Here is a 229,602-nt window from a genome sequence, read left to right as displayed (position 1 = left end):
TTAATTTTAAATTTTCAAGCACAGAACTTGCTATGGATGTGTGTGTAACTATGGTGAATGACTGTTGTGAAGCAGCTGTTGCGTCACGCTCTCGACCAGCAGATGGCGCAAACTCACCGCGTGTTACATAAAACAACAGAAGAAGAAGAAGAGAAGCGCACAGGATCAGTCTGCAGAAGTATGTGTTGTGTTGTTTTTGCTTTTTATTTATGAGTGAATAATGTTTGTCTTATGTTTGTGGTAAACAACGTTTTATTCCCGCTTAATGTAAATTGCCGTTGATGTTTTTTTTACCAGACACTTTCAGATTTTTCAGAGTTATTTCTGTAGTCAATAAGGTTTTGTTTCTTGATTTAATAAAGCTGCAGTCGTTTATAATCCTATTGAAATGATGTTTTTGTGTGAATATTATAATGGTGATGTGTTTGTGTTCAGATGTTCATCATGAGAGATCAGATGGATGTGATGTGCTGTAAATCAGTAGGAACTGATCTGTCCATGCTGGATATTGATGATTTGATGACAGAAATCTATCAGCTGAAGAAAGAGGTGGCGTTACTGGAGTCAAAGCTCAGGCAGAGAGATGAACTGAACACAAAGGTTTGTATAAATGAAAACACTTAAACACTCTTTGTCATCATGATTGAGGTTTGTGTGTTCAATGTTGAAATCTCAGTGAATGACACATTGTTGATCCTGTAGTGAAAGTACATCATCACAACCTGTTTGAACAGTCAACTGACTAATGTTTTGGTGTCTCCTAAATGTAATGTGTGTATATAATAATTTGCTAAAACACAATAAAAAGTTGTTTATAATTTTTTAAAATAAATTATGTTGACTTTAAGTAAATTAAGTTATGTGAGGTACTTGGCAATGTTGAGTGAAGTTAAAAGATTTTTTTTTAATTCCTGTTTGAATGAATGTGTCTGTCTGTCAACTGTAAATATATGCATATATGCTCTGTATTTTATTCTCTGCTTGTTTCAATGTTATTTCCAGGATGTATCTGGTGTCTCTCTCTGTGGCTTTACTGATCAAACATCTACAGATCTTCTGGTTTCTGTCTGTAATGAAGACCAGAAGACATCAGTGAATCTGCTGGACTGTGGGATAGAAGTGAAACAAGAAGTCACAGAAGCAGATGAAGGTTATTTAATTTATTCAGGTATGAACAGGATTTTCCTGAGTCAAAATTGACAGACTGTGTTGGACTGATCAGTTGTTTCAATCTTTCATTAAAATGAATCCCAAATCGGACATTAAGCTACGTTTACACGTGGGCAGCTATTTAAAAAAACCAGACATTTCTACCTCTCCGGTTTCATAAATAATATTGTGCACACATGTCAGTTTTCAGACAAGTGTTCATTTACACGTACCCGTGCATATATGCGGTCGAGAGAAGCTCAAGCCCATGTAAACCAATCATCGGTGGCGCTGATGGTGACGCAGCTTGTTCTTCGTGTTGGAAGGAGGAGTTGTTGCAGTAGGTGTCAAAGTACAGCGAGAGCGATTCGAAATTAGACCCCTACGTGTGATTTCTCAACTCGCTCTCGCGGTACGTTGACATCACCCGTTTGTCGGTTCTTGCAGGGCCGCATAAAATTGAACACGCATAAAATTGCTGACCTCCGACCAGAGCACTCGTCTCTGCTCCTCAACATAATGGAACAGTTGTATTTGCAAATACAAACACACGAAACGAGTTTGCACGGACAAATGCGATCATAGAAGTCACATAAACATAGGTCGCACTTTTGACATAGGCGTGAGCTCTGGCGCATGCAGTGACGTTGGCTGCCTAAATATCCGTTTGTCTCAGTTTACATGCAATCGGTCAACCAAAGATTTTCAAGATCTCCACTCTGGCCGGAGTTTTTTAGAAACAATTGGTTTCAGAGGCAAGTTCTCTGTTTGCGTGTAAGCGAGAAGCACAAACGAAGGTAAATGTATCCATTTTTTCAAAATAACCATGTACGTGTAAACATAGCCTTAGAGGAAGCAAAAGCATTCTGTGGTAATCCCAGCTGGGCATTGCAAAACTTTTTCCTAACTTTCCAAACTGTCTTCCCTTTAAGGAGGCATACAAACACGTAATCGGTTTCTATACATTATGGGGACTTTTCAAAGACATACTGACTTGTATACTAAACATTCTGAATTCTAGCCCTATCCCTTCCCTGAACCTAGCACTACAAACCACATTTATCGGTCTGTCTATTTATCTAGTCACATTTTTTGTAATGATTTTCGTTTCAGACCTGATGGAGCCAAAAGAAGAAATTACAAATTCAAGAGAACAGACAGATCAAGGTGATTTGATTTATTTAAGTACTTGTCTCTAATGTATAACCAGGAATGACAAAGACACAAACACAATTATAGTTCTCAGTGCATTTTTACTGTCAAATTCTAAATAATGATTTTCTTTGTTCATTTTAGAACTGAAAGCAATAAAGGAGGAAATTTCACAACTCAATGAAATGGAGGAGAAACCTCATCATTTGATACCCAAGGAAGAATCTCTGAGCTGCTTGATTACTGTGAGGAATTTGTCACCTGAAAGGAACCACAAGCAAAAGACAACAGCCAAAAATTCTCTTATTTGTCTTCAGTGTGGAAAGACCTTCCCCTATAAATATAAACTTAATAAGCACATAAGAATTCACACTGGAGAAAAACCTCATAGATGTGATCAGTGTGGAAAAAGTTACATGAATAAATGGCACCTTAATGACCACAGGAGAATTCACACTGGAGAAACACCCTACAGATGTGATCAGTGTGGAAAAAATTATTTGAATAAATGGCACCTTAAAGACCACATGAGAACCCACACTGGAGAAAAGCCCTACAGATGTGATCGGTGTGGAAAAACCTTCGGTCGCAAGTCTTGCCGTAATGTTCACATGCAAATTCACACTGCAGAAAAACCTTACAAATGTGATCAGTGTGGAAATACCTTTAAGAGTAGATGCTCCCTTACTGTTCACATGCGAATTCACACTGTAGAACCTTACAAATGTGATCAGTGTGGAAATACCTTCAGGAATAGATGCTCCCTTATTGTTCACAAGAGAACTCGCACTGGTGAAATACCTTACAGTTGTGATTTGTGTGGAAAGAGTTTTAAGAATAAATGCTCCCTTATTGTTCACACGAGAACTCACACTGGAGAAAAACTTTACAGATGTGATCAGTGTGAAAGAACCTTCACTCGGGAGACTGAATTTAATGTTCACATGATAATTCACACTGGAGAAAAACCTTACAGATGTGATCAGTGTGGGAAAAGTTACATGAATAAACGGCCCCTTATTGACCACATGAGAATCCACACTGGAGAAACGCCTGACATATGTGGTCAGTGTGGAAAAATGTTCATGAATAAATGGCACCTTAATGACCACATGAGAATCCACACTGGAGAAAAGCCCTACAGCTGTGATCAGTGTGGAAAAACCTTTGGTCGCAAGTATTGCCTTAAAGTTCACATGAGAACCCACTCTGGTTTTGTGCCAGTGACTTTATAGAGCCCCAGGTGTAATTTAGGCTCTTCAGCTCTCCCTCCACCGTCCTACGCCAGGTATTCTTGGGTCGGCCTCTTTTATGTTTGCCATCTGGTGTCCAGTGAAGGGCAGTTCTTGTGATGCTTTCTTGCTCTCTACGTATTACATGTCCAATTCATTTCCATCGCCTTATCATAATGATGGTAGCCATGTTGTCATATTTACACTGGAGAAGTAGAAGTTGATCGGAGATGGTATTTTATGCTTTTAGTGTGGAAGGTCGACAGTTTGTGCATCGCTTTCAGTTGTTTGCCAGCACTCAGATCTGTATAGCAGTGTACAGGGTCAGATGCAGATGGTTTTCAAATCCCAAAGTCCGCATTTAAACGGATAGTTCAGCCAAAAATTATAAACCTCTGATTTACTCACCACCAAGCTGTCCGAGATGCATATGTCCATCGTTTTTCAGACAAACACATTTTCAGTTATTTTGGAAAATGTTTTAGATCTTTTAGTTAATCAAATGTAAAGTTACAGGGTCCACGTCCTTCAAGTCCAAAAAATGTGCATACATCATTCACAAAATAAATCATTACGGCTCCACGATGATGAACAAAGGCCTTCTGAGGTAATCCGCGCCATTTTGTTGTAGAAATATCCACATTTAAAACTTTATAAACGAAAATCACTAGCTTCCGGTAACGTCGCCATCTTACGGCCGATTCACACCGGCTGCGTGGCGTATCTGTTGCGTGTCAGTTGCGTGGCGGCTGCGTCGCGTTTTCTGTGTCTGTACATACCAGAAGCGTGCCTGACGCTGCGCTGACGCGCTGCTGTTGCTATAGGTGACATATATTTTGCCTGGAAATGCTTCTTCCAAGACGCTTGCGTGTGGCGTGAAAAATAGGCGTTGTCCTATTCCTAGCATGCGCGCGTTTTTGGCGCGGCTCAAGCCGCGCCTGAGACATGCGTGTCATGCAGGCGGTGTGCACGGTTAAACCTGCTAACATGGGAGCCTAAATAAAAACGGACATGCCACGAGACGCTGAGACGCTCACGCCACGCAGCCGGTTTGAATCGGCCCTTAGACTCCTCTGTATTCAGAGAGAGTGTCAGCATAGTGTACGCACTTTCCTTAGTGACGTATGACAAATTTGGAGGGCGGGGGCCATAAGCTGCATACGCTCTCATCTTGTGAATGCGTCTAAGATGGCGGCGTTATCGGAAGATAGTTATTTTAGTTAGATATTTCTACAACAACACCACGCAGATTACCATCAGTAGGCCTTTGTTTATCACTGTGGAGCCGTTTGGATTTATTTTGTGAATGATGGATGCACATTTTTTGGACTTGAAGGATGTGGACCGTGTAACTTTACATTTGATTAACTGAAAGATTTTAAACATTTTCTAAAATAACTGAAAATGTGCTAGTATGAAAACTGATGGACATCAGCATCTCGGACAGCTTGAGGGTGAGTAAATCATAGGTCACTCTGCACTTTTCGTTTCATTGACTTCCCTACATACATTTGCGAGTGCATCAGAATGAAAACGCAAGCTTGTGCACAGATATGTTGCTGCTTACCATGCCCAGTTCAAGTCTGGTGAACTCCTAAGATTACTACAAAATTAAACCGCTCTGAAACTTGATGTCCTGTTCCTGGTTTCACCCATGTCAAGCAGCCCATAAACTGGTTAATGGTCCAATATGAGAGTCCTGCATTCAAACATGCCGTGTTCACAATACAGTGCAATGTTTAAACACACATGTGACTGTGTCCTCTCAACTATGTCAACTTTGCTCCCAATGTGAGCCAACTTAGGGCTGTCACAATTATTAATTAAGTGGTTTTTGAAAGATATATTCATTAAATAATTACTTTTTAAATATATGTTATGTGTATAAATATTTACTGCCAGGTAAACCTTGCGAAAGATTTAATTTGAATAATCACAGTGAGATTTATTCCATGAACTAACAAAAAAATGTAAGAATAAAACAGACAATTAATCATCAACGTCAAACAAATTTCATAATCGTGACAGCCCTAGAGCCAACGTCAAAGTCTACGCTACTTTGTTAGCATCGGTTGGCGTGTCCCTGCCTTAAGCGAGTGTCAACAGACTGGGCCAGCTTGACCAATCACAACGTATAATTTGAGACAGACTAGGAAGAGATGCGCAAGAAACATTTTAAAATATATGACAAAAAATAAATGAAAGGTGCCGATGAATTAGAGGTTTGTGTAAGTCTCTGCAGTCTGGAATGAAACCTGTCAGTTCACATTGTGATTGACTTTGAGGATTTGCCAAGGTTTGTCCGGATAATTGATATGGATTTAATGGATAAAAATGTTTGAATATTAAAAGTTACATAAAAGTAAGCAGAGCTGTTTAAGAATTGTATGAAAATCTGTATGTCACTAATATGTATTACTTAAATTTTTTTGTTTATCCAAAGTTTCAGATGTTTTTTTGGTATATTTTTATTTGAAATAAATAAAATTATACAACAGTTTTTCTGGTTCTCGAATCTGATTGGCCAAGAGCTCTTCCCAGTCATGCGATATTGTACTGATAACATAACAGTAACCGCTTCACCATTTGTATCATTCCCCCACCAACTGGTCATTTTTGTATTATGGCCGTTTCACACGGTACGCGGTAAGCGGCAAAATCGCTGCGAAGTTCAGCTTTTCTCTTGTATAGGAAGCGTTTTGTGCAGCATTTAGTGCAAATATGTTTATCTTCAACGGCGCCTGTCATGAAGTACCATGTCCGGAGAAGGAATAGGATTTTGGGTGCACGAGCAAGGCGTGTGGACCAACTCCGCTTCACTGCTGTAACCGCCCCCGTTTTGCCGCTTTCCGCACGTGTCCTATTGAGAAAGAACTAAACACTCGCGGTTGCCGCGTACCGTGTGAAACGGCCTTTAGTGAGAGAGGCTTCTTTAAACACGTGAGTCATACTCTCATCTTTGGCTGGTCACGCACGCACACACTCTTTTTAAACACTTTCTGTGTGTCTCAAAAAGTTCCCTTGCTCGTGAATCAATCTGTGAATTCCAATCGGAAGTAATTATCTCTATGCCCGTCGAAGATCAGCGCTCTTAGATGTAAACTTAATGTAATGTCACATTGTGTGGACAAACAGTGGATCAGCATACACTTGGAATAAAGCAATGAAAACAATCATTTTCACTGGAGCGATCTATTTATGTTCTCCTCTCCATTAAAAAGAATGCAAAAACATGGCTTGGAAGCAGTTAAGGTAAGAAAACTTACATATGGACACTTGATAATTTATTTTCACGTGACTATTAAAACACGTTGTGAGATTTCACCACTGATATCACTCACGCAGACTTCCTCTCCCTGACTTATAAAATGAATCACTAAATTAATCAGATTTATGTAGTACTGACAAGAATAAAGTCCAGTAATAAAGCGAATGCTCCTACCGCGTTAAGATTAAATGGAAAAGCAGCCTTGTGCCTCTGGCCTAATCACAGCCGTGATAATATAGAGCAATATCACACTCCTACTTGAGCAATATTGCTAAATTATGCTAATTATCTTTTACTTCAGACTTTTTTCTATTTTTAAATGATTTTATCATATTTTATTATTATTTAAGTCCTGTTAAGTGTCTTTGTGTTTAAATGTTTTTTTATAGTCTGAATAAGCTTTGGTGTGAGATAACAAACACATTCTGTTCTTTTAATCTTCTCTTTATTCTTACACTGTTGAAATGTTTGATGTTTTAACTGAATAGATGTTGTGGTGGTAAGTTCAGCACTGACAGTCCACATACACACTTTACTTCATATGCGCGCCCCTGGCCTGGCTTTATCAAGGTCCGGAAGTCCACTCATGTGAGAGTGACAAGTATCATTTGTTGGTACCCCAGCAAACACAGAACATTCCCCTAACCTTTTTGGTTTTCTTCTGGTTATTTTGGAAACCAAATTATAACGTTCTGAGAATGTTTTCTTGGGTTTTATTTTTTTGCAACCATAAAATAAAGTTCTTTTAAAGCTGTAGTGTACGATGTTGAAAATCGGTAGAGAAAGCCTGAGACGGTTAGTAAGTTTTAAAAAACTCATCCCGCCCCTCTGTGCTACCTGATCCCTCCCCCCGGGAAACCACCTGAACAAAGTCACTCATTCAAGCTGTGATCACTGGTAGTAAACATCAGAACAGAGATTTACCGAGCAGTAAACACATAAAGCCTTGAAGGAATGTACAATTACAATTATGATTGTAATTGACGTTATTTACTTTCACAACAACGTTTGGCATACGTTTCCCCTCCTGAGCTTCAAGAAATGACTTTATAAATATAATTATTTTGACCCGTGATACGCGATGCTAAACGGCTAACATTCCGATGCCGACCGACAGCATGTTGTCAGACTCACACAATACAAAGTATAAATAAATGCGTACCTGTTCAACAAAAGTCTGCCGTGTCGGCGTCGGTTTTCAGCCCCAAATCTCCCAGAAGCTTCCTCCAACAGTCAATGGCGGAGCGTCTCTCCAGTTTTTGCAATTTTGCAGTATTATTCCTGCTCATCTCGGGTCTGTTCGTACTGAACAGCTTTGCTTTAACATCATACACCCGACAGGAGCTTTTGGGTATCGGTGAGGACTTTACCAGCAGTTTTATCACCAATCTTCGACTCTAGAACGCTAGAACAACCGAGGCTTCGCACTCTACCCGGCCGGGCGGAAGTGCTCGCAGGCGGCGTCGAGATCGTAAACAAAGGCGGGGGAAGCGCGGAGGTCTAAGAGCCAAGCTAAAGCTAACACCGCTCCGGCTCTCTTTACCCAGCATTTTCCTCGCTAATGTGCGGTCACTGGTGAACAAAATGGATGAGTTACGACTCCGCATCACCCACAGTAAGAGACTTACATATTATAGACCTTTATTCTGTACTTACTGCTTATTGCACTTCTGGTTAGATGCTAACTGCATTTCGTTGCCTTGTACCTACATGTGCAGTGACAATAAAGTTGAATCTAATCTATCTAATCTATGTTGCTGCTTCGCTAGCTACCATACACTGACACAAATTTCATGTCGCAGGCAGGAGAGGGGCGGGGTGGTGTGCGATGGGGTGGAGACGCGAGCACGAGGTGGATTTTCAAATGTAGCAGGGATTGGATGAGAGCAGTTAACCAATGTAAGCTGTCCGGCCGGACAGTTTACATTGGTCAACTTATCTGCTACCATACACCCAATAGACTGAATGGATTTTTTAAATTCTTTTTTCTCTTTATATTGTTAGGATGTTACTGTAGAACCATAACCAGCATATAAACGAGGTTATTAATAATGAACAATCTTTGAAATCGTAGACGATAGCTTTAATGTTGCAGGGTGGTTATATTTAAATTACCTAAAAATAACTTACAAAACATTTTCTAATAGTTATTTTTGGAAACCATGAAATAACGTTCCCATAATCCACGAACTGCAGTGAACTTTAACGGTCATTTTGTTTTACCTCAGAGTCAAACATTATTTTAGCGATTTCTTTCTTTATTTATTTAGTTACTTAAATATAAACAAATATATATTTGAGTTTTTATCAATCGATTTGACACGTCTTTAAGAAAGGAATACGGAGATGTGAATAAAATGCTAATACAATGTGTAATGTTCAGATATTAATAATCACTTGTTATAATAGATTCATACAATACAATATATTTTTGATTCACCTGGCTAAAATGATTTTGATATGGGTGACCACTATTTTGGGTAACATAAAAACTAAATGAAAAGATCCAATAATTAAAAACCATAACTTAATTTTAAGGACAAATAACCAGAATGAAATGCTTTAGTGGTTTGACTGCAATTTATTTATTCATAACGAAATTCCCAATAGATTTGGTTAGATCGTTAAAGAAACGAAATTTAATAAGCTAAAAAGACGGTCAATTTAACGATTAAACGATAAGTCATAGTTACTGTTTAGTACTTCCTTATTAAAACGTTTTAAATACCTGAGGTGCTGTGGTGATGCACGTGCAGATTCCACATGCAAATCGCGCGAATCCAACTTTTAACTAAAACACAAACTCTGTGAACCTTTTTCCTTTAAACGAACACATGTTAGATATTTCTCTTCTTTGCCCCATTATGTTAACTAACTGTGTTAAATCGTATGGATGTGTGTGTAACTATGGTAAATGTCTGTTGTCAAGCAGGTGCTGCGTCACGCTCCCGTCCAGCAGATGGCGCAAACGAACCGCGTGTGTCAACAACAGAGGAAGAAGCTCACAATCCGAGCAGCAGTAAGTGTTGTGTTGTTTATGCTTTTTATTACCAGACACTTTTGGGAGTTGTTTCTGTAGTCAGGAATGTTTTGTTCCTTGATTTAACAAAGCTGCAGTCGTTTATTGAAATAATGTTTTTGTGTGAATATTATAATGGTGATGTGTTTGTGTTCAGATGTTCATCATGAGAGATCAGATGGATGTGATGTGCTGTAAATCAGTAGGAACTGATCTGTCCATGCTGGATATTGATGATTTGATGACAGAAATCTCTCAGCTGAAGAAAGAGGTGGCGTTACTGGAGTCAAAGCTCAGACAGAGAGATGAACTCAACACAAAGGTTTGTATAAATTAAAACACTTAAACACTCTTTGTCATCATGATTAAGGTTTGTGTGCTCAGTGTTGAAATCTCAGTGAATGACACAGTGTTGATCCTAAAGTGAAAGTACATTATCACAACCTGTTTAAACAAAATTTTAGATTTCTGTCATTTGGTTTCATTTCTTTATCTATGAATGCTACATTGACTTCACATTATTTTAAATATCAAAAATATCAAAGCTCTGTATTTTATTATCTGTTTGTTTTAATGTTATTTCCAGGATGTATCTGGTGTCTCTCTGTGTGGCTTTACTGATCAAACATCTACAGATCTTCTGGTTTCTGTCTGTAATGAAGACCAGAAGACATCAGTGAATCTGCTGGACTGTGGGATAGAAGTGAAACAAGAAGACACAGAAGCAGATGAAGGTGATTTGATTTATTCAGGTATGTACAGGGTTTTTCCTGAGACAAAATCTCATAAGATTCAGTGTTGGACCGGGGAGTTGTTTCAATCTTTCATTTAAATAAATCAGTTCAATGAGTTATTTGTTCCCGAATCGGACATTAAAGAAAGTGTACACGTTGTGTGCAAAAGGATTTGGTCTTCTGACCACTGTATCAGTATTGTTTTGATCAACTTGTGGAATAAAGAGAGTGAGAGCAGAGAGAAAGAGCCATGCCTGTCAACATTGGGATTTGAAAATAAGGAAAATTTCCAGAACCCTAACAGCCCCCCATTACTATGTAAGGGAATGGATGCAAAAAATGACTTTCTTACTTTGTATTGTTGTCTTGTTTTTAGTTCAAATATCTAACAATACTTAATCAATATGATTAAAATGACCTAAGAAAATAATTCTAGTTTGTAAACAAAAAATATCAGATTGAAGTGAATTTGTGCTTAAAATTACGAAAATAGTCCCCTGCCATTAAAAGTAACCAAGGGGACTTAATATATATCACTACGCCTGCTGCAGCCATGTTACATCAGCAAAGTCCTTGATTATTACGCCAGAATGAGAGTGTAGTTCCTAACCATATCTGCCTAGAAAGTCACAACTTTTAATTTTCTGTCGGTCTTATTACAGAAGAGTCAAGTTTTAAATAGGAAAAATATCAAAACTCTTTACTGTATGAATTTAATATACACGCATTCGTATGAAGTATAACAGTTCCTCAGTCAAGAGCAGAGAGTGATTTTACTGAGAGATGAATTTGGTTACTGTAGCTTTAAGAGGTGAGAGAGATCGCTCTGTGCACTGATGACATGCTGCTGTGTGTGTACTTGTCAGGTGTACACAGACAAGAGCAGGTGTGAGGAAAACAAAACCTTAAAATTCTCTCTTTTCCCTTTAGACCTGATGGAGCCAAAACAAGTAATCACGAATGCAAGAGAACAAACTGATCAAGGTAATTTGATTCATTTAAGTATCTGCCTCTAATGTTTAACCAGTAATGACAAAGACACAAACACAATTATAGTTGCAGAAGTTCTCAGTGCATTTCTTACTGTGTTAAATTCTTCATAATGACTTTCTCTGTTCATTTAAGTTCTGAAAGTGGTAAAGGAGGAAATTTCACAAATCAATGAAATGGAGGAGAAACCTCATCATTTGATACCCAAGGAAGAATCTCTGAGCTGCTTGATTGCTGGGAGGAATTTTTCACCTAAAAGGAACAACAAGCAAACGGTAACAGCCAATGATGCTCTTACTTGCCCTCAGTGTGGAAAGACCTTCACATATAAATATAAACTTAATGAGCACATGAGAGTCCACACTGGAGAAAAACCTTACAGATGTGATCAGTGTGGAAGAAGTTTCATGAATAAATGTCACCTTAATGACCACACGAGAACCCACACTGGAGAAAAGCCCTACAGATGTGATCAATGTGAAAAAACCTTCACTCGCAAGTTTTGCCTTAATAAGCACATGAAAATTCACACTGGGGAAAAACCTTACAGATGTGATCAATGTGAAAAGAGCTTCAAGAATAAATGGAACCTTTATGTTCACATGAGAATCCACACTGGAGATAAACCCTACAGATGTGATCAATGTGGAAAGACCTTCAAGAATAAATGCTCCCTTAATGTTCACTTGAAAATTCACACTGGAGAAAAACCTTTTAGATGTGACCAATGTGGAAGAACCTTCACTCGCAAACCTGACCTTAATAAGCACATGACAATTCACACTGGACAAAAGCCTTACAGATGTGATCATTGTGGAAAGAGCTTCATTGGTAAGTTTGAACTCAACGTGCACGTGAGAATTCACACTGGAGAAAAACCTTACAGATGTGATCTGTGTGGAAGAAACTTTACCCGCAAGCCTGACCTTAATAAGCACATGACGATTCACACTGGAGATAAACCGTACAGCTGTGATCAGTGTGAAAAGACCTTTACTAGTAAATGCAGCCTTAATGTTCATATGAGAATTCACACTGGCGATAAACCTTACATATGTGGTCAGTGTGGAAAGACCTTAACTAGTAAATGCAGCCTTAATGTTCACATAAAAATTCACACTGGAGAAAAACCTTACAGATGTGATCAGTGTGGAAAGAGCTTCATTGCTAAGTGCAAACTCAACAGACACATGAGAATTCACACTAAATAAAGGCATTAAAAGTCCCTACTATGCCTATTTTACATTTGATGAGCCACCTCCGTCGAAAATGACTAAATGATATTAAAGGTGCTCTAAGCGAATTGACGCGTTTTAGACCATAAAACATTTTTTGTTACATACAGCAAACATCTCCTCACTATCTGCTTGCTTCCTGTCCGCTGATCAAACTGTAAAAAAAAGCGATCTCTGTAGACAGCCCAGGCTTCACAAACGGCAATAACAACACAGTGGCCAAACCTACAAACAGAAACCATAACAAAGTATTCCAGCCAATAAACAACAAGAAGGATTTGGGGGTGGGGGTTGGGCGCATTCATGAAAGCACGGAAAGGAGGGGGAGGAGGAGGAGTTAACTATGCTCCGTCTGTTTGAAAACAATTCAAACGTCAACAAAAACTAACGTCTCGCAGATTCGCTTAGAACTGAATGCTCTTGGCACGTATTATATGTTAATCAAATACTTGTATTTGAAATTGGCTTACACCCATCCTCAGACCATTCAGAAATACAAGCTGTTGGCACAATCCATTAAAAGAGTTGCCATCTTTAACAGAAATCACTTTATTTAGATTACAGCGAACATTTAAAGGTGACATAGAATGATTGAACGGGGTATTTATCCTTGTTCTGTGATGTGACATGAAGACAAAAAAATTTTTGTTTGGGTCTGTAATGCCTTAGAAGCTTCCTAAAAACCTCTCTCAGAGAGCTCTATTACGGTGGGGGATTTTAAACAAGCGGTTTTGCACCTATTTGGCTCCCCCTACTGGCTTAACTTGCAATCTCATTACTGATTGGCTGACTTTGCTGCCACTCAAAAAATGTAGCCAATTATTTTAAAGTGGAGGGGCAGTTAGATGCCTGTGATGTCATAAGCATCAGTTTTTCAGATTGGGCCATTTTCTGGCTGACATTTCTAAAAGAGGAATTTCTATGAGACTATGAGACTCTAGAACTTTTTTTATGTTTGTGAATGCTGGTAGACTACCATTATTCAACAAAGACAAGGTAAAAATGGTTTTTCATTCTCTGTCCCCTTTAAAGGAATAGTCTACTCATTTTCAATATTAAACTATGTTATTACCTTAACTAAGAAGAGTTTATACATCCCTCTATCATCTGTGTGCGTGCACGTAAGCGCTGGAGCGCGCTGCGACACTTCGATAGCATTTAGCTTAGCCCCATTCATTCAATGGTACCAATCAGAGATAAAGTTAGAAGTGACCAAACACATCAACGTTTTTCCTATTTAAGACAAGTAGTTATACGAGCAAGTTTGGTGGTACAAAATAAAATGTAGCGCTTTTCTAAGCGGATTTAAAAGAGGAACTATATTTTATGGCGTAATAGCACTTTTGGGAGTACTTCGACTCGGCGCAGTAACAGTTTTATGCATTTCATTACAGTAAAGGGTAAAAAAATTGCCAAAAATTAAAACGGAATTTGCAAAAATTGAACTAAATTGAACTAAAATTTCAAAACCATAATGCCATTTTTCAAGAAGCACAATCATTTCGCTGAACCATAAACCCTACTCCCCTGCTTTAACACATGAGTCAGATTTGGTTAACTGTTACTTCAAAACTCTACACACAAATCCCTACACTTTTCAATGTTTACACCATGTGGTCATATGGAAAGCCCTAGCATTCAATACTGTTCACTCAAGTCAGCACAGCTTAGGCTCAATTAGCAAACAATTACCAAGGTGGAAACACTAAGAGTCAAAATTGAACACACATTAATCAGATCCTTCAAACGATAGATAAAAGGGCCCGAATCAGTTCACTGAGCTTTGGAACAATGGATCAACAGAGAAATGAAGGAATAGGTCGAGGAGAAGGAGGAGGAAGAGGGAGAGGAGGAGGGAAAGAACGAGGATGTGGTGAAGGAGGAGGAAGAGGAGGAGGACGTGGTGAAAGATGAGGAGGAAGACGAAGGGCAAGGTAACAAACAGTCTCTCTCTGATGAAATTCGAGCCACTCTAGCTGACCATGTCCTTGTCCATGGTATGACTATGAGGGAGGCTGAGCAACGAGTAAAGCCTAATTTGAGTCACTTCACCGTTGCCTCCATCTTCAGAGCCTTCAGGGAGGGAAATAGATAGATGTACTTACAGTAAGACTGCTCTGTACAGTAACTTTAGTGTGCATACACTGTTGGACTATGCTACTGGAATAAAGAAATGCTTCAAATTGCCTTCCATACAGATAGACATATCAGTAGATGAATGCCAGGGGTGAATCATGCAAGAGGATTTTGCCCTCGCTGTTTGACTAGGGCCAATATAGCCTGTGATGTGGTTGAGATTCTCTGGCCTGACCCAGAACAAAGACGGGATGTTGAGGTGAAATACTTAAAATAAAAAAAATCTTTTACAGTTTTGCTATGTAGCACATGAATGAATAAAGATGTGCTAATGCATACATTGATTGTGTCTTTTTGGTCATGTGAAAAGGTTTTTGAGGGGGAGAACCACAAGCAACTTACCAGTTTTGGATATATTGTTTTTAATTTATTGCACCAGTGTGTAATACTATGTACTAGTGTGTGTGTTTTTGAAAGCTTGTATGTGATGTCTGAGGGAAAAGTTTGGTTGTTCAGAATGGTTTTGTAGTGTAGAGCTTCATTTTGACCTGAAAATATGATGTTTGGAGAATTGTGTGAGACATTATGATATTGTGTTTAATGTTTTGAGAATATGAGACATAGTTTCAAGAAATGTGCTTAAAGGATAATTCCGCTATTTAACACATTCAGGCTAATTTCTGGTTTGTTTTGGATGAACTACAGTGATGGACACAGAAATTTTGACAATGGGTCGTGTCTTGACTTTTTGACTCGTTTAGAAGCGTTTCTTGACTGCTTCAGAATGGAAGTCAATGACCATGCACAAACATGTCATTAAAACAACACTTAACGTTCATTTTCAAAACTGTGCTACTCACCAAGTGGTTTGTGGTGTTCGTTGATGATTAAAAACAAATATATTGGCGCAATGTATGATTTCAATTCCACTAAGTTGCTATAGTGGAACTATTTTTCAGATACCTCACAACCGTGTATATACTTCCGCTTTATATTTGAGTCTGAAGCGTTAGCACACTCCCGACCACTTGATGGCGACAACCACTTTGCCATAAAAGTACGCTCGGTGTCTAGCGTATAGACCGTCACAATCAAGCTCCACTTCAAACCTAAAGCTGGCTATCAAACATGGGAAAAATTTCTTCTGAGAGAAACCGAGCGAAAAAACTACAACCACATGTAAACAGACACTTTTCTGTTTCCTGGCGGCGGAGTGATATATCAGCGAGCAATGAGTCTTCCAAGAGAAGTCAATGGAATTTTACAAAATGCCAAATGAAACACGACAAAAACTGTATTTCGCTACACAACTTGTTTTTAATCATCAACGAACACCACGAACCACTCGGTGAGTAGCACAGTTTTGAAAATGAACGTTAAGTGTTGTTTTAATGACATGTTTGTGCATGGTCATTGACTTCCATTCTGAAGCAGTCAAGAGATGCTTCTAAACGAGTCAAAAAGTCAAAATTTCTGTGTCCATCACTGTAGTTCATCCAAAATAAACCAGAAATGAGACTCAAAGTGTTAAATACCGGAATTATCCTTTAAGCAACCGAGAAAAACTGTAACATTTTGACATACATCAGGTAAGTCATTAATGTAGAGTTGGAATAGAATTAGACCTAGTATCGAGCCTTGAGGGACCCCTACTGGACAATCAAGAAAGGGGGATTTGGTGTTACTAACACAGACACATTGCTTACTGCTGGACATTCATCCAGCAGAGAGCTTGCTCGAAAAAATTAAAGTATGTACATTTGGATAAAAGAATTTAATGGTTTACAGTGTCATATGCCCTCTTCAGGTCCAAGAACACAGCACCGACATAAGAGCTTTTATCCAAAAAAGACAATTTGCCGTTTCTGTGGAGTGATGGGCTCAAAACCCAAATTGCATAGGGTGTAATGGATTACAGCCTGTGTTTAGATATTTAATCATTAGCTTAGCAATATATAATATTTAAAAATAATAATACAGTCTGTACCGCTCGCGATACCATTTAGCATGCGCACATGACGTCAGTAGTGGGGTGTGGCCACAGGAGCAGCAGCTCATAAAAATGTAATGACCACCTCAAAACGGCACAATCTGAAATGCACTGAAACAGAGGCTACTAGAGATGGGTAACAATCTTTTCCTACAGGCTATTTCGAGCAAACAACTTTTGAAACATGTTTTATGGAACTCATACACCTATTTAACTTGTGGAAAAGCAGTCATAAGATGGGGACTTTAAGGATATATTTATATTGCTGTTCTTCAAACCTTTTCAGGTATTTTCAAGCTAATAAAGAATATGTATAATGATTATGTTTGACGAGTGTTGCTTTCTCAAATGCATGTTTTTAAACCACTCAAACCAACAGTGATTTCAGATCGACAAAAACTTACTGATCAAAAGCCTTAGAACATGAAATAGCTGTGAATAATATCGGGTGTGAGATTCAGAATAGTTATCGGCCACGTATTATTAGTGTTTCAGCATTTATTGGAGCACCCCTAATTAATCTCTTCAAATAATTACTTTTGGTTGATTGTCACTTTTCTACAAAGAGCAAAAAAATATCACAGAAATGATCTGATCAGTATAACGCTTTTTAAATAAAATGCATTATTTTTATTTAATTTTGATCATGTTAATTATAATTGTCACCTGCCTATGAATTCATCAAATATTCATTTTATTTCAATTTGTACAGCTGGGAATGAGGGAAAATAAAAAATGTCAGAAAGTTGAACAGCTTGTTAGTGTGTTAAGGAAAGGTTTTTAACATTTGAAAGGAACCTGATGAGTGGAATCAAGTGTTTAAGGAGACCTCATTATGACCTGCTCACTACTACGACACATTAAGCTTGACAACCCTTACAAAAATTATCCATGGTTTTACTACAGTTAAAACCAAAAAAACATGGTTACTGTAGTAAAACCATGGTAACCACAAATAACCATGGTTAGTGTAGTAAAACCATAGTTTTGCTGATAGTAATTAATACACCAAAAAAAACATGGTTACTGCACTTTTACCACAATAAAACCATGGTTAATTTTCGTAAGGGAAAGTAGCACTGCTTCAAACGTTTTTATTTGCTAATTTCTTCACATAATATACTGGTCACACATTCTTCACTTATTTACTGTTTATTACTTGTTTATTACATCATTTTAAATACCTGGTGTGCTGTAGACGTGCACATGCAAATCGCGTGAATCCTGCTCTTCATTTATTCACCTGACTGAATTTTTAACTAAACCACAAACTCTGTGAACGGTTTCTCCTTTAAACGAATAAATACAGTGTTCTCTTGTTTCCCTCATTATGATAACTAACTGTGGTAAATAAATCGTAGGGATGTGTGTGTAACTATGGTAAATGATTGTTGTCAAGCAGCTGTTGCGTCACGCTTCCGTCCAGCAGATGGCGCAAACTCACCGCGTGTTACATAAAACAACAGAAGAAGAAGAGAAGCTCACGCGCTCACAATTTGAGAAGCAGTAAGTGTTTTGTTGTCTATGCTTTTTATTTTTGTGTGAATATAATGTTTGTGTTGTCTTTGTGGTAAAATAAGTTTTAATCTTGCTTCCTGAGAAGAAAAATGTACCAGATATTTTTTCATTTGTTTTCAGAAGTTTAAAGTTATCTCTGTAGTCAGAAATGTTTCGTTTCTTGATTTAACACAGCTGCAGTCGTTTATAATCCTATTGAAATAATGTATTTGTGTGAATATTATAATGGTGATGTGTTTGTGTTTTAGATGTTCATCATGAGTGATCAGATGGATGTGATGTGCTGTAAATCAGTAGGAACTGATCTGTCCATGCTGGATATTGATGATTTGATGACAGAAATCTCTCAGCTGAAGAAAGAAGTGGCGTTACTGGAGTCAAAGCTCAGACAGAGAGATGAACTCAACACAAAGGTTTGTATAAATGAAAACACTTAAACACTCTTTGTCATCATGATTGAGGTTTTTGTGTTCAGTGTTGATCCTATAGTGAAAGTACATCATCACAATCTGTTTTAATGTTATTTCCAGGATGTATCTGGTGTCTCTCTCTGTGGCTTTACTGATCAAACATCTACAGATCTTCTGGTTTCTGTCTGTAATGAAGACCAGAAGACATCAGTGAATCTGCTGGACTGTGGGATAGAAGTGAAACAAGAAGACACAGAAGCAGATGAAGGTTATTTAATTTATTCAGGTAAGGTCTTTGGTGGTGGTTGCTGAACATTTTTATACACTCACACATTAAAGAGTACCTCACCTATGTAAACATAATGTTTATAAAATGTATTTAATATTTAAAAATGTCACTTAAACACAAATTATGGTTAAAAAAATTTAGAACCTCCTCCACGCTATATATAAAGGCTATGCATTTATCAGACACAGATATGATTTATTACTTGTCACTCTCGCCACCATCATTTCCCAGGTCAAAAAGTAGTACACTTACATAGTGTACTTAAAGTACTTTTTTTTTTCGCAAACTAATTTTGTATTTAATGAACTGAAATTCATCTTTAGTACTTCTTGAGATAATCTTAAGAACATCTAAGTGTACTTCACTGTGCTATTTTTGAGACACCATAAATATGAACTAAAATATGCTAAAAATGTATTTCAGTACCATTAAACTTGAACCAATCTTTGTATAAAAGTTGAGTTCAAGTTTAATACAAGTGTTAACTAAATACATTTTTTATTACAGAGATAGTATGTTAAAAGTACATTTTAGTTCATATTCCTGGTGTCTCGAAATAGCACAGTGGAGTACACTTAGATAATCTTAAGATGATCTTAAGAAGTACTAAAGATACATTTTTAGTATATTAAGTACAAAATTAGTTTGCGAAAATAAAGCACTTTAAGTACACTATGGAAGTGTACTACTTTTTCACCTGGGTTCTTGCCCTCTTAGCAAAAAAGTGTGGTTGTTTATTCACTTTTATTGCTTTGTAGGATATCCATTTTTCTAAGACCTGATTATTACACTAAGCTTGGTATATAATCATACCAATAACAACTTTACAATATAAAACTAAATTAAATTAGAAGCTAACTTGTGCTTTGTTCTGCTTTCACCTCACTCCAGTCTAAACTAAAAAAAAACTTGACTACACAATGTCATAAATAATAAATCTTGCCCAGTATTGACATTAAAGACAGGAAAACTACAATTGCAGTTTCAAAAATGATTGGTGTTATGTTTTTACTGTCATAATGATTTTCTCTGTTCATTTCAGACCTGATGGAGCCAAAAGAAGAAATCACAAATGCAAAAGAACAAACTGATCAAGGTGATTTGATTTATTTATCTGCCTCTAATGTTTAACCAGGAATGACAAAGACACAAACACAATTATAGTTGCAGAAGTGCTGTCAAATTCTTCATAATGATTTTCTTTGTTCATTTTAGGTCAGAAAGCAGTAAAGGAGGAAATTTCACAACTCAATGAAATGGAGGAGAAACCTCATCATTTGATACCCAAGGAAGAATCTCTGAGCTGCTCGATTACTGTGAGGAATTTTTCCCCTAAAAGAAACAACAAGCAAAAGGCAAAAGTCAAAGATGCTTTCACGTGCCCTCAATGTGGAAAGACCTTTACATATACATATATGCATAATAATCACATGAGAATCCACACTGGAAAAAAACCTTACAGCTGTGATCAGTGTGGAAAAACTTTCATTAACAAGTCTTCCCTTATTGTTCACAAGAGAATTCACACTGGAGAAAAACCTTACGGCTGTGATCAGTGTGGAAAGACCTTCAATAAAAAATCACATTTAAGTGATCACACAAAAATTCACACTGGAGAAAAGCCTTACAGATGTGATCAATGTGGAAAGAGTTTTATTCGTAGGTTTAATCTTAATGGGCACATAAGAATTCACACTGGAGAAAAACCTTACACATGTGATCGGTGTGGAAAGACTTTCATTCGTAAGAGTGACCTTAATCAGCACATACAAATTCACACTGGAGAAAAACCTTACAGATGTGATCAGTGTGGAAAGAGTTATGGTCGTAAGAGTGATCTCAACAGGCACGTGAGTATTCACACTGGAGAAAAGCCTTACAGATGTGATCAGTGTGGAAAGAACTTCAGGAATAAAGCCCACCTTAATGAACACACGAGAATTCACACTGGAGAAAAACCTTTTAGATGTGACCAATGTGGAAAGGGCTTCATTCGTAAGATTGATATCAACAGGCACATGAGGATTCACACTAAACAAAGGCCTTAAAATGCCCTTACTACAGTGATTTTCATATTTGAAAAGTTCAGATGCAAAAACCACTAAGCGCAACCTCGGTCAAAAATGAGATGATAATATTAAAGCGTAACTAAACCCTTGGTCAGAGCCTGACTCCACCCACTGCAATATTTGAAAAATGCAAGAAAAGTGGGCAGATCCCAACGTAGATAGAGGGGACGAACTAAGCTCGTATCAAGTGTGGTGAGATCGTAACAAGGGCGTGGTGAGCTTGAACCTGCTTACGTCACGAGTCATTTCTTGGACCCAACATCCAATAGGAAAATTCAACTGCAGTAGCCACCGTTCAACCTCAAGAGGGCAGGACTCAGACGTTTTTACACCATATATTGTAGTATTGAAACACTTTATATTCAAATGTCAAAAAACAGCACTAATAATGCATTATTCCTTACAGATCATTAACTAAAAAAAGTTGGTTTGGGGCTTAGTTACTCTTTAACCAAATGCTTTTGGCATGTATTATACGTTCATCAAGTAGTTTTGCTTCAAATACGCTTAATCCCAGCCTCAGGCCATTCAGAAATACCAGTTTGTTGGCAGAATCCATTAAGAGTCTGATAGAAATTAAATTTTTGTTAAAAAACACATCAGGGTGGTTATAGACCGGAGGTTCTCAAAGTTTACATTCAAAGGTCCAAATCTGAATTCTCATCATTTTCATAGGTCCGAAAAAACTGGTTATTACAAAAATTGTCAAGCATGGTAATAATTTTATGTAAATCATTTGTTTATACAACAAATCAACACCAATCCCTACTGAAAAATCCAGCTAAGACCAGCATAAGCTGGTAGCTGGTTTTAGCTGGTTTAAGGTTGCAGTAGCTGGTTTAAGCTGGTCCTCCCTGCATGGCAAAGCTGGTGGATCAGCTAGTCTTCCAGCCTGACCAGCTAAGTCCAGCTGAAAAGTGACCAAAACACAGCTAGAACAGCTTGCTACACCAGCAAAACCAGCTAAAACAAAGCTGGGAGACAAGCTAAAACCAGCTAACAAGCTTATGCTGGTCTTAGCTGGATTTTTCAGTAGGGATAGTTTGGGGAAAAGTATTTTCTATTAAAGTACGTTCATAACAAGTGTATTTTACATTTGAAGTAAAAAAAAATTAAACATGAAACACGTGAAGTATGCCAAAAGTAAACAGGTGCAAATTGCAGAGCAACATAATTAGAGAAATGGCACAGTTTGTTTTCCATCAGATGCACAAACCGTGGCAAAATAGGTGTGGTTGGTAGACGGAGACACTGATCTAAATTAGGGGTGCACTCATAAATTGGCCGATGATGCTTGCTTTGCTTGTTAAGACAGACCATCAATGAATTACGTTGAAATGCTGCTACATCCAAAAGCCAGAGGGCGCTCTCGTGCAGAAACTCAATATTCGCTGCAGATGAAGAACAATACACAGGCAGCTCCATAGATATGTACACTAGATGTTGCCTTGGCTACGGCAGTTCATTGGACCGAATGCGTCAAATAGAGCCGCCATCTTGAAACAGGGGAACCCCGCATCAGTGTCATTGAAGGCAATGGTGTAACGGAAATAAAATCACCATAAATCGTCATGAATGCGGGTTTCTTGGTTTTCTTTTGGTTCGTTGCAACAGTCAGACATGTATTTAGCATTGAGTCCAGAAAAAAATAAAAGTTTTGATATTATGAAAATCTACTTTTTCTAACTATAATGCATAGTGCTAGTAGGCCTAACATCAATACGCAGCACAAAAGTCTGGCACCATCCATGAATTCGAAGTACAGGCGAAGACAGCAGTTTTACCTAGCTACTTCCTATGACAAGACCCCTGTTCCAAGATGGCGGCGGTTTTGACGCATGCTTAGAACCCCAAGGCGACATCTAGTGTTTATATCTATGACGCAGCTCCAGGAAATGTCTTAAGGATATATTTATATTGCTGTTCTTTAAACCTTTTCAGGTATTTTCATGATAATAAAGAATATGTATAATGATTATGTTTGACGAGTGTTGCTTTTTCAAATGCGTGTTTTAAATGACTCAAACCAACAGTGATTTCAGATTGATAAGGACTTACTGATCAAAAGCTGTAGTACATGAACTAGCTGTGCATAATATCTGGGTGTGATGGCTACAGCGCGTCCAACAGGAAATTTTTAAATAACTCGTTTTATTTTCAGACCAGGAATACTCTTAAATCGAAAAAGAAAAAAAACTAAACTAATGGTTTACAAGTTTAAAATGAATTTTTAAAGAAGCAAATGCACACATTTGATCAATCACATAGAAATTAATGCACTTGCAATATGAAGTGTACGCGTGTCCGGAACAAGTTCCCTTGGGATCCGGACCGGAGTCCGACTTTGAGAACCCCTGTTCTAGACCCTTTTTGAGTTATATAATCATTTATTAAAAGTGGCGTTATCAAATTAATATTAGTGTGAAGTTTAACTGGAAAATGAGTTCATTCTGTGAAAAGAACCCACATCTCCTTTTTGTCCTTTATTAGGAAAGAGTGAAAGCAAATATTTCACCAATTGTTATAAAATATATCTGCTGCTGAATTTTCAAGTAAAATCGACCGTAGAGGAACAACCAAATTTGATTAAAACGTTGATTTGAGAGGGGGAAACATATAAAGAAATGCAGTAAAGTTTAGGATGCTCAGTTAAATGATCTCAAATGCTTTAAAATGGCAACAAAAACCCAAAACACATGGAAGAAAACAAGCAATATGGTTAATACAGATTGAAGAATAGTCAGGATGGCAAAGCTTCAGCCTTTCATCCCCTCTAGAAAGATAAAAAATTATCTAAAATTATCTGTAAGTACAGTGACAGTCAGAAGGCATCTGATTGAAGCTAAGCTGTTTGCAAGAAGCCCCCATAAAGCACCAGCTCAAAAAACGGAAGGAAGTATATATACTTTATGTTTTCCGCTTACAGTTTAAATACATCAGAATACCTGATAAGATTATGTTGCCCTTGGCTGAAGAGGAAATGCCCCTAAAATGGGTGTTTCAATAAAAAAACAACCCCAAATACACAAGCAAGAGGGCAAAATCTTGGTTCCAGACAAAAAGGATTGAGGTTATTATGGAGTGTCCAGCTCAATCCCATGATCTTTACCCCATTGAAAACTTGTGGGGTGACATTAAAAATGCAGTTTCTGACACAAAGCCTAAAAAGTAACAGGAACTGTGGATCTTGGGCTAAAATATTTGTTTCTGGTGCCAGAAGTTGGTTAAGTTGATTTGAGACAGATATGCAGCAGATATCAACAACAATGGTCATGCAACTAAATATAAATAATTAAATAGTTTGAATTGAAGTTAAATCTCAATAAATTATTTCAGTTTATAAGTTTCTACGGAGAAAAATGTTAACACTGCTTTTTTTAACATATTAATATTCATTTTATTTGCTTCCCTTTAAAAGAACAATACAGACTTGTAAACTGTGTTAATGCTTTGATTTGTAATTTAATGTGTATGTGTTATGTTTTCAATACATTTGAAAAATGGAAATAAACTCTGTTTTTTCTGCTTTATTCACTTTTATTAGTACACTGCTATTATTTTGAACACAACTGTATGTGTGTAACTATGGTGAATGACTGTTGTTAAGCAGCTGTTGCGTCATCCTCCCGTCCAGCAGATGGCGCAAACTCACCGCGTGTTACATAAAACAGCAGAAGAAGAAGAAGAAGAGAAGCGCACAGTTCGAGCAGTAGTAAGTGTTGTGATGTTTTTGCTTTTTATTTGTGTGTGAATAATGTGTGTGTTTTATTTGTGTGAACGAAGTTTTATTCTTTTTTGCTGTTAACAGTTTTTTTTTACCATATACCTTGTTTTTGGAGTTGTTTTTGTAGTCAGGAATGTTTTGTTTCTTGATTTAACAAAGATGCAGTCTTTTACTGAAATGATGTTTTTGTGTGAATATTATAATGGTGATGTGTTTGTGTTCAGATGTTCAACATGAGAGATCAGATGGATGTGATGTGCTGTAAATCAGTAGGAACTGATCTGTCCATGCTGGATATTGATGATTTGATGACAGAAATCTCTCAGCTGAAGAAAGAGGTGGCGTTACTGGAGTCAAAGCTCAGACAGAGAGATGAACTCAACACAAAGGTTTGTATAAATTAAAACACTTAAACACTCTTTGTCATCATGCTTGAGGTTTGTGTGTTTAGTGTTGATCCTATAGTGAAAGTACATCATCACAACTGTTTGTTTTAATGTTATTTCCAGGATGTATCTGGTGTCTCTCTCTGTGGCTTTACTGATCAAACATCTACAGAGCTTCTGGTTTCTGTCTGTAATGAAGACCAGAAGACATCAGTAAATCTGCTGGACTGTGGGGTAGAAGTGAAACAAGAGGACACAGAAGCAGATGAAGGTGATTTGATTTATTCAGGTATTCACAGTTTTTTCCTGGGACAAAATTGGTCTTTGGTTAGGGTTAGGGTTAGGGTTAGGCTTTAGTACTTCTTGAGATAATCGTAAGAACATCTAAGTGTACTTCACTGTGCTATTTTTGAGACACCATAAATATGAACTAAAATATGCTAAAAATTTATTTCAGTACCATTTAACTTGAACCAATCTTTGTATAAAAGTTAAGTTCAAGTTTAATACAAGTGTTAACTAAATACATTTTTTATTACAGAGATAGTATGTTAAAAGTACATTTTAGTTCATATTCCTGGTGTCTCGAAATAGCACAGTGGAGTACACTTAGATAATCTTAAGATCATCTTAAGAAGTACTAAAGATACATTTTTAGTATATTAAGTACAAAATTAGTTTGCGAAAATAAAGCACTTTAAGTACACTATGGAAGTGTACTACTTTTTCACCTGGGTTCTTGCCCTCTTAGCAAAAAAGTGTGGTTGTTTATTCACTTTTATTGCTTTGTAGGATATCAATTTTTCTAAGACCTGATTATTACACTAAGCTTGGTATATAATCATACCAATAACAACTTTACAATATAAAACTAAATTAAATTAGAAGCTAACTTGTGCTTTGTTCTGCTTTCACCTCACTCCAGTCTAAACAAAAAAAACTTTACTACACAATGTCATAAATAATAAATGTTGCCCAGTATTGACATAAAAGACAGGAAAACTACAATTGCAGTTTCAAAAATGATTGGTGTTATGTTTTTACTGTCATATTTTTGAACTGTTTTTCTGTTCATTTCAGACCTGATGGAGCCAAAAGAAGAAATCAAAAATGCAAGAGAACAAACTGATCAAGGTGATTTGATTAATTTATCTGCCTCTAATGTTTAACCAGTAATGACAAAGACACAAACACAATTATAGTTGCAGAAGTGCTGTCAAATTCTTCATAATGATTTTCTCATTTCATTTTAGATCAGAAAGCGGTAAAGGAGGAAATTTCACAACTCAATGAAATGGAGGAGAAACCTCATCATTTGATACCCAAGGAAGAATCTCTGAGCTGTTCGATAACTGTGAGGAATTTTTCCCCTAAAAGAAACAACAAGCAAAAGGCAAAAGTCAAAGATGCTTTTACGTGCCCTCAGTGTGGAAAGACCTTCACATATAAATATATGCTTAATAATCACATGAGAATTCACACTGGAAAAAAACCTTACAGCTGTGATCAGTGTGGAAAAACTTTCATTAACAAGTCTTCCCTTATTGTTCACAAGAGAATTCACACTGGAGAAAAACCTTACAGCTGTGATCAGTGTGGAAAAAGTTTCACAAGTAAATGTCACCTTAATGACCACAAGAGGATCCACACTGGAGAAAAACCTTACAGCTGTGATCAGTGTGAAAAAAACTTTTTTCGCAAGTCTTGCCTTATTGTTCACAAGAGAATTCACACTGGAGAAAAACCTTACGGCTGTGATCAGTGTGGAAAGACCTTCAATAAAAAATCGCATTTAAGTGATCACACAAAAATTCACACTGGAGAAAAGCCTTACAGATGTGATCAATGTGGAAAGAGTTTTATTCGTAGGTTTAATCTTGACGGGCACATAAGAAATCACACTGGAGAAAAACCTTACAGATGTGATCAGTGTGGAAAGAGTTATGGTCGTAAGAGTGATCTCAACAGGCACGTGAGTATTCACACTGGAAAAAGGCCTTACAGATGTGATCAGTGTGGAAAGAACTTCAGGAATAAAGCCTACCTTAATGAACACACGAGAATTCACACTGGAGAAAAACCTTTTAGATGTGACCAATGTGAAAAGGGCTTCATTCGTAAGATTGATCTCAACAGGCACATGAGGATTCACACTAAACAAAGGCCTTAAAATGCCCCTACTACAGTGATTTTCGTATTTGAAAAGTTAAGATGCAAAAACCACTAAGCGCAACCTCGGTCAAAAATGAGATGATAATATTAAAGCGTAACTAAACCCCTGGTCAGAGCCTGACTCCACCCACTGCAATATTTGAAAAATGCAAGAAAAGTGGCAGATCCCAACGGAGATAGAGGGGATGAACTAAGCTCGTATCAAGTGTGGTGAGATCGTAACAAGGGCGTGGTGAGCTTGAACCTGCTTACGTCACGAGTCATTTCTTGGACCCAACATCCAATAGGAAAATTCAACTGCAGTAGCCACCGTTCAACCTCAAGAGGGCAGGACTCAGACGTTTTTACACCATATATTGTAGTATTGAAACACTTTATATCCAAATGTCAAAAAACGTACTAAAATCAATGAACAGCACTAATAAAGCATCATTCTTACAGATCATTAACTAAAAAAAGTTGGTTTGGGGTTTAGTTACTCTTTAACCAAATGCTTTTGGCATGTATTATACGTTCATCAAGTAGTTTTGCTTCAAATACGCTTAATCCCAGCCTCAGGCCATTCAGAAATACCAGTTTGTTGGCAGAATCCATTAAGAGTCTGATAGAAATTAAATTTTTGTTAAAAAACACATTAGGGTGGTTATAGACCAGAGGTTCTCAAAGTTTACATTCAAAGGTCCAAATCTGAATTCTCATCATTTTCATAGGTCCGAAAAAACTGGTTATTACAAAAATTGTCAAGCATGGTAATAATTTTATGTAAATCATTTATTTATACAACAAATCAACACAAATCCCTACTGAAAAATCCAGCTAAGACCAGCATAAGCTGGTAGCTGGTTTTAGCTGGGATAAGGTTGCAGTAGCTGGTTTAAGCTGTTCCTCCCTGCATGGCAAAGCTGGTGGATCAGCTAGTCTTCCAGCCTGACCAGCTAAGTCCAGCTAGACCAGCTGAAAAAGTGACCAAAACACAGCTAGACCAGCTTGCTACACCAGCAAAACCAGCTAAAACAAAGCTGGGAGACAAGCTAAAACCAGCTAACAAGCTTATGCTGGTCTTAGCTGGAGTTTTCAGTAGGGATATTTTGGGGAAAACATATTTTCTATTAAAGTACGTTCATAACAAGTGTATTTTACATTTGAAGTAAAAAAAATTAAACATGAAACACGTGAAGTATGCCAAAAGTAAACAGGTGCAAATTGCAGAGCAACATAATTAGAGAAATGGCACAGTTTGTTTTCCATCAGATGCACAAACCGTGGCAAAATAGGTGTGGTCGGTAGACGGAGACACTGATCTAAATTAGGGGTGCACTCATAAATTGGCCGATGATGCTTGCTTTGCTTGTTAAGACAGACCATCAATGAATTACGTTGAAATGCTGCTACATCCAAAAGCCAGAGGGCGCTCTCGTGCAGAAACTCAATATTCGCTGCAGATGAAGAACAATACACAGCCAGCTCCATAGATATGTACACTAGATGTTGCCTTGGCTACGGCAGTTCATTGGACCGAATGCGTCAAATAGAGCCGCCATCTTGAAACAGGGGAACCCTGCATCAGCATCATTGTAGGCAATGGTGTAACGGAAATAAAATCACCATAAATCGTCATGAATGCGGTTTTCTTGGTTTTCTTTTGGTTCGTTGCAACAGTCAGACATGTATTTAGCATTGAGTCCAGAAAAAAATAAGTTTTGATATTATGAAAATCTACTTTTTCTAACTATAATGCATAGTGCTAGTAGGCCTAACATCAATACGCAGCACAAAAGTCTGGCACCATCCATGAATTCGAAGTACAGGCGAAGACAGCAGTTTTACCTAGCTACTTCCTATGACAAGACCCCTGTTCCAAGATGGCGGCGGTTTTGACGCATGCTTAGAACCCCAAGGCGACATCTAGTGTTTATATCTATGACGCAGCTCCAGGAAATGTCTTAAGGATATATTTATATTGCTGTTCTTTAAACCTTTTCAGGTATTTTCATGATAATAAAGAATTTGTATAATGATTATGTTTGACGAGTGTTGCTTTTTCAAATGCGTGTTTTAAATGACTCAAACCAACAGTGATTTCAGATTGATAAGGACTTACTGATCAAAAGCCGTAGTACAGGAACTAGCTGTGCATAATATCTGGGTGTGATGGCTACAGCGCGTCCAACAGGAAATTTTTAAATAACTTGTTTTATTTTCAGACCAGGAATACTCTTAAATCGAAAAAGAAAAAAAACTAAACTAATGGTTTACAAGTTTAAAATGAATTTTTAAAGAAGCAAATGCAAATTTGATCAATCACATAGAAATTAATGCACTTGCAATATGAAGTGTACGCGTGTCCGGAACAAGTTCCCTTCGGATCCGGACCGGAGTCCGGACTTTGAGAACCCCTGTTCTAGACCCTTTTTGAGTTATATAATCATTTATTAAAAGTGGCGTTATCAAATTAATATTAGTGTGAAGTTTAACTGGAAAATGAGTTCAATCTGTGAAAAGAACCCACATCTCCTTTTTTTCCTTTATTAGGAAAGAGTGAAAGCAAATATTTCACCAATTGTTATAAAATATATCTGCTGCTGAATTTCCAAGTAAAATCGACCGTAGAGGAACAACCAAATTTGATTAAAACGTTGATTTGAGAGGGGGAAACGTATAAAGAAATGCAGTAAAGTTTAGTATGCTCAGTTAAATGATTTCAAATGCTTTAAAATGGCAACAAAAACCCAAAACACATGGAAGAAAACAAGCAATATGGTTAATACAGATTGAAGAATAGTCAGGATGGCAAAGCTTCAGCCTTTCATCCCCTCTAGAAAGATAAAAAATTATCTAAAATGATCTGTAAGTACAGTGACAGTCAGAAGGCATCTGATTGAAGCTAAGCTGTTTGCAAGAAGCCCCCATAAAGCACCAGCTCAAAAAACGGAAGGAAGTATATATACTTTATGTTTTCCGCTTACAGTTTAAATACATCAGAATACTTGATAAGATTATGTTGCCCTTGGCTGAAGAGGAAATGCCCCTAAAATGGATGTTTCAACAAGACAACAACCACAAATACACAAGCAAGAGGGCAAAATCTTGGTTCCAGACAAAAAGGATTGAGGTTATTATGGAGTGTCTAGCTCAATCCCATAATCTTTACCCCATTGAAAACTTGTGGGGTGACATTAAAAATGCAGTTACTTTTTAGACACAAAGCCTAAAAAGTAACAGGAACTGTGGATCTTGGGGTAAAATATCTGTTTCTGGTGCCAGAAGTTGGTTAAGTTGATTTGAGACAGATATGCAGCAGATATCAACAACAATGGTCATGCAACTAAATATAAATAATTAAATAGTTTAAAGTGAAGTTAAATCTCAATAAATTATTTCAGTTTATAAGTTTCTACGGAGAAAAATGTTAACACTGCTATTTTTTTATCATATTAATATTCATTTTATTTGCTTCCCTTTAAAAGAACAATACAGACTTGTAAACTGTGTTAATGCTTTGATTTGTAATTTAATGTGTATGTGTTATGTTTTCAATACATTTGAAAAATGGAAATAAACTCTGTTTTTTCTGCTTTATTCACTTTTATTAGTACACTGCTATTATTTTGAACACAACTGTATGTGTGTAACTATGGTGAATGACTGTTGTTAAGCAGTTTTTGCGTCATCCTCCCGTCCAGCAGATGGCGCAAACTCACCGCGTGTTACATAAAACAACAGAATAAGAAGAGAAGTGCACAGTTCGAGCAGTAGTAAGTGTTGTCTTGTTTTTGCTTTTTATTTGTGTGTGTTTTATTTGTGTGTGTTTTATTTGTGTGTGTTTTATTTGTGTGTGTTTTATTTGTGTGTGTTTTATTTGTGTGAACGAAGTTTTATTCTTTTTTGCTGTTAACAGTTTTTTTTTTTACCATATACTTTGTTTTTGGAGTTGTTTTTGTAGTCAGGAATGTTTTGTTTCTTGATTTAACAAAGCTTTGTTAATTGAAATGATGTTTTTGTGTGAATATTATAATGGTGATGTGTTTGTGTTCAGATGTTCATCATGAGAGATCAGATGGATGTGATGTGCTGTAAATCAGTAGGAACTGATCTGTCCATGCTGGATATTGATGATTTGATGACAGAAATCTCTCAGCTGAAGAAAGAGGTGGCGTTACTGGAGTCAAAGCTCAGACAGAGAGATGAACTCAACACAAAGGTTTGTATAAATTAAAACACTTAAACAATCTTTGTCATCATGGTTGAGGTTTGCGTGTTTAGTGTTGATCCTATAGTGAAAGTACAACCCCAAATCAGAAAAAGTTGGGACACTGTAGAAATTGTGAATAAAAAAGGAATGGAATAATTTACAAATCTCATAAACTTATATTTTATTCACAGTAGAATATAGATAACATATCAAATGTAGAAAGTGAGATATTTTGAAATGTCATACCAAATATTGGCTCATTTTGGATTTCATAAGAGCTACACATTCCAAAAAAAGTTGGGACAGGTAGCAATAAGAGGCTGGAAAATATAAATGTACATATAAGGAACAGCTGGAGGAGGACCAATGTTTAGGAATGGGAATGTTGTCCCATTCTTGTCTAAAACAGGCTTCTAGTTGCTCAACTGTCTTAGGTCTTCTTTGTCGCATCTTCCTCTTTATGATGCACCAAATGTTTTCTGTGGGTGACAGATCTGGACTGCAGGCTGGCCATTTCAGTACCTGGATCCTTCTTCTAGGCAGTCTTGATGTTGTAATTGATGCAGTATGTGGTCTGGCATTGTCGTGTTGGAAAATGCAAGGTCTTCCCTGAAAGAGATACGTCTGAATGGGATAATATGTATCTAGAACTTGGATAAACCTTTCAGCATTGATGGTGCCTTTCCAGATGTGTAAGCTGCCCATGCCACACGCACTCATGCAACCCCAAACCATCAGAGATGCAGGTTTCTGAAATGAGCGCTAATAACAACTTGGGTTGTCATTGTCCTCTTTAGTCCGGATGAAATGGCGTCCCAGTTTTCCAAAAAGACCTTCAAATTTTTATTCGTCTGACCACAGAACAGTTTTCCACTTTGCCAAAGTCCATTTTAAATTAGCCTTGGCCCAGAGAAAACGCCTGCGCTTCTGGGTCATGTTTAGATATGGCTTCTTTTTTGACCTTTAGAGTTTTAGCTGGCAACGGCGAATGGCACGGTGGATTGTGTTCACCGACAATGTTTTCAGGAAGTATTTTAGAGCCCATGTTATGATTTCCATTACAGTAGCATTCCTGTATGTGATGCAGTGCCATCTAAGGGCCCGAAGATCACTGGCATCAAGTATGGTTTTCCAGCCTTGACCCTTTCCAGCCTTGACCCTGACACACTCTTGATCTGCTCATTAGCAAGGGTCTAAACATTTCATCCACTGTAATCAAGGATGAAGCGCTATCTGACCATTTCTGTGTTTACTTTGATTTATTGATCTGTCCTGCCACTGATGCTAGATCTGTCTATATCAAAAAAAGGTTCATAAATGAGAACACCAGTGAGGTATTTATGAATGCTATGTCAATGTTGCCAAACATATCCGCAGACTCTGTTGATGTTCTCCTTGAAAACTTTAACATAAAAGTTAAATATGCTATTGATGATATAGCTCCAGTAAAGGTCAGGATGATCACTGGCAGACGTAAAGCACCCTGGAGAAACACAACAGCAGTACAGCACATGAAAAGAACATGCAGAAAAGCTGAACGTATGTGGCGGAAAACAAAACTTGAAGTACATTATAGCATCTATAAGGACAGTCTTCGTGCTTTCAATGTAGAACTAGGCACAGCTAGACAGACCTTCTTCTCCAATATTATAAATAACAACATAAACCACACTCGCACTCTTTTTGCTACTGTAGAGAGACTAACAAACCCCCCAAATCAAGTTCCTAGTGAAATGCTTTCTGACAACAAATGCAATGAGTTTGCTAAGTTTTTCTCTGAGAAGATCAGTAATATCAGAATGGCAATCAATACGACCTCAAATTGTACTGTGGTCAGTCAGATATCATTGCAACAACCTCAGAAATTAGCCATTCTCTCAGAATTTGACATAATTGATATAAAAACCTTGGAAGAAACAGTACAACATCTTAAAGCATCAACTTGCAGCCTTGACACTCTCCCCACATCTTTTCTCAAAAAGGTGCTTAACTGCTTAGAAACTGACCTCTTAAAAATAGTAAACACCTCTCTGATCACAGGCACTTTTCCAGAGTCATTAAAAACAGCAGTTGTAAAGCCTCTCCTAAAAAAGAGTAACCTAGACAAAACCATACTTAGCAACTACAGACCTATCTCAAATCTTCCGTTTATAAGCAAGATCATTGAAAAGGTTGTCTTCAATCAGCTGAACAAATTCTTAAACTCAAATGGTTATCTGGACAACTTTCAATCTGGTTTCCGTCAGCATCACAGCACAGAGACAGTGCTCATAAAGATAATAAATGATATTCGCTTAAACTCTGATTCAGGTAAAATATCAGTGCTGGTGCTACTAGATCTTAGTGCTGCCTTTGACACAGTAGATCACACCATACTCTTACATAGACTGGAAAACTGGGTAGGGCTCTCTGGGATAGTTCTCAAATGGTTTAAAACATACCTACAAGGAAGAGGTTACTATGTGAACATGGGTAACCATAAATCTGAGTGGACATCCATGACATGTGGAGTCCCACAGGGTTCAATTCTTGCACCGCTTCTGTTTAATTTGTATATGCTCCCACTTGGTCAAATAATGAAAAAGAACCAAATTGCTTACCACAGCTATGCAGATGACACCCAGATATACTTAGCCCTGTCACCCAATGACTACAGCCCCATTGACTCTCTATGTAAATGCATTGATGAAATTAACTGTTGGATGCGTCAAAACTTCCTCCAGTTAAACAAAGACAAAACCGAAGTCATTGTATTTGGAAATAAAGATGAAACTCTCAAAGTTAACACATACCTTGACTCTAGGGGTCTAAAGACACAAAATAAAGTCAGAAGTCTTGGTGTAATTTTAGAGTCTGACCTTAATTTCAGTAGTCACGTGAAAGCGATAAGCAAATCAGCTTACTACCATCTCAGAAATATTGCCAGAATTAGATGTTTTGTCTCAAGACAGGACTTAGAGAAACTTGTTCATGCTTTCATCACCAGCAGGGTGGATTACTGCAATGGACTCCTTACTGGGATCCCCAAAAAGACCATTAGACAGCTGCAGCTCATACAGAACGCTGCTGCCAGAATTCTGACCAGAACCAAAAAATCTGAGCACATCACTCCAGTCCTCAGGTCCTTACACTGGCTTCCTGTTACATTTAGAATAGACTTTAAAGTATTGTTACTCGTTTATAAATCACTTCATGGCTTAGGACCCAAATACATGACAGATATGCTAACTGAATATAAACCTAACAGATTACTCAGATCATTAGGATCAGGTCAGTTAGAAATACCAAGGGTTCACTCAAAACAAGGTGCGTCAGCATTTAGCTTTTATGCCACCTCTAGCTGGAATCAACTTCCAGAAGAGATCAGATGTGCTTCAACAGTAAACACTTTTAAATCTAGATTAAAAACACATCTGTTTAACTCTGCATTTACTGAATGAGCACTGTGCTGCTTCACACTGACTGCACCTTTAACTCAAGTCACTTTTACTCCTGTTTTATTCTTTTTAACATTTTAACATTTATTAAAATCACATTTATTTTCTTTAATTGTTATTTTAAATTCTCATGTATCTTTGTCTTTATTGTGATCTTATCGTGTAAATCTTATTTTTACATTTTCTTTTTCTTTTTTATATATTGTTTTCTCATTTCTGTGTAAAGCACTTTGAATGACCTTTGTGTATGAAATGTGCTATACAAATAAACTTGCCTTGCCTTGCCTTGCCTTACGCACAGAGATTGTTCCAGATTCTCTGAATCTTTGAATGATATTATGCACTGTAGATGATGAAAACTCCAAACTCTTTGCAATTTTTCTCTGAGAAACTCAGAAAACTATTTTTCGCTGCAGCATTGGGGGAATTGGTGATTCTCTGCTAATCTTGACTTCTGACAGACACTGCCACTCTGACAGGTTTTTTTATACCCAATCATGTTGCCAATTGACCTAATAAGTTGCAAATTAGTCCTTAAGCTTTTCCTTATATGTACATTTAAATTTTCTGGCCTCTTATTGCTACCTGTCCCAACTTTTTTTGGAATGTGTAGCTCTCATGAAATCCAAAATGAGCCAATATTTGGCATGACATTTCAAAATATCTCACTTTCAACATTTGATATGTTATTTATATTCTATTGTAAATAAAATATAAGTTTATGAGATTAGTAAATTATTCCATTCCTTTTTTACTCACAATTTCTACAGTGTCCCAACTTTTTCTGATTTGGGGTTGTACATCATCACAACTGTTTGTTTTAATGTTATTTCCAGGATGTATCTGGTGTCTCTCTCTGTGGCTTTACTGATCAAACATCTACAGATCTTCTGGTTTCTGTCTGTAATGAAGACCAGAAGACATCAGTGAATCTGCTGGACTGTGGGATAGAAATGAAACAAGAAGACACCGAAGCAGATGAAGGTCATTTGATTTATTTAGATTTGTACAGTTTTTTTCCTAGGACAAAATTGGTCTTTGGTGGTGGTTGATGAACATGTTCATACACTCACACATTAAAAAGTGCCTCACCTATGTAAACATAATGTTTATTAAATTTATTTAATATTTAAAAATGTCACTTAAACACAAAGTATGGTTAAAAATGTTATAACCTCCTCCACGCTATATAATGGCTATGCATTTATCAGACACAGATATTATTTATTACTTGTCACTCTCGCCGCCATCATTTTCCAGGTGAAAAAGTAGTACACTTCCATAGTGTACTTAAAGTACTTTATTTTCGCAAACTAATTTTGTACTTAATGAACTGAAATTCATCTTTAATACTTCTTGAGATAATCTTAAGAACATCTAGCCGTGTGTCTCAATCAGCTCCCTTGTTCAGTAGTCAGGGCACTGATCAGGGAGTCGGCCATTTTAAGGGCTGTCTCAATCGCAAAATCCGTCCAGTGCACTGGAACGTTCGTTCCCTAAAAATTCCCACAATGCAACGCAAAAACCAGTGAGCATCGATGGTCCCTATGTTCCCTAACCGGAAATCACGTGACCTTTTCTGAAGCTCGCCAACCGAACATCACGTGATCCAACTCAATAAACTTTATGAAATTTTACAGAACTTTTATAAAGACAAACGTTTGTTTTAGTTGTAAATATAAACACACATTGCTACACAGTAAGGAACCACAATCTACTCAATATTTAAAGTAATATTATTTATTTAAAATTGTAAATATATTTATTACATTTAAAATGTAATTATATGCCTCCAATTTTATGCACAGATATGTAAGAGAATAGTGACAGCATTTTTCACAATGTACTGTTTTTAAAATTAAGTCAGAGAGATGTTGGTTTTGCCGGTTGTTGATGAGTAACAGCTGTGAATAATCACAACGCGCTTAAGCAGCCACGTGACAGAAAAATAAGTGAACATTGTCCCAATGTGAAGTGAGTTAGGGTCCTTACCAGTGCCCGAACCTGTGTACACAATATACTGATTCACGACCTCGGGAGCTAGGGAACGAATTGAGACACACGGTAAGTGTACTACAATGTGCTGTTTTTGAGACACCATAAATATGAACTAAAATATGCTAAAAATGTATTTCAGTACCATTAAACTTGAACCAATCTTTGTATAAAAGTTGAGTTCAAGTTTAATACAAGTGTTAACTAAATACATTTTTTATTACAGAGATAGTATGTTAAAAGTATATTTTAGTTCATATTCCTGGTGTCTCGAAATAGCACAGTGGAGTACACTTAGATAATCTTAAGATCATCTTAAGAAGTACTAAAGATACATTTTTAGTATATTAAGTACAAAATTAGTGTGCGAAAATAAAGCACTTTAAGTACACTATGGAAGTGTACTACTTTTTCACCTGGGTTCTTGCCCTCTTAGCAAAAAAGTGTGGTTGTTTATTCACATTTATTGCTTTGTAGGATATCCATTTTTCTAAGACCTGATTATTAAACTAAGCTTGGTATATAATCATACCAATAACAATTTTACAATATAAAACTAAATTAAATTAGAAGCTAACTTGTGCTTTGTTCTGCTTTCACCTCACTCCAGTCTAAACTAAAAAAAACTTTACTACACAATGTCATAAATAATAAATGTTGGCCAGTATTGACATAAAAGACAGGAAAACTACAATTGCAGTTTCAAAAATGATTGGTGTTATGTTTTTACTGTCATAATGATTTTCTCTGTTCATTTCAGACCTGATGGAGCCAAAAGAAGAAATCACAAATGCAAGAGAACAAACTGATCAAGGTGATTTGATTTATTCAAGTATCTGCCTCTAATGTTTAACCAGTAATGACAAAGACACAAACACAATTATAGTTGCAGAAGTGCTGTCAAATTCTTCATAATGATTTTCTCTGTTCATTTTAGATCAGAAAGCGGTAAAGCAGGAAATTTCACAACTCAATGAAATGGAGGAGAAACCTCATAATTTGATACCCAAGGAAGAATCTCTGAGCTGCTCAATAACTGTGAGGAATTTTTCCCCTAAAAGAAACAACAAGCAAAAGGCAAAAGTCAAAGATGCTTTTACGTGCCCTCAATGTGGAAAGACCTTCACATATAAATGTCACCTTAATGACCACAAGAGGATTCACACTGGAGAAAAACCTTACAGCTGTGATCAGTGTGGAAAGAGTTTTATTCGTATGTTTAATCTTAATGGGCACATAAGAATTCACACTGGAGAAAAACCTTACACATGTGATCAGTGTGGAAAGAGTTATGGTCGTAAGAGCGATCTCAACGGGCACTTGAGTATTCACACTGGAAAAAGGCCTTACAGATGTGATCAATGTGGAAAGAACTTCATTCGTAAACTGGAACTCAACAGGCACATGAGAATCCACACTGTAGAAAAGCCTTACAAATGTGATCAGTGTGGAAAGGGCTTCATTCGTAAGATTGATCTCAATAGGCACATGAGGATTCACACTAAACAAAGGCCTTAAAATACCCCTACTACGGTGATTTTCGTATTTGAAAAGTTCAGATGCAAAAACCACTAAACGCAACCTCGGTCAAAAATGAGATGATAATATTAACCGAATGCTTTTGGCATGTATTATACGTTCATCAAGTAGTTTTGCTTGCACTCATAAAATAGGGGTGCACTCATAAATTGGCCGATGATGCTTGCTATGCTTGTTGCTTTAGACAGACCATCAATGAATTACGTTGAAATGCCGCTACATCCAAAAGCCAGAGGGCGCTCTTGTGCAGAAACTCAATATTCGCTGCAGATGAAGAACAATACACAGGCAGCTCCATAGATATATACACTGGCCCTGCGTTCCAGTTCGTTTTTTTATGAACTTCCCTCGCTAACTTCCCTCAGTCTCGTTCACTCGGATGTACGTCATTGCTTACGTTGTACGAGTGCCCACTACTGCTAGAACACTTGAAGTGGGTTCAAATGGATCGCCCTAAGCCCTTGATCACATGGAAAGTGGAGACTGCCCCCTCCATGTGCAAAGCGCGAGTTGCTGAAGTGACGTCACAATCGTGTTGGATTGTGGGATATGAAGCTGCATGAAGTGTACATATGAAGCAGACTCGCTCCCTCGGTCAAAATCGAGGGAGCGAGGGTCTGTCCATACAAACTTCCCTCGTCCACTTGACGAAGTGGAACGCACTCCAAAATGGCGACAGGGATTCCCCCGAGGGGAAGTGCTTAGGGAAGTTCGCGAGTGTGTGTCTAAAACTGGAGTGGAACGCACCCTAGATGTCACCTTGGCTACAGCAGTGCATTGGACCGAATGCGTCAAATAGAGCCGCCATCTTGAAACAGGGGAACCCTGCATCAGCGTCATTGTAGGCAATGGTGTAACGGAAATAAAATCACCATAAATCGTCATGAATGCGATTTTCTTGGTTTTCTTTTGGTTCTTTACAACAGTCAGACATGTATTTAGCATTGAGTCCAGAAAAAAATAAAAGTTTTGATATTATGAAAATCTACTTTTTCTAACTATAATGCATAGTGCTAGTAGGCCTAACATCAATACGAAGCACAAAAGTCTGGCACCGTCCATGAATTCGAAGTACAGGCGAAGACAGCAGTTTTACCTAGCTACTTCCTATGACAAGACCCCTGTTCCAAGATGGCGGTGGTTTTGACGCATGCTTAGAACCCCAAGGCGACATCTAGTGTTTATATCTATGACGCAGCTCCAGGAAATGTCTTAAGGATATATTTATATTGCTGTTCTTTAAACCTTTTCAGGTATTTTCATGATAATAAAGAATTTGTATAATGATTATGTTTGACGAGTGTTGCTTTTTCAAATGCGTGTTTTAAATGACTCAAACCAACAGTGATTTCAGATTGATAAGGACTTACTGATCAAAAGCTGTAGTACATGAACTAGCTGTGCATAATATCTGGGTGTGATGGCTACAGCGCGTCTCACAGGAAATGTTTAAATAACTCGTTTTATTTTCAGACCAGGGATACTCTTAAATCGAAAAAGAAAAAAAACTAAACTAATGGTTTACAAGTTTAAAATGAATTTTTAAAGAAGGAAATGCACACATTTAATCAATCACATAGAAATTAATGCACTTGCAATATGAAATGTACGCGGGTCCAGAACAAGTTCCCTTCGGATCTGGACCGGAGTCCAGACTTTGAGAACCCCTGTTCTAGACCCTTTTAAGGGGGCTTCAGCCACCCTGTCTGTCATCTTAGCCACCCTACAATTATTAAATCTATCAAACTCTCAGATATACAGTTATGTTCAAAATAATAGCAGTGCCACATCGGTAACTTGATAAACCACTGTTATCCGTAGTAGGAATATTTCTGAATTAGAAATTATTTACTTACAGAAGTAGTAGTGTAATAGAAAAACAATAGACCCATTTGTTATGATATCCACACTATTTTTTCCGAGTTATAGACTCATTTATTGAAAGTGGCTTCATCAAAATAATATTAGTGTGAAGTTAACTGGAAAATGAGTTCATTCTGTGAAAAGAACCCACATCTCCTTTTTGTCCTTTTTGTTCGTACTAAGTCTGAACTTGGCCTACTTGGTATTGAGAAACAGCCCTAGTTTCAAAAATTATCGGTGTATTTTTTACTGTTACATTGTTCATAATGATTTTCCTTTTTTATTTCAGACCTGATGAAACCAAAAGAAGAAATAACAAATGCAAGAGAACAGACAGATCAAGGTGATTTGATTTATTTAAGTATCTGCCTTTAATGTTTAACTAGTAATGACAAAGACACAAACACAATTATAGTTGCAGAAGTTTTCAATGCATTTTCTTACTGTCAAAGTCTTCATAATGATTTTCTCTGTTCATTTCAGATCTGAAAGTGGTTAAGGAGGAAATTTCACAACTGGAGGAGAAACCTCATCATTTGATACCAAAAGAAGAAAATTTCATGAATCAATGTCACCTCAATGAGCACACGAAAACTCACCTTACAGAAGAAAAACCTTACAGCTGTGATCAGTGTGGAAAAACCTTCACTCTATGGCAAGCCGTTTTAATATTTTTTCATTTACATTTACTAGTATCTATTTTTTAGTTACTAGTTCTTATTTTTTAGTTACTAGTATCTATTCGATTAGATACTAGTTCTTAATCATTAGATACTAGTACCTAAAAAATAGATACTATTGCTTATTTTTAGATACTAGTGCTTATTCATTAGATACTAGTACTTATTCAATAGATACTAGTATCTATTCATTAGATACTAGTTCTTAATCATTAGATACTAGTACTTATTCCAATAGTGACTATGATTAAATTATACTTTACTAGTTAAGAAAAATATAAAACTAGTACTTATTCTTTAGTTACTATCAACTTTTTTGATCAAAGATATCCTGAACTTTATAGATACTAGTACTTTTTGATTTAAGTATGCAAATAATATGTTGAATAATAATGAAGCAACATTATGTATTGTCATGTAGAAGTGTCCAGTAGGGGTCACTTTTGGGTAACAATTCACAGAATATAGGTAGGAACCTTTCTTTAGATAACAGGTGTTGCTGCAGGGAAGCAGCACACAGTTTGTTGATTGCTACACAAGGATAAGCTATGCCACTAAGCAAGTGAGAAATATGCAGCTATGTATTGGTAAATAATTTGAATTGTGGATTTTTTTTGACTGTTTGGATTCTTGCTTCTTTGAAATGAAGACCAACTAAATAATATCCACAAATTGGCAATTAACTTGTGAGTGGACATTTTAATAACAAGCCACCAAGTGTGTCTTGCATCTCTCAGCTGCTTTAAGTAATAGACTAGGGATGCAAATGTGTCACATTTCAGCAAAATGCAGTGAATAAAATCATAAAAATCATGTCCAGCTGTTACAATGTCAATTCACTAACCAGTTTTGTAGGTTATGTTTTACAATTTATAGTCACATTGTTTCCTGCAGTCTGTGTACATTGAGCACACATACTTAACTCTGTAGTATTTTCTCAACCGGATGCAAAAATACCTTGTGCATATAATGCGCAGAAGAATTGTGCTGAAGTTCATGTCTTATATTTATCTCTTATTTACGTATCACATGATTCCCATCACAGAAACATGCAAGGCAATGACAACACGCATTATTAAGGTCATGGAGTCACGTGCTGTACATTCTGCAGGGTTCCTGTCTTACATAAGATTAGATAAAGAAATGAAATTATAAAATTTTTGCCTTTTAAAAAAGTGTGTTTTCATTGCCTTTATATGAAAACTTTGTAAGAACAACTTTCACCAACTCAACTTTGACTTTGTACATTTATCAGGAGATAAAGCGTGAACTCAGCGATGTCAGGAACCACAAAAGTCAGGAAATCCCAATGCAGAGGTTCTTTAATGAGTAACACAATAAGCAGGTATGTATAGGAGATAACACTCTATGTCTTCATGTAAATGTGAATGTGTATGGCAAAACACTCTGTGTAGTCAGGTACAGGCAAGCACTCGAAGTGGGAAACCCAGCAGGGCTGTAGGACATCCACCTTCCGTCCACACTCGAAACAACCCGTCACAGGGCAGAGAGAGAGTTCCAGGCGGGGCACAGCAGGAGAGAGAGAGAGAGGCGGTCTTAGTCTTCAGCAGAGAAAGTGCTGGACAGCGCACAGCAGGCGTCCGAGTCTTATGCAGGATTACGCGCAGAGCGCACTGCAGCTGGACAGCGCTAGATGTAGTCGGGCGCTCAGAGAATCTGCAGACAGAGTGTTAACAGAGGCTAGGCGGGGAACACACCACTCGGGAGAGACTGACAGCGGGGCGGGGAATCTGAAGAGATAAGGCAGCAGAGAGCACGGTAAATAATCCAGACAAAACTACACACAGGCACTCGACACGACAGGACTAGAACTAGCCAGGCTAGCGGGCATGAACATACAAAGACGAACTTGCAAGGAACAGAGGAAACGAGGGGAATTTAAATCAAACCGGATGGGCAAATAATAAGGATCAGGTGTGGGACGCCGGTGAGAAGAGTCGGAGATAATGAGGTCACCAGGTGAAAGGCGCGCACGTGTGGAGCTGTCAAAACATAAACACAACACAACACATGGTGAAACAAAGACAAAGCGGCAAATAAGACCGAAATCATGACAGGACTCCCCCCCACGACCGCCACCGGGCGGTCCATGAGGAGGCTCACCCCGTCGCCGGCGGAGATCCTCTATCAGCCCAGGGTCCAGGATGTCCCGGGCCGGTACCCAGCACCTCTCCTCCGGACCATAGCCTTCCCAGTCCACGAGATATTGAAATCCCCTACCCCGGCGACGCATATCCAGTAAAGACTTAACCGAATACACAGGGGCACCATCTATAAGCTGAGGGGTGGAAGGGGTGGGGGCAGAGGGAACAGGGTTAAGGTGGAAAAAATACACAGGCTTCAGTTTAGACACATGAAAAACTGGATGAACCCGACCGAGTGCTGGGGGCAATCTGAGCCTGACCGTCACGTGATTAATGACCTTAACAATGCTGTATGGCCCAAGGAATCGTGGAGCCAACTTGCGAGAAGGCTCACGGAGAGGTAAATCCTTGGACGAAAGCCATACTTTCTGCCCACAGACAAAACGGGGCGCAGTTCTACGGTGACGGTCGGCCGCGGCTTTGGTTCGTCTGGAAATCTGACGTAATGTAAATCTAGCCTTTCTCCAGGTGCGTTTGCAACGACGGACAAAAGCCAGCGCAGACGGAACCACCGCATCGGGTTCCTGTGATGGGAATAAAGGGGGCTGAAACCCCATGGACGCCTCAAAAGGGGACATGTTAAGGGAAGAAACAGGAAGAGAATTATGGGCGTATTCAACCCAGGGTAACTGTTGGCACCAGGAGCTCGGATATTGCGATGTCAGACAGCGGAGAGCTCTACCTAAATCTTGGTTAGCCCGTTCACATTGCCCGTTGGTCTGAGGATGATACCCTGAAGACAAGCTAGCTGTGGAGCCTATTTGTCTACAAAATTCCTGCCAGAAACGAGAAATAAACTGTGGACCCCTATCTGAAACAACGTCTGTGGGCAGACCATGTAAGCGAAAGACGTGTTCGATCATAACCTGGGCAGTTTCCTTGGCAGTGGGCAACTTGGGCAAAGGGACAAAGTGAGCCGCCTTGGAGAAGCGGTCGACAATGGTCAAAACTACAGTGTTTCCCTTAGAACTAGGCAAATTGGTTACAAAATCGATGGCGATATGTGACCAAGGACGAGAGGGAATGGGTAATGGTTTAAGCAGACCAATAGGGGCTTGATGAGAGGCCTTATTACGGGCACAAACCTGACAGGCTAACACAAACTGTCTGACATCGGGACCCATAGAGGGCCACCAAAAACGCTGACGTACGGTAGCCAACGTTCTCCGAACCCCCGGATGGCAAACAAACTTGGACTCGTGACCCCACCGGATGACCTCGGAGCGAAGCGCATTCGGAACCCACAATCGACCCGCTGGGCACCCCTCTGGCACTTCCCCCTCCCGGCCGGCCCGTCTCACCCGTTGTTCTATTCCCCAGCGCAGGGCACTCACCACCCGCCCCTCCGGGAGGATGGTTTCGTCCCCAGCTGAACCGGGGCTTTCGAACAAACGAGAGAGAGCATCGGGCTTAGTATTCTTGGAACCGGGCCGGTACGAGAGGGTGAAGTTAAATCTGTCAAAGAAGAGCGCCCAACGAGCCTGACGAGAAGATAACCTCCTGGCTGAACGGATGTATTCGAGATTCTTATGATCCGTCCAGACCAGGAAGGGCTCCGAGGTCCCCTCTAACCAGTGACGCCACTCACCCAAAGCCAGTCTGACCGCCAGCAGCTCCCGATTGCCTATGTCATAATTTCGCTCTGCTGGGTTTAACCGATGGGAGAAGAAGGCACAGGGATGCACCTTGCCATCCTTAGCAGACCGCTGAGACAAAACGGCGCCTACCCCGACATCCGAAGCATCCACCTCCACAATAAATTGAGCAGCCGGATCTGGAATAGAGAGAACAGGAGCAGAGATAAACCGGGACTTTAAAATATCAAAGGCCTCCTGAGCACTGGAATTCCAGACAAACCTCTCCTTAGTGGAAGTGAGAGCAGTAAGAGGTTGAGCAATCTGACCATAATTTCTGATAAATCGCCGGTAAAAATTGGCGAAACCCAGAAATCTTAATAAATCCTTACGGGAGTCGGGGACTGGCCATTCGGCCACCGCTTTGATCTTGGCAGGGTCGGGACGGATCTCACCGGGGGCAACAACGAAACCCAGGAACGAAACTGACTTACGATGGAATTCGCACTTCTCCGCCTTGACATACAGCTTATTTTCTAATAGCCGGCGTAAGACTCGGCGGACATGCTGAGTGTGTTCCTGCATAGAGGGAGAAAAGATGAGAATATCATCTATGTACACAAAGACAAACTTGTTAACCATGTCTCTCAGCACATCATTAACCAGAGTTTGGAAGACAGAGGGGGCGTTACAAAGGCCGAACGGCAGAACGCAGTACTCAAAGTGTCCGGTAGGGGTGTTAAAGGCTGTCTTCCATTCATCTCCCTCTCTTATTCGCACCAGATGATAGGCGTTGCGTAAATCTAGCTTAGTAAAGAACTGCGCCCCCTGCAGGAGCTCAAACGCAGTAGACATTAAGGGAAGGGGGTACCTATTCTTAACAGTAATGTCATTTAAGCCCCTATAATCAATACAAGGGCGCAGGGAGCTGTCTTTCTTGCCGACAAAGAAAAACCCCGCCCCTGCGGGCGAGGTGGAGGGACGAATGAGACCGGCACGCAGGGCATCATTAATATACTGGTCCATAGCCTCTCTCTCAGGACCCGATAACGAATAAAGTCTACCCTTAGGCGGAGAAGTGCCGGGGAGGAGATCAATAGCGCAATCATATGGCCGGTGAGGAGGCAGGGAGGTGGCCCGGGCTTTACTAAACACCTGAGCGATATCCGCATACTCCGCCGGGACCCCGGTCAAATCGACCACCGGAACCTGAGGAAGAGAAAGAACAGAACCAGAAACAGCAGAACCAAGACATGACACATGACAAGACTGGGACCAAGACAAGATAATACTATTCTGCCAATCAACGTGAGGATTGTGTTGCGCTAACCATCCATGCCCTAAGATAATAGGAGATAGAGACGCATGAAGGACGTGCAACACAATCTCCTCACGATGATTACCAGACACAGAGAGACTCACAGGAGAAGTGCAATGTGTAATCCGCGCCATCTGCTGCCCCTTGAGGGACCAGACATCCAAAGGGGATTGGAGAGGGACAACCGGGACACCCCAGGCGCGTACCAGCGCTTCATCAATGAAGTTGCCCTCCGCACCAGAATTGAGAAGGGCAGTGGACGGATGATCACGCCCAGCGAAGGACAAAATGACGGGGAGTTGGGTACTGGAAACAGGGGAGAGTTTTGAAGAAGTGCCCACCAGGACTCCCGTACTCACTGATGGGCAGCGGCTTTTAACGGGCAGACCCTTGCAAAATGCCCGGGCTTCCCGCAATACAAGCACAGGGCCTTCTGTATACGCCTCTCTCTCTCTCTCTGTGACAGGCGCAAACGCCCCAGCTGCATGGGTTCTGGCTCGGCTGATGGCAAAGGTGAAGAAGGGGAAGTGGTGGTCTACTCCGTGAACACTCGCTGACGAATGGAGCGTCGCTGATTGCGAAGCAGTCTCCGGGCCTCGATCCGGAGAGCGAGATCAATGATGGCATCTAGCGACGGAGGAAGGTCATGAAGAGCGATCTCGTCCTGAAGATCATCGGACAACCCCTCTACAAACTGAGCTCGGAGAGCCGCTTCATTCCAGTGGCAGGCAGCCGCTAAGGTCTTAAACTCTATAGCATATTCAGTAACGGTGAGTCTGCCCTGAACAAGATGAACCAAGCGAGCTGCGGCGGCGTCCCCGCGCACCGACCGGTCGAAGAGTTTCTCCATCTCCTCCCTAAACTCGTCAAAAGACCGACAGCAAGGATCGCTGGCATCCCACACGGCCGTAGCCCACTCGCGCGCCTTGCCAACCAGAAGGGTGATGACATACGCAACCCGGGTGCGTTCAGAGGCATAGCGGCGGGGCTGGAGGGCAAAAACCAGAGAGCATTGTGAAAGGAAAGCCCGGCAGGAGGCGGGATCGCCATTATAAGGAGGTGGAGCTGTGACGTGAGGTTCCGTCTGCGACGGCTGACTGGGCTGGGTGGCATCATGACTGACCTGGTCAAGCCGAGAGGAAAGTTCATTCAAACGGGTTGATAAACCCTCAACCTCTTGAGAAGTGGTGGTGAGGCGAGCCGAGTGTTGTCCTAACCATGAACCCTGCTGGGCGAGCGCTGACCGGAGAGCATCAACCTCCGCGGGATCCATCTTGGCAAGTTCGTCCTGTCAGGAACCACAAAAGTCAGGAAATCCCAATGCAGAGGTTCTTTAATGAGTAACACAATAAGCAGGTATGTATAGGAGATAACACTCTATGTCTTCATGTAAATGTGAATGTGTATGGCAAAACACTCTGTGTAGTCAGGTACAGGCAAGCACTCGAAGTGGGAAACCCAGCAGGGCTGTAGGACATCCACCTTCCGTCCACACTCGAAACAACCCGTCACAGGGCAGAGAGAGAGTTCCAGGCGGGGCACAGCAGGAGAGAGAGAGAGAGGCGGTCTTAGTCTTCAGCAGAGAAAGTGCTGGACAGCGCACAGCAGGCGTCCGAGTCTTATGCAGGATTACGCGCAGAGCGCACTGCAGCTGGACAGCGCTAGATGTAGTCGGGCGCTCAGAGAATCTGCAGACAGAGTGTTAACAGAGGCTAGGCGGGGAACACACCACTCGGGAGAGACTGACAGCGGGGCGGGGAATCTGAAGAGATAAGGCAGCAGAGAGCACGGTAAATAATCCAGACAAAACTACACACAGGCACTCAACACGACAGGACTAGAACTAGCCAGGCTAGCGGGCATGAACATACAAAGACGAACTTGCAAGGAACAGAGGAAACGAGGGGAATTTAAATCAAACCGGATGGGCAAATAATAAGGATCAGGTGTGGGACGCCGGTGAGAAGAGTCGGAGATAATGAGGTCACCAGGTGAAAGGCGCGCACGTGTGGAGCTGTCAAAACATAAACACAACACAACACATGGTGAAACAAAGACAAAGCGGCCAATAAGACCGAAATCATGACAAGCGAGAGATGCTGTGCGCTGCATTGCCAAGTCCTCTGCCTTTTTGCAGACTTCAGATTTAGGGTACTTTTAAACTGTTTCAGCAAGTTTATATTTTTCTGTGGGTTAAAGATGAAAGGAATTAATTTATTCGTTATTGGAATTTGGGCCATGGATAGTGATTGGGAATCTTTTTGGATATTTTTTAATGTTCATTGGGCTGGTTTGATAAGCGAATCTGGCAACACTGGTTGTGGGATTAAGCTGTCATCATTTAGATCGTATTATATACGTATTATATAATATAATGTAAAAAACATTTTAATTAGATTGCAATGTTTAAGGTACATGTAAACTGTACTGTCTTAACCTAAATCATTAAATTCATTTGTATTGACAAAATTTTTTGCATGTAAACAGGGCCAGTGGTTTTCCAAAGTTACTAGCCACTCATCATGTTCGCTGGCCACAATTTTGTTGTTGGAAAAATATATTTTATGTTACTAAAATTTAACTTTGGCATGCTAAAATTACATATATTAGCTGGTATATACCTGGTATTAATACAGATCATATCATATATTTAGCTGCATGAAAAACAATCTGCCACTGAAAAAAAATCTTGAAATTTATCGCCTTCTTCTGAACTCTTTTCATCATCATAATCACCATCATCATTGTCCTCTATCGCCAATTGTTTACTTTAGGAAAGTGTATTTTGTTATACTGTGACTGTCAAGAATTGTTTGTGTTTGCAGTTGCTTGTTCTGTTCATCTTACCCAGTTCATATCACCATTTACCATCACTGTGTTGGATACGTGTTGTATAAACTACCTGTTGCTTTTACATCTGTGTCAATCCCATCTGCCTACCATAACAATAACATTCACATAGAGAATAAGATGTAATTCTGGAGGTGCTAAGGTAATACACCATACAGCTGGGTGTTGAGGCCTTCTCCTAACCTAAAATAAAGTAAGATGTATTCTCCAAACACACTGAAAACTGTTTTGAATAACTTGAAAGTTTTAGATTGAGGCAATACTCAATCCAACCTAAAACAGGGGACATTACTCCATCTGTGTTTTCAGTAGATTACTCTTAATCTAACACCCCCTCCAGTATCTTTATTTTAAACACTTAAATCATAATAGAAATTACTTGACACGTTTTTAAACTAAGAAACATTAACAATTTATTTTGCCAGGCAGGTTACACTTAAATCAACCATTCTGTTATTCAAATTCATCAATCAAAAATATTAACATTAATATTTTATATTATTATAAAATTTTATATCATTAAACCTCTCCACTGGTGGGTTTTCTTTGATTTCGGACAAAACTAGGAGGTGTGCATTCTTGCCCAGAGAGTGTGCACGCACTTTAAATCTCTTCAATCACTTCCATGCAATGTTTTATCTTTCCCGAAGTGTACGTGTGTGCGCTCAGACTGCGTCCCGTGCATTCACAAATCCATCAGCTCTCGCGCTCTCTCTGGTAAAAATGTGGCGCTTTGGTTCGCAATGCTCCGCTGATCGCACGCGCCTCTCAACAGACGGTCTCAGTACGTTGCGCTGGGTGCAGGGAGTGCTCATGGAAGTTTTAGTTTCCCAGTATCAGTTTGCATTGTTTATAATTTCGCATAACCTTTTAGAAAATTACAATTAAAAAAAGTATATTCAACCAGCCAAAGTGACTGGCTGTAAACTTGGCTGTCTTACCCGCCACAGCCGAAATCTACCCGCATTTGGCGGGTGTTATTGTCAAGCCCTGCATAAGATCATGTTTTTTTTTTTTTTTTGCAGATACCCAATTATGTGAGCCTGAAGGCTAGGAGGAAGGTTTAGGGTGAAATAATTTTTGATGAAGAGATAAAAGGGGTTGAATGAATGTGAACAGCAGCACCTGAGGGTCAAATGCAGATTATATTGCTTTACATTGTTATTGTAACAATATTCATACGGTATTAGAGCTGTGACTGAAAACTCGTGTGAAAAGAATAGACCCTACAGTAGGTTTGTCTACCTGTTCTTCTGAACTGCCAATAATCAATCCAAATGTCATAACATGATATTAATTCAACTCTCTACCATGATGAAGAAATTTTTTTACATAATATTGTTCACCCAAAGCAATAAATATTACACAAAGTCTTTATTTGCGTCTTTATGCTAACCGATTAGCCAGATATGCTCACATTTACAAAGCCAGTTACTAAACCATCAATATCACTTTAAATAGTATAATACATTGTATTACCATGTAAACTCTGATTGGATGGTTGAGAGGTACTCATGTTTATGTAATGATCTGTTTGAATCAAGATATCTGCAAACAGCTTCTTACTAGTTCCCTTTGAGGTTGAAGATATCTCCAAATAAATAAGTACTAGTAGTTTTTCTGTTTTTGATATCAACTAATCATTTCTGATAGTATCTATTCCAACAGTGACAAGTATCTTTTTAAATATTACTAGTAACTAATCATTAGATACTAGTAAGTATTATTTAACACTGGTGCTTAATCAATAGATACTAGAACCTATTTATAGACACTAGTAGTTATTCATTAAGTACTAGTACTTATATATTAGACACTAGTGTCTTTTACAATAGGTACTAGTAACATTTTTAATCTTACTAGTCACAATTGTTTTTGTACCTGTCATATGGAATGACTAGTCAAAATGGCCACTGTATAGTAAAATTAAAAATCTTACTAGTAAAATAAATTATCTTACTAGTTTCTATTAAAAAAAGTACTAGTGTCTAATGAATAAGTACTAGTATTTATTGAATAAGTACTAGTAACTAATTAATAAATACTAGTATCTAATAAATAAGAACTAGTATCTATTTAAAAGGTACTAGTATCTTACGAATAAGGACTAATATTTGTTTAATAGGCACTAGTATCTAATAAATAAGTACTAGTATCTAATGAAAAAGAACTAGTATTTAATGAATAGATACTAGTATTTATTAAATACGTACTAGTATCTAACTAATAAGTACTAGTATCTAATAAAGAATCACTAGTATCTAATGTTTAGGTACTAGTGACTATTGGAATACATACTAGTCAGAATTGAATAGTTGATATCTGAATGACCGATCTTCATAGAAATCAATGGGAAAATTTTGAGATTTGTTACTAGTAACAATGGAATAATTACTAGTCACTATTCCAATAAGTTCTAGTATCTAATGAATAAGCACTAGTATCTATTTAAAAAGTACTAGTATCTAATTAATAAGTACTTGTATCTAATTAATAAGTATTAGTATCTAATAAATAAGCACTAGTATCTAATTTTTGTTACTAGTATCTAATAAATAAGTACTAGTATCTAATGATTAAGAACTAGTATCTAATGAATAGATACTAGTATCTATTGAATAAGTACTAGTATCTAATGAATAAGCACTTGTATCTAAAAATAAACACTAGTATCTATTTTTTAGGTAATAGTATCTAATGATAAAGAACTAGTATCTAATCGAATAGATACTAGTAACTTAAAAATAAGAACTAGTACCTAAAAAATAGATACTAGTAGGCTAAATGTAAATGAAAAAATATTAAAACGGCTTGCCATATTCACTCGCAATTCTTGCCTTAATGAGCATATGAGACTTCACACTGGAGAAAAGCTTACAGCTGTGATCAGTGTGGAAAAACCTTCATTCGTAAACTCGCACTCAACAGGCACATGAGTATCCACACTGGAGAAAAAACTTGTAAATGTGACCCACTGTGAAAAGAGCTTCATTCGTAAGTTTAAACTTGAAGCACATGGGAATTCACACTTAAGAAAGGCCTTAAAAAAAACTTAATTTGCTCATTTTCACATTTGAAGAGTTCAGATGCAAAAACCACTAAATGCCACTACAGTCAAAAACAAGATAATAATATTAACCGAATGCTTTTGGCATGTATTATTCGTTCATCAAGTAGTTTCACTTCAAATTTGCTTGATCCCAGCCTCAGGCCATTCAGAAATACCAGTTTGTTAGCAGAATTCATTAAGAGTCTGATAGAAACGTGGTGCAAAAATCAGGGTATAGAGACAGAGCGCAGTTATGCAAATTTGATAAACACGCCCACCGGGGGGGGGGGATTCAATCCAAGCAAGAGGGCAAAATCTTGGTTCCAGACAAAAAAGATTGGCTCAATCCTCTGATCTCTACCCCATTGAAAACTTGTGGGGTGACAACAAAAATGCAGTTTCTGATGTTAAACCTAAAAATGAACAGGAACTGTGGATCTTGGGCTAAAATATCTGTTTCTGGGTGCCAGAAGTTGGTTGAGTTGATTTGACACAGATGTGCAGCAGATATCAACAACAATGGTTATGCAACTAAATATAAATAATTCAATAGTTTAAAGTGAAGTTAAATCTTAAGAAATTTCACTACAGAGAAAAATGTTGACACTGCTATTTTTTAACATATTAATTTTCATTTTATTTGCTTCCATTTAAAAGAACAAGACAGACTTGTAAACTGTGTTAATGCTTTGATTTGTAATTAAATGTGTAATGTTTTCAATACATTTGAAATATGGAAATAAACTGTTTTAAACATTTTTGCAGTTTATTCACTTTTATTAGTACACTGCTATTATTTTGAACACAACTGTTGTATGTAACAGCTGTTGCGTCACGCTCCCGTCCAGCAGATGGCGCAAACTCACCGCGTGTTGCATAAAACAACAGATGAAGAATAGAGGCGCACACTTCGAGCAGCAGTAAGGTTTGTGTTGTTTTTGTGTCTTTTTATTTGTGTGTGAGTAATGTGTGTTATCTTTGTGGTGACCGAAGTTTTATTCTTGCGTACTGTAAATAGTTTTTTACCACACACTTTGTTGTTTCTGTAGTCAGGAAGGTTTTGTTTCTTGATTTAACAAAGCTCCAGTCGTTTATTGAAATGATGTTTTTGTGTGAATATTATAATGGTGATGTGTTTGTGTTTAGATGTTCATCATGAGAGATCAGATGGATGTGATGTGCTGTAAATCAGTAGGAACTGATCTGTCCATGCTGGATATTGATGATTTGATGACAGAAATCTCTCAGCTGAAGAAAGAGGTGGCGTTACTGGAGTCAAAGCTCAGACAGAGAGATGAACTCAACACAAAGGTTTGTGTAAATTAAAACACTTAAACACTGTTTGTCATCATGATTGAGGTTTGTGTGTTTAGTGTTAATCCTATAGTGAAAGTACATCATCACAACTGTTTGTTTTAATGTTATTTCCAGGATGTATCTGGTGTCTCTCTCTGTGGCTTTACTGATCAAACATCTACAGATCTTCTGGTTTCTGTCTGTAATGAAGACCAGAAGACATCAGTGAATCTGCTGGACTGTGGGATAGAAGTGAAACAAGAAGACACAGAAGCAGATGAAGATTATTTGATTTATTCAGGTATGTACAGTTTTTCCTGAGACAATATTGGTCTTTCGTGGAGGTTGCTGAACATTTTTATACACTCACACATTAAAAAGTACCTCACCCATGTATATATAATGTTTATTAAATGTATTTAATATTTAAAAATGTCACTTAAACACAAAGTATGAAAAAATAAAAAATTGTATAACCTCTTCCACGCTATATAAAGGCTATGCATTTATCAGACACAGATATTATTTATTACTTGTCACTCTTGCTGTCATCATTTCTTGTCCTCTTAGCAAACAAGTGTGGTTGTTTATTCACTTTTATTGCTTTGTAGGATATCCATTTTTGTAAGACATAATTATTACACTAAGCTTGTTATATACTCATACCAATAACAACATTACAATATTAAACTAAATTAAATTAGAAGCTAACTTGTGCTTTGTTCTGCTTTCACATCACTCCAGTCTAAACTAATAAACCTTTACTACACAATGTCATAAATAATAAATGTTGGCCAGTATTGACAAAATGTTTATAAAATGTATTTAATATTTAAAAATGTCACTTACACACAAAGTATGGTTAAAAACTGTTATAACCTCCTCCACGCTATATATAAAGGCTATGCATTTATCAGACACAGATATTATTTATTACTTAAATAATAAATGTTGGCCAGTATTGACATAAAAGACAGGAAAACTACAATTCCAGTTTCAAAAATGATCAGTGTTATTTTTTTTTTTACCGTGTCATATTGTTCATAATGATTTTCTTTTTTCATTGCAGACCTGATGACGCCAAAAGAAGAAATCACAAATGCAAGAGAACAAACTGATCAAGGTGATTTGATTTATTTATCTGCCTCTAATGTTTAACCAGTAATGACAAAGACACAAACACAATTATAGTTGCAGAAGTTCTCAGTGCATTTTTTTACTGTGTCAGATTCTTCAAAATGATTTTCTCTGTTCATTTTAGATCTGAAAGTGGTAAAGGAGGAAATTTCACAACTCAATGAAGTGGAGGAGAAACCTCATCATTTGATACCCAAGGAAGAATCTCTGAGCTGCTCGATTACTGTGAGGAATTTGTCACCTAAAAGGAACAACAAGCAAAAGGCAACAGCCAAGGATGCTTTTATGTGCCCTCAGTGTGGAAAGACCTTCACATATAAATATATGCTTAATAATCACATGAGACTTCACACTGGAGAAAAGCCTCACCGATGTGATCAGTGTGGAAAAACCTTCAACAGAAAATCGCATTTAAGTGAGCACACAAAAATTCACACTGGAGAAAAACCTTACACATGTGATCAGTGTGGAAAGAGTTTCTTTAGTAAAATTGAACTCAACAGGCACATGAGGATTCACATAAAAGGAAGGCCTTACAGATGTGATCAGTGTGGAAAGAACTTCAGGTATAAATGGCACCTTACTGACCACACGAAAATTCACACTGGAGAAAAGCCTTACAGATGTGATCATTGTGGAAAGAGTTTTCTTCGTAGGTTTAATCTCAACGTGCACATGACAATTCACACTGGAGAAAAACCTTACACATGTGATCAGTGTGGAAAGAGTTTCATTTGTAAGACTGACCTTAATCAGCACATAATAATTCACACTGGAAACAAACCTTACAGATGTGATCAGTGTGAAAAGAGTTTCATTTGTAAGACTGACCTTAATCAGCACATAATAATTCACACTGGAGACAAACCTTACAGATGTGATCAGTGTGAAAAGAGTTATGGTCGTAAGAGCGATCTCAACGGGCACATGAGTATTCACACTGGAGAAAAGCCTTACACATGTGATCAGTGTGGAAAAAACTTCAGGTATAAAGGGCACTTTAATGAACACACGAGAATTCACACTGGAGAAAAGCCTTACAGATGTGATCTGTGTGGAAAAACCTTCAATAGAAAATCACATTTAAGTGAGCACACACAAATTCACACTGGAGAAAAACCTTGCATCTGTGATCAATGTGGAAAGAGTTTCATTCATAAGATGTATCTGAATAGGCACCTGAGGATTCACACTACAGAAAGGCCTTAAAATGTCCCTACTACGGTGATTTTTGTATTTGAAAAGTTCAGATGCAAAAACCACTAAACGCAACCTGAATAGGGTTTGGTTTTACACTGTTTGAGTTTGAGCAAGTTTGACTGACTGCTTTAGCATCCTGGATTGTAATGTAAATGCCATAGACAGTAAAAGAAATGGAAGAAAACAAGCAATACGGTTAATACAAATTGAAGAATAGTTAGAATGGTAAAGATTCAGCCTTTCATCCCCTCTAGAAAGATCAAAGATGATCTAAAATGATCTGTAAGTACAGTGACAGTCAGAAGACATCTGATTGAAGCTGAGCTGTTTTCAAGAAGCCCCCATAAAGCACCATTGTTGAAAAACACATCAACTGGCCCAAAGAAAAATGGTGTAATATTTTGTGGCCTGATGAGAGTAAAATTGTTCTTTTGGGTCAAGCGGTTATCGGCAGAACCTCAGGCGACTCCCGGGTACTAAATTCAAGCCACAGTACACTATAAAGACAGTTAAACATGGTGGTGCAAAAATCATGGTATCGGGGGGGTTTCATACCAACGTGTTGGGCTTATTTATCTTATACAAAGAAAAATGGATCAGTTTAAATACATCAGGGGCCCGTTTCAGAAAGGTGGTTAAGTGAAAACTCTGAGTTTGTTAACCCTGAAATGAGGAAACTCTGAGTTTTCCGTTTCAAAAAGGGAGGTAGGTTAAACCTGAGACAGCAGGGTAAGTCAAGCCTGTTTCAGAAGGAGAGGTAACTTATACTCAGAGTCTGTTTCCGGGGTAACTTACTCTGTGAACCTAACCTGGTCGGGAGCAGGTTTTATCCTGTAAACTCAGAGTTTCTTGTGGTCTCCTCCCCTTTTTTAAAGGAGTAGCGGTGTTTAATCTTGTTAGTTGCTTTAGTACATTCATTCATTGTGCACATTTTTATTATGTACACTGTTAAATATTTTTAGCTGTCTTTAAGTTATAATTAAATTGCCAGTGCAAACCATTTTTAACTTACTACTTTATATTTTTATATATTACACTAATTAAACTTTCAACTAAAATATTAAAACAGTCAATTGAAATGACTTGAAAAGCTAATATGATATACTTAGGTGCATAGATCGTATTAGTGACTAAAATGTCAAGTACTTTTATAGACAATCCTGTAGATCAGGGGTGGGGAACCCTGGTCCTGAAGGGCCACTGTCCTGCAGAGTTTTGTTCCAACCCTAATTAAACACACCTGAAAAATCAAATTAAAGTCTTCAGGATCACTTGGAAATTTAATTCTGGTGTGTTTGATTAGGATTTAACTAAACTCTGCAGGACAGTGGCCCTCCAGGACACAGGGTTCCCCAGACCTGCTGTAGATGATGAAATTGCATTCATTTGTAGAAAGTTAGATTTATGTCGCGAGAGGATTTTGAGACCCCTAGTGTTTTTTGTCATATCCACTTATATTTATGCGAGCGAAATTATAATTTTTTGCAGTCATTTTAGATATATAAATATCCTTATATGACTAATATCAGTCTTTGTGGTGCTCTTACATCTATACAGTTGACTTGACATTTCTTACGTATCCACTCGACATTATCGCTGGTCCAGTGGGTAATGCTGTGTGCAGTGGTTAGGGCAGATGTACTGTCGGCGATCGGAGTTCGAATCCTGGCTCGGCGAATTTTTGTTTTATTCATGATAAACATTTGTAAAGTTCGTAGCCTTATATGACAAAGTATTATGCTTAATTTCATTTTTAGCTCAGCTGCTGTCAGCTTTTTGTCCATGGGATTGCATCTGCATGTAAATGAATATAATAACGTACAGTCCTCAGTTTATTTACTTCTGATGTTTTAACTGTGATGAAAAATTAAATGTATGCATTTACTAGAGTAGCATTTAACAAAAACAACTCTTTTCTTTAAAATAAATTCTCGTAGTTGCTGTACACTTGCAGTAACACTTTCAGTTTTAGTAGTAAAAATGATTAAGACCTCTTTGTCACGTGCTGTTGCCATGGTAAATCGTAATATCTGAGCTCCATTGATGATGGCTTTTCGTTGTGGCTGTGCACGCGCTTAACTCAGAAGCCGTTTCTCAATGTCAAGGATACTTCCTTGGCAGGACTAGTCCTTAAAAGTCCCTTCCTTCAGAGGCTAGGCGAGGCTCCTTTTAAGCATTCGGAGAACACGTTAAATGGAACAGGCTAGCAAGTGCACGTCTTACGTCATTGCGTGATTGAAAGGTGTGCTTTCGGTGCTGCACGCATAGGATTGTGGGTGATTTCAGCGCGTGAAGAGCGCGAAGGATACAAATTTGCATCCTTTCCTGTATATGGGATATTTCTCAAACGAAGGACTCAGTCCTTGGCTGAAATTTCGAGGATCCTCGACATTGGAACAGTCCTTCGACGGACGTCGATGACGTAGCATCCTCGAAATTCTAGCTTCCGAGGATCCTTCCTTGACATTGAGAAACGGCTAGAGTCAACCTACTCAGAGTTAATTGAACTAACTCCGATCAGCTGTTCTGTAACCGAAAACTCAGAGTTTACTATCTCAGAGTAAGTCAACTCAGAGTTCAAGTTTAAACTCAGAGTTGGTTGATCCTCCTTATTGAAACGGGCCCCAGAATACTTGTTAAGGTTATGTTGCCCTTGACCGAAGAGGAAATGCCCCTAAAATGGGTGTTTCAACAAGACAACAACCCCACATATACAAACAGGAGGGTAAAATCTTGGTTCCACACAAAAAGGATTGAGGTTATTATGGAGTGTCCAGCTCAATCCCCTCTCTACCCCATTGAAAACTTGTGGGGTGACAATAAAAATGCAGTTTCTGACACAAAGCCTAAAAGTGAACAGGAACTGTGGATCTTGGGGTAAAATATCTGTTTCTGGGTGCCAGAAGTTGGTTGAGTTGATTTGACACAGATGTGCAGCAAATATCAACAACAATGGTTATGCAACTAAATATAAATATTCAATAGGTCAAAGTGAAGTTAAATCTTAAGAAATTTCTCTCGTTTTAAGTGTCTACAGAGAAAAATGTTGACCCTGCTATATATATATATATATTTTTTTTGAACAAAGTAATAATCATTTTATTTGCTTCCTTTTAAAAGAACAAGACATAATTGTAAACTGTGAAATGTTGAATGTGTAATGTTTTCAATACATTTGAAATAAACTGTTTTTATTTTTTTTGCACTTTATTCACTTTTATTAGAACACTGCTATTATTTTGAACACAACTGTATGTGTGTAACTATAGTGAATGACTGTTGTTAAGCAGCTGTTGCGTCATCCTCCCGTCCAGCAGATGGCGCAAACTCACCGCGTGTTACATAAAATAACAGAAGAAGAGAAACTCGATAAGAGCAGCAGTAAATGTTGTGATGTTTTGCTTTTTATATGTGTGTTAATAATCTGTGTGTTATCTTTGTGGTGAACGAAGTTTTATTCTTGCTTACTGTAAATACTTTTTTTTACCATACCATACCAGAGTTATTTCTGTATTCAGGAGGGTTCTGTTTCTTTATTTAACAAAGCTGCAGTCGTTTATATTGAAATGATGTTTTTGTGTGAATATTATAATGGTGTTGTGTGTTTGTTCAGATGTTCAACATGAGAGATCAGATGGATGTGATGTGCTGTAAATCAGTAGGAACTGATCTGTCCATGGTGGATATTGATGATTTGATGACAGAAATCTCTCAGCTGAAGAAAGAGGTGGCGTTACTGGAGTCAAAGCTCAGACAGAGAGATGAACTCAACACAAAGGTTTGTATAAATTAAAACACTTAAACACTCTTTGTCATCATGATTGAGGTTTGTGTGTTCAGTGATGATCCTATAGTGAAAGTACATCATCACAACTGTTTGTTTTAATGTTATTTCCAGGATGTATCTGGTGTCTGTCTCTGTGGCTTTACTGATCAAACATCTACAGATCTTCTGGTTTCTGTCTGTAATGAAGACCAGAAGACATCAGTGAATCTGCTGGACTGTGGGATAGAAGTGAAACAAGAAGACACAGAAGCAGATGAAGGTGATTTGATTTATTCAGGTATTCACAGTTTTTTCCTGGGACAAAATTGGTCTTTGGTGGTGGTTGATGAACATGTTCATACATTCACACATTAAGAAGTACCTCACCCATGTAAACATAATGTTTATAAAATGTATTTAATATTTAAAAATGTCACTTAAACACAAAGTATGGTTAAGTAAGGGATAATGTAGAGGCAGGCGGTAGTTATCGGGAAATAAGTCCCGACAGTGTGATCAGGACCCGCCGCGAAGCATATTACACGGCTACTTGTCACATAAGAAAAAAACCAGACATGAATATGAATTTGAAACATTTTATTGGCATATTTGTTTTAAATTAACATTTTTATCCTTCCGCAAAACTTTGCACAGATGCATAAAATGATCGTAATACCTTATTAAGATCCTCTGCTTCATACTTGTCTGTCTCCATTTTTTCTCTTTTAGCCAGTCTTTGAGAAGTTTTAATGCCCATTCTAGACTTTTTGTGTGTTGGCTTCATAGCTGTCATGCTCTATTTTTTCAAGTTCAGTCTCAGTAAGCTGTCTGTGTCTTGTCGTGGTTGTCCAGTGTTTGTCACAAGATGGCGCCAAACAGTAATCTTTATTGATCTTTATTGGCGCGGAGCGATTTTACTCATACAAGTAGTACCGGCTATGTGTTATTACTTTGGAGCGGTTATTATTTGAAAAGAATGAACCTGCAAATGTCTCAACTGACCAATCAGAATCAAGCATTCCAGAGAGCTGTGTAATAAAAATTTTGTAACCTCCTCCACGCTATATATAAAGGCTATGCATTTATCAGACACAGATATTATTTATTACTTGTCACTCTCACCACCATCATTTCCCAGGTGAAAAAGTAGTACACTTCCATAGTGTACTTAAAGTACTTTATTTTCGCAAACTAATTTTGTACTTAATGAACTGAAATTCATCTTTAATACTTCTTGAGATAATCTTAAGAACATCTAAGAGTACTACACTGTGCTATTTTTGAGACACCATAAATATGAACTAAAATATGCTAAAAATGTATTTCAGTACCATTAAACTTGAACCAATCTTTGTATAAAAGTTTAGTTCAAGTTTAATACAAGTGTTAACTAAATACATTTTTTATTACAGAGATAGTATGTTAAAAGTACATTTTAGTTCATATTCATGGTGTCTCGAAATAGCACAGTGGAGTACACTTAAATAATCTTAAGATCATCTTAAGAAGTACTAAAGATACATTTTTAGTATATTAAGTACAAAATTAGTGTGCGAAAATAAAGCACTTTAAGTACACTATGGAAGTGTACTACTTTTTCACCTGGGTTCTTGCCCTCTTAGCAAAAAAGTGTGGTTGTTTATTCACTTTTATTGCTTTGTAGGATATCCATTTTTGTAAGACCTGATTATTTACACTAAGCTTGGTATATAATCATACCAATAACAACTTTACAATATAAAACTAAATTAAATTAGAAGCTAACTTGTGCTTTGTTCTGCTTTCACCTCACTCCAGTCTAAACTAAAAAAAACTTTACTACACAATGTCATAAATAATAAATGTTGCCCAGTATGGACATAAAAGACAGGAAAACTACAATTGCAGTTTCAAAAATGATTGGTGTTATGTTTTTACTGTCATAATGATTTTCTCTGTTCATTTCAGACCTGATGGAGCCAAAAGAAGAAATCACAAATGCAAGAGAACAAACTGATCAAGGTGATTTGATTTATTTATCTGCCTCTAATGTTTAACCAGTAATGACAAAGACACAAACACAATTATAGTTGCAGAAGTGCTGTCAAATTCTTCATAATGATTTTCTCTGTTCATTTTAGATCAGAAAGCGGTAAAGCAGGAAATTTCACAACTCAATGAAATGGAGGAGAAACCTCATCATTTGATACCCAAGGAAGAATCTCTGAGCTGTTCAATAACTGTAAGGAATTTTTCCCCTAAAAGAAACAACAAGCAAAAGGCAAAAGTCAAAGATGCTTTTACGTGCCCTCAGTGTGGAAAGACCTTCACATATAAATATATGCTTAATAATCACATGAGAATCCACACTGGAAAAAAACCTTACAGCTGTGATCAGTGTGGAAAGACCTTCAATGAAAAATGGCATTTAAGTGATCACACAAAAATTCACACTGGAGAAAAGCCTTACAGATGTGATCAGTGTGGAAAGAGTTATGGTCGTAAGAGTGATCTCAACAGGCACGTGAGTATTCACACTGGAAAAAGGCCTTACAGATGTGATCAGTGTGGAAAGAACTTCAGGAATAAAGCCCACCTTAATGAACACACGAGAATTCACACTGGAGAAAAACCTTTAAGATGTGATCAGTGTGGAAAGAGTTATGGTCGTAAGAGTGATCTCAATAGACACATGAGGATTCACACTAAACAAAGGCCTTAAAATACCCCTACTACGGTGATTTTCGTATTTGAAAAGTTCAGATGCAAAAACCACTAAGCGCAACCTCGGTCAAAAATGAGATGATAATATTAACCAAATGCTTTTGGCATGTATTATACGTTCATCAAGTAGTTTTGCTTTAAAAACGCTTAATCCCAGCCTCAGGCCATTCAGAAATACCAGTTTGTTGGCAGAATCCATTAAGAGTCTGATAGAAATTAAATTTTTGTTAGAAAACACATCAGGGTGGTTATAGACCGGAGGTTCTCAAAGTTTACATTCAAAGGTCCAAATCTGAATTCTCATCATTTTCATAGGTCTGGAAAAACTGGTTATTACAAAAATTGTCAAGCATGGTAATAATTTTATGTAAATTTTTTGTTTATACAACAAATCAAAACAAATCCCTACTGAAAAATCCAGCTAAGACCAGCATAAGCTGGTAGCTGGTTTTAGCTGGGATAAGGTTGCAGTAGCTGGTTTAAGCTGGTCCTCCCTGCATGGCAAAGCTGGTGGATCAGCTAGTCTTCCATCCTGACCAGCTAAGTCCAGCTGAAAAGTGACCAAAACACAGCTAGAACAGCTTGCTACACCAGCAAAACCAGCTAAAACAAAGCTGGGAGACAAGCTAAAACCAGCTTACCAACTTATGCTGGTCTTAGCTGGATTTTTCAGTAGGGATATTAACAAGTTTATTTTACATTTGAAGTAAAAAAAAAATAAACATGAAACACGTGAAGTATGCCAAAAGTAAACCGGTGCAAATTGCAGAGCAACATAATATGAGAAATGGCACAGTTTGTTTTCCATCAGATGCACAAACCGTGGCAAAGTAGGTGTGGTTGGTAGACGGAGACACTGACCTAAATTAGGGGTGCACTCATAACTTGGCCGATGATGCTTGCTTTGCTTGTTACTTTAGACAGACCATCAATGAATTACGTTGAAATACCGCTACATCCAAAAGCCAGAGGGCGCTCTCGTGCAGAAACTCAATATTCGCTGCAGATGAAGAACAATACACAGGCAGCTCCATAGATATTTACACTAGATGTCACCTTGTCTACAGCAGTTCATTGGACCGAATGCGTCAAATAGAGCCGCCATCTTGAAACAGGGGAACCCCGCATCAGCGTCATTGTAGGCAATGGTGTAACGGAAATAAAATCACCATAAATCGTCATGAATGCGATTTTCTTGGTTTTCTTTTGGTTCGTTGCAACAGTCAGACATGTATTTAGCATTGAGTCCAGAAAAAAATAAAAGTTTTGATATTATGAAAATCTACTTTTTCTAATTATAATGCATAGTGCTAGTAGGTCTAACATCAATACGCAGCACAAAAGTCTGGCACCGTCCATGAATTTTACCAGTTTTACCTAGCTACTTCCTATGACAAGACCCCTGTTCCAAGATGGCGGCAGTTTTGACGCATGCTTAGAACCCCAAGGCGACATCTAGTGTATATATCTATGACGCAGCTCCAGGAAATGTCTTAAGGATATGTTTATATTGCTGTTCTTTAAACCTTTTCAGGTATTTTCATGATAATAAAGAATTTGTATAATGATTATGTTTGACGAGTGTTGCTTTTTCAAATGCGTGTTTTAAATGACTCAAACAAACAGTGATTTCAGATTGATAAGGACTTACTGATCAAAAGCTGTAGTACATGAACTAGCTGTGCATAATATCTGGGTGTGATGGCTACAGCGCGTCTCACAGGAAATGTTTAAATAACTTGTTTTTTTTTCAGACCAGGAATACTCTTAAATCGAAAAAGATAAAAAACTAAACTAATGGTTTACAAGTTTAAAATGAATTTTTAAAGAAACAAATGCACACATTTAATCAATCACATAGAAATTAATGCACTTGCAATATGAAGTGTACGCGTGTCCGGAACAAGTTCCCTTCGGATCCGGACCGGAGTCCGGACTTTGAGAACCCCTGTTCTAGACCCTTTTTAGGGGGGCTTCAGCCACCCTACAATTATTAAATCTATCAAACTCTCAGATATACAGTTATGTTCAAAATAATAGCAGTGCCACATCGGTAACTTGATAAACCACTGTTATCCGTAGTAGGAATATTTCTGAATTAGAAATGATTTACTTACAGATGTAGTAGTGTAATAGAAAAACAATAGACCCATTTGTTATGATATCCACACTACTTGTTATGAGTTATAGAATCATTTATTGAAAGTGGTGTTATCAAAATAATATTAGTGTGAAGTTTAACTGGAAAATGAGTTCAATCTGTGAAAAGAACCCATATCTCCTTTTTGTCCTTTATTAGGAAAGAGTGAAAGCAAATATTTCACCAATTGTTATAAAATAAATCTGCTGCTGAATTTCCAAGTAAAATCGACCGTAGAGGAACAACCCAATTTGATTAAAACGTTGATTTGAGAGGGGGAAACGTATAAAGAAATGCAGTAAAGTTTAGGATGCTCAGTTAAATGATCTCAAATGCTTTAAAATGGCAACAAAAACCCAAAACACATGGAAGAAAACAAGCAATATGGTTAATACAGATTGAAGAATAGTCAGGATGGCAAAGCTTCAGCCTTTCATCCCCTCTAGAAAGATAAAAAATGATCTAAAATGATCTGTAAGTACAGTGACAGTCAGAAGGCATCTGATTGAAGCTAAGCTGTTTGCAAGAAGCCCCCATAAAGCACCAGCTCAAAAAACGGAAGGAAGTATATATACTTTATGTTTTCCGCTTACAGTTTAAATACATCAAAATACTTGATAAGATTATGTTGCCCTTGGCTGTAGAGGAAATGCCCCTAAAATGGGTGTTTCAACAAGACAACAACCCCAAATAGAAAAGCAAGAGGGTAAAATCTTGGTTCCAGACAAAAAGGATTGAGGTTATTATGGAGTGTCCAGCTCAATCCCATGATCTTTACCCCATTGAAAACTTGTGGGGTGACAATAAAAATGCAGTTTCTGACACAAAGCCTAAAAAGTAACAGGAACTGTGGATCTTGGGCTAAAATATCTGTTTCTGGGTGCCAGAAGTTGGTTGATTTGAGACAGATGTGCAGCAGTTATCAACAACAATGGTCATGCAACTAAATATAAATAATTTAATAGTTTAAATTGAAGTTAAATCTCAATAAATTATTTCAGTTTATAAGTTTCTACGGAGAAAAATGTTAACACTGCTTTTTTTAACATATTAATATTCATTTTATTTGCTTCCCTTTAAAAGAACAATACAGACTTGTAAACTGTGTTAATGCTTTGATTTGTAATTTAATGTGTATGTGTTATGTTTTCAATACATTTGAAAAATGGAAATAAACTCTGTTTTTTCTGCTTTATTCACTTTTATTAGAACACTGCTATTATTTTGAACACAACTGTATGTGTGTAACTATGGTGAATGACTGTTGTTAAGCAGCTGTTGCGTCATCCTCCCGTCCAGCAGATGGCGCAAACTCACCGCGTGTTACATAAAACAGCAGAAGAAGAAGAAGAAGAGAAGCGCACAGTTCGAGCAGTAGTAAGTGTTGTGTTGTTTTTGCTTTTTATTTGTGTGTGAATAATGTGTGTGTTTTATTTGTGTGAACGAAGTTTTATTCTTTTTTGCTGTTAACAGTTTTTTTTACCATATACCTTGTTTTTGGAGTTGTTTTTGTAGTCAGGAATGTTTTGTTTCTTGATTTAACAAAGCTTTGTTAATTGAAATAATGTTTTTGTGTGAATATTATAATGGTGATGTGTTTGTGTTTAGATGTTCATTATGAGAGATCAGATGGATGTGATGTGCTGTAAATCAGTAGGAACTGATCTGTCCATGCTGAATATTGATGATTTGATGACAGAAATCTCTCAGCTGAAGAAAGAGGTGGCGTTACTGGAGTCAAAGCTCAGACAGAGAGATGAACTCAACACAAAGGTTTGTATAAATTAAAACACTTCAACACTCTTTGTCATCATGATTGAGGTTTGTGTGTTCAGTGTTGATCTTATAGTGAAAGTACATCATCACAACTGTTTGTTTTAATGTTATTTCCAGGATGTATCTGGTGTCTCTCTCTGTGGCTTTACTGATCAAACATCTACAGATCTTCTGGTTTCTGTCTGTAATGAAGACCAGAAGACATCAGTGAATCTGCTGGACTGTGGGATAGAAGTGAAACAAGAAGACACCGAAGCAGATGAAGGTGATTTGATTTATTTAGATTTGTACAGTTTTTTCCTAGGACAAAATTGGTCTTTGGTGGTGCTTGATGAACATGTTCATACACTCACACATTAAAAAGTGCCTCACCTATGTAAACATAATGTTCATAAAATGTATTTAATATTTAAAAATGTCACTTAAACACAAAGTATGGTTAAAAATGTTATAACCTCCTCCATGCTATATATAAAGGCTATGCATTTATCAGACACAGATATTATTTATTACTTGTCACTCTCGCCGCCATCATTTCCCAGGTGAAAAAGTAGTACACTTCCATAGTGTACTTAAAGTACTTTATTTTCGCAAACTAATTTTGTACTTAATGAACTGAAATTCATCTTTAGTACTTCTTGAGATAATCTTAAGAACATCTAAGTGTACTTCACTGTGCTATTTTTGAGACACCATAAATATGAACTAAAATATGCTAAAAATGTATTTCAGTACCATTAAACTTGAACCAATCTTTGTATAAAAGTTGAGTTCAAGTTTAATACAAGTGTTAACTAAATACATTTTTTATTACAGAGATAGTATGTTAAAAGTACATTTTAGTTCATATTCATGGTGTCTCGAAATAGCACAGTGGAGTACACTTAGATAATCTTAAGATCATCTTAAGAAGTACTAAAGATACATTTTTAGTATATTAAGTACAAAATTAGTGTGCGAAAATAAAGCACTTTAAGTACACTATGGAAGTGTACTACTTTTTCACCTGAGTTCTTGCCCTCTTAGCAAAAAAGTGTGGTTTTTTTAGGGGCCAGTCACACCAAAAGCGTTTATGGCAGTTGCAGGCGCCTTTTTTGAATGATATTCTATGGGCAGGGCGCATTTGCGCGCTGTTTATGCGCGCCGAGCGCCTTGCGGTTTTTTGCCGCCTGCCGCGCAAGCGTTTTTGAAGAGCGCTGAGAGCGGAGAAGCGCCCGACGTCATTCGTGTCTTTCCATTGTCCAATCGAATGAGGGGAGAGGCGGGCCTTACGTTGTGGTGAGGGAAGTTTACAGTTGCTTTGAAGAACCGGACACCACTCGCTCACTCTCTCCTGTGTGTTTGTGCACCTCTCACCCTCAAACAAGGTCAGAGCAAGCGTCCTCTTTTTAAAGTTTCTGCTGATATGACAAGTAACAGCAAAAGAGCGCTCAGCCTTAGGCTGCAGTCACACCAAAAGCGCTTTAAACGCTTGCAAACGCAAGGCGCGACGCACTGCCTTTAATAAAAAAAAGAGCAGTGCGACGCAGCTTTTCATATTGCTAAGCAACCACCGAGTCAGCTGTCTTGTCAATCAAATATTGAAGCGTGAGCGCTCTTTTGCTATTAACTGTCATATCAGCAGAAACTTTAAAAAGAGGACGCTTGCTCTGACCTTGTTTAAGGATGAGAGGTGCACAAACACACAGGAGAGAGTGAGCGAGTGGTGTCCGGTTCTTCAAAGCAACTGTAAACTTTCCTCACCACAACGTAAGGCCCACCTCTCCCCTCATTCGATTGGACAATGGAAAGACACGAATGACTTCGGGGGCTTCTCCGCTCTCAGCGCTCCTTCAAAAACGCGTGCGCGGCAGGCGGCAAAAAACCGCAAGGCGCTCGGCGCGCATAAACAGCGCGCAAATGCGCCCTGCCCATAGAATATCATTCAAAAAAGGCGCCTGCAACTGCCATAAACGCTTTTGGTGTGACTGGCCCCTTATTCACTTTTATTGCTTTATAGGATATCCATTTTTCTAAGACCTGATTATTACACTAAGCTTGGTATATAATTATACCAATAACAACTTTACAATATAAAACTAAATTAAATTAGAAGCTAACTTGTGCTTTGTTCTGGTTTCACCTCACTCCAGTCTAAACTAAAAAAAACTTTACTACACAATGTCATAAATAATAAATGTTGGCCACTATTGACATAAAAGACAGGAAAACTACAATAGCAGTTTCAAAGATGATTGGTGTTATGTTTTTACTGTCATATTGTTCATAATGATTTTCTCTGTTCATTTCAGACCTGACGGAGCCAAAAGAAGAAATCACAAATGCAAGAGAACCGACAGATCAAGGTGATTTGATTTATTTATCTGCCTCTAATGTTTAACCAGTAATGACAAAGACACAAACACAATTATAGTTGCAGAAGTGCTGTCAAATTCTTCATAATGATTTTCTCTGTTCATTTTAGATCAGAAAGCGGTAAAGCAGGAAATTTCACAACTCAATGAAATGGAGGAGAAACCTCATAATTTGATACCCAAGGAAGAATCTCTGAGCTGCTCGATAACTGTGAGGAATTTTTCCCCTAAAAGAAACAACAAGCAAAAGGCAAAAGTCAAAGATGCTTTTACGTGCCCTCAGTGTGGAAAGACCTTCACATATAAATATATGCTTAATAATCACATAAGAATTCACACTGGAGAAAAACCTTACAGCTGTGATCAGTGTGGAAAGAGTTATGGTCGTAAGAGTGATCTCAACAGGCACTTGAGTATTCACACTGGAAAAAGGCCTTACAGATGTGATCAGTGTGGAAAGAGCTTCAGGAATAAAGCCCACCTTAATGAACACACGAGAATTCACACTGGAGAAAAACCTCACAGCTGTGACCAATGTGAAAAGAGCTTCAGTCGTAAGATTGATCTCAATAGACACATGAGGATTCACACCAAACAAAGGCCTTAAAATACCCCTACTACGGTAATTTTCGTATTTGAAAAGTTCAGATGCAAAAACCACTGAACGCAACCTCGGTCAAAAATGAGATGATAATATTAACCGAATGCTTTTGGCATGTATTATACATTCATCAAGTAGTTTTGCTTTAAATACGCTTAATCCCAGTCTCAGGCCATTCAGAAATACCAGTTTGTTGGCAGAATCCATTAAGAGTCTGATAGAAATTAAATTTTTGTTAGAAAACACATCAGGGTGGTTATAGACTGGAGGTTCTCAAAGTTTACATTCAAAGGTCCAAATCTGAATTCTCATAATTTTCATAGGTCTGGAAAAACTGGTTATTACAAAAATTGTCAAGCATGGTAATAATTTTATGTAAATAATTTGTTTATACAACAAATCAAAACAAATCCCTACTGAAAAATTTATCTAAGACCAGCATAAGCTGGTAGCTGGTTTTAGCTGGGATAAGGTTGCAGTAGCTGGTTTAAGCTGGTCCTCCCTGCATGGCAAAGCTGGTGGATCAGCTAGTCTTCCATCCTGACCAGCTAAGTCCAGCTGAAAAGTGACCAAAACACAGCTAGAACAGCTTGCTACACCAGCAAAACCAGCTAAAGCAAAGCTGGGAGACAAGCTTAAACCAGCTTACCAACTTATGCTGGTCTTAGCTGGATTTTTCAGTAGGGATATTAACAAGTTTATTTTACATTTGAAGTAAAAAAAAAATAAACATGAAACACGTGAAGTATGCCAAAAGTAAACAGGTGCAAATTGCAGAGCAACATAATATGAGAAATGGCACAGTTTGTTTTCCATCAGATGCACAAACCGTGGCAAAGTAGGTGTGGTTGGTAGACGGAGACACTGACCTAAATTAGGGGTGCACTCATAACTTGGCCGATGATGCTTGCTTTGCTTGTTACTTTAGACAGACCATCAATGAATTACGTTGAAATGCCGCTACATCCAAACGCCAGAGGGCGCTCTCGTGCAGAAACTCAATATTCGCTGCAGATGAAGAACAATACACAGGCAGCTCCATAGATATTTACACTAGATGTCACCTTGTCTACAGCAGTTCATTGGACCGAATGCGTCAAATAGAGCCGCCATCTTGAAACAGGGGAACCCTGCATCAGCGTCATTGTAGGCAATGGTGTAACGGAAATAAAATCACCATAAATCGTCATGAATGCGATTTTCTTGGTTTTCTTTTGGTTCGTTGCAACAGTCAGACATTTATTTAGCATTGATTCCAGAAAAAAATAAAAGTTTTGATATTATGAAAATCTACTTTTTCTAATTATAATGCATAGTGCTAGTAGGTCTAACATCAATACGCAGCACAAAAGTCTGGCACCGGCCATGAATTTTACCAGTTTTACCTAGCTACTTCCTATGACAAGACCCCTGTTCCAAGATGGCGGCAGTTTTGACGCATGCTTAGAACCCCAAGGCGACATCTAGTGTATATATCTATGACGCAGCTCCAGGAAATGTCTTAAGGATATGTTTATATTGCTGTTCTTTAAACCTTTTCAGGTATTTTCATGATAATAAAGAATTTGTATAATGATTATGTTTGACGAGTGTTGCTTTTTCAAATGCGTGTTTTAAATGACTCAAACAAACAGTGATTTCAGATTGATAAGGACTTACTGATCAAAAGCTGTAGTACATGAACTAGCTGTGCATAATATCTGGGTGTGATGGCTACAGCGCGTCTCACAGGAAATGTTTAAATAACTCGTTTTATTTTCAGACCAGGAATACTCTTAAATCGAAAAAGATGAAAACTAAACTAATGGTTTACAAGTTTAAAATGAATTATTAAAGAAGCAAATGCACACATTTGATCAATCACATAGAAATTAATGCACTTGCAATATGAAGTGTACGCGGGTCCGGAACAAGTTCCCTTCGGATCCGGACCGGAGTCCGGACTTTGAGAACCCCTGTTCTAGACCCTTTTTGAGTTATATAATCATTTATTAAAAGTGGCTTCATCAAAATAATATTAGTGTGAAGTTTAACTGGAAAATGAGTTCATTCTGTGAAAAGAACCCACATCTCCTTTTTGTCCTTTATTAGGAAAGAGTGAAAGCAAATATTTCACAAATTGTTATAAAATATATCTGCTGCTGAATTTCCAAGTAAAATCGACCGTAGAGGAACAACCAAATTTGATTAAAACGTTGATTTGAGAGGGGGAAACATATAAAGAAATGCAGTAAAGTTTAGGATGCTCAGTTAAATGATCTCAAATGCTTTAAAATGGCAACAAAAACCCAAAACACATGGAAGAAAACAAGCAATATGGTTAATACAGATTGAAGAATAGTCAGGATGGCAAAGCTTCAGCCTTTCATCCCCTTTACAAAGATAAAAAATTATCTAAAATGATCTGTAAGTACAGTGACAGTCAGAAGGCATCTGATTGAAGCTAAGCTGTTTGCAAGAAGCCCCCATAAAGCACCAGCTCAAAAAACGGAAGGAAGTATATATACTTTATGTTTTCCGCTTACAGTTTAAATACATCAGAATACTTGATAAGATTATGTTGCCCTTGGCTGAAGAGGAAATGCCCCTAAAATGGATGTTTCAACAAGACAACAACCCCAAATACACAAGCAAGAGGGCAAAATCTTGGTTCCAGACAAAAAGGATTGAGGTTATTATGGAGTGTCCAGCTCAATCCCATGATCTTTACCCCATTGAAAACTTGTGGGGTGACATTTAAAATGCAGTTTCTGACACAAAGCCTAAAAAGTAACAGGAACTGTGGATCTTGGGCTAAAATATCTGTTTCTGGTGCCAGAAGTTGGTTAAGTTGATTTGAGACAGATATGCAGCAGATATCAACAACAATGGTCATGCAACTAAATATAAATAATTAAATAGTTTGAATTGAAGTTAAATCTCAATAAATTATTTCAGTTTATAAGTTTCTACGGAGAAAAATGTTAACACTGCTTTTTTTAACATATTAATATTCATTTTATTTGCTTCCCTTTAAAAGAACAATACAGACTTGTAAACTGTGTTAATGCTTTGATTTGTAATTTAATGTGTATGTGTTATGTTTTCAATACATTTGAAAAATGGAAATAAACTCTGTTTTTTCTGCTTTATTCACTTTTATTAGTACACTGCTATTATTTTGAACACAACTGTATGTGTGTAACTATGGTGAATGACTGTTGTTAAGCAGCTGTTGCGTCATCCTCCCGTCCAGCAGATGGCGCAAACTCACCGCGTGTTACATAAAACAACAGAAGAAGAAGAAGAAGAGAAGTGCACAGTTCGAGCAGTAGTAAGTGTTGTGATGTTTTTGCTTTTTATTTGTGTGTGAATAATGTGTGTGTTTTATTTGTGTGAACGAAGTTTTATTCTTTTTTGCTGTTAACAGTTTTTTTTTACCATATACCTTGTTTTTGGAGTTGTTTTTGTAGTCAGGAATGTTTTGTTTCTTGATTTAATAAAGCTTTGTTAATTGAAATAATGTTTTTGTGTGAATATTATAATGGTGATGTGTTTGTGTTCAGATGTTCATCATGAGAGATCAGATGGATGTGATGTGCTGTAAATCAGTAGGAACTGATCTGTCCATGCTGGATATTGATGATTTGATGACAGAAATCTCTCAGCTGAAGAAAGAGGTGGCGTTACTGGAGTCAAAGCTCAGACAGAGAGATGAACTCAACACAAAGGTTTGTATAAATTAAAACACTTAAACACTCTTTGTCATCATGCTTGAGGTTTGTGTGTTTAGTGTTGATCCTATAGTGAAAGTACATCATCACAACTGTTTGTTTTAATGTTATTTCCAGGATGTATCTGGTGTCTCTCTCTGTGGCTTTACTGATCAAACATCTACAGATCTTCTGGTTTCTGTCTGTAATGAAGACCAGAAGACATCAGTGAATCTGCTGGACTGTGGGGTAGAAGTGAAACAAGAGGACACAGAAGCAGATGAAGGTGATTTGATTTATTCAGGTATTCACAGTTTTTTCCTGGGACAAAATTGGTCTTTGGTTAGGGTTAGGGTTAGGCTTTAGTACTTCTTGAGATAATCGTAAGAACATCTAAGTGTACTTCACTGTGCTATTTTTGAGACACCATAAATATGAACTAAAATATGCTAAAAATTTATTTCAGTACCATTTAATTTGAACCAATCTTTGTATAAAAGTTAAGTTCAAGTTTAATACAAGTGTTAACTAAATACATTTTTTATTACAGAGATAGTATGTTAAAAGTACATTTTAGTTCATATTCCTGGTGTCTCGAAATAGCACAGTGGAGTACACTTAGATAATCTTAAGATCATCTTAAGAAGTACTAAAGATACATTTTTAGTATATTAAGTACAAAATTAGTGTGCGAAAATAAAGCACTTTAAGTACACTATGGAAGTGTACTACTTTTTCACCTGAGTTCTTGCCCTCTTAGCAAAAAAGTGTGTTTTTTTTTAGGGGCCAGTCACACCAAAAGTGTTTATGGCAGTTGCAGGCGCCTTTTTTGAATGATATTCTATGGGCAGGGCGCATTTGCGCGCTGTTTATGCGCGCCGAGCGCCTTGCGGTTTTTTGCCGCCTGCCGCGCAAGCGTTTTTGAAGGAGCGCTGAGAGCGGAGAAGCGCCCGACGTCATTCGTGTCTTTCCATTGTCCAATCGAATGAGGGGAGAGGCGGGCCTTACGTTGTGGTGAGGGAAGTTTACAGTTGCTTTGAAGAACCGGACACCACTCGCTCACTCTCTCCTGTGTGTTTGTGCACCTCTCACCCTCAAACAAGGTCAGAGCAAGCGTCCTCTTTTTAAAGTTTCTGCTGATATGACAAGTAACAGCAAAAGAGCGCTCAGCCTTAGGCTGCAGTCACACCAAAAGCGCTTTAAACGCTTGCAAACGCAAGGCGCGACGCACTGCCTTTAATAAAAAAAAGAGCAGTGCGACGCAGCTTTTCATATTGCTAAGCAACCACCGAGTCAGCTGTCTTGTCAATCAAATATTGAAGCGTGAGCGCTCTTTTGCTATTAACTGTCATATCAGCAGAAACTTTAAAAAGAGGACGCTTGCTCTGACCTTGTTTAAGGATGAGAGGTGCACAAACACACAGGAGAGAGTGAGCGAGTGGTGTCCGGTTCTTCAAAGCAACTGTAAACTTTCCTCACCACAACGTAAGGCCCGCCTCTCCCCTCATTCGATTGGACAATGGAAAGACACGAATGACTTCGGGGGCTTCTCCGCTCTCAGCGCTCCTTCAAAAACGCGTGCGCGGCAGGCGGCAAAAAACCGCAAGGCGCTCGGCGCGAATAAACAGCGCGCAAATGCGCCCTGCCCATAGAATATCATTCAAAAAAGGCGCCTGCAACTGCCATAAACGCTTTTGGTGTGACTGGCCCCTTATTCACTTTTATTGCTTTATAGGATATCCATTTTTCTAAGACCTGATTATTACACTAAGCTTGGTATATAATCATACCAATAACAACTTTACAATATAAAACTAAATTAAATTAGAAGCTAACTTGTGCTTTGTTCTGGTTTCACCTCACTCCAGTCTAAACTAAAAAAAACTTTACTACACAATGTCATAAATAATAAATGTTGGCCACTATTGACATAAAAGACAGGAAAACTACAATAGCAGTTTCAAAGATGATTGGTGTTATGTTTTTACTGTCATAATGATTTTCTCTGTTCATTTCAGACCTGATGGAGCCAAAAGAAGAAATCACAAATGCAAGAGAACAAACTGATCAAGGTGATTTGATTTATTTATCTGCCTCTAATGTTTAACCAGTAATGACAAAGACACAAACACAATTATAGTTGCAGAAGTGCTGTCAAATTCTTCATAATGATTTTCTCTGTTCATTTTAGATCAGAAAGCGGTAAAGCAGGAAATTTCACAACTCAATGAAATGGAGGAGAAACCTCATCATTTGATACCCAAGGAAGAATCTCTGAGCTGCTCGATTACTGTGAGGAATTTTTCCCCTAAAAGAAACAACAAGCAAAAGGCAAAAGTCAAAGATGCTTTTACGTGCCCTCAGTGTGGAAAGACCTTCACATATAAATATATGCTTAATAATCACATAAGAATTCACACTGGAGAAAAACCTTACAGCTGTGATCAGTGTGGAAAGACCTTCAATAAAAAATGGCATTTTAGTGATCACATAAGAATTCACACTGGAGAAAGGCCTTACAGATGTGATCAATGTGGAAAGAGTTTTATTCGTAGGTTTAATCTTAACGGGCACATAAGAATTCACACTGGAGAAAGGCCTTACAGATGTGATCAGTGTGGAAAGAGTTTCATTCGTAAGAGTGATCTCAATAGACACATGAGGATTCACACCAAACAAAGGCCTTAAAATACCCCTACTACGGTGATTTTCGTATTTGAAAAGTTCAGATGCAAAAACCACTGAACGCAACCTCGGTCAAAAATGAGATGATAATATTAACCGAATGCTTTTGGCATGTATTATACGTTCATCAAGTAGTTTTGCTTCAAATACGCTTAATCCCAGCCTCAGGCCATTCAGAAATACCAGTTTGTTGGCAGAATCCATTAAGAGTCTGATAGAAATTAAATTTTTGTTAGAAAACACATCAGGGTGGTTATAGACTGGAGGTTCTCAAAGTTTACATTCAAAGGTCCAAATCTGAATTCTCATAATTTTCATAGGTCTGGAAAAACTGGTTATTACAAAAATTGTCAAGCATGGTAATAATTTTATGTAAATAATTTGTTTATACAACAAATCAAAACAAATCCCTACTGAAAAATTTATCTAAGATCAGCATAAGCTGGTAGCTGGTTTTAGCTGGGATAAGGTTGCAGTAGCTGGTTTAAGCTGGTCCTCCCTGCATGGCAAAGCTGGTGGATCAGCTAGTCTTCCATCCTGACCAGCTAAGTCCAGCTGAAAAAGTGACCAAAACACAGCTAGAACAGCTTGCTACACCAGCAAAACCAGCTAAAACAAAGCTGGGAGACAAGCTAAAACCAGCTTACCAACTTGTGCTGGTCTTAGCTGGATTTTTCAGTAGGGATATTAACAAGTTTATTTTACATTTGAAGTAAAAAAAAAATAAACATGAAACACGTGAAGTATGCCAAAAGTAAACAGGTGCAAATTGCAGAGCAACATAATATGAGAAATGGCACAGTTTGTTTTCCATCAGATGCACAAACCGTGGCAAAGTAGGTGTGGTTGGTAGACGGAGACACTGACCTAAATTAGGGGTGCACTCATAACTTGGCCGATGATGCTTGCTTTGCTTGTTACTTTAGACAGACCATCAATGAATTACGTTGAAATACCGCTACATCCAAAAGCCAGAGGGCGCTCTCGTGCAGAAACTCAATATTCGCTGCAGATGAAGAACAATACACAGGCAGCTCCATAGATATGTACACTAGTGGCGCTTTTCCATTGCATAGTACCCCACGGTTTAGTTTAGTTTGGGTCGGGTCAGTTTACTTTTGGGAGCTTTTCCATTGGGTGCAGTACGTAGTACCCGATACTTTTTTTCGTACCACCTCGGTTGGGGTTCCAAGCGACCCGAGCTGATACCAAACGTGACGCGAAAACACTGTAGATCACTGATTGGTCTGAGAGGATCGTCACGTCATCGCTATAATGTAAATATTAGCTTTAGTATACTGCTAGCTTGCGCTGCCTCAAGCAAACATGTTGTTATCTGTGTTCTGAAATTTCCAAACACCCTTTTAGCGATGAAAAACATCCGCATGTTGAGAATCCGGGACACCATAACAGTTTTTTCGAGACTTGCAGTTTGTGGCAGCACATTCGCGACGTGCACGTCCGCATTATATATGCTTAAATGCAACTTGAATGAGGCTCAGCGGAGCGCCGTAGACTGACGCCACGGGTCGGGTGTTTGAACAGAAACTGTCATGTGAGACAGAGGTAGTGATAAACGCGATGTGCAAACATCTATTTGTGGTGGCCAATTTTAATTTTGTGGCAGACTGAGAAATAAATGAATGTATGGGAATGTACAACAACGCTCTCACGTGTATGATGTCACAGCAGTAGGCAGCGTAAATATAACGACACGCCTATAATCCCTCCCACTCCGAAGTGATACTAAACTCGATGGAAAAGCTAACCACGCCAAAGTGAGGTGAGCTGACCCGACCCAAACTAAACTAAACCGTGGGGTACTATGCAATGGAAAAGCGCCATAGATGTCACCTTGGCTACAGCAGTTCATTGGACCGAATGCGTCAAATAGAGCCGCCATCTTGAAACAGGGGAACCCCGCATCAGCGTCATTGTAGGCAATGGTGTAACGGAAATAAAATCACCATAAATCGTCATGAATGCGATTTTCTTGGTTTTCTTTTGGTTCGTTGCAACAGTCAGACATGTATTTAGCATTGAGTCCAGAAAAAAATAAAAGTTTTGATATTATGAAAATCTACTTTTTCTAATTATAATGCATAGTGCTAGTAGGCCTAACATCAATACGCAGCACAAAAGTCTGGCACCGGCCATGAATTTTACCAGTTTTACCTAGCTACTTCCTATGACAAGATGGCGGTGGTTTTGACGCATGCTTAGAACCCCAAGGCGACATCTAGTGTTTATATCTATGACGCAGCTCCAGGAAATGTCTTAAGGATATATTTATATTGCTGTTCTTTAAACCTTTTCAGGTATTTTCATGATAATAAAGAATTTGTATAATGATTATGTTTGACGAGTGTTGCTTTTTCAAATGCGTGTTTTAAATGACTCAAACCAACAGTGATTTCAGATTGATAAGGACTTACTGATCAAAAGCTGTAGTACATGAACTAGCTGTGCATAATATCTGGGTGTGATGGCTACAGCGCGTCTCACAGGAAATGTTTAAATAACTTGTTTTTTTTTCAGACCAGGAATACTCTTAAATCGAAAAAGATAAAAACTAAACTAATGGTTTACAAGTTTAAAATGAATTTTTAAAGAAGAAAATGCACACATTTAATCAATCGCATAGAAATTAATGCACTTGCAATATGAAGTGTACGCGGGTCCGGAACAAGTTCCCTTCGGATCCGGACTTTGAGAACCCCTGTTCTAGACCCTTTTAAGGGGGCTTCAGCCACCCTGTCTGTCATCTTAGCCACCCTACAATTATTAAATCTATCAAACTCTCAGATATACAGTTATGTTCAAATAATAGCAGTGCCACATCTGTAACGTGATAAACCACTGTTATCCACTCATTTATTGAAAGTGGCATTATCAAAATAATATTAGTGTGAAGATTAACTGGAAAATGAGGTCATTCTGTGAAAAGAACCCACATCTCAATTTTGTTCTTTATTAGGAAAGTGTGAAAGCAGATGTTTCACCCATTCTTATAAAATTTATCTGCTGCTGAATTTCTAAAATTGAATAGGAACTGTGGATCTTGGGCTAAAATATCTGTTTCTGGGTGCCAGAAGTTGGTTGAGTTGATTTGACACAGATGTGCAGCAGATATCAACAACAAAGGTTATGCAACTAAATATTAAGAATCAATAGTTTAAAGTGAAGTTAAATGTTAAGAAATTTCTTCAGTTTTAAGTTTCTACAGAGAAAAATGTTGACTGCTGTTTTTTTTTTTTTTAACAGATTAATATTCATTTTATTTGCCGCGCTTTAAAAGAACAAGACAGAGTTTTAAACCGAGTAAATGCTTTGATTTGTAATTGAATGTGTATTTTTTTCAATACATTTGAAATATGGAAATAAACTCTGTTTTTAAAAATTTTGCACTTTATTCACTTTTATTAGTACACTGATATTATTTTTAACACAACTGTATGTGTGTAACCAAAGTGTAACTATGGTGAATAACTGTTGATAAGCAGATGTTGCGTCATCCTCCCGTCCAGCAGATGGCGCAAACTCACCGCGTGTTACATAAAAAAAGAAGAAGAAGAAGAAGAGAAGTGCACAGTTCGAGCAGCAGTATGTGTTATGTTGTTTTTGCTTTTTATTTGTGTGTGAATAATGTGTGTGAATAATGTGTGTGTTGTCTTTTTGGTAAATGACGTTTTGTTTTTGCTTACTGTAAATACTTTTTACCATACACTTTGTTTCCAGAGTTGTTTCTGTAGTCAGTAAGGTTTTGTTTCTTGATTTAACAAAGCTGCAGTCTTTTATTGAAATAATGTTTTTGTGTGAATATTATAATGGTGATGTGTTTGTGTTCAGATGTTCATCATGAGAGATCAGATGGATGTGATGTGCTGTAAATCAGTAGGAACTGATCTGTCCATGCTGGATATTGATGATTTGATGACAGAAATCTCTCAGCTGAAGAAAGAGGTGGCGTTACTGGAGTCAAAGCTCAGACAGAGAGATGAACTCAACACAAAGGTTTGTATAAATTAAAACACTTAAACACTCTTTGTCATCATGATTGAGGTTTGTGTGTTCAGTGTTGATCCTATAGTGAAAGTACATCATCACAACTGTTTGTTTTAATGTTATTTCCAGGATGTATCTGGTGTCTCTCTCTGTGGCTTAACTGATCAAACATCTACAGATCTTCTGGTTTCTGTCTGTAATGAAGACCAGAAGACATCAGTGAATCTGCTGGACTGTGGGATAGAAGTGAAACAAGAAGACACAGAAGCAGAGGAAGGTGATTTGATTTATTCAGGTATGCACAGTTTTATCTTGGACAAAATTGGTGTCCAATTTATTATATATTTATTTATTATCCATATGTTCTTGTGCACTTGTAAATTCCAAGGTCACATAATGTCCCAGGATCTGTTGTGCTAATCTTAAGTTCGTATTTTGTTTATTGTTATGAAAGTTGAAGTTTTGTAAAGTTTTTATTTGTCTTTATTTGATTTATGTGCCATGATAATAAATGGACTGGCATATTCAACTTCATACTGAGATATGGACAATACATTTGTTTGTTTTTTAGCAAGCCTAATGCACGCGTCAAATTCAGGACCTATAACTCCTTCCCCGTCGTTACATTCCCTTTGGATATATCTAACTGGCATTTTTTTGTCTCATCAGTTTATTTCTCTTGATTCATATGAAGTCTGTTATATGTTATTATCCTTTTAAAGGATGCTAAAGTTTTCTAACTTAAAATCACACATATTTTTTATATAATCTTAACACTGTAGTAAATTACTCCGCTTTACTTTAATTGGATATTTTTCTTGTGTTTATTTCATGTTGTACAAACGTTTCGTAGTATTAAAATAAATGGTTGTGTTTTATATCATACTTAATTTTGTAATAAATACAGTAAAGCTAATCAGTGTATTCACGTGTTGCCTTAACCACATATTTCATATTTTCAAAACAAAAACATGCAGGGTTTTTACATTTTTATATAATTAGTTAAAAATAAATTAAAATAAGAATATCCAGGACTGCACTATCCACCTGTTTCTTGACGTAAATGTGGGCGCCGCCATCTTTGAGCTTTCTTGTTTATGACTTCCGCTGAGCCACTAAAGCTAATGGTAGTCTATTGCGAAGGACACAAGTGTGCCGTTTTGACTGGCTGTTTAATGTTTATTACGAAATCCAGGAAGACCGACAGTTAGGGGTTGCCATAATAGCTAATACAAATGCAGTAAATCTCTACAAAACATTTGTTTTAACTATAATACACGCACAAGAACTGAATGTGTATGTGGCATGATTCGTAATGTGTTTGCGCGTACTAAGTCTGAACTTGCAAGTCTGAACTTGGCCTACTTGGTATTGAGAAACAGCCCTAGTTTCAAAAATTATCGGTGTATTTTTTACTGTTACATTGTTCATAATGATTTTCCCTTTTTATTTCAGACCTGATGGAGCCAAAAGAAGAAATAACAAATGCAAGAGAACAGACAGATCAAGGTGATTTGATTTATTTAAGTATCTGGCTTTAATGTTTAAAGGTAGGGTAACACATTTTGAAAAATGCTAACGGTAGCCGCCTAGCAATGAAATCCCGATCCCACCCTCAAGTCAAATCGCTCTCCAAAGTCACGCCTCTTTCCAAACACATGAACACGCACAGATCAGACGATCACGTCTCATTCACCAGTGAGAAAACTTTGCAGTACAAAGTGAATAACACTTCCAAAATAACCAACATAAACAACTGGTTTACATCAGAATTAGTTTAAGCACACGTTCGGTTGTGTAGACGTAGTAACTATATCGTTATGCTTATCCGTAAACGAACACAAATTTCATAAGCAACACAACGTTTCATCAAAGTATAATATCTGAATCCATCTCAATACAAACATATCGCGTACCTACCTTACCAAAATAAACAGTGCAACGACCCTTTCAGACGCTTTGCCTCCTGTAGCTGTTTGCATCTCGTGGTAAAGCACTAAAGTTACTGATGTTAATTTTGATTTTTTCTCTTGCTGATCCAGGCAGTTTTTGCTGTTGTTGTTATAAAAGATGCATTTAGTTTTGTTGCTCCTGTGTAGGTTGTCAATTCAGCAGAAAAGTTTGGTGTTCTCGCTGTTTACAGACAGAGCGCACGTGAACGCGCCGATGACGTATGGTATCTGCGTGGACTCGCTGCGCGGTGGGAATTCAAATTACGCGTACGTATGAGGGACATAAAAGGAAACGTCCGTTCGGACCGAAATCTATGATTTGTTGAACATTTTTTGGTCCTACGCCTTTCACAGATGACATACATTTTTACAAATACATTTAAACAACTTAACACAGTGATTGCTATCAGGATGTGAGGAGACTTTTAACCAGCATAACTAAAAATGTTTCAGGATCAAATCTGTTACCCTACCTTTAACTAGTAATGACAAAGACACAAACACAATTATAGTTGCAGAAGTTACGGTTAGGGTCAATGCATTTTCTTACTGTCAAAGTCTTCATAATGATTTTCTCTGTTCATTTCAGATCTGAAAGTGGTTAAGGAGGAAATTTCACAACTGGAGGAGAAACCTCATCATTTGATACCAAAAGAAGAACATTTCACGAATCAATGTCACCTCAATGAGCACACGAAAACTCACCTTACAGAAGAAAAACCTTACAGCTGTGATCAGTGTGGAAAAACCTTCACTCGCAATTCTTGCCTTAATGAGCATATAAGACTTCACACTGGAGAAAAGCCTTATAGATGTGATCAGTGTGGAAAAACCTTCATTCGCAGGTCTAGCCTTAATATTCACAAAAGTGATCACACTGGAGAAAAACCTTACAGTTGTGATCAGTGTGGAAAGACCTTCAAGAATAAATGGCATTTAGGTGAGCACACAAAAATTCACACTGGAGAAAAACCTCACAGCTGTGACCAGTGTGGAAAGAGTTTTATTCGTAAGTCTGACCTTAATGTACACATGAAAATTCACACTGGTGAAAAACCTTACAGATGTAATCAGTGTGGAAGATCCTTTAAGAATAAATATCTTTTAAGTGAGCACAAAAAAAATCACACTGGTGAAAAACCTTACGGCTGTGATCAATGTGGAAGAACCTTTAAGAATAAATGGCATTTAAGGGAGCACACAAGAATTCACACTGGAGAAAAACCTCACAGCTGTGACCAGTGTGGAAAGCGATTCATTCGTAAACTCGCACTCAACAGGCACATGAGTATTCACACTGGAGAAAAACCTTTTAAATGTGACCCACTGTGAAAAGAGCTTCATTCGTAAGTTTAAACTTGAAGCACATGGGAATTCACACTTAAGAAAGGCCTTAAAAAAAAAACTAATTTGCTCATTTTCACATTTGAAGAGTTCAGATGCAAAAACCACTAAATGCCACTTCGGTCAAAAAGGAGATTATAATATTAATCGAATGCTTTTGGCATGTAATATTCGTTCATCAAGTAGTTTCACTTCAAATTCGCTTGATCCCAGCCTCAGGCCATTCAGAAATACCAGTTTGTTAGCAGAATTCATTAAGAGTCTGATAGAAACGTGGTGCAAAAATCATGATATTGGGATGTTTTTTATACTACTGTGTTGGGCCTATATATCATATACAAGAGAAAAAGAATCAGTTTGAATACATCAGAATACTTGATAAGATAATGTTGCCCTTGGCCGAAGAGGAAATGCCCCTAAAATGGGTGTTTCAATAAGACAACAACCCCACATACACAAACAAGAGGGCAAAATCTTGGTTCCACACAAAAAGGATTGAGGTTATTATGGAGTGTCCAGCTCAATCTCCTGATCTCTACCCCATTGAAAACTTGTGGGGTGACAATAAAAATGCAGTTTCTGACATAAAACCTAAAAATTGACAGGAACTGTGGATCTTGGGCTAAAATATCTGTTTCTGGAGTTGATTTGACACAGATGTGCAGCAAATATCAATGACAATGGTTATGCAAAAAAATATAAATAATTAAATAGTTTAAAGTGAAGTTAAATGTTAAGAAATTTCACTACAGAGAAAAATGTTAACACTGCTATTTTTTTAAACAGATTAATATTCATTTGATTTGCTTCCCTTTAAAAGAACAAGACAGAATTGTAAACTGTGTTGATGCTTTGATTTGTAGTTGAATGTGTAATGTTTTAAATACATTTGAAATAAACTGTTTTAAAAAAAAATTTGGCACTTTATTCACTTTTATTAGTACACTGCTATTATTTTGAACACAACGGTATGTGTGTAACTATAGTAAATGAATGTTAAGCAGTTTTTGCGTCACGCTCCCGTCCAGCAGAGGGCGCAAACTCACCGCGTGTTGCATAAAACAACAGAAGAAGAGAAGCGCACGAGCGGCATTAGTAAGTTGTGTTGTGTTGTTTTGCTTTTTATATGTGTGTTAATAATCTTTGTGTTATCTTTGTGGTGAACGAAGTTTTATTCTTGTTAACTGTAAATACTTTTTTACCATACACTTTGTTTCCAGAGTGATTTTTGTAGTCAGGAAGATTTTGTTTCTTGATTTAACAAAGCTGCAGTCGTTTATTGCAATGATGTTTTTGTGTGAATATTATAATGGCGTTGTGTTTGTGTTCAGATGTTCATCATGAGAGATCAGATGGATGTGATGTGCTGTAAATCAGTAGGAACTGATCTGTCCATGCTGGATATTGATGATTTGATGACAGAAATCTCTCAGCTGAAGAAAGAGGTGGCGTTACTGGAGTCAAAGCTCAGACAGAGAGATGAACTCAACACAAAGGTTTGTATAAATTAAAACACTTAAACACTCTTGTCATCATGATTGAGGTTTAAATGACACCGTGCTGGTCCAATAGTGAAAGTACATTTGTTTTACTGTTTGTTTTAATGTTATTTCCAGGATGTATCTGTTGTCTCTCTCTGTGGCTTTACTGATCAAACATCTACAGATCTTCTGGTTTCTGTCTGTAATGAAGACCAGAAGACATCTGTGAATCTGCTGGACTGTGGGGTAGAAGTGAAACAAGAAGACACAGAAGCAGATGAAGGTGATTTGATTTATTCAGGTATGTACAGTTTATTCTAAGACAATATTGGTCTTTGGTGGAGGTTGCTGAACATGTTCATACCGGGTGTGCCTCATAAGTCTTGAAAAGTGAAGCCTCTGGCTCTTTGATCGCCCCCTGGTGGCTGGCTGCAGTACAAGTCATAAACCCGCCCTCTCCTTTCAAACAAATGGGACTCTGCTCTAAATAAAAAAATTATTTAAACTTCCAATAAAAGTTTCCAAAAGATAGTTTTAGTCCTTTTAAGTAGTTGTTATCACATTGATATATGTTCAAGTGTTCATTTTTGTGATAACTTTCATTTTAGCTAGTTATTTCATGCTATAGAAACAGGGCGTGTTGTTAAGATTGGCGTGGTTCAATTGGTCGCGCGAGCGTTTGGGCGGAAGTTTGATACCGCGGCTCTGCCTCTGGCTCCACGGACGATTCCTTCTGCTCATGCCCTGGCTCCAAACTGACGTTTTTACGTAACATGGCGGCGACCGTGGACGGACATTTTTGCTTCAATTCATTTACAATGGAGGGAGGCGACGTCGCGTCGTCCATCTTTTTTTTACAGTCTATGGTTCATACACTCACACTTTAAAAAGTACCTCACCCATGTAAACATAATGTTTATTAAATGTATTTAATATTTAAAAATGTATGGAAAAGTCTGAAAAAATTGTATATCCTCCTCCACGCTATATATATAAAGGCTATGCATTTATCAGACACAGATATTATTTATTACTTAAATAATAAATGTTGGCCAGTATTGACATAAAAGACAGGAAAACTACAATTCCAGTTTAAAAAATGATCAGTATTATGTTTTTTTTTACCGTGTCATATTGTTCATAATGATTTTCTTTTTTCATTGCAGACCTGATGGAGCCAAAAGAAGAAATCACAAATGCAAGAGAACAGACAGATCAAGGTGATTTGATTTATTTATCTGCCTCTAATGTTTAACCAGTAACGACAAAGACACAAACACAATTATAGTTGCAGAAGTTCTCAGTGCATTTTTTACTGTGTCATATTGTTCATAATGATTTTCTCTGTTCATTTTAGATCTGAAAGTGACAAAGGAGGAAATTTCACAACTCAATGAAATGGAGGAGAAACCTCATCATTTGATACCCAAGGAAGAATCTCTGAGCTGTTCGATTACTGTGAGGAATTTGTCACCTAAAAGAAACAACAAGCAAAAGGCAACAGCTAAAGATGCTCTTACTTGCCCTCAGTGTGGAAAGACCTTCACATATAAATATAAACTTAATAAGCACATGAAAACCCACACTGGAGAAAGACCTTACAGATGTGATCAGTGTGGAAAAAGTTTCATTCGTAAGATTGACCTCAACAGGCACATGAGGATTCACACTAAAGAAAGGCCTTACAAATGTGATCAGTGTGGAAAGAACTTCAGGTATAAAGGGCACCTTACTGACCACACGAAAATTCACGCTGGAGAAAAGCCTTACAGATGTGATCATTGTGGAAAGAGTTTTCTTCATAGGGGTAATCTCAATGTGCACATGAGAATTCACACTGGAGAAAAACCTTACAGATGTGATCAGTGTGGAAAGAGTTTCATTTGTAAGACTGACCTTAATCAGCACATAATAATTCACACTGGAGAAAAGCCTTACAGATGTGATCAGTGTGGAAAGAGTTATGGTCGTAGGTGTGATCTCAAGGGGCACATGAGTATTCACACTAATGAAAGGCCTTACAAATGTGATCATTGTGGAAAGAACTTCAATTATAAATGGCACCTTAATGATCACACAAGAATTCACACTGGAGAAAGGCCTTACAGATGTGATCACTGTGGAAAAACCTTTAATAGAAAATCGCATTTAAGTAATCACACAAAAATTCACACTGGAGAAAAGCCTTACAGATGTGATCAATGTGGAATGAGTTTTCTTCGTAGGTTTAATCTCAACGTGCACATAAGAATTCACACTGGAGAAAAACCTTGCAGCTGTGATCAATGTGGAAAGAATTTCAATCATAAGACTTATCTCAATAGGCACATGAAGATTCACACTAAACAAAGGCCTTAAAATGCCCCTACTACGGTGATTTTCGTATTTGAAAAGTTCAGATGCAAAAACCACTAAACGCAACCTCGGTAAAAAATGAGATGATAATATTAACCGAATGCTTTTGGCATGTATTATACGTTCATCAAGTAGTTTTGCTTCAAATGTGCCTAAAGGCACACCGTCGAACTTTTTGGCCACTAGGGGCCGCTAGACATGTATTTTTCATGCCTAGCACCCCTAGAGGCCACAAGCGCCGCAGCACTGTCGCAAAGGAAAAGAACTGGCCAACCTTAAAACTAAACTAAAAAATAAACCTTTAAAACGCTAAACAATCAACATTTTGAGGCATCAGGGAGAAACGCAGTCATGTTACAACTTTCTGATGAGGAACTCGTGGTAGAAGTCATTTCTCAATCTGAAGGTTGCAGCCTCCGGATGTCGTATTTCTAAGCTGCATACGTCATCAAGACTGCCTTATTTCAGAATATTAACAATTATAAACTTGACTATTATACTTAGTTAATCGTAAATTGTTGCAGTATGCTTATGTCTTGCGAATGTAATGCACAGTTTACCTTAATAAACCAGGCTTGATGACGTATGCAGCCTGCATATTTGACCTCCGGAGGCTGCAGTCTTCCAATTGAGAAATGACCAGAAGTATTTCCTTGCCTTTTTCGAAACAAATATTGTTGCATCGTCCCTCTCTTCCTCGCCACCAGGATTTTCCGCAATGGCGCTCGTTTTCCTCTCTTTTGTGTGAAAATTGTCGCTCCGAATCCAAGTAAACCGATGTGTTCACGTCTGCCGCTTTGTAATGTCACGCGAGTGACAGCGGAACGCAGCAAATGAGGAAGAGAAAAGAGAGAAACGTTAGGATCTGATTGGTGAAATAATAGGGTTTGGTTTTACACTGTTTGAGTTTGAGCAAGTTTGACTGACTGCTATAGCGTCCTGGATTGTAATGTAAATACCATAGACAGTAAAAGAAATGAAAAAAAAAACAAGCAATACGATTAATACAGATTGAAGAATAGTCAGGATGTAAAGATTCAGCCTTTCATTCCCTAAAGAAAGAGCAAAGATGATCTAAAATGATCTGTAAGTACAGTGACAGTCAGAAGACTTCTGATTGAAGCTGAGCTGTTTTCAAGAAGCCCCCATAAAGCAACATTGTTGAAAAACACATCAAGTGGCCGAAAGAAAAATGGCGTAATATTTTGTGGCCTGACGAGAGTAAAATTGTTCTCTTCGACTCAAGTGGTTATCGGCAGAACCTCAGGCGACTCCCGGGTACTAAATTCAAGCCACAGTACCCTATAAAGACAGTTAAACATGGTGGTGCAAAAATCATGGGATTGGGATGTTTTTCATACTACAGTGTTGGGCTTATTTATCTTATACAAGAGAAAAGGGATCAGTTTGAATACATCAAAATACTTGTTAAGATTATGTTGCCCTTGACCGAAGTGGAAATGCCCCTAAAATGGGTGTTTCAACAAGACAAATCTGGTTCCAGACAAAAAGGATTGAGGTAATGATGGAGTGTCCAGCTCAATCCCCTGATCTCTACCTCATTGAAAACTTGTGGGGTGACAACAAAAAATGCAGTTTTTGACGTAAAACCTACAAACTTTACAGGAACTGTGGATCTTGGACTAAAATATCTGTTTCTGGGTGCCGGTTGGTTGAGTTGATTTGACACAGATGTGCAGCAGATATAAACAACAATGCAACTAAATATAAATAATTCAATAGTTTAAAGCGAAGTTAAATCTTTAGAAATTTCTTCAGTTTTAAGTGTCTACAGAGAAAAATGTTGACACTGCTTTTATTTTATTTGAACAGATTAATATTCATTTTATTTGTTTCCCTTTAAAAGAACAAGACAGACTTGTAAACCGTATTAATGCTTTGATTTGTAATTGAATGTGTAATGTTTTCAATACATTTGAAATATGGAAATAAACCATTTTTAAAATGTTTGCACTTTGTTCACTTTTATTAGTACACTGCTTTTATTTAATACACAACTTATGTGTGTATAATACTATAACTATAGTAAATGACTGTTGTCAAGCAGCTGTTGCGTCATCCTCCCGTCCAGCAGATGGCGCAAACTCACCGCGTGTTACATAAAACAACAGAAGAAGAAGAAGAGAAGCTCACAGTTCGAGCAGCAGTAAGTGTTGTGTTGTTTTTGCTTTTTATTTGTATGTGAATAATGTGTGTGTTATCTTTGTGGTGAACGAAGTTTATTCTTGCGTACTGTAAATACTTATTTTGTTACCATACACTTTGTTTCCAGAGTTATTTTTGTAGTCAGGAAGGTTTTGTTTCTAAATTTAACAAAACTGCAGTCGTTTATTGAAATAATGTTTTTGTGTGAATATTATAATGATGTGTTTGTGTTCAGATGTTCATCATGAGAGATCAGATGGATGTGATGTGCTGTAAATCAGTAGGAACTGATCTGTCCATGCTGGATATTGATGATTTGATGACAGAAATCTCTCAGCTGAAGAAAGAGGTGGCGTTACTGGAGTCAAAGCTCAGACAGAGAGATGAACTCAACACAAAGGTTTGTATAAATTAAAACACTTAAACACTCTTTGTCATCATGATTGAGGTTTGTGTGTTTAGTGTTGATCCTATAGTGAAAGTACATCATCACAACTGTTTGTTTTAATGTTATTTCCAGGATGTATCTGGTGTCTCTCTCTGTGGCTTTACTGATCAAACATCTACAGATCTTCTGGTTTCTGTCTGTAATGAAGACCAGAAGACATCAGTGAATCTGCTGGACTGTGGGATAGAAGTGAAACAAGAAGACACAGAAGCAGATGAAGGTTATTTGATTTATTCAGGTATGGCCTTTGGTGGTGGTTGATGAACATTTTTATACACTCACACATTAAAGAGTACCTCACCCATGTAAACATAATGTTTATAAAATGTATTTAATATTTAAAAATGTCACTTAAACACAAAGTATGGTTAAAAATGTTATAACCTCCTCCTCGCTATATATAAAGGCTATGCATTTATCAGACACAGATATAATTTATTACTTGTCACTCATGCTGTTGTCATTTCATGCCCTCTTAGCAAACAAGTATGGTTGTTTATTCACTTGGCTTTCATTGCTTTGTAGGATATCCTAATTTGGTAGACCTGATAATTAGACCAAGCTTGGTATATAATCATACCAATAACAATTTTACAATATAAAACTAAATAAAATGATAACTAACAGCTAACTATAAGCTATGCATTTATCAGACACACATATTATTTATTACTTAAATAATACATGTTGGCCAGTATTGACATAAAAGACAGGAAAACTACAATTGCAGTTTCAAAAATGATCAGTGTTATGTTTTTTTATTGCAGACCTGATGAAGCCAAAAGAAGAAATCACAAATGCAAGAGAACAGACAGATCAAGGTGATTTGATTTATTTATCTGCCTCTAATGTTTAACCAGGAATGACAAAGACACAAACACAATTATAGCTGCCAGCAGCGATGGCGGGCCCTCGCACGTTTTTTTACCGCTACACGGTGCCTCCAAGAAAACGATGCCAGTGGGCATGTGCATCAAGTGGGTAAATATCAGTGGACTATTTCATCTTGCTACTGACCCATTTAGGTACAGTAGGTAAAAGAAACCCCACATTTTAGACAAACGGGGTGCGCTAGTCCGCCACTACATAGACACGCCTTCATCTGACGTTTTTGTCAACACTTAACAACCGACAACTCTGATGTGTGTGCCAAATTTAAAGTTAATCTAAGCACGCCAAGAGGAAATATGCATGAAATAAAAGTAAAGTTTGATGCGTTGCCATGGGAACAGCATTCGAGATGTCAAAAATTCCTTTGCAATTTAGCATCTACAATGTCTCAGCATCATGTTGACCACTTCTGGTGTTAATCGCATGAATATCCTAAAAGGGTATTTAAAAGAACATTGCATGGAACTGTCAAAAAATCCACCTTTGTGACTGACACACTTCCTGGCACCTGGAGGTGGCGCTATGCCCGGGAGTCACAATAGGCACATCAATGCGATCGGAATCTTCAGACAAACAAACACCCCGCGTGTCATCACAATAAGACCTTTTTTACCATAGATAATAAACACTTTCTGTTTCTCTGATTTCGCCATGAATTTGTCGCCTCGCCATTACAGAACCGTTCAAGATATCAAAAATCCTTTAGCAATTTATTATCTTTAATGTCTCGGCATCATGTTGAACTTGTTGGGTGTCAATCGCATGAATCCTCTAGGAGGAGTATTTAAAAGTTCACAGCATGTAACTGTCAGCTTTAAATATGCTGGAAAATGAAAGCAAAGTTTGACGCATTGCCATGGGAACAGCATTTGAGATATCAAATATCCCTTTTCGCAATTTAGCAAGTACAATGTCTCGGCATCATGTTCACCACGTTTGGTGCAAATCCCATGAATCCCCTAGAAGGAGTATTTAAAAGTTCACCGCATGCATTTTTTAAACAATCCAAAATGGCCGACTTCCTGTTGGGCAGAGCTAAAATGTTAGAGGGCGAAAGTTGTTCGGGTCAATGAGATCTATATGCGTACCAACTCTCGTACATGTGCGTACATGTTTGCCTGTGTGCACAAATTTTTGTTTTTGCATTACAGGGGGCACTACAGAGCCCTCCTGCCACGCCCGTGTTCCAGTCTTTGCCCGGTCCTAATGGCCGACGACTCTGACGTCTCTGCCAATTTTCAATAGTTTTCCAGTATGTTAAGGCCCCCAAAATGCCCCAAAATGTAAAAAAAATAATAAATCCAAGCAAAAACAATAGGGCTTCGCACCTTTCGATGCAGGCCATTCTGGCCCGCTCCTCGGTGCTCGGGCCCTGATTATAGTTGCAGAAGTTCTCAGTGCATTTTTTACTGTGTCAGATTCTTCATAATGATTTTCTCTGTTCATTTTAGATCAGAAAGTGGTAAAGGAGGAAATTTCACACCTCAATGAAATGGAGGAGAAACCTCATCATTTGATACCCAAGGAAGAATCTCTAAGCTGCTCGATAACTGGGAGGGATTTGTCACCTAAAAGGAACAACAAGCAAAAGACAACAGCCAAGGATGCTCTTACTTGCCCTCAGTGTGGAAAGACCTTCACATATAAATCTATGCTTAATAATCACATGAGAATTCACACTGGAGAAAAACCTTACAGATGTGATCAGTGTGGAAAAAGTTTCACGAATAAAAGCCACCTTAAGGAGCATACGAGAATCCACACTGGAGAAAAGCCTCACAGATGTGATCAATGTGGAAAGAATTTTCTTCGTAGGTTTAATCTCAACAAGCACATAAGAATTCACACTGGACAAAAACCTTACAGATGTGATCAGTGTGGAAAAACCTTCAATAGAAAATCGCATTTCAATGAGCATACAAAAATTCACACTGGAGAAAAGCCTTACAGATGTGATCAGTGTGAAAAGAGTTTCATTCACAAGACTTATCTCAATAGGCACATGAGGATTCACACTACAGAAATGCCTTAAAATGCCCCTACTACGGTGATTTTCGTATTTGAAAAGTTCAGATGCAAAAACCACTAAACGCAACCTCGGTCAAAAATGAGATGATGATATTAACCGAATGCTTTTGGCATGTATTATTCGTTCATCAAGTAGTTTTGCTTCAAATCCACTTAATCCCAGTCTCAGGCCATTCAGAAATACCAGTTTGTTGACAGAATTCATTAAGAGTCTGATAGAAATTTCATTTTTATAAGAAAACACATCAGGGTGGTTATAGACCCTTTTTAGGGGGGACTTCAGCCACCTTGTCTGTCATCTTAGCCGCCCTACAATTATTAAATCAATCAAACTATCAGATATACAGTTATGTTCAAAATAATAGCAGTGCCACATCAGTAACGTGATAAACCCCTGTTATCCGTAATAGTTTTATTTCTGCATTAGAAATGATTTACTTACAGATGTAGTAGTGTAATAGAAAAACAATAGACCCATTTGTTATGATATCCACACTACTTGTTATGAGTTAAAGACTCATTTATTAAAAGTGGCTCGATCAAAATAATGCTTTAAAATGGCAACAAAAACCCAAACACATGGAAGAAAACAAGCAATATGGTTAATACAGATTGAAGAATAGTCCGGATGTAAAGATTCAGCCTTTCATCCCCTCTAGAAAGATCAAAGATGATCTAAAATGATCTGTAAGTACAGTGACAGTCAGAAGACATCTGATTGAAGCTGAGCTGTTTCCAAGAAGACCCCATAAAGCACCATTGTTGAAAAACACATCAACTGTCCGAAAGAAAAATGGCGTAAAATTTTCTGACCTGATGAGAGTAAAATTGTTCTCTTCGAGTCAAGTGGTTATCGGCAGAACCTCAGGCGACTCCCGGGTACTAAATTCAAGCCACAGTACACTACAAAGACAGTTAAACATGGTGGTGCAAAAATCATGGGATTGGGATGTTTTTCATACTACAGTGTTGGGCTTATTTATCTTATACAAGAGAAAAGGGATCAGTTTGAATACATCAAAATACTTGATAAGATTATGTTGCCCTTGGCTGAAGAGAAAATGGCCCGTAAATAGGTGTTTCAACAAGACAACAACCACAAACACACAAGCAAGAGGGCAAAATCTTGGTTCCAGACAAAAAGGATTGAGGTTATTATGGAGTGTCCAGCTCAATCCCCTGATCTCTACCCCATTGAAATCTTGTGGGGTGACAATAAAAATGCAGTTTTTGACGTAAAACCTAAAAATGAACAGGAACTGTGGATCTTGGGGTAAAATATCGGTTTCTGGGTGCCAGAAGTTGGTTGGGTTGATTTGACACAGATGTGCAGCAAATATAAATAATTAAATAGATAGAAGTGAAGTTAAATCTCAAGAAATTATTTCAGTTTATAAGTGTCTACAGAGAAAAAGTTTACACTGCGATTTTTTTTTTTTTTTGGAACATTAATATTCATTTTATTTGCTTCCCTTTAAAGAACAAGAGAGAATTGTAAACTGTGTTAATGCTTTGATTCGTAGTTGAATGTGTAATGTTTTCAATACATTTGAAATAAACTCTGTTTTTAAATTTTTTTGCACTTTATTCACTTTTATTAGTACACTGCTATTATTTTATACACAACTGTATGTGTGCAACAATGGTGAATGACTGTTGTCAGCAGCTGTTGCGTCATCCTCCCGTCCAGCAGATGGCGCAAACTCACTTCGTGTTACATAAAACAACAGAAGAAGAAGAGAAACTCTATACGAGCAGTAGTAAGTGTTGTGATGATTTTGCTTTTTATATGTGTGTTAATAATCTGTGTGTTCTCTTTGTGGTGAACGAAGTTTTATTCTTGCTTACTGTAATAGTTTTTACCATACACCTTTGTTTCCAGAGTTATTTCTGTAGTCAGTAAGGTTTTGTTTCTTGATTTAACAAATCTGCAGTCGTTTATAATCCTTTTGAAATTATGTTTTTGTGTGAATATTATATTGGTGATGTGTTTGTGTTCAGATGTTCATCATGAGAGATCAGATGGATGTGATGTGCTGTAAATCAATAGGAACTGATCTGTCCATGCTGGATATTGATGATTTGATGACAGAAATCTCTCAGCTGAAGAAAGAGGTGGCGTTACTGGAGTCAAAGCTCAGACAGAGAGATGAACTCAACACAAAGGTTTGTATAAATTAAAACACTTAAACACTCTTTGTCATCATGATTGAGGTTTGTGTGTTTAGTGTTGATCCTATAGTGAAAGTACATCATCACAACTGTTTGTTTTAATGTTATTTCCAGGATGTATCTGGTGTCTCTCTCTGTGGCTTTACTGATCAAACATCTACAGATCTTCTGGTTTCTGTCTGTAATGAAGACCAGAAGACATCAGTGAATCTGCTGGACTGTGGGATAGAAGTGAAACAAGAAGAAGCAGATGAAAGTGATTTGATTTATTCAGGTACGCACAGTATGTACAGACAAAATAGTCTTTGGTGGTGGTGATGAACATTTTTATACACTCGCACACATTAAAAAGTACCTCATCCATGTAAACTTAATGTTTATTAAATGTATTTAATATTTAAAAATGTCACTTAATCACAAAGTATGGATAAAAAATGTTAGAACCTCCTCCATGCTATATATAAAGGCCATGCCTTTATCAGACACAGATATGATTTTTTTAGGGCTGTGCAAAAATATCGATACACCGATAACTATCGTGATAGTTTTTGATTAAAAAGAAAAGAAAAAGTATTGCAATGTATCGCAACATGCAACGCATAGTATTGTATCGTGATACGTATTGAATCATGACCCATGTATCGTGATCGGGAGGCCCTTGCCAATACCCAGCCCTATTATTTATTGCTTGTCACTCTCACTGTCATAATTTCTTGTCCTCTTAGCAAACAAGTATGGTTGTTTTTTCACTTGGCTTTCATTGCTTTGTAGGATATCCTAATTTGGTACGCACAAAATGGGCATAGAAATATGCAAATATTTACATTTTTAAAAAATAAACTTGCTGTAAATAAGTGTGCGCCATACGGATGCTCTCGACCGTGCGTACGGGCTCTTTTTGAGTGGAGTGAAAGGACACAAACTCTGTTCTGTACATATACATGATATTCTCAGTATGCGCTGGCACAGAGTTAGACCCTTTTGACTCCACACAGAAACAGCAACGCGTGCGGCAGAAGTATTGGATCAGGACTCGGTGTCGATAGATCAAATGAAAATGAATCGTACTCGAGGGCAAAAGAACCCTGATCGGGACATCCCTAGTCATTATTGACATAAAAGACAGGAAAACTACAATTACAGTTTCAAAAATGATCGGTTTTATGTTTTTACTGTCATATTGTTTATAATGATTTTCTCTTTTCAGACCTGATGAAGCCAAAAGAAGAAATCACAAATGCAAGAGAACAAACAGATCAAGGTGATTTGATTCATTTATGGATCTGCCTCTAATGTTTAAAGGGACCCTCCACTTTTTTTTGGAAATAAGGTAATTTTTCAGCTCCCCTAGAGTTAAACATTTTACCATTTTGGAATCCATTCAGCTGATCTCTGGGTCTGGCGCTAACACTTTTAGCATAGCTTAGCACAATCCATTGAATCTAATTAAATCATTAGCATTGCGCTAAAAAAATAATCAAAGAGTTTCAATATTTTTCCTATTTAAAACTTGACTCTTTTGTAGTTACATCGTATACTAAGACTGACAGAAAATTAAAAGTTGTGGTTTTCTAGGCAGGTATGGTTAGGAACTATACTCTCATTCTGTTGTAATAATCAAGGACTTTGCTGCCGTAACTTGGCTGCAAGAGGCGTAATGATATTACACACTGCCTGAACATATTCCCTTTCATAACTTTCAATGCCAGGGGACTATTTTCGGGCAGTGCGTAATGTCAAGTTTCAAATAGGAAAAATATCGAAACTCTTTGATTATTTTTTAGCGCAGTGCTAATGATCTAATCAGATTCAATAGATTGTGCTTAGCTATGCTAAAAGTGTTAGCGCCAGACCCAGAAATCGGGTGAATGGATTTCAAACCGGTAAGAATCAAATGTTTATCCCCGGGGGAGCTAGAAATTAGCATATTTTCAAAAAAAGTAGAATGTTCCTTTAACCAGTAATGACAAAGACACAAACACAATTATAGTTGCATTTTTTACTGTTTCAAATTCTTCATAATGATTTTCTCTGTTCATTTTAGATCAGAAAGCGGTAAAGGAGGACATTTCACAACTCAATGAAATGGAGGAGAAACCTCATCATTTGTTACCCAAGGAAGAATCTCTGAGCTGCTCGATTACTGGGAGCAATTTGTCCCCTAAAAGAAAAAACAAGGAAAAGGCAACAGCTAAGGATGCTCTTGTGTGCCCTCAGTGCGGAAAGACCTTCACTACGAAATATATGCTTAATAATCACATGAGAATTCACACTGGAGAAAAACCTTACACATGTGATCAGTGTGGAAAAACCTTCAATCGCAAGTTTTGCCTTTTTGTTCACAAGAGAAGTCACACTGGAGAAAAACCTTACGGCTGTGATCAGTGTGGAAAGACCTTCAATAGAAAATCGTATTTAAGTGAGCACACAAAAATTCACACTGGAGAAAAGCCTTACAGATGTGATCAATGTGGAAAGAGTTTTATTCGTAGGTTTAATCTTAACGGGCACATAAGAATTCACACTGGAGAAAAGCCTTACAGCTGTGATCAGTGTGGAAAGACCTTCAATAGAAAATTGCATTTAAGTAATCACATAAAAATTCACACTGGAGAAAGGCCTTACAGATGTGATCAATGTGGAAAGAGTTTTGTTCGTAGGTTCGATCTCAACGGGCACATAAAAATTCACACTGGAGAAAAGCCTTATAGTTGTGATCAGTGTGAAAAGAGTTTCATCCGTAAGACTGACCTTAATCAGCACATAAAAATTCACACTGGAGAAAAGCCTTACAGATGTGATCAGTGTGGAAAGAGTTATGTTCGTAAGAGCGATCTCAACGGGCACATGAGTATTCACACTGGAAAATGGCCTTACAGCTGTGATCAATGTGGAAAGAACTTAAGGAATAAAGCCCACCTTAATGAACACACGAGAATTCACACTGGAGAAAAACCTCACAGCTGTGACCAATGTGGAAAGAGCTTCAGTCGTAAGATTGATCTCAAAAGGCACATGATAATTCACACTAAAGAAAGGCCTTAAAATGTCCCTACTATGGTGATTTTTGTAATTTAAGAGTTCAGATGCAAAGAGCACTAAATGAAAAAACTTTTGCGTCAAATTCGTTTAATCCCAGCCTCAGGCCATTCAGAAATACCAGTTTGTTGACAGAATTCATTAAGAGTCTGGTAGAAATTTCACATCAGGGCGGTTCCAGACCCTTTTTAGGGGGGCTTCAGCCACCTTGTCTGTCATCTTAGCCACCCTACAATTACTAAATCAATCAAACTCTCAGATATACAGTTATGTTCAAAATAATAGCAGTGCCACATCTGTAATGTGATAAATCATGGTATTGTATCATAAACAAGGGAAAAAGGATCAGTTTTGTAGGGTGATGCCAAACCCTGACAAAAGGTATTTGTAAAACTGGCACCAAATGGCTGAATCTACAGGGAACCGTTTATCAAAGACACTAAATTTAGAAACTAAAAAGCTCTCATCAAGCTCATATCTACCTCAAATATTCGGCTATAGGATGCTAAGCTCAAACCTCTGGTTATAGTTTGAATTTATTACTTAGTTGTATACAAACGATTGCATGGGGCTACATGGGAACTTTTAGCAAGAGATCGCAGGAGCAGCATTGTTAAACTGCTTTAGCCAAAACCTTTAGTACGGTTGAGTTTGTGTTCGGAACCCACACAGTGGCCGGTGTGGGGCGATACGACATTGGTAATCAAATGAATGAATTCAATATAAACATGAGTCAAACAGAATGATCAAATGTTTATCCAAATTCTACAATTACATCAATTAGATTCATAATTACGAACAATGTGGTTTTTCTTTATCTTTTAGAGTCAGATGAAGCTACATAAGTTGCTTAATGTTAAAGCTGTAGTCTACGATGTTGAAAATCGGTCGAGAAAGCCTGAGACGGTTAGTAAGTTTTAAAAAACTCATCCCGCCCCTCTGTGCTACCTGATCCCTCCCACCGGGAAACGACCTGAACAACGTAACTCAGTCAAGCTGTGATCACCGGTAGTAAACATCGGAACAGAGATTTACCGAGCAGTAAACACATAAAGCCTTACACTTACAATTATGACTGATTGACGTTATTTACTTTCACAACAACGTTTGGCATACGTTTCCCCTCCTAAGCCTTGTTTCCCCTTGTCAATAGTGCTGCATAGTGCACATTAATTGCACAATAATTATTAGTTAGTATTGCTAAGGTTTTGATTAATTGTTTTAGCAGCACACAGCGCATCTTGTTCAAATTCCGATCGGCTCGAACAGAAACCCGCTAGGCCTATTGAAATTCAAGCACTTTAATAAATATAATTACTTTGACCAGTGATACACGATGCTAAACGGCTAACATTCCAATGCCGACCGGCAGCATGAGCATGTTGTCAGACTGATATAAAGATATTTATGTAACGCCTCACACACTAAAAAATAAATAAATACGTACCTGCTCAACAAAAATTCCGGACAGCCCACATTGGTCAAGTTCTCTGCCGCTGTACACCCAATAGAGTGAATGGATTTTTTTCATTCTTTTTTCTCTTCATATTGTTATGATTTTACTGTAGAACCATAACCAGCATCGAAACAAGGTTATTAATAATGAACAATCTTTGAAATCGTAGACCATAGCTTTAAAACGTCGCTAGTAGGACCGAATGTGCGACGATCCTTCTGCCGTAATGTTTGGTTTCCACCATTGGTCCAAACGGATGAATATATATTTTATTAAGAAGATGGTTGAGTTAATTTGACACAGATGTGCAATGAGAATTTCAATGAGAATGGTTATGCAACTAAATATTAATAATTCAATAGGTTAAAGTGAAGGTAAATTTTAAGAAATTTCTTCAGTTTTAAGTGTCTACAGAGAAAAATGTTGACACTGCTTATTTTTATTTGAACAGATTAATATTCATTTTATTTGCTTCCCTTTAAAAGAATAAGACAGACTTGTAAACTGTGTTAATACTTTAATTTGTAATTGAACGTGTAATGTTTTAAATACATTTGAAATATGGAAATAAACTCTGTTTTTAAAAATGTTTGCACTTTATTCACTTTTATTAGTACACTGCTTTTATTTTATACACAACTGTATGTGTGTAACTATGGTGAATGACTGTTGTCAAGCAGCTGTTGCGTCATCCTCCCGTCCAGCAGATGGCGCAAACTCACCGCGTGTTACATAAAACAACAGAAGAAGAAGCGCACAGTTCGAGCAGTAGTAAGTGTTGTGTTGTTTTTGCTTTTTATTTGTGTGTGAATAATGTGTGTGTTGTCTTTGTGGTGAATGAAGTTTTATTCGTGCTTACTGTAAATAGTTTTTTTTACCATATACTTTGTTTCCAGAGTTATTTTTGTAGTCAGGAATGTTTTGTTTCTTGATATAACACAGCTGCAGTCGTTTATTGAATTTTTTTTTGTGAATATTATATTGGTGGTGTGTTTGTGTTCAGATGTTCATCATGAGAGATCAGATGGATGTGATGTGCTGTAAATCAGTAGGAACTGATCTGTCCATGCTGGATATTGATGATTTGATGACAGAAATCTCTCAGCTGAAGAAAGAGGTGGCGTTACTGGAGTCAAAGCTCAGACAGAGAGATGAACTCAACACAAAGGTTTGTATAAATTAAAACACTTAAACACTCTTTGTCGTCATGATTGAGGTTTGTGTGTTCAGTGTTGATCCTATAGTGAAAGTACATCATCACAACTGTTTGTTTTAATGTTATTTCCAGGATGTATCTGGTGTCTCTCTGTGTGGCTTTACTGATCAAACATCTACAGTACAGATCTTCTGGTTTCTGTCTGTAATGAAGACCAGAAGACATCAGTGAATCTGCTGGACTGTGGGATAGAAGTGAAACAAGAAGACACAGAAGCAGATGAAGGTGATTTGATTTATTCAGGTATGTACAGCATGTACTGACAAAATAGTCTTTGGTGGTGGTTGCTGAACATTTACACTCACACACATTAAAAAGTACCTCCCCCATGTAAACATAATGTTTATTAAATGTATTTAACATTCAAAAATGTCTTTAAAAGTATGGTTGTTTATTCACTTTTATTGCTTTGTAGGATATCCTTCTTTGGTAGACCTGATTATTAGACCAAGCTTGGTATATAATCATACCAATAACAATTTTACAATATAAAACTAAATTAAATTAGAAGCTAACTTGTGCTTGTTCTGGTTTCACCTTACTCCAGTCTAAACTAAAATTAATGTGACATTTATTCATGAAATGTGGCAAGAGCTTCATTACAAAATGTCATAAATAATAAATTTAGGGGTGTAACGATACACCAATGCCACGGTTCGGATCGGTTTACGGTTATGAGCCACGGTTCAGTCCGATTTGTTTCGGTTTGCTGTGGGTGTAGGGTTCCTGTCATTTTCACAGCAATGCTAAGGAACAATAGATTAACTTAACTTAATAATAACAACAAAAATAACTTGACTTTTTCTTTATTAACTTTGGCAAACAAAATTAAAATCAAACTTTTACTGTAGTAATGCAGGACTCTAAATAGCTGTTTATCAGCTGATGAATATCATTACTTAGCTAAAATGCTGAAAATGTTACTGTTAAAGTCAACTAATGGATGAAATAAATGTACTATGAATCTGTAAATTTGAGTATAATGTAAATTTATTATCAGTAATGAACTAATCAAGGTTATCATCACACACACCAGAGGTCACGTTAGACTAAACATTCCACCATCACTTATTAGTTATTATTCGTCATTTCATGCTTTAATGATAATAATTGTTTCTATTTACATATTCATTTTTAATCATGAACTTACAAAACAAGCATACAAGTTCAAATGTGTTTATTTGTGAAGAAGAGAACAGATGAACGGAGACCATGCATCACTTTACATGTTTAACACAGATGAATTAATGATTTTTTTCTCTCAGTGACAGCGGAGGCGATTAAACACAAAAACTTTGTTCATCATTTGTTGATCTGCAATCTCAGGCGGAGCAGCCATTCTGCGACCTGCGTTCACTCCCAAGTCAAGTGACATGACATGCACTTGGAAAACAGTAACTTTGGAATACAATATTTAGAACAGCATTTAAAAAGCTCTTATTAGTTGTTACTAATACAATTTAATCAAATGTATGAAATTTTTTTAATGAATAGATTAGTTAGTCAGAGATAAGTGACATTAACCTCAATAATGGGCAGCAGGAGGCGTGAGAGTACCGCGGCACGTCACGAGAGTTTCGCGTTGGCCAGTAGAAAACTACAATTGCAGTTTCAAAAATGATTGGTGTTATGTTTTTACTGTCATATTGTTTATAATGATTTTCTCTTTTCATTTCAGACCTCATGGAGCCAAAAGAAGAAATCACAAATTCAAGAGAACAAACAGATCAAGGTGATTTGATTAATTTAAGTATCTGCCTCTAATGTTTAACCAGTAATGACAAAGACACAAACACAATTATAGTTGCAGAAATTCATCTTCATAATGATTTTCTTTGTTCATTTTAGATCAGAAAGCGGTAAAGGAGGAAATTTCACAACTCAATGAAATGGAGGAGAAACCTCATCATTTGATACTCAAGGAAGAATCTCTGAGCTGTTCGATTACTGTGAGGAATTTTTCCGCTAAAAGAAAAAAAAAGAAAAATTCAACAGCCAAGGATGCTCTTATGTGCCCTCACTGTGGAAAGACCTTCACTACGAAATATACACTTAATAATCACATGAGAATTCACACTGGAGAAAAACCTTACAGCTGTGATCAGTGTGAAAAAAAATTCACTCGCAAGTCTTGCCTTATTATTCACATGAGACTTCACACTGGAGAAAGGCCTTACAGCTGTGATCAGTGTGAAAAAAAATTCACTCGCAAGTCTTACCTTATTATTCACATGAGACTTCACACTGGAGAAAGGCCTTACATATGTGATCAGTGTGGAAAAACCTTCATTCGCAGGTCTTGCCTTATTGTTCACAAGAGAAGTCACACTGGAGAAAAACCTTACAGCTGTGATCAGTGTGGAAATACCTTCATGGATAAATGGCATTTAAGTGAGCACACAAAAATTCACACTGGAGAAAGGCCTTACGGATGTGATCAGTGTGGAAAAACCTTCATTCGCAGTTATTGTCTTATTGTTCACAAGAGAAGTCACACTGGAGAAAAATCTTACAGATGTTATCAGTGTGGAAATACCTTTATAAATAAAACCAACCTTATTGAGCACACAAGAATTCACACTGGAGAAAAACCTTTTAGATGTGACAAATGTGGCAAGAGCTTCATTCGTAAACCTGAACTCAACAGGCACGTGAGAATTCACACTAAAGAAAGGCCTTAAAATGCCCCTACTACGTTAATTTTCGTATTTGAAAAGTTCAGATGCAAAAACCACAAATATGCAAATACAGCATTATAAGTCTTGAATGAGAAGTAAGAGTCAAACGAATGTCCAGTAGTGAACTAATTGTTTACAGTTTTTATGTTGCAATTTGGTCAGTAACGTCAAGATTGTGAGACGAACAAATCGTTTTGGATTAAAGCAACACTATGTAGTTTTTTACCTTTAAATAATGTCTCTAAAATTATTTCAGTGATAGAACAACTTTTAACTGGACAAATTGTACTGTTGCTGTTACCTGAGCAGCCTCCTAGCTGCTACAAGCACACTCTGAAAGTGGCGGTGGAGGGTAGGAAACAGAGCCCCGGCCCTCACCCTGCCTGCAGAAGAGTGTCTGATACCAGGCACTGTTGCGCTTCTCAACCACATGGGGGAGCTGTAAGTCATTTTTACATGGAAACTACATAGTGTTGCTTTAAAAGGCTTGGATATTACATTTCCTTGGACTCTTGGGGATTTCTTTTGGACAATTTTACCAAAGCGGATAAACGGAAGATTTTGAAGTAAGTAAACATACTGAAGGAAGAAAACAAGCAACTACGATAAGATTTAGCCTTTCATCCCCTCGAGAAAGATCAAAAATGATCTGTAAGTACAGTGACAGTCAGAAGACCGATTGAAGCTGAGCTGTTTGCAAGAAGCCCCCGTAAAGAACCATTGTTAAAAAAAGGCATGAGCAAAATCACATCAACACATAAATGGCCCAAAGAAAAATGGCGTAACATTTTGTGGCCTGATGAGAATAAAATTGTTCTTTTCAGGTCTAGTGGTTATCGGCAGAACCTCAGGCGACTTGGATACTGAATTCAAGCCACGGTACACTATAGACCGTTTTATCGGGTGCCCATACGGTGACACGATGAGCGTCTGGTCTGAATTTTACTTCCGGTTTCTGTTTGTTTAATAGTCTGACTAGTTGCTGAAACTGAACTCTTAAACAAATACCTCATCGAAAATAACAAATGTTTTGGGTTCCTATGTAATCTACGTGTTGTTTATTTTGCTTGTTATATAAATAAACTACTTTAAAATTACTTTGTTGTTATTTATTCTTTGCAGAGTTTACCGGAAGTTACGTGATGACCACGAAAGCCGCGTGTTTTTGTTGTTACTGCTGAAACTGTCTATAAAGACAGTTAAACATGGTAGTGCAAAAATCATGGAATTGGGATGTTTTTCATACTACTGTGTATATTGTATAGAGAGAAAGGATCAGTTTGAATACATCAGAAAATTTGATAAGATTATGTTGCCCTTGGCCGAAGAGGAAATAGCCCTCAAATGGGTGTTTCAACAAAACAACAACCACAAACACACAACCAAGAGGGCAAAATCTTGGTTCCAGACAAAAAGGATTGAGGTTATTATAGAGTGTCCAGCTCAATCCCCTGATCTCTACCCCATTGAAAACTTGTGGGGTGACAATAAAAATGCAGTTTCTGACGTAAAACCTAAAAATGAACAGGAACTGTGGATCTTGGGCTAAAATATTTGTTTCTGGAGTTGATTTGACACAGATGTGCAGCAGATATCAACAACAATGGTTATGCAACTAAATCCAAATCTGTCAGGTCCTGGTCCATAGATGCCATTAAAACGCAAGGGTGCTTGTGACTCCCTCGACGAACTCACGGATACTGTGATGTCATACGTAAAGTTCTGCGAGGAAATATGCATCCCTACCAAGACAGTGACATTCTATGGCAATAAAAAACCATGGTTCTCCAAAGACTTACATCTCTTATGCAAAGAAAAGAACTGTGCATACAAAAGTGGAGACAAGAGTCAATACAAAATTGCCAAATATAAACTACGAGCTGCTATAAGGAGAGCAAAGGAGAGTTATTGAACAAAACTGGAACAACAATTTTCATCAAGCAGTTCAAGATCAATATGGAAAAATCTCAAGGACATGACAGACTACAAAAAATGCCCCATCTCCCCCCTTAACAGTGATCCAAGTCTCCCAGACATATTAAATAACTTTTATGCAAGATTTGAAAAACCTACCTTGCCAGTCATTCTTTCGGACCCCATTTTAACACCACCCTTCTGCATCCAGGAGGATGAGGTGAGAACTACATTTAAGAGGCTTAAGATCAGGAAAGCAGCAGGGCCAGATGGGATCAATCCTGCTTTGCTTAAACATTGTGCAGCTCAATTGGCGCCTGTTTTTCCACAATTTTTAACATCTCATTAAGCCAATGTACAGTACCACAATGCTTTAAACGTTCCATCATTATTCCTGTGCCAAAGTCCTCAAAGATCACCTGCCTCAATGACTTCAGACCAGTTGCCCTAACATCTGTGGTAATAATGAAAGCATTTGAACAGATTATTTTGGCATACTTGAAATCCTGCACTTCCTTGAAGATGGACTCATATCAGTTCGTCTACCAAGCCAACCGGTCCATTGAGGATGCAATCAGCATAGCACTCCACCATACCTTGCAACATCTGGAATCACCAAACACCTATACACGTATCCTGTTCATAGACTTTAGTTCCGCTTTTAACACTATTAACCCATTTAAACTCTTTACCACACTCTTGGATATAAACATTGACCAAGCCATATGGGATAAGGAGCTTCCTGTGGAATAGATCACAGAGGGTGAAAGTTAAAAACATAACCTCAGACCCTCTCACCCTCAGCACAGGAGCTCCTTTGGGCTGTGTTCTTTCCCCTTGGCTCTTTTCCCTTTATACATAAGATTTAAGATCTATGGACACTTCAGTGAAAATAATAAAGTATGCGGACGGCACAACCATTGTTGGCCTCATCTCAGACAATGATGAAACACAGTACCGCAGGGTGGTGGACCAAGCTGTAAATTGGTGTTCGAACAATGACCTCCAGCTCAACACAGCCAAAACCCAGGAACTCATTGTTGATTTTAGACGTAGGCCATTTCCTAAAACACCAGTACAAATAAATGGCAATTCAATCACCATCACTGACTCTCTTAAATTCCTAGGAACATACATGAGCAATAACCTGAAGTGGACAACTAACACTAATCAAATCATTGCAAAGGCTCAACAAAGACTTTACTTTCTCAGACAGCTTAAAAAATACCAGATCAAACATCAGCTCCTTGTTCTGTTCTATTCCGCAATCATCGAGTCCATCATTACATCATCAATAACAGTATGGTATGGTAGTAAAGACAGCCAAACAAAGAAAAAACTACAGCAGACTGTCAACAAAGCATCCAAGATCATAGGGACACCACTGCCTTCAGTCGATTCCATCTATACATATCGGACTGTAAAGCGGGCAAAGAAAATCATCAATGACCTGTTTTTCAGCTCCTTCCCTCAGGGAGGCGCTACAGGTCACTCTCTACCAAGACCAAACGCTTCACAAACAGCTTTTTCCCCATAGAGACAGAGCGCCGCGCGTCATAACCTGAAAACCACGCCCACCGGGGGAAAACAATCCAACCGTCTCCATTGACTTTGTATTGCGAGAGGCTGCCTCCTTGTCATTTCTGGCTTATAACAAAAAACAGAATAATGCCTAAAAGCTGCTGTGTGACAATATGTACAGCTAACAAGCCAAAGAACCCAGAAATAAGTTTTTATAAGCTGTCGAGCCGTAAAACCCTGTCTTTAAGGAGAAAAAAGTGGATCGCCGACTACGTTTCCCCCTATTGGACGCAGTTCTACTAATAGTATTACTATGAAAAGTTGCCTGTTTCCATTTTTGTGTCTTTAAACGCTCGTTTTTTGGGGTCGACAGCTTATAAAAACTTATTTACAGATTAAAATTAAAAACAGAATAATACATAAAAGCTGCTGTGTGACAAGGTGTACAGCTAAAAAGCCAAAAAACCCAGAAATAATTTTTTTTTTAAGCTGTCGACCTCATAAAACGAGCGTTTAAAGAAACAAAAGTGGAAACAGGCAACTTTTCATAGTACTTCTATTAGTAGAACTGCGTCCACTAGGGGGAAACGTAGTCGGCGATCCACTTTATTCTCCTTAAAAGCTGGGTTTTACAGCTCGACAGCTTATAAAAACTTATTTCTGGGTTCTTTGGCTTGTTAGCTGTACATATTGTCACACAGCAGCTTTTAGGCATTATTCTGTTTTTTGTTATAAGCCAGAAATGACAAGGAGGCAGCCTCTCGCAATACAAAGTCAATGGAGACGGTTGGATTGTTTTCCCCCCGGTGGGCGTGGTTTTCAAATTTGCATATCGGCGCTCTGTCTCTATAGCCATCAGGACTCTGAACTACTCTCTTTAGTATAGTTTTTCCTCTCATACAATATCCAAAGTCATGTACCCACTGTATCTTGTATTGTTATATGTTGTAAAGTGTACTGTCTATTGTTGTTTGTAATGTATGATGATGTAGAGCTTAAACACACTGTACCGAAAACAAATTCCACCGGCATTGTCATGTGGCTAAATAAACAATCTAATCTAATCTAAATATTAATAATTCAATAGTTTAAAGTGAAGTTAAATCTTAGGAAATTTCTTTAGTTTTCAGTGTCTACAGAGAAAAAATTTGACACTAATATTTTTTTTTTTTTTGAGCAGATTAATATTCATTTTATTTGCTTCCCTTTAAAAGAACAAGACTTGTAAACTGTGTTAATGCTTTGATTCGTAGTTGAATGTGTAATGTTTTCAATACATTTCAAATAAACACTGTTTTTTTAAAAAAAATGTTGCACTTTATTCACTTTTATTAGTACACTGCTATTATTTTATACACAACTGTATGTGTGTAACTATGGTGAATGACTGTTGTCAAGCAGCTGTTGCGTCATCCTCCCGTCCAGCAGATGGCGCAAACTCACTGCGTGTTATATAAAACAACAGAAGAAATAGAAGAGAAACTCGATACGAGCAGTAGTAAGTGTTGTGTTGTTTTTGCTTTTTATATGTGTGTGAATAATCTGTGTGTTATCTTTGTGGTGAACGAAGTTTTATTCTTGCTTACTGTAATAGTTTTTACCATACACTTTTGTTTCCAGAGTTATTTCTGTAGTCAGGAATATTTGTTTCTTGATTTAACAAAGCTGCAGTCGTTTATTGAAATAATGTTTTTGTGTGAATATTATAATGGTGATGTGTTTGTGTTCAGATGTTCATCATGAGAGATCAAATGGATGTGATGTGCTGTAAATCAGTAGGAACTGATCTGTCCATGCTGGATATTGATGATTTGATGACAGAAATCTCTCAGCTGAAGAAAGAGGTGGCGTTACTGGAGTCAAAGCTCAGACAGAGAGATGAACTCAACACAAAGGTTTGTATGAATTAAAACACTTAAACACTCTTTGTCATCATGCTTGATGTTTGTGTGTTTAGTGTTGATCCTATAGTAAAAGTACATCATCACAACTGTTTGCTTTAATGTTATTTCCAGGATGTATCTGGTGTCTCTCTCTGTGGCTTTACTGATCAAACATCTACAGATCTTCTGGTTTCTGTCTTTAATGAAGACCAGAAGACATCAGTGAATCTGCTGGACTGTGGGATAGAAGTGAAACAAGAAGACACAGAAGCAGATGAAGATTATTTGATTCATTCAGGTATGCACAGTATACAGACAAAATAGTCTTTGGTGGTGGTGATGAACATTTTTATACACTCACTCACACACATTAAAAAGTACCTCACCCATGTAAACATAATGTTTATAAAATGTATTTAATATTTAAAAATGTCACTTAAACACAAAGTATGGCTAAAATTTTTTATAACCGCCTCCACTCTATGTATAAAGGCTATGCATTTATCAGACACAGATATTATTTATTACTTGTCACTCTCGCTGTCATCATTTCTTGACCTCTTAGCAAACAAGTATGGTTGTTTATTCACTTGGCTTTCATTGCTTTCAAGTTTCACTTTATTTATCCTTAGAAAGGAAATTTAGTGTTCAGCAGGATATGTAAAAGAACAAAAAACAACTAAAAGCACCACCAGATGCCATCAACATTGTAAACACAATAGACACACATCAACACATCAAACAACACAGCAAACAGCAAACAATGGGGATACTCTTTACCCTGTAATGACAAAGACCAATACACTCTACAAGTCAATATGTCATGATGAACATTAACAGAGATAATAAAATAATAATTATAAAACGGGCAGTTCTGGTTCTTCATTCTGATTGGTTGAACCGCGTTCTAAGCCGTGATAAAATACACCGGTAACCTCACGGTTCAGACCACATTACATAAGTATCACTGCGCCACTGTTGCTGCGTACTGATTTATGAAAGTAAACAACAGTGTCTTTAATCATATTTTTAATTTGTCTACAATTGCACAATTATTGGCGATATCCAGATGAATGTCAATAAATATTGTTGAGTCATCTCGTCGATAAAGAGAAAACGTTGTCTGAGGAGTTTATAAGTCAAGTTCATACGTCCGCTATTATCCACTGGGTGGCGATCTTACCCAACTTAAACACTGACGCATTCACTCAACACTGAAAACACAGCGTGTAAGTTCTGATGGCTCAATCTGATCTCTTACAAAAGTTATTCACAAATATGGAATTATCTCCGCTTTTAGCTAAAAAATTTGGGAGGTGATAAGAGAACAATGAAGGTAGGATGAATTAAAGTTTTTTTGTTTGTTTTTGTTTGAAAGCGGATGGTCTGTTCTTTCATTTGATATTTTATGTTTATTTAAAGAAGATAATTTTTCTGCAAGGCATTAAACTAAAACTGGGTGGCAACTTAAAAAAAAAACGCTGACGGGGAAAGAGTTCAGCATGCTTCCAAACATATTTGATCATCACTTCAACAGTTGCACAATATCAATGTTAATGTATAAATTAGATGAATGGTGATTTATAAAATAAACACCACAGTCTTAAAACATATTTTCATTGTGTCTTTGCTGTGTCTGTGTTGGTTGGGAACTGCGCTCTGTTTCAGTCACACTTGATTCTGAGGAACTACTTTGTTTGGCGGAAGAGTAATATTTGTACTAATATAATTACAACTTATTTGTGTTTTATTTTATAAAATCCAGCTAACGTTATGCATATTCAATTCAATTCAATTCAATTTTATTTATATAGCGCTTTTCACAAAAGTCAATTGTTTCAAAGCAGCTTTACATAAATAGAAGCAGTGAAAAGCACAGAAAACGACAGATAGCACAACAGAATACATGATAGCATGAGCAGTTAAATTTGCTGCGGCTATGACTCAATATTATAATTGCACGTATTACTAAAGCAACGTATAGAAGAGGAAGCTAGGTAAAGCCCAAAAAGGCTGCCTCCCCGGGGTGAAAAACCCCCTAGGAGAAAAAAAAAACCCCGGGCTTTTATCCGAGGAAAAATAAGTCCTAGGAGGGAAAAACCCTTGGGAGAACGGAAATGGAGATTTAGCGGAGATTAAGCGGTTCTGCCGGTGATCGTTGGTCAGGTATCAGCTGGGCATAACGTTGAAGGACGGCCAGTAGATCAGAGGTGTGCCGACTTTCACATCTACCGGGACTGGGTCTGTTTGTCTCGTCCTCGGGTCGATGAAGTAACCGTTTTATAAACGCAATAAACCCCTTGAAGCGTTGGGTTACCAGTGCATTTTATAACAGCTAAGGGGGTTTTAGGCACTCCGCTTCGCGTCGTGCCTAACAACGCCCCTTAGCTGTTATAAAATGCACTGGTAACCCACTGCTTCTCGGGGTTTATTGCTTTAATAAACATATACTATAAAAATGACATAAAATGTCACCTAATTAAATTCCTAAAAGGAAATTCCTAATAGCTACAGGAATAAAAGAATCTCTGGCACATCTGGTTCTTAACATGGGAGTCTTAAAATGGCGACCTGAGGGGAGCAAATTAAACTCCCCAAAAAGTGGATGATCAGAACAATTTAAGATTTGATTAGCCTTCCCTAGGACCCGTTGGTCATATATATTTTGCAACTGTGGTAGCTGTACCCCAACCACCTTAGACGCAGCATTTACCAGTAGGGGTGTCACGATTCTCCAAATCCACGATTCGATTACATTTTCGATTCTAAGGTCACGATTCGATTCAATTCTCGATTTAAATTTTTTTTTGAAAGACAAAAAATGATATGCCATTATTATTATTATTATTATTATTATAATTATTATTATAGTTTCAAATTAACATGCACATTGCGTGCTTTTCCTCGCATGGGGGTTTGTGGGCTTTACTTACGCGAGAGAGCTTGTAGAGAGAGGATTCCTTCTTGCACGCACATGGACTTAATGCGCGCATCTTGGACTCCTAACATCTGAAATAAATCCAACGCGTCATAAGCAGATGCGCATCTCTCTGTCTCACATCACGTGCACACGCTCTCGCATCTGTCCAAAGTCTTAACATAAATTAAAGAAGTAATCCTTACGTATTTGTTCAGTTTTATGCATTTAATTATGGAAAGCCGTTTTAACTTTTATTCGTTGTGTTCTTGATATCAACAATTCAATTTTCACTAGCTAAAATTTTAATTTTTGATATCAGATATTAAATTTCTACTAGTATCAATGGCAATTCTTGATATCAACAATTACATTTCCACTAGTAACAATGTTAATTCTTGATATCAACAATTCAATTCTTGATATCAACAATTCAATTCTTGATATCAACAATGAAGTTATTGATATCTGTAATTGTATTTTCACTAGTGAAATGTCACCATAAGCTGCCATTCAAATTCAATTGTTGATATCAAGAATTACATTTTCACTAGTAACAATGTTTATTCTTGATATCAACAATTCAATTCTTGATATCAACAATCGAGTTCTTGATATCAACAATTCAATTGTTACTAGTTAAAATGTTAATTCTTGATATCAATAATTAGATTAGTCACTAGTAACAATGTTAATTTCTATTATCTGGTGCACGAATGGTGTGCGACGTTTATGTGATTGAATTTCTGTTATCTGAAATTGTTTTTCTGATATCAATATAATTTCAGATATCTAAAATGGCTTTCTTACTAGTAACAATCCCATTCATGATATCAGAAATTAAAATTGTCACTAGTGACAATCGAATTATTGATATCAAGAATTAACATTTTAACTAGTAACAATTGAATTCTTGATATCAACAATTGAATTTGAATGGCAGCCTATGGTACAATTACAGATATCAATAACTTAATTGTTGATATTAAGAATTGAATTGTTAATATCAAGAATTGAATTGTTGATATCAAGAATTGAATTGTTGATATCAAGAATTAAATTGCTGATATCAAGAATTAGCATTGTTACTAGTGGAAATGTAATTGTTGATATCCAGAATTGCCATTGATACTAGTAGAAATGTAATATCTGATATCAAGAATTAAAATTTTAACTAGTGAAAATTGAATTGTTGATATCAAGAACACAACGAATAAAAGTTAAAACGGCTTGCCATATTTAATGCGAGCTGAGGCAAACTATCCCTTTTGTTTAAAATATAACCTGATGCATCTTGGCGGCTCTCTCGCGCACGTGCAGAGAGCTGGGCTCTGTCCAAAGGCAGATCACTAGGTAGTAATCCTGTTTATGATATGCATTAAAAGGAGTTGTAGCAAAACATCCCTCGTGTTTAAAATATAAATCTCTGTTGGGCCTTTTTACAGACAGCAATCGTGTTACTCTCAAAAGATAGTTTGCTGTCAATGATGGTTCCTAAATATTTATATTCAACTACCGTCTCAATATTCATGTTCTGAATGACAGTTTGTGAAACATTGTGCTGTGATCTACGAAACCAATAATCATGTCCTTTGTCTTGGAAACGTTGATAGACAAATAAAAGTTTTCACACCATGTAATAAAATCATCAGCTTGCATACGCTGCGTTAAATCGCTTATGAATTTGCGTGCAAATGCGAGTGCAACAGCTGATTTAAGTGCTTGAGTCAATGTGCGCAGGTACTTCTGACAGAAACCCGCCAGCCCCAAGCAGAGCAACCGGCTATTCCTCCATAAAGCGCTGCTTGAATGATGGGTTTATTAGTATTCTTAATGAAAAACACTACAACAGAACGATCTCGCTTATATTTAACATCATATATGTATATTAAAACAAAAACGAGTAAGCACGCGGCTTCTGCCATGATCGTCTGGTCCGTCAGCTCGCCGCAGTCTGACAGAAATAAATGAAATCTGACACCTGCAGCCGCTGCTCTGTGATGACGCGCGTTCAGCTCCGCTGAATTTAGGCAGCAGACACATTCAGTTTTTAGTGTTTGCTCTCTCTAACGAAACTAAATGATTTAATTACAAGAAAATATCAAAAAGACGGTGTCGCGTGGGCAAGTGATCCAACCGGTGAGAGGCTGAAGCATCGGTAATCACTGTTTCGCCGACTATCGCAACAAGCCTACCGCACGTACAACCTTCCTAATTTCAGCATATGCAATTTTATCACCACTATTGAAAAATAGAATAGGAAATAGGCTTTGTAGGATATCCTAATTTGGACGCACAAAATGGGCATAGAAATATGCAAATGCAATTTTCCACGCACCTATGGAAAAAACTTAACTCTTCCGTAGTTACATTGTGTACTAAGAACGACAGAAAATTAAAAGTTGTGGTTTTCTAGGCAGATATGGTTAGGAACTATACTCTCATTCTGGCGTAATAATCTAGGACTTTGCTGCCGTAACTTGGCTGCAGCAGGCGTAATGATATTACACACTGCCTGAAAATAGTCCCTTTAATAACTTTCAATGGCAGGGGACTATTTTCAGGCAGTGCGTAATATCAAGTTTCAAATAGGAAAAATATCGAAACTCTTTAGTTATTTTTTAGCGCGGTGCTGATGTTCTAATCAGATTCAATAGATTGTGCTAAGCTATGCTAAAAGTGCTAGCCCCAGACCCAGAAATCGGCTGAAAGGATTTCAAACCGGTAAGAATCAAATGCTTATTAGCATAAAATTAGCATATTTTCAAAAAAAGTGGAAATGTTCCTTTAACCAGTAATGACAAAGACACAAACACAATTATAGTTGCATTTGTTTACTGATTTAAAGTTTTCATAATGATTTTCTCTGTTCATTTTAGATCAGAAAGCGGTTAAGGAGGAAATTTCACAACTCAATGATATGGAGGAGAAACCTCATCATTTGATACCCAAGGAAGAATCTCTGAGCTGCTCGAAGGCAACAGCTAAGGATGCTCTTACTTGCCCTCAGTGTGGAACGACCTTCACATATATGCTTAATAATCACATGAGAATTCACACTGGAGAAAAACCTTACAGCTGTGATCAGTGTGGAAAAAGTTTCACAAGTAAATTTCAGTTTAATGAGCACCGGAGAATTCACACTGGAGAAAAACCCTACAGCTGTGATCAGTGTGAAAAAACCTTCAATCGCAGGTCTTGCCTTATTGTTCACATGAGACTTCACAATGGAGAAAGGCCTTACAGATGTGATCATTGTGAAAAAACCTTCATTCGCAGGTCTTGCCTTTTTGTTCACATGAGACTTCACACTGGAGAAAAACCTTACACCTGTGATCAGTGTGGAAAAACCTTCAATAGAAAATCGCATTTAAGTGAGCACACAAAAATTCACACTGGAGAAAAGCCTTACGGATGTGATCAATGTGGAAAGAGTTTTGTTCGTAGGTTCGATCTCAACGCGCACATAAGAATTCACACTGGAGAAAAGCCTTACAGATGTGATCAGTGTGGAAAGAGTTATGTTCGTAAGAGCGATCTCAACGTGCACATGAGTATTCACACTGGAAAATGGCCTTACAGCTGTGATCACTGTGGAAAGAACTTCAGGAATAAAGCCCACCTTAATGAACACACGAGAATTCACACTGGAGAAAAACCTCACAGCTGTGACCAATGTGGAAAGAGCTTCAGTCGTAAGATTGATCTCAAAAGGCACATGATAATTCACACTAAAGAAAGGCCTTAAAATGGTGATTTTTGTAATTTAAGAGTTCAGATGCAAAAACCTTTGCCTCAAATTCGTTTAATCCCAGCCTCAGGCCATTCAGAAATACCAGTTTGTTGACAGAATTTATTAAGAGTCTGATAGAAATTTCACATCAGGGCGGTTCCAGACCCTTTTTAGGGGGGCTTCAGCCACCCTGTCTGTCATCTTAGCCACCCTACATTTATTAAATCAATCAAACTATCAGATATACAGTAGCGGTGTGACGAGATCTCGCGAGATTAAATGTGTTTCGTGAGATTAAATGTGTCCTGCAAGATTTCTTGTAAAGGTGAAATGCTGGCTGTTTCTCAAATAAAAGACTGCATCCTTCGGAGGTTGCATTTACTTCATAAAAACTGCCTTATTAGAGAATATTAACAATTATAAAGTTTACTAATTATTTAGTTAATCGCAACTTGTAATATGCTCACGACATGCGAATGTAATGCTCAGATAATTATCTAAAATAACCCTTGATGACGTATGCAGCCTGCATGCGACCTCCGGAGGATGCAGATTTCTGTTTGAACCTTACTTATACAGTGCATGCATTATATTTGTCTTTTACAACGTTTGCTTTTTTGTTTGGGTTTCCAATATTGTTCGTTTGTGAACTCGTGTGAAGTCTGAGACACGTTGTTTTTGTCTGTTGATCAGTGTCAGATGTGAAGTCTCAGCAGATTAAACCCTCACTCAGAGTTCGTGATTTAATGTCTGCATGTTCTTAAAAATGACGGTGTCTGTATCATTTCTATTGTAAAGAAATGGACATATATTAAATATTCAAATGGTTTTAAACATTGTTTGGCTAAAAATAAGCGTTTCTCTCCGTCTCAAGTGAAAGTGAAAGTGAAGGTAGCGTCCGCGAGACGAGTCCTCTATCGCCCTCTGCAGGCATTTGTTATATAACATACATAATGCTTTCTATTTATAGGACACAAATTTAATGTGTTTGTTAATGTAATGTTGTCTAATGTAACTTGGTTTTAATACTTTATTTGAACAATTTATTATTGCATCTTCGTTATTATGTAATTTTAAATGCTACTGCTCACTGGTCCATTTTTATTACCCCAAAATAACAAATTACTTCATTATCTGTTAGCAAAATAATAGTTAGGGACAATCCTTGATTAGTTAAAACTTTTTAAAATTACGTGATTTTAGTTTTTTATTCATTCATTTTATCATTAAGGATTTCTTAAAAAGTGTAAAAATATCGTCTCATCGTGAACCCAATCTCGTGTTTCGTCTCGTCTCGTGGATTAAGTGTCTCGTCACACCCCTAATATAGATTTAGCTTGCACCGATCGAGTCATTTAATGCTGTTATCGGCCGATACCGATCGGCAGCCGATCGATCGGAGCATCCCTATTGATAAGATTATGTTGCCCTTGGCTGAAGAGGAAATGCCCCTAAAATGGGTGTTTCAACAAGACAAAAAAAAACAAATACACAAGCAAGAGGGTAGAATCTTGGTTCCAGACAAAAAGGTTTGAAGTTATTATGGAGTGTCCAGCTCAATCCCATGATCTCGACCCCATTGAAAACTTGTGGGGTGACAATAAAAATGCAGTTTTTGACGTAAAACCTAAAAATGAACAGGAACTGTGAACCTTGGGCTATTTCTGTGAAGCAAATATCAATGAGAATGGTTATGCAACTAAATATTAATAATTCAATAGTTTAAAGTGAAGTTAAATGTTAAGAAATTTCTTCAGTTTTAAGTGTCTACAGAGAAAAATGTTGACACTGCCGTTTTTTATTTGAACAGATGAATATTAATTTTATTTGCTTCCCTTTAAAAGAATAAGAGAGACTTGTAAACTGTGTTAATACTTTAATTTGTAATTGAATGTAATGTTTTCAATACATTTGAAATATGGAAATAAACTCTGTTTTTAAGAATGTTTGCACTTTATTCACTTTTATTAGTAGACTGCTATTATTTTGAACACAACTGTATGTGTGTAACCAAAGTGTAACTATAGCACTATTCGGACGGGATTAGTTTTCCAAACGACGTTTGAGTTTCAGCGTGTCCCCCAGGACGTCTGTGATTTTATGTACCGATTCGGACGGGATTAAAATGATGCAGGCTATTCCAGAGATGGGAGTGTCTGTTTCATGCATTTGGGCGTTGCAGTAGCACGTGCTCTGGATACGCGTGTTTGTAATGTTTAATATTTTGCTTTAAATGTAAAATCATGACAGAACATGTAATTTATTAATTTAATTTTAACAAATCAAAATAAAATATACAAATCCTACTAAAGTAACATTAGCCTACGTGTTTTATATAACTGTCTGCTTATAACAAACACAAAATAATGAAGAAATAATGATTAATACAATTTTATATCTTTATTAATTAACATTACCATTCCGGAGTTGAACAACTTTGAACGGAGTTTCTTATAATGTTAATGATATATCAGTGTTTAGTCTTAACAGTGTATGATATTCAGCTCGTCTTGATTTAATTACTTTATTTTGCCGAATGCGAAAAAACATTCATATCTGAATGAATGGGACTCAGGAAATACAATATACGCGCATTAGTAAGACCTTACGGCAGATCAAGTTGGCCAAAACACGAAATGAACCGCGTTTTCAAAAGATATTGCGGGCAAACACAGACATTTGCATCCGGACGGGATTAAATTTCTCAGAGGACCTCTGAGTTCGGCGAAAAACAGTAGGTAAATTGCTCTGGAATTTTTACGGAGGTCGTCAGAGAAAAACACAGACATGGCCGATTCGGACGGGATTAAAAACACAGAGGACCTCTGAGAAGCACGATTTTCTCAGAGGTCCCCCTGTAAAACTAATCCCGTCCGAATAGGGCTTATGGTGAATGACTTTTGAAATTGTCAAGCAGCTGTTGCGTCATCCTCCCGTCCAGCAGATGGCGCAAACTCACCGCGTTTTACATAAACAACAGAAGAAGAAGAAGAGAAGCTAACAGTTCGAGCAGCAGTAAGTGTTGTGTTGTTTTTGCTTTTTATTTGTGTGTGAATAATGTGTGTATAATGTGTGTGTTGTCTTTGTGGTGAACGAAGTTTTATTCTTGCTTACTGTAAGTAGTTTTTACCATATACTTTGTTTCCAGAGTGATTTTTGTAGTCAGTAAGGTTTTGTTTCTTGATTTAACAAAGCTGCAGTCGTTTATAATCCTATTATAATGATGTTTTTGTGTGAATATTATAATGGTGATGTGTTTGTGTTCAGATGTTCATCATGAGAGATCAGATGGATGTGATGTGCTGTAAATCAGTAGGAACTGATCTGTCCATGCTGGATATTGATGATTTGATGACAGAAATCTCTCAGCTGAAGAAAGAGGTGGCGTTACTGGAGTCAAAGCTCAGACAGAGAGATGAACTCAACACAAAGGTTTGTATAAGTTTAAAACACTCTTTGTCATCATGATTGAGGTTTGTGTGTTTAGTGTTAATCCTATAGTGAAAGTACATTATCACAACTGTTTGTTTTAATGTTATTTCCAGGATGTATCTGGTGTCTCTCCCTGTGGCTTTACTGATCAAACATCTACAGATCTTCTGGTTTCTGTCTGTAATGAAGACCAGAAGACATCAGTGAATCTGCTGGACTGTGGGATAGAAGTGAAACAAGAAGACACAGAAGCAGATGAAGGTTATTTGATTTATTCAGGTATGTACAGACAAAATAGTCTTTGGTGGTGGTGATGAACATTTTTATACACACACACACACACACACACACACACACACACACACACACACACACACACACACACACACACATTATAAAGTGCCTCACCCATGTAAACATAATGTTTATAAAATGTATTTAATATTTAAAAATGTCACTTAAACACAAAGTATGGTTAAAAAATGTTATAACCTCCTCCACGCTATATATAAAGGCTAAGCATTTATCAGACACAGATATTATTTATTGCTTGTCACTCTCACTGTCATCATTTCTTGCCCTCTTAGCAAACAAGTATGGTTGTTTATTCACTTGGCTTTCATTGCTTTGTAGGATATCCTAGTTTGGTACGCACAAAATGGGCATAGAAATATGCAAATGCAATTTTCTACGCACATATCGGGATTAAAAAATAAACTTGCCGCAAATAAGTGTGCGCCATACGGATGCTCTCGACCGTGCGTACGCACTCTTTTTGAGCGGAGTGAAAGAACACAAACTCTGTTCTGTACATATATACATAATATTCTCATTATTTTTTAACACATCTATAGTTCTGCGCTTGCACAGAGTTAGACCCTTTTGACTCCACACAGAAACATCAACGCGTGCGGCATGACATAAGGAACATCCTGGATCTGTTTTTTCTCTCTTCTTTATTATTTTTTTATGTGTAATAGAAGTATTAAATCAGGACTCAGTATCGGTAGATCAAATGAAAATGAATCGTACTCGAGGGCAAAAAAACCCTGATCGGGACATCACTAGTCAGTATTGACATAAAAGACAGGAAAACTACAATTACAGTTTCAAAAATGATTGGTGTTATGTTTTTTACTGTCATATTGTTTATAATGATTTCTCTTTTCATTTCAGACCTGATGAAGCCAAAAGAAGAAATCACAACTGCAAGAGAACAGACAGATAAAGGTGATTTGATTAAAAAAAATCGCAGCTTTTAATTTTTTGTCGGCCTTAGTACACGATGTAACCACAGAAGAGTCAAGTTTTAAATAGGAAAAATATATAAACTCTTTGGTTATTATTCAGTGTGATGCTGATGTTCTAATCAGATTCAATGGATTGTGCTAAGCTATGCTAAAAGTGTTAGCACCAGACCCAGAGATCAGCTGAATGGATTTCAAAACAGTAAGAATCAAATGTTTAACTCTAGGGGAGCTAGAAAATTAGCATATTTTCAAAAAAAGTGGAATGTCCCTTTAACCAATAATGACAAAGACACAAACACAATTATAGTTGCAGAAGTTCTCAGTGCATTTTTTTACTGTGTGAAATTCTTCATAATGATTTTCTCTGTTCGTTTTAGATCAGAAAGTGGTTAAGGAGGAAATTTCACAACTCAATGAAATGGAGGAGAAGCCTCATCATTTGATACCCAAGGAAGAATCTCTGAGCTGCTCGATTACTGTGAGGAATTTGTCACCTAAAAGAAAAAACAAGCAAAAGGTAACAGCTAAGGATGCTCTTGTGTGCCCTCAGTGCGGAAAGACCTTCACTACGAAATATATACTTAATAATCACATGAGAATTCACACTGGAGAAAAACCTTACAGCTGTGATCAGTGCGGAAAAAGTTTCGCATATAAATTTCACCTTAATGAGCACCGGAGAATCCACACTGGACAAAAGCCTTACAGATGTGATCAATGTGGAAAGAGTTTTGTTCGTAGGTTCAATCTCAATGGGCATAAAAAAATTCACACTGGAGAAAAACCTTACAGCTGTGATCAGTGTGGAATGAGTTTTGTTCGTAGGTTCAATCTCAACGGGCACAAAAAAATTCACACTGGAGAAAAGCCTTACAGATGTGATCAGTGTGGAAAGAGTTATGGTCGTAAGAGCGATCTCAACAGGCACGTGAGTATTCACACTGGAAAATGGCCTTACAGCTGTGATCAATGTGGAAAGAACTTCAGGACTAAAGCCCACCTTAATGAACACACGAGAATTCACACTGGAGAAAAACCTTTTAGATGTGACCAATGTGGAAAGAGCTTCAGTCGTAAACTCGAACTCAACAGGCACATGAGAATCCACACTGGAGAAAAACCTTACAAATGTGATCAGTGTGGAAAGAGCTTCAGTCGTAAGATTGATCTCAAAAGGCACATGACACTTCACACTAAAGAAAGGCCTTAAAATGTTCCTACTATGGTGATTTTTGTAATTTAAGAGTTCAGTTGCAAAGAGCACTAAATGAAAAAAACTTTTGCTTCAAATTCGTTTAATCCCAGCCTCAGGCCATTCAGAAATACCAGTTTGTTGACAGAATTCATTAAGAGTCTGGTAGAAATTTCACATCAGGGTGGTTCTAGACCCTTTTTAGGGGGGCTTCAGCCACCTTGTCTGTCATCTTAGCCACCCTACAATTATTAAATCTATCAAACTCTCAGATATACAGTTATGTTCAAAATAATAGCAGTGCCACATCAGTAACTTGATAAACCGCTGTTATCCGTAGTAGTAATATTTCTGAATTAGAAATGATTTATTTACAGATGTAGTAGTGTAATAGAAAAACAATAGACCCATTTGTTATGATATCCACACTATTTGTTCTGAGTTATAGACTCGTTTTTTGAAAGTGGTGTGATCAAATTAATATTAGTGTGAAGTTTAATTGGAAAATTAGTTTATTCTGTGAAAAAAAAACACTTTTTTTTGTCCTTTATTAGGAAAGAGTGAGAGTTTCACCAATTGTTATAAAATATATCTGCTGCTGAATTACTAAGTAAAATCATGGTATCGTATCATATACAAGGGAAAAAGGATCAGTTTTGTAGGGTGATGCCAAACCCTAACAAAAGGTATTTGTAAAACTGGCACCAAATGGCTGAATCCACAGGGAACCGTTTATCAAAGACACTAAATTCTGGTGAGAAACTAAAAAGATCTCATCAAGTTCATATCTACCTCAAAGACAATCACCCTTTGTTATAACACAGAGGATCTAAAAGATCTAATCAAATTTACATCTAACCCCAAGACAGCTACCCCATGTGGGGACAGAAGAGTCTTACCCTACTGCACTGTCTCGTCCCTCTCTCCTCATTAAGTAGGCTTTATGCCCAGCTGCACTACTTCCTAAACTTCAGTCAGCTCCTTGTTTCTTGTCTTCCATTATTGGACAAACTGATTAATCCAGGTGTGCCTGACCTCAGTAGTCACAAAAACAATAATCAGACACACCTGGATTAATCAGTTTGTCCAATAATGGCAGACAGGAAACAAGGAGCTGGCTGATGTTCAGGAAGTAGTGCAGCTGGACATAAAGCCAGTTGTATATAGTAATATGATTTAACTATATTCTGCAAGATGGTTCTAAACCCGAACCTCTGGTTATAGTTTGAATGTTGTACTAAGTTGTATACAAACGATTGCATGGGGCTACATGGGAACTTTTAGCAAGAGATTGTGGGAGCGTCATTGTTAAACTGCTTTAGCCAAAACCTTTAGTACGGTTGAGTTTGTGTTCGGAAACCGCACAACGGCCAAAAATGCACTTTGTGACACGAAACCTAAAAGTTAACAGGAACTGTGGATCTTGGGCTAAAATAGCTGTTTCTGGGTGATTGGTTGAGTTGATTTGACATGTGCAAGAGATATTACTAAATATAAATAGTTCAATAGTTAAAATGAAGTTAAATCTTAAGAAATTTCTCTACAGAGAAAAATGTTGACACTGCTATTTTATTTATTTATTTATTTTTTGAACAAATTATTTTTATTTTTTTGCTTCCCTTTAAAAGAACAAGACAGACTTGTAAACCGTGTTAATGCTTTGATTTGTAATTGAATGTGAAATGTTTTCAATACATTTGAAATATGGAAATAAACTCTGTTTTTAACATTTTTTGCACTTTATTCACTTTTATTAGTACACTGCTATTATTTTGAACACAACTGTATGTGTGTAACTATAGTGAATAACTGTTGTCAAGCAGCTGTTGCGTCATCCTCCCGTCCAGCAGATGGCGCAAACTCACCGCGTGTTACATAAAACAACAGATGACGAAGAAGCTCACAGTTCGAGCAGCAGTAAGTGTTGTGTTGTTTTTGCTTTTTATTTGTGTGTGAATAATGTGTGTGTTATCTTTGTGGTGAACGAAGTTTTATTCTTGCTTACTGTAAATAGTTTTTACCATACACTTTGTTTTCAGAGTTATTTCTGTAGTCAGGAAGGTTTTGTTTCTTGATTTAACAAAGCTGCTGTCGTTTATTGAAATAATGTTTTATTTTTGGGAATTATAATGGTGTTGTGTTTATGTTCAGATCTTCATTATGAGAGATCAGATGGATGTGATGTGCTGTAAATCAGTAGGAACTGATCTGTCCATGCTGAATATTGATGATTTGATGACAGAAATCTCTCAGCTGAAGAAAGAGGTGGCGTTACTGGAGTCAAAGCTCAGACAGAGAGATGAACTCAACACAAAGGTTTGTATAAATTAAAACACTTAAACACTCTTTGTCATCATGATTTAGGTTTGTGTGTTCAGTGTTGATCCTATAGTGAAAGAACATCATCACAACTGTTTGTTTTAATGTTATTTCCAGGATGTATCTGGTGTCTCTCTCTGTGGCTTTACTGATCAAACATCTACAGATCTTCTGGTTTCTGTCTGTAATGAAGACCAGAAGACATCAGTGAATCTGCTGGACTGTGGGATAGAAGTGAAACAAGAAGACACAGAAGCAGATGAAGGTAAATTTGATTTATGTATTTGATTTTTTTTTTTCCTGTGTCAAAATTGGCCTTTGGTGGTGGTTGATGAACATGTTTATACACTCACACACATTAAAAGAACCACCCGTGTGAAAGTCACTATCTGTCCCTCCCTGATTGGCCAGCTAATCTGTACGTTGTGAATACCTCCCTATCATGTTTGAAAGATTCGCTCATTCGACACAAACGCAATTATAGTTGCAGAAGTTCTCAGTGCATTTCTTACTGTCAAATTCTTCATAATGATTTTCTCTGTTCATTTCAGACCTGAAAGTAGTAAAGGAGGAAATTTCACAACTTAATGAAATGGAGGAGAAACCTCATCATTTGATACCCAAGGAAGAATCTCTGAGCTGCTCGATTACTGTGAGGAATTTGTCACCTAAAAGAAACAACCAGCAAAAGGCAACAGCCAAGGATGCTCTTACTTGCCCTCAGTGTGAAAAGACCTTTACATATAAATATAAACTTAATAAGCACATGAGAGTCCACACTGGAGAAAAACCTTACAGATGTGATCAGTGTGGAAAAAGTTTCACGAATAAAAGCCACCTTAAGGAGCATACGAGAATCCACACTGGAGAAAAGCCTTACAGCTGTGATCAGTGTGAAAAAAACTTCATTCGCAGGTCTTGCCTTATTGTTCACAAGAGAAGTCACACCGGAGAAAAGCCTTACAGATGTGATCATTGTGGAAAAACCTTCATTCGCAGGTCTTGCCTTATTGTTCACAAGAGAAGTCACACTGGAGAAAAACCTTACAGCTGTGATCAGTGTGGAAATACCTTCATGGATAAATGGCATTTAAGTGAGCACACAAAAATTCACACTGGAGAAAGGCCTTACAAATGTGATCAATGTGGAAAGCGTTTTATTCGTAGGTTCGATCTCAACGGGCACATAAGAATTCACACTGGAGAAAAACCTTACAGCTGTGATCAGTGTGTAAAAAGTTTCATTCGTAAGACTGACCTTAAAATGCACGTGAAAATTCACACTGGAGAGAAACCTTACAGATGTGATCACTGTGGAAAGAACTTTATGAATAAATCCCACTTAAACGAGCACACAAGAATTCACACTAGAGAAAAATCTCACAGCTGTGACCAGTGTGAAAAGAGCTTCTTTCGTAAACTCGAACTCAACAGGCACATGAGAATTCACACTGGAGAAAAACCTTTTAGATGTGACAAATGTGTAAAGAGCTATATTCGTAAGATTGATCTCAACAGGCACAAGAGAATTCACACTAAAGAAATGCTTTAAAATGCCCGTAATACAGTGATTTTCGTATTTGAAAAGTTCAGATGCAAAAACCACTAAACGCCATTTCTGTCAAAAATGAGATAATATTATTAACCAAATGCTGTTGGCACATATTATACGTCCATCAAATACTTTTGCTTCAAATTCGCTTAATCCCAGCCTCAGGCCATTCAGAAATACCAGTTTGTTCACAGAATTCAATAAGAGTCTGATTGGAATTTAATTTTTTTATAAGAAAACACATCAGGGCGGGTTTAGACCCTTCGTCCACCCAGGGTTCCCGCGGGGTCTTAAAAAGTCTAAAATTCAGAAATTTAAATTTAAGGCCATAAAAAGTCTTAAAAACGGCCAGATTTTCATCCTAGGTCTTAAATTTAATCAACCCAAGTAATTTCAAATGCTGTAGAACTAATCAATGACGGAGGAAGAAAGTGTTTGATGGGCGGGCCTCTAAAAAGAAAAGTTCTGCACTTCACGTGTCACTGAATCGCACTTCAGTTTTTAATCATTATTTTTCAAAGAGGATACAAATGTAGGCTATTATAATCCACACAATTCATGCCATAAGCTATATTTCAGGTGGTGTGATCTGACTGTATACTGTAGGTTTGGCCAGAAACAAACCTTAAATGCAGTTTTTTCTGAGATGATTGTGTCGCGTTGGTCTTAAATTTAACTCATAATGGTCTTAAAAAGGTCTTAAGTCTTAGATTTGACTTTGTGAAACCTGCAGCAACCCTGCCACCATGTCTGTCTTCTTGGCCACCTTACTATTATTAAATCTATCAAACTATCAGATATATTTTTCAGAAGTTTTATTTCAAAATTGCTAGAAATTTTATAATAAGTCGTGATTCAACCTTTCTTCAAGACATTGGTTCAAAACGAACATTAAAATTAACAAAAAATGGGTTACTGAGCAGAAAATCAAGGGTCTGCCACAGCCATCCCAGTTCCCTGACCTGAACCATACAGAAAATTACTGAAGTGAACTGAAAACAGCAACTTTTGAACGGAAAAAATGGAGAAAAAAATGGAAAAAGATTCTGTATGCAGGAATAATAGAAGATCACCCGTCATGAATTCTTTAACCTTATCAGACATTATAAGAGAAGACTCTGAATTTCCTTGCAAATGGAGGTGGCAAAGAGGATTAAATAAAGGGGTGCCAATAATTACGTCCATTGTGTATTAGAGAGAAAACATTTATCTCATCATGTAATTTCCCTGACTTTCAATTGTTTTACTTTGTGATTTTTTTGTATTAAAGCTTAAAAAACATTATAGATTATTTTTTATAGCTTTCTTTGCTCATGTTTACCAAGGGTACCAACACTTTTGGCCATGACTGTATATAATTGATTGGTAAAGTTTCATGACAATCACTTTGTTAAAAAAAATCCTGTATGCATCTGTAGTGTCTTGCTTTAAATGCTGTAGAGCAGGGGTTTTTAAACTTTTTGTGTGTGTGGACCACTATTTGTAATCAAGAATTTTCACGGACCACCTCATAATACTTATTATAAAATATGTCTACACAAAGTCCTGAATTAATCTGCACATCTAAATAGTCTTACTAGCACTAAAACTATAACTGGTCATCACATCAGTACAACAGGTTTCTTAACCTTATATCATAATTATTTATATACATATTCTTAGTGTTGGGAAAGTTCACTTTCTACATGAACTAGTTTAGTTCACAGTTCACAAATTTTAAAATGAACTAGTTCAGTTCATAGTTCATATTTGAAAATGTTAAACTAGGTCACAGTTCCAAAAATGAACTAATTTATAGTTATTTTTTCCCATATTATTTTTTTTAAATAATGGTCATTATAGCCCATATAGAACCACAGAAAGCAATTATTTTGTCTTTTTTTACACTGAAGCTAAATGCGTCAGATTTCATCTTCATATTCAACTTTAAATCCTTATCCAACCAGGTTTTACATTAGCATTGACTGTCTTTTAATTTTCGTATTTGCTTGCACATACCTTGAAAGGCTAGCTGGGTGGGGGTCGCACCCCGGGCGAGAAGCGCTGCGAGGCATTGCGTGTATGACAACTCGCAGGTATTGCACACCACACGTGCATGTTAAATAGCGTGAGCTTAGTCAAAGTCTATATCAAGATCTGGAATATGCGTTAGCAGCCTATGTTACACCACGTGTAACACATTAAGGCCTGTTTACAGTGTGTTTTAGTCGGGTTTTCGCCTGGAAGAATATACAAATCTGGCACCCTATTGAACGACGTTTAACTGAGAGAGCGTGCCGTTCACAGGCACCAGAATGAATGAGTTCACAGTAACGTTTATTAGGCAGCAGTACACGTTTGCCCAAAATATGAACGAGTTTGTATATTAAAATATACATATTCTTATTTTGCCTTTTCACGGACCACCTGCAGTACCCTCACGGACCACTAGTGGTCCGCGGACCACAGTTTGGGAATGGCCGCTGTAGAGTACAATGACAGAAAACAGGTGGAGAAAGAATTAGAGAGACTGAAGGCATCAGAGACAGAAAAGAGATGATGAATAAAGTGAATGTAGCAGTTTCGTATTCATGATACAGGTTATAAGCCCCTAAAATAAACATGATTGCATTATTTACTCACCCTTATGTTGTTCAAAACATAACCACTTTTAATTTTCCAATTAGGAATTAAAGATGTCATGAATAATTTATATCAGTCATGTTTAATCAGTGCAGGTTAATGTTAGTAAGTTTATGAATTAGAATTGTCCCCTACAGGTTGCTATGCAGGATGCAAGACTAAAACTTGTTTAAAGGCAAAATTACAGTGAAATCAATAAGCCATATCAATCACGCACAACATCCCTGTCGCATTTCACGGCATAATGTACAGCCTAAGGCTATCGTTCATTTTGTAAGAATTATATGGGGGAAAATGTTGATTATTTAGTGATGTATATAGGCGTAGTAAAAAAAAATGCTTTTGCCTATACATTTTTTGGTCATGTATATATATAAATTCTTTTTTTTTTTTTTGGTTTATTATGAAATATGTAGGTGAAGACCAAAATAAAATTGCTCTATTTTCAGGCACTAAATCTATACCATTTTGAGACACCAGAAGAATGAACTAAAATGTGTTACAATAAAAAAAAACGAACTTAGGTACTGGGTTATGGATCAAATCGATGTGTGCCCAAATTTATGTAACGTAAATGAAAATAAAAAATACCTGAAACCACTCAATTCAATGATAAAATCTACTAATAACTAAAAGCATAACTTGATGCATTTTAAGGACATACATATATTTAGAATAAAATGTTTTCTGTGGTTTGACTGCAATTTTAATCATGAAGAAATGTCCAATAATTTGAGTAAAATCATTAAAGAAACAAAATTTTAAACAAACAATTAAAATAATAAGCTAAAATAACTGTCAATCTAACAATGAAATGAGCAGTCATATTTACTGTTTATTACTTTTACTTCTTATTAAAACACTTTAAAGAGCAACTATGATCCGATTTATCCGAAAATTTACATTTTATTTGGTGTGTAAGTGTTAGTACATGTTAACGATATGCAAAAGGTAATTCCAAAAGTAAACGATGTTTTTCGTCTCCAACGTAAATCTTTTTTCTTGCACTACAACAAACTCACGGATTGTAGGCAACAGTTTAGTTCCTGCCCAGCTGAAAAAACCAGCATACCAGCAAGACCAGCATATGTTGTGTTTTGGTGCTGGTTTGCTAGTGAACACCAGCTAAACCAGCATCAAACCAGCACCAGCATTAGCACCAGCTAAACCAGCAACAAACCAGCATTAGCACCAGCTAAACCAGCATAAGCACCAGCTAAACCAGCATTAGCACCAGCATCCCATGCTGGTCATACCAGCATATGTTGTGTTTTGGTGCTGGTATGCTGTGACCACCAGCTAAACCAGCATAGACCAGCATAATTCCCATGCTGGTTTGATGCTGGTTTTTTCAGCAGGGTGGGCAACTTGACTTGGACACGACGGTCATTATCATAATTCCACATGCTTAGAAATTACTGTATGTAGGCTATGAAACGAACTTGAGTTCGATTCAATTGAAACAAACAAGATGTGTTTGAATACGCTTAGAAGTTTTAGGATGTTTTGTCAAGTTGCTTCTGTAATACCACTTTCCTATCTGCAGATAATGCACTTAGGAACGTAATAGCTTGTCTTAAATGAGGTCTTAACTAAAATTACTATGGTAACTAAACAGTTAAGATAAGATTTTAAAGTTAAGATTTTTCTGTTTTATGCCTCCTGGTGTGCTGTAGACGTGCACGTGCAGATTTAACATGTAAACCGCGCGAATCCTGTGCTCTTCAATTATTCACCTGACTGAACATTTAACTAAAGCACAAACACTGTAAACGGTTTTTCTTTAAATAAATATACAGTGTTGGATAGTTCTCCTTGTTGCCTCCATGTGATAACTGTGGTAAATCGTAGGGATGTGTGTGTTACTTTGGTAAATGATTGTTGTCAAGCAGCTGTTGCGTCACGCTCCCGTCCAGCAGATGGCGCAAACTCACCGCGTATTACATAAAACAACAGATGAAGAGAAGCTCACACTCCCAATTCGAGCAGCAGTCTTGTGTTGTTTATGCGTTTTAATATTTGTATGAATATAATGTTTGTGTTATCTTTTTTGTGGTAAACTAAGTGTTATTACGCCCTACTGTATGGACTGTTGCTGGGTTTTTTTAACGGACAGTTTCTAGAATTTTATTTCTGTAGTAAGTAAGGTTTTGTTTCTTGATTTAACAAAGCTGCACTCGTTTATTGAAATAATGTTTTTTTGTGAATATTATAATGGTGATGTGTTTGTGTTCAGATGTTCATCATGAGAGATCAGATGGATGTGATGTGCTGTAAATCAGTAGGAACTGATCTGTCCATGCTGGATATTGATGATTTGATGACAGAAATCTCTCAGCTGAAGAACGAGGTGGCGTTACTGGAGTCAAAGCTCAGACAGAGAGATGAACTCAACACAAAGGTTTGTGTAAGTTAAAACACTTAAACACTCTTTGTCATCATGATTGAGGTTTGTGTGTTTAGTGTTGATCCTATAGTGAAAGTACATCATCACAACTGTTTGTTTTAATGTTATTTCCAGGATGTATCTGGTGTCTCTCTCTGTGGCTTTACTGATCAAACATCTACAGATCTTCTGGTTTCTGTCTGTAATGAAGACCAGAAGACATCAGTGAATCTGCTGGACTGTGGGATAGAAGTGAAACAAGAAGACACAGAAGCAGATGAAGATTATGTGATTCATTCAGGTATGTATAGGGATTTTCCTCGGTCAAAATTGACATAAATTGCATGGTACATTAACACGTGGCGTCAGCGGCATTAACGCTTCTCATTTACTTTGAATGGGTGACGTCATGCATTGCCGAACTGAATTGTGAATTAACAGCTTCACATCCCTGTTGTTGCAAATGGCAAAAGTTGAAAAAATTTTCAACCTTTCATGCGCAAATGCTGGAGTCAGCCAATCAGATCGGCTTATGCAAATATCCTAGTCCAGAACCAGCCAATTATGTTTATGCGTGTTTGAAATAAACTTGGACCTAAAATAATTTAATTACTTTCCAATTTGCTTGTCCCATGTAGGGTTACAGGAACAATTTTATATACAAAATATTATGAAATAAACATTAAAGTAGGGGTGCTCCCGATAAACGCCGATATACTAGGGCTGCACAATCACAGGAAAAATGATGATCACGATTGTTTTGCTCAAACTTTTGATCACGATTAAAAATACGATCATTCTTTTAGTGAAAAACTTCTATTTACTTCAGTATTTTATTACACTTTACAGCCATGTATATAATATTATAAACATTTTATAGGCCTATATTATAAAATATTTTATTGTTTCGTAATATCCACAGCTCACATTCTCTTAGATCTTTTTAAAACATTTAAAATAATTCCGCAAAATTCCGCATAGATTTTGCAAAAGAAATCCGCAGAAATAACAAAAATAACTCCTCCTTACACAGATTCCTTACAGCTGTACGACTATTGCAGCAATTAAAGCAGTTCAGTTTTAACTGGCAAAATTATAAAATATCTTTTATTTATTTTAGAACCTTTTTTGTTTGTTAAATTAAGGTTTTTGATACTGACCAAGCGGTTAGCGGCCGACAGCTAACGTCATGTTGACGACTTGTTTGATCAAATGAGCCTCTCAAATCAACAATTCACTTGCCTACAATAACATCTATATAATATATATATTTTCAGCATATAACAATGTTAGTTTAAATGTTTATTATCAACACACTATTTTTTTTAAAAACGGAGGGGGGCTGCTTTGTTGCTCGCAGACGGCGGGGTGCAGAAAAATAATGAATCAAAACAAAACGAAATAAACATGAAACGAAATAAACATGCAGGTTGCTTTACCTTACACATTCGCTATGCATCAATTAAAATTCAAGGCTTTACACCGCATTTTTTACATGACTACCTTGATTATGCACAGTATTTAAGGTTTTTATTCAGTTCTCCATATTCCCCGATGCACTGAAGGTCATGCTGCTGGCAGAGACACTAAACACCGTTGCAACAGGTGCATTCTAAATGTGCGTAGTGGACTCGTGCGCTAGGTTAAACGTCTTTCTTTTACAGTTTATCAATGTCTCAACGTTTCTTTTAATTAAATTATTATATATAAAGGTGGAGAAGCCTAAAAAATCCAGAGGCCTGGCCGCATATCAACTGTGATGTTAAAATTGGTCCGAAACCCGACCCAATGGGCGTAAAAAGGCTGAAATGCAGGGCTCTAGTAGCCTATATATTTATATCAAATTAGAATTAAACTAAAATAAAAACAAAACATTTTTGAATAAAAATTTAAACCCCTTGCTGCTCACAGTGCTTAATGGACACATATCCTTGGCTAACTTACATGATACGCGATCTGTTATTGTTGTGTCGTGGATGGTCGGGGATTTTTTATGGTTGCGGCTTGCGTCTTCAGCTTTTGAAACTCTTGATATTTCACGTTTGGACGGAACAGGAGCACAGTTTGCACAAGACTCGTGACTTACCTGATCAACATCTCTTTCCTCAAATCCGAAATATCCAAACAGAGGAGTTGGCCTGACCCTTTTTGGGAATTAAACATACATATTTCTGCACTTTCTTCGTGTTGCTCTGCCATTATGTTCGAATGACTGTAAATCTCGTGATGCCAACGTATTTTGCACTTGCAAAGAAACACTCCGTTTACTCTGACTCCGCCCATAACAAACACTGCTTGATTCTAGACCGTGTGTTTTGTGCTTGGTCTTTGCACATTAATCGCGACGATTGTCATTAATTAATCGTGGGGCACGCATATCGTTATCATGATAAAAATACGATTAATCGTGCAGCCCTACGATATACACTAATAATATGTGTCCGAAAACTATTCTGAATCGCACAGCCAATATTATTCACAGCTATTTCATGTACTTCAATGCTTTTGATCAGTAATGTTAAGTCCTTATCAATCTGTTAGTTTGAGTCATTAATTATTACATGAATTTGAAAAAGCAACACTAGTCAAACATTGTTTTGGCTGTGGCAAAAAATTTTCAATGCAGGAAAAAAACTGTATGCGTCTTCCCTTAATGTTTGCCAGTTTTGACACAAAAAACAGGAATACTACAATTGCAGTTCAAAAATCTCATATTGTTCATAATGTTTTTTTTCTGTTTGTTTCAGACCTGATGGAGCCAAAAGAAGAAATCACAAATGCAAGAGAACAGACAGATCAAGGTGATTTGATTTATTTAAGTATCTGCTTCTAATATTTAACCAGTAATGACAAAGACACAAACACAATTATAGTTTCAGAAGTTCTCAGTGTATTTTTTTACTGTGTCAAATTCTTCATAATGATTTTCTCTGTTCATTTTAGATCAGAAAGCGGTAAAGGAGGAAATTTTACAACTCAATGAAATTGAAGAGCAACCTCATCATTTGATACCCAAGGAAGAATCTCTGAGCTGCTCGATTACTGAAAGGAATTTGTCACCTAAAAGAAAAAAAAAGAAAAATTCAACAGCCAAGGGTGCTCTTATTTGCCCTCATTGCAGAAAGACCTTCACCTATAACTATAAACTTAATGAGCACATGAAAACCCACACTGGAGAAAGACCTTACAGCTGTGATCAGTGTGGTAAAACTTTCATGAATAAATGGCACCTTAATGACCACACAAGAACCCACACTGGAGATAAACCTTACAAATGTGATCAGTGTGGAAGAACCTTCACTCGCAAGTCTTGCCTTATTCTTCACATGAGACTTCACACTGGAGAAAAACCTTTCAGATGTGATCAGTGTGGTAAAAGTTACATGAATAAATGGCTCCTTAATAACCACACAAGAACCCACACTGGAGAAAGACCTTACAGCTGTGATCAGTGTGGTAAAAGTTACATGAATAAATGGCACCTTAATTACCACACAAGAACCCACACTGGAGAAAAACCTTACAGATGTGATCAGTGTGGTAAAAGTTACATGAATAAATGGCTCCTTAATGACCACACCAGAACCCACACCAGAGAAAAACCTTACAGATGTGATCAGTGTGGAAAGACCTTCACTCGTAAGTCTGACCTGAAAAAGCACATGACAATTCACACTGGAGAAAAACCTTACAGATGTGATCAGTGTGGAAAGACCTACAACAGAAGTTGGGACCTTAATGAGCACATAAGAACCCACAATGGAGAACAGACTACATGTGATCAGTGTGGAAAAACCTTCACTCGTAAGTCTGGCCTGAAAAAGCACATGAAAATTCACACTGAAGAAAAACCTTACAGCTGCGATCAGTGTGAAAAGACCTTCAAGAGGAAAATCCACCTTAAGGTTCACACAAGATTTCATACTGGAGAAAAGCTTTACAGATGTGATCAGTGTGGAAATTATTTTATTCATAAGTTTGAACTTAACAAGCACATGAGAATTCACACTAAAGAAAGGCCTTAAAAAGCCCCTACTATGCGGTTTTCACGTTTAAAGAGTTCAGATGCAAAACCACTAAATGCCACCTTGGTCAAAGAGTTAATAATATTAACTGAAAGCTCTGTCTTGGCATGTATTATACGTTCATCACATACTTCTGCTTCAAATTTGCTTAATCCCAGCCTAAGACCATTCAGAAATACTGGTTTGTTGGCAGAATCCATTAAGAGTCTGATAGAAATGCTCTTTTACAAGAAAAGACATCAGGGTGGTTCCAGACCCTTTTTTGGCACCCTACAATTATTAAGTCTATTAAACTATTAAACAGTTAGAGCGAAACAAACAAACTTGGCAAGTAACAAACAGGGTTCAATGCAAATAATTTTTAATATGATTCAAATGTTTATTTCTTTTAATTTTGATGATTATGACTGACAACTATGAGTGAATGCGACAGCTGAAACCCAGGTCTTGCATACGTCTGTGCATAGTGATTCTTGAAGCACTGACTCCAGCTGCAGTCCACTCTTTTTGAAACCCCCCCACAGTTTTGAATGGGTTTTGTTTCACAATCCTCTTCAGGGTGCGGTTATCCGTATTGCTTGTACACTTTTTGCTACCACATCTTTTCCTTCCCTTCGCCTCTCTATTAATGTGCTTGGACAACTTTCAAGTAAGCAGTCTTCCCCATGATTGTGTAGCCTACAGAACTAGACTGAGAGACCATTTAAATGCCTTTGCAGGTGTTTTGGGATAATTAGCTGATTCCAGTGTGGCACCAGATGTTTTCAATATTGAACCTTATCACAATATTCTGATTTTCCTTAGTTTTCAGTTATAATCATCAAAAATAAAAGAAATAAAGATTTGAAATATATCAGTCTGTGTGTATTGAATATACATGTTTTTTGAATGGAATTAGTGAAATAAACAACTTTTGATGATAACATTCAGTGAGATGTTTGCTTTACTAAATGGATATATAATGTTTATATAAAGTATATAAAGGCCAAACACTACAGGCAAAATAGACATTCTTCAGTAGTTTTTATTTTTTATTTGTCTGAGGTCTATTTATGATGATTGCATGGTTTTTATATTCAAAAGCAATAAGTAATAGGATATTTTGTCCCCTGGATTTGAGACTGACTCTTTAAACTCTCTGTTTAGATGGGCGGGCCAAATTGAAGACTTGGAAGTTAAAACCCACTGCAATGATTTGATAACAGTTTTTCATAGTAAACCAGCTTTCAGTCCTGCGTCGTTACATGTGGAGAATTGTTTTAAAAACTTCCGACGTGGGAAATGGCAGTTGGACGGATTAACCCATATCATTTTAAGCCGCAAGATGTTTTATGCACAAGACATGATACACATAAACAAACAATGAACAAATCTTCAAAAACTTTGCGAATTTAAATTCACTGTGTTTTCAAAACGCAGCTGGCTTGACCACAGACACAGTGATGCTTCAGTGTGTGATAATGTGTTAAGTTCTTATCATTAACTTTGTTGTTAGACACGGATGTTATACACAATCAGGACATATCAAGCGATCTCTAACAAAGCAATAGTGACTGTAGTACTGAAGTGCTTTACTCACATAAGATTGCTGCACCATTCCTGTCCGTATACAATATTGATGGAATAGCGTTGCTTTTTTATTGCAGTCTCTCTCCAAATCCAGTGTTTTACCAACGTGAGTTGGAACTTCTTTTAAAAAAAAAACTTCAACCACCCATTCCTAATTTCAGATTCCGAGGGAAGTTTATGCAGCGACTGTGTTCTTCCACAACCAGGCACTGTATAATATTTTGCAGTCTTCAACTTAATGTTTGTTGTATGGACTATCTGGTTTATGCAAACCTGTGGTTCAGGCTTCCGAATTAGATGTTAAGTGGAGGGGTGTTTAAAAATCGACTGCTTTGTTGTAACTTGGCACATTCCTGAACCTGCCATTTTTTGGCCTAAGTGTCACTATGTATATTTAAATTAGTTTTTTGGATTAATTATGAAAATTGTTTGTAAAGATCGAAATAAGAATGCTCTATTTTTGTGCACTCATTTTGTGCTTAATATACTAAAATTCTTCTTTAGTACTTCTTAAAATAATTTTAAGAACACGGAAGTGCTATTTTGAGACACCATTATGAATTAAAATGTGCTAATAATGTATTTAAAATCTTTATTTTGGTACCACTTGTAGTAAACTTGAACCCATCTTTGTATGAAAGATGGGTTCAAGTTTACTACAACTGATAACCTAATACATATTTAAAGGGACCCTCTACTTTTTTTTAATTGGCTCTTTTTCTAGCTCCCCAAGAGTTAACCGTTTGATTTTTACCGTTTTGGAATCCAGTCAGCCGATCTCCGGGTCTGGCGCTACCACTTTTAGCGTAGCTTAGCATAATCCATTGAATCTGATTAGACCATTAGCATCGGCTCGATGAGTTATGCTAAGCTATGCTAAATGTGGTACTGCCAGACCTGGAGATCGGCTGAATAGATTCCAAAATGGTAAAAAGTGTTTAACTCTAGGGGAGATGGAAAATGAGCCTATTTACCAAATATATAGTATGTTAAAAGTACATTCTAGTCCATATTCTCAAAATAGCACGGATAAGTACACTTAGATGTTTTAAGATTATCTTCGAAGTATAGATGGTTTCATCGGACGCACGTGATACACGTCTGGATCCGAACCTTACTTCCGGTTTCGTTTTTTTAATGGTCTGACTAGTTGCTAAACTGATCTCTTGAACAAATGCCTCGTCCGAAATAACAGATGTTTTGGTTTCCTAGGTAATCTATGTGTTGTTTTGTTTGCTTGTTATATAAATAAACTATGTTTAAAGAATTTGTTGTTATTTATTATTAGCGGAGTTTACCGGAAGTTACGTGCGGACCGCGACAGCGGCTTGTTTATGTTGTTGCCGCTGAAACGGTCTATAAAAGAACATTTTTAGCATATAAAGTACAAAATTAGTGAATGAAAATAGAGCACTTCAAGTACATTATGGAAGTGTACTTCTTTTTCACCTGGGACATTCAGAATAATTGTTTTATTTTATATAATAAATTGTATACATGTTAAAAAGTCTGACTTTTATTAATTAAAGTTTTAAAAGCTATTAATTAAAGTTTTTAAAAGGTATTATTTAAAGTTTTTAAAAGTTATTAATAAAAGTTATGGGTCCATTTTTTGGGACATAAATGTAAATAAAACAACTGAAACCACTCAACTTAATAAAATATCTAATAATTCAAAGCATAACTTAGGCTACTGCAATGACATATATTCAGAATAAAATATTTTCTGTGATTTGACTTCAATTTGTTATTTATGAAAAGGTTTCCAAAAAATTGAGTACAAATCGTTAAAGACACGAAATTTTGAGAAAACAGTTATTTAAGATAAAATAAATGTTAAATTTAACGATAGAACGAGCAGTCATATTTTCTGTTTATTAGTTGCTCATTAAACATTTTAAATACCTGAGGTGCTGTAGTCATGCGCGTGCAGATATCACATGTAAATCGCGTAAATTTGTGATCTTCAATTATTCACCGGACTGCACAGTTAACTAAAACACAAACTTTGTGAACAGTTTCCTTAAACGAATAAATGGCAAATAACTGGTGACAGCTCGTCAACCTCCCGTCCAGCAGATGGCGCAAACTCATCGCGTGTTACATAAAACAACAAATAAAGAAGAAGAGAAGATTCGAGCAGCAGACAGTAAGTTTTGTGTTGTCTATGCTTTTCAATATTAGTATGAATATAATGTTTGTGTCATCTTTTTTTTTGTGGTAGTAGCGTTATTATTCTCCCTTACTGTAAATTGCTGGGGTTTTTACTAGACACTTTCTAGAATTTTATTTCTGTAGTCAGTAAGGTTTGTTTCCTGATTTAACAAAGCTGCAGTCGTTTATAATCCTATTAAAATTATGTTTTTGTGTGAATATTATATTGGTGATGTGTTTGTGTTCAGATGTTCATCATGAGAGATCAGATGGATGTGATGTGCTGTAAATCAGTAGGAACTGATCTGTCCATGCTGGATATTGATGATTTGATGACAGAAATCTCTCAGCTGAAGAAGGAGGTGGCGTTACTGGAGTCAAAGCTCAGACAGAGAGATGAACTCAACACAAAGGTTTGTATAAATTAAAACACTTAAACACTCTTTGTCATCATGATTGAGGTTTGTGTGTTTAGTGTTGATCTTATAGTGAAAGTACATCATCACAATCTGTTTGTTTTAATGTTATTTCCAGGATGTATTTGGTGTCTCTCTCTGTGGCTTTACTGATCAAACATCTACAGATCTTCTGGTTTCTGTCTGTAATGAAGACCAGAAGACATCAGTGAATCTGCTGGACTGTGGGATAGAAGTGAAACAAGAAGACACAGAAGCAGATGAAGGTGATTTGATTTATTCAGGTATGTTTATTTCTGGATCAAAATTGACAGACATCTCACGGTACATTAACACGGGGCGTCAGTATTAACGCTTCTGATTTACTTTGAATGGGTGACGTCATGCATTGCCGAACTGAATTGTGAATTCGCCAGCTTCACATCACTGGTATTGCACACGGCAGAAGTTGAACATTTCTCAACCTTTCGAACGCAAACGCTGGAGTCAGCCAATAACATTTATGCAAGACCAGAAATAGAGGAGAATGTGTTGCGGCCACCGTGATTGGCTGTAAGCCACGCTCCAGACACGTCCTCCAGCGAGCGTTAACCATCAGTGTGAATGTACAATCAGTGTTGGACCAATCAGTTGTTGTAAAAAAAGAAATAGCAAAGCGTGCTGCACTGGTCTTCTTTAATCGTCCAAAGAGCACCAGTGATTGACATAGAAGTAATTAATACACTAAAAATACAAATATCCAAGGCACTCAAGTGAAAAATCAGACAAGCTGTCAATCATAATGACGCGTCCCGTTTCTATAGCATCAGATTACTAGCTGAAATGAAACATCACAAAAAATAAACAATTGAACATTTATCAGCGTGATAACAACTACCTTAACTACCAAATCTATAATATAATTATATATTTGACCTGAGTCCCGTTCGTTTGCATGGAGAGAGCGGCGTTTATGACTTGTACTGCATCCAGCTTCACTTTTTAAGACGTATAATGCACACCAGATAGACCATAGTCGAGCTCTGAAAACAGTCACTTTTGGCTTTAACTTTGAAGTGCATTGTGTAAATTAAAAGATTCACCATATGCACCATATTTGCAATGCAGAAATTGTATTCTTTATTATTTTAATTATTTTAAATAATTACCATTTAATGTTTTGTGCATTTATTATTCATGTTTGAAATAAACTTGGACCTAAAATAATTTTATTTCTTTATTATTGAGACAACTACATAACTGATGATGATTGGCTTAATTTCCATCATAAGCCAACCTAAGGCAGAGTTCACACACAAGCACATGCACAATCCGAGCAGTGTAAAAAAAAATTCTGAGCAGTGTTGCCAACTTGGTTGGTGACTTTGTCGCTAGATTTAGCAACTTTTTAGAACCCTTTAGCGACTTTATTTCAAAAAAGCAACTAGGTCAAAACTAGCTACCTTTTCTGGCGTAGTTGGAGACTGACGTGAAAGCACGTTTCGTTCTCTCCTCTCAACGAGCAGCTGTTGGCCCTATTACCTTTTTAAGGCAACACAGGCAGCCTGGTCCTCGCAGAAATCCCTCCGAGTCGCACACATCCGCAACGACAGAGCGATGGCAAAAACAAAGAGCTCAAAGGTAGGGTTTGCAAACTAGAAGTATAATAAGCACTACTTTTCCATCATTGAGGTTAAAGGCATGAACGTTTATGTAACATGCAACTTATGCAGAGTAAGAAAGAGTCTCTCCACATCTGTGGCAAGTAATTCTGATCTAATGTGTCCGCTCGTTCTCTCTCCCACAATCATAAGCGTTGTTATCAGGGGCGTCATGCACCAATTTTTTTTAAGGGGGCACAGTGTCAACAGCTCCCAGAAATTTGTGCATACACAGACATCAAACGAAATATTATAGAGCTTTCAGTCTTTTTCATGGCACTTACATTTCTAACAATCTGAAAACCCCTGCTTTCATGCAAAAACCTCCAAAATAAGAGTGATGACTAACTTTCATATCAAATACTATTCAATCGGAATAATGACACATTTGCATCATATTTACATCTGAAACGGCATGTTTTATTTAAGTCTTAATTGCTTGTTTAATTGTGTCATTAATGCATTTTGCACAACAACTACATTATCATATAAAATTAATGTAATTTTAAATCCATAAAGTATATAAACAACGAAAATGACATAAGCTATAGCCACGTGATTGATTTTAATGTTCAATAATGATTTTAAAAAATATGTTTAGATAAAATTATTAGAGGAACGGATTACATTTTTGCATTAAATTTTACCTTATGTAAGCATGCGAGATTCCGCGCCCGCATGAACTCTGGCGAACTTTGGCGTTGTGCCAAGAAGATGAATCTCTACTAATATAACGTTGAGACGGTCACATTTAAAACCATACATTTTCTACACAGAGGAGGTTAACTGCACATTACCGTACTGGGGTTTGGAAATGTTGTGAGTGTTTCTAACACGTTTTAATTCCTCAAATAGCCAAATGCAGCAGCAAGCCAGCAACAGCAGAGAGCTCGTGAGCGCGTCCAGACGCCAGCTGCCGCCAGAATAAAAGTAATGTAACATGATCAGAACACTATCAAAACGGCGAAAATCTCCGAAAAGTGACAAGGATGCAGCACAGAATGTGTAATATTGTGCATATTAAACAGATTAAAAGTCAAATAACAGATTAATGGACGCTTTTTGATTTTGAGGTTGGATGCAAAATCCATTGGCTCAAAAAAAACCAAGGGGGCAGGTGCCCCCTCAGTTTGAATGGGCATGACGCCTCTGGTTGTTATTTATTATTCACATTAAATTAACAAATAAAGCTTTTGCGGTACAAAGATTCGTTTTGGCAGTGGCCAAAATGTAGGAAGAAACCAGTATGTGTCTTCCCTTAATGTTTGACATTCTTGACATAAAAAACAGGAACACTACAATTGCAGTTCAAAAATGTCATATTGTTCATAATCATTTTTTCTGTTCGTTTCAGACCTGATGAAGCCAAAAGAAGAAATCACAAATGCAAGAGAACAGACAGATCAAGGTGATTTGATTCATTTAAGTATGACCAGTATTACCAAAGACACAAACACAATTATAGTTGCAGAAGTTCTCTCATTTTTTACTGTCAAATTCTTCATAATGTTTTTCTCTGTTCATTTTAGATCTGAAAATAGTAAAGGAGGAAATTTCACAACTCAATGAAATGGAGGAGAAACCTCATCATTTGATACTCAAGGAAGAATCTCTGAGCTGCTCGATTACTGTGAGGAATTTGTCTCCTAAAAGAAAAAAAAAGAAAAAATCAACAGCCAAGGATGTCCTTATTTGCCCTCAGTGCGGGATGACCTTTACCTATAAATGTAAATTTAATTACCACACGAGAACCCACACAGGAGAGAAACCTTATAGATGTGATCAATGTGAAAAGGCCTACAACAGAAGTTGGGACCTTAATGAGCACATGAAAACCCACACTGGAGAACAGCCTAGATGTGATCAGTGTGGAAGAACCTTCACTCGTAAGTCTGACCTGAACAAGCACATGAAAGTTCACACTGGAGAAAAACCTTATAGCTGTGATCAGTGTGGAAAGGCCTACAACAGAAGTTGGGACCTTAATGAGCACATAAGAACCCACAATGGAGAACAGCCTAGATGTAATCAGTGTGAAAGAACCTTCACTCGTAAGTTTGACCTGAAAAAGCACATGAAAGTTCACACTGGAGAAAAGCTTTACAGATGTGATCAGTGTGAAAAGACCTTCAAGAAGAAAGTCCACCTTAAGGTTCACACAAGATTTCATACTGGAGAAAAGCTTTACATATGTGATCAGTGTGGAAATTATTTTATTCATAAGTCTGAACTTAACAGGCACATGAGAATTCACACTAAAGAAAGGCCTTAAAAAGCCCCTACTATGCTGGTTTTCACGTTTAAAGAGTTCAGATCCAAAACCACTAAACGCCACCTTGGTCAAAGAGTTAATGATATTAACCAAAAGCTCTTGGCATGTATTATACGTTCAATAAATACTTCTGCTTCAAATTTGCTTAATCCCAGCCTAAGACCATTCAGAAATACTGGTTTGTTTCCAGAATCCATTAAGAGTCTGATAGAAATGCTCTTTTACAAGAAAAGACATCAGGGTGGTTCCAGACCATTTTTTTTGGGTGGGGGGCTTCAGCCACCCTACAATTATTAAGTCTATTAAACCATCAAATAGTTAGAGCGAACAAACAAACTTGAAAAGTAACAAACAGGGCTCAATGCAAATAATTTTTAATATGATTCGAATGTTTTTTTCTTTTAATTTTGATGATTATGACTGACAACAATGCGTGAATGCGACAGCTGAAACCCAGGTCTTGCATACAACTGTGCATAGTGATTCTTGAAGCACTGACTCCAGCTGCAGTCCACTCTTTTTGAATCTCCCCCAAAGTTTTGAATGGGTTTTGTTTCACAATCCTCTCCAGGGTGCGGTTATCCATATTGCTTGTACACTTTTTGCTACCACATCTTTTCCTTCCCTTCGCCTCTCTATTAATGTGATTGGACACAGAGCTCTGTGAACAGTCAGTCTCTTTTGCAATGACCTTTTTTGTGTCTTGCCCTCCTTGTGCAATGTGACGGTTGTCCAAAAGACCACCCTTGACAAGTAAGCAGTCTTCCCCATGATTGTGTAGCCTACAGAACTAGACTGAGAGACCATTTAAATGCCTTTGCAGGTGTTTTGGGATAATTAGCTGATTCCAGTGTGGCACCAGATGTTTTCAATATTGAACCTTTTCACAATATTCTGATTTTCCTTAGTTTTCAGTTATAATCATCAAAAATAAAAGAAATAAAAATTTGAAATATATCAGTCTGTGTGTATTGAATGAATATAATATACAAGTTTTTTGAATGGAATTAGTGAAATAAACAACTTTTGATGATAACATTCAGTGAGATGTTTGCTTTACTAAATGGATATATAAAGTTTAAATAGGCCAAAAACTACAAGCAAAATAGACATTCTTCAGTAGTTTTTATTTTTTATTTGTCTGAGGTCTACTTATGATGATTGCATGGTTTTTATATTCAAAAACCTCAAAAGCAATAAGTAATAGGATATTTTGTCCCCTGGATTTGAGACTGACTTGTGAAACGCTCTGTTTAGATGGGCGGGCCAAATTGAAGACTTAATATAAGAATGCTCTATTTTCGTGCACTCATTTTGTGCTTAATATACTAAAATTCTTCTTTAGTACTTGTTAAAATAATTTTAAGAACATCAAAGTGCTATTTTGAGACACCATAATTATGAATTAAAATGTGCTAAAAATGTATTTAAAATCTTTATTTTGGTACCACTTGTAGTAAACTTGAACCCATCTTTGTATGAAAGATGGGTTTAAGTTTACTACAAGTGGTAACCTAATACATATTTAAAGGGAACTCTACCTTTTTTTAATAGGCTTTATGCCCAGCTGCACTACTTCCTGAACTTCAGCCAGATCTTTGGCTGCGTCTGAAAACTCTACATTGCCTTCTGAGGCAGCTTTCCAAGGCAGGAAGGCATCAAGGCATGTCTGAATTCAATGTAAGGTTTACTTCCTGTCTCCTGAGATACCTATGCGTGTGCGTACAATAAGAATGTGATTGGTCGAGTTTGAAAAATTAAAATGGCGCTCAAGGAAGCGACTGGAGCACAAATTTAGTGTAAATAAATGTAGATTTTCACTTTTTACACCTTTTAATTGCATTTCTAGCGAGAAATAAGTAGTTTTCAAATATGTTTAGTTATCAAAAAGGCGCTCTGTTTATATTTCAAACACGCTGCCTTTGAAGTGTGTCCGAAAGTCTTTCTTTGAGCTGCCTTCATGCCTCCGAAGTCATTTCCTCATGAGGCAGCGAGGCAACAAGTCACTGCCTTGAGTTTTCGGACGCAGCCATTGTTTCCTGTCTGCCATTATTGGACAAACTGATTTATCCAGGTGTGCCTGACTTCAGTAGTCACAAACTAACTGATTAATCCAGGTGTGCCTGACCTCAGTAGTCACAACAACAATAATCAGACACACCTGGATTAATTAGTTTGTCCAATAATGGCAGACAGGAAACAAGGAGCTGGCTGAAGTTCATGAAGTAGTGCAGCTGGGCATAAAGCCTTTTGGGTCATTTTCCAGCTCCCCTAGAGTTAAACGTTTGATTTTTCCATTTTGGAATCCATTCAGCCGATCTCCGGGTCTGGCACTACCACTTTTAGTGTAGCTTAGCATAATCCATTGAATCTGATTAGACCATTAGCATCGGCTCGATGAGTTATGCTAAGCTATGCTTAATGTGGTACTGCCCTGGAGATCGGCTGAATGGATTCCAAAATGGTAAAAAGTGTCTAACTGTAGGGGAGCTGGACAATGAGCCTATTTTCCAAATATATAGTATGTTAAAAGTACATTTTAGTCCATATTCATGGTTGCTTGTGGTCTCAAAATAGCATGGATAAGTACACTTAGATGTTTTTACATTATCTTCGAAGTATAAAAGAAAGTTTTTAGTATATAAAGTACAAAATGAGTGAATGAAAATAGAGCACTTCAAGTACATTATGGAAGTGTAATTTTTCACCTGGGACATTCAGAAGAATTGTTTTATTTTATATAATAAATTGTATACATGTTAAAAAGTCTGACTTTTATTAATTAAAGTTTTAAAAGCTATTAATTAAAGTTTTTAAAAGGTATTAGTTAAAGTTTTTAAAAGTTATTAATAAAAGTTATGGGTCAATTTTTTGGGACATAAATGTAAATAAAACAACTGAAACCACTCAACTTAATAAAATATCTAATAATTCAAAGCATAACTTAGGCTACTGCAATGACATATATTCAGAATAAAATATTTTCTGTGATTTGACTTCAATTTGTTATTTATGAAAAGGTTTCCAATAAATTGAGTAGAAATCGTTAAAGACACGAAATTTTGAAAACAGTTGAATAAGATAAAATAAATGGTAAATTTAACGATAAAACGAGCAGTCATATTTTCTGTTTATTAGTTGCTCATTAAAACATTTTAAATACCCGAGGTGCTGTAGTCATCCACGTGCAGATATCACATGTAAATCGCGTAAATCTGTGCTCTTCAATTATTCACCTGACTGCACAGTTAACTAAAACACAAACTTTGTGAACAGTTTCCTTAAACGAATAAATGGCAAATAACTGGTGACAGCTCGTCAACCTCCCGTCCAGCAGATGGCGCAAACTCTTAGCCTGTTACATAAAACAACAAATGAAGAAGAAGAGAAGCTCACACTCACAATTCGAGCAGCAGACAGTAAGTTTTGTGTTGTTTATGCTTTTCACTATTAGTATGATTATAATGTTTGTGTCATCTTTTTTGTGGTAAACTAAGTAGCGTTATTATTTTCCCTTACTGTAAATTGCTGGGGGTTTTACCAGACACTTTTCTAGAATTTTATTTCTGTAGTAGGTAATGTTTTGTTTCTTGATTTAACAAAACTGCAGTCGTTTATAATCCTATTAAAATGATGTTTTTGTGTGAATATTATAATGGTGATGTGTTTGTGTTCAGATGTTCATCATGAGAGATCAGATGGATGTGATGTGCTGTAAATCAGTAGGAACTGATCTGTCCATGCTGGATATTGATGATTTGATGACAGAAATCTCTCAGCTGAAGAAAGAGGTGGCGTTACTGGAGTCAAAGCTCAGACAGAGAGATGAACTCAACACAAAGGTTTGTATAAATTAAAACACTTAAACACTCTTTGTCATCATGATTGAGGTTTGTGTGTTTAGTGTTGATCCTATAGTGAAAGTACATCATCACAATCTGTTTGTTTTAATGTTATTTCCAGGATGTATCTGGTGTCTCTCTCTGTGGCTTTACTGATCAAACATCTACAGATCTTCTGGTTTCTGTCTGTAATGAAGACCAGAAGACATCAGTGAATCTGCTGGACTGTGGGATAGAAGTGAAACAAGAAGACACAGAAGCAGATGAAGGTTATTTGATTTATTCAGGTATGTTTATTTCTGGATCAAAATGTACAGACATCTCACGGTACATTAACACGGGGCGTCAGTATTAACGCTTCTCATTTACTTTGAATGGGTGACGTCATGCATTGCCGAACTGAATTGTGAATTCGTCAGCTTCACATCACTGGTGTTGCACACGGCAGAAGTTGAAAATTTCTCAACCTTTCGAGCGCAAACGCTGGCGTCAGCCAATAACATTTATGCAAGACCAGAAATAGAGGAGCATGTGTTGCGGCCACCGTGATTGGCTGTAAGCCACGCTCCAGACACGCCCTCTTGCGAGCGTTAACCATCAGTGTGAATGTACAATCAGTGTTGGACCAATCAGTTGTTGTAATAAAAGAAATAGCAAAGCGTGCTGCACTGGTCTTCTTTAATCGTCCAAAGAGCACCAGTGATTGACATAGAGGTAATTAATACACTAAAAATACAAATATCCAAGGCACTCAAGTGAAAATATTAAAAGCCTTTAATACACTGGGCTACATACAAAATTAAAATGTAGATCTACGTGTTTCGGCTTACGCCTTCCTCAGGAGGATACACCTTGAAGCTCTGACAGCCCGCTGAGACAAGCTGTCAATCATAATGACGCGTCCCGTTTCTATAGCATCAGATTACTAGCTGAAATGAAACATCACAAAAAATAAACAATTGTTCATTTATCAGCGTGATAACAACTTCCTTAACTACCAAATCTATAATATAATTATATATTTGACACGAGTCCCGTTCGTTTGCATGGAGAGAGCGGCGTTTATGACTTGTACTTCATCCAGGTTCACTTTTTAAAATGTATAATGCACACCAGATAGACCATAGTCAAGCTCTGAAAACAGTCACTTTTGGCTTTAACTTTGAAGTGCATTGTGTAAATTAAAAGATTCACCATATGCACCATATTTGCAATGCAAAAATTATATTCTTTATTATTTTAATTATTTTAAATAATTACCATTTAATGTTTTGTGCATTTATTATTCATTTTTTAAATAAACTTGGACCTAAAATAATTTTATTACTTTATTATTGAGACATCTACATAACTGATAATGATTGGCTTAATTTCCATCATAAGCCAACCTAAGGCAGAGTTCACACACAAGCACATGCACAGTCCGAGCAGTGTAAAAAAAAATTCTGAGCAGTGTTGCCAACTTGGTTGGTGACTTTGTCGCTAGATTTAGCAACTTTTTAGAACCCTTTAGCGACTTTATTTCAAAAAAGCAACTAGGTCAAAACTAGCTACCTTTTCCGGCTTAGTTGGAGACTGACGTGAAAGCACGTTTCGTTCTCTCTTCTCAACGAGCAGCTGTTGGCCCTATTACCTTTTTAAGGCAACACAGGCAGCCTGTTCCTCGCAGCAATCCCTCCGAGTCGCACACACCCGCAACAACAGAGCGATGGCAAAAACAAAGAGCTCAAAGGTAGGGTTTGCAAACTAGAAGTATAATAAGCACTACTTTTCCATCATTGAGGTTAAAGGCATGAACGTTTATGTAACATGCAACTTATGCCGAGTAAGAAAGAGTCTCTCCATGTCTGTGGCAAGTAATTCTGATCGGGACAAAGATTCGTTTTGGCGGTGGCCAAAAATGTCGGAAGAAACCAATATGTGTCTTCCCTTAAAGCTGTAGTCTACGATGTTGAAAATCGGTCGAGAAAGCCTGAGACAGTTAGTAAGTTTTAAAAAACTCATCCCGCCCCTCTGTGCTACCTGATCCCTCCCACCGGGAAACTACCTGAACAACGTCACTCAGTCAAGCTGTGATTACTGGTAGTAAACATCGGAACAGAGATTTACCAAGCAGTAAACACATAAAGCCTTGAAGGAATGAACACTTACAATTATGAATGATTGACGTTATCTACTTTCACAACAACGTTTGGCATATGTTTCCCCTCCTGAGCCTCATTTCTCCTGGTCAAAAGTGCAACCTAGCGCACATTAATTGCATATTAATTATTAGTTAGTAAGTATTGCTAAGGTTTTGAGTAATTGTTATAGCAGCACACAGCGCATCTTGTTCAAATTCCGATTGGCTCGAACAGAAACCCACTAGGCCTATTGAAATTCAAGCACTTTAATAAATATAATTACTTTGACCCGTGATACGCGATGCTAAACGGCTAACATTCCAATGCCGACCGGCAGCATGAACATGTTGTCAGACTAAAGATATTTACGTAACACCTCACACCATAAAAGTATAAATAAATGCGTACCTGCTCAACAAAACGTCCCCCATGAGCATGTTGTCAGACTGATATAAAGATATTTTTGTAACACCTCACACCATAAAAGTATAAATAAATGCGTACCTGCTCAAAAAAAAGTCAGCCGTGTCGGCGTCTGTTTTCAGTCCCATATCTCCCTGAAGCTTCCTCCAACGGTCAATGGCGGACCCCATATTAATTCGACTTTGAGTCTGGCGTTTGAGTCTCCGTTCATATCTCTGCTCTTTCTTCTACAGACTTTCTCTTTCTTCCAAGCAGGGGCCGCTTGCTGCTGTTGGTTTGTTTTTTCTCCATTTGTGAGCTGTTGCTACTTTGCTAGCTACCATACACTGTCAGAAATTTCATGTCGCGGGCGGGGTGGGGTGCGATGGGGTGTAGACGCGAGCGCAAGGTGGAGTTTCAAGTGGAGCGGGGATTGGATGCGAGCAGTCGACCAATGTAAGCTGTCCGGCCGGACAGCTTACATTGGTCAAGTTCTCTGCCGCTGTACACCCAATAGAGTGAATGGATTTTTTTTCATTTTTTTTTCTCTTTATATTGTTAGGATTTTATTGTAGAACCCTAACCAGCATCTAAACAAGGTTATTAATAATGAACAATCATTGAAATCGTAGACCATAGCTTTAATGTTTGCCAGTTTTGACATAAAAAACAGGAGCAATACAATTGCAGTTAAAAAATGTAATATTGTTCATAATGATTTTTTCTGTTCGTTTCAGACCTGATGAAGCCAAAAGAAGAAATCACAAATGCAAGAGAACAGACAGATCAAGGTGATTTGATTCATTTAAGTATCTGCCTCTAATGTTTAACCAGTAATGACAAAGACACAAACACAATTATAGTTTTAGAAGTTCTCAGTGCATTTTTTACTGTCACATTCTTCTTAATTGTCATTTCAGATCTGAAAGCAGTAAAGGAGGAAATTTCACAACTCAATGAAATGGAGGAGAAACCATTGATACCCAAGGAAGAATCTCTGAGCTGCTCGATTACTGTGAGGAATTTGTCTCCTAAAAGGAACAACAACCAACAAGCAACAACCAATAATACTCTTATTTGCCCTCAGTGTGGGATGACCTTTACCTATAAATGTAAATTTAATGACCACATGAGAATTCACACTGGAGAAAAACCTTATAGATGTGATCAATGTGGAAAGAGCTACAACAGAAGTTGGGACCTAAATGAGCACATGAAAACCCACACTGGAGAACAGCCTAGATGTGATCAGTGTGAAAGAACCTTCAATCGTAAGTCTGACCTGAACAAGCACATGAAAGTTCACACTGGAGAAAAACCTTATAGATGTGATCAGTGTGGAAAGACCTACAACAGAAGTTGGGACCTTAATGAGCACATAAGAACCCACAATGGAGAACAGCCTAGATGTGATCAGTGTAAAAGAACCTTCAATCGTAAGTCTGACCTGAACAAGCACATGAAAATTCACACTGGAGAAAAACCTTACAGATGTGATCAGTGTGAAAAGACCTACAACAGAAGTTGGGACTTTAATGAGCACATAAGAACCCACAATGGAGAACAGCATAGATGTGATCAGTGTGGAAAAACCTTCACTCGCAAGTTTTGCCTTAATGTTCACAAGAGAATTCACACTGGAGAAAAACCTTACAGATGTGATCAATGTGGAAAAACCTTCAAGAGGAAAGTCCACCTTATGGTTCACACAAGATTTCATACTAGAGAAAAGCTTTACAGATGTGATCAGTGTGGAAATTGTTTTATTTGTAAGTTTGAACTTAATAAGCACATGAGAATTCACACCAAAGAAAGGCCTTAAAAAGCCCCTACTATGCTGGTTTTCACATTTGAAGAGTTCAGATGCAAAACCACTAAACGCCACCTCGGTCAAAGAGTTAATGATATTAACCAAAAGCTCTTGGAATGTATTATACGTTCATCAAATACTTCTGATATCGCCATTACACGCTGAAGAAGGGCGTTTAGCCCGAAACGTTCGTTGTTGGCGATTAAATACCTATTTTGCAAGTGAACTGTGAGTGCTGTTCTTTTTCTTACACTATTCGATATTATTCACATTGAGGGATTTAGCACCCAGTTTTTGAGTTATTCCATTTAATTATCAGTAAGTGTGAGCGTGTTGTTTCATACAAGACTAAAAATGTATTTAAAATATTTATTTTGGTGCCACTTGTAGTAAACTTGAACCCACCTTTGTATGAAAGATGGGTTCAAGTTTACTACAGGTGGTAACCTAATACATATTTAAAGGGACACTCTAATTTTTTTTATTTGCTAATTTTCTAGCTCCCCTAGAGTTAAACATTTGATTCTTACCGTTTTGGAATCCATTCAGCCGATCTCCGGGTCTGGCGCTACCACTTTTAGCATAGCTTAGCACAATTCATTGAATCTGATTAGACCATTAGCATCACACTGAATAATAACCAAAGAGTTTGGATATTTTTTTTCTATTTAAAACTTGCCTCTCAAGAACGGTGGAAAATTTAAAGTTGCTATTTCCTAGGCCGATATTGCTATGAACTATAATCTCATTTCGGCGTAATAATCAAGGACTTTGCTGCTGTAATATGGCTGTAGTAGGTTCAATGATATTACGCAGTGCTGGAAAATAGTCCCCTGCTTTAAAGTTACCAAGGGCACTATTTTCAGGTGCTGTGTAATATCATTAAGCCTCCTGCAGCCATGGTCTAATCAGATTTAATGATGAGTAATGCTAAGCTATGCTAAAAGTGGTACTGCCAGACCTGGAGATCGGCTGAATGGATTCCAAAATGGTAAAAAGTGTTAAACTCAAGGGGAGTTGGAAATTGAGCCTATTTTCAGTACATTTTAGTCCATATTCATGGTTTCTTGTGGTCTCAAAATAGCACAGATACGTACATAGATGTTTTAAGATTATCCTCGAAGTATAAAAGAAGATTTGTAGTATATAAAGTACAAAATGAGTGAATGAAAAAAGAGCACTTCAAGTACATTATGGATGCGTACTTCTTTTTCACCTGGGACATTCAGAAGAATTGTTTTATTTTATATAATAAATTGTATACATGTTAAAAAGTCTGACTTTTATTTATAAAAGTTTTATAAAAGGTATTTATAAAAGGTATGTGCCCATTTTTTGGGACATAAATGTAAATAAAACAACTGAAACCAATCAACTTAATAAAATATCTAATAATTCAAAGCATAACTTAGGCTACTGCAATTACATATATTCAGAATAAAATATTTTCTGTGATTTGACTTCAATTTGTTATTTATGAAAAGATTTCCAATAAATTGAGTAAAATCGTTAAAGAAACGAAAAAAAAAATAGTTGAATAAGCTAAAATAAAATGTATACATTTAATGATAAAGCGATCAGTCATATCTACTGTTTATTACTTGCTCATTAAAACAATTTAAATACCTGAGTTGCTGTAGTCATGCACGTGCAGATATCACATGTAAATTGCGCGAATCCTGTGCTCTTCATTTATTCAACTGACTGAACTTTTAACTAAAACACGAACTTTAGTTAAACGGTTTCGGTTTCTATAAATCCATTTATTCGAATAAATGGTAAGTGACTGGTGACAGCTCGTCAACCTCCCGTCCAGCAGATGGCGCAAACTCACCGCGTTTTACATAAAAGAACAGATGAAGAGGAAGGGAAGCTCACAGAATTCGAGCAGCAGTAAGTTTTGTGTTGTTTTTGCTTTTATTTGTATGAATATAATGTTTGTGTTATCTTTTTTGTGGTAAACTAAGTAACGTTATTACTCTCTCTTACTGTAAATTTATGGGGGGTTTTACCAGACACTTTCTAGAATTTTATTTCTGTAGTCAGTAAGGTTTGTTTCTTGATTTAACAAAGCTGCAGTCATTTATAATCCTATTGAAATGATGTTTTTATGTGAATATTATAATGGTGATGTGTTTGTGTTCAGATGTTCATCATGAGAGATCAGATGGATGTGATGTGCTGTAAATCAGTAGGAACTGATCTGTCCATGCTGGATATTGATGATTTGATGACAGAAATCTCTCAGCTGAAGAAAGAAGTGGCGTTACTGGAGTCAAAGCTCAGACAGAGAGATGAACTCAACACAAAGGTTTGTATAAATTAAAACACTTAAACACTCTTTGTCATCATGATTGAGGTTTGTGTGTTCAATATTGATCCTATAGTGAAAGTACATCATCACAACTGTTTGTTTTAATGTTATTTCCAGGATGTATCTGGTGTCTCTCTCTGTGGCTTTACTGATCAAACATCTACAGATCTTCTGGTTTCTGTCTGTAATGAAGACCAGAAGACATCAGTGAATCTGCTGGACTGTGGGGTAGAAGTGAAAAAAGAAGACACAGAAGCAGATCAAGGCGATTTGATTTATTCAGGTATGTACAGGGATTTTCCTCTGTCAAAATTGACAGAAATTGCATGGTACATTAACACAGGGCGTCAGCATTAATGCTTCTCATTTACTTTGAATGGGTGACATCATGCATTGCCAAACTGAATTGTGAATTAACCACTTCACATTCCTGTTGTTGCAAACGGCAGAAGTTGAAAATTTTTTCAACCTTTCATGCCAAAAATGTTCAATGCAGGAAAAAAACTGTATATGTCTTCCTTTAATGTTTGACATAAAAACAGGAACACTACAATTGCAGTTCAAAAATCTCATAATGTTCATAATGTTTTTTTTCTGTTTGTTTCAGACCTGATGGAGCCAAAAGAAGAAATCACAAATGCAAGAGAACAGACAGATCAAGGTGATTTGATTCATTTAAGTATGACCAGTATTACCAGTAATGACAAAAACACAAACACAATTATAGTTTCAGAAGTTCTCAGTGCATTTTTTACTGTGTCAAATTGTTCATAATGATTTTTTCTGTTCATTTTAGATCAGAAAATGGTAAAGGAGGAAATTTTACAACTCAATGAAATTGAAGAAAAACCTCATTATTTGATACCCAAGGAAGAATCTCTGAGCTGCTTGATTACTGAAAGAAATTTGTCACCTAAAAGAAAAAAAAAGAAAAATTCCACAGTCAAGGATGCTCTTATTTGCCCTCAGTGCGGAAAGACCTTCACTAAGAAATATAAACTTAATGATCACATGAAAACCCACACCGGAGAAAAACCTTACAGATGTGATCAGTGTGGAAAGACCTTCACTCGCAAGTCTTGCCTTATTATTCACATGAGACTTCACACTGGAGAAAAACCTTACAGATGCGATCAGTGTGGTAAAAGTTACATAAATAAATGGCAAATTAATGACCACAAAAGAACCCACACCGGAGAGAAACCTTACAGATGTGATCAGTGTGGAAAGACCTTCACTCGTAAGTCTGACCTGAAAAAGCACATGAAAATTCACACTGGAGAAAAACCATACAGATGTGAAGAGTGTGGAAAAACCTTCACTCGCAAGTCTTGCCTTAATGTTCACAAGACAATTCACACTGGAGAAAAACCTTACAGATGTGATCAGTGTGGAAAGGCCTACAACAGAAGTTGTGACCTTAATGAGCACATAAGAGCCCACAATGGAGAACAGACTAGATGTGATCAGTGTAGAAAACCCTTCACTCATAAGTCTGACCTGAAAAAGCACATGAAAATTCACATTGGAGAAAAACCTTACAGCTGTGATCAGTGTGAAAAGACCTTCAAGAGGAAAATCCACCTTAAGGTTCACACAAGATTTCATACTGGAGAAAAGCTTTACAGATGTGATCAGTGTGGAAATTATTTTATTCATAAGTCTGAATTTAACAGGCACATGAGAATTCACACTAAAGAAAGGCCTTAAAAAGCCCCAACTATGCGGTTTTCACGTTTAAAGAGTTCAGATGCAAAACAACTAAACGCCACCTTGGTCAAAGAGTTAATGATATTAACCGAATGCTCTTGGCATGTATTATACGTTCATCACATACTTCTGCTTCAAATTTGCTAAATCCCAGCCTCAGACCATTCAGAAATACTGGTTTGTTTCCAGAATCCATTAAGAGTCTGATAGAAATGCTCTTTTACAAGAAAAGACATCAGGGTGGTTCCAGACCCTTTTATTGGGTGGGGGGGCTTCAGCCACCCTACAATTATTAAGTCTATTAAACCATCAAATAGTTAGAGCGAACAAACAAACTTGGCAAGTAACAAACAGGGCTCAATGCAAATAATTTTTAATATGATTCAAATGCTTATTTCTTTTAATTTTGATGATTATGACTGACAACAATGAGTGAATGCGACAGCTGAAACCCAGGTCTTGCATACGTCTGTGCATAGTGATTCTTGAAGCACTGACTCCAGCTGGAGTCCACTCTTTTTGAATCTCCCCCACAGTTTTGAATGGGTTTTGTTTCACAATCCTCTCCAGGGTGCGGTTATCCGTATTGCTTGTACACTTTTTGCTACCACATCTTTTCCTTCACTTCGCCTCTCTATTAATGTGCTTGGAAACAGAGCTCTGTGAACAGCCAGTCTCTTTTGCAATGACCTTTTGTGTCTTGCTCTCCTTGTGCAAGGTGACGGTTGTCCAAAAGACCACCATTGACAAGTAAGCAGTCTTCCCCAAGATTGTGTAGCCTACAGAACTAGACTGAGAGACCATTTAAATGCCTTTGCAGGTGTTTTGGGCTAATTAGCTGATTCCAGTGTGGCACCAGATGTCTTCAATATTGAACCTTTTCACAATATTCTGATTTTCCTTAGTTTTCAGTTATAATCATCAAAAATTAAAGAAATAAAGATTTGAAATATATCAGTCTGTGTGTATTGAATGAATATAATATACAAGTTTTTTTAATGGAATTAGTGAAATAAACAACTTTTGATGATAACATTCAGTGAGATGTTTGCTTTACTAAATGGATATATAATGTTTATATAAAGTTTAAATAGGCCAAACACTTCAGGCAAAATAGACATTCTTCAGTAGTTTTTATTTTTTATTTGTCTGAGGTCTACTTATGATGATTGCATGGTTTTTATATTCAAAAACATCAAAAGCAATAAGTAATAGGATATTTTGTACCCTGGATTTGAGACTGACTTGTGAAACGCTCTGTTTAGATGGGCGGGCCAAATTGAAGACTTAATATAAGAATTTTCTATTTTCGTGCACTCATTTTGTGCTTAATATACTAAAATTCTTCTTCAGTACTTGTTTAAATAATTTTATGAACATCAAAGTGCTTTTTTGAGACACCATAATTATGAATTAAAATGTGCTAATAATGTATTTAAAATATTTATTTTGGTACCACTTGTAGTAAACTTGAACCCATCTTTGTATGAAAGATTTCTATGCTATGCTAAATGTGGTACTGCCAGACCTGGAGATCGGCTGAATGGATTCCAAAATGGTAAAAAGTGTCTAACTGTAGGGGAGCTGGAATATGAGCCTATTTTCCAAATATATAGTATGTTAAAAGTACATTTTAGTCCATATTCATGGTATCTTGTGGTTTTAAAATAGCATGGATAAGTACACTTAGATGTTTTAAGATTATCTTCGAAGTATAAAAGAAAGTTTTTAGTATATAAAGTACAAAATGAGTGAATGAAAGTAGAGCACTTCAAGTACATTATGGAAGTGTACTTCTTTTTCACCTGGGACATTCAGAAGAATTGTTTTATTTTATATAATTAATTGTATACATGTTAAAAAGTCTGACTTTTATTAATTAAAGTTTTTAAAGTTATTAATTAAAGTTTTTGAAAGTTATTAATTAAAGTTTTTAAAAGGTATTAATTAATGTTTTTAAAAGGTATTATTTAAAGTTTTTTAAAGGTATTAATTAAAGTTCCCCTTCGAGGGAACTCGAGCTGCGTCGCCGAAGCTACGCTATGGGAACGCCCTCTGCGTGATTGCGTCTGAAGCACGTATGTCAAATCAGTCCAATGGTCAAGTGACACGTCATAGGCGGGTGACGTGGGAACCAGGAAGCTATAAAAAGAGCACCCAGCAAGCCAACTTCAGCTCTTTGTGCCTCAGCAAGCGAGTGTGTGTCATTATCATGTCTAAGTCCAAACAAAGTTTTAAGGAGTGTGCTTCCCCGTGTCCTCGTTTCATTACGAGCGAGGACTCGCATCATCTCTGTGTTATGTGCCTCGGGGCACAACACGCACGATCATCTCTTGAGAGGGGTGGTTGTGCACATTGTGATAGGATGCCGCTCCGTACGTTGCGCTCGCGGCTCGCACTCTTCGAGGAGGGTGGGGAGCCGCGTGTTCCCCACGGTTCTGGCCCCGCTGCTGCCGAGGCAGAGCGGAAGCTGCGATCGTGGGGATCACAACTAGATCTCGCGGACGAGCTTGAGACGGGTCTCCCCCTTTCTCAGCCTTCACCCGCGGGATCTAGTGCCCCGTCTCTGGATTCGGAAGCACGCGCTGCGGTTTCTTCCGCCCAGGGTGGGAGCCCAGATTTGCATTTATCGTCGTCCGAGGAAGTCGATATTATGTCTGTCGACGTGGTGGACGCTGAGGAGCCTTCTCATTCGTCCCCCGCGTTCGATGATTTGATGGAGGTTGTTACTAATGCCGTGGCTCGCTTAAAATTAGACTGGCCGGCGGAGACTCAGAGCGCGCGTCCTCAGAGTATGTTAGATGAGCGCTTTTTAAAACAGAAACCTCAACCTTCGCGGCGCAACATGCCTTTCTTTCCTGATCTCCACAGCGAGCTGTCGAGATCATGGAAAGCTCCGTATTCAGCCCGTGTTCATACCCCTCACGCCACCATGTATTCCAACATTGTGGGGATGGGTGAGCACGGATATTTAACGATGCCCCGGGTGGAGCAGACGCTTGCGAGCTATCTCTCCCCCGCTGCGGCGTCATCATTAAAATCGCCTTCGCTTCCCACGAAACCGGTTAGGTTAACCTCATCTTTAGTGGGTAAAGCTTATAAGTCTGCAGGGCAGGCTGGGGCTTCACTGCATACCTTAGCTGTCTTACAGGCGTACCAAGCAGAACTACTTAAAGATTTGGATACCGAGGCGGGGGGTACGTCTGATGTTTTTAAAGAGCTTCGTCGAGTCACTGATGTGTCACTCAGGGCGATTAAAGAAACTGCGAAAGCCGTGGGTAGATCGATGGGAGCTCTCGTAGCCACGGAACGCCATTTATGGCTTAATCTGTCTGAGCTTAAAACCTCAGATAGGGCTTTTCTCTTAGACGCGCCCGTTGCGCCCTCCGGTCTCTTCGGCGATGCCGGTAATACTGTCGTCGAGAGATTTGCGGAGGCTCGTAAGCAGTCGGCGGCGTTCGAACGCTATCTCCCCCGCCGTGCTCTTGATTATAGGGCTGCTGGGCGGGAGCAGCCATCGACATCATATAGAGCATCGCAAAAGCATAGTGTTGCCACTCGTGGTCCCCCTCAAAAAAACTGGGGTTCGGGCGGTCGCGCTCAGACATCATCCAAGCCGAGGGCAGCCCCCAATCGGGGAGAGCCGGCAGTCACCTCACAACACGGTGCCCGTCTCTCCTCGATGCCCTCGGGATGCCAGTGTGTTAACCCCGCCGCAGTGTGTGTTTCGGGGCACAGCGGCTTCATATTCTTGTGTGACTCGTGCGCGGGGCACGCAACACCTCTCTCCGAGGAGGGAGGCATTAATATCACCCAGGTTGAACCCTGCCAGTTTGGTTCAGGGCACCGGGAAAAGTTTAAGCAGTACACAAAAAGCCAGTCTCGAGAGGCTGGTCCCCCTTATAGAAAATTTGGCAGCGTGGAAACTCCTGCCAAACGTGTCTCAGTGGGTTCTGCAAATAATAGAAAAGGGCTACAAAATTCAGTTTTGCAACCAGCCACCCCAATTCAACGGCGTGTTATCTACCATAGTGGGTGCTGGGCAGGCTCTAATAATGGAACAAGAAGTAGAAACTCTCTTGTGCAAGGAAGCCATAGAATGTGTTCCTCCTCACAACAGGGAGTCAGGGTTTTACAGCCGCTATTTCATAGTTCCAAAGAAAGACGGGGGGTTACGTCCGATTTTAGATCTACGTCATCTGAACCGGTCTGTTGCAAAACTAAAGTTCAAGATGTTAACTATAAAGCAGATCGTCACACAAATCAGATCCGAGGACTGGTTTGTGACGATAGATCTAAAAGACGCGTATTTTCACATATCTATCCTCCCGCAGCACAGGAGATTCCTGAGGTTCGCCTTCGGGGGCGTGGCTTACCAATATCGGGTTCTCCCTTTCGGTCTATCTCTGTCACCCCGTACATTTACAAAGTGCATGGATGCAGCGCTGGCTCCATTACGACTCCGGGGCATCCGTGTCTTAAACTACATAGACGATTGGCTAATTTTAGCCCAATCAGAGAGTATGGCAGCGCAGCATCGAGATGCTGTGCTGACCCATATGAGAGAACTGGGGTTAAGGCTAAATGCAAAGAAAAGCATGCTCTCTCCAGCACAGAGGACAGCTTTTCTTGGCGTTATATGGGATTCAACGACAATGCAGGCACATCTGTCCCCTGCTCGTGTGGAATCCATTCTTTTGGCTGTAGGCAGAGTGAAGTTAGGCCAGTCACACACTGTAAAACAATTTCAGAGGTTGTTGGGGCTCATGGCAGCAGCATCCAATGTGATACCCCTTGGGCTGCTTCACATGCGACCGCTACAGTGGTGGCTCAAAACCAAAGGGTTTTCCCCGAGGGGCAACCCGTTCCGTCTGATCAAGGTCACGCGCAGATGTCTTCGTGCCTTAGATCTTTGGAAGAGACCATGGTTTCTCTCCCAAGGACTGATGTTGGGGGCTCAGTTCCGTCGAGTTACGCTGACAACGGATGCTTCCCTCACAGGCTGGGGAGCAACTATGGGGAGCCATCTGGCTCATGGATTATGGGGGGCCAGACAGCTCAGCTGGCACATAAATTGCCTAGAGATGATGGCAGTGTTCTACGCCCTGAGATGTTTCATCCCTCACCTGCGGGGCCATCACGTGTTAGTCCGGACAGACAACACGTCGGTAGTCGCGTACATCAACCACCAGGGGGGTTTGCGTTCACGCCCTTTGTACAAATTGGCGCGCCATATCCTTCTGTGGACACAGGGGAAGTTGCTGTCCCTCAGAGCAGTGTACATTCCCGGGTGTCTGAATCAGGGAGCAGACGTCCTGTCGAGACAGGGGCTGAGGCCCGGGGAGTGGAGGCTCCACCCTCAGGTGGTGGAGTCCATCTGGGCGAGATTTTACCAGGCGGAAGTGGATCTGTTTGCGTCCAGAGAGACGACACACTGTCCGCTATGGTTTTCTCTCACACTTCCAGCACCGCTGGGACTGGATGCCATGGTTCAGCCGTGGCCGAGGCTACGGCTGTACGCTTTTCCCCCGATCGCTCTGCTCCCGGGAGTTCTGGAGAGGGTTCGTCGCAACAACGTCCGCTTGTTGTTGGTAGCCCCACTCTGGCCGAACCGGATATGGTTCTCGGACCTGGTGGCCCTCCTCGACGGCTCACCTTGGGAAATACCCGTCAGGAGGGATCTCCTCTCTCTGGCGGGTGGCTCGATTCTTCACCCCCGCCCAGAGTTATGGAAACTGTGGGTCTGGCCACTGAGGGGGCCAGACTCATAGAATCTGGTCTCTCAGCTGAGGCTGCCGAGACCATTCTTCACTCCAGAGCTCCCTCCACGAGGAAGCTTTATGCCTTTAAATGGAGAGTCTTTACTTCCTGGTGCAGCAAACACCTGCATGACCCTGTGAACTGCCCAATTGGTACAGTCTTGGAGTTTCTGCAGGAAAAGTTCACCGCAGGGTTATCTCCTTCTACACTGAAGGTGTATGTGGCGGCCATCTCGGCTTACCATGTTCCTTTGGTCGGGCAATCCCTTGGGAGAGACCCGCTGGTGGTTCGCTTCCTTCGTGGCACTCGGAGGCTGAGGCCTGTAGTCCGACCCAGGGTCCCAGCTTGGGACCTGGCCGTTGTGCTGGAAGGTCTGTCCATGGCTCCGTTTGAGCCCATTGAGACCGTTCCAGTCAAGTTTGTGGCACTTAAGACAGTACTTCTGTTGGCAGTCACTTCTCTGAGGAGAGTGGGTGACCTTCAGGCCCTGTCGGTTTCCCCTACGTGCCTTGAATTCGCACCGGGGATGGTTAAGGCTTTCTTGTACCCAAGGCCCAGCTATGTGCCTAAGGTACCGACTAATGTGCCACGACCTGTCGTACTTCAGGCCCTCTGTCCTCCCCCATTTAGGGATAGGAATCAGGAAAAGCTTAACTTGGTGTGTCCAGTGCGAGCACTGGATGCCTATGTTCACAGATCTTCTTTGTGGAGGAGGTCTGAGCAACTGTTTGTGTGCTTTGGCTCGCCCAAGAAAGGCCTGCCGGCGACCAAGCAGACACTCAGTAAGTGGATAGTTGAGACTATCTCTCTGGCTTATGAGACCACTGGACGGCCTTCACCTATCGCCGTCAGGGCTCATTCTACCCGGGGTATGGCAGCCTCTAAGGCCTTGTGGCTAGGGGCTTCAATGCAGGATGTCTGTGATGCGGCAGGCTGGTCCTCTCCGCTCACATTCGTTCGGTTTTACGAGTTAGATGTTGGTGCTACGCCTGGAGCCCAGGTGCTCATGTCTTAAGCTGTGCGCGTTTTTACACACAGACAGGCATTTGGTAGTATGGTGTTTTGGTACATCGTTCCCATAGCGTAGCTTCGGCGACGCAGCTCGAGTTCCCTCGAAGGGGAACGTCTCGGGTTACGAATGTAACCATTGTTCCCCGAGAAGGGAACGAGACGCTGCGTCTCCCTGCCATACTCCCTGCATCCCTGTCTCGCCTTGCTTCGGCACAATTTAGCTGAAGTTGGCTTGCTGGGTGCTCTTTTTATAGCTTCCTGGTTCCCACGTCACCCGCCTATGACGTGTCACTTGACCATTGGACTGATTTGACATACGTGCTTCAGACGCAATCACGCAGAGGGCGTTCCCATAGCGTAGCTTCGGCGACGCAGCGTCTCGTTCCCTTCTCGGGGAACAATGGTTACATTCGTAACCCGAGACGTTATGTGCCCATTTTTTTGGGACATAAATGTAAATAAAACAACTGAAACCACTCAACTTAATAAAATATCTAATAATTTAAAGCATAACTTAGGCTACTGCAATGACATATATTCAGAATATAATATTTTCTGTGATTTGACTTCAATTTGTTATTTATGAAAAGGTTTCCAATAATCTCAGTAAAATTGTGAAATTTTGAAAACAGTTGAATAAGATAAAATAAATGCTAATTTAACGATAAAACGAGTTGCAGATATCACATGTAAATCGCGTGAATCTGTGCTCTTCAATTATTCACCTGACTGCACAGTTAACTAAAAACACAAACTTTAGTTAAACGGTTTCGGTTTCTATAAATCCGTTTATTCGAATAAATGGTAAGTGACTGGTGACGCTCGTCAACCTCCCGTCCAGCAGATGGCGCAAACTCATCGCGTGTTACATAAAACAACAGAAGAAGAAGAAGAAGCTCACACTCACAATTCGAGGCGCAGCAGTAAGTTTTTTGTTGTTTATGCTTTTCAATATTAGTATGAATATAATGTTTGTAGTATCTTTTTTGTGGTAAACTAAGTAGCGTTATTATTCTCTCATACTGTAAATTTCTGTTTTTTTCACCAGAAACTTTCTAGAATTTTATTTCTGTAGTCAGGAATGTTTTGTTTCTTGATTCAACAAAGCTGCAGTCGTTTATTGAAATGATGTTTTTGTGTGAATATTACAATGGTGATGTGTTTGTGTTCAGATGTTCATCATGAGAGATCAGATGGATGTGATGTGCTGTAAATCAGTAGGAACTGATCTGTCCATGCTGGATATTGATGATTTGATGACAGAAATCTCTCAGCTGAAGAAAGAGGTGGCGTTACTGGAGTCAAAGCTCAGACAGAGAGATGAACTCAACACAAAGGTTTGTATAAATTAAAACACTTAAACACTCTTTGTCATCATGATTGAGGTTTGTGTGTTTAGTGTTGATCCTATAGTGAAAGTACATCATCACAACTGTTTGTTTTAATGTTATTTCCAGGGTGTATCTGGTGTCTCTCTGTGTGGCTTTACTGATCAAACATCTACCGATCTTCTGGTTTCTGTCTGTAATGAAGACCAGAAGACATCAGTGAATCTGCTGGACTGTGGGATAGAAGTGAAACAAGAAGACACAGGTGATTTGATTTATTCAGGTATGTACAGGTTTATTTCTGGATTGTTTATTTTATTTATTTATTTATTTATTGTTTGTTTCGAGCAATATCTATGACAATTCACAAAACCAAAACAGCAAAATCAAATGCATACATTGACAATACAGCAAGTATTAATCATCATTCAGCATCAAACCCTCTATTGCTCGAAAAGGAGTGGGTAGAAGTCGAACTTATTTAAACCCACCCCCATGAATTACAATTTATAGGAAAAACAACAGGAAATAAGAAAAAATGGTATGTGCCTCTATAGAAGTTAAGAAAACCCTAACATCAAATAAATATATATTCCTATACAATATCATAACCCAAAAAGTACACACACAAAAAAAGAAACACAACAAGAAAAAAAACTAATGCAGATACCACATCCCTTGCAAATTGCACACGCAATTGACAATATTAATACCAGCAATGGTAAACAGAATACCTGTACGGTAAGATATTACTGCCACACAATATACAGCCGTGTTAATACACTTGTGATAATACCAACAATGGTAATCTAAATACCTAAAAGGTAAAATACACAACCTCATCAACCCATAAATATTTCCGTACAAGTCTCATAATACCAACAATGGTAAACCAACTATCCATAGGATAGAATAACATAACCAACAACTAATGCTACGCACACAATTACGCCCCACTCTCCTTGTAATTTGTTAAGACCATTTTTTTATACAATACTTTAAATTGATTTAAGCTTCGACATTGTTTGTATTCATGCCTGAGAATATTCCATAACTTAATACCACGTATCGTCGCACAGAAACTCCTCATAATAGTATTTATCTTTGGTATTAAGAAATTGCCATACCTCCTTAAGCTATGCAGTTGTTCTCTCTGTATAAATAACTTTTGTAAGTTCACAGGTAATAGATTGTAATATGCTTTATATGACAATTGTAGTGTATGTAATTTAATTAAGTCCTGTAGTTTCAATAACTTTGATTCAATAAAAAGTGGATTTGTATGATCCAAAAATTTAGCTTTATTTATAATACGTATAGCCCTTTTTTGTAACATACATAATGAATGGATTGCATTGTTATAATTGTTTCCCCATACTTCCACACAATAAGACAAATATGGTAAAATCAGGGTACAATACAGTGTACGTAGTATATTGACATCAAGGACCTGTTTAGCTTTATTTATTATTGCAAGGCTTTTGGAGATTTTAGTTTGTATGTGTCTAATGTGCGTTTTCCAGGTTAGTCTATTGTCTATTGTAACTCCTAGAAATTTAATCTCAGAAACATAATCAATTTGTATCCCTTCTATCTCAATTGTTTTGTCCGTTTTACTCATATAATTACCAAATAATATAGCCTTTGTTTTATCTAAATTTAAAGATAATTTATTACTATCCATCCATTTTTTTATGTTGCTTAATTCCGTATTAATCATATTAATGGCCTTGTCAAAATTATCATCACAATAAAAGATGTTGGTGTCATCTGCAAACAATACACACTTAATTAATTTAGAAACTTGAAATATATCATTGATGTACAAATTGAATAATTTTGGGCCCAATACTGACCCTTGAGGGACACCACAGGAAATTTCACAACACTCCGAGGAGAATTCACCCATCTCTACATATTGTACTCTGTCACTCAAGTAGCTCTTTATCCAATTTCCAGCCACCCCACGTATTCCATATCTTTCTAATTTCTTAAGTAGTATGGCATGATTAATAGTATCAAAGGCTTTTTTCAGATCAATAAATACTCCAATAGTAATTTTTTTGTTGTCCAAAGCCTTTGATAATTCTTCAGTTGCATCAATTATGGCCATAGATGTAGACCTTTTATTTCTAAATCCATATTGGCCTTCATTAATCAGATTGTATTTTTCAACAAATTTTTGGCATTGAAAATCTTTTCTAAAATTTTTGAAAATTGAGGAAGCAATGAAATTGGTCTACAATTATTAAAATTGTGTTTATTTCCAGTTTTGAATAATGGAATAACTTTTGCCATTTTCATTTTCTTCGGGACACAGCCATTTGTGAGGGACAGATTACAAATATGTGTTAATGGTGTTTTGATATTATGTATCACTTTCTTTATTATAGCCATGTTAATGGCATGGCAGTCCATAGAATAGTTTTTTTTTTTTTTTTACTGTCTAAGGCTTTTTTTTTTCTTTTTTTTTGTATTACCATTATGTCAGTAACAATTAACATTTGTATTATACAATAACATAGTATTATACAATAATAAGAACAAACATTCTTTTAAGAGGGATTTACAATTCTAAAGATTTATAAAGTAATAATAATAAAATAAATAAAACAATTTGTAATAAAATAAACAAAGAAAATAAATAAAGAAAAAACATACATAGACATAAAATAATTGTTATATTTTTACTCAAGTAGGGGGTAGGAAAGTTCATCTAAATATTAAATCTCAAATTACAGGTGAATTCAAAACCTTATTTAAAATCTGGTATGATTTAACTGCTTTTTTGTTATTCTTTAATTTACAAAGAGATTCAGTTAAACTTTTTAATTCTGAGCAAAATGCAATAAAATTAGGTTTTGAGGCTGTTACTTTACACTTATGAATATGACCTTTTCCAAGCAAGCACAGGATATTAATAGTATTGTTTAAAGGAACAGAACCAGTATTACATGACAAAAACAGGACCATTTCTTCAGTGAAGTCAATAAGGTTATTAAAGGATGTAAAAATCAATCTTGAAATTTCATTCCAAAATGGTGTTGTAAAGGGACATTTAAAAAACAAATGAATCACTGATTCATTTTCAGAACCACAAAAAGAGCACTCTGGGTGAATATCCATAAATTTAGATAAAAATATCTTGCAGGGGTAAAAATTATGAAGGATTTTAAGGTGGATTTCTTTGACTTTATTTGGTATAACAAACTTATTATGAATAGACCATATGTTAGATAAAGATACAGAAGGATATAACCGTTTCCATGAAGACACTGCTTTAGAAGAAATACTACTTATAGAGAGTAATGTTCTTCTGATATGAATATTATTGCATTTTTTATCTAACAAGTCAATACCATCTATCATTATTCGAGGAATATCTTCCCTTAAAGGAGAGTATTGTAAGGATGATCTGATAAGCTGTAGAATTTTAGGGGAAATACGCTTAATTATTCTCAGAAAATCTCTTTGAGTTATATTAATACTGTTTTCTTGACTAAATTTTTCATAACTAATTAGAGTCCCGTCAGTGTTTACAAATTTTGAAATACATAATATATTCTTTTCTACACATTCTTTATTAAATACCGTCCTGTTTTATATAGGATATATTGATTATTCCATACAATGCATTTGTGAGGTGAAAAATTGTGTTTAAAAGCCAGTTTCCAAGAATCCAGTGCTTGCTTGTAAAAATCTAATAAATGGATAGGTAACTTATTACATTTAAAATTACAACTTAGCGAAAGCTTTAAACCACCACATCGATTAAATAATAAATTTGGAATGAAAAACCAGGGAGCATTTCCTCCAAGCATACATTGTTTGACCCAGTTGATTTTAAACACCTGATTGAGAGTTGTGAAATCAATAGCATTAAAGCCTCCCTCAGCATGGTCTCTAATCATTGTTTTCCTTTTGATATATTCCGTCTTGTTTTTCCAAATAAATTTAAATAAGAGAGAGTCAATTGACGTTGCTGTTCTTTTGTCCACAAATAACGATAAAGCCGGGTACACCAATCTTGAGATTCCTTCTGCTTTTGAAAGCAGTGTTCTTCCTTGTATAGTTAAGTCCCTTTGAAGCCATCTGTTAAAAATGTTTTTTGCTTTTTGTAGCTTAGGGGTAAAGTTGATGTCCAGTCTTTCCTTCACAGATTTTGTAATTGTTATGCCGAGATATTTTACTGACTGCTGGACCTTAATACCATTGACAACAGTTTTGTTAGAGCCATGAACCGCAAGTATTTCACTCTTGTCTGTGTTAATTAGGAGGCCTGAAGCTTTTGAAAAAAGATCCAAACCTTTCAAAACACTCAAAACCTGGGGCCGTATTCACAAAGAATTTTAAGGCTAAAAGTAGCTCCTAACTGGCGAATTTAGGAGCAACTCCTAAAAATAATGGGCGTGTCACTCCTAAATTTAGGACTCCTAATTTTTTTCACTAAGAGTAATTCACAAAGCATTTTAGCCCTAAAAGTAGCACTTAAGTCTGGGACAGCTTAAAAGTAGTCGAGAGGACTCCTAACTCACTAAGACCTATTCACAAAGGATCTTAAAATGTCTTAGGTGCTGATCCTCCTTAACATGGACAGTTTCACCAACTCAAAAGCATTGCACATAACACTTAAAAGCACACTTTAATGTAAGCATATTGTTTATGACATTCGTTTCATAATTCATTACATTCATGACAAGCAGGAAGTTTTTTAGAATTACATGAAACAATAATGAAATTAAATTTTTAATATTATAGGCATACCTGTTGCCATGCTAGTCTGTTTAAAGGCTGCAATCTCAACCCTCTACTGCGATTGTAATGCATACCACCGCCTCTCGCATTCGTCCGGGGTCCGCGACATAAGCGGGAATGCTGCATTGATCTGCAACAAATCCTCTCCCCAGTGATGCGCGGGTTGATCCGAAATGAGCGGATGCATGCGGTCACCCGCGGTTACGAGTCATCCAAAAATATTTTTTATGATATTCGGGTCGCGTTACGTCGGGTCGTTTGAAATAAAGATGGCAATTAACTATTAAACAATTACTACTTAAAAAAAATGCGGGCCAGGGAGCGGGCGGGTTAGTTGAAAACGTTGGTCGGGTGCCAGTTGTTTTGTACATTGACATCACTTTCTCGCATGTGTCACGCTTAGTTTTGCTTGATATCTCAGTGCCGAATTTCCCTTTTATTACGTGTCTTTTTTCCAGCACCAACTGGGCCAGCAACAGTAACTGATCCTGCATCCATTTGGGCTTTCTTTTTCGTTTTGGCGAGTTCATAATCACCATCATTTATTTATTACATTATTAGGCAGGCTTCTTTAATATGGGCAACATTTCCTTGCTTTAAGTAGTCTATTTAGGCTAATAGGATGTACATTAATCAAGCAAGTGTTAATGCAATGTGGTTTTTTATTATTAGGCAATTGGCGGTTTTCATTTGTATTAGGCTACCTTGATTTAATTTAATTTAATTCACGACTTTTGTTTTATATATGCATTTCGATGGCATTACTATTATTATTTTGTATAAGACACAGACATATTTCGATGTTGTAATTCCATGATTTGGTGCGTCTGTGTTATGTTCCGCATGACAGCCCTGTCATCTAACAACCAATCACCGTGGTCATTGCGAGGCAGCTCGTGCATGAGAACTGACGTCATCCGTAGCAACGAAGACTCACTCTTAGTTTAGGAGTTATCATTTTTCCTTACTAAAAGTAGGTCTGAAAGGCGTTGTGAATAACTTTTAAGAGAAAACTCCTAGCTAAAATCTTTTAGTGCGATTTAGGAGTACTCTTAGTGATAAGATAAAATGCTTTGTGAATACGGCCCCTGGTTTTCATCTATAAGAAAAATACAAGTGTCATCTGCTAACTGAGATGTTAAAATAATATCATCACCAATTCTTATACCCTCAACATTGATACAATTTACAGTATAAAGATTCAATAATTCTGCTGCAATTAAAAACAAAAAGGGTGAAATCGGGCAACCTTGTCGAATACCTCTGCTAAGTTCAAAACGCTTAGAAGTACCTTCTGCTAGGGAAACACTACTGTTTATACCTTTATATATAGTTCTGACCATATTTTTAAATTTAAAACCAAATCCAAATTTATCTAAGGCTGTATATATAAATTCATGTTCAATAGAGTCAAATGCCTTATAAAAGTCTAGGACAGTGCCGGTCCTAGATGCTGGGGGGCCCTAAGCAAAGCTTTGTGAGGGGCCCTCTGTCAGTGCATTCAGACCCTTATAGCATAGCACACATACATCTCGGAGACGTCTATTTGATGTCTGCGTTTACATCTGCAAGATGTCTTATTTAAATTGTTTTCTCATCTGCAATACGTCTGTGAGACGTCTCCTAAAAGATGTCATATAGACATATTGAAGATGTCTGCAAGACGTTTTTGATTTAGAATGTATGTAAAGCAGCTCTTTTCCTTTATAAGATGTTTTTACACACCAGATGTATTCCAGATCTCCAGATCTTTACCAGACATCTCACAGACGTACCTGTGCTATCTGGGTAAAACCCAGTCAATGTTGCTGTTAGTTAGTTGTTAACTAACCACATAGTGTATTATCTTATAGCTGTATAATATTCCCATATGCACATTACTTTGAAACCCTGACTGATAAACTTGCTGATTTTAACATGAAACATGTATTTGCTGATAAGTTGTTTTGATTTAAAATGTGTTGTGAGAAGCACTACAAAATTTACCTGATCTAAATGAATGTAATGAATCAAATTAAATTACATATAAATACATACTGTTAATACACAGGGGTTAAATTGGGATTTGTTATGTGGGGGGGGGGGGGGGCTCTGTGGGGAGGGGTACTTCGAGGGGTAACATGTTTAATACTGATGACAGCAAAGCCACTGGTGTGTTTCAATGACATTCTGGACCTCTGATAGGATTTGATAAGTTTCAGCTTTAAAAGAGCATTTCACCCGTAGAAACATTAATCTTTATTGAAAGTGTTATATTTGTATTCGAAATGTAACATACATTTAGAATTTGGTGCCTATTTGACAGAGAAAAGGGGTGTTTGTAGTCTCATTCCCTCAACAAAGACATTGCATTTCCTTCTTTTAATGATGCAAAATGATGATTTTTACATCATTGAAAGAAGGATGTGCAACACTGAAATCTGTATTTCTCCAGTCTCAGCGGCAACTGAGAAAATGATGCATGACCATTCAAAAACATGACTGGAGTTCTAACTATACAAAGCTTAATGCAAATGGGTGAAGTGTCCCTTTAAAGGTGTCACAGAGGTTGACCCCAAATATTTTAAAAATAGTGTCTGATTTTAAATATTGCAAATCTATGAGTTTGACACCCTATATCCATTTGTTGCACATGTCATTATGCACAACTGATCAAACTTTAAAGTAAGTTAAAAGAATCAATCTCCTTGAATAATTCTAGGCATAAGATGCCCAAAAAGACTCAATTAACAAGATAAGGTACAACACACAGTACTGTATCAGCAACATGTCTTAGAAATTAGCCATAGAGATTCCCTATGCTGGTCAGCAGCTACAATCATATAGTTAGGTTTGATTTGTGTAATCAAAATACATTATTTTATTATCTATACAATGAGTTATATCCAGTGTTATCCAGTTAACATACTGTAATTAAACGAGTGACATATACTTTAATCCTTTACAAATTTCAAGTCTTCTATTAAGTTTTCTCGACGTGGGCACCATTCTTACCTCTCTCTCTCTCTCTCTCTCTCTCTCTCTCTCTCTCTCTCTCTCTCTCTCTCTCTCTCTCTCGTCAAATTATCCTGCACGAGAGCGCGTTCTTGAAGTTCAAAGGAAAAAGCGCGTGTTTTCGCGGCAATTGCGTCACCCAATTCGCGTCATTTGAATCGCCCCATGCTAAGACGCGTGTCTTTACATTGACTTAATCTGCTCGCGCAAATCCTTTATCTTGTTCCCTTGCTTCACGTTTTTTTCCCTTTATTCTGCTCCAGACGGATAGCTTTGTCTTTGTTTTAAATCAATGGTGGGCATATAATATGCGCATCGTTACCAAATCACTCTTCTGCGTCATGCACGCGGCCGTTTCTAAATTTGAAGGCTGCAACCTCCGGATCATGTCGCATATGCGCGCTGCATACGTCATCAAGCCTGATTTATTTAAGTTAAATAAGCATTTCATTTGCAAGTCATAAGCATAATATAACAATTAACCATTAACTAAGAATAATAGTCAACATTATAATTGTTAATATTCTAAAATACGTTTTTATGACGCATATGCAGCCTACAAATGTGACCTCTGAAGGCTGCAGCCTTCGGATTGAGAAACTGCCTGCATGTTGTCCGAGTACATATCAGTGATTTAAGAAATCATTAAGTATTTTTAAAAACCCGCACAAATTCGGAAGTTTGCAAATTATTTAAATTATAGCGTCTTGTTTTCATTAAACATAATAATAATTTTTCTTTGATATAATGGTTTTAAATAATTCTGAGATCAAGGGGGCCCTCTAGTGGTGCGGGGCCCTATGCAAATTGCGTACTTTGCGTATAGGAAAGACCGGCACTGGTCTAGGAACAGAATAATGGCTCCTTCTTCAATAAGATCAGAGTAATCCAACATATCCAATACAAGACGTATATTATTAGCAATGTGTCTACCCTTCATAAAGCCTGATTGTGTTATTGAAATAATATCTTCTAAACAAGGTTTTAATCTTTTTGCAAATAAAGAGGTTAACAGTTTATAATCAGAATTTAGGAGAGTGATAGGGCGCAGATTTTCAATATGACGATTATCTTTATTTGGTTTTGGCAGAAGTGTAATAAGACCTTGTTTCATAGTTTCTGCTAATTCGCCAGAATCTAAACAATCTTTAAAAACAGTAAAAATCAATTCTCTTAATTCTTTCCAAAAAGTTCTATAAAATTCAAATGGCAAGCCATCAGGACCCGGACTTTTATTTAATGGAGATTTGGATAAAATACAATCTAATTCATCTAAAGTTATAGGATTTTCACAGCTTTTAAAACTATTGGCAGATATTTTAGGTATAAACTGATCAACTCTATCAAAAAAAGATTCACTTTCATTAACATTGAATGATGAGGAGTAAAGGTTTTTGTAAAAATTATATATATATGAATGTATAATTTGGCTATCAGAAGTAAGATTGTCGTTTACAAAAAGGTTTTGAATTTTTTTGGAAATAGCACGATTTTTCTCTAAATTAAAAAAATAATTGGAATTTTTCTCACCATATTCAAGCCATTTGGCTCTTGATCTTATAAAGGCTCCTTTCGCTCTTTCTATGTAAAGTTTATCAAGCTTCTCTTGTAAATCATGAAGATTTAATAATTCCTCCTCGTTAAGTAGTGTTTTTTTAAGAAGGTAATTAATATTGCTTAATATGTTATCATGAATTTGTACTCTCTTTTTAGCCTGTTATTTTCCATATTTAATTGAATAGCTTCTGCACTCATTTTTTAATAGTTCCCATTTTAAAGATGTAGAAATATCTGTCATATTTTTGTATTTTTTAATAATATCTTGTATTGCCTCAGTATATGGGATTTGATCTAAAAAAGAACAATTCAGTTTCCAATATCCTAAATTTCTATTATTTGTCTTTTTTGCATTCCATAGAATAGTTATTTTTGGACTTATGGACAATGTCCACTAACTCATCTTCACATACTACAGTAAGAAAGATTGTATTAGAATTATTCACAATTTTTTCTATATTATGCTCAATTTGTACGTCTGGGATTACTGCTGCCAAATCACGACCGATATTTACAAAAAACTTATTGAAGCTATTGACTATCCTATTCTTACCACTATATTCACCATGTGCATCTATAAAGTATTCAGGGTAGTTAGTTTTTGTTGAGCCCTTATTAAGAATACAGTTTAATACATCCCAGGTTCCTTTTATATTAGATTTATTATCAAACAATAATTTCTTATAGTAGGATTTCTTTGCTTTTCTTATTATATCAGTTAGCTTATTTTTTTACAGCTTATACTTATTCTCTGCTTCTTTTGATTTCAATTTAATGAATAATTTATATAAATAATTTTTCTTTTTATATGCATTTATTAAACCTTTTGTCAACCATGGACTTTTTAAATATTTGTTGTGCTTGCTGTAAACAGAAATGGGGCAATGCTTATCATAAGAGTGTAAAAATATCTGTAGGAAGTTGTTATAGGCTCTATCTGTGTCACCTTCTCTATGAACAGAACTCCAGTCTTGTAGTCTCAGGTCGTCATTAAATGCATCAATTGCATCTTGAGTTAGTAATCTTTTATGCCTCACATTACCAATTTCCTTTGTTTTAGACACCTTACAATCATACACAACAAAAACAGGTAAATGATCTGTAATATCACAAATAAACAAACCCGAAATTAACTTACTAGACAAATCATTAGTGAAAATATTATCAATTATGGTTGCACTGTGTGATGTAATTCTACTGGGTTTTGTTATAATTGGGAATAAGGACATTGAGTACATTCTTTCAATGAATTCATCAGTTGGTTTATGTTTGTTAGGATTTAAGAGATCAAAATTAAAATCCCCACAAATAAATAAAAACTTATCACCAATTGTTGAAAACAAATTCTCCATCTCTCCATTGAAAGTATCAATGCTTGACCCAGGGGATCTATAAACATAACTTATAATGATATTTTTTTCCTTTTGTTACTTATTTCTATAGTAATACATCCATTACATTATCGAGTGCAATTGCCATATTAATTAGAAGAGAATATTTTATAGTTTTATGCACATATAATGCAACCCCACCGCCTGTTTTATTGAGTCTATTCACATAATGCAGATCATAATCATCCATTTCAAAATCAACTCTTTTCTCTTGTTTAAACCAGGTTTCAGAAATTGCTATTACACTGAAGGGATGCACAAAATTTTGTAAATATTCTCTTATTGCAATAAAATTAGTATACAGACTTCTACTATTAAAGTGAATAATTGTAAGTTTATCATTAGTCAAACAGTTATTGATATATTGATCATTCGTATAGTAGTTACAGCTGTTACTAGCAGTGCCGGCCTGAGCCTCTTGGGGGCCCTAAGCAGAATGTGTTTGGGGGCCCCCCTCCCACCACGCGGACACAAATGTCACGCTCTAATGTTACATTATAAATGAACAATAATTTAAATAATGAAAAAAATCTATACTTAAATAAAATACTTTATTCTTCAATGTGTCATGTCATATTAACAGGCTATGGAATGTTAACATTGGCCAACAAGAAAAACCTCATCTGCTGCATCATCAGCTGTGGAGACACTGACACTTGATGAAACATCAGGGGCGGGTGGAGTTGGTTGTGCTCCAAAGTACTTCAACAGTGTTCCTGAAAAAAATAGCATTGGATAAGTGCATAGTTGATCGAGCAGAATGAGTTTATTTTGCTTATTTTTCATTACTTACACAACAAGCAATAAATAAATAAATATAGGATAGCACTGTTACATCACTACCCACCATATAAATAAGATTGAAGTCCATTTTCATCAAAGAAATCTCCCTACCCAACATGGTATTGGTATATATTCTCATAAAGTCCAATACCATCTCTTACCAAAGATCTTAGACAGAGAGCGCATGTGCTTTGCCTATGAAGCTGGAACGTTACCGATGTTGGAACGTTCACGTCAACACATACAGCAATGCTAGCTAGGGGTGTGATATATCACAAAACTCACGGTTCGGATCACATTATGGTTTTTGAGGCACAGATCTGATAATTTTTCGGATCAGCAGAATAAGGGGTTGGAAAAACTAATAAAAAAATGAAGAAATTACTTACAAACATTTATAAAAAGAACAAAGTTGCACATTAAGTAAGGGCTAAAATTAGCATTAGGAACAGAAATCAAATCAAATGAATTTATAACACTTTATTGTATGAATTAAATATAATTATTCTTTTTTAGAGCTACAGAAGTGATTTTCTCTTTGTCTTGGAAGGTTTGATTAACATTAATGACACAGACTTAAGTATGTTAATTAAGGTTACTGTCTCTTTAAGAGAAGCACGGACCTGGTTTCTGCCTAATCTATACATAAACCGTCTAAAGACATAAACAACTGTTTTTATTGGAAAAGAGTACTGTGGAGATCATTTTGTTTGTATGTGCCCTGTCAAGAACAGAAAGATTTTATGTGTGCCCTACTAAGTGCACTTATACGCGGCGCGCTCACACAGACGGAAATACAGACGGCGGAGCATAAAAACGTTATGTTCTTTTCAGTGCTCTATTCCTCAAATATATGTTAATGGACTACAGTATGACACAAAATAGCGGAACTCTCTCTAAAGTTTAAACATCAAGTGTTAGTGTTCTGATCTCTGAAGGGAGCTGGGCTGGACAATTTAAACCGCATGGGCTTGCAGAATACTGCTCACTTTAGCGCCTTTTTGCGGGATAAAATGTTTAAAATCACTTGAAATGTTAACTTTTGAAAGCCTTTGAAACACGTGCAAATGATAAACTTTCACTATTTAAGCGCATGCGAGCCGAACCGTGGGTCGAACACGGTCACGGATTAACGTCGATCTGTCACACCACTAACACAAATTAAACATACTGTATATAATCATGCAAACATACCTTTATCTTGCTCTTTTTTCTCATCCTCGGTCCTTTTCTTTGTTCTCTTTTCGGCCCCAGAGGGATATATCCTTTTTTTTGACATGTCAAATGGCTCATCATTGTTTACAGTGAGTGACGACGTTGTGCACTTGCGCGCTGACGCGCAGGTGGCGCAGGTGTCTATGTTGCGCCTGACTAAAACGCTAGCACTGCAGACACATAGTTGTCTCCAAATCAAAATTTTCTTGTCTTTAATTATTCATTTATAAATTCGTATTCATTCATTCATCCATTTATTTTACCTGTTTAAGTTATTTAATTGTATAAAAAATAAAAATAAAAAAACGATTGGGGCGGGGGCCCCCTGGTGGCCAGCGGGGCCCTAAGCAGCCGCTTGGTTCGCTTATGCCTCGGGCCGGCCCTGGTTACTAGTAGTAGAAAGGAAATTGTTGTCGGGATCAACATCCGTCTCTAAATCATGCATACTGTACTCAGTGAATTCCGTGGCACTCAAATCCGTTTGACGAAGTTGTTCAATTCTCTGTAATAAATCTGTCATTGTATAATTGTCCTTTGATCACTTCTATATGACTCAAGGATCATTGTGATAGTGTAAGTCAGATGTTACCTTAAATGAAACCAGATGATTGATGAGCATTATAATCACTGATACTTGTCCAACTCCTCCATGTTCCTTATTGTGATGGTTTTCGCTTCCTCTGGAGACCCAGTTAACTTAATGTAGATTTTACCATTGGTTACCCACTTGTGTTGAATTTTTCCTTGTTTCTTGAGGTATCTTGCTTTCCTGGCCATATCCGCATTCTTTTTTGTTAGATGCTCGTTTATATACACATTCGTCCCTTTAAGTTTGCGTCCTTGTTTTAACAGCGCCATCTTGTCTTTCCTGTTGACAAATCGCAAAATGACTGCTGCTGGTCTGTCATTATTCCTCCTTCTAGGTAGCGGGTGGCAAGCTTCAATACGCTCCCAGTCCAGCTCCACTCCTTTGCTCTGGAGAAAAGCTGCCACTTGTTGCTCCACTGAGCGAATTTTCCTCTCCCAGAGCTCATCGCCTTCGTCCGCTGATACCGCGCGCGCGTACGAGCGAGGTTTGATCGGGATACCGGTGATGATTAAGTCATTTATCCGGGAGTATTGCTCCAGATCATCCACCCTCCGTTCAAGCCCCGCAATCCGTTTATCCTTTTCGATGTTTAGGAGGCGTAGCTGTTTAACTTCCTCCAATAATTCCATAAGCCGGTTTTGCTGTGTCTTAACTGTAGTCATTTCTTCAGTTATGAAGTCTAAAGACTTTTTAATGTCCTCGACTTCCTCAGATTGCACGTTCTTTTTTTGGACCCATTCCGACACCATCAGCGTGATGCTTTTCAACACACGCGTCAGTATTAAGAACTTAGGCAAACAATACGCAAAGTTTAGGCAAAACACTCGTCAACTCCGAGCGCAGCACACGCGTGTCCACCCAGCGCGGCCATCTTGAATCATGCTTAAAAAATTGCAATTCAATCTGGCGGCTTCACTTTTCACCAATGGAAGGGAGCGAACAGGCGTCGTCCATCTTTTTTTACAGTCTATGATTCCGACTCGGATACATGCAGGGTTTAAATTGGGCCAGGACCGTCCGGGGCTTAGCCCCGGCACACAGACTGAAGGTCTCGCTCTGCTCCGCACCGGTGTACGCGCTGCGCTGGTGCGTGTGAACTGACGCAAATAATGACGTGTTTTCATACACACACTCGTGCATGCGGTGCATCCACGTCAAAACCGGGTTTTTACCGCTCATTTAAACGACGCGTCGATCGTTTTTGTCACTATGTGCTCAGTTAATCTACATCAGTACGCAGCTCTGTGTCTCACTCAGAACCTCAAGAACGCGCACTCTCGCAGGAGGATCACATTACACATTGTAGAGATGAGAGATAGAGGTCAGAATGGTGCACATGTCGAAAAAACATCTCACGGTACATTAACACAGGACGTCAGGATTATCGCTTCTGATTTACTTTGAATGGGTGACGTCATGCATTGCCAAACTGAATTGTGAATTCGTCAGCTTCACATCACTGGTGTTGCACACGGCAGAAGTTGAACATTTCTCAACCTTTCTAATCCTTTCAATTGCAAACGGAATCAGATTGGATTATGCAAATATCCTAGTGCAGAACCAGCAAATTACGTTTATGCAAGACCAGAGAACAAAGGAGCATGTTTTGCAGTCACTGTGAAATATTCAGAGCTATTTCATGTACTACGGCTTTTGATCAGTAACGTTAAGTCCTTATTGATCTGAAATCACTGTTAGTTTGAGTCATTTACAACATGCATTTGAAAAAGCAACACTCGTCAAACATTGTGGTCCCGAAATCGCTACTGCGTAGACTCAAGACCTAGGATGTCAGCGCCATATTGGGACACTGGCGGCTTCACTTTTCACCAATGGAAGGGAGCGAACAGGCGTCGTCCATCTTTTTTTACAGTCTATGATATCAAAAAAACTTAATAGAAGTCTAGAAAGTATTAAAGTATGTATAGCCATCTAAATCATCTTATTATTACAATATGTTAACTAGATAACTGGATACAACTTATTGTATAGTTTAATAAAATGATGTATTTTGATTATACAAATCAATTACGACCTAATTAGTGATTGACATGTGCAACAAATGCATATAGAGTGTCAGACTCATAGATGTGCATAATTTAAAGTTCAGGTTTTAAAGTTTGGGTCAACCTGTGGCACAGCTTTAAACTGAAACTTATCAAATCCTATCAGAGGTCCAAAATGTCATTGAAACACACCAGTGGCTTTGTTGTCATCATGATAAAACATGTTACCCCTCGAACCTTCCCTCCTAACAGAGCATCCCCACAAAACAAACCCCAATTTAACCCCTGAACATATATACTATAATTAATAATTAGTTACATTTATATAGCGCTTTTCCAGTGCTCAAAGCGCTTTACATATGAATGGGGGAATCTCCTCAACCACCACCAATGTGCAGCATCCACCTGGATGATGCGACGGCAGCCATATTGCGCCAGAACGCTCACCACACACCAGCTTATTAGTGGAGAGGAGACCGAGTGATATAGCCAATTAGTATGAGGGATGATTAGTAGGCCAATGGGCAAGTTTGGCCAGGATGCCGGGGCACACCCCTACTCTTTTTCGAAGGACATCCTGGGATTTTTAATGACCACAGAGAGTCAGGACCTCGATTTAACGTCTCATCCGAAGGACGGTGCTTTTTTTGACAGTATAGTGTCCCCGTCACTATACTGGGGCATTAGGACCCACACAGACCACAGGGTGAGCACCCCCTGCTGGTCTCACTAACACCTCTACCAGCAGCAACCTGGTTTTCCCAGGTGGTCTCCCATCCAAGTACTAACCAGGCTCAGCCCTGCTTAGCTTCAGTGGGCAAGCTGTCTTGGGCTACAGGGTGATATGGCTATCTATAGTTATGCTGTGGCACAGAGTTAGACCCTTTTGACTCCACACAGAAACAGCAATGTGTGCGGCATGACATAAGGAACATCCTGGATCTGTTTTTTTGCTCTTCTTTATTCTTTTTTTTATGTATTATTGAAGTATCGGATTGGGACTTGGTATCAGCAGATACTCAAAATCAAATGATTCGGACTCGAGGGCAAAAAAACCTGATCGGGACATCCCTATTTGCCAGTTTTGACATAAAAACAGGAACACTACAATCGCAGTTCAAAAATGTCATATTGTTCATAAAGATTTTTTTCTGTTCGTTTCAGACCTGATGGAGCCAAAAGAAAAAATCACAAATGCAAGAGAACAGACAGATCAAGGTGATTTGATTTATTTATCTGCTTCTAATATTTAACCAGTAATGACAAAGACACAAACACAATTATAGTTGCAGAAGTTCTCAGTGCATTTTTTTACTGTGTCAAATTCTTCATAATGACTTTCTCTGTTCATTTTAGATCAGAAAATGGTTAAGGAGGAAATTTTACAATTCAGTGAAATAGAAGAGAATCCTCATCATTTGATACACAAGGAAGAATCTCTGAGCTGTTCGATAACTCTGAGGAATTTGTCCCCTAAAAGAAACAAAAAGATAAAATCAACAGCCAAGGATACTCTTATTTGCCCTCATTGTGGAAAGACCTTCACCTATAAATATAAACTTAATGAGCACATGAAAACCCACACTGGAGAAAGACCTTACAGATGTGATCAGTGTGTAAAGACCTACAACAGAAAATGGGACCTTAATGAGCACATGAAAACCCACACTGGAGAAAAACCTTACAGGTGTGATCAGTGTGGTAAAAGTTACATAAATAAATGGCTCCTTAATAACCACATGAGAACTCACACTGCAGAAAAACCTTTCAGATGTGATCACTGTGGAAAGACATATAACAGACGCTGGGACCTTAATGAGCACATGAAAACCCACACTGGAGAAAAACCTTACAGCTGTGATCAGTGTGGAAAAACTTTCTTTAATAAATGGCTCCTTAATTCCCACATGAGAACTCACACTGCAGAAAAACCTTTCAGATGTGATCACTGTGGAAAGACCTACAACAGAAGTTGTTACCTTAATGAGCACATGAAAACCCACACTGGAGAACAGCCTAGATGTGATCAGTGTGGAAGATCATTCACTCGTAAGTCTGACCTGAATAAGCACATGAAAATTCACACTGGAGAAAAGCCTTATGGATGTGATCAGTGTGGAAAAACCTTCACTCTCAAGTCTTGCCTTAATGTTCACAAGAGAATTCACACTGGAGAAAAACCTTACAGATGTGATCAGTGTGGAAAACCATTCACTCGTAAGTCTGACCTGAAAAAGCACATAAAAAATTTACATGGGAGATAAACCTTACAACTGTGATCAGTGTGAAAAGACCTTCAAGAATAAAGTCCACCTTAAGGTTCACACAAGATTTCATACTGGAGAAAAGCAACTAGACCTCTGCAAATATGCCTAAGATTTACCCTGAGACTAAACTTTTGATTATCAAGAGGCTGAAGACCAGATCCACTGCTGATGTGGCAGACACCTTCAATGTGTCTCAGCGTTAAGTACAGAGGATAAAAAAAAGATTAGAAGAGACTGGAGACGTTTTTGACAAGCCCAGGTCAGGCAGACCCCCGCAAGACAACTGCTCGGGAGGACCGTTTGTTGGCTCGAAAATCCAAGGCCAGACCATTTTCCACTGCAGGAGAGCTTAGTCCCTGTGTCAACCAGAACAGTTTGACGGATTCTGTTATGAAATGGCCTCCATTGTCGAATCAGTGCCCAGAAGCCAGCACTAAACAAAAGACAATTGAAAAACCGTGTGGCATTTGCCAAGGCCCACAGCCTGCTAAAAGGATGGACGCTGGAAAAGCAGAAGGTTGATTTTTCAGAATGAATCTTCTGTTGAATTACACCACAGTCAAATATTGCAGGAGACCTACTGGAGCCCGCATGGATCCAAGATTCACCCAGAAAACAGTTTGGTGGCAGAAAAATCATGGTCTGGTTACATCCAGTATGGGGTGTGTGCGAGAGATCTGCAGGGTGGAAGGCAACATCAATAGTCTAAAATACCAAGAAATCTTAGCTACCTCTTATATTCCCAACCATAAAAGAGGCCAAATTCTGCAGCAGGATGGTGCTCCATCCCATACTTCCATCTCCACATCAAAGTTCCTCAAGGCAAAGAAGATCAAGATGCTCCAGGATTGGCCAGCCCAGTCACCAGACATGAACAACATTGAGCATATGTGGGGTTGGATGAAAGAGGAAGCATGGAAGACAAAACCAAGGAATATTGATGAACTCTGGGAGGCATGCAAGACTGCTTTCTTTGCTATTCCTGATGACTTCATCAATACATTGTATCAGGGGCATAAGTTTGTGTTGGAAAGTGGTGGGGACAAAAGATCCGATGAAAAAACATTACAGCAGGAGGGGGGGGAAACGGCGCATCAAAAATGGGCATAGCCAGTCAACAACAGGCCAGTCAAAATACTCAGCTAGAGAAAGTCCTTCTCTCTGGTCAAGTTGATGACGTGGTTGACCTTTATCCAGAGTTGCAGTTCCAGTCCCTAAAGGTGCAGCTGGCCATGTTCACTGCAATTACACCTACAAAACCTGCTTAGAAGTGACAGAAATCATGAGGAACATGGACCTGAGGTCCGTGGTCTCTTCAGTCAAGTTGATGCACTTCTACGTTTGTTGCTCGTTGTTCCTGCCTCATCTCTTCAATGTCACAAACATGACTCAACAGTGTGGCTGTTTGTCATGTTCACAGAGAGAGAATGTATAACTTGGACAAGAAGAAACTGTGTCAAGAATTTGTTCAAGTTACTGATCGGCGCATGCATGTTTTTGGGTCATTTTAGAACCAGTAATAGTTTATTTTGTTTAAGTTACTTTTTTTGATAATGTACCTTGTTTCTTTCTGTATCTAAACTGCATTGCATGTTTTATTTTGTGCAAATAAACCTTTAACATTTCTTGGTTCACTTTTTTTAGAACATTTTAACCAAATCCTCTCAAAAGTGGTGGGGACAAAATCAACCATTTCAAAAATTGGTGGGGACATGTCCCCAACGTCCCCAGTGTTAACAACACCTATGCATTGTGTGAATTCTTGACAAACCGCATAGATGCAGTCCTTCAAGCTCATGGAAGTCATATAAGAGATTAAATTTGGATTTCACTGCACCACTTCCTAATTTGCTGAAATATTTTTGCAGTAAATTTGTTCAATTTCTGTATAGGCGACAAAACTTTTGACCTTTCTGTCTTGATTAAATGCTAAATCTTTTTTCAGTGAAACTAATTTATTTCAGTGCATTAAACATCATTTGGGAGGGTTTTAGCTTTTCATATGAGCTATTTCTAACACCAATTGATTAATTTAAGGTTAATAGCAGGTGTTTCTACAAAATAGATAAGCGACAAGACTTTTGTCAGGAAGTGTGTGTATGTATATATGTATATGTATTGTTACGACCAGCTCGTTTAAAGCCGCAACACAAAAGAGGAATCACACAAAACTGTATAATTAAAGGGGCGGTGAATTTGTCGATTTTATTGTTTTATACTGTTGCCTGATGTCTACTTCTGATGTCCGCGTGGTTTTTACATTCAAAAACATCAAAAACAATAAGTAATAGGCTATTTTGTAACATAGATTAGTGGCTGTCTGGAGAAATGGTTCGTTTGAAGGGGCGGGCCGCATTGAAGACCTGGACGTAAACACCCACTGCTATGATTGGACGTCTTCGTTCCATATGATAAAAAATAAGCTTTGTTGAGTGTTTGACCTTTCAAACGTAACTCGCCTAAATTACCGTATACAACACAGTAAACGGGCATCAGAATCTAAACTGCGGCTGATAAATCCTTCTTTATAAATAACACTGTATATTTCTACCGTTAAATTACAGTCGTGTTGTTAAGTGGTGTATCTTTATTAATCGTTTAATGTTTTTAGTACATTAAAACAGTCAAACATACGTGTTTAGACACGGATGTTACAACAGACATATCAAGCGATCTCTTCTAACAAAGCAATAGTGAAACGCAGTAACTTAAATAAAGTAAAATGTCTTACTGTGTATAATGCTGTGTCATTGTTGTCAGATCCAATATAAGTGGTGCTTTTAATCACAGTCTCTCTGCAAATCCAGCATCGACTTCTTTCCAAATAAATCCGTGTACACAAAGTTAACAAACACTCCCCACACGAGCTGGAACTTCTTAAAAAGCAAACTTTTTCCAGGCATTTAATGTTATGTTCCAAGCCTCTGAATTAAAGTATTTAGCTTCTGTGTTGTTCCCACGCGGTTCTTCCACAACCGAAAATGCGTTTCCAGTCTTTCATAACAGATCACCGCGTCAAAATAAAAGTCTCTCAGAAAAAATGTATTTAAAAGTCATTTTGGTTACATTTGTCAATCTTTAAAGACATATTTACTTGTTGAGACACACGTGTGTCACGCGAAGCTGTGGGCGGGACTTCAAAAGTGGTCCTTGTATTTGGCTATGGGGCGGTACTTCAATTCTACTTTGACGTCATAGATTTCCGAATTCCACACTGGCTTGTTTTACTGGCTTGGTGCCAAAAACGGTTATATTTCAGTAGCACGGACGTTTTCAGTTCTGAAACTTGCAGGATGTTCATTTAAGTATGATGACCTCTTATATAACAAATTATCAAGTTAAAATTGAGTATTTGATTCACCGCTCCTTTAATGCAAATTTTATTACATTAAAGGGGCGGTGAATTTGTCGATTTTATACTGTTGTCTGATGTCTACGTCTACGTATGATGTTTGCGTGGTTTTTACATTCAAAAACATCAAAAGCAATAAGTAATAGGCTATTTTGTAACATGGATTAGTGGCTCTCTGGAGAAATGGTTCGTTTGAAGAGGCGGGCCACATTGAAGACCTGGACGTAAACGCCCACTGCTATGATTGGACAGCTTCATTCCCCGTCATTACATGTGGGAAAATGTTTTAAAAACATTAATGTGTAAAAATAGCAGCCGGACACAAATATGTTTAAGCCACAAAAGATTCTGGGTGCTAAAGATGATACACATAAATGACAATACGTATAGTAAAGTAGAAACAAAACTTTAAACTCGACGTGTCTAAAGTACCGTAAACAACACAGTAAGCGCGCATCAGAATCTAAACTGCGGCTGATAAATCCTTATCATAACTTTGTATATTTCTATTGTGCTTGTGAGATACACGTAACGTTATATACCACAGTTATATGATAAAAAAAAGCTTTGCTGAGTGTTTGACCTTTCAAACGCAACTCGCCTAAATTACAGTATAACACAGTAAGCGGGCATCAGAATCTAAATTGCGGCTGGTAAGTACTTCTTTATCACTAACTTTGTATATTTCTATTGTTATATTACAGTCGTATTGTTAAGTGTTGTACCTTTATTAATCGTTTAATGTTTTAAGTAAATTAAAACAGTCAAACATACGTGTTTAGACACGGATGTTACAACAGGACATATCAAGCGATCTCTTCCAACAAAGCAATAGTGAAACGCAGTAACTTAAATAAAGTAAAATGTTTAACTTAATGTGTATACTGCTGTGTCATTTTTGTCAGATCCAATATTAGTGGTGCTTTTAATCACAGTCTCTCTGCAAATCCAGCATCAACTTCTTTACAAATGAATCCGCAGTACACAAAGTAAACAAACTCTCCCCACGCCAGCTGGAACTTCTTAAAAACAACCTTTATCCACGCATTCCTAATGTTATGTTCTGAGCCCCCGTTATCCAGCGTCTGTGTTCTTCCCATAGACGGTTCTTCCACAACCGAAAATGCGTTTCCATGGTTACTCTATCATAACAGATCACCGCGTGTCAAAATAAAAGTCTCTCAGAAAAAATGTATTTAAAAGTCATTTTGCTTACATTTGGCAATCTTTAAAGACATGTTTACTGATTGTTTTGAGACACACGTGTGTCACGCAAAGCTGTGGGCGGGGCTACAAAAGTGGTCTTTATATTTGGCTTTGGGGAGGTGCTTCAACAATTCTACTTTGACATCATATTTCTCAGAATTCCACACTCTGCTGTAATACTGGCTTGGTGCCAAAAACTGTTATATTTCAGTAGCACGGACGTTTTCAGTTCTGAAACTTGCAGGATGTTCATTTAAGTATGATGACCTCTTAAATAACAAATTATCAAGTTAAAATTGAGTATTTGATTCACCGCTCCTTTAAACATATACCACAACCAATAATAATAAACAAATGTCTAGGGATAAAGGAAAACAAAGAAATACAAATAACTATAACAAAATCTGGATGCTACATGTGAAAGAAAAACATAAGAACGAGCCACTTGAGAGGAAAACTTCCCCCGAGAGTGCCTCACTCCAGATAACACACAGCACTTTTATATTTTCTAGCTAACTATCAATTAGCATGGGCAAAGCCAATCAGGAACTCCCATGATCTGTACCGATGGAATCAGGAGGTAACTCAGGGTTGTCACAGTATGTATGTATATGTATGTATATATGTATACATATATATGTGTGTATGTATGTATGTATGTATGTATGTATGTATGTATATATATATATATATATATATATATATATATATATATATATATATATATAAACATCAAAAGCAATAAGTAATAGGCTGTTTTGTCCCCTGTATTTGAGGCTTACTCGTGAAACGCTCTATTTAGATGGGCGGGCCAAATTAAGGACTTGGAAGTAAACACCCACTGCTTTCATAGTAAACCAGCTTTCAGTCCTGCGTCGTTACATGTGGAGAATTGTTTTAAAAACTTCCAATGTGGGAAAATGGCAGTTGTAGGGATTAACCCATATAATTTTAAACCGCAGGATGTTCTATGCACAAGACATGATAAACATAAATGAACAATAAACAAATCTTCAAACGCGCCAGGCCTAGAAATTACCGTAAACAATACATTAAGTATGCATTAGAATTTAAATTCACCGTGTTTTCAAAACACAGCTGGCTTGACCACAGACACAGTGATGCTTCAGTGTGTGATAATGTGTTAAGTCCTTATCATTAACTTCGTTGTTAGCCATGGATGTTATACACAATCAGGACATATCAAGCGATCTCTAACAATGCAATAGTGACTGTAGTACTGAAGTGCTTTACTCACATAAGATTGCTATACCATTCCTGTCCGTATACAATATTGATGTAATAGCGTTGCTTTTTTTATTGCAGTCTCTCTCCAAATCCAGTGTGTTTTACCCACGTGAGTTGGAACTTCATTTAAAAAATAAACTTCAACCACACATTCCTAATTTCAGATTACGAGGGAAATTTATGCAGCGACTGTGTTCTTCCACAACCAGGCACTGTACAATATTTTGCAGTCTTCAACATCATGTTTGTTGTATGGACTATCTGTTTTATGCGAACCAGTGGTTGGGGCTTCCGAATTAGATGTCAAGTGGAGGGGTGTTTAAAAATCGACTGCTTTGTCGTAACTTGGCACATACCTGAACATGCAATTTTCTGGGCTTGATGTCATTATGTATATATATTTGTTTTTTGGGTCAATTATGAAAATTTTTGTGAAGACCGAAATAAGAATGCTATATTTTCATGCACTCATTTTGTGCTTTATATTCAAAAAATACTTCTTTGGTACTTATTAAAATTAATTTAAGAACATGGTAGTGTACTTACTCCGTGCTATTTTGAGACACCATGAAAATGAATTAAAATGTGCTAAAAATGTATTTAAAATATTTATTTTGGTACCACTTTGTATGAAAGATGGGTTCAAGTTTACTACAGGTGGTAGCCTAATACATATTTAAAGGGACACTCTCCTTTTTTTTATTTGCTCATTTTCTAGCTCCCCTAGAGTTAAATGTTTGATATTTACCATTTTCAAATACATTCAGCCTATCTCCGGGTCTGGTAGCATAGCTTAGAATAATCCATTGAATCTAATTGGACCATTAGCATCACGCTCAAAAATAACCAAAGAGTTTTGAGATTTTTCCTATTTAAAACTTGACTCTTCTGTAGTTACACCGTGTACCAAGACCGATGGAAAATTAAAAGTTGCTATTTCCTAGGACGATATTGCTAGGAACTATAATCTCATTCCGGCGTAATAATCAAGGACTTTGGTGCTGTAATATGGCTGTAGCAGGTGCAATGATATTACGCAGTGCTGGAAAATAGTCCCCTGCTTTAAAGTTACCAAGTGCACTATTTTCAGGTGCTGTGTAATATCATTAAGCCTCCTGCAGCCATGGTCAAATCAGATTTAATGAGTAATGCTAAGCTATGCTAAAAGTGGTACTGACTACTGCCAGACCTGGAGATCGGCTGAATGGATTCTTAAATGGTTAAAAGTGTTAAACTCTGTGGGAGCTGGAAAATGAGCATATTTTTTTTTTTAAAGATAGTATGTTAAAAGTACATTTTAGTCCATATTCATGGTTTATTGTGGTCTCAAAATAGCATGGATAAGTACAAATGAGTGTGTGAAAATAGAGCACTTTAAGTACATTATGGAAATGTGCATCTTTTTTCACCCGAGACATTCAGAAGAATTGTTTTATTTTAAATAATAAATTGTATAAATGTTAAAAAGTCTGACTTTTATTTATACAAGTTTTTAAAAGTTATTAATTAAAGTTTTAAAAAGTTATTAATGAAAGTTTTTAAAAAGTTATTAATAAACGTTTTTAAGAGTTATTAATAAAAGTTATGTGATCATTTTTATGTGACATAAATGTAAATAAAACAACTGAAACCACTCAACTTAATAAAATAACAAATAATTCAAAGCATAACTTACTGCATTTTAATGACATGCTTATATTCAGAATAAAATGTTTTCTGTGGTTTGACTGCAATTTGTTAACTATGAAAAGATTTACAATAAATTGAGTAAAATCACGAAATTTTTAGAAAACAATTGAATGAATAAGCAAAAATAACTTGGCAAATTTAACGATAAAACGATCTGTCATATTTACTCTTTATTGCTCATTAAAACATTTTAAATACCTGAGGTGCTGTCGTCATGCACGTGCAGATATCACATGCAAATTGCGTGAATCCTGTGCTCTTAAATTATTCACCTGACTGAACTTTTGTAAAAAACAAACTTTGTGAACAGTTTCGTCCAGGTCCAGGTTTCGTCTTTAAACGAATAAATGGTGACTGGTGACAGCTCGTCAACTTCCGTCCAGCAGATGGCGCAAACTCACCGCGTGTTACATAAAACAACAAATGAAGAAGAAGAGAAGCTAACAGTAGGCAGTAAGATTTGTGTTGTTTATGCTTTTCAATATTTGTATGAATATAATGTTTGTGTTATCTTTTTTGTGGTAAACTAAGTATTATTCTCCCTTACTGTAAGTTAAATTGCTGGGGTTTTACCAGACTCTTTCTAAAACTGTATTTTTGTAGTCAGGAAGGTTTTGTTTCTTGATTTAACAAAGCTGCAGTCGTTTATAATCCTATTGAAATGATGTTTTTGTGTGAATAGTATAATGGTGATGTGTTTGTGTTCAGATGTTCATCATGAGAGATCAGATGGATGTGATGTGCTGTAAATCAGTAGGAACTGATCTGTCTATGCTGGATATTGATGATTTGATGACAGAAATCTCTCAGCTGAAGAAAGAGGTGGCGTTACTGGAGTCAAAGCTCAGACAGAGAGATGAACTCAACACAAAGGTTTGTATAAATTAAAACACTTAAACACTCTTTGTCATCATGATTGAGGTTTGTGTGTTTAGTGTTGAAATCTCAGTGAATGACTCAAATAGTTGATCCTATAGTGAAAGTACATCATCACAACCTGGTTGAATAGTTATTGACCAATTTTTTTAGTCAATTCTGAGTGTGTATATAATAAAATGCCAAGACAAAGTAAAAAGCTGAAATTATATATATATATTTTTAATCAAATTATGTATATATTTATGTCTATTAAATATTTTCAGTTGGTTCAACTTACATTTATATTTAGCAGACACTTTTTTCCAATTTTGTAGACATGGGACATTACTCCGTAAATTAAATTATGTAAGGTACTTGGATTAAATATCGAATAAAGTAAAAGGCAACAAACTTCAGGAGTTCAAGTTTGACATTTATTGCAGTCTAGTTGTTAAGATATGCATTGTTTTAGGTGCTGTACATATTAAATAACTTGTCTTTGGTCAATACAAATGTGGATGAAAGTGTTTTAGTTTGAATTTGCATTAAAATCTTTTTGTTTGCAGGCTCTTTTACTATTAAGTGGTCCTTAAAATGTAAAACTTGTTTCATCTCTTTAAGGTGAAGTTCAATGTAATCTTCACAGATAGTTTAAATGTTTCAAAGCTCTGTATTTTATTGTCTGTTTGTTTTAATGTTTTCCCAGGATGTATTTGGTGTCTCTCTGTGTGGCTTTACTGATCAAACATCTACAGATCTTCTGATTTCTGTCTGTAATGAAGACCAGAAGACATCAGTGAATCTGCTGGACTGTGGGATAGAAGTGAAACAAGAAGACACCGAAGCAGATGAAGGTTTGAAGAACAGCAATATTAATATATACTTAAAGGAACAGTATGTAGGATTGTGGCCAAAACTGGTATTGCAATCACAAAACGTGTGGCTAAAACTGGTACTGCAATCACACAGCTGGTGGCCAATATACCAAACGACAACATAAACATCAGTTGAGGGCTGCAACTCCACTTTTTAAATGACAATATCCTGGCCAGACCGCTGTTGTGAGTGATATAAGTATTTGAAATGAAAATTATTTCTTAATGTCTAGTGACACTTCAGGGCCATTTAATGATTAATTGATATACATTTCTTACATACTGTTCCTTTAAGCCATTTCCAGGAGCTGCGCGTCATAGCTGCATGTGTACGGTTCTTTGTCTGCAGTGCAAATTGAGTTTCTGCCGTAATTCATTGAAAAGTATAGCAAGCATCATCCCTACATTAAAGGGCTATGAAAATGTGAAATAATCTTAAATAGTGAAATAAATTCCTTCCTTAATTTGCTGTACACACAAAAAAATCTCTTAAAAACATCATAAATGCTTTTTTCCAGGGGGTTACTTTTATGCACATGAAATATGTTTAATAGGGGTGTAACGATTAACCGTGCAAATGCGCATTTTCTCAATGAATGAATTTGAATGAATTATGGTGAAATCCAGACACATCTGAACGCCAGGGGGCGCTCCCGTGCAGAAACTCCCTTTGTCCCACAGAAGAAGTAGCATTACAAACGCTATTCCAGGAAATGTCTACATGAATATTTATATCACTGTTCTTCCAATTGTTTTAGGTATTTTCATTGTAATATAGAATATTTTAAATGATTTTGTTTAACAAGTGTTGCATTTTTAAATGCACGTTATAAACGACGCCGACTCGTTATGATTTTAGATTGATAAGGACTTCCTACTGACCAAATACCGTAGTATACGCACAAACTGTGCATGTAACTAAGAATCGCAGCCTTGCGATTCAGAATCGATTTCAGACAGGCATTTTTAATGGGACACACGGTTGAATCGTTACATCCCTAATGTTTAATAAAAAAATTTACATATAAAAAACAAATGAAAGAAATATGAGTTTGGACGATTCATTTTTGCGACGGCTCTATACACAGCAGAAAGTACACCTACATTCTGTTGAATATTCAACATAATATTTGTTGTTATGTTGAGTGTATACAAATTAAAGTACCTTACTTAGCCCCTCCAGAAAAATGCAAAAATGCGATCACATAATTTAATGCATAATCAGCCAAAGTCTGCATATTTATGCTTCAAATTCATATTTCCACTATCCACTGGGTGGCGATCTTACACAACTTAAACACTGACACATTCACTCAACACTAAAAACACTGTGTTGTACTGTTCATGGCTCTGAATCTGATCTCTTACAAAAAAGTTCTTCACAAAATTGAATTATCTCCGCTTTTAGCTGAAAATTTGAGAGGTGATAAGAGAACAAATGAAGGTAGGATGAAACAGTTTTTTTTTTAAAGCGGAGCGTCTGGTGTTCCTTTGATATGTTTTATGTTTATTTAAAGAAGATAATTTTTCTGGAAGCCATTAACTTAAACTAAAACTAAAAAAAAAAACCGCTGACGGGGAAAGAGTTAAGCATGCTTCCACGCATATTTGATTATCACTTCAACAGTTGCACGATATAAATGTTAATGTATATTGTAGATGAATGATGATTTATAAAAATAAACACAACAGTCTTCAATCATATTTTCATTGTGTCTTTGCTGCGTCTGTGTTGGTTGAGAACTGCGCTCTGTGGCAGCCACACTTGATTCTGAGGAACTACTCTGTTTGGCGGAAGAGTAATTTTTGTACTAATATAATTACAACTTATTTGTGTTTTATTTTATGAAATCCTGCTAATGTTATGCATATGAAGTAACCGTTTTATAAAAGCAATAAGCCCCGCAAAGCAGTGGGGTTACAGTGCATTTTATAACAGCTAAGGGGGTTTTAACAACGCCCCTTAGCTGTTATAAAATGCACTGGTAACCCACTGTTTCTTGGGGCTTATTGCTTTATTTCCGCACGCAAAATATCTGGGACTTGCATGATTTCATAATCCTGCATTTTTGTAGCAAAAAGTCATATATCTTAACAGAAAGCAAAAATTTTTTGCATTTACATCACACATGTTATGAAGGAACGTAATTTCGCGTCGATGATGATGATGTGTGTGTGTGTGTGTGTGTGTGTGTGTGTGTGTTAGAGGGGATGGGACAACTACATAACTGATGATGATTGGCTTAATTTCCATCATAAGCCAACCAGAGGCAGAGTTCCTACACAAGCACATGCACAGTCCGAGCAGTGTAAAAAAAGTCTGAGCAGCGTTGCCAACTTGGTTGGTGACTTTGTCGCTAGATTTAGCAACTTTTTTACCCCTTTAGCGACTTTATTTCAAAAAAGCAACTAGGACGTAGTTTACGGCAGAGTTGGAGACTTTTGGAGACTGACGTGAAAGCATGTTTCGTTCGTTCTTCTCAACGAGCAGCGGGTTCAATGCAGGAAGAAACCTGTATGTGTCTTCCCTTAATGTTTGCCAGTTTTGACATAAAAAATAGGAACGCTACAATTGCAGTTCAAAAATCTCATATTGTTCATAATGATTTTTTTCTGTACGTTTTAGACCTGATGGAGCCAAAAGAAGAAATCACAAATGAAAGACAGACAGATCAAGGTGATTTGATTTATTTAAGTATGACCACTATTACCAGTAATGACAAAGACACAAAAGCAATTATAGTTTTAGAAGTTCTAAACAGTCAAATTCTTCATAATGATTTTCTCTGTTCATTTTAGATCAGAAAGAGGTAAAGGAGGAAATTTTACAATTCAGTGAAATAGAAGAGAATCCTCATCATTTGATACCCAAGGAAGAATCTCTGAGCTTGATTACTGAAAAAAAGAGAAAAAATCAACAGCCAAGGATGCTCTTTTTTGCCCTCAGTGCAAAAGACCCTCACCTATAACTATAAACTAAATGAGCACATGAGAATTCACACTGGAGAAAAACCTTACAGCTGTGATCAGTGTGGAAAGACCTACAACAGAAGTTGGGACCTTGGGACCTGTTTACCAGACTTTGTGTTTTCAGATTTAAGAGTTATTTCTGCAGTCAGGAAGGTTTTGTTTCAATTATAATGGTTATGTGTTTGTGTTTAGATGTTCATCATGAGAGATCAGATGGATGTGATGTGCTGTAAATCAGTAGGAACTGATCTGTCCATGCTGGATATTGATGATTTGATGACAGAAATCTCTCAGCTGAAGAAAGAGGTGGCGTTACTGGAGTCAAAGCTTAGACAGAGAGATGAACTCAACACAAAGGTTTGTATAGGTTAAAACACTTAAACACTCTTTGTCATCATGATTGAGGTTTGTGTGTTCAGTGCTGACCCTATAGTGAAAGTACATCATCACAGTCTGTTTGTTTTAATGTTATTTTCAGGATGTATCTGGTGTCTCTCTCTGTGGCTTTACTGATCAAACATCTACAGATCTTCTGGTTTCTGTCTGTAATGAAGACCAGAAGACATCAGTGAATCTGCTGGACTGTGGGATAGAAGTGAAACAAGAAGTCACAGAAGCAGATGAAGGTGATTTGATTTATTCAGGTATGTACAGGTTTATTTATCTCATGGTACATTAACACGGGGCATCAGTATTAACGCTTATCATTTACTTTGAATGGGTGACGTCCTGCATTGCCAATCTGAATTGTGAATTCGTCAGCTTCACATCACTGGTGTTGCTCACAGCAGAAGTTGAACATTTCTCAACCTTTCAAGCCAAACGCTGGCGTCTGCCAATCAGATCGGCCTATGCAAATATCCTAGTGCAGAACCAGCCAATTACGTTTATGCAAGACCGGAGAAAAAAGGAGCATGTGTTCCACTGTGATTGGCTGTAAGCCACGCTTCAGACACGCCCTCCAGAGAGCGTTAACCATCAGTGTTGGACCAATCAGTTGTTTCAATAAAAGAAATAGCAGAGCGTGCTGCACTGGTCTTCTTTATGTCAATCACTGCTGCTCTTTGGACGATTAGAGGTAATTTAATATACTGCATAAACAAATATCCAAGGCACTCAAGTGAAAATATTAAAAAGCCTTTAATACACTGGGCTACATACAAAATTAAACAGTAGATCTACATGTTTTGGCTTACGCCTTCCTCAGGATACACCTCAAAGCTCCGACAGTCCGCTCAGACAAGCTGTCAATCATAACGACGCATCCCATTTCTATAGCATCAGATTACTAGCTGAAATTAAACTTAGCACAAAAATGAACAATTGAACATTTATCAGCGTGATAACAACCACCTTAACTCTTTCGCCACCATTGACGAGTTATCTTCCCTGCCAATGACGAGTATTTCCGTACTTCTGCAACTTATAAAACCTGGAAGTATCACCCTAGGGAAAGCAGCTGCATGTCCGTGTATGTTTTAAGTATCGCTCTGAATCTGATCTCTATCAAAAGTCCTCACAAAAGTGTAATTATCTTAATGGAGCTTTTTGCTCAAAATTGGGTGTTTTTGAAGTAACCTTCCCATCTTTAAGAGGTGATAAAAAGAGGTAGGATGATTTTTTTTAAGCAGAGGGTTTGTTCTTTCATTTGATATATTGTATGTTTATATATTTAAATAAGAATTAAACTTCTGTGAAAATCATGAGAAATGCTGTTGCTGGCAGGCAACTTTTTTTTTTAAACGCTGGCGGCGAAAGAGTAAAAGGACCAAATCTTTTTTTTATTGGAAGTGTAATATAAATATATATTTTTGACCCGAGTCCCGTTCGCTCGCATGGAGAGAGCGGCGTTTATGACTTGTACTGCATCCAGCTTCACTTTTCAAGACTTATGAGGCTCACCCGATAGAACATAGAGCTCTGTCTCTTTTGGCTTTGACTTGCATTGTGTAAATTAAAAGATTCACCATGGGGGGATTTCTGTGACAGGGATTAGACTAGTCCTAGACTAATGAATGTAAGAGCTGTTAAAACTGAAAACACTTGCACTGAAATATCTTAAAATACATCAGTGTCCTTTGTTTTGACTCAAAATGCACACCAGAAATGTTTTTAGTAAGGCATGTATGTTAAAACTAGTTATATTTCCTAATTAAACTAAGGCCTAGTCCTGGTTGAAGCTAATTCCTGTTCGGGAAACCACCCCCATATGCACTATATTTTCAATGGAAAAATTTAATTCTTTATTCAAAAATGTCATATTGTTCATAATGATTTTTTTCTGTTCGTTTCAGACCTGATGGAGACAAAAGAAGAAATCACAAATGCAAGAGAACAGACAGATCAAGGTGATTTGATTTATTTAAGTATCTGCCTCTAATAATTAACCAGTTAAGACAAAAACACAAACACAATTATAGTTTCAGAAGTTCTTCTTTTGAAGAAGCATTTTTTACTGTGTCAGATTCTTCATAATGATTTTCTCTGTTAATTTTAGATTTGAAAGCGGTAAAGGAGGAAATTTTACAACTCAATGAAATTGAAGAGAAACCTCATCATTTGATACTTAAGGAAGAATCTCTGAGCTGCTCGATTACTGTGAGGAATTTGTCACCTAAAAGAAAAAAAAAAGAAAAAATCAACAGCCAAGGATGCTCTTATTTGCCCTCATTGCAGAAAGACCTTCACCTATAAATATAAACTTAATGAGCACGTGAAAACCCACACTGGAGAAAGACCTTACAGATGTGATCAGTGTGTAAAGACCTACAACAGAAAATGGGACCTTAATGACCACACAAGAACCCACACTGGAGAAAAACCTTACAGATGTGATCACTGTGGTAAACGTTACATGAATAAATGGCTCCTTAATAACCACATAAGAACCCACACTGGAGAAAGACCTTACAGCTGTGATCAGTGTGGTAAAACTTTCATGAATAAATGGCACCTTAATTACCACACAAGAACCCACACTGGAGAAAGACCTTACAGCTGTGATCAGTGTGGTAAAACTTTCATGAATAAATGGCACCTTAATAACCACACAAAAATTCACACTGGAGAAAAACCCTACAGATGTGATAAGTGTGAAAATACCTACCACAGAAGTTGGAACCTTAATCGCCACATGAAAACCCACAATGGAGAACAGCCTAGATGTGACCAGTGTGGAAGATCCTTCACTCGTAAGTCTGACCTGAACAAGCACATGACAATTCACACTGGAGAAAAGCCTTACAGATGTGATCATTGTGGAAAGTGTTTTAGTTGTAATATCCTTCTCGATGAGCACATTACAATACACACTGGAGAAAAACCTTTCAGATGTGATCAGTGTGGAAAGACCTACACCAGAAGTTGGGACCTTAATGAGCACATAAGAACCCACACTGGAGAACAGACTACATGTGATCAGTGTGGAAAAACCTTCACTCGTAAGTCTGATCTGAAAAAGCACATGACAATTCACACTGGAGAAAAACCTTACAGATGTGATCACTGTGGAAAGTGTTTTAGTCGTAATTTCCTTCTTAATGAGCACATTACAATACACACTGGAGAAAAACCTTTCAGATGTGATCAGTGTGGAAAGACCTACACCAGAAGTTGGGACCTTAATGAGCACATAAGAACCCACAATGGAGAACAGACTACATGTGATCAGTGTGGAAAAACCTTCACTCTTAAGTGTGACCTGAAAAAGCACATGAAAATTCACACTGGAGAAAAACCTTACAGCTGCGATCAGTGTGAAAAGACCTTCAAGAAGAAAGTCCAGCTTAAGGTTCACACAAGATTTCATACTGGAGAAAAGCTTTACATATGTGATCAGTGTGGAAATTATTTTATTCATAAGTTTGGACTTAACAGGCACATGAGAATTCACACTAAAGAAAGGCCTTAAAAAGCCCCTACTATGCTGGTTTTCACATTTGAAGAGTTCAGATGCAAAACCACTAAACGCCACCTTGGTCAAAGAGTTAATGATATTAACCGAAAGCTCTTGGCATGTATTATACGTTCATCAAATACTTCTGCTTCAAATTTGCTTATTAACATCCTCAGACCATTCAGAAATACTGGTTTGTTTCCAGAATCCATTAAAAGTCTGATAGAAATGCTCATTTACAAGAAAAGACATCAGGGTGGTTCCAGACCTTTTTTAGGGGGGACTTCAGCCACCCTACAATTATTAAGTCTATTAAACCATCAAATAGTTAGAGTGAACAAACAAACTTGGCAAGTAACAAACTGAGTGCACTCACAAATTTTGTATATGATTATGAAACATACAAATTAGATTAGACTATATTCAACATTCAATGACATGTTTGCTTTTATAGATGCATATATAATGTTTATATAAAGTTTATATATATATGAAGGTCAAACACTACAGGCAAAATAGCTACTCTTGAGCATACTGGTCAAGTTATAGTTTTTGGGTTATTTTGCTTCTATAACATGTATAATTAAACACCGATAATATTAAAATGTCTAAAGCGCACATTAAAGGTGCAGTGAATCAGTAGTTTTTATTGTTTTATACTGTTGTCTGAGATCTACTTATGATGAATGCATGGTTTTTACATTCAAAAACATCAAAATAAATAAGAAATAGGGTTTTTTGTCCCCTAGATTTGAGGCTTACTCCTGAAACTGATGCAGCGACTGTGTTCTTCCACAACCAGGCACGGTACAATATTTTGCAGCCTTAAACGTCATGTTTGTTGTATGGACTATTTGGTTTATGCAAACCAGTGGTTGGGGCTTCCGAATTAGACATTAAGTGGAGGGGTGTTTAAAAATCGACTGCTTTGTCGTAACTTGGCACATTCCTGAACCTGCCATTTTCTGGGCTTGGTGTCATTATATATAAATTTGTTTTTTGAGTCAATTATGAAAATAGTTTGTGAAGACCAAAATAAGAATGTTTTCGTGCACTCGTTTTTTGCTTAATATACAGAAAATACTTCTTAAGTACTTATTAAAATTAATTTAATAACATGGAAGTTACTCCGTGCTATTTTGAGACACCATGAAAATGAATTTAAATGTGCTAAAAATGTATTTAAAATATTTATTTTGGTACCATTTTTAGTAAACTTGAACTCATCTTTCAAACAAAGATGGGTTCAAGTTTACTACAAGTGGTAACCTAATACATTTTTAAAGGGACACTCGTTTGATTTGTACCATTTTGGAATAAATTCAGCCGATCTCCGGGTCTGGCGCTACCACTTTTAGCATAGCTTAGCATAATCCATTGAATCTGATTAGACCATTAGCATCGCGCTCAAAAATAACCAAAGAGTTTTGATATTTTTACCATTTAAAACTTGACTCTTCTGTAGTTACATCATGTACTAAGACCGATGGAAAATTAAAAGTTGCAATTTACTGGGCCGATATTGCTAGGAACTATACTCTCATTCTGGCGTAATAATCAAGGACTTTGCTGCCGTAACATGGCTGATGCAGGCACAATGATATTACGTAAGGGAAAATGTAGATGCAGCCGGTAGTTATCGGGAAATAAGCCCCGACAGTGTGATCAGGACCCGACGCGAAGCGGAGGGTCTTGTACCACACTGAAGGGGCTTATTTCCCGATAACTACCGGCTGCCTCTACATTACCCCGCTTATTACACGGCTACTTGTCACATAAGAAAAAAACGGACATGAATATGAATTTGAAACATTTTATTGGCATATTTGTTTTAAATTAACATTTTTATCCTTCCGCGAAACTTTGCACAGATGCATAAAATGATTGTAATACCTTATTAAGATCCTCTGCTTCATACTTGTCTGTCTCCATTTTTTCTCTTTTAGCCAGTCTTTGAGAAGTTTTAATGCCCATTCTGTATTTTTTTGTGTGTTGGCTTCGTAGCTGTCATGCTCTATTTTGTCAAGTTCAGTCTCAGTAAGCTGTCTGTGTCTTGTCGTGGTTGTCCAGTGTTTGTCACAAGATGGCGCCAAACAGTAATCTTTATTGATCTTTATTGGCGTGGAGCGATTTTACTCGTACAAGTAGTACTGGCTATGCGTTATTACTTTGGAGCGGTTATTATTTGAAAAGAACGCACCTGCAAATGTCTCAACTGACCAATCAGAATCAAGCAGTCCAGAGAGCCGTGTAATAAGCAGTTTTAAGATCTTAGAAGTATAAAAGAAGATTTTTTTTAGTATAGAAAGTACAAAGTGAGTGTGTGAAAAAAGAGCACTTCAAGTACATGAAGGGGACATTTTTCACCTGGGACGTTCAGAAGAATGGTTTTATTCTATATAATAAATTGTATACATGTTAAAAAGTCTGGCTTTTATTAATAAAAGGTTTTAAAAGTTATTAATAAAAGTTATGTGGCCATTTTTTGTGACATAAATGTAAATAAAACAACTGAAACCACTCAACTCAATTACAATATCTAATAATTCAAAACATAACTTACTGAATTTAAAGGACATAACTTACATATATTCCGAATAAAATGTTTGGTTTGACTGCAGTTCACTATTCATGAGTAAAATCGTTAAACAAACGAAATTTTAACAAAACAATTGAATGAATAAGCTAAAATAACTTAGTAAAGTTAACGATAAAACGAGCAGTCATATTTATAGTTTATTACTTGCTTATTAAAACATTTTAAATACCTGAGGTGCTGTAGACATGCACGTGCAGATTCCACATGCAAAGTCGCGTGAATCTGTGCTCTTCAATTTCACCTGACTGAACTTTTAACTAAAACACAAACTCTGAACGGTTTTTCTTTAAACAAATATACAGTGATATTTCTCTTGGTTGCCACAAATAAAAACTAACTGTGGTAAATCGTAGGGATGTGTGTGTAACTATGGTAAATGACTGTTGTCAAGCAGCTGTTGCGTCACGCTCCCGTCCAGCAGATGGCGCAAACGAACCGCGTGTTATATAAAACAACAAATGAGAGGAGAAGCTCACAATACAGTAGTAAGTGTTGTGTTGTTATTGCTTTTTATTTGTGTGTGAATAATGTCTGTGTTATCTTTGTGGTGAACGAAATATTATTTTTGTTTACTGTATATGTCTGGAGTGGGTGTTTACCAGACTTTGTGTTTTCAGACTTCAGAGTTATTTCTGTAGTCAGGAAGGTTTTGTTTCTTGATTTAACAAAGCTGCAGTCTTTTAGAATCCTATTGAAATGATGTTTTTGTGTGAATATTATAATGGTGATGTGTTTTTGTTCAGATGTTCATCATGAGAGATCAGATGGATGTGATGTGCTGTAAATCAGTAGGAACTGATCTGTCCATGCTGGATATTGATGATTTGATGACAGAAATCTCTCAGCTGAAGAAAGAGGTGGCGTTACTGGAGTCAAAGCTCAGACAGAGAGATGAAATGAACACAAAGGTTTGTATAAATTAAAACACTTAAACACTCTTTGTCAGTGTTGATCCTATAGTGAAAGTACATCATCACAATCTGTTTGTTTTAATGTTATTTCCAGGATGTATCTGGTGTCTCTCTCTGTGGCTTTACTGATCAAACATCTACAGATCTTCTGGTTTCTGTCTGTAATGAAGACCAGAAGACATCAGTGAATCTGCTGGACTGTGGAATAGAAGTGAAACAAGAAGACACAGAAGCAGATGAAGGTGATTTGATTTATTCAGGTATGTTTATTTCTGGATCAAAATTGACAGACATCTCACGGTACATTAACACGGGGCTTCAGCATTAACGATTCTCATTTACTGAATTGTGGATTCGTCAGCGTCACATCATGGCCATTGCTCATGGCAGAAGTTGAAAATTTTTCAACTTTTCAAGCGCAATGATATCAGCCAATAAGATCTCCTTATGCAAATATACTAGTGCAGAACCAGCCAATTACGCTAATGCAAGAATGCTTGAAATAAGTTGTTAATTCCCAAACTGGACATTAGAGAAATCAAACGCATTGTTTGCAATTCCAAGCTGGGAATCGCAAAACTTCAGTTTTTCCTCACTGGATAGGATTTGGTCTTCTGAACACTGACTCCACTAGGGCTGAATGATTAATTGCATTTGCGATAAAATGGAGCTCTGGGGTATCAAACTTCGGCCCAAATGCTCCCACGCCCAATTCAACCACGCGCCTTAAACATCTCATTTGACTTGCTTGCTAAAATTTGTTAATTTAAATACAAATACAACTAACAACTTAAATTTAAAGACACATGATAATACACTATATATTTAAACAGAACGGCTAATTTTAAATGATTTAAAATGAAAATCATGTTGTAAATCTCTCATTTTAAAGAGTTGAACCAACTTTATGTTGCCATGACATGCACATCCTCACTACCGCATGTGCGTCATTGTTTATGCGTCTCATTTATCATTTCCTGATAACTGCTTTAATCTAGTGTGCGACATTTCTTGTGGTGAATGTTTATATGCATGTTATCTCTCGTTTTAAGGAGCTGAACCATAACTTTTGTTGTGCGTCATCGCTATGACACACCCATTATGGCATTGTTTTCGGCATCTTGTTCACACAGAGGGTTTTCCGTGTATCTTTCAAGGTCCTTTTTCTGGCAATGATCCCAGAAGATAAACGGGACGTGTTTGCGTTCACACAGAAGCTTGTTTGGCAATTTTACGGGTATTTTCTGGAACCAAAGGTCTATGTGAACTGGGTTCTAGTCTATCACAATGTGTTGGACAGCAAAATTTACGATCTTTAGTTCATGCTGTAGTCTGTTTTAACTAACATTAGGCGTTTTTTTTAGCTAGTAATAACATTTATGAATTAGCTTATAAAGCCCACATTTAACGTTACAGGAAAAAAAAAACTCAGTGACCCATCAGATCCCATAGGTCTGTTAGTACAGTTTACTGCTTAACAACTCATTTTGTCTGTTTGTCTCTCAATCATAACGATCACTGGCTCACGACTTCGGGCAACATCGTTTCAAAGAAGTCACGTGGACAATTGCGTTCTTGCACTTGGCCAGACACACATATAAAATGATCTTAAAATATCATAGTCTTGATAAGGCTTTTTATATCTTATGTTAACCAAAAGATGAGAATTGCTTATGGATTTGTGAGTTTGACATTTATTGGATACCTACTGGTGTGTCATTAACAGTAATGGGAATAACAGCGTCATAAATAAACTGCATTACTAACGGCGTTGCTTTTTTGAGTAGCAAGAAATAAATTACTTTTTCCCCCGTTATAGCGCTGTTACCATTACTGACAATAAAATTCTGCGCGTTACCATATTGATCTCAGTGAAGCAATTTTCACTCGAGGTAGGGTGTGTGTGTTAAAGGGGGTGGGACAACTACATAACTGATGATGATTGGCTTAATTCCCTTCATTAGCCAACCAGAGGCAGAGTTCACACACAAGCACATGCACGGTCCGAGCAGTGTAAAAAAAAGTTGAGTCGTGTTGCCAACTTGGTTGGTGACTTTTTCACTAGATTTAGCAACTTTTTAGACCCCTTTAGCGACTTTATTTCAAAAAAGCAAAACTAGCTACCTTTTCCGGTGTAGTTGGAGACTGACGTGAAATCACCTTTCATTCTCTCTTCTTAACGAGCAGCGGGTGCTGATCTAATGTCTGCTCGTCCTCTCTCCCACAATCATTAGCGTTGTTATTTATTATTCACATTAATGAATCAAATATAGCTTTTACACGACAAAGTTTCATTTTGGCAGTGGCCAAACATGTAGGAAGAAACCAGTATGTGTCTTCCCTTAATGTTTGGCAGTTTTGATATAAAAAACAGGAACACTACATTTGTCATATTGTTCATAATTTTCTGTTCGTTTCAGACCTGATGGAGCCAAAAGAAGAAATCACAAATGCAAGCGAACAGACCGATCACGGTGATTTGATTTATTTAAGTATCTGCCTCTAATGTTTAACTAGTAATGACAAAAACACAAGCACAATTATAGTTTCAGAAGTTCTCAGTGCATTTTTACTGTGTCAAATAATGATTTTCTCTGTTCATTTCAGATCTGATAGTGGTAAAGGAGGAAATTTTACAACTCAATGAAATGGAGGAGAAACCTCATCATTTGATACCCAAGGAAGAATCTCTGAGCTGCTCGATTACCATGAGAAATTTGTCACCTAAAAGAAACATCATGCAAAACTCGACAGCCATTGATGCTTTTATTTGCCCTCAGTGTGGAAAGACCTTCACTAAGAAATATAAACTTAATGAGCACATGAAAGTCCACACTGGAGAAAAGCTGTACAGTTGTGATCAGTGTGGAAAGAGCTACAACAGAAATTGGCACCTTAATGTTCACATGAGAACCCACACTGGTGAAAAACCTTACAGCTGTGATCAGTGTGGAAGAACCTTAACTCGTAAATCTGACCTGAATGCTCACATGAGAACCCACACTGGTGAAAAGCCTTACACATGTGATCAGTGTGGAGCAACCTTCACTCGAAAGTATAGCCTTAATGTTCACAAGAGAATTCACACCGGAGAGAAACTTTACAGATGTGATCACTGTGGAAAGAGTTTTAATCGTAAGTTTAGCCTTAATGTTCACCAGAGAATTCACACTGGAGAAAAGCTTTGCAGATGTGATGATCAGGGGCGTTGCTAGACATAAAGCTCTACTGGGGCACAGCCCCCCCCCCCCCTTTCTGACTTTTTTGAAAGCCTGCTGTGTGCAAGAAGTGTGCTTTATATCCTTTGCTTATTCTACATTGCAACAAGTACTGGGAATGCTAAACATGTATTTAAAAATACTTAGGTATTATCTTCATCATACCTAACATTAGTAACATGTTTGGAGGGGCATAAATGGCATAAAATGTTTGGATATAATGACAGCAGAGAAACTATTTTCGATATTTATACTGAATTTTGGTAAACTATGCTAAAAGTGGTAAAGCCAAACCCGGAGATCAGCTGAATGGATTCAAAAACAGTAAAAATCAAATGTTTAACTTTAGGGGAGCTGGAAAATGAGCCTATTTTAAAATAAAGATAGTATGCTAAAAGTTCATTTCAGTCCATATTCATGGTTTCTCGTGGTCCCAAAATAGCATGGATAAGTACACTTAGATGTTTTAAGATTATCTTAGAAGTATAAGAAGATTTTTTTAGTATATTAAGCACAAAATGAGTTCAAGACATTCAGAAGAATTTTTTATTTTATATAATAAATTGTATAAATGTTAAAAAACTCTAACTTTTATTAATAACAAGTTTTTAAAAGGTTATTAATACAGCAAGTTTTTAAAGGTTATTAATACAACAAGTTATGTGACAAATGTAAATAAAACAACTGAAACCACTCAACTTAATAAAATACTAATAATTCAAAGCATAACTTACTGCATTTTAAGGACATACATATATTCAGAATAAAATTTTTATGTGGTTTGACTTCTATTTGTTATTAATGAAAAGATTTCCAATAAATTTAGTAAAATCATTAAAGAAACTAAATTTTAACAAAACAGTTGAATGAATAAGCTAAAATAACTTAGTAAATTTAACCATAAAACGATCAGTCATATTTATTGTTTATTACTTGCTTATTAAAACATTTCAAATACCAGGTGTGCTGTAGACATACACGTGCAGATTCCACATGCACGCGCGAATCCTGTGCTCTTCATTTATTTATTCACCTGACTGAACTTTTAACTAAAACACAAACTTTGTGAACGGTGTCTGCTTTAAACGAATAAATACAGTGTTGGATATTGCTCTTGGTTGCTCAATATGATAACTAACTGTGGTAAAGCGAAGGGATGTGTGTGTAACTATGGTAAATGACTGTTGTCAAGCAGCTGTTGCGTCACGCTCCCGTCCAGCAGATGGCGCAAACTCGCCGCGTGTTACATAAAACATCAGAAGAAGAAGCAGACGAGAGACAATTCGAGCAGCAGTAAGTGTTGTGTTGTTTTTGCTCTTTATTTGTGTGTGAATAATGTTTAACTTACTTTTTTTGTGGTTACCGAAGTTTTATTCTTGTTTACTGTAAATTGCTGTTTTTCCCAGACACTTTATGTTTTCGAAGTTATTTCTGCTGTCAGAAAGGTTTTGTTTCTTGATTTAACAAAGTTGCAGTCGTTTATAATCTTATTGAAATGATGTTTTTGTGTGAATATTATAATGGTGATCTGTTTGTGTTCAGATGTTCATCATGAGAGATCAGATGGATGTGATGTGCAGTAAATCAGTAGGAACTGATCTGTCCATGCTGGAAGACCAGAAGACATCAGTAAATCTGCTGGACTGTGGGATAGAAGTGAAACAAGAAGACACAGAAGCAGATGAAGGTTATGTGATTCATTCAGGTATGTACAGGATCAGTTTTTCCTGGGTCAAAATGTACAGAAATATAAGTTTTGGACCGATCAGTTGTTTAAATATTTCATTAAAATGAATTTGTGCGAGAGAGAGCAGACAGATGGTGCTTAGTTTAGAGACGGGTAGATTGTGCTCGGGTGGGTGCAGCTGTCCGCTTGTTGCTTCTCTCACAATCATCAGCATTGTTACTCATTAATCACATTAAATTATCAAATAAATCTCTCGCGGGACAAAGATTTGTTTTGGCGGGCAGCCAAAAAAATTTAAATGCCGAAAGAAACCTGTGTGTGTCTTCCCTTAATGTTTGCCAGTTTTGACATAAAAGACAGCAACACTATGATGATTATAGTTTGTGTATTTTTTACTTTGTCATATTGTTCATAATCATTTTTTCTTTTTGTTTTAGACCTAATGGAGCCAAAAGAAGAAATTACAAATGCAAGAGAACAAACAGATCAAGGTAATTCAATTAATTTAAGTATCTGCCTCTAATTTTTAAAGGGGACATATTATGAAAATCTGACTTTTTCAATGTTTAGTGCTATAATTGGGTCCCCGGTGCTTCTATCCATAGATATGTATAAAGGCTAGATGTGTTACGGCTGAGTCTCTAACGTCATCACCTGGTGGCCATCTTACCACAGGGCGCTCGCTCACTCGTAGCATTGAGTTTTAAAGCTGCAGGTACTTTTAAATGACCATTATTTGCTCAATTTTCTACCAATTTTCGAACGGTTTGGTTTCTTACAAATGTTATTAACGTGGCTATAATGCTGGATGATTTGACATGTTTCATTAATTTTTTTTTGTGTAAGTATGCGGTGTCATAGGTACATCTTTGATGTTTATAACAAACCAACCCGTTTGAAAATCAGGAAAAAATTAAGCAAGTTATGGTCATTTAAAAGTACCTGCACCATTAAAACTCAATGCTACGAGTGAGCGAGCGCCCTGTGGTAAGATGGGCCCCAAAATGCGGACGCTCCACTCAATTGGCCAGCAGTGCGGGCGAGACATCTAGCCTTTATACATATCTATGCAGAAAATTTGAAAAATCAACCCAATAACCCAATAACTTGGTAAACCATTCTCTGCAAGCATGTTAAAAATAGGTAATTGAAATTTGGCTCCTCCTGTGATGTCAGAAGAGGATAATACCGCCCCTTAACCCATTTGCGCCTGATGCTGCGCACCGAAACATTAAATCTAATGCACTCAGCATCAGGCACAAATGGATTAATCAGTGTCATGAGTTTAATTCAATTCAGATTTTTACGTGTTTGTTGATATTTTAAAAGCAATAGTATTTTGTGATTTTATTTGTTCATATTTGCCTGTTCAGCACAAAGTTTCCATGTTTTATTCATCACCTGATAAATGGCTATTTACAGTCCTGCATTACTAAAGTAAAAGTTTGATTTTAAGTTTGATTTTAAGTTTGTTTGCGCTCCCCCAAAAGGTTTAGCACCAGCCACCACTGACCAGTAATGACAAAGACACAAACACAATTATAGTTGCAGAAGTTCTCTGTGCATTTTTTACTGTCAAATTTTTCATAATGATTCTCTCTGTTCATTTTAGATTTGACAACGGTAAAGAAGGAAATTTCACAACTTAATGAAATGGAGGAGAAACCTCATCATTTGATACCCAAGGAAGAATCTCTGAGCTGCTCGATAACTGTGAGGAATTTGTCACCTAAAAGAAACAACAAGCAAAAGGAAACAGCCAAGGATGCTCTTATTTGCCCTCAGTGTGGAAAGACCTATAATAAGAAATATAAACTTATTGAGCACATAAGAATTCACACTGGAGAAAGACCTTACAGATGTGATCAGTGTGGAACAACTTTCATTCGCAAGTCTGGCCTTGATGTTCACAAGAGAATTCATACTGGAGAAAAGCCTTACATATGTGATCAGTGTGGCAAAACCTTCAAGAATAAATACCACCTTACTGAGCACATGCAAATCCACAATGGAGAAAAACCTTATAACTGTGATCAGTGTGGGACGACCTTCACTCGCAAGTCTAGCCTTAATGTTCACATGAGAATTCATTCTGGAGAAGAGCCTTACAGCTGTGATCAATGTGGAAAGACCTTCAAGAATAAATGGCATTTTAATGAGCACAAAAAAATTCACAATGGAGAAAAACCTTACAGATGTGATCACTGTGGAAAGAGTTTTTTTCGTAGGGCTGAAATTAATTGGCATAAGAAAATTCACACTGGAGAAAAACCTTACAGTTGTGATCAGTGTGGAAAGAGTTTTAATCGTAGAATGAATCTCATCAGGCACGTAAGAATTCACACTGGAGAAAAACCTTACAGTTGTGATCAGTGTGGAAAGAGTTTTAATCGTAGAATGAATCTCATCAGGCACATAAGAATTCACACTAGAGAAAAACCTTAAACAAAAGCCCCTACTACGCTGATTTTCACATTTGAAGAGTTCAGGTGCAAAAACCACTAAACGCCACCTCTGTCAAAAAATAAAGTTAATGATATTAACTGAATGCTCTTGGCATGTATTATACTTTCATCAAATACTTCTGCTTCAAATTTGCTTAATCCCACCCTCATAATCCTAAATCCCGCCAGAAATACTGCTTTGTTGGCAGAATCCATTAGGAGTTTCATAGAAATGCTCATTTACAACAAAACGCGTCACGGTGGTCCAGATCCTTTTTAGAGATGGGCTTCAGCCACCCTGTCTTTCATCTTAGCCATTTTGCTTTATATAGATGGATAATGACTTTAAGACCAGACACCACAGGCAAGATAGCCATTTTTGAGCATACTGGTCAAGTTTCAGAGCCGAACACGACCCACAAAGGTGTCTAATCCTTCCTACATGAAGCTTTATACAGTATTATTAAATATTAAAGTAACAGTATGTAAGAAATTTATATCAATGAATAATAAAATGGCCCTGATATGTCACCAGACATTAAGATATCATTTTCATTTCAAATACTCATATCACTGACAACAGTGGTCCGGCCAGGATATTGTCATTTAAAAAGTGAAGTTGCAGCCCTCAACTGATGTTTATGTTGTCATGTTGTTAATTGGCCACCAGTTGTGTGATTGCAGTACCAGCTTTAGCCACAAGTTTTGTGATTGCAGTACCAGTTTTGGCCACAATCCTACATGCTGTTCCTTTAAATACATATTTTAACAACCCTTTTAGGGGAAACACTGCAGTCGCGAGTGTCTAGTTTATTTTCAATAGAACATATACAGAAAGCGGCAAAACACGGACACGTGCATAGGCGTTGTGCATGTGGATGCTCGTGCAACCAAAAGCTGCCATTTCTGCAAGCAAGGCTCTCTGTGTGGCAGGCGCAGAGAAAATCGGCAGATGTGCGGCAATTCTGACGCTTTTTCGCGTACCGTGTATGGAACGCACTTGAACCAGTTTCTTCACTGTGTTCACACCGGCGAGAGCGTAAAAAAATGACGCTATAGAAAAAGAGTAGTGAACGCTCTGACACCCGAATGCATTATCTGGAGTTTTCTACCTTTCAATTGGTTGCTGCAGAACATTTCTTCCCTCTGATTGATTGCTGCCGAACCGCGTCATAGCTCATTACCGTGAAGTTGAGCTGTTTTTAAATCTCAATGCTCACACCATACATGATGTGCTGCTTTGCTGATCGACGAAGCTCGCCACCGGCTCTCATTAAAAATGAATGACTTCCGGCCACTTTGACGCTCTCGTTGGTGGCAGTGTGAACGCACGGTTAGAAAACCGTAATGGCGACATGTGACTAACAGCAGTGGTTTCTGGCCTGCACTCACACATTGACGTCTACAAATGAGAATTGCATCCAGCCTACAACCTGAAATGAGTTTGACACCCCTGGTTTTGTGCATAGTATTTTGAAAATGTATGAATTTATAATGAAAGATATCCAAAATATCTTCTGTATAAAGATCACATCTCTTGTTAAAATTGTTAACAAGTTGTTAAAATGAAATACAGTTTTTGAACATAAGTTTTCTTAATATCTTAATTGTATTTTTTTGGCGTAAAGGCAACTTGAATAAGCTTATGTCCTATTTGCTATTTTCATAATTAAATATACTTTCAAAGAAACTGTGTAATGGACAAAATACTTGTAATTATGTATATAATGTATTGGTAAAGTTTCAAGTTATATTAAAAATATCCTCTATTCACCTGAAGTGTTTTGCTTTAACTGCTGTAGACAGGGAGAGCAAATTTCCAATTATAGGAATTTAAGCCGTCATGGATGATTTCTGTTAGTCATGTTTATAATCAGTGCTAATTTGAGTCCTGAACACCTGCAGCATTCCAAATCTTAGTGATAAGGCGATGAACAATTATTTTCCTAGTATTTCTTGTAATTGTTTTTGTCGGTTCATACCTGTAAAAATTTATTTAGTTTAACATTACAGAAGAATTGTTTTATTTTATATAATACATTTTATAAATGATATAACAAATTCAACTTTATAATAATAATACATTAAAGTTATTAATTAAATGTATGTGCTTATTTTTTATGGAATGTAAATTGAAATAAAACAACTGAAACACCCAACTCAATTAAAATATATAATAATAAAAAGCATAACTTACTGCATTTTAAGGATTCAGAATAAAATATTTTCTGTTGTTTGACTGCAATTTGTTCATTCACGAAGAAAATGTCCAGTAAAAATTTGAACAAAACAATGAATAACTTAAGCTAAAATAACTTAGTAAATTTAACGATAAACCGAGCAGTCATATTTATTGATTATTGCTTATTTAAACATTTTAAATACCTGCTGTGCTGTAGACGTGCAAGTGCAGATTCCACATGTAAATCGCGCATGTTTTTAAAAGGTTATTAATAAAAGAAGTTATGTGTTTGTTTTTTATGTGACAAATGTAAATAAAACAACTGAAACCACTCAACTTAATAAAATATCTAATAATTCAAATCATAACTTGCTGCATTTTAAGGACATACATAACGTTATATTCAGAATAAAATGTTTTATGTGGTTTGATTGCAATTCGTTATTTATGAATAAATTTAGTAAAATCATTAAAGAAACGACATTTTAACAAAACAGTTGAATGAATAAGCTAAAATAACTTAGTAAATTTAACCATAAAAAGATCAGTCATATTTATTGTTTATTACTTGCTTATTAAAACATTTCAAATACCTGGTGTGCTGTAGTCACGCACGTGCAGATTCCACATGCACGCGCGAATCCTGTGCTCTTCATTTTTTTCACCTGACTGAACTCTTAACTGAAACACAAACTTTGTGAACGGTGTTGTATCCGACAGTGTTGGATATTGCTCTTGGTTGCCCAATTATGATAACTAACTGTGGTAAATCGAAGGGATGTGTGTGTAACTATGGTAAATGACTGTTGTCAAGCAGCTGTTGCGTCACGCTCCCGTCCAGCAGATGGCGCAAACTCACCGCGTGTTACATAAAACAACAGAAGAAGAAGGAGAGACGCTCAGTCCGAGCAGCAAGAGTTGTGTTGTTTTTGCTTTTTAATTGTGTGTGAATAATGTTTGTATTATTATTTTTTTTGTGGTTAACGAAGTTTTATTCTTGTTTACTGTAAATTGCTTTTTTCCCCAGACACTTTATGTTTTCGAAGTTATTTCAGCAGTCAGAAAGGTTTTGTTTCTTGATTTAACAAAGCTGCAGTCATTTATAATCCTGTTGAAATGATATTTTTGTGTGAATATTATAATGGTGATGTGTTTGTGTTCAGATGTTCATCATGAGAGATCAGATGGATGTGATGTGCTGTAAATCAGTAGGAACTGATCTGTCCATGCTGGATATTGATGATTTGATGACAGAAATCTCTCAGCTGAAGAAAGAGGTGGCGTTACTGGAGTCAAAGCTCAGACAGAAAGATGAACTCAACACAAAGGTTTGTATAAATTAAAACACTTAAACACTATTTGTCATCATGATTGAGGATTGTGAGTTCAGTGTTGATCCTATAGTGAAAGTACATCATCACAACTGTTTGTTTTAATGTTATTTCCAGGATGTATCTGGTGTCTCTCTCTGTGGCTTTACTGATGAAACATCTACAGATCTTCTGGTTTCTGTCTGTAATGAAGACCAGAAGACATCAGTGAATCTGCTGGATTGTGGGATAGAAGTGAAACAAGAAGACACAGAAGCAGATGAAGGTTATGTGATTCATTCAGGTATGTACAGGATCAGTTTTTCCTGGGTCAAAATGTACAGAAATATAAGTTTTGGACCGATCAGTTGTTTAAATCTTTCATGAATTTGTGCGAGAGAGAGCAGACAGATGGTGCTTAGTTTAGAGACGGGTAGATTGTGCTCGGGTGGGTGCAGCTGTCCGCTTGTTGCTTCTCTCACAATCATCAGCATTGTTACTCATTAATCACATTAAATTATCATATATAGCTCTCGCGGGACAAATATTTGTTTTGGCGGCAGCCAAAAAATTTAAATGCCGAAAGAAACCTGTGTGTGTCTTCCCTTAATGTTTGCCAGTTTTGACATAAAAGACAGCAACACTATGATGATTATAGTTTGTGTATTTTTTACTTTGTCATATTGTTCATAATCATTTTTTCTTTTTGTTTTAGACCTAATGGAGCCAAAAGAAGAAATTACAAATGCAAGAGAACAAACAGATCAAGGTAATTCAATTAATTTAAGTATCTGGCTCTAATGTTTAAAGGGGACATATTATGAAAATCTGCCTTTTCAATGTTTAAGTGCTATAATTGGGTCCCCGGTGCTTCTATCCATAGATATGTATAAAGGCTAGATGTGTTACGGCTGAGTCTCTAACGTCATCACCTGGCGGCCATCTTACCACAGGGCGCTCGCTCACTCGTAGCATTGAGTTTTAAAGCTGCAGGTACTTTTAAATGACCATAACTTGCTCAATTTTCTACCAATTTTCGAACGGTTTGGTTTTTTACAAATGTTATTAACGTGGCTATAATGCTGGATGATTTGACATGTTTCATTATTTTTTTTTAGTATAAGTATGCGGTGTCATAGGTACATCTTTGATGTTTATAACAAACCAACCCGTTTGAAAATCAGGAAAAAATTAAGGAAGTTATGGTCATTTAAAAGTACCTGCACCATTAAAACTCAATGCTACGAGTGAGCGAGCGCCCTGTGGTAAGATGGCCGCCAAAATGCGGACGCTCCACTCAATTGGTCAGCAGCTTGGGCGAGACATCTAGCCTTTATACATATCTATGCTTCTATCAACCTAGAAAATGTGAAAATCAATCCAGTAACTTAGTTTTGGTAAACCATTCTCTGCAAGCATGTAAAAAATAGGTAATTGAAATTTGGCTCCCCCTGTGATGTCAGAAGAGGATAATACGGACCCTTAACCCATTTGCGCCTGATGCTGCGCGCCGAAACATTAAATCTAATGCACTCAGCATCAGGCACAAATGGGTTAATCAGTGTCATGAGTTTAATTCAATTCAGATTTTTACGTGTTTGTTGATATTTTAAAAGCAATAGTATTTTGTGATTTTATTTGTTCATATTTGCCTGTTCAGCACAAAGTTTCCATGTTTTATTCATCACCTGATAAATGGCTATTTATAGTCCTGCATTACTACAGTAAAAGTTTGATTTTAAGTTTGATTTTAAGTTTGATTTTAAGTTTGTTTGCGCTCCCCCACAATTTTTTGCACCAGCCACCACTGACCAGTAATGACAAAGACACAAACACAATTATAGTTGCAGAAGTTCTCTGTGCATTTTTTACTGTCAAATTTTTCATAATGATTCTCTCTGTTCATTTTAGATTTGACAGCGGTAAAGGAGGAAATTTCACAACTTAATGAAATGGAGGAGAAACCTCATCATTTGATACCCAAAGAAGAATCTCTGAGCTGCTCGATAACTGTGAGGAATTTGTCACCTAAAAGAAACAACAAGCAAAAGGAAACAGCCAAGGATGCTCTTATTTGCCCTCAGTGTGGAAAGACCTATAATAAGAAATATAAACTTATTGAGCACATAAGAATTCACACTGGAGAAAGACCTTACAGATGTGATCAGTGTGGAACAACTTTCATTCGCAAGTCTGGCCTTGATGTTCACAAGAGAATTCATACTGGAGAAAAGCCTTACAGATGTGATCAGTGTGGCAAAACCTTCAAGAATAAATACCACCTTACTGAGCACATGCAAATCCACAATGGAGAAAAACCTTATAACTGTGATCAGTGTGGGACGACCTTCACTCGCAAGTCTAGCCTTAATGTTCACATGAGAATTCATTCTAGAGAAGAGCCTTACAGCTGTGATCAATGTGGAAAGACCTTCAAGAAAAAAATGCACCTTAATATGCACACGAGCATTCATACTGGAGAAGGGCCTTACAACTGTGATCAGTGTGGAAAGACCTTCAATAATAAATGGCACTTTAATGAGCACACAAAAATTCACAATGGAGAAAAACCTTACAGATGTGATCACTGTGGAAAGAGTTTTATTCGTAGGGCTGACATTAATTGGCATAAGAAAATTCACACTGGAGAAAAACCTTACAGTTGTGATCAGTGTGGAAAGAGTTTTAATCGTAGAATGAATCTCATCAGGCACATGAGAATTCACACTAGAGAAAAAACTTAAACAAAAGCCCCTACTACGCTGATTTTCACATTTGAAGAGTTCAGGTGCAAATACCACTAAACATGTCAAAAAATAAAGTTAATGATATTAACTGAATGCTCTTGGCATGTATTATACTTTCACGAAATACTTCTGCTTCAAATTCGCTTAATCCCAGCCTCATAATCCCAAATCCCGGCAGAAATACTGCTTTGTTTTTCAGAATCCATTAGGAGTTTCATTAAAATGCTCATTTACAAGAAAACACGTCAGGGCGGTTCCAGACCCTTTTTAGAGGGGGGCTTTAGCCACCCTGTCTTTCATCTTAGCCATTTTGCTTTATATAGATGGATATATAATGATATTTAAGACCAGACACCACAGGCAAGATGACCAGTACGCTCAAAAATGGCTAAGTTTCAGAGCCGAACACGGCCCACAAAGGTGTCTAATCCGGCCCACATGATGATTTGGGGCTAATCACACCAAACGCGCTTTAAACACTTGGAAACACAAGGTGCAACGCACTGCCTTTTTTTAAAAAGAGCATTGCGAAGCGGCTTTTTATATTGCTAGGCAACCACAGAGTCAGCTGTTTTGTCAATCAAATATTGAAGCGTGAGCGCTCTTTTGCTGTTTACAGTCATATTAGCAGAAACTTTAAAAAGAGGATGCTTGCTCTGACCTTGTTTGAGGGTGAGAGGTGCACAAACACACAGGAGAGAGTGAGCGAGTGGAGTCCGGTTCTTCAAAGCAACTGTAAACTTCCCTTACCACAACATAAGGCCTGCCTCTCCCCTCATTCGGTTGGACAATGGAAAGACGGGAATGACGTCGGCTGCTTTTTTCGCTCCCAGCGCTACTTCAAAAACGTGTGCTGCTGCTGGCGGCAAAAACCGCAAGGCGTTCGGCGCGCATAAACAGCGCACATACGCTCATTGCCCATAGAATATAATTCAAAAAAGGCGCCTGGAACTGCCATTAACGCGTTTGGTGTGCTTGGCCCCTTATACAGTTTTATTAAATATACATATTTAAAAAAAACTTTCAGGGAGAAACGTGGCAGTCACGAGTGTCTAGTTTATTTTCAATAGGACATATGCTGAAAGCGGAAAAACGCGAACACGAGCGTAGACGATGCACACGCGATGCTCGTGCACCCAAAAGCTGCCGTTTCCGCACGCAAGGCTCTCTTTGTGGCAGATTTTGACGCTTTTTCACATACCGTGTATGAAACACACTTGAATCAGTTTCTGCACTGTGTGTTTACAACAACACCGGTGAGAGTGTCAAAAAAAGCTCTGGCTACCCTGCCAACGACACTATAGAAAAAGAGTAGTGGACGCTCTGACACTCGAATGCATTATCTGAAATCGTCTCAAGCGGAGGTTTTCGATTGGTTGCTGCCGAACATTTCCGCCCTCCGATTGGTTGGCGCCGAACCGCGTCATAGCTCATTACCGTAAAGTTGAGCTGTTTTTAAATCTTCTCGACGCTCACAACGTACATGATGTGCTGCTTCGCTGATGGCCGGAGCTCGCCACCGGCTCTCATTGAAAAATCTTAATTGTATTTTTTGCCATGTAAAGGCAACTTGAATGAGCTTGTGTCCTATTTGCTATTTTCATAATTAAATATACTTTCAAAAAACATATGTAATGGAAAAAGTACTTGTAATAATGTATATAATTTATTGGTAAAGTTTCATGACAGTCTCTTTATATTAAAAATGTCCCCTATTCACCAGTAGTGTTTTGCTTTAACTGGTGTAGACAGGGAGAGCCAATTTCCAATTAGGAATTTAAGCCGTCATGTATGATTTCTTTCAGTCATGTTTATAATCAGTGCAGTAAAATGGGGGAAAGTGTCTGTCGCACCCGATGTGCAGTTTCATTCATTTTGCTCAAAGCCTTTGATGTCATACCAAGACACTTCCTAAACACAGGGTACAATCAATCCATTAATCACCAATAAGGGCCCAAACAAGCTGTTGTCTAGCAAGCGAGGAAATACTACAAGAGGTCAATTTGTCTGAGGGCAAAGGGTTACAAGTCTTCAAGTCTACTAATATAAAATAATGTAACTGAAACTAACGTAAACTTAATTATTACTATTTTTTATTCAGTTTGGAAATATAAAAATAGCAGGTGCTCCTTTAGAAAATTATCCCAGTCAACATTAGGATATAATGGTGCACTTAAGAAAGATGTTAAATTGAGTCCTGAACACCTGCAGCATTCCAAATCTTAGTGATAAGGCGATGAACAATTATTTTCCTATTATTTCTTCTTGTATTTTTTTTGTCGGTTCAAACCTGTAAAAATTTATTTAGTTTAACATTACAGAAGAATTGTTTTATTTTATATAATACATTTTATAAATGATATAACAAATTCTTTATAATAATACATTAAAGTTATTAATGAAATGTTTGTGCTTATTTTTTATGGAACGTAAATTGAAATAAAACAACTGAAACCACCCAACTCAATTAAAATATATAATAATAAAAAACATAACTTATTGCATTTTAAGGATTCAGAATAAAATATTTTCTGTGGTTTGACTGCAATTTGTTTATTCATGAAAAAAATGCCCAGTAAAAGAAACGAAATTTGAACAAAACAATGAATAAGCTAAAATAACTTAGTAAATTTAACGATAAAACGAGCAGTCATATTTATTGATTATTGCTTGTTAAAACATTTTAAATACCTGGTGTGCTGTAGACGTGCAAGTGCAGATTCCACATGTAAATCGCGGGAATCTTGTGCTCTTCAATTATTTACCTGACTGAACTTTTAACTAAAACACAAACTCTGTGAACGGTTTCTCCTTTAAACGCATAAATACAGTGTTGGATATTGCTCTTGGTTACCCAATTATGATAAATAACCCTGGTAAATCATAGGGATGACTGTTGTCAAGCAGTTGCAGCGTCACGCTCCCGTCCAGCAGATGGCGCAAACTCACCGCGTGTTACATAAAAAAACAGAAGTAGAAGAAGAGACACAATTCGAGTAGCAGGTTGTGTTGTTTTTGCTGTTTTTTTATTGTGTGTAAGATATTTTTGTAGTCAGGAAAGTTTTGTTTCTTGATTTTCAAAGCTGCAGTCGTTTATAATCCTATTGAAGTGATGTTTTTGTGTGAATATTATAATGGTGATGTGTTTGTGTTCAGATGTTCATCATGAGAGATCAGATGGATGTGATGTGCTGTAAATCAGTAGGAACTGATCTGTCCATGCTGGATATTGATGATTTGATGACAGAAATCTCTCAGCTGAAGAAAGAGGTGGCGTTACTGGAGTCAAAGCTCAGACAGAGAGATGAACTCAACACAAAGGTTTGTATAAATTAAAACACTTAAACACTCTTTGTCATCATGATTAATGACCAACTTACATTTACAAAAGCAACTTACAAAGATTTGAAAACAATAAAATTAGATGTCATAGGGAGGCAATAATTCAAGAAGTGCATATACCAAGTTCTCACTATTCCGACCAATACCTGTTGATGTTGAGAGAGAGAGAGAGAGAGAGAGAGAGAGAGATTTTCTCCAACTTCTTTTTGATATGTGTTGTTTTAGGTGCTATACATAGTGAATATCTTTACTTGGGTCAATACAAGTGTGGATGAAAGTGTTTTTTTGTTTTAATATGCATTAAAATATTTTTGTTTGCTGGGTCTTTTACTATTGAGTAGTTCTTTCAGGTATAAAACTTCTGTCATTTGGTTTCATTTCTTTATCTATGAATGTTACATTGACCTTCACATTATTTTACATGTTTCAAAGCTCTGTATTGTATTCTCTGTTTGTTTTAATGTTATTTCCAGGATGTATCTGGTGTCTCTCTCTGTGGCTTTACTGATCAAACACCTACAGAGCTTCTGGTTTCTGTCTGTAATGAAGACCAGAAGACATCAGTGAATCTGCTGGACTGTGGGATAGAAGTGAAACAAGAAGACACAGAAGCAGATGAAGATGATTTGATTTATTCAGGTATGTACACTGCAAAAAATGATTTTCAATAAAAAAATGTCTTTGTATTTTTGTCTTGTTTTCGGTAAAAATATCTAAAAATTCTTAAATTAAGATGATTTTTCTTGATGAGCAAAACGGCCCAAGAAAATAACTCTAGTTTTTGGACCAAAAATATAAAATTTAAGTGATTTTGTGCATAAAACAAGCAAAAAAAATCTGCCAATGGAGTAAGCAAATTTTTCTTGAATTTAGTATTTTAGTGAAAAATGTTCAAGATTTTTTGCGTACCCCATTGGCAGATTTTTTTATGCACAAAATCACTTAAATTTGATATTTTTTGTCTAAAAACTAGACTTATTTTCTTGGGTCGTATTGCTCATCAAGAAAAAGCATCTTCATTTAAGAATTTTTAGTAATTTTTACTGAAAACAAGACAAAAATACTAAGATTTTTTTTCTTGAAAATCATTTTTTGCAGTGCATTGTTCATCAGCATTGTTACTCATTAATCACATTAAATTATCAAAATTATCAAACAAAACTTTGCAGGACAAAGATTAGTTTTAGAGGTGGCAAAAAAATGCAGAAAGAAACTTGTACGTGTTATCCCTTATTGTTTGCAAATTTTAACATAAAATACAGGAACACTATAATTGCAGTTTCAAAAATGCTTGTATATTTTTTTACTATGTCATATTGTTCATAATAATTTTCTCTTCATTTTAGATTTGAAAGTGATGAAGGTGGAAATCTTACAACTCAATGAAATGAAGGAGAAACCTCATCATTTGATACCCAAGGAAGAATCTCTGAGCTGCTCGATTACTGTGAGGAATTTGTAACCTAAAAGGAACAACATTACAGAAACCCCTTACAGATGTGATCAGTGTGGAAAGACCTTCAAGAATAAATGGGACAAGTATAGTCACATGAAAATTCACACTGGAGAAAAACCTTACAGCTGTGATCAGTGTGGAAAATCCTTCACTCGTAAGTCTGACCTTAATGTGCACATGAAAATTCACACTGGAGAAAAACCTTACACCTGTGATAGTAGTAGTTATATAGGACCACCTCTCGTCAAACTTTTATGACCCCCTCCCCCACCCGGTGACAGTTGCTATCTGACAGGTCGTTTTTATGACCCTTTGACAGGGGGGCGGGACCATCAATCAAAATCTGTACAAGTTGTCAACTTTAGACAGAGAGTATTTAATGGGTTTATGACGGGTCATTTAGAGTGATTGTTTTTCCTGAGTGTGTTTTATGTCAAGCCTATTATGTTTAATGACGGCTCGTGTTTGTGACATTTGCTATCTATCACCCCTCCCTTTTCGACCCGTGCGAGTCTCACCACTGCGTGTCACACCGCGGGTGTGTGTGTGTTGAATCTAAAGTTTTGCAACATTAAAAGTTTATTTTAAGGCAATCACTAATCATATATATATATATATATATATATGTGATTAGATGTAACTGGTTAAACTTAAAGCCGATATTTTCTATCGAACTAGTCTATTTTCTGTTCAGACACAAAGTTTTCTGATGGTGATATTATGACAGTGTGTGTTTGTGTGGGGGTCGTGTGATGTAATCTTTGAAAGTTTATGACCGAACCTTTATTGGGGAGCGACAAGAGAGCTCCGGCATCAGTTTGGATGGAGCAGAGCTGTTATACTCAAGTCTATTGGTATGTATGTGTTTCGCTGTGTTCGTTTCAGTATTTTGTCTGATTATTTAAAAAACTAAAAATTCGATCTCTGGTATTGCAGCGAAATTGTCTAAACTGGTATTAACTATTCCTGGTAAATCGCGGAGAAGAGTGGAATGAACAAAAAGTCAGACCGTGACTAGAACCATCAGCAGCGTAACAAGGAAATCTTGGAACAAAAGAGACGCCGAGTGGAGCGTGTTGTCCGGTGTGTATTTATTTAATCCTGTTACAATAGATTTAAACAAACTGGTTTGTTTTAATATTTTCTAATAACATGTGTTATCTGTTTTAAAGGTTTGGATATCAACGGCAAAGCGAACGTTGTGTGTACTATTGCAAAAATATATACTGGATCTCCACGGTACGTTTATGTTGCATAAGAAAAAAGTTGTTTTATTTAGATATTTGTCCTAATAACATGTTTTTATCTGTTTACAGGTTAGGATACAGACCACAACACTTTGGACGTATCTTTAAAAAAGAGAAAAATCTGAGACTTTTTGGATTTGTCTGGGACATTTTAAACATTTTGTGACATATTGGATTTAAAACATTTCGGATACTGGATACCTGTGTTGATTTGTCCACAGAGCTGATCGCTTTTTAAAATCACAAGGGTAAGTGTCTATTATAAATTGTTTTGATGTTGTTTTAAACTTGCTTTCTTAATACATTTTATTTTTAATCGTTTATATAATCCGATTTTATACGCATTTTGGCTTAGAGTTTTTCATTGTTTTAAATATATTGTTTTACTGTTGTTTTAAACTTGTGTTCTTAATACCTATTGGTTTAGTTTTCATCGTTTATATAATCAGTCTTTATATTAATTTTGGTTTAGAGTTTTTCATTGTTTTAAATATATTGCTTTACTGTTGTTTTAAACTTGTGTCCTTAATACCTATTGGTTTTATTTTTCATCGTAATCCGTTTTTATACTCATTTTGGTTTAGAGTTTTTACATTGATTTAACTATATTGTTTGTTTGTTTTGTTGGTTTAGTTTTATTGTGTTTACATTGTTTGATTATTTGAATATTTTGGGGTTTCACTGTGTTTCCGAATATTGTGTTAGAAATGGCCCAAAAACGTAATTCGGACTCTGGTTGTAGTCATGCGAATAAAATTATAAGGCGCAATGAATCCCTGCTTGATATATTTGATTACGAATTGGTAATGCAAATACTGATAGAAACTGTCAGAGCTATGAATGGAAATCAGCGTAATACAGCCGAATTCGCAGAATTGATAAGTATGCTCGATCCCCATTCACAGCCCCCCTCCAGAGCCGACTATGGTCTTAGATCCTGATGTTTTAAATATGCATCAAGTTTTTGAGGTTCCAGAAGCTGGATTTATCAATAATCAAATTGATCCAGAGGCTCCAGTCGTTGATCTAAACGACGGGGCATCCGAGAATTTACATGTTCAACACGGTGGTGAGGGGTCGGCCGACCCCCACCACAATTCTGAAATGACTGATATGGGTCTAACGTCCGAAGACGTTGAGAGGCTTGTGAGAGACGGGGGTGAATTTAATGGTTATACAGTCGTTCCTCGTGCAAGATTTAACAGTGTGGAAATACTTAGGAGTTTAAATCTGAGGGCAATAGCTTCTACAGATATGGCATCGTACGTGCTATTTTTGGATGGTGTTCTGAATGAAATAGTCTCTCTATCTAGAATATTAGGTGGTGATGGGGGTATTATAAATGTTTTATTACGCGGAGAGTCATTAATGTCGGATATAAATGCGATGCTTACGCCCGCTAACGATTATAGCGTCTCCGCGCTGTCAGACCAGCTGGAAAGAGTCATGCAAAGCAACAGGGCCGTGCGCGTTGATGACAATCTGATGTTAAACGTGTCTATTGTCAGAAGCAAAAACGGCGGTGCTCGCAGAAAATTCCGCGATCTAGCACACAATGAGGTTATTAAAAGAAATAGAATGAATCTTTTTTGCCCTACAAATATGTCCGACAAGCTATGCTTCGCACTTTGTCTGGCACACTTTTTGAACCCCCAAAAAACAGACCCTGAATTAATGCCCATAGCTGCTGACATTCAAAAGAAGGCTGGATTTTCAATCCAAGATATGATACGATTTAATGACGTCGCATTGTTTGAGAGGTTGCTAAACATCAAAATTGTAGTTTTTCACAGATCAAGCACTGGTGGTTTGGAAAAATACATGACAAAAAACAAGCCCCACTACAAGACGGTCTTTCTCTATCTGTCCGATAGTCATTACTTCATGATAAAAAGTTTGACAGCATTTATCGGATGCAAGTACGTCTGCGACTATTGCTATGCGGGCTTTTCTAATAAAAGGAATCACAGATGCAAATACGCATGTGACATATGCAATGCACCAGACTGTTACAAACACCCAGTAAAGACGATACACTGCGGTGATTGTTTGAGGTACTGTAAATCCCAATATTGTTATGATATGCATAAAAAACCTCCACTGAGTCATCAGTTTGCCCAGTGCGACGTGACCAAATACTGTCCAACATGTAATCGATGCTATTACATTAGCGGTGACAAACCAAAACCGCACAAATGCACGCCGGAGAAGTGCCTGCATTGTGGCATGGAGTTGACACCCGATGCGGTTCATCAATGTTTTATTCAGCCCCTAAGGCTCGAGAAACCCAGTGAGAAGTACATATTCTATGATTTTGAGACGCGTCACGAGGGTGGAAAACATGTTGCAAACTTTGTTTGCGCCATCACTTTTACGGGTGAAGAATTCACAGCAGAGGGCACCGACTGCGTCGCACAACTCGTGCAGAGATTCAGACACCCTAGGTACGCCGATTACACGTGGATAGCCCACAATGCTTCTGGCTTTGACAATTTTATTCTTTTGGAATATTTCACAAAAGTGGGGCTCACTCTTAAAATCACGATGCAGGGATGTCGTCTGATATTAATGTATGACGAAAGCTACAAGCAAAGATTTCTCGATAGCTTCTCATTTCTCCCAATGAGTCTAGCCAAGACAGCATCTGCCATGAATCTGACCTGTGCAGAGAAGGGCTATTTTCCACATCACTTTAACCGGGTGGAGAATGAAAACTACATAGGCCCCTATCCGGCCAAAAAAATGTACGGATATGACACAATGTCAGAGAAGGCCAGGGAACAGTTTGACGAATGGTACAAGTCCGTAGAGTGTGAAGTATTTGACTTTAAAAAAGAACTGGCACTTTACGGCAAGAACGATGTTGTTTTGTTGAGAGAGGCGTGCATGAAATATCGTGATGAGTTTATACAGTGCACCGCCCTTGACCCCTTCAGATACACAACTCTGGCTGCGTGCTGCATGGCCGTGTACAAGACCCATTATCTGGAGAGAGACACCTTAGCGTTGACACACAACGGTGCTTATCTGACTAAGAACAAAGCCTATTCAAACGCCTCCATCGAATGGCTTGAATATGTCAGTCATTCGCGAGGCGTCGATGTCCAGCACGCGCTAAATCGTGGTGAAATGTCGTTCGGATCCTACCATGTGGATGGTGCTTTCCAGAAAGATGGTCAAACTTATATTTTGGAATTTTTAGGATGCCTCTGGCACAGTCATACTTGCAAATATAATGAATATGATATTCATCCTGTGACAAAATTGACGCACGCTGTACACAGAAGACAGCATGAGGCCAAAATGGATGTTTTGGAGAAGGCGTATGGGTTGAATGTTGAGGTGATGTGGGAGTGTGAATGGGACGCTGCTAAGCAGTCTGATCCTGACGTAATAGCGTTTATGTCCACTAAAGGGCGATTTATACTCGTGCGTAGGTCCTACTGCGTAGCAGCGACGGCGTAGGTTCCGCGTCGGTTTTCATTTATACTTGTGCGTCGCCGTCCGCGTCGACGTGCAAAGACACGCGAAACCGCTGGTTGGCAGTAATCACGCGTGTAACCACAGTAGCAGCAGAAGTCGTCACAGAAGAAGAAGCTAAGCAAGTTAACCCACAAACGAAGAAAAAATAGCAACTTGTTGTGTATAATTTGAGAAGACCAGCAATGATGTAAGTAAATAAACAGCGACTTATGTTGCAGTTTTAGTTAAATCACTCCTCGACTTGGCTCATCTTTGTTTTCACCGTCTCAACCGGAAATACCTATGACGCAGTTTTTTTTACCTGACGGGAGGGGTTCTGGTGGACCAATCACAGAGCTTGCGGTCCGCGTAGGTCCGACGCGCTGTTAGGAATTTTGTGAGGTGCGCGTCAGGCTACGCAGAGCTACGCACAGGCTACGGATAGCCTACGCCGTAGCTACGGCGTAGCACCTACGCACGACTATAAATCGCCCTTTACACGCACGCCGAGAGACTGAAACCCCGCGACGCTCTATTTGGCGGCCGCACTAACGCTTACAAACTCTACCATAAAGCCGCCGAAGGTGAGAAAATCAGATATGTCGATTTTACAAGTCTGTATCCCTTCTGTCAGGCCAAGAAGTGCTACCCGATAGGACATCCCCAGATAATTTTAAAGGATTTTGAACCCCTTGAAAATTATTACGGGCTTATCAAAGCATCAGTGCTACCCCCAAGAAAACTGTTGCACCCCGTGCTCCCATACAGAGCCAATAATAAACTGAATTTCCCTCTCTGCGCAACCTGCTGTGAGCAGCAGAATCAGTCTACCCCCTGCGATCACACAGATGAGCAGCGAACGCTTTCAGGGTGTTGGGTCAGTCTCGAGCTGTTAAAGGCTGTCGAGAAGGGTTACATTGTGACAAAAGTGGACGAAGTGTGGCATTTTCCCCAATCCTCAGAAACCTTGTTTTGTGAATATGTCAAAACATTTTTACAATACAAGCAAGAGGCCAGTGGGTACCCCGCACACGTAGTGACAGATCAGGACAAAGATGCCTACATTGCTGATTACTTTGAGAAAGAGGGGATACAAATGAATCCTGATAAGATAAGCCTTAACCCCGCGAGACGATCTATCAATAAGCTGTTGTTAAACAGTTTGTGGGGTCGTTTTTCTATGAGAGAAAATATGCCCACCACAGTGTTGCTTTCAGATCCGGAAGAGTTTACGAGATACATTTTTGGCATGGCGTACGAGATTAAACACTTTTCGTTTGTGTCAGACACCGTAGCTCTAGTGCAATGGATCCATCCGAACGGCAAAGGCGCTCGCACGCGTGACATAAACATATTTCTCGGCGCCTTTACCACAGCTCACGCGCGTCTAGAGTTGTATGACCTTATGGATAGGCTGAATGAGCGTGTGCTTTACAGCGATACCGACAGCGTGATTTTCACGTCTAAAGACGGCGAGTGGGACCCCCCGCTGGGGCCGTATCTAGGTAATCTGACTGATGAAATTGGGGATGATGATTTTGCGGTCGAGTTTGTGTCGTGCGGTCCAAAAACATACGCTTACCGTACCGCAAAGGGGCGTTCTGTCCTAAAGGCCAAAGGCATCGTGCAAAATTATACAAACTCCCAAATTATCACATTAGACACACTGGTTGATCTTGTCCGTGATTATGTTAATGAGGGTGATCGTGACAGGCACGTGCTAGCTTCTGCTGACAGCATTGTGAGGAATAAAAGACACCTCACGCTCCACAACAAGACAGTTGTGAAGAAGTTTAAACTCGTATACAACAAGCGAGTAATAAACAAAGAAAATCTGACGACGTTACCGTATGGATTCTGATAACGTTTTTGGGCATAAAGGTGCCAGGGATGCTAAAGACCATGACTTTAGGCTACAGCATCCATTCTCTTTAATTGTAGCGGGGCCATCCAACAGTGGGAAATCAATCTTTGTTAAGATGTTGTTGGAAAATGCTGTAAATTTGATTTCTGAAAAGATTGAGAATATTGTAATTATATATGAATGTTGGCAAAAAATGTATGAAGAAATATCAAGAATGTACAAAATTAAATTCATTGAAGGGATTCCACAGACTCTGAATGATGATCATTTGTTTCCTGTTAATAAAACATCTCTGCTAATTCTAGACGATGTCATGCGTGATGCTTCTGGAAACATCGAAGTGGAAAAGGCATTCACTCAGTATGTACACCACAGAAACTTGAGCGTTATTTATATTGTACAGAATTTATTTTGCCAGGGAAAGTCGAGCAGGACTATAGCTTTGAACACAAATTATCTAATTCTTTTTAAAAACCCCCGAGACACAAATCAGGTCATGGTTCTAGCCAGACAGATGTACCCCGGAGAAACAAAATATTTTATGGAGGCTTACAAAGACGCGACCAGTCAACCTTTTGGGTATCTTATGATTGACTATAAAGCCAAAACACCGGAGCTGTATCGTCTCAGAACAGATTTGCTTTCACCGCACCCAGTGGTGTACGTCCGGAAAAGAAAACAAAGAGTTTGAAAATGTCTGATAGGCTTTGTAGAAACCTCCCTCTTTTAAAACTTCTATTAAAATCATCACCCAAACAGAGACGTGTTATTCTACAATCTGCCACGGATGATTTCGTTGTGGCATTGTGCGAACTAGCTCTTAATTTATTACACGGACATATACCTCTAAAACATGTGCAGTACCAAAAATTGAAAAAGAAGAAACGTGAGATAAAAATCGTTGCGGACAAGAAGATTAGTGTGGGGAGAAAGAGACGTTTGATAAACCAGCAGGGTGGCTTCCTTCTTCCCCTCCTAAGCGTCGCTATCCCTTTTATTACAAGCCTGATTGCCTCTAGATAAAGTGTGTTATCAGTTACACACCATCAGAAATAATCCACAGCCCTGATCTTGTACAGTACTTTTATTTTACCTCTCATCTGCCTCCATAAATGTACATTTGTATACTTCCAATGTTTATATTTCAAAGTCTACTTTATATTGTAAATATCCTCTGATTCTATTTTATTTTGCAGTAGTACTTCATCCATCACCCAGCACCTTAGCTTAATTGCACCTTAATGTTTGTTAATATTGTGTTATTGTATGTTTCTTGTTTTATGTTTAATGCTTTGGCAATATTGTAAGTGACACAATCATGCCAATAAAGTTCTTTAAATTGAAATAAAGACCAGAGAATGGAATTTGCGGAGAAAATGTATCTAGTCCCACAGCACCAACTGGATAAACTAAAGACCGAATCCCCTCGTGAATCTATTCAACAGAATGTCGAGAGCGATATGGATGAATCTATACGAAATATTTTGCACAGAAATGATTTGGATGTTTATGAAAAAGCAAAGTTGTACTCGAACGCCTTACAGAGATTTTTAACAATCGCAAAACACAGAGACCGTGAAGTCAACACTTTAACATTAAGCCTTCCCCCCTCTGATCACACAGATAAGGAGCAAACTACTTTGGCTGATAAGGATGATGCACCAGAGGATGTTGTGAATGATGTGTTAAACAATGCTCCACAAAAAAGTTTAAAAAACATCAGATACATTTTAGATAAAATGTCTAAAGCTAAAGATGTATCTTCATGGACAGGTTCAGGGGAATTTGTGTTTAGGGGAAGACCTATACATGGGTCCCATTTGTTTGATTTAGTGAAAAGTGTTACAGCAGCGCATAAGATCAAAGACGAACACAGACCTGTAGGGTGGTCAGAGTTTTTAGAGGCGATCTCATTGTTAAATTTGCCCTATTCTATACTACCAAACCATGCAGTCAGACAGGCTGTTCAGTCTTTTAAATCACCGGTCACATCACCTGGTGTGCCGGCTCCTTACGGAAAAAGTAAAAAACGAAGATCACGGGCTCGAGCATCTGTTGCTCTACCGGATGAACCTCTGTTTAAATCACCCAATCTAGATTATAACAAATGGTTACGTTTCTAATTTTTTTTCCATTGATGTTGTTGAATGTCTGTATTAATAAATAAAAACAATCTTTCTGAAAAATCTTATTCTGGTTAATAGTGTATTTATTGAATAAAAACATTATACAAACATGTATCCCGTCTGCACACACTGAACACATTTAAACACATTTTTATAACAATCAGACGGTTTTATCTTTTTCACAAAACACCATACCATGTTGTCATTTTTAAGCAGATCATCTGTATACTTTTTTAAAACATTTTCATATTCACGATCCATGCACATATTATACAGGAAAAAAACACAATGCTGACCGCAGGTATCTGTTGAGAAATCCTGGACTTGTTTGGCAGAGTATTGCACCGTTACAGAATTGAGATTTAAAAAGTCATTGATTTGATGGGGAAAACGGTAATGATCCGGTCTGTTGCCGAAACTGTCAAAAAAACAACCCACTCCGTATTTGTTTATGTAAATAGATAACCAATGTTCGCCGGGGAGTCCGGACGGGTGTGTATTAATTATGACCATGGCAGGCAATGTTCTTAGGGGGTCATCTGGTAAATGGTCACACGGCACCACTCCAAGGAAATGCGTATTGCATGAGATTTTATCCATTAGGCTCGCTAGTTGCAGAGTGTTCATGATTAATAGTAATCAATCATAACCTGTCGGCGATTAGATATTTCCAGAATTGAATCATAAATCGCATATACGATCAGAGTTATCGTATTTTGGAGAGGCTGCCTAAAACGAAGTTCTAATCTGATATTGCCTGATTTGACTAGCGACACGTGACGCCCACATTCTTCATCTGGTGTGAGGTTAAACGCATAGAGCGTATATCCGTGCAGAAAGGCCTCTCTATCGATAGACAGAGCTTGATTTTTCAAATGTTTTCCCGAGGCCAATGCTAGCTGGTAAAATTCCCTTACAGCAGCACCGCTTCCAAAGTCAGGCTGGAGAGGTTTTGAAGGTGTCTGAACACCGTCAGAATAGATCGCCAAGAATTCCAGATCGTAGTTTTTAAATGCAAAGGGGTTTTTATTATAAGCGCCTGTAAAAGCGTCATTATCAACCATAGCCAGAACGATGGATTTGGGTAGGGTTCCTAAAAATAAGTTTTCTTGGTTACATACACGGGAACCAGCAGGTATGGAGAAGTTTTTCAAACACACTCTGTCGATGGGGTATTTAGCTGTAGCTGATAACAGAGCCTGAGCGTGCCCCAGTCTCACAGCTGGTGACACTGAAACTTTTTTAACAAACAGAGATGCTGAAACAATGTTTATTCTGTAGTTTATATTATCGTTTCTCATCAAACAAAACTCATCTTTGGCCCTAGTCATACGTATTTTAATATCCACGCCGTTAAGCATCAATTTTTCTTGAAAGAATATATCGCTATGAATGGGTCCTAATAACTCGACGATATTACTGGACTCTGTAAAGGCTGCTCTCTTTGTCAGGCCTCTATTTCCAGCAGCTGGGTCTGTAGCGTCCATATGACCCGGCGAATCTTTATAATAAAGTCCAGAGGAGAACGTTGTTTCGAGAACGTCTGTTCCATAGTTTAACAAACACTCTATGACGCAGCGATAAGGATGCGTGCTGGAACTCTGCGAAATTAATCTATCCCCGAGCGACACGTCCGTTTGGGCAAACAAACTTCCAATAGGATAATTCACTAACCCCACTGGCGCTCCGGCGGCTATGTCCGTACCGTTAGGATTAGTAATTTTCACCCTTAAAAACAGCAATGTGTTATTTAAATCGATATAATCCTCTCCGGTTCCTGCTATAAAAAATTCCAACGGGGCTGTGTCTGATAGTGCTGATAAAGGTGGTATTTCTACATAAGTATTTTTTTCTATAGATGTCTGAGTCAGAGGTACCGTGAATAAATCCAGTTCGGATTTAATACACTCTTCTGACATGTTGTGTAGCAGTGCCATGATCTAGAAAATAGTTTTAACTCTCTTTGCCGATGGTTTTTTTACTGATGTCTTGCGCTTACGCTTTGCAACTGATGATTTCTTGACTGTACGCCGTGCTTTCTTTGGTTTCTGGCCACTCCTATTGGTTCCCGGCGGCCTATACACACGTTTGCGAGACATAACCATCAAACCAGAACCGTCCTGTTCGTGGTTGTTGAAAGAGCCTGCCATCGTATTGCTAACGACGTCACTAAATATGTTTTTCGCCGCAGATTTAAGATGCGGTTTGGCTATGTTAAAGCCACGCTTCAACAAGGGCATGGCGAATCTAAACAGACCTCTGAAAAGCCCCCCAAGTCCATTACCGTACATGACCCCTCCCCCCACATATCCTGGTAGTCCATTTCCAGCCTGGTTTGTATAATATGTCACGTAGCGCTCGGGGTTTGCGTTATAATTATAATTGTAATAAGACATTACTGAATATTAAAAAGATGACTGCTTCACGGGTCTAAAATGTAGTTTAACACACACTTTACCGTAAGAAAACGCAACGTCTTTGTTTTGATCGTCCTTTACTTCAATAGCAATTTCTGTGATAACGGACTTGTTTGTAGGTACGTAATGAGGTTTGTCGTATCTAATACTGACGATGTTGTTGTTTTCACCAGTTATATGTACACATCCTAAGAGCGGAACATATGCGTCACCTACTGATTGATATTCGATAATGTCCGTGTAGATATAGAGCGAATAGAAGCCTCCGTGTATGTCTGTTTGATGCGGACCTCTTGTCGTAACATCTTTGACAGGCTCAGACTCGGGTGACCGCATGGCCATCCCTATAGGCACATTCGGTTTCAGACCTAAAATAACAGCCAACTTTCCGCTAAACATTAACAAGACACCGGCTGGTGCTTTTAAAAAGACCCTGTTTCTTATGTTATCATAGCCCATGACTCCGTTAGGTTTTAGAGCCTTGTTTATTTCACTAATCACCGATGTGACATTTTCATAATATCCTGCTTTTATAAACAGCCGTTTACTATCGTTGTAAATATTGGACTCTCCTACTTCTGTAATTATATCTAAAAATGCATCTTCGGTACTAAATGTGTACCATGTTCTAGGATATTCAATTTCAACAATCCCCACCTCCCATTTGCCTCTCAGGTTTATAGGATTTCCTAACATGGTCCTATAATTTGAGATAGTATTGTTGGTGTAGACCTCCAAAGATGCGTTGCATGGTAATGTGACATAAAATCCACCGTCACCCATGTCTACTTTTTATTGGACTGACTTTATTCTGCGGGGGTTTCTCCTTTTTAAGGATTCTGTATATCGACCACCTCTTTTTCTGCGACCCAGCTATTAAATTTATCAGGCCATCCGAGCCATTTCACTAAAACCAATATTTTTTTGCCACGTTTTTTCTTGTCTAAGATTTTTTCTACTTTAAATGCCTTGTTTTCACACACAGATATTTTTTGTAATTCTTGTTCGTAAAAGCGACCATCAATAACATCGTTATCATAATCCTGTTAAAAAACGCCACATTAAGTTTTTGAGACTGCGATTAAACCTTTCAACCACAGAAGCTTTTAAATCCGATGCGACGGCAAAATGATGAATATTATATTTTTTAACAACTTCTTGAAAATGCTTGTTAAAAAATTCTTTCC

At 37.4% G+C, this 229,602-nt stretch overlaps 13 protein-coding genes, 2 long non-coding RNA genes and 2 pseudogenes across 16 annotated transcripts; 16 read left to right on the top strand and 1 right to left on the bottom strand.

Annotated features, from left to right (window-relative positions):
- The first annotated feature begins 1,044 nt into the window (after positions 1-1,044).
- LOC135775123 (uncharacterized) lies at positions 1,045-3,973 on the top strand. Of its 2 annotated transcripts, XM_065285142.2 has the most exons (3): positions 1,045-1,168; positions 2,263-2,316; positions 2,446-3,973. In XM_065285142.2, the coding sequence occupies exons 2-3, from the start codon at positions 2,268-2,270 to the stop codon at positions 3,534-3,536; spliced, it is 1,140 nt and encodes a 379-aa protein (XP_065141214.2). In that variant the 5' UTR covers positions 1,045-1,168; positions 2,263-2,267; the 3' UTR covers positions 3,537-3,973. The 2 variants fall into 2 exon arrangements, with proteins under 2 accessions (XP_065141214.2, XP_073669174.1); XM_073813073.1 differs by lacking the exon at positions 1,045-1,168 and having other exon boundaries at positions 1,894-2,316.
- A 7,475-nt stretch (positions 3,974-11,448) lies between these two features.
- On the top strand, positions 11,449-29,429 carry LOC135775194 (uncharacterized). The gene is made up of 4 exons (XM_073813076.1): positions 11,449-11,538; positions 11,680-12,734; positions 20,493-21,080; positions 26,710-29,429. The coding sequence occupies exons 1-4, from the start codon at positions 11,490-11,492 to the stop codon at positions 27,409-27,411; spliced, it is 2,394 nt and encodes a 797-aa protein (XP_073669177.1). The 5' UTR covers positions 11,449-11,489; the 3' UTR covers positions 27,412-29,429.
- LOC135775193 (uncharacterized) lies at positions 25,407-40,719 on the top strand. The gene is made up of 3 exons (XM_065285229.1): positions 25,407-25,512; positions 37,798-37,851; positions 37,975-40,719. Exons 2-3 carry the CDS (start codon positions 37,803-37,805, stop codon positions 38,553-38,555), a joined length of 630 nt encoding a protein of 209 aa, XP_065141301.1. The 5' UTR covers positions 25,407-25,512; positions 37,798-37,802; the 3' UTR covers positions 38,556-40,719.
- On the top strand, positions 27,099-58,775 carry LOC135775187 (uncharacterized). Its single transcript, XM_065285223.1, has 3 exons — positions 27,099-27,213; positions 40,729-40,782; positions 54,633-58,775. The coding sequence occupies exons 2-3, from the start codon at positions 40,734-40,736 to the stop codon at positions 55,715-55,717; spliced, it is 1,134 nt and encodes a 377-aa protein (XP_065141295.1). The 5' UTR covers positions 27,099-27,213; positions 40,729-40,733; the 3' UTR covers positions 55,718-58,775.
- LOC135775192 (uncharacterized) lies at positions 58,353-65,469 on the top strand. The gene is made up of 6 exons (XM_065285228.2): positions 58,353-58,433; positions 59,322-59,348; positions 59,430-59,486; positions 59,607-59,754; positions 61,422-61,475; positions 61,595-65,469. The coding sequence occupies exons 1-6, from the start codon at positions 58,353-58,355 to the stop codon at positions 62,173-62,175; spliced, it is 948 nt and encodes a 315-aa protein (XP_065141300.2). The 3' UTR covers positions 62,176-65,469.
- A 14,117-nt stretch (positions 65,470-79,586) lies between these two features.
- LOC135775190 (uncharacterized) lies at positions 79,587-99,349 on the top strand (annotated as a pseudogene).
- Positions 99,350-100,329: 980 nt separating this feature from the next.
- On the top strand, positions 100,330-124,636 carry LOC135775126 (uncharacterized). The gene is made up of 16 exons (XM_073813051.1): positions 100,330-101,710; positions 101,827-102,652; positions 104,673-104,790; positions 107,822-107,848; positions 107,930-107,986; positions 108,107-108,272; positions 113,771-114,632; positions 117,773-117,785; positions 117,892-117,918; positions 118,000-118,056; positions 118,170-118,335; positions 119,125-119,286; positions 119,684-120,513; positions 122,650-122,814; positions 122,935-123,082; positions 123,369-124,636. Exons 1-16 carry the CDS (start codon positions 101,662-101,664, stop codon positions 124,367-124,369), a joined length of 4,674 nt encoding a protein of 1,557 aa, XP_073669152.1. The 5' UTR covers positions 100,330-101,661; the 3' UTR covers positions 124,370-124,636.
- A 7,463-nt stretch (positions 124,637-132,099) lies between these two features.
- On the top strand, positions 132,100-134,247 carry LOC141281367 (uncharacterized). The gene is made up of 2 exons (XM_073813074.1): positions 132,100-132,178; positions 132,321-134,247. The coding sequence occupies exons 1-2, from the start codon at positions 132,130-132,132 to the stop codon at positions 133,400-133,402; spliced, it is 1,131 nt and encodes a 376-aa protein (XP_073669175.1). The 5' UTR covers positions 132,100-132,129; the 3' UTR covers positions 133,403-134,247.
- A 6,093-nt stretch (positions 134,248-140,340) lies between these two features.
- On the top strand, positions 140,341-142,483 carry LOC135775128 (uncharacterized). The gene is made up of 2 exons (XM_065285146.2): positions 140,341-140,589; positions 140,711-142,483. The coding sequence occupies exons 1-2, from the start codon at positions 140,541-140,543 to the stop codon at positions 141,451-141,453; spliced, it is 792 nt and encodes a 263-aa protein (XP_065141218.2). The 5' UTR covers positions 140,341-140,540; the 3' UTR covers positions 141,454-142,483.
- A 2,344-nt stretch (positions 142,484-144,827) lies between these two features.
- LOC135775129 (uncharacterized) lies at positions 144,828-154,945 on the top strand. Its single transcript, XM_073813050.1, has 6 exons — positions 144,828-144,872; positions 145,131-145,157; positions 145,239-145,295; positions 145,417-145,582; positions 152,552-152,605; positions 152,741-154,945. The coding sequence occupies exons 1-6, from the start codon at positions 144,828-144,830 to the stop codon at positions 153,652-153,654; spliced, it is 1,263 nt and encodes a 420-aa protein (XP_073669151.1). The 3' UTR covers positions 153,655-154,945.
- Positions 148,258-150,556, top strand: LOC135775113 (uncharacterized). Its single transcript, XM_065285133.2, has 3 exons — positions 148,258-148,276; positions 148,558-148,611; positions 148,741-150,556. Exons 1-3 carry the CDS (start codon positions 148,258-148,260, stop codon positions 149,640-149,642), a joined length of 975 nt encoding a protein of 324 aa, XP_065141205.1. The 3' UTR covers positions 149,643-150,556.
- Positions 154,946-156,019: 1,074 nt separating the features above from the next.
- On the top strand, positions 156,020-160,658 carry LOC141281360 (uncharacterized). Its single transcript, XM_073813049.1, has one exon. It carries the CDS (start codon positions 156,020-156,022, stop codon positions 160,427-160,429), a length of 4,410 nt encoding a protein of 1,469 aa, XP_073669150.1. The 3' UTR covers positions 160,430-160,658.
- Positions 160,659-172,982: 12,324 nt separating this feature from the next.
- LOC135775195 (uncharacterized) lies at positions 172,983-174,626 on the bottom strand. The gene is made up of 2 exons (XR_010543841.2): positions 174,428-174,626; positions 172,983-173,166 (listed from the first exon to the last, which is right to left on the bottom strand). It is a non-coding gene; the product is annotated as an uncharacterized lncRNA (long non-coding RNA).
- Positions 174,627-177,357: 2,731 nt separating this feature from the next.
- On the top strand, positions 177,358-197,005 carry LOC135775130 (uncharacterized; annotated as a pseudogene).
- Positions 197,006-201,334: 4,329 nt separating this feature from the next.
- LOC141281368 (uncharacterized) lies at positions 201,335-202,841 on the top strand. Its single transcript, XM_073813075.1, has 2 exons — positions 201,335-201,387; positions 201,521-202,841. The coding sequence occupies exons 1-2, from the start codon at positions 201,339-201,341 to the stop codon at positions 202,126-202,128; spliced, it is 657 nt and encodes a 218-aa protein (XP_073669176.1). The 5' UTR covers positions 201,335-201,338; the 3' UTR covers positions 202,129-202,841.
- Positions 202,842-203,561: 720 nt separating this feature from the next.
- LOC135775198 (uncharacterized) lies at positions 203,562-215,776 on the top strand. Its single transcript, XM_065285236.2, has 6 exons — positions 203,562-203,836; positions 204,256-204,309; positions 205,431-206,257; positions 209,893-210,058; positions 210,470-210,523; positions 211,666-215,776. Exons 1-6 carry the CDS (start codon positions 203,674-203,676, stop codon positions 212,496-212,498), a joined length of 2,097 nt encoding a protein of 698 aa, XP_065141308.2. The 5' UTR covers positions 203,562-203,673; the 3' UTR covers positions 212,499-215,776.
- A 1,743-nt stretch (positions 215,777-217,519) lies between these two features.
- Positions 217,520-218,829, top strand: LOC135775199 (uncharacterized). The gene is made up of 4 exons (XR_010543842.2): positions 217,520-218,153; positions 218,236-218,382; positions 218,472-218,538; positions 218,616-218,829. It is a non-coding gene; the product is annotated as an uncharacterized lncRNA (long non-coding RNA).
- Positions 218,830-229,602: the final 10,773 nt, after the last annotated feature.

The sequence above is a fragment of the Paramisgurnus dabryanus genome, chromosome 21 (genome assembly GCF_030506205.2).
Source record: "Paramisgurnus dabryanus chromosome 21, PD_genome_1.1, whole genome shotgun sequence".
Taxonomy (NCBI): domain Eukaryota; kingdom Metazoa; phylum Chordata; class Actinopteri; order Cypriniformes; family Cobitidae; genus Paramisgurnus; species Paramisgurnus dabryanus.
The sequence above is the reverse complement of the archived record's forward strand: the minus strand, read 5'-3'. Positions and strand labels throughout refer to the sequence as shown.

What these genes read in the sequence shown, in the direction of transcription:
- LOC135775123 (XM_073813073.1), top strand. Translation starts at nt 2,247, where the DNA reads ATGATTTTCGTTTCAGACCTGATGGAGCCAAAAGAAGAAATTACAAAT. An exon ending in AAGAGAACAGACAGATCAAG is followed by an intron (nt 2,317 to 2,445) that starts GTGATTTGATTT and finishes TGTTCATTTTAG; the next exon opens with AACTGAAAGCAATAAAGGAG.
- LOC135775194 (XM_073813076.1), top strand. Translation starts at nt 11,490, where the DNA reads ATGGAGCCAAAACAAGTAATCACGAATGCAAGAGAACAAACTGATCAA. An exon ending in AAGAGAACAAACTGATCAAG is followed by an intron (nt 11,539 to 11,679) that starts GTAATTTGATTC and finishes TGTTCATTTAAG; the next exon opens with TTCTGAAAGTGGTAAAGGAG. An exon ending in AGTGCAAACTCAACAGACAC is followed by an intron (nt 12,735 to 20,492) that starts ATGAGAATTCAC and finishes CATAATAATCAC; the next exon opens with ATGAGAATCCACACTGGAAA.
- LOC135775193 (XM_065285229.1), top strand. Translation starts at nt 37,803, where the DNA reads ATGGAGCCAAAAGAAGAAATCACAAATGCAAGAGAACAAACTGATCAA. An exon ending in AAGAGAACAAACTGATCAAG is followed by an intron (nt 37,852 to 37,974) that starts GTGATTTGATTT and finishes TGTTCATTTTAG; the next exon opens with ATCAGAAAGCGGTAAAGCAG.
- LOC135775187 (XM_065285223.1), top strand. Translation starts at nt 40,734, where the DNA reads ATGAAACCAAAAGAAGAAATAACAAATGCAAGAGAACAGACAGATCAA. An exon ending in AAGAGAACAGACAGATCAAG is followed by an intron (nt 40,783 to 54,632) that starts GTGATTTGATTT and finishes TGTTCATTTTAG; the next exon opens with ATCTGAAAGTGGTAAAGGAG.
- LOC135775192 (XM_065285228.2), top strand. Translation starts at nt 58,353, where the DNA reads ATGTTGCCCTTGACCGAAGAGGAAATGCCCCTAAAATGGGTGTTTCAA. An exon ending in ACATGAGAGATCAGATGGAT is followed by an intron (nt 59,349 to 59,429) that starts GTGATGTGCTGT and finishes TCTCAGCTGAAG; the next exon opens with AAAGAGGTGGCGTTACTGGA. An exon ending in AAGAGAACAAACTGATCAAG is followed by an intron (nt 61,476 to 61,594) that starts GTGATTTGATTT and finishes TGTTCATTTTAG; the next exon opens with ATCAGAAAGCGGTAAAGCAG.
- LOC135775126 (XM_073813051.1), top strand. Translation starts at nt 101,662, where the DNA reads ATGGAGCCAAAAGAAGAAATCACAAATTCAAGAGAACAAACAGATCAA. An exon ending in TTCACACTAAAGAAAGGCCT is followed by an intron (nt 120,514 to 122,649) that starts TAAAATGTTCCT and finishes GTTTATGTTCAG; the next exon opens with ATCTTCATTATGAGAGATCA. An exon ending in AGACACAGAAGCAGATGAAG is followed by an intron (nt 123,083 to 123,368) that starts GTAAATTTGATT and finishes TGTTCATTTCAG; the next exon opens with ACCTGAAAGTAGTAAAGGAG.
- LOC141281367 (XM_073813074.1), top strand. Translation starts at nt 132,130, where the DNA reads ATGGAGCCAAAAGAAGAAATCACAAATGCAAGAGAACAGACAGATCAA. An exon ending in AAGAGAACAGACAGATCAAG is followed by an intron (nt 132,179 to 132,320) that starts GTGATTTGATTT and finishes TGTTCATTTTAG; the next exon opens with ATCAGAAAGCGGTAAAGGAG.
- LOC135775128 (XM_065285146.2), top strand. Translation starts at nt 140,541, where the DNA reads ATGAAGCCAAAAGAAGAAATCACAAATGCAAGAGAACAGACAGATCAA. An exon ending in AAGAGAACAGACAGATCAAG is followed by an intron (nt 140,590 to 140,710) that starts GTGATTTGATTC and finishes TGTTCATTTTAG; the next exon opens with ATCTGAAAATAGTAAAGGAG.
- LOC135775129 (XM_073813050.1), top strand. Translation starts at nt 144,828, where the DNA reads ATGAAGAAGAAGAGAAGCTCACACTCACAATTCGAGCAGCAGACA. An exon ending in CACAATTCGAGCAGCAGACA is followed by an intron (nt 144,873 to 145,130) that starts GTAAGTTTTGTG and finishes GTTTGTGTTCAG; the next exon opens with ATGTTCATCATGAGAGATCA. An exon ending in GAGATGAACTCAACACAAAG is followed by an intron (nt 145,296 to 145,416) that starts GTTTGTATAAAT and finishes TGTTATTTCCAG; the next exon opens with GATGTATCTGGTGTCTCTCT.
- LOC135775113 (XM_065285133.2), top strand. An exon ending in AAGAGAACAGACAGATCAAG is followed by an intron (nt 148,612 to 148,740) that starts GTGATTTGATTC and finishes TTGTCATTTCAG; the next exon opens with ATCTGAAAGCAGTAAAGGAG.
- LOC141281360 (XM_073813049.1), top strand. Translation starts at nt 156,020, where the DNA reads ATGCCGCTCCGTACGTTGCGCTCGCGGCTCGCACTCTTCGAGGAGGGT.
- LOC141281368 (XM_073813075.1), top strand. Translation starts at nt 201,339, where the DNA reads ATGGAGCCAAAAGAAGAAATCACAAATGCAAGCGAACAGACCGATCAC. An exon ending in AAGCGAACAGACCGATCACG is followed by an intron (nt 201,388 to 201,520) that starts GTGATTTGATTT and finishes TGTTCATTTCAG; the next exon opens with ATCTGATAGTGGTAAAGGAG.
- LOC135775198 (XM_065285236.2), top strand. Translation starts at nt 203,674, where the DNA reads ATGTTCATCATGAGAGATCAGATGGATGTGATGTGCAGTAAATCAGTA. An exon ending in AAGAGAACAAACAGATCAAG is followed by an intron (nt 204,310 to 205,430) that starts GTAATTCAATTA and finishes TGTTCATTTTAG; the next exon opens with ATTTGACAACGGTAAAGAAG. An exon ending in GAATTCACACTAGAGAAAAA is followed by an intron (nt 206,258 to 209,892) that starts CCTTAAACAAAA and finishes TGTTATTTCCAG; the next exon opens with GATGTATCTGGTGTCTCTCT.